Source organism: Mobula hypostoma, chromosome 2, assembly GCF_963921235.1.
Source record: "Mobula hypostoma chromosome 2, sMobHyp1.1, whole genome shotgun sequence".
NCBI lineage: Eukaryota > Metazoa > Chordata > Chondrichthyes > Myliobatiformes > Myliobatidae > Mobula > Mobula hypostoma.
In genome coordinates this window covers 146886862-147130654 of record NC_086098.1, presented here as the reverse complement: position 1 = coordinate 147130654, position 243793 = coordinate 146886862, and the positions used below count along the sequence as shown (strand labels likewise).

The window sequence follows — 243793 nt, the reverse complement described above, 5'->3', positions numbered from 1 at the left end:
TGAATGTGATTATATGTTGGCTATTTTCCCTCCTGGGTACTTCCAGCATTTTGCAAAGTAATCACAATCAGTAACATTGTTGTAGGTTTCAATGAGGGAAAAAAATATTTTTCTAAGTTTGACAGTCTCAATATGTATCAGTGTTACTGTGATGCATCACGAAGTGCTTAGAACCGTTGATGGAAGCTAACTCAAAGGAAGGGAAAAACTGGACGGACAGAACAACAAAATTTAAGAAAATCTATTTCTTTCAGAGTTACAGGAAGTTAAAAAGTGGCATTAAAATTTCATGTTGAATAAAATTTGTATAATTATTAAATAAGGTTCTTGGTGAGTGGACAAGTGAAACTTTACAGCCTCTTCCCCTGCACCATGAACCCACTGAACCCACGGACACTACCTCATTGTTTGTTTTGCTCTCTTTGTGCACTACTTATTTAACTTAATGTGTATTTCTTACTGTATTTGATAATTTTTTAAAATATGTACTGCTGCTGCTAAACAAATTTCATGACACATGCCAGTGATATCAAACCTGATTCTGATTAACTGACTAAAGCATTATTTTGCTAACTTTTAACATATTCAACCAGTGCTTCCAAAGTATTTCAAATTTCATTTTATTTAAATAATTTTATGTTACCCAAGCCTGTGTATTGGCACTGCTGAGACGACAGGCCATAGATCTTCAGCACATGGTTTGATAATATTCCTGCTGCGATATTACAGTTAGTTGCCTTTTTTATTTAGAGATATGGTGCAGATCAGACCCTTCAGGCACTACGAGCTACACTGCACAGAAACCCTAGCCTAATCATAGGACAATTTACAATGGCCAATTAATCTACTAACTCGTACGTCTTTGGACTGTGGAATCTGAAGCACCCGGCCGAAACCAACACATTCATGGGGAGAATGTACGAGACAGTACCAGAATTGAACTCTGAACCCCAGTACGTCCCGAACTGTAACATTGTCACACTAACCACTGCGCTAGCGTGGCACCCATTTAACACTGAGTAAAGTTAATCACGTAGAAAATAAGATTGTATTTCCTTTTAAGAAAGGTATGAGAATTGTGGTTCCCCCAGGCATAATTCCAAAAGCAAAGAGCTTGTCACGTGTGAGGGAAATAAGTTTATTCATTCATTGCTTTGATATCCAAACATTGTTGACATTGCCATTCTTACTGACCCTTAAGCCTAAGATGACCCTGACTGACCCATGGTGAACTGGAGTCCATTTGCACTGATGAACCTGACTCACCGCCATCTCAAATCAAGGACAGACCGATTAGGATCCAACCTTGATTTGAACAAATCTGAAAATTCTAGAACTGCTCAGGTCAAGTAGTCTCTCCAAAGTAATAACTAATTAAGTCAAGTCGATGTGACCCAGATCTGACATATATAGATTTGACAAGTGGTTGGAGGTGACAGAGGCCATTTTGTACTCTTCTAGTATCAAACCAGCTCTTCACCTTTGCCTTGGATGCACTGGCTCCAAATCTAAATGGTCAGCACCTTTGGACAGAGCTTGCTTCAACATTCAACTGGGAAAATGAAATCCTAACTCCGCCATGGACAGTCCCAAGCCTGACTGCAAAAGGAGGAAGGTTGGGCATGGGACTAGCAACTCCATCCCATAAAAAGCTGGAGATGCAGAAATGCCAAAAGACCTCACCCCTGGGAGAGGAAAGATTTTCAGTGGGCTACACCTTGAAAGACTAAAAGAGTGGCCCAGGACAGCAGACTTTGGTGAGGTGAGCTGCTGTCAGCAGCCTATGCCCCAGTTGGAGTGATGGGCTTAAGAAGAAGAAGAAATAAAATCTTGCCTTTATAGATCCAGTTGACACACTGTCCATGTCGAGAGTGTTATGGAGATATACCATACCTGAGATATTTACACATATCCAGTTACAAAGTAGGTGACTGGGACGTTTTGAACACATTACCCAAAAATGACATTAAGTACCTGTGCTAGTTGCCAGAGAACTTGTTCAGTTTATTCCAAGACCATTCAAACCTAAAATGTAATCTGCTTCCAGTTTAACAGTCACCTTGCTTTCTGCAGTGTTGCAGCAACCAAGTTTGGAGTTTCAAATCTGCAGACCACATCATTTCCCACAATGGTGGGATGTTGCACATCACAGTGATATTCCACTAAAGAGAAACCCTGCACTACAACTAGATCAAGCGGGTTTTCTGGTCTCATTCTCTGAAGTAGATATCCCACTTCTGGTGAAGTCAGAATGAAACTAGAGTTGTTCAAGTTCTATTACGACCAAGGCTGGATCCACTTTTAGGGAATTAAATCCACACTGGCTAATTCAGGGGCTCCCAACCTTTTGTGCGCCATTGACCCCCTACCATTAATCAAGGAGTCTGTGAGCCTCAGGTCGGCAACCCCCTGGGATAATTGGTTATATTTATAATTCACAGGGAAGTTTTAAAGGAAGTATCAATGACACAATCAGAACAGATCAAGTGGATCAATGAACTTATATGTTGTTTGGTAGAGTAACAGATTGAGATGAAATTCAGAAACACAGAATAACGAATTTTCTCTGATTATTACTAAATATATAAATTATCAAAAAAAATCACAACCCATGCTTTAGTATTTAATGTGATTGAACACAGCTCAAATTTAAACTAAATCAACAACCCCAGTGTAAAGCTACTGTAGGATTCCTGGGAAGCCAAAAGAAAAAGGCTCAGCCCCACAAGGAAATTAAATTCAAGGACAGCTTTGTCTACATAGCTGTTCAGCGATCACTGCTAGATTATGGATCTGCAGTCACTCTTATCTGCTAATGTACAATCAGTTGGTTATTTACCTGTTAATGCCTATTTACATCATCTTAAACTTAAAGCAATGATGTGGATGGAAAAAAAAATCAGCTTCCCTCCTGGACCCATATGCCCAAATTTAACAATAGTATGAATGCTATTATACTTTTTCTTGTTTTAATATAACCAATCACTTTGAGTAAAATTCCTCCTCATAGAGCAACTTAAGTTTGATAGTTGTCTGAAAGTTTGGCCTCTGATTTTCACCTTCTTAATTGGAATTTACCAAAAAGCAAAACAGGTGTACACCCCAAAGAGACCTTCAGGGAAAACTCCACTGTGCTATGTTCAAACAGAACTTATGTTCACAAATGCATTTTTAAGATTTACAGTGATTTCAAGTATCGTTGTAAAGCTCTCCCCAATGTTTGTTTTTCCCTATTGAGGCCCATTAGACTCTGTAATTGCTGGCACTGAAGAGGCATGAGTGCCCGCACATGGCCATCACTGGGAGAAGTGACAGGTTCTACATCAGTGCTCTAAGATTCTGAATGCTGCCCATCACAACAATTTAACTTGTTGAACCGTGGGCTCGTTGACCTTTCCAACGCAAGATTTCCCTTTATTCTACGGTCGGATTTTGACTTGTGTGAACCCTGGTATGTCGTTTGAGGTTAGTCATGGAAGCACATGAATAGTTGCACTGCTCACACTGGAAGGTTTCACTCTGGAGATGGTTCCTCATGTGTCGCTTCAGATTGCCCATCTGGGCAGAGACGTAGTTACACTGTGAACATTTATATGGCCTCTTATAGTTGTGTATATTCATGTGTCTTATGAGGTTGCTCTGATACTGAGAGGCAAAGCTACACAACTTGCAAGTGAAGACTTTCTGTTCTTTGCTAATGCTACTTTCACTCTCCCCCTCCTGCTTTATCTCCGCACTCGCCTCGTGACTCTGCTTGTGGAGCTTAAGGGCCACTCTGCTCTCACACACAAACTTGCACTGGGTGCATTGGAAGGACTTCTTTTCTGTGTGCGTTTGAAGGTGCCGCCTAACGTTGACCATCTGGGTGGAAGCATAATCGCACTGAGTACACTTAAAGGGTTTTTCTCCTCTGTGACTCCTGATGTGTCTGTTGAGGTTTCCCAGCTCGGTACTTTTGTAAAAGCACTGAGAGCATTTATACTGTCTCTTCCATTTCAAATTTCTACAGCTGGGCCACTTGTCATCATTTTCAAGACGTTCTTCCTGCGAGCAGGGATCATCCTCGCTCTCCGTTTTTATGCTCTGTTGGAAAAGTTCAAACGTATTGGATGAGGAGGAATCAGTTTGGTCAGACGCTTGCTTGATATGGGTCTGTAAGTGCCTCTTCAAGTTTGCAAAGTTAATTGAAGCATAGCTGCACTTTTTACATTTATATGGCTTTATACCCAAGTGAATCTGGATGTGACGCTTGAAATTGCCACTTTGCTTGGTGCTGTAGTTGCAATGAGAACACTGGTATTCACTATTGCTAGTGCTGAGAGTTTTCATGTGCGTTTTCATGTGCATTATGAAATGGTTAGGGTACTGGGTAACAAAATTGCACGACTTACACGAGAAAATGTTTCTACTATCTTTACCTGTATGTACCTCAGCAGAAGGGGTCTGGGGATCATTGCGTACGGAGTCCATGTTGTGTGTTTTAATGTGCCTCATTAGGTCATCTGGGTACTGGGTAATGAAGTCACACAGGTTGCAAGAGAAATCTTTCGGGGCAGGTTCGCTCTTGCTTTCCTCCTGGTGCTCTGATGCCGTGTCATTGCTCAGGTGACTCTGTACGTGCGCTTTCCAGCTCGTCGCACTGCTGCTACAGTAAGTGCACCAGTCACACTTAAAGGGCTTTATATCTGGCCCATTCCTTTGGGCCCCCTCTACCTTCTCGGCCACATCCACGTGAGTTTTCACGTGCCTCGCAAGGATACTGGGGTACCGTGCTTTAAAATCGCACAGCTCACAAGGAAAGGATTTCTCAGATTTTGCCAAGCTGCTGCCTTCGCCTTCGTCTGGCGAGGCCTTCTCCAAGTGCGTTTGTTTGTGCCGCTTCAGATTCTCCATCCGGCTACAGGTGTAACTACACTCGTCGCACTGGAAGGGCTTTTCCCCGGTGTGGATCAATATGTGCCGCTTGAGATTACCCTGCTGCACTGTGGCGTATGAACAGTAGTGGCACTTGTACGGCTTTTCTGCGTTGTGAGTTTTCATGTGCCTCATGAGATGACCCGGATACTCTGAGACAAAACTACACAGCTTACAGGTATAGAGCTCCTGAGGCTTCTCACTCCCCTCCCACGCCAGTGACTCTTTCTTGATGTGACCCTCCTTATGGTCCCTGAGCTCCTCTGCACTGGCGCACGTACAGTAGCAGATGCCGCACTTGAAGGACTTTGGCCGCGTGTGTGTTAACAGGTGCCGCTTGAGGTTTCCGGACTGGTGAGACGCGTATTCGCATTGGTCGCACTTGAAGGGTTTTTCTCCCAGGTGAATGCGCAGGTGTCTCTGGAGATTCCCCGATAAGGACGACACGTAATTACAGTACGTACATTTATAAGGCTTCTTCTCCCCACTTGCGCTGTTGGTTGTGTGCTCTTGTTGATGTTGCTTAAGTTCCGTCAAGTTACCACAGACACAGTCACACAAGCGGCACTTGAGTGACCTTTTGTGCATATGAGTTTGTCTGTGCCTCTTGAGGTGCCCAGACTGATAGGTTGCATAGTCACACTGGTCACATTTAAAGGGTTTCTCTCCAAGATGAATTCGGGTGTGCCTTTGGAGATTCCCCAGTAATAACGACGTATAATCACAATATGAACATTTGTAAGGCTTTTTATCCCCGGCGCCTGTTTGGGCTGGCTCGGTTGAGACTGGATTGCTGGTACTTTGCTTGCTCACTGGAGGTTTCTCCTCATCTCGTGACAGCTTGTCTTTAACGTGAATCTGTCTGTGCTGCCTCAAATCAATCACATTACTACAGACGTAGCCGCAATGGCGACAGTTGAGCATCTTCTCACGCGTGTGCGTCAGCAGATGACGTTTGAGGTTCCCCATCTGACAAGAAGAATAACTGCATTTGTCACATTTGAAGGGCTTTTCCCCCAGATGGATGCGCGTGTGCCGCTGCAAGTTCCCCAGCAGCGGCGAGGCGTAGCTGCAATACAAACATTTATAAGGCTTGTCCTCACTAATTTCCTTCACCTCGACTGTGTCTGCTTGTGGACTGTCCATTAACCCTTTGTCATCTTTGTGGTTTTGCTTGTGCCTCATTAAATCAGCCATACTTTCCCCTTCGTACTCACACTGTCCGCATTTGAAGCACTTTTTCCTCGAGTGTGTCAGCATGTGCCGTTTGAGATTACCCATCTGGACGGAAGCATAGTCACACTGGTTACACATGAATGACTTCTTCTGGGTGTGGATTAGCTTGTGCCGTTTCAGGTTCCCTGACTGGCCGGTCGCATAGTAACACTGGTCGCACTTGAAGGGCTTTTCTCCAAGGTGAATGCGGATATGGCGTTGTAGATTCCCCATTAGTGATGATGTGTAGTTGCAATACGAGCAGTTGTAAAATTTCTTCTCTCCTCCCACGGCGGCAGAGGTATTACCTGCTTGCAAGGACACAGGTTTCCCCGAGACTGCGCCACCCTTTATTTCCGTTGAAGGCTGGTTCGAGTGCCGAGCTGGGGCTATCGTATGATTGCAGGCAACGTGACAGCCAGTGCACTCGACTGGCCGTTTCTGGGACTGGTCAGGTTCTTCGACACACTGTGATGCCTTCTGGCCTTCGTGAATCAGGAAATGATGCTTCAATTTGTCCGCCTGCTCAGCAGTGTAACTGCAGTACGAACATTTGTACAGTTCCTCATCACCCGGTACTTTGGTTTGGCTGAGACTTTCACAGTACAAGGAAGATTCCTCAAGACTACAGTCTTCTTCCAGTGTAACTTCCATGCTGGCTTCCAGATGACTCTGACTGACAAAGCCGTTTGTCTGGGGAAAGGGGGCATCGCGATGGGAAACACTGGGTGGTCTGGCAGTAGATTCTGCTTGGGCAGCCGTCTGGAAATCCTTTTCAACCTTGAGTCTTTTGCAGCTTGGGGGAAGATCACCATTGTCGCCTGCATCAGCAAACTCCAAGCCACCAGAACCTGCAAACAGAAACCAAAAGAAACAATTTACCAGATGCTGCCAGCCAGCAAGCACAAACAAGATTTGGCATATACAGTCGGCCCTCTGTATCCGCGGATTCAACCAACCGCGGATCGGAATCGGAAAAAAAAACCTGGAAGTTCTCTCTTTCTTCTTATTCCCTAAACAATACAGTGTAACAACTATTTACATAGCATTTCCAATGTACAGGTTTCCCCCGCTATCCGAAAGTAAAGCGAAGAAGCAATTACCATTAATGTATATGGGAAAAATTTTTGAGTGTTCCCAGACCCAAAAAATAACCTACCAAATCATACCAAATAACACATAAAACCTAAAATAACACTAACATATAGTAAAAGCAGGAATTATATGATAAATACACAGCCTATATCAAGGAGAAATAATGCATGTACAGTACATTGTAGTTTCACTTACCAAAATCGGGAAGACAGTGAGCACACTGGAAGGTTCGTGCATTTTTCTATCATACAGTTCTTTGCAAACACTCAAGACATCCTGCAAACCTGCCCTAAACTTACGTGCCCTTTCAAAATTAAAGTCATACTTTTCTGCAATCATTGCAGCACTGTCAATCGCAGCGAAAATCTCACGCAGTTCAAAGCTATGGCAGCTTGATGCTGAGTGTTTGTTTTGCTGACAGCAAAACAAACGCTGAACGCTATTTTCGCTTTTCGCCACTGTCACTGCTCAGAACAGCTACGATGGTTGCGTCTGTACTGAACATGTACAGACTTTTTTTTCTTGTCAGTATTCCCTAAACAATACAGGATAACAACTATTTACATAGCATTTACATTGTATTAGGTATTATAGGTAATCTAGAGATGAGTTAAAGTATACCGGAGAATGTGCGTAGGTTATATGCAAATACTACGCCATTTTATATACAAGACTTGAGCATCCGCGGAATTTGGTATCCGCGGGGGGTCCCAGAACCAAACCCCCGCGGATACGGAGGGCTAACTGTACTTTAAAACGAACACTTTAAATACATTTTAAAACAGATTCACTTTCAAGGCCTCTACAATTCATGTTCTCAGCAGTATTTATTTAAATTTGCTCAATTGTTTGCCTTGCACATTGGTGCTTTGTCAGTCTTTATGAAGAGCTTTTCATAAATTCCATTTAATTCTTTATTTTCTTGTAAATGCTTGCAAGAAAATGAATCTCAAGGTAGTATATAAAATCACAAGACATAGGAGCAAAATTAGGCCATTCAGCCCATCGAGTCAGCCCTGCCATTCCATCAAGGCTGATTTATCATTCCTCTCAACCCATTATATCTCAAACCCAATTTAATAATAAATTTACTTTGATTTTGCCATTCTGTTAATAGACCTGGAAGTTAAGGTGAGCAGCAATCACAAAGCAGAGCATCTTATACATCAACAGAGCACTGGGATTTTTCCAAATTTTGATTCTTTTGAAAGGATTACCAGTATGTCTGGTTTGAAGCAGTGCATTAAACAAACTGAACTCATAAAAATACTGATTAAGGAAAACCTAACTGATAAGCTATACAGAAAAGTCACACAGGTCTTAGTGCCATATCAAAAGATTGTGCTCTCTCATTCGATTTGAATTCAAACAAGAGGGAGAGAATTGGAAAAAAAAACTTTCATTCTGTACCCCAACAAATTGAAGTTCACAAGTTAGTAAAGAATTGTTTCAAGTATTTTTATTCTAAAAGTTGAAAGATCATTCCTATTGCCCAGAATTTTAATAATAACAGCTACTTTAATTATGGAGCACTTTTCGCGCCTATTGTCAATCCTCCTTGTTATGGGTTGACTTTAGGATTTATGGAGTCTATTATTAATTTTGTCTCCTGGAATACTAATGGTCTTAATCATCCTATTAAAAGGAAAAAAGTTTTTAAAGTGTTCCGGAGACTTAAAGCACAAATTTTATTTTTACAAGAGACCCATGTACGGAGGGGGGACAGACTACGTTTTTTCAAATTTTGGAAGGGACAACAATTTCATTCGAACTCCAATGCTAAGATTCGAGGCGTCTCTATTTTTATAGACTCCTCAGTTACTTTTATACAACAGGATATTATCTCTGATCCGAATGGTAGATTTTTACTGGTTAGTGGTTTACTATTTAATAAAAAAGTAGTTTTGGTTAATGTTTATGCTCCTAATATGGATTGTCCGGAATTTTATAAATCATTGTTTGATCAGTTTCCGAATTTGAACGAGTTTTCATTGATTTGGGGCGGAGATCTTAATACCTGTTTATCTCCAGCTTTGGACCGTTCGGCTCCTTTACGGACTTTACCTAATAAATCTGCAAATTTGATTAATTTTTTCCTTTCTGATTCTGGGTCGACGGACATTTGGCGTTTTCTGCATCCTCAGGAAAAAGATTTTTCCTTCTTTTCACATGTTCATCATTCCTATTCAAGAATTGATTATTTTTTCATTGATTCTCGTCTCATTCCTTCAGTGATTAAATGTGATTATGATTCTATAACCATTTCGGATCATGCTCCACTTAAGCTTTCTATTAAAATTATGGCCAATATACCAAACAATAGACAATGGCGTTTTAATTCGCTGTTGCTTCAGGACTCGGACTTTGTTAATTTTATGAATGAACAGATTGAGCTTTTTTTTTACAATTAACCATACAGAAGATATTTCGGTTAACACTCTTTGGGACACTTTTAAAGCCTATATTCGGGGTCAGATTATTTCGTATTCCGTTGCTTTGAGGAAGAAACAGAAGCAGGAGGAGATGGCAATTGTGGACAAGATTAAAGAAATTGATAAGAAATATGTTATGGCTCCTTCTGAGGAGCTATACAAACAAAGAACTGAACTTCAAATGGAACACAGTTTACTACTCTCGTCCTCGATTGTAAACCAATTAAAGAAAACAAGAAGTGATTTTTATGTTCACAGTGATAAAATTGGCAAGCTGCTGGCTAATCAATTGAAATCTAATTATGTTAAATCTCAAATCAATCAGATTTATAACCAAAATGATCGATTGATATTGGATCATGTGGGGATTAATCAAACCTTTTGCGATTTTTATTCTTCTTTATATCAATCAGAGTCTCCTCGAGATTCTAAATATATGAATGATTTTTTAGATAAGTTAGACTTCCCTCAGATTTCACAGGATATGTCTTCTTTATTAGATACTTCCATTACAATGGATGAGATTAAGAATGTTATTTTTTCTATGAATCTGGGGAAAGCTCCTGGCCCTGATGGGTTTACCGTTGAATTTTATAAATGTTTTGCTTCTTTATTGATTCCTTGGCTCTATAAGGTTTTTGAGGCTTCTTTGAAACTTGGTAAACTTCCGGAATCTTTTAATAGAGCATCAATTTCTTTAATACTAAAGAAGGATAAAGACCCTGCTCAATGTGCATCTTATAGACCAATATCTTTATTAAATGTTGATTCTAAAGTTTTTTCCAAGTTATTAGCAAATAGACTAGAAAAAGTACTTCCTTCTATTATTTCGGAAGACCAAACGGGTTTTATTAAAGGTCGTTACTCTTTTTATAATATTCGTACATTGTTAAATATCGTTTATACTCCCTCACAAAATGTTCCTGAGTGTGTTATTTCTTTAGATGCCGAGAAAGCTTTTGATAGAGTAGAATGGCCTTATTTATTTAAGGTGCTTGAAATGTTTAATTTTAGCTTGAAATTTATATCCTGGATTAAACTGTTATATCACTCCCCTGTAGCCTCGGTTCGTACTAACTCCTTAAACTCACCTTTTTTTCCTCTCTTTCGTGGTACTCGACAAGGCTGTCCTCTTAGTCCCCTATTATTTGATATTGCATTAGAACCTCTTGCAATTGCTATTCGAGAATCTTCAAATATTACTGGGATAACTCGGGGATTAAAGTCCCATAAATTATCACTCTATGCTGATGATTTACTTTTATATATTTCTAATCCTGAGAGATCCATTCCTGCTGTTTTAGAGTTATTAGCACAATTTGGTCTTTTCTCAGGTTATAAATTAAATCTTAGTAAGAGTGAACTTTTTCCGATTAATAAACATCTTCCCTTATATTATAAATTTCCATTTAAATTGATTAATAATTACTTTTCATATCTTGGGATTAAAATTACTTGTAAACATAAAGATTTATTTAAGACTAACTTTTTACCATTAATAGACCATATTACTCAACTTTCATCTAAATGGTTTCCCTTATATTTAACTTTGATTGGTCGTATTAATGCAGTTAAGATGTTTTTTTTGCCAAAATTTTTATATGTGTTTCAGGCATTACCAATTTTCGTTCCTAAATCTTTTTTTGATAAAGTTGACTCTAAAATTTCTTCATTTATTTGGCAGAATAAGAATCCGAGACTGGGTAAAATACATTTACAGAAAGCTAAGAGAGATGGAGGTTTAGCATTACCTAACTTTAGATTTTATTATTGGGCTATTAATATTCGACATATGAAATTTTGGTTACTTGACCGGGACATACTATCTATTCCTAAATGGGTAGCATTGGAATTACAATCTGTTCAGGGTTATACACTTGGCTCTATTTTAGGTTCCTCTCTTCCTTTTGATTCAAAACGCCTTAAGCAGGTCTCTAACCCGATAGTTAAATATGCTTTGCGCATTTGGTTTCAATTCAGAAAATTTTTTGATCTTAATCAATTCGGGTTAGCGACTCCTATTTTAGGTAACATATTTTTTCCTCCCTCTTTTACGGATCGCGCTTTTCAAACTTGGAAGACTAAGGGTATTTTACGGTTTTTGGATTTATTTTTAGATGGTTCCCTTATGTCTTTTGAACAATTATCTAATAAATATAACTTATCAAGAATACATTTTTTTAGATATTTACAAGTTAGAAATTTCCTAAGTACTATACTTTCTTCCTTTCCAATGCTTCCTCCTATATATATTTTAGATTCGATAATTAACCTTAATCCATGTCAGAAAGGTGCATCGGCTATGATTTATAATATTATTATGAAACTTAGGAAAGCTCCATTTGATAAGATTAGGGTAGATTGGGAACAGGAATTGGGGCTTACCATTTCTGTGGATGATTGGGGGCAGATTTTACAATTAGTTAATACTTCCTCTATTTGTGCTAAACATTCCCTAATTCAATTTAAAGTGGTTCATAGAGCACATATGTCCAAAGATAAGTTAGCGCGTTTTTACTCGCATATTAATCCTTTCTGTGATAGATGTTCGGGGCAGATAGCCTCTTTAACTCATATGTTTTGGTCTTGCCCTACTTTGGAAACTTTTTGGAGAGATATTTTCAAATTTGCTCAATTGTTTGCCTTGCACATTGGTGCTTTGTCAGTCTTTATGAAGAGCTTTTCATAAATTCCATTTAATTCTTTATTTTCTTGTAAATGCTTGCAAGAAAATGAATCTCAAGGTAGTATATAAAATCACAAGACATAGGAGCAAAATTAGGCCATTCAGCCCATCGAGTCAGCCCTGCCATTCCATCAAGGCTGATTTATCATTCCTCTCAACCCATTATATCTCAAACCCAATTTAATAATAAATTTACTTTGATTTTGCCATTCTGTTAATAGACCTGGAAGTTAAGGTGAGCAGCAATCACAAAGCAGAGCATCTTATACATCAACAGAGCACTGGGATTTTTCCAAATTTTGATTCTTTTGAAAGGATTACCAGTATGTCTGGTTTGAAGCAGTGCATTAAACAAACTGAACTCATAAAAATACTGATTAAGGAAAACCTAACTGATAAGCTATACAGAAAAGTCACACAGGTCTTAGTGCCATATCAAAAGATTGTGCTCTCTCATTCGATTTGAATTCAAACAAGAGGGAGAGAATTGGAAAAAAAAACTTTCATTCTGTACCCCAACAAATTGAAGTTCACAAGTTAGTAAAGAATTGTTTCAAGTATTTTTATTCTAAAAGTTGAAAGATCATTCCTATTGCCCAGAATTTTAATAATAACAGCTACTTTAATTATGGAGCACTTTTCATAGATGATGTAGTTCAAAGTGCTTTACAATGGAATAAAGTACAAATATAAAAATAAAATAAAAAATAAAAATAAACATGAAAATAAAAGACACAAAGCTGTTTGTTACAAGCAAGGTTAAATAAATAGGTTTTGAGTTGGCGGTTAAATTTATCAACCGAGTCTGCATTTCTTATAGTTTTAGGTATTGGATTCCACAGTTTAGGAGCGCAGTTCAAAAAAGCTGACCTGCCAAATATCTTATGAGGGAGATCGTTTAAATTTAAGAGACTGTTGGAAGAAGATCTAAGAGGTCGAGCAGCGTTATAAAACGAAAGCGATCCTGTGATGAACTCCAGTCCCAGATCAGAGTTCCGGAGGAAATAGAAGAGCTACTTAATGAATACTTTACTTCAGCATTCACTATGGAAAAGGATCTTGTGATGACTTGCAGCAGACTGAAAAGCTTGAGCATGTAGATATTAAGAAAGAGGATATGCTGGAGCTTTTGGAAAGCATTAAGTTGGATAAATCGCCGGGACTGGATGAGATGTATCCCAGGCTACTGTGGGAGGCAGGGAAGGAGACTGCTGAGCCTCTGGCGATGATCTAGGCATCATCAATGGGGACGGGAGAGGTTCCGGAGGATTGGATGTTGTTCCGGCAGATGTTGTTCCTTTATTCAAGAAAGGGAGTAGAGATAGCCCAGGAAATTATAGACCAGTGAGTCTTACTTCAGAAGTTGGTAGATTGATGGAGAAGATCCTGAGAGGCAGAATTTACGAACATTTGGAGAGGTATAATATGATTAGGAAAAGTCAGCATGGCTTTGTCAAGGGCAGGTCATGCCTTACGAGCCTGATTGAATCTTTTGAGGATGTGACTAAACGCATTGATGATGGAAGAGCAGTAGATGTTCTGTATATGGATTTCAGCAAAGCATTTGATAAGGTACCCCATGCAAGGCTTATTGAGAAAGTAAGGAGGCATGGGATCCAAGGGGACATTGCTTTGTGGATCCAGAACTGGCTTGCCCACAGAAGGCAAAGAGTGGTTGTATACGGGTCATATTCTGCATGGAGGTTGGTGACCAGTGGTGTGCCTCAGGGATCAGTTCTGGGACCCTTACTCTTCGTGATTTTTATAAATGACCTGGATGAGGAGTGGAGGGATGAGTTAGTAAGTTTGCTGATGACACAAAGGTTGGAGGGTTGTGGATAGCGTGGAGGGCTGTCAGAGGTTACAGCGGGACAGCGATAGGATGCAAAACTGGGCTGAGAAGTGGCGGATGGAGTTCAACCCAGATAAGTGTGAAGTGGTTCATTTTGGTAGGTCAAATATGATGGCAGAATATAGTAGTAATGGTAAGACTCTTGGTAGTGTGGAGGATCACAGGGATTTCGGAGTCCGAGTCCATAGGACGCTCAAAGCAGCTGTGCAGGTCGACCCTGTGGTTAAGAAGGCATATGGTGTATCGATCTTCATTAATCTTGGAATTGAATTTAGGAGCTGAGGGGTAATGTTGCAGCTATATAGGACCCTGGTCAGATCCTACTTGAAGTACTGTGCTCACTTCTGGTCGCCTCCCTTCAGAAAGGATGTGGAAACCATAGGAAGGGTGCAGAGGAGATTCACAAGGATGTTGCCTGGATTGGGGAGCATGCCTTATGAAAATAGGTTGAGTGAACTCGGCCTTTTTTCCTTGGAGCGACGGAGGATGAGGGGTGACCTGATAGAGGTGTATAAGATGATGAGAGGCATTGATCGTGTGGATAGTCAGAGGCTTTATTCCAGGGCTGAAATAGTTGCCACAAGAGGACACAGGTTTAAGGTGCTGGGGAGTAGGTGCAGAGGAGATATCAGGGGTAAGTTTTTGTTTTACATGCAAAGAGTGGTGAGTGCGTGGAATTGGCTGCCGGCAACAGTGGTGGAGGCGGATACGATAGAGTCTTTTAAGAGACTTTTGAATAGGTACATGGAGCTTAGAAAAATAGAGGGCTATGGGTAAGCTTAGTAATTTCTAAGGTAGAGACATGTTCGGCACAACTCTGTGGGCTGAAGGGCCTGTATTGTGCTGTAGGTTTTCTATGTTTCCATCATTAAGAGCTTTAAAAACAAGTGAGAGAACTTTAAAATCAATTCTCAAAGATACAGGCCATAGAAGGAGTGATAGTAGAACTTTCGAACCAAGAACACTTGATATAATTCTTCACTAACATGTGAATTCACCATCTAGTCGACTGAGCAATTTTGGTAGACTGCTGCGTTCAGATGCCATGTTACTGGCATTTCCAGTCCACCATCTGGCAAACAGTTAAGGCAAGGGCAAGTCTGTCCATTAACAAACATTGCATCATTCGCAGAATCATACGGTTAACTGAGCAGGGCAGTGATTACTAAGCAATGCTGCACATTCACTGGACCACAGCCAAGCAGAAAATAAAGTGACTGCTGCTGCCATGTTACCAGAGGAAGATCAGATTGAAACATCAGTGCTGACAGAACAGCAAGCATTGTTGAGTAGAAATCAAATTATATCCACACAGCCCTTTAATGTGTGAAGCATAATAAAAGGCTTTCACTTGCAGTGTGCAAATAAAAAGGAGGTTTTGCTTGTGCAACTTAAGATGCTAGTCAGATCCCTTTTATGAGTTAATGATCCTTTTTGAGCGTGTGTACAAATGATCAGTGTTCACAAGACATAGCAGCAGAATTAGGCCATTCAGCCCATCGAGTCTGCTCCACCATTCCATCACGGCCAATTTATTATCCCTCTAAACCCCATTCTTCTGCCTTCTCCTCATAACCTTTAACACCTTGACTAATAAGAACCCATCAACCTCCACTTTAAATATACCCAGCGACTTGGCCTTCACAGCCATCTGTGAACTGAATTTCTGCGAATAGGTTTTAAAAGGGGGAAAAAAAATGGCTACGGGTTCACCACATACCAATTGGGGGGGGGGGGCAATAAGAAAGTAAAAGTTGGATAACTTTGCATGGCTCTTATCCAGAAGTTTACTGAGCTCGACACAGTTTACTGAAAAGGACACTGACGTGCACAGTATTGGTTGTAGCGCCTTGCAGCTCCAGCAACCTGGGTTCAATTTCCGCCACCGCCTGTAAGGAGTTTGTATGTTCTCCCCATCACCGCATGGGTTTCCTCCCACATTCCAAAGGCCACATGGGTGTAATCAAGCAGCATGGGCTCGCTGGGCCGGAAGTGCATGTACCCATGCAGTATCTCTAAATAAACAAATAAATGCCACAAAATAAATCAGTTTCCTTTGAGCCAGGTAGGATGGCAAGAAAGACCAAGTTACAGAGAACTGATCAATAAAACAAAAAATAGACCCCGAGACTCAATTTCCTTCTTTTTTCCTAAAAATTCTTGGGCAAGATGCAATATTTCTTGGAATGATAGTTCTGCAGAGTTAAATATAAAAACCGTAAAAATAATTCAGCTGCAGCCAAGGTTAGCTGTTCAGATCACAGCTGCAATCTACTCAGATTTTTAACCAACACTACTTCAAGTTAGCACAAGAATTCAATCAAGCACACTTTCTTGGACAATTAAATTGTTTGAAAAAGTTTAATTTTAATAAGATCCTCTGATACAAGCAAAGAACAAAAGCTAAATTGAGCTTCAGTCACTGGAAGTAATGCTACTCTGCTGAATTTTATCTTCTATGCTAAACAGTACAATTATTCTGTAAACGGCAAGTAGTCCAGTAATACTACTTGATGTGGATTTAGGCCCAGAGTATTGAAGAACTTAAGCCAAGAAGAAAACTGCTATTTACCTTGAGCACTCAAATATGTGGATTTGTAAAAATCACTCTATAAAGTTATAGAACCGCTATTATAGTCTCCAATTAATACAAAAAAAATCTTCTAACACAAGGTTACAAAGTCGCGTGCCAAAGACACAGTGCAAAATATTTGATATCAGATATAAAATAAGGCTGAGCTTTTTTCCTCGCGTGACCTGGGTTAGCATGATGTTGTTAAAGTATGGGACTACTCAAAAACCCACCACACTTCACAAACTCAAGCCCAGCTCTATCGTTATTGCCTTATTAGCCGCACGCCTCTGAGGACTAATGATTAAGATTAATGATTTAGATGAAGAGATTAAAAGTAACATTAGCAAATAGTAGGTGTTGTCCGCCAGAGAAAGCAGAGACCACTTTGCTGAACACCTACGCTCTGTCCGCCAGAGAAAGCAGGATCTCCCAGTGGCCACACATTTTAATTCCACATCCCATTCCCATTCTGACATGTCTATCCACGGCCTCCTCTACTGTAAAGATGAAGCCACACTCAGGTTGGAGGAACAACACCTTGTATTCCGTCTGGGTAGCCTCCAACCTGATGGCATGAACATCGACTTCTCTAACTTCCGCTAATGCCCCACCTCCCCCTCGTACCCCATCTGTTATTTATTTTTATACACACATTCTTTCTCTCACTCTCCTTTTTTTCCGTCTGTCCCTCTGAATATATCCCTTGCCCACCCTCTGGGTTCCCCCCCCCGCGTCTTTCTTCCCGGACCTCCTGTCCCATGATCCTCTCGTATCCCTTTTGCCAATCACCTGTCCAGCTCTTGGCTCCATCCCTCCCCCTCCTGTCTTCTATCATTTTGGATCTCCCCCTCCCCCTCCAACTTTCAAATCTCTTACTCACTCTTCCTTCAGTTAGTCCTGACGAAGGGTCTCGGCCTGAAACATCGACTGCACCTCTTCCTAGCTATGCTGCCTGGCCTGCTGCGTTCACCAGCAACTTTGATGTGTGCTGCTTGAATTTCCAGCATCTGCAGAATTCCTGTTGTTTATGTTAATCTTGCCAATGCTTTACATTGCCATCTATAAGATCAGGGTTCAATTCTCACTGCTGTCAGTAAGGAGTTTGTACATTTATTTATTTAGAGACACAGTGTGGAATAGACCCTTTCCGGCCAACAAGACACACTGGCCAGTAACCCAGCTATTTAACACTAGCCAATTCACAGGACAATTTACAATGACCGATTAACTTACTAACTGGTACGTATTTGGACTGTGGGTGGAACCAGGAGCACTCAGAGGGAAGCCCACGAAGTCACAGGGAGAATATACAAACTCCTTACAAATGGTGCCAGAAATTAACTCCATAGTATACTTAACTAACTCCATAATAGCATAGCGCTAACTGCTACACTACTGTGATGCCCTTGAAATGTTCTTCCAATGTCCACATGTGTTTCCTCCCACATTCCAGAGATGTATGGTTATGGTTAGTAAGTTGTGAACATGTTATGTTGGCACTAGAAACATGGCAACACTTGAGGGCTGCCCCCAGCAAGATCCTTGATGATTTGATTCAAACGACTCATTTCACTCTATGTTTCGATGTGCATGTGTCAAATAAATCTGAACTTGAAAAAAATCTTTTAACTGCAGGTGTTTGTGCTCTAATCTGAAGAACATTTGTAAATGAATTGAGTTTAAATGAAAAAATTACAAGGATATTAATCCCCAATGGTTAAAAAAAAATCAAAATTTCTTAAAATAGTTAAATGTACTGAAAGATTGATTCTAAACTTGGCTGCATTGTACCGATGTTTTATCAGTTTGTTCAATCCCGTGAAATTTTATAGACCAATATAAAAATGCATTACACGGAAATTACAGAAAATAGTAATTTTCTTCAAATACATTGGAATGTAACTGAAAATTTAAAATGTGTACAAGACCTAAAGATCATTTAGTGGGAATACCACTGCGCTGGACAAATGACTCTTAAACTGACTCACACGACAACAGGGAATTCTATTGAACTCAAAAACAATGGCCGGGTTTGGACAATAATTAATGGCATTAGGAACTTATGAACTGTGAAAGAAAAAGAATTTCAGGATGCATATTGTATACTTTTCTCTGACATTAAATATACTTTTGAAACCCTTTGAAACACAGTCCACAGAGGTCGCTTTCGCATGAAGATTATAATTTCCACCAAAAAAATTTAGGGTATTGGTTACATAGATTTTATTTTCATTTATTTTACCATTTTGTGTAAATCCTTGCCAAGGACAGCATTTGCTCCCACCAAGATTCTAACAAGAAATCACCTTAAACTGCTGCAGCCCATGTGGTGAAGACATTCCTGCACTATTACTGAGGAGGGAACAGATCAGAACCCAGATCCAGACATTCACCAAACAAAGAACTTTGTGTCTTCACTGGCCACAGGAGTAGTACTAGATGATTGGATGGTGGCAAATGTTATCCCTTTGTTCAAGAAAAGCAAGAGGTATAATCCTGGGAATTATAGTCTTACATCAGTGGTGGGCAAGTTTATGTATTTATTTTTTATTTAGAGATATAGTACAGAACAGGCCCTTCCAGCCCAATGAGCTGCACCCACGCCCCCCCCCCAAGCAACTCACCTATTTAACCCTAGCCTAATCACAGGACAATTTACAATGACCAATTAACCTTCTAACCTGTACGTCTTTGGACTGAGAGAAAAACTCGTGTGGTCATAGGAAGAATGTACAAACTTGAAGACGCTAGAATTGACCTCTGAGCTCTGAAACACCATGAGGTTTAATAGTATCATGCTACACTACTGTGGCCCTCAGGTGTTGGAGGAGAATCTCAGAGACAGGATTTAAGAGCATTTAGAGAAGCCTAGTCTTTCCAGGGATAGTCAGACAAAATGCTGGAGGAACTCAGCAGACCAGGCAGTGTCTATGAGGAAAGTACAGTTGACGTTTTGGGCTGAGATCCTTTGGCAGGACTGGAGAGAAAGAAAATGATTTAAAAAGATGTGGGGAGGGGAGGGAGAAACACAATATGACAGGTGAAACTGGGAGTAGCAGGGATGAAGTAAAGAGCTGGGAAGTTGATTGGAGAAAGAGACACAGGGCTGGAGAAAGGGGAAATCTCACAGGAGACAGAGGCCATGGAAGAGAGGAATGGGGGGGAGAGGTGGGGAAGTAGCGCCAGAGGGAGACAATGGGCAGGCATGGAGACAAAGTAAGAGAGGGAAAAGGGATTGGGAAATCGTGAATTGGGGGGGGGGGGGGAGAATTACCGAAAGTTTGAGAAATTGATATTCATGCCATCAGGTTGGAGGCTCCCCAGACAGAATACAAGGTGTTGTTCCTCCAGCTTGAGTGTGGCTTCATCCCAACAGTGGAGGAGGCCATGGATGGACATATCGGAACGGGAATGGGAATAGGAATTAAAATGGGTGGCCACTGGGGATCCTGCTTGTTCTGGTGGACAAAGCAAAGGTACTCGGTGAAGCAGTCTCCCAATCTACATCAGGTTTCACCGATGCACAGGAGGCCACACTTGGGAACACTGGATACAATAGATGACCCCTAACAGACACAGGTGAAGTGCTGCCTTGCCTGGAAGGACTGTTTGGGGCCCTGAGTGGTAGTGAGGGAGTTATAGGGGCAGGTATATCACTTGTTCCACTTGCAAGGATAAGTGCCAGGAGGGAGATCAGTGGGGAGGGACGAATGCACAAGGGAGTTACGTAGGGAGCGAACCCTGCGGAAAGCAGAGAGTTGGGGGGGGGTGCGAAGATTGCTTGGTAGTGGGGTCCCTTTGGAGGTGGCAGAAGTTATGGAGAATTATGTGCTGAACGTGGAGGCTGGTAGGGTGGTAGGTGAGGACAAGAGGAACCCTATCCCTGTAAGGGCAGCGGCAGAATGGGGTGAAGGCAGACATGCATGAAATGGATGAGATGCGGTTGAGGGCAGTGATGATGGGCGAAGGGAATGCTGCCCTCAACTGATTGAGAGAAGTTCCCTATAGTAGACTCATTCAGAGTCAGGAGGCATCGAATCCAAGGAAGCTGGGTGGATACGGAATGGCTCACCCACAGAAGGCAGAAAGTGATCACTGGCATTCCACAGGGAGCTATTTTGGGACCCGTGCTCTTTGAAATTTTTATAAATGATCTGGAAGAGGAAGTGGAAAGGTCGGTTAGGATGTTTGTAGATGATACAAAGGTTGATGGAGTTATGGATAGTGTAGAAATTTGTCATAGGATACAACAGGATACTGACAGAATTCAGAGCTGGGCTGAGAAGTGGCAGATGGAACGCAACCTGGAAAAGAGTGAAGTGACCACGTTGGAAGGCAGAATACAAGGTTAATGACAGGATTCTCAGCAGTGTAGAAGAACAGAGAGATCTTAGGGCCCATGTCCATAGATCCCCCAAAGTTTCCACACAAGTTGATAGGGTTGTTAAGGAGTCATATGATGTATTAGCCTTCATTTATTGCGAAAGTGAGTTCAACAGCCATGAGGTAATGTCGTAGCTCTATAAAACCCTGCTTCGACCACACTTGGCATAGTGCGTTTTATTCTGGTCACTTCATTTAAAGAAGGATGTGAAAGTTTTAGAGAGGGTGCAGAGGAGATTTACCATGATGCTGAATGATCAGAGACCATACCTTATGACAGCGGTCCCCAACCACAGTGCGGACCGGTACCGGGCCGCAAAGCATGCGCTACCGGGCCGCGAGGAAACCATATGATTTGGCGATAGGAGTCAGCTGCACCTTGCCTCATTCCCTGTCATGCCCACTGTTGAACTTGAACGCACGCAAGGTCATTACCCGCACATCATCCGTGTCAGCGCAGGAGGGAGATCAACTCCTCGAGCTTGCAAATGACAGCGGGCTGAAAAGTATGTTTGACATAACATCTCTGCCGGCATTCTGGATCAAAGTCAAGGCTAAATATCCTGAGATAGCCACGAAAGCACTGAAAACGTTGTTTCCATTACCAACGTATCTCTGCAATGAATGCAATGAAAACTAAACTGCGGAATAGACTGGACATAAGGAACCCCCTTTGAGTATCGCTGTCTCCCATCACCCCTCGATAGGACCATCTTGTTGCAGGGAAACAAGCCCAGGGCTCCCACTGATTCAGCGATATTGGTGTGTTGCAATGATTTTATATCTTCATACGGGGAAAATATGTGCTATGTGTTTAATATCCAATGTTATGATGCTATTGACTCACTTATATAACCATATAACAATTACAGCGCGGAAATAGGCCATCTCGGCCCCTCTAGTCCATGCCGAACGCTATTCTCACCTAGTCCCACTGACCTGCACTTAGCCCATAACCCTCCATTCCTTTCCTGTCCATATACCTATCCAATTTTACTTTAAATGATAATATCGAACCTGCTTCTGCCACTTCTACTGGAAGTTCGTTCAACACTTACTTCAAGCTCCCTGATAGTTAACTTACACTATATTCATGCGAGGAAAATATGCGCTGTGTTTAATATTAAATTCGTTAGATAAACCCTTTTAGAAACGAAATCAAGTGTATTAGCCACTTATCACCTATATTCCAGTCGTGATTAACACCACCACCGCCCTCCCGTACAGAATCGCGAAAGAGGATCTGCGGGGGGGAAGAGAGGAAATCGGTAGGTCACGACGCGCATACGCATTGGTGCCCGCGCAAGGCTTCATGGTCATTGTAGTCTTTTCTGAGTAAACACAACGTAATTGACTGCTGGTCCGCAAGAATATTGCCAATATTAAACTGGTCCGCAATGCAAAAAATGGTTGGGGACCCCTGTCTTATGAGGATAGATTGAGTGAGCTAGCGCTTTTCTCTTTGGAGTGAAGGAAGATGAGAGGTGACTTAAGAGAGGTGTCCAAGATGACAAAAAGCATAGATCAAGCGGATAGCCAGAGACATTTTCCCAGGGTAGAAACGAATAATATGAGGGGGCATTACTTTAAGGTGATTCTTGGGAAGTACACAAAGTTTTTTTTTCCTCCAACAGAGAATGGGGGATTTGTGGAACACTCTGCTGGGTGGTGGTAGAGGCAGATACATTAGGGACATATAAGAAACTCTTAAAATGGCACGTGGATGATAGAAAAATGGAGGGCTATGTGGGAGGGAAGGGTTAGATTTATCTTAGGGTAGGTTAAAAGGTCGGCACAACATTGTGTGTGGAAGGGCCTGTAGTGTGTTGTACCACTTTGTGTTCTAATGCAAGTTATCAGTATGGAGGTGGATCAGTGGCAGATAAACCTTCCATACTTAATAAAGTAGCTACTGAGTGTATGTTACTGGTCTTCTGCTGCTGTAGCCCATCAGCTTCAAGGTTCAACATGCTCATTCAGACATGTTCTTCTGCACACCACTGTTGTTCTGTAAGACCATAAGATATAGGAGCAGAGTGAGGCCATTTGGCCCATCGAGTCTGCTTCGCCATTTCATCATGGCTGATCTATTTTCCCTCTCAGCCTCAAGAGATAGATAGATAGACATACTTTATTGATCTCGAGGGAAATTGGGTTTCGTTACAGTTGCACCAAGAATAGAGTATAAATATAGCAATATAAAACCATAAATAATTAAATAATAAGTAAATTATGCCAGATGGAAATAAGTCCAGGACCAGCCTATTGGCTCAGGGTGTCTGACCCTCCAAGGGAGGAGTTGTAAAGTTTGATGGGCACAGCCAGGAATGACTTCCTATGACGCTCAGTGTCACCTGCCTTCTCCCCATATCCCTTCACGTCCTGACTAATCAAGAACCTATCAAACTCTGTCTTAAATATACTCAATGACTTGGCTTGCACAGCTGCCTATGGCAACGAATTCTACAAATTCACCACCCTCTGGCTAAAGAAATTCCTCATCTCTGTTCTCTAAAAGGACACCCCTCAATTCTGAGACTGTGTCCTCTGGTCTTAAGACTCCTCCACCATAGGAAACATCCTCTCCACATCCACTCCATCGAGGCCTTTCAATATTTGATGGGTTTCAGTGAGGTCACCCCTTATTATAAACATAGAAACCCTACAGCACAATACAGGCCCTTTGACCCATAAAGCTGTGCTGAACATGTCCTTACCTTAAAAATTACCAAGGGTTACCTCCTACCTTATTCTTCTAAATTCCAATACTCACAGCCCCAAAGCCATCAAATGATCATCACAGAACAAGTCTTTCAATCCTGGAATCATTTTCATGAACATTCTTTGAACCCTCTCCAATCTCAAAGTCCCTTTTAAAGGCTAGAGCTGCGGCTTTTAGGTCCGGGGACACCAGTCGCTACACAGAATCCAGGCATGAACTCCAGAAAGCCATTAAGGGCGCCAAGAGGCAATATCGAGCCAAGTTGGAAGCCCAGGCTAGCCAAAGGGATGCCAGTAGACTATGGCAGGGTCTAAATGAGATCACTGGGCGCAAAGAAAAGGCTGGGAATATCAATAACTGTGGCGCTTCTCTTCCTGATGAGTTTAACGTATTCTACGCAAGATTCGAACAGAAGAGGAGCGTCCTGCTCCCTCCGGATGAACCAGACGTGGTGGCATTGAGATTCATCGTCACCGATGAGGACGTTAGAAGGGCCTTCCTGAAGATAAATCCAAGGAAGGCGACCGGCCCAGATAGCGTCCCGGGATGGGTTCTCCAGGCCTGTGCGAGCAAGCTAGCTGGAGTGTTTGCTGACATCTTCAACTGCTCCTTGCTTCAGTCTAAGATCCCCTCGTGTTTTAAGAAGGCAACGATAATCCCAGCGCTGAAGAAGAGCAAGGTGGCATGCCTGAATGACCGTCGACCTGTGGCTCTGACATCAATTGCTATGAAGTGCTTCGAGAGACTGGTTATGGCACACATCAACCTCAGCCTACCGGTCAACCTTGACGCTTTGCAATTCGCCTACTGGAGCAACAGGTCAACGGCAGATGCCATCTCTCTGGCCCTACATTCCTCCTTAGACACCTGGAGAATAAAGACGCATACGTAAGGCTCCTTTTCATTGACTGCAGCTCTGCCTTTAATACCATCATTCCAAATAAACTGATTCCTAAGCTCCGGAACCTGGGCCTTAGCACTCAGATCTGCAGCTGGATCTTCAACTTCCTCACAGACAGGACCCAGGCTGTAAAAATAGGGGACAAGCTCTCCTCTACAATCACTCTAAGCACCGGTGCCCCACAAGGTTGTGTTCTCAGCCTCCTGCTGTACTCACCGTACACCCATGATTGTGTAGCCAAGTTTCCTCAAACTCAATATATAAGTTTGCTGATGACACAACAATTGTAGGCCGTATCTCGGGTAATGATGAGTTTGAGTACAGAGAGGAAATTAAGAACCTGGTGGCATGGTGCGATGACAATAACCTATCCCTCAACGTCAGCAAGACGAAGGAATTGGTTGTTGACTTCAGAAGGAGTAGTGGACTGCACGACCCAATTTACATCAGTGGTGCGCAAGTGGAACAGGTCAAAAGCTTTAAGTTCCTCAGGGTCAATATCACAAATGACCTGACTTGGTCCAACCAAGCAGAGTTCACTGCCAAGAAGGCCTACCAGCACCTTTACTTCCTGAGAAAGCTAAAGAAATTTGGCCTGTCCCTTAAAACCCTCACTAATTTTTATAGATGCACCGTAGAAAGCAATTTTCTAGGGTGCATCAAAACCTGGTATGGCAGTTGTCCTGTCCAAGACCGAAAAAAGCTGCAGAAGATCGTGAACACGGCGCAGCACATCACACAAACCAATCTTCCATCTGTGGACTCACTTTACACCGCATGCCGTCGGAGCAGTGCTGCCAGGATAATCAAGGACACAACCCACCCAGCCAACAGACTTTTCGTCCCTCTTCCCTCCAGGAGAAGGTTCAGGAGCTTGAAGACTCATACGGCCAGATTTGGGAACAGCTTCTTTCCAACTGTGATAAGACTGCTGAACGGATCCTGACCCAAATCTGGGCTGTACCCTCCAAATATCGGGACCTGCCTCTTGGTTTTTTTGCACTACCTTACTTCCCATTTTTCTATTTTCTATTTATGATTTACAAATGTTTGCATAATTTAAATTTTTAATATTTACTAATTTTAACTATTTTAAATATTTTTAACATTTAATATTTGTAATCCAGGGAGTGTGAAGTGCAGAGTCAAATATCGCTGTGATGATTGTACGTTCTAGTACCAATTGTTTGGGGACAATAAAGTATAAAGTCAGTTAAGCGGCCCAAAGCTGCTTGCAATACTCCAAGTGAGGCCTCACCAGTGCTTTATAAAGCCTCAACATTACATCCTTGCTTTTATATTCTAGTCCTCTTAAAATGAATGCTAACATCGCATTCGCCTTCCTCACCACCAACTCAACCTGCAAACTACATTCAGGGAATCCTGAACAAGAACTCCAAGTCCCTTTGAACCTCAGATTTTTGAATTTTCTTTCCATTTTGAAAATAGTCTACCCTTATATTTCTTCTACCAAAGTTCATGACCATACACTTCCTGACACAGTATTCCATCTGTCACTTCCTTGCCTATTCTCCCAATCTTTCTAAGTCCTACTGCAGCCTCTCTACTTCCCCAAAAGTACCTCCCTTCCCTCACCAGTCTTCATATTGTCTGCAAACTTGGCCGCAAAGCTATCAATAACATGTGGTTATTTGAGCTACAGTCACCTTCCTGTCAACCAGTCTGGCAATTCTTTTCTGACCTCATTAACAAGGCATTTTCGCCCACAGAAATGCTGCTCACTGGATGTTTTTTTTGTTGTTTTTCACACCATCCTCTGTAACCTCTAGAGGCTATGTGCGTGAAAATTCCAGGAGATCAGCAGTTTCTGAGATTCTCAAACAACCCGTCTAGAATAGTCAATCATTCCACGGTTAAAGTCACTTAGATCACATTTCTGATGTTTGGTCTGAACAACAACAGAATCTCTTGACCATGTCTGCATGCTTTTATACACTGAGTTGCTGCCACATGATTGGCTGATTAGATGCTTGCATTGTCAAGCAGGCGTATCTAATAAAGTGGCCAATTAGTGCAGTAAGTTTACCATAGCTGGAATTAGCAGTTGGAGAAAATTATCCAGGAGACAGGGTAGACTTGGCTGTATTTGGACTCATCAATAACTCAACTGTGTTTTCATTTACACACATTCCTTAGATAAACCTGTCAGCTTCCATGAGACATAAATAATTTCATAGTCTCAACATATTCTGCAATAGGAATGGGCATTAACATTAATCAACCCCCAATTCGGAGGCTGAAGTCCGACAAGTAAAAATACTAATATTGGTTGACTTATCTGGAAAAGATTTTCCACAAAGCATATACTGGACCTTCAAAAAAGAGCTTTCTTCAAAAATTACAATGCTCAACTCGAAACAACCCTGATGTGTGTGCAAAAAAAATTGGAAAAAGTTGCAACCTTGAAAACTAATCAGCTATTTAAATGTGAAAGAGTCAGAATAAATAACACTGATGTGGAACAGAATCATAATGATATAACTGCTTATGAGGACAGTAATGTCTGCTCCTTTTGGCTCAGGCATAGAGGGGCTGCTAAAATTTTTTTGTTTTACATAAGAACATAAGAAATAGAAGCAGGAGCAGGCTACCTGGCCCATCAAGCCTACTCCACCATTCAATAAGATCATGGCCGATCTGACCATGGGCTCACATCTCCACCTACCTGTCTTTATCCCCATAACCCTTAATTCCCCTATGCTAAAATATATTCAACCTTGTCTTAAATATACTTACAGTACTGAGGTAGCCTCCACTGCTTTATTATGCAGAGAATTCCACAGATTCAGCACTCTTAGGGAAAAGCAGTTCCTCAACTCCCTTCTAAATTTGCTCCCCTGGATCTTCAGGGTATGTCTCCTGGTTCTAGTCTCACCTACCAGGGAAACAACTTTCCTGCCTCTATCTCATCAAAACGTATAAAATTATGAAAGGGATAAAGAAGACTCTCTCTCATCCTTCTGAATTCAAGTGAGTACAGTCCCAGGCAACTCAATCTCTCCTCATAGTCTTAACCCCTCATCTCTGGGCTCAACCAGGTGAACCTCCTCTAGAGAGACCAGCACTGCACGCAGTACTCCAGGTGCAGCCTCACCAGTAACCTGTATAGTTGCAGCATAACCTCCCTGCTCTTAAATTCAATCCCTCTAGCAATGAAGGCCAACATTCCATTTGCCTCACAAACATGAGGAAATCTGCAGGTGCTGGAAATTCAAGCAACACACACACACAAAATGCTGGTGGAACACAGCAGGCCAGGCAGCATCCATAGGAAGAAGCACAGTCGGCGTTTCAGGCCTAGACCCTTCAGGCCTATTCCATTTGCCTTCTTGATAGCCTGCTGCACCTGCAAACCAACCTTTTGTGATGTGTGCACGAGCACTCCCAAGTCTTTCAGTACATACACATTACACAATCTAAGTTTGTTTTTACATTGATAATAGCTTGAAATTGTAAATGCACATTTACATGTGCAAAGGATTCCAGTTCATTGGGACACACCGGGACCAGTACATTTTGGCCCAATCAAGCGGCTGCTCCAAAGTTTCATGGAAATCATTAAAAGTGTAAAAAAGAAGAACTGCTGATTAACTGAGTGACAAATTAGGTATTTAAATGAAATACAGAACAAACTAGAACACTATCAGTGTTACTACAGTGCTATAATACTCTGTATTAGTTCCTAATAGTTATTGACAGAGGAATTCATCCAGTGCATGCTGTGTTTTTCTGATTGACTGTAAATGAACAAAATCAGTGTAGACAATGGACTGCATTCGAACAGCGTTTTGTATCCTTCAAATCTTTGTTTTCATTGTAGTATTCAAGACGATTGTTGATACCTTCAAATTCTTCATAGGTCCTAAGTTGAAATAGTAAAACTGTTTCATTTTCACTCCCAACTGTTTCCGGCATCCTCAGGCCTGAGTGTTTGTAACTGCAGTGAGCAGGACAGTTCTGAATTGTCTTACTGCTCATTTCTTCTCAACTATCAATGACAAAAATCACTGTTTTTGAACATGAACACACACAATTGACACTATTTAAAAACTGTTTGTTTGAAGCACAGTGTAGTGTCTATGGCCATACCACTGCACATGATTAACGCTAGTTAGAAACTGTTTGGCAACAGCCCCCCTGCCTCAATTAAGCTGCATAGTGTTCCAAATAAACGAAGGAAATGCTGCCTATTTTGTCGATTAGCTTTCGTTCTTTAATAGTTGGCCGAAATAATTGGAATCCACTGTATTCTGCAAAAACAATCCTGCAAGATATCAACAGCTGCCAATACCTCAGCTGACAACTGCCAAATACCACTGCCAAACTCTGATGCGCAACTGAAGCATGGCGCTGACATGTTTAAGTTTCAGGGAGACCTAAAACAAAGGGAAAAGAACACAGGACAGTACCACACTGGACTAGCTATTCAGCCCACCAAGTGGGGCCAATTTATACTAAATGCTCTCCTCCTGTGTATATTATGCATATATTTCCATTCCTTTCACATTCATGAGTCATATCTGAAAGACAGTTAAATCCCAAACTGCCTGCTTCCACTGCTACCCCTGATAACCTATTCCTTGGCCTGTCCTTGCAGCCCTTCATAAAAACAATAGCTATCCAGTAGTCTTCCAGCACCTCACCTGTGCCCAATGACCAGCAATTTTCCCCCCAGATTTCCTGGGATGCACTTACTGATTCATCTGCTGGACAGAGAAACCTTGCATGTGTTGTTTAGAATTGGAGGAACAATGATTAATTATTTACCTTCCTATCCGAGATCACTAACCAAAAGGTGAACTACCACCCATTCCACAATCTCTTTGACCCACTACAGTCAGGAAGGAGGTACAGGAGCATCAGGACTAGGACTGCCAGACTAGGTAACGGCTTCTTCCCTCAGGCTGAGAGACTAATGAATACCCTGCCACCATCGAGGTCTTGTCACTCAGACAACTAGCTGTTTACCTGTGCTGTGTACTACATGCATGGAGAATTATCTTTTGTGAACTTATTTATGGCAATTTTGTTTTATGTGGTGTGTGTGATATATGTTTTGTGGGTATACTGTGGTCTGGAGGAACACTGTTTCATTTGGTTGTATACATGTACAGTCCGATGACAAGCTTGAATTTAACTAACATCCTAACTGCTGGTTGCTTCATGCTCGACCAATTCACCACAGACTGTGAGGGATTATAAGATAATTGACAGAGAAGGCGTAGTGTTCAAAGAACTCTTTATACTTCATGTACAGTAAGGGAATGATGTGGACAATAGCTGAACATAGCACAGGGAGCAGATACAGGTAAGATGGGCTTGAAGTAGTTAGGAGAGAAGATGAGACAAATGCAGTTGATGTTAGCTCAGGCCAGGACAATAAAGAAAAAAATAGCTGGGCCGAGGCTAGAGCTCGGATGATATCGATCTTTATGACAATAGACAATAGGTGCAGAAGTAGACCATTTGCCCTTCGAGCCTGCACCGCCATTCTGAGATCATGGCTGATCATCTACTATCAATACCCGGTTCCTGCCTTGTCCCCATAACCCCACCATGGAGAGCTTCATGATTGTTGCACAGGATTATAATTTTTCACAAATTACTTAATTCTGTAGCTCTTCAACTTCCTGATTTTACAGATTTCTCTCTAGATTCCTCTTCAATGTACTTGTTTCGACCAGGGTTGCTCCCCAGTTAAATTCAAAGTAAAAGTTTAAAGTTTCTAGCAGGCATTCACAGTAGAATGAATAAATACAATAGAATCAATGAAAAACTACCTACAAAGACTGACAACCAGTAAGAAAAATAAGACAAACTTTACAAATAAATAAGTGAATAAGTAGCCTTTGCCATGTAACCTTTCATATCCCAAGTAATCAAGAACTAAACTCAACTCCTTTAAATACACCAAATAAACTAGTTTCCACAGCCACCTGTGGCAATGAATTTCAGATTCACTACCCTCTAGCTCAGGGGTTCCTTGTCTCTGTTCTAAATAGACATCCCTCTACTCTGAGGTTGTGCCCCATGCTCCAAGACCCACCATAGGAAACATCCTCTCCACATCCACTCCATCTAGGCCTTGCAACATTCAATAGGTTTCAATCTCATTCTTCTAAATTCTAGCGAGAACAGGCCCAGAGCCATCAAAAGTTCCTCAACAATAATCCCTTCATTCTCAGAATGGTTCTCCTGAACCTACTTTGAACCCTTTCAATGTCAGCACATCCTTAAACAAGGGGCTCAAACTGCTCACAATACAAGTGAGGCCTCACCGGTGCCTTATAAAACTCAGCATTACATCTTTGCTTTTATATTCTAGTCCTCTTGAAATGAATGCTAGTGTTGCATTTGCCTTCCTCACCAGACTCAATCTGTAAGTTAACCTTTAGAGAATCCTGCACAAAGACTCAGGTCCCTTTGCACCTTGGACTTTTGAATTTTCTCTCCATTTAGAAAATTGTCTATGCTTTTATTTCTTTATTTTATTTTTTATTTCTTTGACCAAAGTGCATGATGATACACTGCATTCCATCCGCCAATTCTTTGTCCATTCTCCTAACCTGCAGTCCTTCTGCAGACTCAATGCTTCCTCAACACCACCTGCCCCTCCACCTTTCTTTGTATTGAACGTAAACTTGGCCACAAAGTCATCAATTCCATCATCTAAATCACTGACAACGTAAAAAGCAGAGCTAACACAGAGCCCTGTGGTACACAACTAACCACAGTCAGAAAAGGCTCCTTTTATTCCCAGTCTGCCTCCTGCCAGTACCCAATGCTGTATCTATGCGAGTAACTTTCCTGTAATACCATGAGCTCTTGTTAAGCAGCCTTATGTGTGGTACCTTGTGAAATCCAAGTACACTACACACACTGATTCTCCTTTTTCTATCTGCTTGTATTCCTTCAAAGAATTCCAACAGATTTGTCAGACAAGGTTTTCCTATAAGGAAACCATGCTGATCATACCCATTTTATCATGCGCCTCCAAGTGGCCCAAAACCACAAGTTAATAATCGACTCCAACATCTTCCCAACCACGGAGGTCAGGCTAACTGGCCTATAATTTCCTTTCTTCTGCCTCTCTCCCTTCTTGAAGAATGTTGTGACATTTGCAATTTTCCAGTCTTCCAGAATCTAGTGATTCTTGAAAGATTATTACTAATGCCTCCACAATCTCTTCAGCCACCTCTTTCAGAGCCCTGTGGGCTGTAGACCACCTAGTTCAGGTGATTTATCTACCCTCAGACATTTCAGTTTCCCAAGCACCTTCCCCCCCCCCCACCCCAGTAATGGCAACTGCACTCACTTCTGCCCCCTGACACTAACTCCTGGCACATTGCTAGCGCCTTCCACGGTTATCCACACTGGTTTAGGAGCCAGATGGTTGAAGAGCAGTAACTCTCCTCAACCTGATGGTGTGAATTCTCGGGATTCCTGGTGGTTTTTCCATATCCAAAAAGAAATGATATCTCATCTGCCTGTTCACAGCCTTATTGTTTACAACCAACTCTACCTGCTTACACACACCTGAATCACAGCATCGTGAACCACCCTCTATTCTTCATTAACTTGTTTTTAAACCGTCCCCAAAGTCCCCAAGCTCATTAGTAGCTGATTGTTTACAATGGTTAATTAGAAACTTGATGAATGTATTTACCTACCTGCCTGTAATTTTCTTCATAAGACTAAGACCACAAGACATAGAAGCAGAATTAGGCCATTCAGCCCATTGAGTCTGCTCCACCATTCCATCATGGCTGATTTATGATCCCTCTCAACCCCATTCTCTTGCCTTCTCCCTGTAACCTTTGATACCCTAACTAATCAAGAACCTATTAACCCCCACTTTAAATATACCCAATGACTTGACGTTCACAGTTGTCTGTGGCAATGAATTGCACAGATTCACCATCTGGCTAAAGAAATCCCTCCTCATCTCTGTTCTAAAAGGGACATCCTTCTATCGTGAGGCTGTGCCCTTTGGTGCTAGACTCATCCTTCAGAATGACAACACGTCTCACTGAAGCCTTCAATTACTTTATCCTCTGGCAAATTGCATTTATATCCATGAGGATGTTTCCAGAGATGCTTTAAAACACCTCTTATTGAGCATTACTAAAACATAACGTTCGTATTAGGGATGCTTTCTATGCATTTCTTCAAATTTAAAATGGCTATGATACTACACAAGTATTTGACTGATCATGAAATGCTTCTGGACATCCTGAAAAGGATACGTGGAAGGTGCTTACAAATGCAACTCATGGTGCCAGAGGACCAGAAAATTGCAAATGTCATTCCACTCTTTAAAAAAGGAGGAAGGCAGCAAAAAGGAAATTATAGATCAGTTAGCCTGACCTCAGTGGTTGGGAAGATGTAAGAGTCAATTGTTAAGGATGAGGTGATGGAGTACTTGGTGACACAGGACAAGATAGTACAAAGTCAGCATGGTTTCCTTCAGGGAAAATCCTGCCTGACGAACCTGTTGGAATTCTTTGAGGAGATTACAAGTAGGATAGATAAAGGGTATGCAGTGGATGTTGTATATTTGGACTTCCAGGAGGCCTCTGACAAGGTGCCACACATGAGGCTGCTTACCAAGTTAAGTGCCCCTGGTATGAGCATTGGCTGATTAGTAGGAGGCAGCCAGTGGGAATAAAAGGACCCTTTTCTGGTTGTTTGCCAGTGACTAGTACTGTTCTACAAGGGTCGGTGTTGGGGCCGCTTATTTTTATGCTGTATATAAATGATTCAGATGATGGAATGGATGGCTTTGTTGCCAATTTTGCAGACGATACGAAGTTTGGTGGAGGGGTACGTAGTGTTGAGGAAACAGGTAAGATGCAGAAGGACTTAGATTGGGAAAATGGGGAAGAAAGAGGCAAATGAAATACAATGTTGGAAAATGCACGGTCATGCACTTTGGTAGTAGAAATAAATGTGCAGACTATTTTCTAAATGGGGAGAAAATCCAAAAATCTGAGATGCAAAGGGACTTGGGAATCCTTGTGCACAACACCCTATGGTTAACTTGCAGGTCAAGTCGGTGCTGGCATTGGAGAGGGCCCAGAGGAGGTTCACAAGGATGATTCCAGAAATAAAAGGGTTATCATACAAGGAACATTTGATGGCTCTGGGTCTGTACCCGCTGGAATTCAGTAGGATGGGGGGGGGGGGGATCTTATTGAAATCTTTCAAATGTTGAAAGACCTAGACAGAGTAGATGTGGAAAGGGTGTTTCCCATAGTGGGAGAACCTAGGACAAGAGGGCACAACCTCAGGATAGAGGGGTGCCCTTTCAAAACAGAGATGCGGAGAAATTTCTTTTGCCAAAGGGTGGTGAATTTGTGGAATTTGTTGCCACATGCAGCTGTGGAGGCCAGGTCATTCGCTGTATTTAAGGCAGAGATTGATAGGTTCTTGATTGGACATGGCATCAAAGGTTACAGGGAGAAGGCCAGGAACTGGGGTTGAGGAGGAGAAAAAAAAGGGATCCGCCATGGCAGAGCAAACTCGATGGGCCAGATGGCCTAATTCTGCTCCTATGACTTATGGTCTCATTCATACTTTTATTTAAGCCCAATTACAGGGAGTTTGTGTGTGTGGGGGCGGGGAGAGAAGATAGCTGTTCACAGGAAATTCTACATTCTATTATGTGTTCAATTATAATTTTATTAACCTGACTGTTCCTTTAACAGTTCATCGGGTACTACAGGACATTAGGACACAATGGCAGCATAGCAGTGGTGTGACACTATTTATAAGGCACTCAATTCTGGTGCCACCTGTAAGGAGTTTGTACGTTCTCCCCATGATCATGTGGGTTTCCACTAACTTTCCAAAGACGTGCCGGTTAGTTGGTGAATTGATCATTGTAAATTGGCCTGTGATTTTGCTAGAGTTAAGTAGGTGGTTTGCTGGGCAGTGCGGCTCATAGAAGGGCCCTTTCCACACTGTATCTCTAAATTAATTAATTAGCAGCCAGTGCCCCCATGAGCTTCAAACCAAGGCAGTCAGTTAAATGGTTATTGCCTGAGGTTAACACAATCACATTAATTATCACATATTTATGGAGAAAAACTATAAATTGCAATTGGTTTATTATTGTCACATGTACTAAGGTACAGTAAAAAGCTTGTCTCACATGCAGTGGAGCTAGAAAGTTTGTGAATCCTGTAAAATTTTACTTCTGCATAAATGACCCAAATGTGGTCAGATCTTCACGCAAGTCCAAAAACTAGATAAAAATAAAGAGGCAGTGAGGGAGAAGGTGTAGGGGCAGCTGTAGGACTTGTTCCGCTTGCATAGATAAGTGCCAGAAGGGAGATCAGTGGGGAGGGACAAGTGGACAATGGAGTCGCTTAAGGAACGATCCAGGTACTACCACCCAGGCCCTAAACAGTCCTTCCAGGTGAGGCGACACTTTACCTGCGAGTTCTGTGTTCAGTGCTCCCAGTGTGGTCTCCTGTACATTGGTGAGGCCCGACGTAAATTGTGAGACCGCTTTGCAGAGCATCTACGCTCCATCCGCCAACAAGCGGGATCTCCCAGTGACCACCCATTTTAATTCCACTGAGGCCATACTTAGGTTGAAGGGACGACACCTTATATTCCATTTAGGTAGCCTCCAACCTGATAGCATCGATTCTCAAACTTCCAGTAATGCCCTCCAAACCCCCTTCCCTTCTCCATTTCCCATTCCCTTTTCCCTCTCTCACCTCATCTCACTAATCAACTTCCCAGCTCTTTACTTTATTCCACCCTCCACCCTTTAAATTTACTCCTCAGCTTTTCTTCCTCTAGTCCTGCCGAAGAGTTCCGGTTCGAAATGTCGCCTGGCCTACTGAGTTCCTCCAGCATTTTGAGTGTGTGTTGCTCGGATTTCCAGCATTTGCAGATTTTCTTTCGTCTGTGGCTTAATTCTGCTCCTATGCGTTATGGTCTGATGGGAAATGATTACTGTAGGGCCTACCCACTCAATCTTCCTTGATCTCCATTATTATCCTCAATGTCAACTCAAAACAGCAGTCCTATTTCAGGCTCCTCCTAATCAAACTTTTCGGAAACATTCATTCCATAACAAGCACACAGCTTAGTTAATATTATTATAATAATAAATAAACAAGTAAGTCAATAATGTATATTGAATAGATTTTTTTAAATGTGCAAAAACAGAAATACTGTACAATAAAAAGTGAGGTTGTATCCAAAGCTTCAATGTCCATTTAGGAATTGGATGGTAACAAACAAATGAGTGATTTTATACTCATGGTATAGCACGCTACAATCATAATTGAAAATCCAACTTGATCATGTTGTGAAGTCAGTTTACAAGATTAACTTTGTCACATGTACATCAAGACATACAGAGAAATGTGTCAGTTCCGCCATCATTTGTAACATGCTGAAGGCAGCTCGCAGGTGTTGCCATGCTTCCAATGCCAACATAATACACCCACAACTTACCAACCCCAACCAGTACATCTTTTTTGGAATATGGGAGGAAACACACTGGTCTCAGATATAAAAGAGAACAGTAACTAAAACTTTGTCACACGCTTTCAGCAAAGGAATGTGTGACTCGGTCTGGCGTACAAATGAGTGACTCAGTTGACTTAAAGCTATGAAAGCATTGCATTGTAAATGCTCCATCACCAGATCAGAGCCAACAATAAAGGAGGTACAATTTAACAATGAAAATCCAACCCCATCGTCAAGGACGACCAGTAATATAAAATCTTAACAGCGAATTCTTCTCATTTTTGACGCATTAACCTGTAACTTTGTACCTACAAAATCTTTCACAAGGCCTCAAGACATTCAAAGAATTTTCATTCTAAATCAGCCTTTAGCTCAACCACATCCTGTTTGACCCAGTTCACTGACTCTGAAAACCTAACTATTCCCTCAACTGCTGAAATGGAGATTAGTGTACAAATCATAAACACAAGAGATTCTGCAGATGCTGGAAATCCAGAGTAAAGCGCACACAATGCTGGAGCAACTCAGGCAGCATCTATGGAGAGGAATATACTGGTTTCATCTTACATGCATTATTCATACAGTTCAGTTCAGTACACAGTACACTGAGGTAGCACAAGGTAAAACAACATTGTTACAGTTAAAGAAGGTGCAGTGCAGGCAGACAATAAAGTGCAAGATGAAAACAGTGCAAGATCATAACGAGGTAGACTGCGAGACTGTAGTAGGGAACAACGCAATAGCCTTGTATCAACAGGAGTGGAGCCAGGTGGAGTGTGCTTTCAGTCTACTTTCCGTCCACAGTCTCTTGTGGTCACGAGCACAGCAGTTGCCATACCATGACAAATTTCCAGCTTTCTGCAGTACATCTACAAAAATTGGTGAGGCATAATGGGGACACATGCCAAATTTCTTTAGCCTCCTGATGAGGTAAAGGCGCAGGTGAGCCTTCTTGGCTGTGGAGTCTACATGGTTGGAATAGGACAGCCCAGTGGTGATATTCACACCTAGGAACATGAAACTCTCAACCTTAGTGTTGACGCAACAGAGAGCAGAACAAGTTATTTAATGAACATGCCCTGAGAACCAGAATAGACTTGATGGGCTGAAAGGCTGAATGGACTCTTTCCACGCCCCAATGAAATACAATAAAACCAGTTGCTATGCAAGAAAACTTGTGGTTTGGGGGAAAACCTGGTGTTCATGTAAACAGACTGCTAAAATATCATCGACAGATACAGGAAAATATAATCAAAAGGCAGAAATTATATACATACACAGGACTCAAACTTAAGTGGGCAGAAGTTATGCCAGAGAAAAATCTGATCAAAATAAAACAGACCCACAGCTCTGTACCTTACACCTTAGATTCTTTGGCCTTTGAGAATACAGATTAAATATTGCATAACTATACCTATAAGCCAATGCCAAAATACAAAGAAGAGTAGACAAAGTCATCTTCCCAGGATATTCAAGGGACAATTGGATGAAGGTGAACTGATAGGACACGATAAACTATTTTAGGTAGTTAGGGAGTCCAGATCAAAGGGAAACAAAATTACAGTTAGCCTTTGGCACAATTAATAAACTCTTCCACATGGAAAAATATTATTAATATTTGGAACTATCTCTCACAAAAGACAATGGATGCACAATTATAAACACAAGAGATTCCCCAGATGCTAGAAATCCAGAGCAACACACACATACAAAATGCTGGAGAAACTCAGCAGATCAGGCAGCATCTACGGAAGGGTATAAATAGATGATATTTCCAGTTGAGATCCTTCATCAGGACTGGAAAGGAAGGGGGAAGGCCCCAGAATGAGATTGGGGGGGTGGTAAATGAGGACAAGTTAGAAGGTGATAGGTGAAGCCAGGTGGATGGGGGATTGGGCATGAAGAAGCTGGAAGATGATAGGTAGAAAAGATAAAGGACTGGAGAAGAAAGAATCTGATCAGAGTGTACCATGGGAGAAGTGGAAGGAAGGGCACTAGAAGTGATAGTCGAGTGTGGAGAAGAGGTAAAATGCTAGAGTGGGGAACTGAAGGGGAGGGGAAGGGGGAAAAAAATCCCAGAAGTTAGAGAAATGGATATTCATGTCATCAGGTTGGAGACTACCTAAAAGGAAAGGGGTGTTGCTCCTCCAACCTGAGTGGCCTCATTGTGGTAGTAAAGGAGGCCATGGATGCATAAATCAGCACTAAATTGGTAATGTTGCAGCTCTAGAAAACTCTGGTTAGACCATACTTGGAATATTATGTTCAATCCTGGTCACCTCAATATAGGAAGGATTCAAGCAACACACACAAAATGCTGGAGGAACTCAGCAGGCCAGGCAGTATCTATGGAAAAAAGTACAGTCAACATTTTGGATCGCTGAAGGGTTTTGGCCTGAAATGTCGACTATACTCTTTTCCATAGATGCTGCCTGGCCTGCTGAATTCCTTCAGCATTTTAAGTGTGTTACTTGGATTTCCAGCACCTGCAGATTTTCTCTTGTTTGTGATAGGAAGGACGTGAAAGCTTTACAGAGGGTACATAGACTTACCAGGATGCTCCTGGGTAAGACAGTGTGTCTTATGAGGAAAGGATGAGCAAGCTAGGGATTTTCTCTTTGGAGAGGAGGATGAGAGGCAACTCATGATGATAAGAGGCATAGACCGAGTGGACAACCGCAGACTTTATCCCCAGGGTGGAAATGGGTAACATGATGGGGCATAATTTTAAGATGATTAGAGGACAGTGTAGGGATGGATGTACACAGCAAGCAGGTGTGTGGAATATGCTGGCAGGGTGGTGGTGTTGGCAGACACATTAGAAGCATTTTAAAACCTCTTCGATGATAGAAAATTGGAAGTGCTACATAGGTGGGAGCTTGGAGTAGGTTAAATTTGGCATAACATCATGGGCTGAAAGGCCTGTACGGCCTGTACTGTGCTGTAGTGTTCTATTTTGCATGTTATTTTGATGAGTTTATTGCACTATGTTTAAGTCTGAAATTAATTTTGCTAATAAAAAATTAAGGCCAAGTTGCTGAAACAGATGTGATGTGGGATGAAAAAAAATCAGTCAATCTCACTGAATGACACAACAGATTCAAGGTGCTAAAGGGCAACACCTATCTGAACTAGTAAAGTTCCTTCAACACGAGGAATTCTGCAGATGCTGGAAATTGAAGCCACACACAAAGTTGCTGGTGGACACAGCAGGCCAGGCAGCATCTCTAGAAAGAAGTACAGTCGACGTTTCGGGCCGAGACCCTTCATCAGGACTAACTGAAGGAAGAGCTAGTAAGAAATTTATAAGTGGGAGGAGGAGGGATGGAGCTAAGAACTGGACAGGTGATTGGCAAAAGGGATAAGAGAGGATCATGGGACAGGAGGCTCAGGGAGAAAGAAAAGGGGGAGGGGGGGAAAACCCAGCGGATGGGCAAGGGGTATAGTCAGAGGGACAGAAGGAGGAAAAGGAGAGAGAGAGAAAGAATGTGTGTAAATAAATAAATAATGGATGGGGTACAAGGGGGAGGTGGGGCATTAGCGGAAGTTAGAGAAGTCAATGTTCATGCTATCAGGTTGGAGGCTACCCAGACGGAATACAAGGTCGGGTCTCGCCAATATATAGAAGGTCACATCGGGAGCACCGGACGCAGTATATCATCCCAGCCGACTCACAGGTGAAGTGTCGCCTCACCTGGAAGGACTGTCTGGGGCCCTGAATGGTGGTAAGGGAGGAAGTGTAAGGGCATGTGTAGCACTTGTTCGGCTTACAAGGATGAGTGCTCCCGATGTGGCCTTCTATATATTGGCGAGATCCGACGCAGACTGGGAGACCACTTTGCTGAACACCTACGCTCTGTCTGCCAGAGAAAGCAGGATCTCCCAGTGGCCACACATTTTAATTCCACATCCCATTCCCATTCTGAAATCTATCCACAGCCTTCTCTACTGTAAAGATGAAGCCACACTCAGGTTGGAGGAAGAACACCTTATATTCCATCTGGGTAGCCTCCAACCTGATGGCATGAAAATTGACTTCTGTAACTTCTGCTAATGCCCCACCTCCCCCTCGTACCCCATCCGTTATTTATTTATACACACACATTCTTTTTCTCTCTCTCTCTCTCCTTTTTCCTCCCTCTGACTATACCCCTTGCCCATCCTCTGGGTTTCCCCCCCTCCCCCCTTTCCTTCTCCCTGGGCCTCCTGCCCCATGATCCTCTCATATCCCTTTTGCCAATCACCTGTCCAGCTCTTGGCTCCATCCCTCCCCCTCCTGTCTTCTCCTATCATTTTGGATCTCCCCCTCCCCCTTTCAAATCTCTTACTAACTCTTCCTTCAGTTAGTCCTGACGAAGGGTCCCAGCCCGAAATGTCAACTGTACCTCTTCCTAGAAAGTTCCTTCATCTACTATTACCAGTGCTAACACATCCAAAAAGTTCAGCAACCAATACTGAAATCTAAGGAAATACTTGCTATCTCTCTCCCTCTCTGACTCGATCATAATTGACTCCATAACTGTAGAAGTGAAGCTAATTGACCTACACTCAGTGGCCACTTTATTTGTTACACCTGCTCGTTAATGCAAATATCTAATCAGCCAGTCATGTGGCAGCAACTCAAGGTGCAAAAGCACGCAAACGTGCTCAAGAGACAAAAGAACTGAAGATGGAGCCAGAGTGTGATTTTTCTCAGCTCATCAGCAAAACAGTTAAATTCTTCCTATTCTAATGTCTGTATTTTCCTTTTCAGGGTGACTGGGGTCCTATCAGCCCATTTGATCTACAGTGGCACTCAAAAACTGCAGTTCGGCATGGTAGTGTGTTCCCATTCCTGGAGCTCGCCGATCGGCCACATTTTGGCAAGTCCAGGTCAGGCGACTTCAGGGCCTTGTGCGACCCTGTGGACATGAATTCCCATCAGTGTCGCATACTGAAGCAGTGTGGGAGCTGGAATATCGAAGAAAGCGAGAGTGGCTGTTGGAGGGCTCTGCACTCAGTAATTGATCTGCCGACTCTTGAGTTGGGGAAACTTGAAATTTAAAAAAAGCAACGCTTCAGACTGACTGTAAAGGCAAAATAGTGGCTGTTGTCTCCCCCGTCGCTGTGGAAGCAGTGATATCTGCCTCTCCATTGCTATTGAGAGACAGCCTGTGGGATATTGAAATGTTGGAGTGAACAGGTAGTTTTTGATGGACTACAGACCATAGTCTCTCTTTGGGCATTCTGCTGTTGCTGACATAGTGGGTGATGGGAAAGCTGACGCTTTATGCCAGAATAAAAGGGGGGAGCGTTGATACTGCTCGTACATGGGAGGGGGCAGGGGGGCTTTGGGGTTCTTGCATCTTTTTTTTGTCATTCATTATTGGGGGGGGCTCTTCTATTTTGAAGATGTCTACAGAGAGAAAGAATTTCAGGTTGTATATTGTATACACTCTGATGTTAAATGGAACTATTGAACTGAGAAAAGGGAATAGCAATTTTAGAGCCGACAGGGTGGGAAGTTGGTTACAGGCCAAATTGAGGCATCATCATCCAGGCCCCAGATTGTATTGATGCAGTGGGGTCTTGACCCCAGAGCATAGAGGCAAGTGAACTCTATGTTTGGACGGAGATTTAGGCGCCGGGCCAGATTGTAAAGGTCAGTGTGTTAAGGCCAGAGGCAAGGGATGGGCCGGTTGAGAACACTGGTCCACAACTCAGCTCTGCACTGAACTATGTTGAACTATGGGACTCTCTGGACTTCAGTACCAAACGCTATTTGCTTGTGGTTATTGTCTGCATGATTTTTTTTCCGGTCTTTCTTTAATGGGTTCTTTTTGATGGGCATGATATGTTTTTATTCTATGCACATTGGATGTTCAATGGTCTTTTCATATACAAGGGTTCTTTTGGGTTTCTTTGTTTTATGTCTGCCTGTTAGGAGACAAATCTGAAGGTTGTATAATGTATACATACATAGATAGATAATAAATGTACTTTGAACCTTGAACTATAATCTGGATAGCCATGGGAATTTGTAGGTTTACAAAATATGTCAGTAGACGGTTTGTCTCCAGAGATGGAGACAGAGAGGTAGACAGTTGGTCTCCAGGGAACACCACAGCAAATTCCTAATACATGTAAATGTACATGGCCCCTTGCCCATCACCCAAGACATGCCTTCATCTCATTACTACCATCAAAGAGGACACACTTCAACAGTTCAGCAACAGCTTCTTCCCCTTCACCATCAGATTTCTGAACCCATGAACACCACCTCACCCTTTTTGTGCATTTAATATATACACATACTGACATTTCTCATGAAACTTTTTGTAATTTGTAGTATCTTTTATGCATTGGACTGTGCTGCTGCAAAACAAGTTTCATGACATATCTGACATATATATCAGTGATATTAAACCTAATTCTGACAAAGTTGATCCTTGAAAGTCTGAGTTATTGTTTCAATACATAACCACATCTGATATGTAAATAGATGGTCCCCGGGCAAGATGAAGACAGGCTGCACTTGGGTGGGTGTTCTCAAGTGATAATGAAGCAACCAATTCTTTCATCAATCCATTCTTAACTGAGCACCTGAGAATGTGTCGAATGGCATCCAGCCCCCCCAGTGGACACGAAACAAAGCATCCTTCATTCACACTGGTGGGATACATTCATGACTTACAATGCAGTTTGTTCAACTGAGTAAAAGGAGCGACACTCACAATAAAGCGCATGTTAACTGCCAGTTCTTCCCTGCCCTAGAGATATGGGTTCCACCCTACTTGCATGCATTTTTCACAAAGATAATACAGTATACAATGGCAAAACTAGTGGAGATTTTTTACTGTTGAATCAGCATTCTTGTGCCAGAGAGTGTTTGGTAACTTTTTATATCACGGAGGGAGGGAGGGAACGTGGCTTCAGATTTCTGCTCTCCGTGCTATTTTTATATCAGCTTCTGAGTTGTAACCAATGTTATTCTCCAATCTCCACCTTCGTTTCCTTCTGGAAGTGAGAAAGTGCAATAGCATTTTAAGTAACCCATTGAAAACTCTGAAAAGATCAAAGTAAATGATCGAAGTACATATGTCACCAAATACTAACCTAAGATTCTTTATCTTGTAGGCATTCACAGTAGAACAAAATACAATAGAGTCAATGAAAAAGTACACAGAAAAGACTGACAAGCTAGCAGTATGCAAAATACAAAAGATAATAAATAATACTGAGAACACGAGTTGTAGAGTCCCCCAGGTTGTGGAATTGGGTACATTGTTCTTTACACTGAGACTGCATCCAAAATTGGCACTCTGACGACAACTTAAAGTATAAAGATCAAAGTAAATTTATTATCAGAGTTGGGGATATCACCACATACAATGCTGAGATTCGTTTCCTTGTGGGCATCCACAGTAAAGCAAAGAAATACAAGTGACTCAATGATAAAAAAAATGAAGACTGACAACCAACCAAGGGAAGACAATCTGTGCATATACAGGCAAAGGGAGTGACAATGACATGGAAAGCGGAGGCATTAATTTGAACACGTGGTTTAAAGGCTTATAAATAGAATTTAGAACAGTACAGTGTAGGAACAGGCCCTTCAGCCTACAATGTTGTGCCAAACCAATTATATTAGTAATCAAATGGACAGCTAAACCAATCCCTTCTGCCCTCACTGTCCATATTCTTCCAGTTTCCTCACATTCATTGACTAAAAGAAGCTGCAGAGGGTTGTAAATTTAGATGGCCCCATCTTGAGTACCAGCCTACAAGGAGCGGTGTCTCAGAAAGGCAGTGTCCACTATTAAGGACGTCCAGCACCCAGGGCAGGTCCTTTTCTCACTGTTACCATCAGGTACGAGGTACAGGAGCCTGAAGACACACACTCAGCGATTCAGGAACAGCTTCTTCCTCTCTGCCATCCAATTCCAGGATGGATATTGAACCCGTGAACACTTCCTCACTTTAATATACAATTATTTGTCTTTTTGCATGATTTTGGTCTGTTCAATACACGTATACTGTAAATTGATTATTTATTATTTTTTCTTCTTCTATATTATGCATTGCATTGAATTGCTGCTGCTAAGTTAGCAAATTTCATGACACATGCTGGTGATAATAAACCTGATTCTGATTCCAGCTAAACGCCTCTTAAAAGTCCCCAGTGTATCTGCCTCTACCACCCAAGGCAGTGTATTCTAGGCATAACACTCTGTGAAAACCTGCCCCTCGTATCTCCTTTGAAATTATCCCCTCTCACCTTAAATGCATGCCCTCTGGTATTAGACATTTCAACCCTGAGAGAAAGATTCTGTCTGTCTACTCTATCCAGTTCAAGTTTATTGTCATCTGACTGTACATATATACAACCAAACAAAACAATGGTCCCTGAGCCACGGTACACCCACAAAACACATCACACACAGCACTTTAACCAAAATATTATACAAGTTAATAAAATATACTTCAAAATGCATATGAAGTGTGCAGCACAACAGTAAATCGTAAACAGCTCTCTGTCCTAGTGTCGAGACCTCAGTGGTAATGGGGTATTAGTCTCACAGCTCAAGGGAAGATATTAGCCAATAATCTTGATGTTCCTGTACCTCCTTCCTGATGATAGTGGGTCAAAGAGATTGTGGGATGGGTGGTAGGGAAGCTCAGCAGTACTTCAGGCCCTTCCATCTGCGATGCTGTAGTAAATGTCACAAATAGGGCGGGGCGGGGGTGAGCAGAGACCCCAGTGATCCTCTCGGCAGTTTTCCCTGTCCTCTATAGGATCTTGTGGTCTGATGCCTTACTGCCAGACAGGACATCCTCGATGGTGCTCCTGTAGAAAGTTGTTAGAATTGAGGCGGGGAGCCTCACACACCTCAATCTCCTCAGAAAGTGTGGACACTGCTGTGCCTTCCTGACCAGCGAGGTGTTGTGGGTCCAGGTTAGATGGTCCTATCCCTTTCATTATCTTGTAAACCTCTATCAGATCTCCCCTCAACTTCCAATGCTCTAGAGAAAACAACCCAAGTTTGTCCAACCGATTCATCTAATCTGGGCAGCAACTTCTGCACCCTCCATACTGCCTTACTAGAGTTTTATAAAGCCGCAACACAACTTCCTGACTTTCGAGCTCAGTGCCTCGGCTAACTCGATGCTCCTACTCCTGTTATTTTGACTCAGTGACACTGGGCGCCACGGTAGTGTAGCGGTTAGCGTGACGCTATTACAGTTTGGGGAGTGGGAGTTTGGAGCTCAATTCGGCATCCTCTGTACACAAGTTTGTACGTTTCTTCCTGTGTGCGTGGGGGTTTCCTCCCACAGTCCAAAGACTTACCGGTTAGCAGGTTAACTGGTCACTGGGTTTGTGATTAGGCTAGGGTTAAATTAATTAAATCAGTGGTTACTGGGTGGTATGGCTCACAAGGCCGCAAGGGACTGTCCCGTGCTGTATCTCAACATAAATAACATTCCTGAGAAACAGGACTCCCGATAATAGCAGCAAAGAAAATACAAACAACAAACTGCTGGAAGAACTTGGGTCAAGCAGCATCTGTAGGAGGAAACAAACTGCTGATGTTTCGGTTGAAACCCTGTATCATGATTGATAAAACAATAAACAATTCCTTCCCTCCCACAGATACTGCCCGGCGCATGAAGTTCTGCCAGGAGTTTGTTTTCTTGCTCCAGTATCTGCAGTCTCTCATGTCTACCGTAGTTTCAATTTTGGGATTCTCAAAGCATTTTCAAACCTTCCCAATCATTTTCAACACTCAAGATCTTCTAAAAGTTCCCAGACTCCAGCTCTTGTTTCAGTGTCAGGGCAGCTCTCCCAGCCCATTGCCTCAGCCTCGACTGCAGAATTAAAATTGTTCACCATTTACAGATAGGTTACATCTTCACTAGCATTCTCTTTCACTTTCTTTATTTCCTCTGAGAATAGTGGACAGCTGACAGAAATGCAGAGGCATACTCATGCCTAATAGAAGGCCAACTAAATGGGAGAAGGTAACAGAATCAAATTTAATATCACTGGTATGTATTGTTAAATTTGTTTTGCAGCAGCAGTAAACTATAATACAATAAATATATACAGTACTGTGCAAGTCTTGGGCAATACAGTACATATAGTTAGGGACAGACTTTTACGCAGTACTGTAGTAATTTTGTGTATTGCACTGTACTGCTGCGACACACACAAAAGAAATCATGACATATGTAAATGATGATAAACCTGATTCAGATATGGGTCTGTACTGTGGACTGAAAGTGGGAAGGGGGCAGGGAGAGGGGAATCATGGTTGGGAAAAGGGAGAGGGAGAGAGGAGAGAGGAGAGAGCAGGAAGCACCAGAGAGATTCTGTAATGATCAATAAACCAATTGTCTGGGATCAAATTACGTTGCTTGGTGTCTCAGGGCTTGGTGTGTCTGCACCCGCATCCACCCCCACCCCTGGCACCCCACCCTCACCATTCCCAACACGCTTTGCTCTCTGCTCCACATTGACAAATACAGTATTGTGGAAATGTCGTAAGCACCTTAGCTACAGTCACAAGAAAAAGTTTGTGAACCCTTTGCAATTAACTGGTTTTCTGAATTAATTAATTGATTACTCATGAAAGGAGGTCTGATCTTCATCTAAAATCACAATAATAGGCAAACACAATATGCCTAAATAACACACAAACAATTGTATTTTTCATGTCTTTATTGAACACATTGTTTAATTATTTAATCCAGGCTGGAAAAAAATATGTGGACTCTCATATTTGATAACTGGTAGAACCTCCTTTAGCAGCAATAACATCTACCAAACATTTCCTGCAGCTACACACATCAAAGTTGCTGGTGAACGCAGCAGGCCAAGCAGCATCTATAGGAAGAGGCGCAGTCGACGTTTCAGGCCGAGACCCTTCGTCACATAACACATAATGTTAGTCCTGACGAAGGGTCTCGGCCTGAAACGTCGACTGCGCCTCTTCCTATAGATGCTGCTTGGCCTGCTGCGTTCACCAGCAACTTTGATGTGTGTTGCTTGAATTTCCAGCATCTGCAGAATTCCTGTTGTTTGTGTTTAAATTTCCTGCAGCTGCTGATCACACTTGCACAAAGGCAAGGAGGAATTTTAGACCATTCCTCCATCCAAAACTGTTTCAGATCATCAATATTTCTGGCATGAAAATCCCTCTTCAGGTCATGCCACAGCATCTCAATTGGGTTAAGCCTGGACTCTGACTTGGATATTCCAAAAAATGAAATTTCTTCACTGTAAACCATTCTGCTGTTGATTTACTCATATCTTTCGGATCATTGTCTTGTTGCATCATCCAACTTCTATTAAGCTTCAGCTGACAGACTGCTACCCTGACATTCTCCTGTAAAATGTGTTACGTACCCCGTAACTGGGTTGCCAAACCAGCAGAAATGGACCACTTAGTTGGAGTCTGGATTAGTGGAACTAAGAAAGTTTATTAAAAAAATAAGTAACACAGTACTCTATGCGTAAGGATATAAATGCAACGGGTTAGCAATGATAAAACACACATGTACACAGAACTAGGATAATAGGAATCAATGAAGCTCTATCGCAGTCTAGGGGTAAAATGATCAGTCTCAAGTGACGCAGAGTTCAGTTCAGTATAGTTCGCAATAATCGCTGTTGTGCTGTTGGGGGAGGGGGAGGGGGAGGGGGAGAGGGAGAGGACACACGAATGATGATATTCAAAGCGGATTCACACAGACCTTTGATATTCCTCGCAGTTAGCTTTCAGGCGAGCCCTTTGTAATGTCTTCTGAGGTCACCGACTGTGACCCCTCCGTTCCGGATACGATCGTTCTTCTGCGGTGAACCCGGCACCCAGGCAAGAGCGGACACACACACCAGGTTCCCGCCGATCGTACCTTCTCACCCTGTGCGTCTATGGTCGGTCCCGGGACCGAACCTCCAAAAACTCCCACCAACTTGTAGGGGGGGGGCACACCGCACTTTCAGGGTCTTGTCACCTCGTGATGTGTTGGCGTGTCCCTTGCCTTAGCAAACCTGTTCCTTTTATCCCCCTGCTGGGGTATCGCCTGTCCGTCAAACTTCAAACAGTTCAGGTTCAAAGCCACCGTCTGACAATACTCGGAACTGTGTCTCTTTTCGTTAATCTCTCTCGTCTCTCATTAACATTTGGAATGTTTCTCTCTTTGTCTCTCTATCAGCATCAATCTTCTGATAACTTGGTCTTTTGTCACAAATGTCTTGATACAATTTTGAATTGATTGTTCCCTCAATGATTGCAAGCTATCCAGGCTCTTGAGGCACAAAGCAGCCCCAAACCACGATGCTCCTTCCACCGTACTCTTTTCCACGGATGCTGCCTGACCTGCTGAGTTCCTCCAGCATGTTGTGAGTGTTACCGTACTCCACAGTTGGGATGAGGTTTTGGTATTCGTGTGCAGTGCTCTTTTTCCTCCAAACATAGTGTGCATTTCTGCCAAAAAATTCAACTTTTGTCTCCAGGTAGTCTTAATTTTGCAAGAGATATGCAGCAATGCTTAAACTCTCTTACAGTCTTTTCCAGCTTCATGCACCTCTATAATTCTTCTTCTAAGGTCATCTGAAAGTTGTTTTGATCAAGGCATGGTGCACGTAAACAGATCTTTCATGAGAAGAGCAGGCTGTCAGTAACCCAACTGTATGTCCTTTTATTTAGTGCAGGGCGCCGTTACAACCCAGACCTCCAATCTCACCTCATTGATTGGAACACCCGTCTCCAAATAGGAAAGCATTACCCCAGAGGTTCACATACTTCTCTGGAACCCAGACTGTGATTGTTTAAATGGTATACTCAGTATTCATGAGAAGGAGCACAATTGTTTGTGCAAACATGAGGAATTCTGCAGTTGCTGGAAATTCAAGCAACACACATCAAAGTTGCTGGTGAACGCAGCAGATGTCCTGACGAAGGGTCTCAGCCTGAAACGTCAACTGTACCTTTTCCTAGAGATGCTGCCTGGCCTGCTGCGTTCACCAGCAATAATTGTTTGTGTACAGGTTTCCCCCGCCATCCGAAGGTAGAGCGTTCCTAAGAAACTGTCCGTAAGCTGAAATGTTGTAAAGCGAAGAAGCAATTACCATTTATTTATATGGGAAAAATTTGTGAGCATTCGCAGACCCAAAAATAACCTAGCAAATCATGCCAAATAACACATAAAATCTAAAATAACAGTAACGTATAGTAAAAGCAGGAATGATATGATAAATACACAGCCTATATAAAGTAGAAATACTTCTCCACAATCATTACTGAACTGTTCTCCGTAGCGAAAATCTCACGCAAGCGCCGTCGGCAAAAACACGGCGCAAGCGCACTCCAGTAACCTTTAAGCTATGAAGCTGCCAAATCATACCAAATAACACGTAAAAATACACAGCCCATATAAAGTAGAAATAATGTTTTACAGTGTAGTATCACTTATGGGAATCGGGAAGACAGCGCAGAGTACACTGATGATGGTGTGTTAGACTGAGTCGTCGGAGTTTGGGTGGTGCAGTGGCCCCCACCCTCCAGGCAGCGAACCGAACCGATCCACAAAGTATGCAGGGGTGCAGCGGTATCCGGGAGGCACACAGCACATCTTTAAGAAAAAAGCCGAAATAAACATGCTAATTAATTAGGTGCCGCCCGGCACGTAATTGTCAGCCCAGATCAGTGCCGATTTCCGATTGCATCCTTTCTGATCTGGGCCGACAATTACGTGTTGGGCAGCACCTAAGTAATTAGCATGTTTATTTCGGCTTTTTTCTTAAAGATGCGCTGTCTGCCTCCCGGCTACCACTGAATTCTCCGTGAATCGCAGGGTGGTGGGACACTGGGGTGTCATCTCGTCGTCTGTTTCCATTAGGGCAGGCAGCTCATCTTCTCCTATGACTGCCTGCCTCGATGTCGAAGGTCGAGGTTCGTTGTCTGCTGTGGCTGATGTGGAAGGCTTGCTTGACCGCGGAGCCTCGCGCATTTTTCTATCATACAGTTCTTTGTAAGGACTCACACCATCCTGCAAATATCCCCTAGACCTACGTACCCTTTCAAAATTAAAGTCGTACTTTATCATTGCAGCGAAAATCTGACGCAGTTGCTTCACGTTCAGTTCGCTACTGCATTCGGTTTCAATTGTTATCCTTTCCTCTTCCAATTGCATCAGCTCTTCATCTATCAGTTCTTGGTCATGGGATGCCAAAACCTCTTCAACATCATGTTCGTTAGCTTCCACAAGCCAAACTCACTTTGTCCTTGCTTCATTCACCACGATCGAAATGCTTAATTATGTCTAGTTTTACGCTAAGTGTAACACCCTTACGAGCTCTTTTAGGCTTTTCCAATACCTTAGAACTCATCTTGCAAACAGCTGCTCACAGGCATGTGTTTAAGCAATGCTGGCTAGAATGCAGTTCCGAATCCGGGGGATGAGCGGCTGCTCGGGGCGCGCGCTGATATTTTTTCGTAACAGTCCTGACGAAGGGTCTCGGCCTGAAACGTCGACTGCGCCTCTTCCTATAGATGCTGCCTGGCCTGCTGCGTTCACCAGCAACTTTGATGTATGTTGCTTGAATTTCCAGCATCTGCAGAATTCCTGTTGTTTGCGTTTAAATTCACTACTGCGAAGCCTCTTCCGGTGATGCCTACACCGAAGAAGTTTAGATCCTCTCTTCGACGGGAGTTCAGTGAAACCATCTCTCACTGCTCCCCATCTGTGATTTCTTCGGCTCTTCAACTTTTCGACCAGACTTTGACTCAAACTCGCTATCACAGCCATGTATCCTTTCTTGGAACGTGCCTCCGTCGCCAACTTACTCCAGTTGGTTTTAGGATTCGTTTCCAAGCCTCTCAATTTGGACCTTCTGAGGATCCCAGGTACTCACATTTCATTGACTCTGCCTCTCGCCGCTTCTCCCGTCAAGCTCTGAAGGCGACGCTCTCCGCCATGAGGAGGTACTTGGTGTCCCTATCCCAGACCCTTCCACACCTTCGGGACACTTTCTTCGCCGTCTGTAATGGTCCTACCCGCTATTTCATCCTCCGTCGGATCCACGCCTGCAATCGCCGTTTCTTTGACTTTGTCATGTTAGGCAAAGATCGCAAGATCTTACATCTACGGACTCCAGAGCCTGCCGGCCCCGACGCTAGCAGGCATGAACTTTCGGTTGCGGCGCCTGCCGTTGATCTCGGCGGCTCCAACACCTCAGGACATATTCAAAACCCGGACTCCAGCAACGACCATGGAGACATTCAAAGCGATCGCGCAACCACCAACTGCGACTCCAGCCTTGAACTCCAGGCCGGGTCTTTATGTGCTGCTGTTGTGACTCCTGTCTCCCCTTCCCCCACCACCACTCCGCAGCCCCGTCTTCCTCAGATCCCACCGTCAGCTCCTGGGCCCTCAGAGGCTCCATCTTCCTCTCACCCCAACCCTCCCCTCTCTATTGACACCCCCAGCCTCCCCCCTCCCCCCTCTGATCCCACTTCTCATCCGTGCCGGGTCTTTACCATCCCCTCCGACCTTCAACTGTCGGAGGCAGAACGCTCTGTTCTCAGTAAGGGCCTCACGTTTGTCCCCCTTCGCCCACATCTCTTAAAAAAAAAGTCCTGACGAAGGGTCTCGGCCTGAAACGTCGACTGCGCCTCTTCCTATAGATGCTGCCTGGCCTGCTGCGTTCACCAGCAACTTTGATGTATGTTGTTTTTTTTTTCGTAACAGTGAGGTTTCGTAAAGCGAACGTTCGAAAAGCGGGGGACACCTGTATTAGTTTAAGCAGATTGTTTGTATACTATTGTGACTTAGATGAAGATCAGATCAGACCACATTTTATAAGTAATTAATGCAGAAAACCAGGTAACCGCAAATGGCTCACCAACTTTTTTTTGCAACTGTATATGTACATACATACACACTTTAGCACAGTACTATATATTTTATAGTACTGTGCAAAAGCATAAAAAATTAGATAAACAGTGCAAAAAGAGAAAAAAAATGAGTTAGCCTTCATGGATTTATTGGAATCAGTTCCGGAATATTGAAAATGCATCTTCAGCCTCCTGTGACTCCTCCCTGATGATAGCAATCAGAAGAGGGCATGTCCTGGTGATGGTAGTCCTTAATGATGGATGCCTCCCTTTTAAGGCATTGCCCATTTGAAAGTGTCCTCGAGGTAATACAATGCCGTTTACATACAAAATCAGGACATAAATGTGAGTCACTTGTGTAACACAGAAAAGAATCAGGTTCTTTATCACTGACTTCTCTAAAGTGAAAATTGTTTTGTAGGAGGAGGAAATGGAAAGACAAATAAAAATAGTGCAAAAAGAATAGCAGGGTGCTGTTCAGAGATCTGATGGAGGTGATCCTTTGTCTCGAGAGTGCTCAGTGGTTCATTGGGAAGTGCATGATTTTACAGGTCAATGGACAAATGCCAATTCAGATGACCTTTCTCATCCAACTCCACACACAGTAGGCTAAGCTGCGCAATTCACCGTCCCTGCTCGAACAACTTTCTACAGGAGACCAGAGAGTGTCCTGCATGGCTGCCTCACTCTGTGGCACAGAAGCTGCAAGGCATTGGACCTCAAGACCCCATAGAGGACAGTAAAATCTGTCAAGAAGATCACTGGAGTCTCCCCCCACACCCACTTACGACATTTAACAACAGTGTTGTATACAAGGGCTCGAAGCATTGTTGAGGATCCCTACCATTCATCCCACAATCTCTTTGACCCACTACAGTCAAGAATGAGGTACAGGATCATCAGGACTACCAGTCTGGGTACAGCTTCTTTGCCCAGGCTGTGAGACTAATGAATACCCCATCATCACTAGCACAGTGAGTGGTTTACTATACCATTTACCTGTGCTGTGCACTTCAGTATTTGTGGTAATATTGTGGTTTGTGTGTGATATGTATTGTGGGTACGTTCTTCATCTGAAGCCACTCCACGGCTGCTCTGGCGGTGTGCTGGTCATTGTTCTAGTGAAAGACGAACTTCCTTACCAGTTTAAGCTTTCGGTAGAGGCTAGCAGGTTTTTGACCTGGAATCTCTCCATATTTAGCAGCATTCATCTTCCCATCCTTCTTTGCCAGATTTACAGACTGCTGCTGAAAAGTATCCCCACAGCATGATGCTAGCTCCACCACACTTTACAGTAGGGATGATGCTACCTGGCTGATGCACAGTAATAGATTTACGCCACTCGTACCACTTTGCGTTGAGGCCAAAAGCTTCACTTTTGTCTCATCTATCACAAGACCTTCTTCCACATCTTTGCAGCATCTTCTAAGTGACACTTCGTAAAGTCTTTATGGGCAGGGCCTTAGAGATAGTGGAGCCATGAACTACTATCTCCAGTGACTTCTGCAGCTCATTCAGGGTGACTGTTGGCATCACATGGGCTCTCTTACAGGTGCCATTCTTCTCTGGTACTATGTTTAGAAGGGCGGTCTGACCTTGACATTGTGGCTGTGGTTTCATATTTTTTCCATGATGGACTGCAAAGAGCTCCGAGGCACGTTCACTGCCTTTGAAGTGGTCTTGTACTTAAGAATATTTATCCTTATGAATTCATTGTAAACAGGTGATCCTCCAATTTTCTACATCAACAAACTGGGTCAATTGGTAAAGTAACATACAGTATTGCACCTGAGAAAAGTTTGTGCAGCAATTACAAAGGGGATGAATATTTTTTCAGCCTCAATTTTGGTTTTTAATCTTTAGTAAACTGTGGCAAGTTTTGGAATATTTCTTTTGATTTGATATAATGCACTGTGGTTTATGGCTTAGCTCAAAAAATCCTATTTCAGAACATCTTACATTTAGAAAATGAGACAGTAAAATGTGAAAATAGTTGTAGGAGCTGAGTTCTTTTTTCAAGGCACTGTGTGTATACAAACACACACACATGTACATAATTGCACATACTCACACTCAGACACTCACTCAGATGACAATAAAGTTAAACTTTATAATCATTAGCATGCAAGTGAAAAACATCTTCATACAAAGCAACTTTACCAGGGACTAGCAAATAAGTTGTCAACAGGAAGAATGCAAGGATAATGCCATGCGATAGTGGAGACCATATTCACACACAAGAACTTATTTATCATGATACTGATATTAAACCAAGGGAGAACTGTAAGAAGAGAGGGTGGCACATAGCACAATTGTTTTACAGTGCAACAATTGGGGTTCAATTCCCACTTCTTGTACGCAAGGTGTTTGTACGTTTTCCCTCCGACCATTTGGGTTTTCTCCCGATGTTCTGATTTCCTCCCACGCTGCAAACGCATACAGTCAGGGTTAGTAAATTATGGGCGTGCTAAGTTGCACCGACACTTGTGGGCTGCCCCCAACACAATCCTCCCTGATTTGATGCACACTATGCATTTCGCCGCATATTTGGCGCTGGTACAAATTGCACTGTGTGACAACTAGAGGTAACCTTTGACCCATGCCACAACGCTGGCTACTGGTAAGGAAGTGACTGCATGAAGTAGTCAACCATGCTGTGACAGAGCAGGTTGGCAATGCTAATTCTCCTGCTAACCTTGCCCCTTTGCCCAGTCAGTCACTCCTCCTCGTTCTGTCCCTGGTCTAGTTTCCCCCAGTGGTTCACACACTTTACCCTCCCGTTCTGCAGTTCTTGTGAGTTCACCATTTACACATCCCAACAGTAAACCAATCGCTAGCTTGGCTAAGCAAAACAATCCCTTCAGTTAACGTGCTCTACTGCTTTATAACTAGTAAAAATATGGATTTTAGACACAGGCATTCCAAACAGTTTCATTCATTTTCACTAACACTGTTACCTCGGTTTGTAGATAGGAGAATGGCTCCAAAAGACCCAAGGGACAGTTTGGGGCATCCTAAAATAACGCCTGGGTTAGTGGGAGCAGGTGCACCACACCCTACACAGGCAGATTTAAACCCTCACTTTGGCCTTGCCGAGGGCTATGGAGGTTAGATTTGATGGTTGGTGAATAGTTATACAGGAAAGTTAAAGACAAAGTGTGAGCGTTAAAGAGAAAGCCTCTGTACACTTGTAAATTTTTGTACATACATGTCTGTTTTCATTTGTCAATTTGTAAATACTTCCTTTCTGCACAACTTTTGGGCAGCCTTTGCATGTTTTCGCCCCCACCTGGCACTAAATAAAACCTCTTTGCACTAACGTGCTGTTGCGGCTTACCACCTAATTGCACCCCCCCCCCAACAACTGGTGACCCTCGTTGGGCACATTTACCCACGCCTGATAGCAAGGAGGGGCACATGCAAAAGGTGGAAGAAGTCAAACAAGCAAAGTGAAGTTGAGAAGTTACTATAAGTATTATATACCACATTTCAGTGCTGGGGATGTAATGGAAACACAACTGAAACCAGAGACAACAGGAAGAATTTAGAGACCATGATGTCAAAAGGAAAGGGCAGGTTAAAGACAGAACAATAGTCCAAGCAGGGGAAAGGGAGCACATTCAAATAGAAACTTCTGGAAGGATGTGGTTATAACTATTTTCAAAATATAACTGTTGAGCCATGGATCAGAGAAAGGGATCCCTGCTGCTTTGCATAAGGGGAAGGCGGCCTTGATTTTCAAACACACTTTTCCTCAAGATCATTAAATGCAGTGCTGTCACACTAAAACTCACAGCAGCCTTTGTCTGCCTTCACTGAGAGGCATCTCTCAAGATATAGGAAATGATCCAAGGTGAGCGACGGTGATTTCAAAGGAGATGTGAGGGGCAGGTGTTTACACAGAGAGAGCTGGGCACCTGGAATATGCTGCCTGCAGGGTGGTAGAGGCAGAATCATTTGGGACTTTTAAGAGGCGTTTTGATAAGCACTTGAATGCGAGGAAAGTGAAGGGAGATAACATTGTGTAGACAGAAGCAATCAATCTAGCTGGCCATTTGATTATTAATGTATTTGGTTCAGCACAACACTGGGCTGAATAGCCTGTTCCTGTGCTGTACTGTTCTAGGTTCTATAGTAAATCACTCATACTAGGATACCAGGTCTCTCTTTTAAAATATCTGACAAGCTGCATCATCTTCTGAGGTTCCACCTGTCCCTTGTATTACAAACCTGGGTATAGATAGGGTGAATGTAAGCTGGCTTTGGCTTTTTCCACTGAGATTGGGTGAAATTAGGACTAAAGGTCATGGGTTAAGGGTGAAAGGTGTAATGTTACAGGGGAACCCCTTCACTCAGAGGGTGGTGAGAGAGTGGGACAAGCTGCATGGAGGCTTGATGGCAACATTTAAGAGAAGTTAGGATAAGTACATGGATGGGAGGAGTATGGTCCAGGACTTGGCAGAATAACAGTTCAGCATGGACTAGATGGGCCAAAGAGTCCGTTCTTGTGCGGTGGAGCTTTATGACTCTACACCAGAGGTTCATACGCCTTGGATCCCCACCATTAACCAAGGGGTCCACGAACCCCAGGTTGGGAACCCCGGCTCTAAACAAAGGGCCTGGCCTCGTTGCTGGGCAATGCTCCATCTTGCTTCATAATCTGTTTTACATAGAAAAAAAGCCTTTGACCACAAGTCCAGAGTGGGAAGTACAGAGATTGCTTAAGTCCTTGCAGGAGAAAGACGTGAATCCTGAGGGACGGTTTCTCAAGCAGACTGTCAAATCCATCTGGGGGAACACCTCACAGCCACAACGAGCATTCAGCTGGCAGTGAGAGGGGCCCTCCTGGTCAGGTCTTCTGAGGACTGTCATTTTGTTGTGGTGTAGAGGATGAGAGTTCCCGAGGTCCCAAGAGTGATGCCACCTAGAGTTTAGCTCCTGGTAGGGTCACCCATGGTGGCAAGGTGAAGGGGGAGGTTCCAGATGAAGTGTGATCCAACCAAGACCTCCATGGTCGAACTGACAGAGGAAGACTGACACGTCACAATGTCAGTGAAGGTGGAGGAAGGCTCCAGCAGTGAAGGGGCCCCAATCATCCTACATTCCATGCCACTGGACCTTGACCCTGATCGGTCAAGGACCATGTCGTGGCTCTCTGTGCACCAGCCTCCCCACGTTAAACAGAGTCACACATAGGTGTTCTTCATTAAGGAAATGGCTCTTTGGGAGAAGATTGACTCGAGTGATTGCAATACCACTACTACTTTGTTAGGTCCTCCCTCTGCACAGTCAGTCTCACTCCCAACGCACGCTGCCCTCAAGACAGCTGCAATGAGGGCCAGCCAACCATTTACCTCTCTCTGGACTGTGCATTTGGAAAGGTCTGGCTAAGGCCTCATAGAAGCTCACCCCCAGCAGCCACATAACAGATTCATCTCTGATCTATGGAAAGTTCAGAGACAAACATGAACTGCCACTAAAGCTAATCAGCTGATGAAAGGTATACTTCCATCGCTATTATTATGGCAACTTCATCCATCAGGTCAACATGGACTAGTTGAGGAGGAATTTCTTTAGGCAGAGGGTGGTGAATCTGTGCAATTCATTGCCACGGATGGCTGTGGAGGCCAAGTTGTTGGGCACATTTAAAGCAGAGTTTATTGATTAGTCAGGGCATCAAAAGGTCGAGAAGGCAGGAGAATGGGGCTGAGAGGGATAATAAATCAGCCATAATGAAATGGTGCAGCAGACTCAATGGGCTGAATGGCCTAATTCAGCCCGCATCTTATGGCCTTCCTCTCTGTTGTAGTACTCTGACTCAAGGCTGAATTGCAGAAATGATTCCATCATTCCACTTTATCCCTTTGAGAGCAGCATGAAATTTCAGATTTTTGTTTTCCCCATTCAGGACATGCTCACTTCTTATTGCTTCCATCAGGGAGTTGGTACTGGAGCCAACGTTCCAGGAACAGCATCTTCCCCTTTACCATCAGACTTCTGAGTAGACAACGAACTCAGGTACACAATCAATACTTTTTTTTATGCTCTCTTTTTAAGAACATAGAACAGTACAGCACAGTACAGGCCCTTTGGCCCACAATGTTGTGCCGCCCCTTAATCTCTGCCTCCCATATAACTCCCCACCTTAAATTCCTCCATATATCTGTCTAGTAGTCTCACTTTGCACTACTTAATTTTTTTTTTATAAATTACAATAAGTTGTGTAGTTTATGATTAAGTATTGCACTGTACTGCGGCAAAACAACATATTTCACAACATCTGCCATTGATATTAAATCCGATTCTGATTTTACTGAGAACTTCCTATCTTGCAAACTGGTCATTTGGCAAAGATTCCCTGCAGGTATGTGCAAATGTTTTAATACAACAAAAGACTCAAAGAGCTGTTGGCTCCTCTAATCTCATCATTTGTATTGTTTGTCATGCAGTTCTCTAAATTATGAGCAACCGAAGCCACAAAGTTCAAATCCACCTCAGACTGTAATTTTCCTATCAAATATCCGATGCATTTTAAATGACAAATATGCAAATACCTTCGCTTACATGGAAATCTTATTGTACTAAAATACACATCACAAAATACTTTGTATATCTAGGTGGAGTGCTGTGGCAGGAAAACAGCATCCACCAAGGATCCTCACCACCCAGGACATGCTCTATTCTCGCTGTACTATGAGGGAGGTGGTACAGGAGCCTTAGGACCTGCACCACCAGGTTCAGGAACAGTTATTACCCCTCAACCATCAGGGTCTTGAACCCGAGGGAATAAGTTCACTCAGCCCATCACTGAACTGGTTCCTCAATCTAAGGACTCACTTTCAACGACTCTATCTCATGTTACCTATATTTTTAGTTTTTTTATTGTTTTCTTTTTGTGCACAGTTGTCTTGTGAACTTTGGTCTGTCACTGTTTGTCCACCTCTGTCGTGTTCAGTTTTTCATTGTTTCTTTCTGTTTACTGTGAATACCCCACAAGGAAATGAATCTCAGGATCATACACGTACTTTGATCTTTGAGCAGCATCAGATGGGGGCAGACGTTCTCTGCGAAATGCACAGCAGAAACGTGGAATCCTGATGAAGGGCCTCTGCTCGAACGTTGACTGTTTACTCTTTTCCATAGATGCTGCCTGGCCTGCCGAGTTCCTCCTGCATTTTGTGTGTTGCAGCAAAGCTGCAGAGCTTGTTTAGGGAGCACTTGCACGGGGTTCTGAGTAGGTTTGTCTCACTGAGACATGGAACGGACGACAGAGAGTTGTGGAACATTAGTTAAAAGGAAGGAGGAAGCCTACTTAAGTGTTTAGGAAGGAAAATCTAACAGGGCTCTTGAGAGCTATAAGGATGCCAGGAGGGAGTGTAAGAAGGGACTTAGGAGATCAGAGAGGCATCCGCTAGCCGGGCTGAACTTGGACGTTGTATCCTAGCTATCTATATAGTTGATACACAAGCTAGTTAGTATACAAGCCAGGGCAATACGTTATGGAGAGCAAGCTGTTGCCCGTGCAGCAGGAAAGAGAATGGGGTTGAGAGGGATAATAAATCAGACTCAATGGGCCAAGTGGCCTAACTCTGCTCCTATGTCTTATGGTCTTTGGGGCTGGAGAGCCTTCTTGTGTTGTAGTACTCTGACTCAAGGCTGAATTGGGGAAATGATTCCATCATTTCACTCTATCCCTTCGAGAGCAGCATGAAATTTCAGATTTTTGTTTTCCCCTTCCAGGACATGCCCGCTTTTCATTGTTACCATCAGGGAGGTGGTACAGGAGCCTGAAGGCACACACTCAATGTTTCAGGAACAGCTTCTTCCCCTCATTAGAAGCTTTAGAGAGGGTGCAAAGAAAACTTACCAGGATGCTGCTTGGATTAGAGAACATGTCATATGAGGAGAGGTTCAGTGAGCTAGGGAGAAAAAGAGGATGAAAGGCAACTTGATCGGTGCACAAGATTATGACAGGCATAGATAGAGCGGACAGTCAGCACCTTCTCCTCAGTGCGACATGGCCAATCCCACAGGGCATCCATTTAAGACGAGTGGAGGAAAGTTCACATAGTGATAGGTGCTTGGAACATGCTGCCAGAGGTGATGGTAGAGGCTGATACAAAAAGGACACTTAAGAAACTCAAATAGGCACATGGATGTAAGAAAAACGGAGGGTTATGGGCTGTGTAGGGGTGGTTTATATTGGTCATGGAGTAGGTTATACAGCTCGGCACAACATCGTGAGCTGAAAGGCCCACACTGTTTTATATTCTAAATACACTTAAATTTTGCTTTAATATCCTTGGCGTGAAGAATACAGCTGAGAGTTTCTAACTGACTAGAATCCAATTTACACTGTTTGAAATCTACAAGCTTGTTAATGAAGAAAATCTTTCAGTTATTCTTCCAACTCTGATGTCATAGCACTGAGCTTAATAATTATCCTTCCTGGATACAGCCAAAACCTTGGCTTTTAAACAAAATAAAGCTCTTTGTGCTTTCTCGCACAGACTGGTGACATGACAAAACAAAACACCACATCAAAATCTACTTTGCTATTTTTTTTTACTATTACCCAGCTTCCCTTTACACCACTCATTTAGAAGAACACAAGTTTCAGACAAGCAAGGACAAAAACATACAAGAAAAATTATGAAGGGTCGTGTCCCAAAACGACAACCGTTCATTCCCGTCCATAGCTGTTGCCTGATCCATTGAGCTCCTCCAGTATTTTGTGTGCGCTACTCTGGTCTGCAGATTGAGATACTAGGTTGGAGAAAGGCCAATTTTGATGGTATCAGAAAGGATCTGGCAAATGTGGATTTGGACAGGCTGCTTTGTGGCAAAGGTGTACCTGGGAAGTGGGAGGCCTTCAAATGTGAAATTTTGAGAGTATGGAGCTTGCATGTGCCTGTCAGAATCAAAGGTAAAGATAACAGGTACCTTGGTTTTCAAGAGAGATTCGGGACCTGGTTAAGGAAAAAAAAAGGTGCGTAGCAGGTATTTAGGTGGAAACAAATGAGGTACTATGAATATAAGAAATGCAACAGAACACCTAAGAAATCAAGAGAACTAAAACAAGGCATGAGGTGCGGGACTCTACAAGTATGTTAAGAGCAAAAAAGGGTTGCAAGGGACAAAATTGGTCCTCTGGAAGATCAAAATGGTAATGAATATGTGGAGCCAAAAGAGATGGGGGTGGGGAAGAAGGTTGATCTTACAAACCCCATTTCCAGAAAAGTTGGGATATTTTCCAAAATGCAATAAAAACAAAAATCTGTGATACGTTAATTCACGTGAACCTTTACCTAACTGACAAAAGTACAAAGAAAAGATTTTCAATAGTTTTACTGACCAATTTAATTGTATTTTGTAAACATACACACATTTAGAATTTGACGGCTGCAACACACTCAACAAAAGTTGGGACAGAAGCATATCTACCATTGTGTCACATCACCTTTCCTCTTAATAACACTTCTTAATCGTTTTGGAACTGAGGATACTAATTGTAGTAGATTTGCAACTGGAAATTTTGTCCATTCTTGCTTGATATAAGACTTCAGCTGCTCAACAGTCCGTGGTCTCCGTTGTCTGATTCTCCTCTTCATGATGCGCCATACATTTTCAATAAGATTTTCAATGGCAGCAGGCCAGACAAGCACACGCACTCTGTGTCTACAAAGCCACGCTGTTGTAGCCCGTGCAGAATGTGGTCTGGCATTGTCCTGCTGAAATAAGCATGGACGTCCCAGGAAGAGACGTCGCCTTGATGGCAACATATGTCTCTCTAAAATCCTAAAATACGCCTCAGAGTCAATGGTACCTTCACATACATGCAACTCACCCAAGCCGTGGGCACTGATGCACCCCCATACCATCACAGATGCTGGCTTCTGCACCTTTCGCTGATAACAATCTGGATAGTCGTTTTCATCTTTGGCACGGAGAACACAACGCCCATTTTTTCTGAAAACTAGCTGAAATGTGGACTCGTCTGACCACAGCACCCAGTTCCATAGTCTTTCGGTCCATCTGAGATGAGCTCAGGCCCAGAAAACTCACCGGCGTTTCTGCATAGAGTTGATGTATGGCTTCCTCCTTGCGTAATACAGTTTCAAGTTGCATTTCTGGATGCAGCGACGGACTGTGTTGAGTGACAATGGTTCTTCGAAGTACTCCCGAGCCCAGGGGGCTATAATTGTCACAGTAGCATGACAGTTTCTTAGGCAGTTAGCCTAAGTTTCTTAGCCACGACCCATCCTTGCTTGCAAAGCCTGAGCCTTTGATGGACACTACTTTTATACTCAGTCATGATACCTCACCTGCTACCAATTAGCCTGCTTAATGTGGAGTCTTCCAAACCAGTGTTACTTGAATATTCTGTGCACTTTTCAATCTTATTTTAACTCGGTCCCAACTTTTGTTGAGTGTGTTGCAGCCATCAAATTTTAAATTTGTGTACATCTACAAAATACAATTAAGTTGGTCAGTAAAACTATTGAAAATCTTTTCTTTGTACTTTTGTCAGTTAAATAAAGGTTCACATGAATTAACATATCACAGATTTTTGTTTTCATTGCATTTTGGAAAATATCCCAACTTTTCTGGAAATGAGGTTTGTAAATGGACTTTTTTTGCATCTGTATTTACTCAGGAGACATCTATCGAAGTAAGGCAAAGCAACATCAAGATCATGGACCCTACTGAGATTACAGAGGTGGTGGTGTTTGCTTGCTGGAGGCAAGTTAAGGTGGATAAATCCCCAGGGGGTGATAAAGAGTTCCCTCAGACACTGTGCGAGAGAAGTACAGAAAATGCAGGGGCCCTAGCAGAGATATTAAAACCTTCCTGAGCAACCAGAGGATAGCTAATGGTGTTCCGCTGTTTAAGAAAGGCTCTAAAAATAAACCAGGGAATAATAGGCCAGTGAGCCTGACATCTGTAGTGGGAAAGTTATTGGAAGGTATTCTAAGACACTGGATATATCAGTATTTGGACACACACAGACTGATAAGGGATAGTTAGCATGGCTTAATGTGTGGTAAGTTATGTCTAACCAATCTTTATAGTTTTTTTTGAGGAAGGTACCAGGAGAGATGATGAAGGCAAAGTAGTGGATGTTGCTTACATGGACTTTAGCAAGGCCTTTGACAAGGTCCCACATGGGAGTCACTTGGTATTCAAGAGGAGGAAATAAATTGGATTAGACATTGGCTTTGTGGGAGAAGCCAGAGAGTGGTAGTAGATGGTTGCCTCTCTGACTGGAGGCTTTTATCTGGTGGAGAGCTGCAGGGATTGGTGCTGGATCTGTTGTTGTTTGTCAACTATATCAACAATCTGGATGATAATATGGTTTACTGGACCAGCAAATTTGCTGATGACGTCAGGATTGAGGGTGTAGTGGTTAGCAAGAGAGATCATCATGACTTACAGTGGGATCTGGGCCAGCTAGGAAAAAGGACTCAAAAATGGTAGATGGAATTTAATTCAGACAAGTGTGAGGTATTGCACTTTTAGAGGACCGACCAGGGTATTCTTACACAGTGAACATCAGGGCACTGAGGAGTACAGTAGAACAGAGGGATCTGGGAATACTTCCTTGAAAGTTGCGTCACAGGTAGATAGGGTCGTAGTAAAAGCTTCTGGCACATTGGCCTTGATAAATCAATGTATTGAGTACAGGAGTTGGGAGGGTATGTTGAAATTGTACAAGATGTTGGTGAGGCCTAATTTGGAATATTGTGTGCAGTTTTGGTCACCTACAGTACCTACAGGAAAGATGTAAATAGGTTGAAACTGTACAGAGAAAATTTATACGATGTTGCCGAAACTGAAGGACTCCATTGAATAGGTTAGGACTTTATTCCTTAGAACACAGAAGATTGAGAGGAGATTTGATAGAGGTATGCAAAATTAGGAAAGGTTTAGATGAGGTAAATGCAAACAGGTTTTTCCGAGGGTGGGGAGGGACTATAACCAGAGGTCATGGGTTAAGGGTGAAAGGTGAAGAGTTTAAAGGGAACATAGGGACGTGAGAATGTGAATGAACTGGCAATGCAAGAGGTGCATGCTAACTCGATTTCAACATTTAAGAGAAGTTTGGATAGGTACATGGATGGGAGGGAGATGGAGGGCTAAGGTCCCAGTGCAGGTTGATAAGAGCAAGCAATTTAAATGGCTTGGCATGGTCTAGATGGGCTGAAGGGTCTGTTTCTGTTTTGTACTTTTCTCTGATTATTACTGCCATCTATTGTGTTCACTGAAAAAAATCTGATTTCTACACTTTGTCATACTTCTGTGTACTAGTTATATTTTTAGATGCAATATGAATTTTTTTTCCTACACAAGTGCTGTATTCCAAGCAACAAAAAAAAGCAGAATTAGGCCATTCGGCCTATTGAGTCTGCTTCACTATTTGATTATAGCTGATTATTGTATCTCAATTCCATTTTCCTGCCTTTTCCCCATAACCTTTGAAGCCCTGACTAATCAAGAATCTATCAAACTCCAGTTTAAATATACCCAATGACCTGGCTGCCATAGCTGTCTGTGGCAATTAATTCCACTGATCCACCACCCTCTGACTAACAAATTCCTTCTCATCTCTGTTCTAAATGGACATCCCTCTATTCTGAGGCTGTGCCCTCTGGTCCAAGACGCCCTCACTATCGGAAACATCCTCTCCACACCCATTCTCTCTAGGCCTCATCCTTATGCTGGGTTGCAGCCTAAAGCTTTAACAGTTCCTTTCCTCCCTCTGACACTGCTTGACCCGCTGACATCCTCTAGCAGATTGTTTGTTGCTCCAGATTCCAGCGTCTCATTTATACTCCAATACATTTAGTCACACTGCATAAATGATCATAGGCAAATGCTGTCATAATAACGTGATGGGAAAACTAGCTACATCATCATTTTGTGCCATGTCGTACAACATGGGTGATCGTGGTCTTTGCCCGTGATTGTCCTTGGCAAATTTTTCCACAGAAATGTTTGCCACAGCCTTCTTCTGGCCAATGTCTTTACAAGACAGGTGACCCCAGCCATTCTCAATGCTTTTCAGAGATTGTCTGCCTGGCGTCAGTGGTTGCATAACCAGGACTTGTGATGCTCGTATTGTGATGCATGGCTGCTCGTATGACCATCCACCACCTGCTCCCATGGTTTCACGTGACCCTGATCGGTGGGGGGCTAAGCAGTGGCTACACCTTACCCAAGGGTGGCCAGCATGCTAGTACTGGAAAAGAGTGGCTTACACCTCCTTTGGTAGAGATGTACCTCCACCTCACCACACACAGAATGCTGGAGGGATTGATAGAGAGGAATAAACTGTTGATGTTTTGGGCCAAGACCCCTCATCAGGACATTCATTGTGTGTGTTGCTGTGGATTTCCAGCATCTTCAGAATCTCTTCTACTTAAAAGTAAAAGATCATAAGATGCACATGCTCTGATCTGCTCCTGTACACCTGCAAGGCTCCACAGTGACATTTGGTCAGGTACATTTGTAGCTTTTTCCCCTGCCCTCCTCTCCTGAAGGCACAGATTTCACAGGCAGTATTGTACTGTCCTAAGTGACCTTACTCACAGCACTGAAGTGTGACGGTGAGGGCTGACAGGCTGCTGAATAGAGTACCAGAGCAAATCCAGTCTCATTCACAGATTCCCCTGCTGCACACTCAGCACAGATTATTCCAGAGACCAGGGGTGAAAATGCCAGGAAAATGGCTCTGCCCAACTTTTTGCAAGAAGTGTAGTCATGATTTGTAGCACCTGATTGAGGTGAACCAACTGCAATGTGCAGGTCAAAAACAGAATTTTTCCAATCTCAGAAATGTTCACACGGAGCGTCACAAGAAATCAGCATCAGCACTTTGAAACTGCAGGAAGGTTAATCTCTGCACACACAAAAAGCTGGAGGGACCCAATAGGTCAGGGAGTATCAATGGAGGTTTATAAACAGTCAACGTCTCTGGCCGAGACTCCACATCAGGACATCAGCCTGAAACAATAACTGTCTACTCCTCTCCACAGATGCTGCCTGACCTGCCGAGTACCTCCAACATTTCGTGTGGGTCGCTCTGGCTTTTCAGCATCTGCAGAATCTCATGTCCATGCCAACCGATTTTTCTACCTAGTCCCACCTACCCACAGCACAATTATATTCCTCTCATCCATGCACCTGTCCAAACTTCTCTTAAATGCGGCAGCCAAATCCTTATCCACCCCTGCAGAGGAAATGCCTTCAGATAAACAGCATCTTCAATTGAAACAAGGCTCACCAGAGCAGTCTGAACCTGGAAAATAATTCCTGCTCCACATCCATAATTAACAGCTGAATAAAGTATGTGACAAGAGTTCACCTTTGCTGTTACAGTACAGTCCAAGCCCTTTGGCCCACAATGTTGCGCCAACCTTTCAAATGAAGACCAATCTAACTCTTGCCCCCTACTTAGCTCTCCATTTTTCTACCATCCATGTGCCTACCTAAGAATCTCTCAAATGTCCCTAATGTTCCTGCTTCTACCACCCCCCATGGAAGCACATTCCACACGCCCACCACTGTGTTTAAAAAAAAACTTACCCATGTACTTTCTTCCAATCACCTTAAAATTATGCTCCTTGTGATACCCATTTCCCCCTGGGAAAAAAATGCCTCTGGCTATCCACTCAACCTGTGCCTCTTATCATTTGGTACACCTCTACCAAACCACCTCTCACCCTCCTTCGCTCCAAAGAGAAAAAACCCTGGCTTGCTCAACCTATCCTCATTATCTTAAGGGGCTAATAATTAAAGGTGAACTCAAACAGCCTTGGACACGTCGAGTTGGGGACACAGAAAGCCACAAAATATACTAGGTTTGGAGGTGTTAGCAGGGCAAATTACCGGAATAAATCAAGGCTTAAGGTGGTTACAATATGACTGCCTTACCTTCCCTCGAGTTTTGGATGTGAACTAATTGAGGGCTAAGGCGTGATAAACTAGTACAATCAATTGCTTCAGTGAGGAAATCTAGACCAAGTAAGTGCAGCCCGAAATGTGGGAGTCACAACACAAGTGAAATCAGGAAGCGTTTTCTTCCACACAAGCCCTTTCTCTAACAGGCTGCAGAACTATTATTAGGGTTGGTTCAGAGAACTCCACCATGCCGGACGTGAAAGGAGTGGGGATGAGCGTGGAGCAAGCAACCCCATCCTGTCAAACACCAGAGCTACAGAAATTCCAAAGACATCGTCCCTGGGAGAGGAGGAATACACTAAGAAGGGCTACGCCTGGGATAAAGGGAAAGACTAGCCCAGGACAGAGGACACTGGTGAGCTACTGTCAGTGGATTATGCCCCGGTAGGGGTGATGGGGTGACATATATAAATATCAGTGTATAAGATGATGAGAGGCATTGATCATGTGGATAGTCAGAGGCTTTTTCCCAGGACTGAAATGGTTGCCACAAGAGGACACAGGTTTAAGGTGCTGGAGAGTAGGTACAGAGATGTCAGGGGTAAGTTTTTTTTACTCAGAGTGGTGACTGCATTAAATGGGCTGCCGGCAACGGTGGTGGAGGCGAATGCAATACTGTCTTTTACGAGACTTTTGGATAGGTACATGGAGCTTAGTAAAATAGAGGGCTATGGGTAAGCCTCACAATTTCTAAGGTAGGGATATGTTCGGCACAACTTTGTGGGCTGAAGGGCCTGTATTGTGCTGTAGGTTTTCTATGTTTCTTCCTGCAAGGCTGCGGACTTTTTGCTCCAGGCCACTGTGCCAAAGGAGACATCCTCCCTGCACCTATGCTTATGAGCCCTGCAGAAAACTTTGTCAATATCACATGAGATCATCTAGCATTCATCGAACCTTGAGAGAATACACACCCAGTCCATTCAGGACACTGCCCGGGTTGGAGGCACGTGCCAAAAGGAGAGGTTGGACAAACCTCTATTGTTTACCCTGGGGCATCGGGGAGACAGAATAGAAGTTTATAAGATTATGGGAGGCAAAGACAGCGGTTTGTTTTTCCCCAGGTTTGAGGCATCTAATACTAGACGGCATGCATTTAAAGTGAGGGGGTGAGTTCAAGTGAGATGTGAAGGTCAAGTTTCTGAACCCTGAGTGCGTACTGCCAGGGTTGGTGGTGGTGGGGACAAATGCAATGGGAGCATTCAAGAGGTTCTTCAATAGGCACATGAATGTGCAGGAAATGGAAGGATAAGGAAATACGTAGCTAGAAGGGATTAACCTAATTGGATGTTTGATTACTAATTTAATTAGATTGGCAAGACATTGTGGGCCAAAGGTCCTGTTGCTGTGCTGTAGTGTTGGGCGTTCCATTCACCCTCATGTGGCACACCCACCATCCCCAGAATCAGGATGTTAATTCATCGCTGCACAACCGCTACGGCAAATGTATCCTTTTTTATCGGTAAGAACACAAGAGCAGAATTATCCCATTAGAATCTGCTCCACCATTTCATCACGACTGATTCATTATCACTCTCAATCCATTCTGTCTTCTTGTAACCTTTGACGCCTTGACTAATGATGAACCTAATAACTTCCACTCTAAATATACTCAATGACTTGGCCTCCACAGCTGTCTGTGGCATTGAATTCCACAGATTCACCACCTCCTGGTTAAAGACATTCCTCATCATCTGTTATAAATGGATGCCCCTTAATTCTAAAGCTTTGCCCTCGTCCTTGACTCACCCATTACAGGGAATATCCTCTCCACATCCACTCTATCCAGGGCTTTCGGTATTCAATAAGTTTCAGCCAGATCCCTCCTTATCCTTCTAAGCTCCAGTGAGTACAGGCCCAGGCCCATCAAATACTCCTCATACATTAACCCTTTCATTCCCGGGATCATTCTCATGAACCTCCTCTGGCCCCTTTTCAATGCCAGCATATCTTTTCTTAGACAAGGAGCCCAGTACTGCTCACAATACTCCAAGTGTGGTCTGACCAATGCATTACGAAGCCTCAAGTAAAAAGATCAAAATTGTACGTATACTCCACGTGCTATCTTCTTTAACGCTGTAGAAAGACTTCATCACCCCTGTATTCAAATCCTCTCATCACAAAAGCCTACAGGTCATCAGCCTTCCTTTTGTTTTGCGGCACCTATGCATCAGCAACACACACATCATGAGGATTGGAAAGGCAAGGGGCAGAGGCCAGAATAAAAAGATGGGGGGGGGGGATAACCTTGTCTCACCTGCCAGCTTGAACTCCTCCCCTCCCCCACCTTCTGATTCTGCCATTTGCCCTGTTCCCCAAGTCCTGATGAAGGGTCTCAGTCCAAAACGTTGACAGTTTATTCCCCACCAGATGTAGACTGATTTGCTCAGTTCCTCCAGCATTTTGAGCTCTTGCTCTGGGTTTCCAGCACACGCAGGTGTCTTGTGCTCAATATTGACCATGGCCACGTTGGTTCCTTGCTCCCCAATGTGGCTAATCGAAAATCCATCTGTTTGAGGTTTCTGTTACTTACAGATTTTTAAAATTATTATTTGTTTTAGCACTATTTTTAATTTAACTGTTTAGTATACATACAGTAAATACTTAATGTAATTGATATATTTATCTCTATATTTATAATGTTCTGCATTGTACTGCTGCCGTTAAGTTAACAAATTTCACATATGCTGGTGATATCAAACCTGATTCTGAGTTAGAACTCCTTCAAAAATCAATTATCCCGTAGCAAGCTCTCACATTCTCCCTACCCCCGTTAGGAACACAGAAGTCAATCAATGCCAACCAAAATCTGTAATACAACTTAGAAAAGTATAGAACAGTGGCATTAACGTCTTCACAAACCTCCAATTCGGGTATGTGAGAGCATTACCCCTACTCCGCTCAATCTGTTCTGATTTTTTTTCCTTTAATAATAAAAGATCTTATGGAAATTTTAAAAGGACTGCGGTTGAAGATAACTACTAAGGCAACTTAAGTTTAAACCTTGACAACTCTGATTTGACTCACACTTTACGGGCCTCGATCGCTTTTCAGTAAAACAGAAAGTGATGCAAACAAGGCAAAGAACGACAGCAGGTGCAGAGAGGACCCGTTTTAAAAGTGACGATAGAAGAAGGGAATCATTAGCTCTCAGGTGACTGCGGAGTGTTGGCTACGGTGAAGTGTGCCGGGCCAAGCACAGTAAGTTCAGTAGGAGGGAGAGCTGGGCTCGCATGCCTTCTCCTCCTCCCCTCATTCACACACGCTGCGGGCTCCACTTACTTTTCACAGGTTGCGGGTTGGACTGCTTCCTCCTGGGCATTTTCCACTGCAGCTCAAACTCTCCCTGAGTTGGAAAAGCAGCATTCACAGGCAGCCGATATTCACTAACGCGGAGAAAGTGAATTTAAAGCTCCTCTACTTCCGGCTTCAAACTATCAGCCATTAACGAGCCCTCGGCGCCTGAGCGTCCAAGTGCAGGAAGGAAATCCATCACTTCCTCCCCCTCCCTCCGATTCGACGCGCGACCTCACTGCGCACGCACGCCGACGCAGGCACGTTTTGCAGCCTGCTGGGAGTTGTAGTCCTGTCGAAAGAGGTAAGCCTTGACTTCGCGCGGAGCCGACGCACGTGACGTCAGCGTACACCGGCACGGCTGCTGGGAAGTGTAGTCCCTGAGGATAGGGTAGGCCTGGAGTTACAGACTCTGAAGGCGTCGTCAGCGGTGCCGCGGAGGCTTTGCTGAAAACGGAATGATTCCTGAAATAGTCTTCAGGCTACAGACGGGAGTGACATGTTGATTACAATTATCGGAGTGAAATAAAGTCAAAGTTATTGAAATCTATTTTTTTTGAAGTGAAATACTCTCACGGTTTGAAGCGGATGCCCGGATTTTTTAACGGTGCTGCCCTTCGCAAACGACCCAACTGAATTTAACGGACGCGTTCCATGACGCAATGTTTACCCGGAGAGTGATGACGTGACCGGGTGCGCAGGTTCTGGTGACGTTCTCCGGCGTGTGTGGGTCGGGAGGCCAGCGGGATCAGCTGGCGGGTGGCGACGGCGGCAGCGGCAGCGGCGGCCAGGGGGCAGGAGGGGTAAGTGACCGGCAGGCCCTGACACTGCTCTGCCCCTCCTCGTCACCACGCATCGTGCTGCCGGGCTCCAGCGGCCGTGCAGGGACGTGGACGGTTTCTGGGTGTGGGGCCGAGACCCCCCTCTGTCTGTCCGCTGAGGACAGATCCCCTTCGCCATCCGAGTCAGAGCCGGGCCCCGCAGGATGGGTCCCTTCCGCCATCCGAGTCACACCCAGATCCCCTCCACGGTCCGAGTAACACTCGGATCCCGCGGGACAGAGCCCCTCCACCCTCTGTCACACCCAGACAGGGTGTGGGGGCAGTTTGGACCCCGTGGGGCAGAATAAGATTCCCCTCATCCTCCCAGTCACACCGAGACCTTGGACCGCTCCCCTGCACTCCCGAACACACCCCCTGTAATAACTGAGGGCGATCTACTGTGCTGGAGCCCCGTTTGTTCCATTCGCCTGTCCCTATTATCCCCACCTGGTCCGGTATCCGTGCTCCCTTTCCCCTTTATAAAAAACGGTTTGATTTTCCATTTACTCGGTCCGTAGTTCCAGGCTTTCCATCGGAGGATAGGATGCAGCAGAGATATCTCCGTTAGCTAAAGTCATCTGACTCTTCACATTGGTAGTCTATTTGGACTGAGTTTGTCATGGAGGCTCTGGGCTGAACATCTGGAATTGGAATTCGTCTGCCTTTGCAGAATGTGATGGCTTTAAATTCTGCCTCTTGATTGTATATTTAAGAAGGGTACAAGGGAAAATCCTGGGAGCTATAGACTCACGTTAGTTGTAGGGACATTGCTGGAGAAATTTCTTTTAGGGATACGATATGTGAGCATTTGGAAACCCGTGGCCTAATACCAGCATTCTTTGTGCGTGGCAGGTCCTGCCTTTACAAACTTGATTGAGTTTTTTTGACAAGGTGATAAGAGAGATTGATGAGTGTAGCCTATTCCACAGATTCACCACTCTCCTTATATTCCTCCACATATCTGTTCTAAAAGGATGACCCATTATTCTGTGGCTGTGTCCTCTGGTCTTAGACTCCCCCACCATAGGAATCATCCTCTCCACATCCACTGTATCAAGGCCTTTCAACATTTTTCTGAATTCCAGTGATTAGAGGCCCAGACCCTCATATGTCAAGCCTTTCAATCATGGAGTCATTTTTGTGCACCTCCTTTGAACCCTTTCCAACATCAGCCCATCCTCTCTTAGATAAGGGCACAAAACTGCACACCGTGAGGCCTCACCAGAGCTGTTTAAAGCCTCAGCATTACATCCTTGCTTTTATATTCTAGTCTTATCAAAATGATTGCTGACATTACAATGATATTTCTTAAATTTACAGTTTTTATTATTGTGTATTGCAATGTACTGCTGCCACAAAATAACAAATTTCGCAAATTGAATGCGATTCTGATTCTGATTTTTACAGGATTGGGTTGCTAGCCCCATGTCCAACCCTCCTCCTTTTGCAGCTGGGCTTGGGAGAGTGGATGGTGGAGTGAAGTGGATAAATATAACGACTCTTAATTCAGAATGCAAAAAGAAATGGGCGCATTTGTGTAAATTACCATTTTCTATTTGAAAAATCAAATACTGCAGATGCTAAGATATTGGAATAGACACAAACTGGAGGAATACTCAGCAGATCAGGCAGCATTGTGTGGAACAGAATCAGAATTATTTTGGGTCAACAATCAACTGAAGGTTCTCTGACAGAAACCTTTTCGGTTTCACTCTCTACCACATGCTGAGTGATTCTGGGACTTTTAATCAATTGTTTGGCGACAATAAAGTATGAAGTATAATCTGATTTCTTGAATCGTCTTGTGTATAACTTGCTCTAGTGTAGTATCCTTGTTAATTGAATCAGGTTTAATATCACTGACATATGCCGTGAAGTTTGTTGTTTTGCTGCAGCAGTTCATTGTGTTACATAATAAAAACTATAAGTTACAATAAGAAGAATATACAGTACTGAGCAAAAGTCTTCAGCACATGTATGTAGCTAGGGTGTTTGCACAGTGCTGTATTTATCAACATGGAGTGGAGAGGGAGTTTGTAAATCTGGCAGCAGCAAAGCATGTTGGGAATCACGAGGATGGAGTGCTGTGGTGGTGGGGCGGGTGGTGCTGATGTAGATACACCCAGGCCTGAGACACCAGGCAGGGATACTTGATTCCAAGCAATTGGTTTATTGATCATTACAGAATGTCCCTCTGGTGCTTCCTGCTCCCTCCCCTCTCTTTTCCCAACCATGACTCCCCTCTCCCTACCCCCTGCCCACTGTCAGTCCACAATAGAGACCAATATCAGAATCAGGTTTATCATAACCAATTTCATGAAATGTGAGGTTTTTTTTGTGAGTGTAGTACAGTAGAATACATAAAATTATTACTGTACTGTACAAGAGTCTTAGACGTGCGCTCTCTCTTTCTCTATATATATGTGTGTGTATGTGTAAAGAGAGCAGAAAAAAGGGGGAAATATTGAGGTAGTGTACACGGGTTCATTGTCTATTCAGAAATTTGGCAGAGGAGAAGTTCTTGCTTCTAAATTGTTGAGTGTGCATTTTGAGGTTCCTATAGCTCCTCCGTGATGTAGCAGTGAGAAGACGGCATGATCTGGGTAACGGGAGACCTTAATGATGGATGCTGCTTTTTTTAGGCTTCACCTTTTGAAGATAGCCTTGGTGTTGGGGAGGCGAGTGCCCATGAAGGAGCTGGCTGAACTTGCAACTTTCTGCAGCTGTCTCCAATCCGTGCATAACAATAGATTTCTTGAAGCAGCGGAAGCAATGTTGTTTTTTGGAGTAAAAGTTCAGGACAGGAGGAATGGGGTTTGTTTTGCTGTTGTTGCTCTGTTACCTGGTACATTCTGTTTTGTTTCTGGTGGGAATGCTATATTGGTGTTGGAATATGTGGCATCACTTGCCAGCTGCCCCCAACATGTCCTGGTTGTTAACGCAAACAACGCATTTCACTGTATGTTTTGATGTACGTGTGATAAATGAGAATCAGAATCATGTTTAATATCACTGATGTTAATATGTTATGAAATTTGTTGATTTGAGGCAGCACTGCACTGCAATAAATGTATAAATTACAATGATGAATATATTTTTAAAAAATTGACCCTAAAGTATGACCCCTGAATGGGTAGTAGCTCTTTTACATTAGATTACCAAAATGCCACAATGCTAAATGCAGATCAATTCTTGTCATTTGGAAATTTTGATCAAACTTGAATGGAGACAGAGAAGAAACTTCACTGGGTAATATTTTGAGGAAACTGGAATAAGACAATGAAGTCACTGAAGGTCTTAGATCTGTACTGATACATGTGCAAATAGACTTAGTGCTGGCGAACAGTGTGCAGTACTGCAGAGTAAAGGTTATTGCTAGGCAAGTCTTGCTGAAGATTTTATATCCAGTGATTCACATAACTGGGCAGGAAATGCTTAATGAATTTATGGTGCGCAAATAGTGGCTTAATACACAGAAGTCGTACTGATTAGTAATAGTCGTTTCTTCTGGAATTATGTACATGTTAAATGTGGTTGTTTAGTGATGACTTATGTTTATTGTTTGGGTGGGAATACTCTGAGTTGGCATTATATACTAATCTTTTCTACCTCTATGATGGCATGTTACTTTGTAATTTCACCTCCTCCATCAATATCAATACCACCATCTCCTTCTCTTCACTCTCTATTGCATTGCGTAGCTCAACTTCACTCACCCTAACACTGAACTGTTCCTACAACCTATGGACTCACTTTCAAGGACTCTTCATCTCATCCTCTCGATATTTATTGCTTATCTATTATAGTAATACTTTTTCATTTCTTTGTATTTACTGTGAATGCCCACAAGAAAAATCTCAGGGTTGCATACATACATAATTTAACCAGTCTTCAATCTTCTAATGGTTTCTCCTCCAAAGCACTTCATCTTTATAAGATTTCACACTATAGTCACTCTAAGCATTCTTAACCTTGGCTATTTTACATCCAAAATACAAATCCCCCTCTGACCTCAGTGTTGCTTTGGAAGTCCACCTTCTTCACCTTTCCCTTCTTTTGTTCCTCTAATCGAAGCGTTCACAACATGGGGTCCATGGACCCCTTGCTTAATGGCATTGATTCATGGCACAAAAAAGGTTGGGAACCTACTCTAATTATTCACCACTCTATAAATCAGAATTTCTGCTCCAATGCTTTGAAGTTAAAACCTATAGCTTTGAATATAGATTTTAAATCTACACTTGGTCGCCACTTTATTAGGTACACCTGTTCACCTACCTGCTCGTTAAGGCAAATATCTAATCAGCCAATCATGTGGCAGCAACTCAGCATAAAAGTATCAGATATGGTCAAGACATTCAGTTGTTGTTCAGATCAAACATCAGAATTGGGAAGACGTGACCTAAGTGACTTATTGGAATGATTGGTAGTGCCAGATGGGGTGGTTTGCATATCTCAGAAACTGCTGATCTCCTGGGATTTTCTTGCACAACAGTTGTTTGAGTTTACAGAGAATGGTGCAAAAATACAGGAGAAAAAAAAATCCAGTGAGCAGCTGTTCTGTGGGTAAAAATGCCTTGTTAATGAGAGAGGTCAGAGCGGAATGGCCAAACTGGTTCAAGCTGACAGGAAGGTGACAGTAACTCAAATAACCATATGTTACAACAGTGGTGTGCAGAAGAGCATCTCTGAATGTGCAACATGTTGAAACTGGAAGTGGATGGGCTACAGCAGCAGAAGACCACGAACATGCCCTCAGTGGCCACTGAGTGTATGGTTTTTGCCTGCTTCTACAACAAATTGTCTCTCCTAATGGCTGAAGCACCCTGAGTCTATCTACATAAACTAGGTCTTTACTAAATATAACTCAATGAGAGAGGGAAAAGCAAGATGGAGGAACGTCAACATCTGGCTTATCATTCCAGATTCAAGTATCTACAATCTCTTGTTGAGAGAGCTCTTCCTTCCATTTGAACACAATGTTAAACAGAGATGGGTTCTGCATCTTCTCCTTGTCAATAGGTGAAATGTTTAAGGGAAACCTGAGGGGGAAACGTCTTCACTCAGAGGGTGGAGTAAATGTTGAACAAACTCCCAGTGGAAGAAGTAGATGCGGGTTCGATTTCAACACTTAAGCAGTTTGGATGAGTACGTGGATAGGAGGGGTGTGGAGGGCTATGGTGTGGGTTGGACAAGGCAGAAAAACAGTTTGACACAGACTAGATTTGCTGAAGGGCTTGTTTCTCTGTGACTGCAAGATATGTCTTCAGTTGTCTTGTATCTGGTAAGTAAAAGACGTATCTTTGTATTTAATAAAGTTGTAAGTTAGTAGTCAGAAACATTTATTTCTGATTGGTCAGTGCACTTGGAACCTGGTGAGCAGTTTTGGGCTCCTTCTCTGAGAAAGAATGTGCTGGCATTGATGGGGATCCAGAGGGTGTTTACAAGAATGATTCCGGGAATTTGAGGAGTGTTTTATAGCTCTTGTCCTGTACTGGCTAGAGTTTAGAAGAATGAAGTGGTGGGGGGGGGGGGAGGGAGATCTTATTGAAAGGCCTAGATAAATTGAATGTGGAGAAGATGATTCTTTAGTGGGGGAGTCTAGGAACAGAGGACACAGCCTCGGAATCGAAGGACATCCCTTTAGAACAGAGATGAGGAGAAATATTTTTATACGGAGGGCGGTGAATCTGTGGAATTCATTGCCACAGACGGCTGTGGAGGCCAAGTTATTGGATATTTAAAGTGAAAGTTGATGGGTTCTTGATTAATTAGGGCATCAAAGATTATGGGGAGAAGGCAGGAGAATGAGATTGAGAGGGGTAATGAATCAGCTGTGATGGTAAAGTGGAGCAGACTTGATGGGCTAAATGGTGTAATTGTGCTCTGTGACTTCTGGTCCAAACGGTAGTTCATTTGATACTGACGTAAGTTGTCATTTGTTCATTGATTAATGTGTAATCTTTTAAATTTACTGCTAGGTAGCATTCAAATTTGATCCAGTGTACTTCTAAACAACTCATTTTTTAATGTATTTTTGTTGTCACTGATTCCTTTACTTCACCTTGTTATTCACATCAGTGAATATAAGGCAGAGTGAGAAAGCCAACATTTAATTTTTACTCTGCGTGGCACAGTACAGGCTCTTTGGCCCACGATGTTGTGCTGATCCTTTAACCTACTCTTAAGATCAATCCAAACCTTTCCTCCTACATAGCCCTCCATTTTTCTATCATCCATGTGCCTAATGTAACTGCCTCTACCACCACCCCTGGCAGTGCTTTCCACGTGTGTTTTGATGTGTGTTTAAACAAAAACAACACTTAACACCCTGCCACCACCGAGGTCTCATCACTAGGACAGTGAGCTGTTTATTGTACTGTGCTGCACAAGACATGCATTCTGTATTATATTTTATTAGCTTATTTGTGGTAATATTATTTTATATATGTATTGTGCACTTACCATAGTCTGGAGAAATATTGTTTCATTTGGTAATATGTATGTACAGTCAGATAACAAGAAACTTGAACTTGAATGGTATCCCTAAGGGCAAAAGTGCTGAGCAATTGATGATCTTAGAGTTTCCTTGTCTCTTCCCCACAGGAATAAAAGCAGTTCAGTGCATAAATACACACATAAAAAGCTAAGATATAAAAACATACAGCTTCTGTGGCTCTGGATTTAATTCAGTAGCAGAGATATTGGTATTTGTAGCAATGAAGGCTGGTTAAGTTCACAGTCATCCTGGAAGGAATGGGTTAGATAACTGGATGCCATCCTGTACCATAGTCAATTTTTGTTGCATTTTAAATCATTAGCTTGCTGTTCTTTTTGGGTTAGAAGTTACGTGGGAACCGGTGGGAAATAGTTGAAGAATTTCAGTGAGAAACTCACAAAGGACAAACTTAAATCTGTTAATTTAAGTCTGTTAATTGTTATATCAGATCATTTCTGGCTCCTTCTCCCTTCCTTTCCAGCTCTGATTAAGGATCTTGGCCCAGAATGTCGACTGTTTATTCATTTCCATCAGTGCTGCCTGACCTGCTGAGATCATCCAGCATTTTGTGTGTGCTTCTCTGGATTTCCAGCATCTGCAGAATCTCTTGTGTTTATAATTTTAGAATCACTACTTGCGAAAGCAAAGCAACGTTTGTATCAGAGCTACTATTGTGCAGTGTTCTTGGAACTTAACAGCAGGGGAAGATGCCAGAATAAATAAAAGTGGGGTGAGGGGAAGGAGAACAAGCTAGAAGGTGATAGGTGAAGCCAGGTGGGTGGGAAAGATAAAGGGCTGGAAAGAAGGAATCTGATAGGAGGGGAGAATGGACCATGGGAGAAAGGTGGGGGGCACTAGATGGAGGTAATTATGCAGGTGAGGAGAACAGCTAAGAGGCCACAGTGGGAAATAGAGAAAGAGTGGAGGAGGAGGGAAAAAATAACTGGAAGGGGAAATCGATGTTCGTGCACCATTACTGGAGCGACCCTTTGCCTGAGTGCTCCATTTCCCCTGTGGAACTTGCGCAAGAGCATGGAGTCATAGAACACTGCAGCACAGAAGTAGACCCTGCATCTCATCTGGTCCTTGCTAAACCATTAATCAGCCCAGTCCCATTAATCTGCTCAGTCCCGTTGATCTGCACCCGGACCATAGCCCTCCACACTCCTCCCATCCATGTACCTATCCAAATTCCTCTCTTAAATGTAGAAATCAACCCCGCATCCAGTACTTGCACTGCCAGCTCGTTCCGCACTCTGACCCCCCTTTGAGTGAAGAAGTTCCCCCTCGTGTACCTATACCCCTCATAATTTTGTACGCATCTAATCAAATCTCCTCTCAGTCTTTTACATTCTAGGGAATAAAGTCATAACCTATTCAATCTTTCCCTATAACTAAGGTCCTCAATTTCTGGCAATATCCTTGTAAATTCTTCCTGCCCTCTTTCTGTCTTATTTACTTTGTTCCTGTAGGTGACCAAAACTGGACACTGTACTCCAAATTAGGCCTCACCAACATCTTAAACAATTTCAACATAACATCCCAACTCCTGTACTCAGTAAATTGAATTCTGAAGGCCAATGTGCCAAAAACTTTCTTTACAATGCTAATTGCCTGTGACACCACTTTCAAGGAATTATGTATTCCCAGATCCCTCTGTTCTGCTGCACTTCTCAATGATCCACTGCTCACTGTGCAAGACCTACCTTGGTGCAACACCTCACACTTGTCTGCTTCAAGTTCCATTTGCCATTTTTCCCACCATTTTTTGAGCTGGTCCAGATCCTGCTGCAAGCTTTGATAGTCTTCCTTGTTGGCCAGTACACCCACAATCTTGGCACCATCTGCAAATTTGCTGATTCAGTTTATCACATTATTCAGATCATTGATATGGATGACAAACAACAAAGCATCCAGCACCAATTCCTGTGGCACTCCAGTAGTCACATGCTTCCAGTCAGATGAGCAACCATCTACAACCACTCTCCCTCGAAGCCTATGTCTAATCCAATTTATGACTTGACCTTCCTGACCAATTTCACATTCAGGACCTTGTCAAAGGCCTTGCTGAAGTCCGTGTAGACAATATCCACTGCCTTGCCTTCATCAACTTTCCTGGTAATTTTGTCAAAAAACTATTAAATTTGTTAGACATGAACTACTACAAAGCCATGCTGACTGTCCTGAATCAATCCATGTTTATTCAACTACTCATATATCTGGTCCCATAGAATACCTTCCAATAACTTTCCCACTACTGATCTCAGGCTCACTGGACTATAATCTCCTGGCTGATTCTTAGAGTCTTTCTTAAACAATGGAAGAACATTAGCTATCCTCTAGTCCTCTGGCACCTGACATGCAGCTAAGGATGTTTTAAATATCTCTGCAAGGACCCTGTAACTCTGAGGGAACACGACAGGCCCTGGGGATTTATCCACCCTAATTTGCCTCGGGACAGCAAACATGTCCTCTGTAAACTGTATAGGGACCATAAAGTTGTTGCTGCTTTGCCTCACTTCTCTTGACCCTGTCCATCTCACAAGTAAACACAGATGGAAAATATCCATTTAAGCTTCCCCCCCCCCCCACCTCTCTTTTGGCTCCATGCATGCATTACAAATCTGATCTTCGAGAGGACTAATTTTTTCCCTTGCTACCCTATTGCTATTAATATTTCTCTTGGAATCCCTTAGGATTCTATTTCACCTTGTCTACTAGAGCAACCTCATGTCTTTTAACCCTTCTGATTTCTTACTTCAGTGTTCTGGTGCATTTCTTATACGTCTCAAGTACCTCATTTGTTTCTGCGTAACTATACCTGCTATGCACCTCCTTCTTTTTCCCACTCTTATCACGTCTAAAACAGCAGAACCCCCTTAACATTGAGCTGCCAGTCTCATTAATGGATACAATGTCATAATTCCACGTGCTGATCCATGCCTTAAGATCATCTGCCTTTCCTACACTCTGGTTCCCATTCCCCTGTAACTCTAGTTTAACTGCTGCCACTACCCCTACCTGCAGCACCAGCAAACCTTCCTGTTAGGATACTAGTCCCCTTCCAGTTCAGGTACAAACCATCCCTTCTGTACAGGTCTCATTTTTCCTGGAAGAAAGCCCAATGATCCAAAAATCTGAAACCCTTCTTCTTGCACCAACTCTGTCGACACGTGTTAAGCTGTATAATCTTCCTATTTCTGACCTCAGTAGCAATATGGCACAGGTAGCAATCCTGAGATCACTACCCTGGAGGCTCTGTCCTTAACTTAGTGTCATGGCGGATCGACCCGATGCAAGAGCGCAAATACCACGAACACAATAAAACAAGCACTGCTTTATCAAACTTCACTCTTTATTCATAGCATGCTATGGGGGAAGTTACAGGCTGATCTCCCAAAGAGTCAGTCCGGACACTACCCTCCCCCGAATCACAATTCTTCACAATTTATAATATTAATCATTACGTCTGCAGGAAATCTTACAATTACACGAGTTAAGACAGTTTTAGAATAGTTTCAATCACATGTTAGCATACTATTAGATGTAAAATCATCATCGGTTAGTTATAATTATTTTCTGCCAAACCTAGCCTGGATACAACATTAGTTCCTTATATTGACATCCCCTACGCTATCCTTCCCATATTTAGTTATACCTTGAGATGTCCCTTCCGATAGAGGACAATGTCTAATACGTCATCTGTTGCTGGGTAGGGTTTCTTTCTGACTTGCCCAGCAACAGTAAGCTAAGGGGCTCATAATCATTAACTAATCATTGTTCTTAGTATTTACCTATCGCTCTACTCTATCATCCCCCCCCCCCTTATTTATCATATTATGATAACTAATTAAATGGGGTGGAGAAGGGCATCATCAGCCTTTCCATGAAAATTCTGCAGCCAGCATTTAGGCAAGTCATTATCACGCAACACACGATAATTATAGTAATGAGAACAATCAGCCCGTGCAGTAAGTAAGCCCTCCCCCAAGATCCTCCCAGCAACCATCCTAACTAGCCAGCCCCTTTCTTAGAGCCTTGCCTGGTCATCCCATTGTTTCTTAATAGACTGGATGGCATGGGTTACATTGTATGATTCATCAGTAACATGGGTGATGCATTTGTCTCCGACTATGGCACATACACCCCGCCGCCCCCCCCCCACCCCCCCGGGCCAACTGATAATCCACAGCATACCTGGTTTGTTGTGTGTAGAGTCGTAACTCCACCAATTCTCTATTAACAGCCTCCAGGCCTTCCACCGTACTGTTTCCCAATGCCGTTAGCCCACAAATGAGGTAGTTGTGGTTCTTTGCAGCTATGGTTCCTGCCGAACCTGCTAGAGAGAGAGAGAGAGCCCAAAGGAACAGGATTCCTCCAGTCAGCACAGAATTCCTTACTCATGGCTCGAGCTATCAGTCGTCGTCGAATGTGGGCATTCTGGGGGCAGGGAACAGAGAGTGGTCCAATCGTTCCTACTGCAAAGAGGGTAGGTAGAGTGGTGGTGGCCGTAGTATAGGTGCCATTAAACAAGAACACGTATCCTGTCTTAGCCCAGTAGCAAGAATTCTTACGAATTACTATTATACCACAAGTACTCCTCGGGATACAGGGAGGAGTATTCAAAGGTCCCTGATCCAGCTGACACATGAGTCCCATTACATACTTCAACAGTGTGTATTAGGTATCCACTCTTCCCCGTCCCCCCCGCATGCCGTTCACGGGTCCCCAAACACTCAAGGTCCGCAGCATAATTATCACTTATTCCCTCAATACATTTTCCCCTAGTCCCTCTTCGAAACTTCCTCTCTATCCCTGATCTGTCCTCCACTATTAGGTCATGTTCTATCCAGAATAGCCCTGATGGGTTAGCTACAAACAGTGCTTCTACAGACTGCACCGAAGGATGACATGCAGTACAGTTATCATGCAGCCCTTGGTGTGCTCAATAAAACAAGTTGTCCTCTAAAGGATCGATTGCAACACACAACAAAGAAATAAGTCCACAAATGGTTAATTGCGGCTTGGGAGCCATCTTTTACAATCACTGAGGTGTATCCAATGTTCCTGACCATGTGCTTTAACCGCCGTCAGTGTTTGCAGTAGTCTCTGGAATGGACCTTTCCATCAGGGTCCAAGTTTGGGATGCTCCCAATCCCTGATCAGCACCAAATCTCCAATTTTCAACTCCGGCCACTCCGTTCCTCGTCCTCCAGAATCCTTAAGGGTATTCTTTACCTGGGAATGGGGAAACTTTAGAGAGGATGTTGGTTGGCGAAAGTACTTCTGCAATTCATCCCCCATGACATTAAGGTCAATTTGGGTGGGAGGCTGCATGTTAGCGTCCCATGGGGTCCTTCCAGGACATCTATAAACAATTTTAGCTGCGGATACCCCTGTAGTGGAATGTGGGGTAAATCTCATGTGGTATAAAGCTAACGGAAGGACCTTCAGCCAGCTGAGTCCAGTTTCGGACATTATCTTAGCCAGCTTATTTTTCAGGGTGCCGTTAGCCCGCTCCACTATTCCTGCAGCCTTTGGGTGGTAGGCACAATGAAACTGCTGTTCGATGTGCAGCACCTCACATAGTTCTTTATTTATTTTTCCCACAAAATGAGGGCCATTGTCTGAACTTACCTGTCTGCGTACCCCAAATCTTGGTATAATCTCTGTAAGTAACAACCTTACCACCGTGGAAGCTTTATTATTGGTGGTGGGAAAGGCTTCAATCCATCTAGTGAACACATCTACAATCACTAAACAATACTTATAACAGTGTACACGTGGTAGTTCGATAAAATCAAGCTGAATACATTCAAAAGGACCACTTGGCAAGGGGGTTTTCCTGGGGCACATTTTACTCCTTTTCCCGCGTTTGTCTTTTGGCAAATCAAACAGGCTTGTATTTTTGCTGTGGCAGCTTCATCCAGCCTTGGGTGCCACCACGTGCGGAGCAAAATATTACTCATTCCCCCCTTGCCAAGGTGGATGTCCGTATGCAGGCAGTCGATAAGCATTGGTAACAAAGCATCAGGAATACAAACTTGGCCAACTGGGGTATGCCAAAGGCCTGTGGACACCGAATGCGCACATCTGTGTGTCTTCCAGAGTTGTTTTTCAGAATCGGGGTGTCCCCCTGGAGTCTTTGAACTGTTGCCCTGTCTGGAGTGCCCAGCACTCCTGGTGTTTTAGTCGTGGTGAAGGCCAATCGCTCTGCAGTGGAAACTGTGGTAGCCACCTCCTGCGCAGCCTGTTTGGCTGTCAAGTTGGCCCTACTGTTCCCTTTAGTCACTGCAGATTTGTCTTTTAGATGAGCCGAGCACTTAATAATGGCCAATTTTTTGGGGAGGAGTATAGCCTGGAGGAGATTCTTTACATGGTATTCTGGATAGGGGTCCCGGAGGAGGTGAGAAACCTCCGCTGTGCCCAGAGTTGCCCAAAATCATGGGCCACCCCAAATGCGTAGCGAGAGTCTGTATAAATGTTGTCCTTTTTGTCCTTGGCTAAAATACAGGCGTGAGTGAGAGCAAAAAGTTCAGCTTTTTGGGCAGAGACTGGGGGCTGGAGAGTGCCACTTTGGAGCGTGTGGTCATCGCCGACAACGGCGTAGCCGCAGATGCGTTCCCTGGTCTCAGAGACGGTAAAACTGCCATCCACGTATAGGGCAAGTTGTGCCCCTGGAATAGCTGCATCTGAGAGGTCGGGGCATGGTGAGGTGAGAAAATGATTCTGCAGCAGACAGTCATGAGGAGATTCAGTCAACTCAATGGGAGCTGTCTCTAAAAGTGTAGCAGGGTTGATGGCATTACAGTACGCAAAGGTGAGGAGTGGGTTATTAAGTAATGCTATTTCATAGCGACTTAGTCTGGCCTGGGTAAGATGTTGGGTTTGGTGGGTAGTCAGCAGGGCTACAATGGTATGGGACAAATACGCTGTAACTGGCTGTTGGAGGGTGATGTTGGAAGCAACCATGACTACGGAGTAAATGGCCAGGAGCATCTGCAAGCAGGGGGGTAATCCCTGTGCTACGGGGTCTAACAGTGGAATAATAGGCAACAGGCCTGCGTCTATCCCCATGAGTCTGAGTGAGCACTGCAGTGGCGTAGCCATCTAAAACATTCTCAAAGAGCTGGAACGGATGGTCAGAGTGGGCGGCCGAGAGCAGGTGCTCTCGAGAGGGATTTCTTCAATTCCTCAAAGGCTTCTTTCCGTTGCTCAGTTAGTTCTAGTGGCTCTTTAAGCGTACTAGAAGCCAGAGGGTTCAAATGTCTTGTGTACAGAGCAGCATTTGGAATCCACTGTCTACAAAAGTTTACCAGGCCAAGGAAAGCTCGCATGGCTTTCGGCGTAGTGGGCAGGGGGGTTGCAAGGATTGGGGTCACTCTTTCAGGAGTGAGCTGCCTTCGGTTGCACTCAAAAGGGTTCCCAGAAATATCACTTGTCTTTGGGCTCTCTTTACTTTTTGGGGTGGGATCACGTATGCCCACGAGTGCAGGGCATTCAGAAGTGTATTGTCGTGCACATTTGATGTCTCTGACGAGCTTGCCAGTAGGAGGTCGTCTACATTCTGGGTTGCTGTAGAGCCCCCGGGAAATTGTAAGTCTCTAAGCTGCCTATGCAAAATCTGCGAGAAAATGGAGGGAGAGTGCACAAAACCTTGGGGTAGCCTAGTCCAAGTGTACTGCTGATTTTGAAAGGTAAATGCAAAAAGGTACTGTGACTCAGGAGCAATGGGAATTGCAAAAAATGCATGCTGCAGATCTACTATGGTAAAAATTTGAGAGTCCGGTGGAATGCTGCTTAAAATCATAGCAGGATTAGGGACTACCGGATGTGTAGGCTGCACAATTTCATTAATCCTATGGAGATCCTGCACTAACCGCCAATCTGGCCTTCCTGGCTTTGGAACCGGTAAGATAGGAGTATTGCAAGGGGACTGGCACAGGACTAGAATGCCCTGCTTACAGAAGGATTCTATGAGATGGGTGATGCCGTCAGCTGCCTCCTTGAGAGGGTATTGGGGAATAGAGGGCATCTGAGCCCCTTCCCGAATGTCTATTTTTACGGGAGGGACCGAGGTGAGGCCCACCTCCATTTTGGAAACAGCCCAAAGATCTTGTCCAGGTTCATCAGTTGACATGTGACAAGGCTGATGGTGCTGCAGACGACCCAGGATGCTGAAGAGTTGTTGGTAAAAGGAGAGGGTCCTGTCAAGGAAAATCTGTGGTATGCCCACCACTGCTGGGGTAGCCTGTTTCTGTAGTTTATTGGCTAAAAATCCCAACTTGTGGGTTTGTGTCCCTCCGTGACCGTGAGGGTCACGTGGGGAGTGCAATCCCGATTGGTTCCACAGTTCCTCAGGCGCCTCAACTAACAAAGCTGAGCCCTCCTTCCCTTCAACAATGCCAAAAACAGTCACAGGGATGGAATTTCCAAGGAAAGGAGAATAAATGGGTTCTAGCTCCCTGGAATTGCCCGAGGGATCATATGCTAAAGTCACATGGGGATCGGGGGGTGGGGTGGGGTGCTTGCTCATAAGATAATAGGTCTTCTCGTGCGATATCAAGGGACCATCACTGGAGTAGGTGGTGGACCCAGAAAACCTTCCGGGCATCAGAAACACTGACAGCAATCCCCTCATCTAAGCACTGGATGCGGAGGTGCAGGGCGCATAAAAGATCCCGCCCGGCTAGATTGCCCCCTAGGTCTGAGGTCACAGCAAATTGTATCGAGCCCTGCCGTTCCCTGTAATTTACCTGCAGTGGGATGGTGAGGAGTAGGATTTTTCCTGTCCTATCAGACCTCTTAGTGTTACCGAGTAATCGGACAGAGCAAAGCTATGCTGGGCAATACAGGAAGCCACTAGGGTTGATGCAGTGGCGCCGGTGTCTATCATAAAAGGTAGGATTGCTCTTCTATGGACAGGCTGATAATCGGCTCCACCTCTGGGTGGCCTGTAAGGGCAGGGAACAGTCGCTGCCCTCCTTCTGCACCCCTATTTTCACTGGGTAGTCAGGAGGAAAAGGGATCACCAGCAGTAAAGGGCTGGCATCTGCCAGGCTGCCTTGGTTGGTGTTGGCGTTGGGGGCAGTGACGCAGCCAGTGATCAGCCACTCCGCATCCACAGCACCCAGTAAAAGGGATGCCGGTTGGGGCGGGTGGCAGCTGAGTCGGCTGGGGGCGGTGGAACCTCGGTCCAGGGTAGCCCCCGGGGTACCTCGGTAACCGAGCCTGAGGTCCATTCGGGGGAGTAGCATGCCCATATCCATAATGGTCCACCCATCCAGGGACACAAAACTGAGGTTCCATTTGGTATCCTACATTGTGCGGCTCCTTTTTTTTAGGTGCGGGAAGATGCTGCACCAAAAGAAATCTACCTGCGGCGTGTGTCTCTCCTCAGGGAAGCCTCAACTACCCACTCCAGCACTGGCCCACTTACACAATGGCCGCTCCATTTAAACCTAAGTTTTTTTTTATTACCCCTTGCCAAGTGCCTAATTATGCGCAATCCAATGTCTTCTCAGGAATGTGGCGCGCAAAATGTGCCAACTGTCCTGTTCATTTCTTTTAAACTCTCTCTCTCTCTACGCAAACTGGTGTGTCCTAGGGACTGTGGTACACAAAGTTAGCATAGTTGACACAAATACTATACTTGGCATATTGGGGCTTGGTCAATGCTTTGAAGTTCTTGTGTGTGTCTTTAAAAATATATTTTAGTGGTTTTGTGAAGTTCTCCAGACCTCTTGATGAAGGTACAAAATAAATTTATTATCAAAGTACACATACTGTATGTCATGATATACTACCCTGAGATTCATTTTCTTGTGGGCAATAGAATCAATGGAAAAACCACACATGACAGAGATAGACAAACAACCAGTGTGCAAAAAACAACAAACTGTGCAAGTACAAAAAGAAAAAAAAATAAATAAGCAATAAATATCAAAAACACAAGTTGTAGTGTCCTTAAAAGTGAGTCCATAGGTTGTGGGAACAGTTCAGTGATGGGGTGAGTGAAGTTATCCCCTTTAGTTCAAGAGCCTGACGGTTGAGGGATAGGAACCGTTCCTAAACCTGGTGGTGTGGGTTCTGAGGCTCTTGTACCTCCTTCCTAATGGCAACAATGAGCTGTTGAGTAGGTAGCCTTAGTATTTAGACCAAGTGAAAAAACAGCTCCATTAATATATTTTCAAGTGAGCCAAGTATGCAATGTGGAGGGGAAACCTCTAGGTGATGGTTTTCCTACACACCTGCTGCCCTGGCCCTTCTCAGTGATGGAGAAGCAGGTTTGGGAGTTTCTGTCCGAGCAGCATGAGTTAATAGCTGTTCGTAGATGGTTCACTGCTGCCAGTGTGTGCTGGTCACTTAGGGAATGAGTGTTTACAGTGCTACCTGTTAAGTGGGCTGCTTTACCTGGATGCTGTTCAGCTTCTGGAGGGCTTGTTATAGCTACATTTATTCAGTCAAATGAGCAGTATTATGTCACACTCCTGCTGTTTGCCTTGTAGATCAGCGGTCCCCAACCACCGGGCCGCGAGGAAGCGATATGATTTGGCGATATGAGTCAGCTGCACCTTTCCTCATTCCCTGTCACAGCCACTGATCAGCCATTACGCATGCGAGGTCGTGACCCGCGCGTCATCTGTGTCAGGGTGGGAAGGAGATCAACTCCTCGAGCTTGTAAATGATGACGGGCTGAAAAGTATGTTTGACATAACATCTCTGTCGGCATTTTGGATCAAAGTCAAGGCTAAATATCCTGAGATAGCTACGAAAGCACTGAAAGCGTTGCTTTCATTTCCATCATTTTTCTGCGAAGCGGAGTTTTCTGCAATGAATGCAACGAAAACTAAATTGCAGAATAGACTGGACATAAGGAACCCCCTTCGAGTATCGCTGTCTCCCATCACCCCTCAATAGGACCGTGTTGTTGCAGGGAAACAAGCCCAGGGCTCCCACTGATTCAGCGATATTGGTGTGTTGCAATGATTTTATATATTTATAGGGGGAAAATATGTGCTGTGTGTTTAATATCCAAATGTTACTTAAAATGTTATGATGCTATTGACTTATAAGTGACCCTATAACAATACAGCATGGAAACAGGCTATCTGGGCCCTTCTAGTCCGTGCCGAACGCTACTCTCACCTAGTCCCGCACACCTGCACACAGCCCATAACATTCCATTCCTTTCCTGTCCATATACCTATCCAATTTTTCTTTAAATGATAATATCGAACCTGCCTCTACCACTTCTACTGGAAGTTCGTTCAACACTTCAATCTCCCCTGTCCTCCCCTGATAATTGACTTATCACTGTATTCATGCGAGGAAAATGTGCGCTGTGTGTTTAATATTAAATTCGTTAGATAAACCCTTTTAAAAACAAAATTGAGTGTATTACCCACTTATCGCCTATATTTCAGTAGTGATTAAAACCCATCCCCACGAACAGAATCGCCAAAAAGGATTTGCTGCGGGCGGGCGGAGCGGGAATTGGCAGGTCACGACGCGCGTGCGCACTGGTGCCCGCGCAAGGCTTCATGGCCATTGTAGTCTTTCTGGGTAAACGCATTTGACTGCTACTCTTGTCCGTTGGCAAACCTACCGACCCCCTCCCACCACCCCCGGTCGGCTGGTCCGCAAGAATATTGTCAATGTTAAACCGGTCCGCAATGCAAAAAAGGTTGGGGACCCCTGTTGTAGATGGTGGAAAGGCCATGGCATGTCGGGAGGGTAGTTATTTGGAGATGCAGCATGGTAGCAGGGCCTTCCAACGCAGCAAGCCTACACTGTCCAATTACACTCATGTGATCAACTTGTCTACTAAGCTGTATGTCTTTGGAATGTGGGAGAAAACCTGAGCAGCTGGGGGAAACCCATCTGACCACGGGGGCAGGGTGGGGGTGGTAGAAACTCCTTACAATCAGTAGCAGAATTGAATCCGGGTCACTGGCACTGTATAGCATTGGTTACCATCAGCAGCTCACCAGAGTCCTCTGTCGTGGGTCAGTCTGGTGGTGGTCCTAGATGATAGAAGGCTGATATGCCCAGTGGCTTCCACTGGCTTTTGTCTTTTACGGTACGTCTTCTAAGTGAAGATCCTTCCTCTCCCAGGGATGAGGTCTTCGGAGCTTTTGTTGATGTTTCTGTCGCACTAGGCTTTTACGGGTGTCGGGTTGCAGGCACCATGCCCAATCCTCTTACTTTTGCAGCCATGTTTTGAACCATCCATGTTAGAGTTATATTGTTAGGGAATTACCATATATTTGAAATATACTCAGTTTGAAGTGTCTTTTTCATTACCGCTGCTACCTGGCACGAAGGTGGGGTTGTGAGTTGTCTGAGCACCTGATGAAAACAGTTCTCAAGCACTGTTAGACCATGTGAACACTAACTAGGCTACTTACCCACGTCCAACAGGACTCAACTGTGTCTGCTGAGTTTGGGTTGGATTGAGGAGGGTCTATATTCTGATAAAGCTGTTGGATTGGAACGATTGTGCTATGCTAGTTCATCTCAATACTCTTATCAGTATTACAGTATTGTTTAGTATTACAGCCTTTGTCCTTTGTCCTTGGTGTTTTGTTGCCAAACAGAACAATAGCATGTTTGAGATTGTTATATCTGTGGTGTTGGTTCAGGCTCTGTATGGAAAATTAACCATTGCCAGTCTTATGATGGCTTTTAGATTGTACGTGGTAAGATTAGGCTTTAATTATTTTATTTTTAAATTTTATTTAGAGATACAGTGCAAAATAGGCCCTTCCAGCCCTTTGAGCTGTGCCTCCCGGTAGCCCATCTCTTTAACACTAGCCTAATCATTGGACAATTTACAATGACCAATTAACTTGTACTACTTTGGAGTGAGGGAGGAAACTGGAGCACCCGGAGGAAACCCACACATTCCATGGGAATAAACAGACACCTTACAGATGACGTCAGAACTGAACTCCAAACTCCGATGTCCGGAGTTATAATATTGTCGTGCTAACCACTACATGGTAGGATTAGATTTTAATTATGTATTCAATCAGACATTGTATCTGGCAGATTTGGAACTGTTTATTACCATTCATCACACAGGTTGAGGAAAAGAGCTGTGGCCCAATTTAAGGGAATGAATACTTATTCATAAGGTAACTTGGATGGATAAATGAGCTGAAACTGGTCTGTTTGTTCTGGCTTGTTGCCTGCAATTCCTTGCTGTCCCTCTTGCATACCTGAACTAGCAGCAGAAAGCCAGTTGAACTGATTTTGTCAAGTCGAGAGGTGCTTGCCAAGGCTTCAGTAGTGAGGTCCTGCAGCTGAGGCAGTGTTTCCTCCTGTCAAAGTCTAGTAGATTTTTTTCTTATTTGCAATTTGAAAAATCTCTCTACATTTAGATTTAAACACCATTAGAATTTTAAAGAAATGGCTAATACAAGGAGGTATAATTTTAAGGTGATTGGAGGAAAGTCTGATGTCTGAAGTAGGTTTTTACACAGAGAGAGGTAGGTGTGTGGAACGCCCTGCCAGGAATGCGACAGAGGCAGATACATTGGGGGAAAAAAACTCTTTTAGGTACGTGGATGACAGGAAAAAGGAGAGCTATACTGGAAAGAAGGGTTAAATTGATCTTGGAGTAGGTTAAAGGGATGGCATGACATTGTGGGCTGAGGGCCTGTACTCTGTGTACTGTGCTGTGGTGTTCTACGTTCTAAAAGCAAAATCAATTGAAATGTCATGAGGTAAAAAAAAGTTGAAAGTGTGTTTTTCTTCCAAACTTTAGGGTGAGAATCCTCATTCAATGAAAGTGGGATCGTTGACTATATGGCTTGTCATTGTGTACAGAAGTAGCATAGTGGTTCATGAGCTGGAAATTAAAAATGTAATACTATACGTGTGAGTCTGATTTCCACTGGTCAAATTTAGTTCAAAAATTGTTTTCACAAGTTATTTGGACAACTAACCTGGATTTTTATGGATAAAAAAAATCACTAATCTCAATAGAAAGGAAGGACATAAGCCAGGAAGATGTGGAATCGATATGGGTAGAGCTGCATAACACTAAGGGGCAGGAAACGCTGGTGGGAGTTATGTACAGGCCACCGAACAGTAGTAGTGAGGTTGGGGATGGTATTAAACAGGAAATTAGAAATGTGTGCAATAAAGGAACAGCAGTTATAATTGGTGACTTCAATCTACATGTAGATTGGGTGAACCAAATTGGTAAGGGTGCTGAGGAAGAGGATTTCTTGGAATGTATGCGGGATGGTTTTTTGAACCAACATGTCGAGGAACCAACTAGAGAGCAGGCTATTCTAGACTGGGTATTGAGCAATGAGGAAGGGTTAATTAGCAATCTTGTCGTGAGAGGCCCCTTGGGTAAGAGTGACCATAATATGGTGGAATTCTTCATTAAGATGGAGAGTGACATAGTTAATTCAGAAACAAAGGTTCTGAACTTAAAGAAGGGTAACTTTGAAGGTATGAGACGTGAATTAGCTAAGATAGACTGGCAAATGACACTTAAAGGGTTGACGGTGGATATACAATGGCAAGCATTTAAAGATCGCATGGATGAACTACAACAATTGTTCATCCCAGTTTGGCAAAAGAATAAATCAAGGAAGGTAGTGCACCCATGGCTGACAAGAGAAATTAGGGATAGTATCAATTCCAAAGAAGAAGCATACAAATTAGCCAGAAAAAGTGGCTCACCTGAGGACTGGGAGAAATTCAGAGTTCAGCAGAGGAGGACAAAGGGCTTAATTAGGAAGGGGGAAAAAAGATTATGAGAGAAGACTGGCAGGGAACATAAAAACTGACTGTAAAAGCTTTTATAGATATGTGAAAAGAAAAAGATTGGTTAAGGCAAATGTAGGTCCCCTACAGACAGAAACAGGTAAATTGATTATGGGGAGCAAGGACATGGCAGACCAATTGAATAATTACTTTGGTTCTGTCTTCACTAAGGAGGACATAAATAATTTTCCGGAAATAGTAGGGGACAGAGGGTCCAGTGAGATGGAGGAACTGAGGGAAATACATATTAGTAGGGAAGTGGTGTTAGGTAAATTGAAGGGATTAAAGGCAGATAGATCCCCAGGGCCAGATGGTCTGCATCCCAGAGTGCTTAAGGAAGTAGCCCAAGAAATAATCGATGCATTAGTGATAATTTTTCAAAACTCTTTAGATTCTGGACTAGTTCCTGAGGATTGGAGGGTGGCTAACGTAACCCCACTTTTTAAAAAAAGAGGGAGAGAGAAACCAGGGAATTATAGACTGGATAGCCTAACATCGGTGGTGGGGAAACTGCTAGAGTCAGTTATCAAAGATGTGATAACAGCACATTTGGAAAGTGGTGAAATGATCGGACAAAGTCAGCATGGATTTGTGAAAGGAAAATCATGTCTGACGAATCTCATAGAATTTTTTGAGGATGTAACTAGTAGAGTAGATGGGGGAGAACCAGTGGATGTGGTATATTTGGATTTTCAAAAGGCTTTTGACAAGGTCCCACACAGGAGATTAGTGTACAAACTTAAAGCACACAGTATTGGGGGTAAGGTATTGATGTGGATAGAGAATTGGTTAGCAGACAGGAAGCAAAGAGTGGGAATAAACGGAACCTTTTCAGAATGGCAGGCAGTGACTCATGGGGTACCGCAAGGCTCAGTGCTGGGACCCCAGTTGTTTACAATATATATTAATGACTTGGATGAGGGAATTAAATGCAGCATCTCCAAGTTTGCGGATGACACGAAGCTGGGCGGCAGTGTTAGCTGTGAGGAGGATGCTAAGAGGATGCAGGGTGACTTGGATAGGTTGGGTGAGTGGGCAAATTCATGGCAGATGCAATTTAATGTGGATAAATGTGAAGTTATCCACTTTGGTGGCGAAAACAGATTATTATCTGAATGGTGGCCGATTAGGAAAAGGGGAGGTGCAACGAGACCTGGGTGTCATTATACACCAGTCATTGAAAGTGGGCATGCAGGTTCAGCAGGCGGTGAAAAAGGCGAATGGTATGCTGGCATTTATAGCGAGAGGATTCGAGTACAGGAGCAGGGAGGTGCTACTGCAGTTGTACAAGGCCTTGGTGAGAACACACCTGGAGTATTGTGTGCAGTTTTGGTCCCCTAATCTGAGGAAAGACATCCTTGCCATAGAGGGAGTACAAAGAAGGTTCACCAGATTGATTCTTGGGATGGCAGGACTTTCATATGATGAAAGACTGGATGAGCTAGGCTTATACTCGTTGGAATTTAGAAGATTGAGGGGGGATCTGATTGAAACGTATAAAATCCTAAAGGGATTGGACAGGCTAGATGCAGGAAGATTGTTCCCGATGTTGGGGAATCCAGAACGAGGGGTCACAGTTTGAGGATAAAGGGGAAGCCTTTTAGGACCGAGATTAGGAAAAACTTCTTCACACAGAGAGTGGTGAATCTGTGGAATTCCCTGCCACAGGAAACGGTTGAGGCCAGTTCATTGGCTATATTTAAGAGAGAGTTAGATATGGCCCTTGTGACTAAAGGGATCAGGGGGTATGGAGGGAAGGCTGGTGCAGGGTTCTGAGTTGGATGATCAGCCATGATCATACTGAATGGCGGTGCAGGCTCGAAGGGCCAAATGGCCTACTCCTGCACCTATTTTCTATGTTTCTATATGATATCTCAGTTTTAATCTCACTGCTGATATATTGAACAAAGAAGCACTTTCTAGCATATTTTGAATGTCCTTTTAAATACAGTGACTAATTATGCAGATCCTGCAGATGCTGAAAATCTTGAGCAACACACAAAATGCTGGAGGAACTCAGCAGATCAAGCACCATCTATGGAGGGGAATTAACTGTTGATGTTTTGGGCCAGCATCCTTCGTCTTGACTGGAATGTAACAGAACAGAAGCCAGAATAAGGAGGTGGCGGGGGTGGATAAAGATTAGTCTTACTAATTGCCCATAAGTGTATGATGCTTCTTAGTACTGCATTAAAAAAAAAATTTCTACAGTGGCCACTTGATCAGGTATACCTGTACACCTCTTTAATGCAAACATCTAATCAACCAATCATGTGCCAGCAAGTCAATGTATAGAGGCTGGCAGATATGGTCAAAAGCTTCAATTGCTCAAACCAAGCATCGGAATGGGGGAAAAATGTGATCCAGGTGATCTTGACCATGGAATGATTGTTGGTGCCAGAAGAGGTGATTTGAGTGTCTCAGAAACTGCTGATGTCCTGGGATTTTCCCACACAATCGTCTCTAGAGTTCACAGAGAATGGTGCGAAAAGCAAAAAAAAACATGCTGTGAGTGGCAGTTCTGTGAGAGAAAATGTCTTGTTAATGAGAGAGGTCAGAGGAGAATAGCCAGACTTGTTCATGCTGACAGGAAGGTGACAGTAACTGAAATAACGATCTGTTGCTGCAGTGGTGTGCAGAAGACCATCTCTGAATGCACAACACATCGAACCTTGAAGTGGATGGGCTGCAGCAGCCAAAGACCATGAACATAAGTTCAAAGTACGTTTATTATCAAAGTATTATACTGTATACAACCTTACAGAATTCCACAAAACAAATAAACCCAATGCACCCCATTTTAAAAAAAAGACTGTCAAACACCCAATGAGCAGAAAAAAATGCAAATAATAAAAGTAATCAAATTTTATTCAGAACTGAAGTTCACATAAGTGACTCCATAGCCACGAAGCCAGTCATCACTTTAGCCAATTCAGGAGCCCATTGCAGGCGACAGCTTCGTTTTGGCACAGAGATGAGTAAACCTTGAGTGGCTAACTGAACTGGCACGTCCCTCTCCTCTGGCCCTGACACCCTGAACTTTTCAGTCTGGCCCGGTGCTTAAATCATCCAAAGCCAGGGTTGTTCTTCGCTCTCTTACTCGGGCCCTGCTGCTTCAATACGTTCAGGGGCATTCATATGTGAAGACATTTCTAAAACATGACTGTGGATGGTTGTATGAATTATCTGTGGACAGAAGTCATGCTTCAAACCTTGAGAAAATTACAATGTCAATTGTAATGATTTTAGTTGCATTATTCATGATTTAGTTATTTGTTGTTATTGACCAATTTACTCATTGAGATACAATGCCAAAAGGCCCTTTCAACTCTTCAAGCCAACCTGTTCCCCTAGCATTTCCCCTGTTTAATTTGAGCGTATCACAGGACAATTTACAATGATCAATTAACCTACCAACCGATACGTCTTTGGACTGTGGGAGGAAACCGGAGCACCTGAAGGAAACCCACCTGGTTATGGGAAGTCCAATATATTGACAGCAGTCTGCATTTCAGTACAGTCTATCTCCAGGTTATATAAGGGTTCTGATCCTGTGAAATCCCTGTAAGCCAATTTTTAATCCTTAAATTAGAAATACCCATTTTCTATAGCTCCCTAGGTTATATTGCTCTGCATACGTTTCCTAAAATTTAATTTAATAAAACTACCCATAACTATCTATCTATCCCCCCCTACCCACCCACCCCAATGAGCCACACTCTCCAACTTATCTGTTTTGCCCTAGCCTAATCGCAGGACAATTTACAATGAGCTATTAACCTACTAAGAAGTACGTGTTTGGACTGCGTAAGGAAACTGGAGCACCCAGAGGAAATTGAACTCTGAACTCCGACAAGCAGAGCTGTAATAGCATCGTGCTAACAGCTACGCTACCATGGCTTATTGTATTGATACTATTTATTCTACTTTGAAAAAAAATTTAAAATGAATGGGAGAATATGTATGAAGTTGGATTTCTGTAAATCAGGTCTTTTTATGTCTGGGGAGCCACTGTATATGTTTTGTTGGGATGAGGTGGAATGCTGTTCTTAGATCAGGACTAATTTGCAGCTCTTTTTTGTGAAAATTCAAAATGAATTAACTGACTGACAGGGAAAGTCTTGAAATTAATGACCATAATATCACTAAATTTGAAGGAGAGGTGAAGGAGCAAAAACTAGAATTTGAATTTTAAATTTTAACATCCATTCAGAAATTTGATGGCAGGGTGGTGGGGGAGGTAGAAGCTGTTCCTAAAATGTTGAGTCTGCATCTTCAGGCTCCTGTGCCTCCTATAAAACACAATGTACAAGTAACTTTTGAGTGTGACTGTATATATGTAAGATTATATGTATACATAGTACTGTGCAAAAGTCTAAGGCACATATATTTAGCTAAGGTGCCCAAGACTTTTCCACTGTACTGTATTTGTCAACAAGGACTAGAGAGTAAGCTTGTATTTCTGGCAGGAGCAAAGGTGAATGTTGAGTGCCGTGGGAGGGGTGTGGGACATGTGGCAGAGAAGGGGTGACAGAGTGTAGTGTGGGTGCAGATGCACACAGCCCTGAGACACCAGGTAAGGTCATTTGATTCCAAACAATGGGTTTATTGACCATTACATAACGTCCCTCTGGTGCTTCCTGCTCCCTCCTCGCTCCCTTCCCCTTTTCCCAGACATGATTCGCTGCTCTCCCCACTTTCCACTTGTAGTCCACAATAGAGACCCATATCAGAATCAGGTTTATCATCACTCACAAATGTCATGAAATTTGTTTCTTTTGTGGTAGCAGTACAGTGCAATACATAAAATTACTACAGTACTGTGTAAAAGTCTTAGGCTATATACATATGTGCCTGAGACTTTTTCATTGTACTGTGTGTGAAGGAAGAGGCAGTAAAGGAATTACTTTTCATGCATGCTGGAAGAAGAGAAATGACCAGCACTGTAAGTGAATCTATATATAATTTCAGGCAGGAATACATTTTAATAAATGTACTAACAGAAAAATAAGACTTGAGGAAGAAAACACTCTCCTATTTGATGAGGAAATTACAGATGCATGAGTCATAACTTTCCACTTCAGATTCAAGAACTGTGCTTCAACTTCACTTAAGGAAGTGAAGGAGGGAAAACACATCAGTTAATTTAACAATAGTTATACAAAAGTTTTTGAAATCTATCAAAATTGCTCATCAACTGTGGCTCAGTTGAGAGCAGATTCCCAAGTCAAAAAGTTTACATTTGTATCCCAAGTTCAAAACCAAGTCCAGAATCTGCATTGACACTTGAATGTAGTACTGAAGGATGGCTACACTGTTGGAGCTGCTGTTATTCCCTTAACTGAGCATCAAAGATCCCATACCGCTATTTCAAACAAGTGTTAACTTTTATCATGCTATCAAAAATTCAATGACAGATTATATGGCCATGACCACAATGCTAATCACTGGCTTTGCAGTGTGTAGACCGATTCCTACATTCCTTACTGTAGAGATTGGAAATGTATCCAACATTGTCCAACTTGGCTTTATATAACAATTCCTCTGGAGGTGACTCCAGAATTTTGCTTACATGAATTATGAATGACAATTAATGTTGCTATTGTATTCTTATATCCCTTGGTTCCCCCACCCGACTTAGGATCCAAATCAGGATTATTTTCACTGACATAGTATGTTGTGAAATAAGTTGTTTTGCGACAACAGTACAGTACAAAACACAAAATATATTACAAATTACAGTAAGATATATATATTTGTGTGTGTGTGTGTATGTGAACACATATACATACATATATACCGCAGAAAGAGTGCAAAAATAGTGAGGCAGTGTTCATGTGCTCATTGTCCATTCAGAAATCTGATGGCAGCGTGGAAGTTGTTCCTAAAATGCTGAGTGTGTGTCTTCAGCCTCCTGTACCTCCTCTCTGATGGGTAGCAATGAGAAGAGGGCTTGTCCTGGTTGGTGGAGGTGATGATACCACCTTTTTGAGATATCACCTTTTAAAGATGACCTTGTTGGTAGCGAGGCTAGTGCCCTTGATGAAGCTGGTTAGTTTGCAACCCTCTGCAGATTTTTCCGATCTACGCAGTGGCATGTTATTTGGAAGTTTGCAATTGTCCTTTTGTTGTCGTCTTGTAATTTGGTGGAGCACATATCATGATTTGTTATGCATTCAAATCAGCATTGTTTGCAATTTCAACATCAGTCCACTATCTCAGACTGAATCACTTAGAACCATAGAACATTATGAAAATATTGACCATCACCGTTCCAGAATAGATTCTTGTGGAACACCACTTTGACATACTGCCAGCTTGAGAAACTTACCTAATTTTCAGCCTTTTTTTGGTTTTTTTTGCCATCATTCTGTGTATTTCCAGCATTTCATGTTCCATTTCTTTTCCCTCTAACCGAACCTGTAGAAGTGGTAATAACAGACCTCAATATTATAAGTAGTTTTAGGATGGATGTATTTTTTTAATAGGTAACTATTATAGGTACTGAAAGAGGATGAGACACTATCTTTAACGTTATTTCATAAGGAATTTCTGTTGTTAGAAGAAGCAAATGTTTTTCTTTACACATTGTCCATGGCATGTTTTTCAAAATGTCTTTTTTCTTAGATGTGAAAGATGATTCTGAGTACAACTCAACTTTTGGATGTAAAAGTTTATATCTAAAATTTATCTAAAACGAAGTGAATCATAACAGATCACCAGCCAGCCAAGCCTCTGAGAGAGCATGCATTACTTACTTGTGTTCGTGTATTCCCCTATAAGTGGGGATGCCACAGTGAAATGCTGGAATGAAGTTAATACACTCCCTTTTCATGAGTCCTGAAGAAGGGTCTCAGCCCAAAACATCAACTTTTTATTCCACTCCATAGATGCTGCCTGACCTACCAAATTCCTCCAGCATTTTGTGTGTACTCTGGATTTTCCAGCATCCCTGCAGAATCTCTTGTGTTTGTCCCTTCCCATGACATGTGCTCGTATAATGATGATGGAGCTTTCCGTCTCATCCATTTCACCTGAAAGATAGAGTTAAACAATTGATGTATAGAAGTTGCCCTCTTAGTAACTAATCAATAAACTTAATGTCCTTGGCCTCAAAACCTCTTTGTGCAATTGGATCCTCAAAATCCTCACTTGCTGACCTCAGTCAGTTTGAACTGGCAATAACATCTCCTCCATCTCCATCAGCACGGGTACACCACTAGGCTGTCGTAGGCCAAATCACAGGTGGTGACAAATCAGCATATGTGAGGGAAATCAAAAATCTGTCTGAGTGGTGTCACAGGACCACCTCCTAGTCAATGTCTGCAAGACCAGGAAGCTGATTATTGACTTCAGGAGAAGGAAACCAGGGGTTCACGAGCCAGTCCTCATTGGTGGATCAGTGACATTAAATTCCTTGGTGTAATCATTCTGGAGGACCTGTCTTGGGCCCAGCACGTAAGTGCATTCAATAAGAAAGCACGGCAGTGCCTCTACTTTCTTACAATTCTTACATGGCTGCATCATGACCTGGTATGGAAACACCAATGTCCTTGAATGGAATATCCCTCAAAAATGGATTGTCACGGGAAAACGGCATTGATCACTGGAGTCCCCCACCACCCAGGTCATGCTCACTTCATGCTTCTGCCATCAGGAAGAAGGTACAGGAGCCTCAGGACTCACACCACCAGGTTCAGGAACAGTTATTACCCCTCAACATGAGGCTTTTGAACCAGTAGGGATAACTTCACTCACCTCATCATTGAAATGTTTGCATGGGAGGGAGGGAGAAAAGGGGCTTCTTTTGCTGTTGTTGTTTTGTCTCTTGGTATGTTCTGTTTTGTTGTGTCCTATGTTGTTCTGCTAAACATTTTGGGCTTGCGTTGCTGGTGCTAGAATGTGTAGTGACACTTGTGCTGCCTTAGGTTGTGTTGGTTATTAACTCAAGCAGTGCGTTTCACTGTATGTTTCCATGTACCTGTGATAAATGACTGAATCTGAATCTAGGTTTGCTAACACTTCCTGCTGTTGTCACTATTATTCCGTATGGTTTGTAAGGAGGTCAGATCTGTATTGCATTTGAGACCTTGGATTGAAATTACAGCAGTGTAGTGTTTTACGTGCACACAACTAATGCCAGTTAGAAATTGTTCGGCAGCAGTCTCCTTTCCCGATTAAGCGACGTAGTGTCCAAATTAAACAAAGGAAATCCTCGCTATTTCCTCGATTAGTTTTTGCTCTTTTAGAGTTGTCCCAAATAAGTGGCTGCCCTGGTAATCTGATGGCCCAATTAACTGAATCAACCATATTTTAAAGTAATCATAGCAGCCTAACAAGCCATTCAATTATACAGACTACCATTATTGTTGCTTTATCCTGAGAATAAATATTTGAGGGGTTAAAATCCTTTTTCTCTTGCTTGATCATGACTTTAAGAGAAGTATTGGCTTGCAATATTTCTCAAACTTCTGGTAATGCCCCCTCCCTCTCCTTCCCCATTCCCCATTCCCATTTCCCTTTGTCACCTTACCTCCTTAACTGCCCATCACCTTCCTATGTTGCACCTCCCCCTTTCTTTTTTCCATGGTCTTCTACCCTCTCGGATCAGATTCCCCCTTCTCCAGCCCTGTCTCTCTTTCATCAATCAACTTCCCAGCTCTTACTTCACCCCCCCCCCCCAGTTTCACCTATCATCTTCCTTTCCCCCCACCTTCTAACTCTTACTCCTCATCTTTTTTCTTCAGTCCTGACGAAGGGGCTCAGCCTGAAATGTGGACTGTACTCTTTTCCATAGATGCTGCCTGACCTGCTCAGTTTCTCCCACATTTTGTGTGTGTTGCTTGGTTTCTGCAGATTTTCCCTTGTTTGTGATTAGCTTGCAATGATTTTTCCCCCCCAAATATTACTTTCAAAGCGAGCCAGCAGACAAGATAATCCAGTGGAATAATTGGTGGTTTGGTTGAATCTAAAGATCTTTGGCTGAAATCAGGAATGCCTTTTAACTACAGCTGACCGTAACTGGTTCTGACAACTTAAATTCTGAGACTTATGGATTTGCTGTTTACCTTGAGGTAGAATTCACATTATTATTTGTACTGGAAAAGCTGCAGCTAAAGATTATGCATTCATCACTTAAGTAATGCACAGCTTTCCTTTCTGGTCTTCTTATCTTCCGTGTTCTTCTGGCTGGCGTTGCATAATGAATGGTGTACTTTTGCAATGCCAAGAGAAACTGGGAAGCCATTGCATTTAACAGCGATGGCACCACCCTAACCATCTGATGTAGGATGGTAAAAAAATGGAAATCATGGTATGTCTTTACGCTGAGTAATGCTGACAACAGCTCGGGTACCAATCTAGTACTTGCTGCAATTGAATCTTAGAGGCAACACGGTTAGCATATCACTGCCTGTAAGAAGTTTGTACATTCTCCTTGTGACTGCGTGGGATTCCTCCACGTGCTCCAGTTTTTGCCCACAGTCCAAAGGCGTACAGGTTATTAGGTTAATTGATCACATGGGTGTAATTGGGTGGTGTGGACTCATTGGGCTGTTACTGTTGTATCCAAATAAATGGAGAGTACAGCTGTAAGATCAGGTTTTGATTCCTCCTGCAGTCTGTAAAGAGTTTGTGCATTCTCTCCGTGACCACATGAGTTTCTGCGGGGTGCACCGGTTTCCATATTCCAAAGGCGTACGGTTCGGGTCATTAAGTTATGGGTGTGAGCTGAAAGTGTAGCAACACTTGCAGGCCACCAAGCACAACCTTACTGATTCGATTTGATGCAAACGATGTATTTCACTGTATGTTTGAATGCACATGTGGCAAACAAAGCTAATTTTTCTGATCTTTCTAACGTTGATATTTTTCTCCTATTTCAACAGTACTATTGCATGTTTCGTAACTATATGGGAATTGGAATCAATAAATAACAAGTTACTTTCTCCAATGTTGTGAAGAGAACAGCATGTTTTGTGCCCAATGTGTCGATTTTTTTTTGCATCGGTTATTAGATAATCTCAAGAATAAAGTTTTGAAATTGTTTCATAGAAGAATACGGCTCAGCTGAGATCCAAACAACAATTTGAACAGATTATTTTTCAGAGATACAGGAATTTGGAGTAAATTGTCATCTGCAGCAAATTCATAACTGTTTATCTTGAGATGTGTTGTCTGCAAGAGCTGGTTAAATAAAGTTGGCAGTGATGTGGAGACAAAGAAGACAAATGTAGGATTTGTTTGCCTGTGATCTCCCTTACTCCCTCCACCCCCTGGAGATCTGCAGCAATAGGGGAAATGTGTGTGGAGTGCCATCGCTGCATTTGATTTTTATTGTTCACATATTAGAATTTATATACTGTGTATTTTATAAGCATTTAGTCATTCTGCATTGTGTTCTAATGGTGATCTTTTCAAATAAAATGTGATAAATGCCCAGTGTCTTAGTTATTCAGGCCATTGTAGTAATGGCAAATTGCATTGTAGAATTTGGGCTGTTTACTATTGAATGAAGTATGTAAGATAAAAATAAAATTTTTCCTATGTTGGATCCAGCTGTCTATTCCATTGCATTCTGAAGGTAGGTAGATGTTATTTTGAGTTATTATTTCCCATAGCTTTTGAACTTCTGACATGTTGGGCAGCAACCAATCAACAAGACACAGTGCATAAAAAGAGCTACCTTTCAATCGGATCCGCGATCAAGATTTAAAAGGCAAAGTTTTGCGGCAGTTTCTCAGAGTCAGGCTGTGACTAGTCAACAAGGGGGATTCATTTGAAGGGGCAAATAAAAATAACACAAGTGCAAGCGGAGCGCTCATTCTTTTGAGTGTGACACAGAGAGGCATTGGCTCATCAGGCTTAGACGAGGTAAAGTATCTGAGAGGTTTCTCTCTTTTCGTTCTTACTTGTTTATTCCTCATCTGTTCGGGCATAGTAGTGTAGTGAGAATGGCTGCAGAGGCAGTGTTTTGTACGGTGTGTGGGACGTGGGAAGTCTGGGAGACCTCCAGTCTCCCGGATAAACACATCTGCAGCAGGTGCACCAAGCTGCAGCTCCTCAGAGAACGTATTAAGGAACAGGAGCTGCAGCTTCATGACTTTCAACTCATATGGGAGAACGAGGAGCTGTTAGATAGGAGATACAGGAAGGTCACCTCTAGTCTGCAGGAGTCAGTTAACTGGGTGACTGTCAGGAGAAGGAGGGGAATTACACAGGCAGTGCAGAGTACACTTGTGGCTGTTCCCCTCAATAATAAGTATACAACTTTAGTTACTATAGAGGGGGATGACCTACTGTGGGGAGCCATGGTGACTGTGTCTCTAGCACTCAGTCTGGTGCTGTGGCTCAGAACAGAAGAGAGCTGAAGAGGAGTGTGGTGTTGATAGATAGGAGATTCCATAGTCAGAGGAACAGAGGTGAGATTCTGTGGGCACAGTAGAGACACCTGGATGTTATGTTGCCTCCCAGTGCCAGAGTCAGGGATGTCTCGGATCAGGTCCATGGCATTCTCAAGGGCGAGGGTGAGCAGCTGGATGTCTTGGTGCATATTGGCACCAATGACGTGTAGACAAGGTGAGGAGGTCCTGAGAAATTTTAGGGAGTTGGGTAGAAAGCTGAAAAACTGGACTCCAAGGTAGTAATCTCTGGATTGCTGCTTGTGCCATGCGCCAGTAAAGATATGAATAGGATGATTTGGCAGGTGAATGCATGGCTGAGGAATTGGTGCTGGGTGCAGAGATTTATTGATCATTGGGATTTCTTCCGGGGAAGGTACGAGCTGTACAAAGAGATGGGTTCTATCTGAACTCAAGAGGTCTAATATCCTTCTGGCCAGGTTTGCTAGAGTTGTTTGGGAGGGTCTAGACTAATTTAGCAGGGGCGTGGGATCAGGAGTGATAGTGCTGGGAATGTGGTAGTAAACAAAGACAGTGTGTAGTGAGACTGTTAGCAAGGAGAGGCTGATGATAGGTCAGAATTGCAGTCAACAGGATGAGTTGCAATGTAAGAGGCAGACAAAGTTGAAAAGGGTGAATACAGGACTGAAGGTGTTACATTTGAATGTGTGCAATATACAGAATAAAGTAGATCTGTAGCCCAGTTACAGGTTGGCATGTATGATGTTATAGGCATCACTGAATCATGGCTGAAAAAAGGTTATAACCGGGAGCTTAATGTCCAAGGATACACACTGTATCAAAAGGCCAGGCAGGAAGGCAAAATAGATGGCATGGCTCTGCTGATAAATCATTAGAAAGAGGCGACCATCAGACATAGGAGCAGAATTAGGCCACTCAGCCCATTACGTCACTCTGCCATTTCATCATGGCTGATCCCGGATTCCATTCAACCCCATACACCTGCCTTCTCACCATATCCCTTGATGCCTTGACCAATCAGGAATCTATCAACTTCGGCTTTCAATATACAACCACAGTCTGTGGCAGAGCATTCAACAGATTCACCACTTACTTCCGTTCTAAAAGGTTGTCCCTCAATTTTGAGGCCGTGCCCTCTAGTTCTGGATACCCCCACCAGAGGAAACATCCTCTCGATATCCACCTTATCTAGTCTTTTCAACATTCAGTAGGTTTCAATAAGATCCCCAGGCATTCTGACTCTGATGGGAGACACCCAAATAGTGGTCTACAAATTACAACAGAAGACAGAAAGTGCATGCCAGACAGGTAATGTTACAGTAGTCATTGGGATTTCAATATCCAAGTAGATTGGGAAAATCTGGTTGGTGCTGGATTCCAAGAGGGGGAATTTCTAGAATGCACACTAGATGGCTTTTTAGAACAGCTCGAGGTTGAACCCACTAGAGGATCAGCTATTCTGAATTGGGTGTTGTGCAGTGAACTGGAATTGATTTAGAGAGCTTAAGGTAAAAAAAAACCCTTGGCGGGGGTTGCGGGAGATCATAATGTGATCTAATTCACCTTGAAATTTGAGAAGGAGTAGCTAAAGTCAGATGTATCAGTATTACAATGGAGTAAAGGGAATTACAGAGGCATAAGAGAGGAGTTGGCCAAAACTGATTGGAATCACTCGATTCTGGAATGGTTCTGGAAGACTGGAAAATTGCAAATGTCACTCCACTCTTCAATAAGTGAGAGAGGCAGAAGAAGGGAAATTACAGGCCAATTAGTCTGACCTCAGTGGTTGGGAAGACGTTGGAGTCGATTATTAAGGAGGTTTCAGGGTACTTGGATGCACATGATAATATTGGCCATAGTCAGGCAAGATTTTCCCAAGCTGACTAATCTGTTGGAATTCTTTGAAGAAATAACAAGCAGGATAGACAAAAGGAGAATCAGTTGATACTGAATATTTAGATTTTCAGAAGGCCTTTGACAAGGTGTTTCACATGAGGCTGCATAACAAACTACAACCCCATGGCATTGCATGGATAAAACAGTGGCTGATTGGCAGGTGGCAAAGAATGAGAATAAAGGGAACCTTTTCTAGTTAGCTGCCAGTGCCTAGTGGTGTTCCACAGGGGTCTGTGTTGAGACCGATTCTTTCTGCGCTAAATGCTAATGATTTGGATGATGGAATTGATAGCTTTGTTGTAAAGTTTGCAGACGATATGAAGATTAGTGGAGGGGCAGGTAGTTTTGATCAAGTCGAGAGACTACAGAAGGACTTAGACAGAGTAGGAAAAGTAGCAGATGGATTACAGTGTTAGAAAGTGTATGGTCATGCACTTCAATAGACGAAATAAAAGCATAGACTGCTTTCTAAATAGAGAGAAAATTCAAAAAGCAGAAAGGGACCAGGGATTCCTTGTGCAGGATTCCCTGAAGGATAATTTGCAAGTTGAGTCTGTGGCAAGGAAGGCAAATGCAATGTTAGCATTCATTCAAAAGGACTTGAATATAAAAACAAGGATGTAATGTTGAGGGTTTATAAAGTACTGTGAGGCCTCACGTGGAATATTGTGAGTAGTTTTGAGCCCCCTATCTTAGAAAGGATGTGCTGAAACTGAAGAGGGTTCAAAAGAGGTTCACAAGAATGATTCCAGGGTTGAACAGCTAATCATGTGAATAGCATTTGATAGCTCTGGGGCTGTATTCACTGGAATTCAGAAGAATAAGTAGTGACGGGAATTGAAACCTATTAAATGGTAAAAGGCCTTGACAGAGTGGATGGGGAAAGGATGTTTTCTATAGTGAGAGAGTCTAGAACCAGAGGGCACAGCCTCAGAATAGAGTGACATCCTTTTAGAACAGAGATGATGAGGAGGAATTTCTTTAGCCAGAGAATGGTGAGCCTGTGGAACTCTTTGCCACAGGCAGCTGTGGAGTCCAAGGCTTTATGTATATTTAAGGCAGCGGTTATGGCGGAGCAGACTTGATGGGCCAAATGGCAAAATTCTGCTCCTGTATCTTATGGTCTCATGTTTAATATTGCAGATTTTCAAAATACTGCTAATTTTCACGAGCAGAATTTCATATTAAGTTGCTTGTTGTCCTTGATCATATGTTTATTTAATTACTGCAACACAGAAAGACACTAACGTGTACGTTGCTTAAAGAATCACAAAAAGAGTAATTAGGAGTTTTCTTGCTTATGGCCAATAGCCCATAAAATGGGAAAGTCATCATGTTGGAGAATCAAAGGATCAGCAGTGAGTAGTTTAAAGTTCTTGAGTGTGAACATCTCTGAAGATCTGTCCTGTGCCCAACATACTGATGCAATTACAAAGAAGGCATTACAGCAGCTATATTTAGTAGGAGTTGGATGTACGATGAAGGGCATTCAAATTGGTTGCATTGCAATCTGGTCTGGAGGGGCTATAGTACAATATTGGAAAAAAGCTGCCAGAAGTTGTAAACTGAGCCAAATCCATCATGGGCACTAGCCTCCCCAGCATAGAGGGCATCTTCAAAAGGTGATGCCTCAAAAAGGCAGCATCCATTATTAAGGACCTGCATCAACCAAGATATGCCCTATTCTCATTGTTGCCCTCAAGGAGGAGGTACAGGAGCCTAAAGACACACACAGTGTTTTAGGAACAGCCTCTTCCCCTCTGCCATCAGATTTCTGAATACACAATGATTCCTGCATCTTACTATCTCTTTGTTTTAGTTTTTTGATCTCTTTATGCACTACTTATTTAATTTTTGTGTATTAATTATTGTAATTTTTAGTTTTTATTATTATATATTGCTCTGTACTGCTGCTGCAAAACAACAGATTTCATAACATATGCTGGTGATAATAAACCTGATTCTGATTCTAATTCTGTTCTATTTGAAAGGAATGATTGTTTTTCATTTGTTTCAGTGTTAATAAATAATGACACAAGAGGTTGTAATGATTGTGGTCATCTGGAGCCCAGTGCTTTGATCAACTGTTCTCTCTAATCAGAAATCGAGAAATAACTGACTGCGGAGCAGAATTGTTCTCTCGTTTCAAGCAAATCTCTTGGAAGTTGAATTTTCCGGGTAATCCTATAACATTGTAAGAGAAAAAGGTCACGCCTGCATGCATCTGTTATATTATGTCATGATAAATAAGTTGTGAGGTTTAATCTCATGCCTGAAATAGAAATTTAACTCATGATCATCAGCAGTATCTTCCTTTATTGCTGATTTATATTTTGCTAATTTTCAAGATTCTTCCTTTTGCTGCAGAAATACTTGATAGTGTTACAGCTATTTGCAAGATAAAGGTGACTTCTTAATTTCCTCAGAAATCATGTTGGCATATTAAAATTCTGTATTTTAGTATCTTCTGATTGGATGCGTGTGATTTTTTTTTAACTACCCCTATTTTTGGGATTCCGAGGCCTGAAGCAAACAATGTCAGACCAGACGACATCGGAACAGAGTTAGGCCATTCATCCCAGTTAATGGCTGATGTGAGGGTGCTCTTTATCGTGGCAATGTAGAATTGCACTACTGTGTTGTATGGAAGATGAAATTTTATCAACCACAGCAAGAATTACATCCTCCTCCGGTCTTTTTGTTGATGAAGGAGATATGTTTCTTCAACATGAGGCCCTGTGAAATAAGGAACCTGAAATTGAAATGGTGCTAACTGTAGAGTTGTTAATGATGATTGGGTGGAGAGGAGACACGTTTCTCCTGAAGTCGATATGCATCTCTACAGTTTTGAGGGCATTCAGCTCCAGCTGTCTGTCCCTCTCATCCCTCTCCCGAGTCTTTGGCAAGGCTTAATTACCACGGTTTGTGGATTGGACTCTGCAGTTCATGCTATATGTTTCTGGTTTCTCCTTTATGTTTTGTGCGATTTTCATCGGGGCGGACTGGTTCTGCAGCCTGTTGTCAATGAAAAATTTTACTGAACTAAACTGAACATTCTGGACTGTTTTACTGAACTAAACTGAACATTCTAGACTGCTTTAAGGACTCTGTGGTTTGATGTTTCATGTTCTGTGTGGTTTCACTCGTTTTTTGCTACTTGCGCAATGTTTTTTTTTGCATGTTGGATGTTTGATGTTTTCTTTGAACAGGTACTATGGTGTTTCTTTCTGTGGGAAGAAGAATCTCAGGGTTGTATACTGCATACATACTTTGATAATAAATGTACTTTCAATTTGAAGTTGTTGGCCCACCAGCGCCTTTACTTGCTGAGAAAACTAAAGAAATTTGGCCTGTCCCCTAAAACCCTCACTAAGTTTTATAGATGCACCATAGGAAACATTCTTCTAAGGTGCATCACAACCTGGTATGGAAGTTGTCCTGTCCAAGACCGAAAGAAGCTGCAGAAGATCATGAACACGGCACAGCACATCACACAAACCAATCTTCCATCCGTGGACTCACTTTACACCGCACGCTGTCGGAGCAGTGCTGCCAGGATAATCAAGGACACAACCCATCCAGCCAACAGACTTTTCGTCCCTCTTCCCTCTGGGAGAAGGTTCAGGAGCTTGAAGACTCGTACGGCCAGATTTGGGAACAGCTTCTTTCCAGCTGTGATAAGACTGTTGAACGAATCCTGACTCAGATCTGGGCCGTACCCTCCAAATATCCGGACCGGCCTCTTGGTTTTTTTGCACTACCTTACTTCCCATTTTTCTATTTTCTATTTATGATTTATAATTTAAATTTTTAATATTTACTAATTTTAACTATTTTTAATATCTTTAATATTTAATATTTTTAATCCAGGGAGTGTGAAGCGCAGAATCAAATATCGCTGTGATGATTGTACGTTCTAGTACCAATTGTTTGGTGACAATAAAGTATTTATTATTGTGATTGCACGAGGGCATTGGCTTATTTACTTTCCTGGTGGTACTTGGACTTGTCACCTCTGGAGATCAGTCCAATGACAGTGGTGTTGTCCGCAAACTTTATCAGTTTAACCGGAGACTGGTGTATAGAGAAAATAGAAGGGGTGAGCAAACACATTCCTCTGGCACGCCAGTGCCAAGTGAGCGGGATGTGGAGATGTGATTGCCTGGTCTCACGTACTGCCTCCTGTCAGAGAAGAAGTTTGTGATCCACCTGCAGATGGGACCAGGTACATCAAGTCTGGAGAGTTTCTCTTCCAGAAGCTCAGGGGATGATGGTATTGAAGGCTGAACTGAAATTGACAAAGAGAATCCTGACATATGTACTATGGGAGCTGAGGTGTTGTAGTATGAAGTCCAGACCAGTGCTAGCTGCATCATCTGCACATCTGTTGGCTTTGTAGGTGAACTGTGACAGATCTAGAAAATTGATGTTATGGATTTGAGAAATGACATAACCAGCCTTTCAAAAGTCTTCATTATGACAGACCTGTAGTCATTGAGTTGCACAGACGCTGCTCAGTTTCCCAATTCCTGCTGAGGTCCTCCAGCAGATTGATTCTTGAATTTTTCACACTCGTCAGACACAAAAACCACTTAGAGAATCTCAAAATTGAATTCCAGTCTTCAGAGTAAGTCTCATTTGTTGTCATCGAAATATACCAGACACTAGATGAGGGGAATGCACAGTTGGTATACTTCACCTGTCTCTTTCCATGTATGAGCTCAGAACTCTGTACTAAAGGGGGCAGGCTTGTATATGGAACCATTGTAAAAGGTGCATTCTGATCATCTTGCCAATCACTAGCTTGAACCCTATTGTCCAGAAAACAATATTGATGAAAAAGGAAACATAATAATTTTTAGGTATTCCTGTTTGACTCAATTGGGCTGATTTTTCAAGTGGGAATTTAGTGAATTTTGTTGTATAAAGTATTATTAAAGAGTTCTACTAGTGCTCTGCAATCTAGGTCCATTCTGTTGACTGAACAGAAATGTAGGGACATGTTCGGCACAACTTTGTGGGCCAAGGGGCTTGTATTGTGCTGTAGGTTTTCTATGTTTCTATGTAGAGTCCACAGTACTGTGCAAAAGTCTTGGAGATATATGTACACTGTAGCCAGGGTACCCAAGACTTTACACAGTACTATCCCAAAGGCCTGCCACGGTACTCCACCCCCGCCATTCCCAACATCCTTTGCTCCCCGTCAGATTTACAAATTTGTTCTCTGCTCCACGTTCACAGATACAGTACTGTACAAAAGCCTTCGTGTGTGTGTGTCTCTCTCTCTCCCTCTCTCTCTCTCTTTCTCTCATATATATATAAAAATAAATATAACTTTTGCACAGTACTGTACTTCACTGCCTTTATTATAATGCAACTGCATATTCCACAGGCAACAATCTTGTTCTACATTAACCATGTCTTGCTTTGTTCTGTAATAGTGTGAAGTTGAATGGGTCAATTATAATTAACACAATTTTATATAACTGATTATATTTCTCTTCCAAATCTTCCAGATATTGTGCTGAAAATGGAAAAAACAATGAATCCAGCAAGGTGACATCTTTTAAGGCCCACTAAGAATTTATATCGATTCTGGAACTACTTGGAATCTGGACGTGCTGCGCTTATCCAGTCTGGGCTAAGTCATTTGCAATTCAGTGCTGTAATACAATGCTTCCTGTCAGCTCCAATCAGAACCTTCCCTTGCATCAGTATTGCTAATTAAACTTGGGAGCAACTTTGACTTCCTAAGAAGAAAAAGTCTTGCCATATTTTCTATTTGTAAGAATTTTATCATTAAGTAAGTTTTCAGAAATTGGTAGACATTAGTCAAGTACTTTAGAAAGAAATTAAAAGTAATTTTGAATCATATTTGTGACCTTTGGAGTATAATTCAAGACCATGAAAAGACCAAATAAACATCGACAGCTCCAGTTTTTCAGCCTCTTCAGCAGAAAGCCCAAATCTAAAGCAAAACTTGAGATGTCTGCTGTCACGGTTGAGGGAATAAACACTAAAACAGAGACTGAGAATGAGAAAAAAATGACCTCTTCGAATAGAACAATACAGTCCTCCAGTAATGAACAGTTGTTGGGCACTCTGGAGTGTCCTCTCTGCCTTCTTAGCCAGCCTCGATCCCAGTTCCCAGAGATCATTTCTTGTCATCACCGTTCTTGTCTGGATTGCTTACAACAATATCTGAAAATTGAAATTACAGAGAGCAGGGTCAACGTTGCTTGTCCGGAGTGTTCAGAATTGTTTCATCCATCGGACATCCGTATGATTCTCAACAACAGCACTTTGATGGAAAAATATGAAGAATTCATGCTGCGAAGATACCTTGCATCTGATCCAGATGCCCGATGGTGCCCTGCACCCGATTGTGGGTATGTTATTCTGATTTATTTTCTTTGCACTTGATTAGTATATGTGTATCGGAGTAAGTTAATGGCTTTTAGACTGGGCAGCACGGTAGCGTAGCGATTGATGTGACGCTATTACAGACCGATGTGTTCCTGTGTTTGGAGTTCAATTCCAGCGCCATCTGTAAGGAGTTTGTACATCCCCCCCATGAACCAGGAGGGTTTCATCCATGTTCTGTGGTTTCCTTCCACACTCCAAAGTCACACCAGTTGGTCAGTTAATTGGTCATTATAAATTTGTCCCGTGATTAGGCTAGGTGGATTCCTACACAGTGCAGGTTGATGGGCTGGAAGGGCCTGTTCTGTGCTGTATTTCTAAATAAATAAGTAATAAATTCCTTTGGTGAATATATTTGCCTTTAGGCAGCTGATAACTGAGTGCACAGGATAATATGCTCAGATTACAGACCTGGTGAGTAGTTCAGCCATACAGACCCGAAGTGTTAATCAATGACTTTTTTACCTTGAGATTGTATAGGGTCATATCGGCACGTACACATAAGCGCACATCACGCATGCGCACACAGGTGCCCGCACAAGGCTTCGTGGTCATGGTAGTCTTTCTCGGGGTAAACACAAGCGTCCAGTATTTGACTGCTACTTTTGTCCCTTATTTGGGAGTGAGAAAGTTGGCAACCCTACAGCCCAGAAACTGACTCTTTGACCCACAATGTTGTGCTGAACCAAATAAATAAGTAATTAAACTGCCAACTAAACTAATCCTCTCTGCCTCCACAGTGTCCATATCCTTCCATTTTCCTTACATTCATATGCCTATCTAAACATCTCTTAGAAGTCCTGAATGTATCTGCCTCTACCCATTGTAGCCTGTCTTCTCAGACTTCAGTGAATGGGGCAGGAAACAAGCAGCAAAGCTGTTCTGCAAGGAACTAGCAAGGGATCATGACGTTGTAGGTGAATCATGGAATAACTTCCATATCTGAGTTAGCTACGTATTCAGCTGACCACCGGAATTCCATGAGCTGAATAGTTTTGCTTTGCTTGTTCTTTTTTTTTCTCAAAATGATTTTCAAGTTTTGCTCAGCACTTTTGGATAAGGTAGACTAGGTACTTGCAGAACTGTGTGCATTGTGTTATAGTACCACATTGCTCATTATATGATTGCATCCCTGAACATTTCAGAATCAGGTTTATTAGACCTCCTCATTGCTACCATCAGAGGGACGATACAGGAGCCGAAGACACACCTTCAACATTTTAGGAACAGCTTCTCCCCCCACCATCAGATTTCTGAGTGAACACTACCTCACTATTTTTGCTCTCTTTTTGCACTACTTATTTCATTTACTCTTTTAAATATATTTCTTATTGTAATTTATAGTGTTTTTATTATTATGTATTGCAATGTACTGTGCCACAAAACAACAAATTTCACGACATATGCTAATCACATAAACCTGATTCTCATTCTGAAACTGTAATGGCTCTCCATGTGGTAAACCTGAGCTGAGCTGATCTTCAAAGTCCTCCCACTTTATCGTCAGCAGTTTAGAATTAATTATCAATAAACTTCTCGGGTCATATATCATGCTAGTACTGATTGTTAAAGCATAACATATCCTGATTTTTCTATAATGTTGCTTCCAACTTTATCTTGATTGTGAAATCTTTATTTTTGTTACAATTAACAGAAATGGTGAAATAGGTGTTTTGCATACTTTATTAGTCAGGGCATTGAGTGTAGGAATTGGGGCATTATGCTGTACAGTAGTTGTACAAATCGTTGAAAGACATGGTTAATCTGGAAAGAGTACAGAAACTATTTTGTGAGGATGTTGCTAGGACTAGAGTGTCTGAGTTATGGGGAGAGGTTTGCCAGGCTATGCCTATATTCCTCAGGAGAATGAGAGGCGACCTCATGCAAGGTTATAAAATCATGAGGGGCATAGATAAGGTGGATGGTAACAGTCTTTTTTCCCCACAGTACAGTAGTCCATAACTAGGGAGCTTAGATTTAGGGTGAGAGGGGAAAGATTTAAAAAGGACACAAGAAGCGTGAAGATTTAAAAAGAGTATGCAGAAAATGGTGAGTATGATTGAGGCAGATACTGTAGAGTAGGCGCTGTGGTCAGCATGGGCCCTTTGGGCCAGAGGCCCTGGATCTGTGCTGCATGTCTCAAATTTTCATCTTTGTTCTTTTTATCACTTTGAACATCTCCACCAAATTCTCCCCCAGTACTGGTTACAGTGAATTCAGACTAGGTTCTCTGAACTTTACCCATGAAAGGCAGTGGGAGCTAATTGAAGCACAGGCAAAGCAAATGAGCACTTTACATAGGAAAAAATATCTATGCATCAGTCAAGAATTTTGCAAAGACTTTTTAAACACTCTTATGCAGATAACAATTAGTTCAAAGAAAGATGTTCCTACTCAGAAAATCATAACACAAGCCAACCCACAGTGTGATTGCACACTCTGTCTTAGTGTAATCTGGCCTCGAGGGTCGATTAAATACCAAGGTGAATGCATAAGAATGTTATAAATAACTTATTGCTAGGACAGGCACTAGAGTTTATGAAAATCTAATTTCCTGAGGATGCAGTCATTTCGGTACTCCAATACAATGGTATGTTTATGTACCTAATGTGTGCAAGTGGTGAGCAGAGATGCAAATTCATTCAAAACTGGACTATATGTAGTCCGGTAGCCTAGCGGTTAGCAGGGCATTATTAGAGCTTGGAGCGTCAGAGTTCGGGGTTCAGTTCATCTGTAAGCAGTCTGTATGTTCTCCCCATGAACACATACGTTTTCTCCAGGTGCTCTGGTTTCCTCCCATGGTCCAAAAACGTACTGGTTAGCAGCTGGTAAATTGTCCCATGATTAAGTTAAATGGGGGATTTGCTGGCAGTTGTTTGATGGCGTGGCTCTAAGGGCCGGAAGAGCCTATTCCATGCTGTATCTGTAAATAAAAATAAAAATTAATGTATGTTCATGGTATTGCAAATATCTTTCACTTTCTGATATTATGCAAGTCAATGTCTTTTACTAAGATTGCTGTGCTTTCCCTTGGTATTAAATTCCTCTTAAACAAACTATTTTATTTTATTTCCATGTACTTAATATGTTACGTATTTGTTTATCTAGTTTCCTTTCCTTGTCCACTCTATTTTAGAAGTGTACTGTATTAAGTATAAATCTATTGCATTGTTGTTTTGTGCTTTAGCTGTCATCTAGCTAAGCTGCAAATTTGTGTCTCCTTCTGTAGTATTGTTTATTCAGAGATACAGCATGGTACCACACCCTTAAGACCCAGTGAGCCCGCGCTGCCCAGTTACACCCATGTGACCAATTAACCTACTAACCCGTATATCTTTGGAATGTGGAAGGAAACCGGAGCACCAGGAAGTGGGGTGAATGTACAAACTCCTGCAGACAGCGGTGGAATTGAACCCAGGTCTCTGTGATGCTGTAATAAGGCTATCGCTACACTAACATGCCACCAATGTCTTCTGCATTGCTTTTGACAGTTTTCTATGTGGTTTGATATCGTATACAAATTTTAATTTATGTTTTGATTTAAGTGCATCTCGTAGCCAAGCCTGGATATCTGGGATATGTCTGGCAGCCTGAGGGGTCTCTATAGAAAAACGCACTACAGGGTACTTCATCAAAAAGCACCTGCAAGCCCATACACCCTCCCCAAACCTCCACCTCTTTACACAGTATGCTTCTTTATTAAGTAGACATCAATGTGGTTAACAGAAATTATTTGTCAGCAGATGAAGTATTCAGGTAGTAAGTACTGATGCATTGATAGTATCCACTGCTATCCCAGATTGCATCGAGTGTCCCTGGGTCAGTCGGCAAACGCGTCATGCTTTCCCCATTGATTTGATCCCATGCAACATGAGTGTATCTCCCTGTTTCAGTTGTTACAGCTTTCAGCTCCTGAACTCTGCATTTTTTTTGTGTTTAAAATTTTCTCTGTGGGTCACTTTCATACAAGTTTTGCTGTGAAGTATAAATTTTAACTGAGTTCCTGTTTTTACATAAAGTCTTTTCTAGCTGCTCCATTTTGTACACCATTTGGGACTCTGCTTACAGCTGTGAGAAAGAAGCAATCTACCCCATGACTATTAACTTCCACAAATCCCCCCTTTCCACCCTTACCCATTTCCATTCTTTGATTGTATTGCTGTACACTGTGTCACATTATGCCACAAATTTTATGAAAACTACTTGTTCTTTCTACTGGCTTCCCCACAATATGCTTCCAGTTTCTTCAGAAATACACTCCTTACTTAGCTAATGAATATAGATTTCTCAACTTCTCCTTGTATTGCAGACTGTCTTAAAATATAGCCTTCTGATATTTTGTGCATGCATATTTCTCCTGGATAGCCTCACCACATTTCTTATGTGCACCAAGTGCTATATTACAATTGAAATTTGTATTTTTAAGCATAATGTCATTTCACTTAAATCAAAAATACAGTTCCCAAAATACACTGCTGCCACTTATACAAAAAGCCATTGTGAGCTTCTATGATCTAAGATTATATAGAGCCTGTTTTCATCTTTCCGCTTGATCTCCTGAGAATCAGGTTGCTTAAGCTAATAGTCTATTACTCCATATTCAAGAACAGAATGTATATTTGTAATTTACATGCATTATTCATCATCACTATGTGTTGTGTTGTATGATGTGGGCAATCATGGTCTTTCTATGACCATGATTGTTTTTGCCAAATTTTTCTGTGGAAGTGGTTTGCCATTGCTTTCTTCTGGGCCAGTGTCTTTACAAGATGGGTGACCCCAGCCATCATCAATACACTTCAGGGATTGTCTACCTGGCGTCAGTAGTCACATAACCAGGATTTGTGATGTACATCAGCTGCTCCTACGGCCATCCACCACCTGTTCCCATGGCTTCGTGTGACCCTAATCGGGACGGGGGGGGGGAGTTCTAATCAGGGTGACCTGCAGGTTAGTGGAGGAAAAGAGTGCCTTACATTTCCTTTGGTAGAGACATATCTCCATCCCACCACCCAGCATGTTTTCTATTAGGGCATCGTTTTCATGTGGCTGTTTAAGCTAATGCTGAAACTCATTTGATGTACTTGACTCTCAAAGGGAACTGTTCTGTTTGGGTTAAGCATGTTTGTAAATGCATTACACTTCAGAAACAAAAAAAGGCTTGCAGTAATTAGCTCATAAAATAACTTGGTGGTATTTGAATTTTGAATTTGATCTATGTCAGGCAAAGCTTCAAGTGATTGGTTTTAGCAGAAGCTGTAGTCACGGTTTAGTGGTGTGGTCCCTCCAGACTCTTCCCTTATGAATCATACCATCACTTTCAAAACAATGCCTGTCATTAAACTACAAGTTGTCCAGAGCAATGTCCAGTCTGAGGTGGAGGTTCTGGATCGATTTTCATCATTGTTTGCTTCTGATGGGTCACAAATAATTCAGGAAAACATTGTCCCAGAAGCATACTGTTTTGTTTAGCTGTATACCTGTGTATGGTTGAATAAAAATCAGCGAACTTGAATTTGAATATATACGGATCCTAATGTTGGGAAACTCCTTCACTCAGGGCGATGAGAGTGTGGAACAAGCTGCCAGCGCAGGCGGATGTGAGCTTAATTTCAAAATGTAAGAGTAATTAGGATAGGTACATGTATGGAGCGCTATGGTCCGGTTGCAGGTCGATGTGACCAGGATGATCCATGGTTTGGCACAGACTAGATGGGCTGAAGGGCCTGTTTCTGCGCTGTAGTGTTCTATGACTATGACTATTTTTTTGAATGCGTAGACTGCTAGCACAATGATTCTACAATGTAGGCTCATCTTTTCTTGAATAGGGTTACTTTGAATCACTTGCTCACCTCTCTGTCATATAACTTTAAAGTTGAATTATAAGCTGAGAGATCCAAATGTGAAAAAAATGTAAATTTGTTTGCGTTTGTGTTCACCATAATGCAAATCTTAAATTTGGTATTTAAATGAAACGGTCTGTCACTCCATCTCCATTCAGCTGGTGATTTAGTGATCTGGTTAGAAGCAATTTGATGGGCACCATATAAGCTGACCTCCTTGCCTGTAGACACTTGGTAATAAGTAGCACAAGTCTTTCCATCTGATACGCTGGTGCAAAATGGATGTTTATGACCATTGGTGAAAGCAAATTATTCAAAGGACAAGTGTGGTAGAGGTAATTCTCTAATTTGAGAATATAATATAATTAAAAATACTTCACATAGTTTTCCCGCACTGCAGATTTCTTATGGTTTCATAATTTTTATGTCGTACTCTGCACTGCTGCTGCAGAACAAATTTCACTGCATATGTAAGTGATAATAAACTTGATTGTATTAGCACGCAAGTGCGATTATGAAGAAAGCACGCCAGTGTCTACTTCATCAGGAGTTTGCAGAGATTTGGCATGACATCTAAAGCTTTGACGAACTTCTGTAGATGCATAATGGAGAGCATATTGACCGGCTGCATCACAGCCTGGTATGGAAACACCAATGCTCCTGAACGGGAAATCCTGCAAAAAGTTGTGGATATGCCCAATATGGGTAAAGCTTTCTCCATCATAGAGCACATTTACATGAAACTCTGTTGCAGGAACGCAGCCTCCATGATCAGGAAACCCCAACACCTAGACATACTGTCTTCTCGTTTCTGCCATTAGAAAGAAGGTACAGGAGCCTCGGGACTCAAATCACCAGGTTCAGAAACAGTTACTACCTCATGTCTGTACATTGTGATGGAGTTATAACACAAAGATTTATACTCCCTCATATTATGGGATGGATGATTAAATTCAAATTCAATCATTGTGCTCTTGAACCAGAGGCGATAACTTCACTCAACATCATTTGCCCTATCACTGAAATGTTCCCACAACCTTTGGATTCACTTTCAAGGGCTCCTCATCTCATGTTATTGATTACTTATTGGTTGGTTGGTTATTTATTTATTTATTTATTATTGCTTTCTTTTTGAACTTGAACATTTTGTTGTCTTCTGCACTCTGAATGCCCAGTTTGGACTGTCTTTTACAGATTCTATTATGGATTTATTGAATATGCCCACAAGGACATGAATCTCAGGGTTGTATATGGTGACGTGTATTATCTTTAAATCTTGATAAGTTTGCATTGGAATTCAAATAGGTGAATTTGGTTACATCAGTTGATTTTCACCAGTCAATGTCCATGTGAGAAGGGGGTTGCTTCAATATCACACAGCTTTTTATCTGGAACCACACCAAATGGATTGATTAAAATTTTGATTAACTTAATCTGAGTGAGAGCAGACTGAAGCGAAAATGCCCCTAGGCATGTTAATTGACTGGTACGCAAAATCCCATAGACCATTTTTAGGAAGGTTAACTTTAACATCATTGATTTTGGGGAGGATTAACATATTGATAGAACTGCTAATATTTCCACAGTAATATTTTTTCAATAGATTAGAAAATCAGTCAAAATTTAAATTGCTAGCCGCTGATTCATATTTTAAAACCTGTTTTTACATCAGATTTCATTGGGATTAAAAGAGGCAACATTGGTACTGTACACGTACTTTAGCCATTCCTGTCCATACTTGAGCCTTAGTCAAGTGTGATTGATAGAAAATAGTAAATGTGACGCACTTAACTTCAAGGTAAAGCTTTTCTGTTATGATCAGAGAAATGGATAGATTTCAGATTCAGATTTATTAATCACATATACATTGAAACACATGGTGAAATGCATTGTTTGTGTTAACAACCAGTGCAACCTATGGATGTGCTGGAGCAGCCCACAGGTGTCACCACACATCCGGCACCAGCATATCATGCCCACAGATATCTTTGGAACTGATCATTTTTTCCCCATTTTCAGACAACGAGCAATGACCGGCATTTTAAAAGTAAAAAGTACTATATTACTGTTTCTTTGTAACAACCATTGAAATTCACTTATTTTTGAGAAGTCAAAAGAGACTCTTTTGTTAAAGTGGGTAAACCGTGAATATGCCAGCTTGTTTATGTAGATTTGTTCGGTGTATTACTGTTGGCTTAGTGCTCTCTGGACCTTTGCAATAAAGCTAAGTGCTGTTTCCTCTCTTTTTAAAAAAAATGTTTCATGCACAATTAATATTTGACAAAATCTTGTCTCCATTTTCATTCAGAAACACAAGAGATTCTGCAGATTTTGGAAATCCAGAGTAACACACAAAATGCTGGAGGATTTTGGCAGATCAGGCAGCATCTATGGAGATGAATAAGCAGTTGACATTTCAGGCCAAGACTCTTCTTCAGGACTCATGAAGGGTCTGAGCCTGAAACGATGATGTTATTCCACTCCATAGATGCTGCCTGACATGCTGAGTTCCTTCAGCATTTTGGGTGTTATTCTCAGTTTTCATTCAATAGACAATAGGTGCAGGAGTAGGCCATTCAGCCCTTTGAGCCAGCACCACCATTCACTGTGATTGTGGCTGATCATCCACAATCAGTACCCTTTTCCTGCCTTCTCCCCATATCCATTGCCTCCGCTATCTTTAAGAGCTCTATTTAACTCTTCCTTGAAAGAATCCAGAGAATTGGCCTCCACTGCCTTCTGAGGCAGAGCATTCCACAGAACCACAACCCTCTGTGTGAAAAAGTTTTTCCTCAACTCCGTTCTCATTAAATCCTTTGTACTGTATCAATGTAGGTTTGATGTAATGCAATCTACCGGAACATTGGTGATTCAGAAGTTCTTTTTATGGTGGAAAATGTACAACTGCATCTTACTGAACGAACTGATACAGCTGCCATTGCATAATGCCTACTGTTTTTGAATTAAAGTCAAAGTTCAAAGGGAATTTATTATCAAAGTACATATGTCACCATATGCAAGCTTGAGATTAATTTTCTTGCGGTCATTCACAGTAAGTACAAGAAGCACAATAGAAGCAATGAAAGTCCGCACGCAAATGTGCGGACAAACAACCAGTGTGCAAAAGACAACAATCTGTACAAATACTAAAAGAAGAGAAAATAATAAATAAATAAACAATAAGTATCGAGAACATGAGGTGAAGAATCCTTGAAGAGTCAGGTTGTGGGAGTGACGTTATCCCCTCTGGTTCATGAGCCTGTTGGTGGAGTGGTAGTAACTGTTCCCGAACTTGATGGTATGGGTCCTGAGACTCCGGTGCCACCTTGCTGATGGCAGCGGTGAGAAGAGAGCATGGCCTGGGTAGTGGGCTTTCTTGATGGTGGATGCTGCTTTCCTGTTACAGTGTTCTGTCTTGATATGGTCTGGCAGAGAGGGCTTTTACCTATGATGGACTATGACTATGTAAAGTGACTATATAACGCAAATCATGTTATCACTGTTATGAGACTCGTGCAATTTGAAACTGATCTATTGTGCATCGTGACTCTCCACAGTTATGGAGTAATTGCCAGTGGCTGTGCAACCTGCCCAAAGCTGACGTGTGAGCGCTCTGGCTGTGCGACTGAGTTCTGTTATCACTGTAAACAACTGTGGCACCCGGACCAAACCTGCAGTGAAGCTCGTAAACAGAGAGATGTGTTTGTGACTGCGATAGAAAAGCACTCTACCTCTCTTATTCACAGCGAAGAAACGGACAACGGTAAATACTCGCATTGCAGGAAGAAAAATGTTTAATTGATTTCTTGTACTAAGGGAATGTGTTCTCTCAAAGTCTCCTAAGTAGATTCGTCAATCATTATTTGAAATACAGTACCTCTGTTTCTGTTAGCTGCTTCGTGTCCATTTCTAAACTTTATCCAGTTAGCTTCACTTAAGTTTTTGCAGTAGGATGACTGGGTGTGGAAGTTGATGGCAACTATGACCTGGAGGTACTTGGAGCTTAATTCCGTACACATTTACACCTTATGTGATCTCTTTCTGAAAACCTTTCAAGAAATTTAGGGGTAGAGCAATTACTGAGCAGGCAGCAGGTCATCATGATGTGCTACGACAGCCAATTCATTCTTTTATACTTCCTATTTGAGGTTGAGACTGTGCAGATAGGCATCCTTCCCAGTTCACTGTTTCTTTAAAAGCTACTTTATAACATCAAACTTTAATCAGGCAGACGGGAGCCACGTCTAGGCAACCAGAATGTGAAAATTTGGTGCTAGTAACATTTAATGACATTTCTATCTTGCATTGTATTAGAATTATTGGATAAAATTATTAAGAAAGCAAATAGAAATGGCTAAATTCCTACTTATTGTTTTTCATATTAGAGTTAGAATCAGGAAAGAGATTTAATGCAGCTTTTTTGAATAAATCTGTCACCTTCAAACCAAGTTAATAATGGTAACATTACATTAGGTGGTTTGTAATTAATCAAAATATTATTTGATTAATATTTTGACTTCAAAATATTAGACGCAGAATTGATAGAAATGATACCATGATTAGATAAGCCTTCCACGATGCTCATAGGCATCAAGGTCCACATCTCATACCACCACCTGTTTATATGACTTGCTGCCTTCATCTCATTCACATTGAGGTACTAAATAGTTTTAGCTGTTGCTGGTTGGGCTCTGGTTCTTCCTAAGCCACTGTCCCTTTGTTCCCAGAAAGAATACTTGAATGATTCGGTCAGCACTGCTTTTGCTTTCTATTTTGATAGAAAAGCACTAAACCTAAATGGAAACCTGCTGTAGTGCAGACATTCCACTGTGTTTAATGCTCGTTTCTCATCACTTGTATGGAAGACCAAAATAAAGAAGGGGAGATTGTTGAAATATCTTGAACAAAGAGCTCTTTTTTTTTCAACTTAGTTTTCAGTGCTAGTTAAATACGTACAGTGTGACTAACTGAAAATTAAGAAAGGAAATTAGTAAGGTTGCAGGGAGATGGTAAGGGAATATATCTGATGATCTTATAAACTATGATTTGAGATAATTTTTTTAATAACGCTTAGATGTTTCTGTGGACTGGAATAAAAGACAAAAATATATAAAGTTGTTCTAGTTTATATACACTTATAAATTTAATTAGAAAAAGTATAAATAAATTGGAACAATTTTAATTTAGTAGCTGTTCATTCTCTTGCTGTGAATTGAAACCTACCCGTTTCGATGTTTGTCCACCAGCATCTTTGGTCAATTTGAGATATCCAGGATTCTTGTATCAGGACAAAAGAAAAATGAATAGAATAAACATAACAAAATCTCCTCATTAAGGATGATAATATATTTAAAAGAAAATAATTATTTCTATTGCTGTTTATATAGGTTTTGTTTCCATTACTGTATTGAAGATTGATTCGTCACTGCCTGTTGTTATTTTTCATAAATGAATCAACCCTGCATTAAATTTCCAAATTTTCACTGTAATCATAGTGACATAATGTTTGGTTTGATTGTGCTGTAGACTTTTTAAAGATAGTTTGATAGTTAAAATTTAACTTGTCTATTTGGTTATGTTTTTCATTATATTTTAAACAGTATTATCATATTGGATTTCAAAGTGTATAACTGTAAGGAAAGAATGTCTGAGAAAAAGAATAGTAAATGAAGTAAGGGATGATGTATGAAGTAAAAATGAGTAATTAAGGTAGTATAGACTGTTCTCAGGCTATGAAAGCCCAAGTGATCAACTACCCTACGTATTAAAAAAAACTGCCATAAAGATATTAAGTTCAAAAATCCTAGATACATATTTGTTCCCTTTCTCATTCCACTTTTGGTAATTGTTCTTATCATTCATATGCTTTTGGCCTCATTCCTTACATAGTGTTGATGTATCAAGTGATTTTATGTATTTTCTGACTTACGGACTTACAGATGTATGTAAGAACAGAGCCTGTTCGTTATTCAGCCGTTCTGTGGAGGAGAAGTAAATGTGAGGCAATTTAGAAATCTTTTCATTTTAGACCATGAATCAATTATAAACATACAGAAAGAGTGAAATGGAAATGATGCATTATATCCAGCTTTTGGACATTTTACAGACTTAGGGGAAGTAAATATCATAAATTTAGATTTTATGCCTGATATATTTTTCTTGGTCAAGAATTGGGAGCCATTAAATCAATTGACAGAATCATTTTGAAAGAGCTGTCAACTCAATGTCATCCCTTTCTCTCTCCCATAGGCATACAAATGTCTCCATTTTGGGTATGTATCCGGTTCCCCTTTCGATTTTGCCCCTTTGGATTTTTTTCCCCTTTTGGATTTTCAGGCAATGAATTCTAAAATGTCATGGTATAACATATAAAAAGTTTTTTTTGTCTAACCCATTTCCTATAAATCTGATTTTTCTGTTTCCTATTCTGTATTTGGTCTAACAAAAGGCGTCATATTTTTGAACACGTCTTCTTAACCATCAATGCTCTAAAGAATGTCAAGCCAAGTTTCTCCCCATAACTGCAAACCAGCACCCTGTTACCATTCCAGTAATTCACCCAACCTCTCTCTAACTTTTAAGGTCAATTAACTGTGTGGGTTATTTACTTAACAGGTACTAGTATGGTTGTCTTCAAATATGTTGGAGGTATGTCACCTATTTAGTTAGCTTGTATACCACTCTTGCCAGCAAAGCTAATTCTAACTTTTAAATATTCAAAATTCTAAATTGAAGTATTTAACTAGGTGATTTACCGACGAGAGATAGGGGTACTTGCTTTTGAGGTTATTTCTTGCCTGGAAATAATCCATAGTACAAGAGATGTTATATGTCTCTTATATGATTCTGAACAACTTTTATGCGTGAAATTTGTACGTAGAGCATAATACAGCACAGTACAGGCCCTTTGGCCCACAAAATTGTGCCAACCTTTCAGACATCCCACCCTGCAAAAACTCATTTCAGGGAGGTAGCACCATCAATTTGCGGGAGACTTCCGGGAGAGGTGGGATGTCTGCAATAGAGTAGCTCCTTAGCAGCTGGCCAGCTAGTTTAAATAACGTTAGCTATGCTAATGAACAAATGACACCTGTTAAACTCACCTCAACATGTCTTTTACAGTCTTAACCCACCATGGGCAATAGTACAGTCACTGTTGCAAACAGTGCAGCGTGCAACACTGTCATTATTTTGACCCCTATTAGGCAGGGGTACACTTTAGTGTAGTCTGGGGTGATGTACTTTTTTTTTTGGAACACTCTGCAATGGCGCGCCTGCTCGCGCTCGCGCTCTCTCACGCGCTCTCTCTCTCTCTCTCGTGGTCGCTCGCATGCTCTCGCTTTCTCGCTCACTCTCTTGCTTGCATTCTCTCTCTCTCTCTCTCGTGGTCGCTCGCACGCTCTCGCTTTCTCGCTCACTCTCTCGCTTGCTTGCTCTCGCTCTCTCTTGCTTTTCTCTCACTCGCTCTCAAAAAAATTGATTTCCGTGATATTGTATATAATTTGCGGGCATCAGGGAGCCACCATTAATATGCGGGAGACTCCCGGAAGTTCCGGGAGAAGTGGGATGTCTGGCCTTTTAACCTACTCTAAGATCAATCTAACTCTTCCCTCCTACATAGCCCTCCATTTTTTATCCTCCATGTGCCTATGTAAGAATCTTTTACATGTCCCTAATATATCTGCCTCTACCATCAACTCTGGCACACCCACTACTCTCTGTGTAAAAAAAGAAACAGACACATACCTATGACATTCCCACCCCCCCCCCATACTTTCCTCTAATCAAAATGTAACAGCACTACTGAGGAATATTAGTTTTAAAAATAAGTTGAATTAGTGTATTCCTACACTAATTATTAGTATACTTCTCCAATTAAGTTATTTCCTTGGTGATATTAGCCATAAGGAGATATGAAGAGAGCTTCCACCTGTCCTCTGCAAGAGTCCTACTGTTATCTAGAATTAAGTATCTGATCCCTATATCACTTGAATTAATTTTAGATATTTTAAATTTACATATAAGATCACATGTGAAAAAAGGGCTTGATAATAAAGCGTTTCCTGGGACATGCTGGGTCAAGCTGTGGAAATAGAGTAATTGAGTCATGGAATAAAACAGCACAGAAACAGGTCCTTCGGCCTATCAAATCTGTGCCAAACTATTAATCTGCCTAATCCCATTGACCCGTACCTAGACCATATCTCTTTATACCCTTCTCATCCGTGTACCTACCCAAGTTTCTTTTAAATGTTGAAATCAAATCTGCACCCACTTTTGTGGGCAGCTTGTTCCACACTCTCACCACCCTCTGAATGAAGAAGTTCCCCTCATGTTGCTCTTAAACAGTTCACCTTTCACCCTCAACCCATAACCTCTATTTCTAGTCTCATCCAACCGTTTTATTAGAAGCATTTTAATTGGCGCATTCGAATGAAATAAGGCTTGATGACATTTTTGTTTGGCAACAAGAAGAACTGCATTTTTGATGATTTATGTCACTTATAGTGAGCGGTGTGCAATCTCCAATAATTGTTACCAATCGTGCATTCTCCAGTAATGATTCTTGGTTTGTTTATTTAGTAAATTAAAAACATGTCTATGGAATACTTATTTAGGTTAGTGATGTGTTTTATATGAACAAATCAAGATCGGGATTGAACTGTGAGCTGTATTTTCAGCAGACCTCGGTTCAGAAAAGCAACGTTTTCTGTTAGTTGAGAAGTGTTTATTGTATGCAAGCCTGGTGTTCGTTGAGTACTTAAATATTAACTTTCAAACACTCAGGCAAGAAGATGAACTCGTATAAAGTTAAATGTATCAAATTGTCGCAAGGATTCTTGCGCCTGCAGAATCTCTTGCATTCTTATGTCCTCAGAATTCTTGATGTACAATAATTAACTAGGTTGAGGCTGTAGCTGTGACAATTTGTGTGCCAATTAAGGTCTATTTACTGAACATTCACTGATTCCTGCATCAGTGGCACAATGGTGAGATAAATTGTGGAAAATTTAGACTATACAAATCTTGTGTCTTGCAAAATAATCACTGTATTTAATGCACCCTCCAAATAGTGTTTGAAATACCTAGGTAAATCATTTTATTTAATAATAATTTTATTAAATCACATCCACATTTTCTAATTTCTCACTTATTTTTTAATCTACAAACTGGAAATGTTCAATTTGTTTACAGACTTTAAAGATTCCAGAGACTAACTATTGAGTACTGCTGCCAAATGTGGACAGAAAATTGCCTGGCAAATGACATCAACTCATAATAACTCCCTTTTCACAAAGGACTCATTTACTCCTTAGACTAAACAGGCTAGACTACAGTTTTGTTGAGTGGAATAAGTTTTGCATGAACTGAAATCTGCATGTTCAGTATCTGCCAAGTATAGCCTGATGCTGGCCATGTCTAATAATTATACCCAGTATCATGCAAAGTGATTTACTGAAAAGTATGTGGCAAGCTCACCATCTTTTCTTGTCAACAAGGTAAATGGATCATAATACCTTTCCTTTCCCTTCCTCCAACACCCCGCCCCCCCCCAGCACACACCCAAACAAAATTTAGTATGAAATTACTGTAGGAAGAATTAATTAGGTATCCTACACATTTTATGCCCATGAGCCTGATTCCTTTAAAACACAGACTATATCTACACTTCTTACAGGTTCTCTCAGTAAGTTATGTAGAATGCTGTTTGCACTAGTGATACCTATAACTATTTCTTTTTTAATTCCTGTTATCCCGCGTATGCGTAGAGGCTTGGTGAATAGAAGACCGAAGTAATCAAGAGGATCCCTGGATCTTGAGTAAATTTTCCTTTTAAATAACATTAAAACACATTTCTTGATTATATCACGCACTTGTTCTGATTTCATTCAGCAGTGAAAATCAATGCCTCATTCAGTGTTGCTGATGCTAAATTGTTTTTTTCTGATAATTGTGATAATTGTCATTTCTTTTCCCAGTAATCTTGAGCAATGAATTGGAAATCAGTGAAGTACCACCAAATTGCAGCTTATGGTCTAAGCAAATGACCTTGAAAATTCAAAAATAAAGCAACTTATTGGCAAACTGTACGCATGAATGCCTTTAAGATATTTTGCTACTGCCAAATGTTGCCTTAATTGATGTCTGAACAAAACACTTTTGTTCTCTAATGCAGGGTGTCTCCTTCAGATTTGAAAGTGTGACTGGGTAGGGAGTAGAGAATGATATCCATTTTAAATCTGAATATTTTAAAATTCTGTTAAGTCCTTTGAGATGTGGTTCTGGCACAGAGCTTCTCTCAAGGCTTAGCCTTTCTTTCTGAATGAAGCTGAAGAGTGTTTCAGTAAGCTATTCAACTCCCTGGGATTTTGGAACTGAGAATGAATATTTCCATTGGAAGAGGTACCAGTAGACAAATCCTTGGCTGAATTTCAGTCTACACTTTCTGCCCTGCAGCAGAAACCAGGCTTTGCCAAGACCAGGAAAATTCCTTGTATGCACAAATATTTCACAAGTCAAGTATTGCTGAAGGTGGAAATTTACAATAAAAATGGAACATGCTGGAAATATTCAGCAAGCTAGGCTATGTTTTGCAGGCTGTGCGTGAAGGAGGTTTCAGACATGCTATACTTAGGGTAGATCCACAACAATATTTAAATCTGCTGTAAACAGGGTTTCATCTGTGGAGAGAGAAGCAGTTGATGTTTCACGTTGATGACCTTGCATCAAGATTGCAAAGTTGTGGAGGAACAGGATAGAGAGAACAACAGGGAAGGTGTACAATACAAGATTCAAGATTGTTTAATGTCATTTCTTGCACACAAATGTAAGAAGAACAAAATAATTGTTATTCTGGATCCAATGCAGCACAAAATAAACACAGAAGATAAAGAACATAATAATAAAAAAATGCAATAAAGGATAAATACATAAGATAGCTTATATGCGTAGATTTATTGTATGTCCATAAAGTGCTGGTAGGCTCTAAGTAAGGTGACTGATGGGAAATAATAAAGTAGTGGTGAAGTTGGTGGGTGGAGGCTTTGATCAGCCTTTCTGCTTGGGGGAAGTATCTGTTCTTGAGTCTGGTGGTCCTGGCATGGATGCTACCTAGCCTTCTCCTTGATGGACGGGGGACAAACAGTCCATGAGGAAGGTGGATGGGATCCTTCATGATGTTACTGGCCTTTTTCCAGCACCTTTCTGTATAAATGCCCTTGAAGGTGGGTAGGGTGGTGTCGGTGATGGTGTCTATAAAAGAAAGATTGGAAGTAGTGGCAATGCATGAAAGATGGTGGTTAGTACTAGCGAACAGAAAGATTTGTCTGGAGGTGATGTAAATGAAAATAGACAAAGGAAATTTGAAATTGAAGAGGGAAAATGCTGAAGGAAATATAGGATATCAGGCCGAAATGGTTGAATTCATCAAGTCTAGTAGCAGTAATGTAACGAGAGAAAATATGGTGCTGTTTCTCAAACTTACCTGAGATTCATTGGGACAGTTTAGGAGGACAAGGAAAATTAAAGTGACAAGTGTAAGTTTGAGTTTGTACTGGTAGACTGCAAAAGACGTTACTGTACGTCACAAGTTCAGTGGTTGCTGTCAGCTTTGAATCTATAATTGCTGATTAAGTGTGTTCATTCAGCAATGGAATTATGTCCTTCTGTTCATTACTTCCTTCTCTTTATCCAGTTAGATCACCTTGAAAGTAAAGTAGAGGGTTAAGTGGGAGGGAAGGGTTAGATTGATCTTGGAGTTGGTTAAAGGTCGGCACAACATCATGGGCTAAAGAGCCTGTTCTGTGTTTATTTTATTTTATTTATTTAGAGATACAGCATGGAACAGGCCCTTCTGGTTCTTCGAGCCTTGCCAACTGGCAGCCCACCTATTTAACCCTAGCCTAATTGTAGGACAATTTACAATGACCAATTAATCTATTGATCAGTACATCTTTAGCCCGCAGGAAGAAATCCACATGGTCATGGGGGGAACATACAAACTCCCTATAGACAGTGCTGGAATTGAACTCTGAACTCTGAGTCCCGAGCTATAATAGCGTTGTGTTAACCGCTACTCTACCATGACACCCCAGGTTCTATGAATATGATCCAGTAAGCTTGCAAATGCTCGGATGAGTTGGGGAAAGCAAGAAGAAGATTGGTGGGTGGTTGGAGGGCACTAATCTGAGATTTCTTACCTGTAAAGTAAGAAAGACTGTGCTTCTCTCCCCCAATCCCTCCCTTCTGTAGCTGAAGAAATCAAGCCGTGTCCACGATGTGGTGCGTTTATCCTGAAGATGAATGATGGGAGCTGCAACAGGATGACCTGTGCTGTGTGTGGTTGCCAGTTCTGCTGGCTGTGCATGAAGGAAATTACAGACCTGCACTACCTCAGGTACAGACAAATCTATTCACAACCATATATAGAACTGCCCAAGCAGGGTTTCATCTGTTGTGCAGCTTTTGAATGGGGATTCACACTATGTACAAATCCAAAACAATGAATAGAGAATATTTTATAGCTGAGGCCAGCTACCACTGGACTCAGCTATAAATATTGCCTTGTATTTATGTTAAGTCTTTCTGCCCTGTGCCTGTTAACTATTCACAAATAAGTGAAGGGACAAGAAAGTGTTACCTGCACTTTAGCTAAGTAGTGATTTTCCCCTCTTCTTCTGCCCTCTCTGCTAATCAGCAACAAGAGCCGATTTCCAGTCCTCCTTGCTTCCCTCATATTACGTCATTATGTTAAAGGTTCAGTTAGCAGTTGGGACTGTAGGTCAGGCATGTATATTTGGGGAGTCTAGCACTGAATTACATGATATGCCAACTGAGGAATCTGGCTCAAGGTAACAGTGCAGACTGGACATTTAGAGAAATGGAGGGCTATGTGGGAGGGAGGGAAAGGTTAGGTTGATCTAGGAGTAGGTAGAGTCGGCACAACATTATTGGCTGAAGGGCACGTGCTGTGCTGTTTATGTTCTTTAGTTTGAATTGATTTATTGCTGATGTGTGATTTTCTTGACTCTATTTTTTCCATGTTTTTATATGGACAGAAAAAGATCTTCAGATCTGCAAATCCTTCAAATATGCGTAATGAAGTAATTCTTTCCACCTGCTTGAAGCGGGGGTGGGTGGGTTGCGAGGGTAGTGATAGGGAATTTTGGATCTTTACAGCACTACAGACGCAGCTAAGCCTCATCAGCAATAATGTGGTTTATTTTTCACTCATCTCTTGTGGGATAGTCTACTTATTTGCTGCATCTTCTTAAAATGGAGTATATTTAAAAGGTCAGCAGTTTGATCCAGTTCATGATTAATGCTTCATTTTTCACCCTGGGTATCCAGTAGATTTATTATACTGGAAATAAACTTGGTAACAGAAGTGAATGTTGGTCATGCTCAGCAGGGCACACAGGATTGAAAGAAAAGAAATCGAAGGGGAACATGAGGGGGAACTTCTTCACTCAGAGGGTGGTGAGAGTGTGGAAGGAGCTGCCAACACGGGTGATGGATGTGATTTCAATTTCAATGTTTAAGAGAAGTTTTATAGGTACATGGATGGGAGGGGAATGGAGGGTGATGGCCTGGGTACAGGTTGAAGAGACTAGGCAGATTAATGGTTTGGCATGGACTAGAGGGGCCGAATGGCCTGTTTCTGTGCTGCAGTGTTCTATGACTCTAAATGGATAAAGTCTTAGCTCATTATCAACACATCAGAATTCGGACATTTTTGAGAAACGAGTTTTTGGAAAAGAGGGATAGTAGTATAAACAGAGAATATCAGTGGTAGGAAGAGGGCAGAAGGGAAAATGGCTCTGAATGTATAAAAATGAAATACAGGGCTAAGATTACTGATTACTTGAAACTGATAAATTACAAGTTTAAGGCTGTAATGTGCCTATTGCGAAGATGAATTGTTTTTTGATCTTGGATTTTGTGGGACTGGGTATAAGAGTCATAGTGAGAATAGAGGATTCAAGTGATTAGCTAAGGTCACCCTTGCAGTCTGAATTAAGACTGTAATGTGCCTAATGGGAAGATGATTTGTTGTTTGAACTTAGTTTTTGTGAGACCAGATGAAAGAGTCTTAGTGAGGAGAGAAGGTTGAAGTGACTGGCTGAGGTCACCCTTGCAGTCTGAAAGGAGGTGTTCTGCAGAGCAGTCATACAATCTGCTTTTGATTTTCCCACTGTAGAGGAGACCGCATTGCATGCAATGCATGTTCTGACTGAAATGGAAATAGTACGAGTAAATTACTGCTTTAACTGGAAAGGTAGTTAGTTGTTGGACTCTGGCTTGTGGGTAAAAATCACATCTGTTTTTCTTTAATTCTCATATAAATGTCCCATTGCCCTCTTTCCTAACATGGAGACTGTAATGTTCCCTACTCCAGGCAACATACTCCACAATTTGTTCTTGCTCTGATGAAAAGAAAAACACTTGAGTTTCATTTTCTCATTTGACATTCTTCATATTAGATTCAGCCCTCTTGATGTTAGTTTCTTTTAACGACCACAAAATATTTCAGATATTTAAGTGAACTAAGATTAGATTGTTGTTCCCTTGAGTCTGGAATGCTGAGGGCAGATAAAAATGTTTAAAAGGAGATGACAGATACAAGAGTAATTCAGAACAAGTAGATCGACTCTTGAGACTAGAGCTCATTCATTTAGCAATGTTATAAAAGATACTCTTTCCACACTTGGATCAGTGCACTATCTCTCAAAAGTCAAAGTCAAGTTTATTGTCTTCTGCACATTGTACCTGTGCAATGGAAAACTTGCTTGCCACAGCATCACAGATGCATTGCATCAGATAAGCAGCATTCACAAGAAAAACATCAACAAAAGAGGCATAGAACAAATGGATAGAGAATTTTTCCCAGGGTTGAAATGGCTAATACGAGGGGGCATAATTTAAAAATGATTGGAGGAAAGTATAGAAGGGGTGCCAGAGGTGAATTATTTATACAGAGAGTGGTGGGTGCATGGTATGCGCAGCCAGGGCGAGTAGTAGAGGCAAATACATTAGGGACATTTAAGAGTCTCTTACATAGGCAAGTTTAAGAAACTCTTACATTCGCACATGGATGATTTTTTAAAAAATGAATGGCAAAGTAGGAGGGAAGGATTTGATTGATCTTAGAGTAGATTAAAGGGTCAGCACAACATTGTGGGCTGAAGGCCTGTATTTTGTTGTAATGTTCTTTAAACATCAATTATACACATTTTGTTTAGCAAGAATTTTGAAGGATGTCATGGGTGCCAAGCCATTAGAAACTTTCAGAACTGAATTTGGTAAATATTTTGTAGCTAAGGAACATAGAACAATGGTAATTAAAGTTAGAATATAAATAAGCCATCACCTAAAGCAAACAGGGTTGAAGGTCTGCACAGCTATCTTCTAATCAAACAGCCATGGGAGAAATTCTGAGTTGTTTCCTGCATGGGAAAAGATGGCAACAATGCTTAGAGGATGGTGGGTGGGCAGCCAACAATCTGTACAGATGAAATCCTTAAAGCAAAGGGTTCTGCTGCCCCTCCACATACACTAGTGGCTGAAGTAAAAGGCAGAGAAGTAAGACCACTGCTGCTGAAGCCTGCGTAATGTTCATCATGTTTTCACACCACGTCTTCAACAGTAGCTACAAAAGCAGCAGAAAATACACTGGTCCCTATTGAGCAGGAGTCAAAGGTTGCTTTCTCCTCTTTAAAGTATATTAATCCATTGTACTGTACATCACCCAGGACAAGCCCTCTTCTTATTGTAACCACCAAGGAGGAGGTACGGGAGCCTGAAGACACACACTCAATGTTTTAGGAACAGCTTCTTCCCTTCCGCCATGAGATTTCTGAATGGCAGTGATTCCATGTATACCACGTCACTTTTTTTTAACTCTAATTTTGCACTACTTAATTATTTATTTATTTATTTATGTAATTTATAGTTTTTTTATTATGTATTGCACTGTACTGCTGTTGCAAAACAACAAATTTCATGGCATATTAAACCTGGTTCTGATTCTGTGACATCATTTTATTCCTGGAGTAATAAACCACACAGAGTCTAACATTAATAATCTTTGCTTTCTACTTCAACTCTCCATTCATGAAAAAGAATTTCAAACTGAAAATAATTTGCTAAGCTCCCTGGGCTTCTGAATTGCTCTCTAGCATTCATGAAGCTGTCATTCACCAATGTGTTTTGGAATAATTCTAAGACAATTGAATGGTTCCCTAGTGCATTAAGATGGATTCTTGACCTCACAATCTACATTGTGGTTATCTTGGACCTTACTGTCTACCTTCTCTGTAACTATAACACTGTATTCTGCACTCTGTTATTGCTTTCCCTGTTATCACTTTCAATGCACCATGGAAATGAATTGATCTGTATGGACAGTATGCAAGACAAGTTTTTCACTGCACCTCAGTACGTGTAACAGTAATTTACCGATTTAGTATTCGTTTCCTGATGGACTCCATATGGGGATAAATGATTGAAGAGGTAGCTGCGTCAATTTTAGTAATAACCTATTTTCTGCTGTTCAGTGGCTGCCATGGTGCCTTGCTGTGCAGATACCAGGATGTCAGTTTAGCAGGCAGCTCTAGGAGAAGTGCATGTGAAAACCCAACCATCTGAAGGAAATGCCTAAACTGAGGTAAATGAGCAGGTTTGAGGATGCCATGGTTTGGTGAAGACAGTTCACAATTAATCTGTAATCTTGTAGAATCCATAAATGTTCTACAGCTGAACTCTATAGAGTTAGTACACAAGGTCTGTATCCCACTTCAGCTGGTCATTTCATCTTAGACCATAAGACAGAGGAGCAGAATTAGGCCATTCAATCCATTGAGTCTACTCCACCATTCCATCAGGGCTCAGTCCTATTCTCCTGCCTTCTCCCCGTAACCTTTGATGCCCTGACTAATCAAGAACCTGTCAACCTCCACTTTAGATATACCCAATGACTTGGCTTCACAGATGTTCATGGCATTTAATTCCACTGATTCTGGTAAGGTGGTACCATTAAGTGGCGACTTTTTGGGTGCAGATTCACCATCCTTTGGCTAAAGAATTTCCTCCTCATCTCCGTTCTAAATATCCGTCCCTCTATTCTGAATCTGTACCCTCTGGTCCTACACTCACACACTAAAGGGCATAATGATAATGATACATTTTTATTTACTCATTTTCTGGCAACAGAAGCATTTATTACCCATCCCAGTTTGCCCTTAAGAAGGTGGTGGTGTGTAGCCACCTTGAACCACTGTTTGCAGTGGGAGGGTGGGGGAAGGTTCCAGATTTAATGAGGTAACAGCAATTGCTTTGCAGCTTGACTGGCTGTATGACTTGGAGGAGATCCCAAGGGTGGTGGTTTTTTCATGTACTGGCTGCTGTAATTCTAGTGCTGGAATGGTGGGTGTGTAAGGTCACTGTCCCAATAGCCCAGGTAGGACAGTGTACAGCACTTGTACAAATGGCACATCCTGCAGCCTCTGTGCCTTGTATTAGCTTCTTACGAATGGCTGAAGTGGTCTTGGAGTGTTGGGACGTTGAAGCACTCTCCACAGGATATTTATTTATTTCGAGATACAGCATAGGAACAGGCTGTTCTGGCCCTACAAGCCTGTGCCACCCATTTACACCCATATGACCATTTAACCTACCAACCTGTGCCTCTTTAGAATGTGGGAGGAAACCGGGGCACCCAGAGGAAACTCGTGCAGGCACGGGGTGAACATGCAAATTCCTTACAAACTGCGGTGGGAATTGAACCTGGGTCACTGGTGTTGTGATAGCTTTACGCTAACGGCTGCACTTCTGTGCCGTTCCAACCTCTGACCTGGTATCCACAATTGTGACTAGTAATTCGGAAGCCTTGACTAATATCTGATGACATGGATTCAAATTCCACAGTAACAGTAGAGATTTTCAAATCCATTAATTTGACTGGTGGTAGATTGTTATAAATATCCCCATCTATGTCTTTTTAGAAAGGTCAATCCATATCTGGTTTGGCCCATGTGACGAAAGTACACATAGACTAAGATGTTAACTGTCCTGTGCTGGCACCAGTGGGATCAGCAGTTGGTCTGCCACCTGTCTTCAGGAGAAAGAGAGATAAGGAAAACAATGGAGCAGCATTTGGAGATGTTAATGAAGAGACGGGAGAGCTGTCAAGACCGGCTCCTCTTTGAACCCTGAACTGTTTGAAGTGATGGACAGGTGATACCCCAGCAGGGGGATAAAAAGGGACAGGTTCGCTAAGGCAGGACACACACGACACCACGAGGTAACGAGACCCTGGAAGCGGTGCGCCTCCCACAAGTCGGTGGGAGTTTTGGAGGGCTGGTCGCGGGACCAAGCCATAGACGCACAGGGTAGAAAGGTACCATCGGCGGGAACCTGGTGTGTGTCCGCCCTTGCCTGGGTGCCAGGTTCACCGCAGAGAAACGATCGTATCTGGAAACGGAGGGGTCACAGTCGGTGACCTCAGAAGACATTACAAAGGGCTCGCCTGAAAGCTGACTGTGAAGAATATCGAAGGTCTGTGTGGAAGCCGTTTGAATATTCATTCGCTTTTGCTCTCTCTCTCCTCCCCCCCTCCCCCCCGCCCCGTCCATCGCCACGGCAGTGATTACTGTGAACTGAACTGAACTCAATTGAACTGAACTTTGCATGAAACTGGTCATTTACCCCTAGACGACGATAGAGCTTGATTGATCCTATTACCCTAGTTTCTGTGTACATGTGTGTTTATCATTGCTGAACTGTTGTATTCATTCTCCTTTTGATTAGAGTACTGTGTTGCTTATTTCTTTAATAAAACTTTCTTAGTTCCAGTAATCCAGACTCCAACTGAGTGATCCATTTCTGCTGGTTTGGCAACCCAGTTACGGGGTACGTAACACCCATATGTGATCCTAGGCACAGTGTGACATGATTGGTTCTTAACTATGGCCTAATATGTCTTCCAATGCCATTCAGTTGTGTCAGATCGCCACAGAATGCATCAAGTAAAGCCAAATACCAGATTGGAAAAGGACATCACCAGCCTCTTGGACTCTGTAAAAACCCTCTGTTTATATCAAATGACTGGACAAAAATTGGATAGAGCTATTGCACAAATTGATCAAGCAACAATGTGACTCAGTCATGGTATTGTGGGCATAGCTCTTGGCACGATGCTATTACAGCTCGGGGTGTTGGAGTTCAGAATTTAATTCTGATGTCCTCTGTAATGAGTTTGTCCTCCCCGTGGAATGTGTGGGCTTTCTTCAGGTGCCCATATACTCCAAAGACATACCGGGTAGGTTAATTGTTTAATGTGAATTGTCCCATGATTTGGCCAAGGTTAAATCAGTTGTGGAGGTGGAAGGACCATTCCATGTTGTATCTCTTAAATAAGTTTAAAAAAAAATAAAATGTTTTCCAGCCCTGTTTAATTTTACAGTCTGAGGACCTCTCTGTATGTCCTAAGCTATTAGTTCATTGTGCCTGGGTTTATTCTGTACAGCTAATAGGCAACCCCACTGGAAGTGTGAGCCTGGTGGCACGTGGAGGGATGGGTGAAAGGCAGACTTCCACTATCGTGTATGTCAGGGCTGCAAGTCCTTTTGTATCAGATTATAGGTTGGTCATTTTATTTTGGTTTTAACTACTTAATCTCTTAACTCTCCAATGATATCTTGCATAGAAAGTTAAACAACAGGAATTCTGCAGATGCTAGAAATTCAAGCAACACACATCAAAGTTGCTGGTGAACGCAGCGGGCCAAGCAGCATCTATAGGAAGAGGCATCTGCGCCTGCGTCGACTGCGCCTCTTCCTATAGATGCTGCTTGGCCCGCTGCGTTCACCAGCAACTTTGATGTGTGTTGCTTGCATAGAAAGTTACTTGATAAAAACATTGACCAGAAACAGCACGGAATTTATTCTGATTGGTAATTTCAAACTTCATCATTAAGCCCACAGATGGAGCTGAACAATGCCACAACCAACTGATCGGCTCAAATCTCTGCAATCTTTCCGCGTGTGACTGGGTAATTAGAGGGAGCAGAAGATGAAAGAGAAAACTCCCCGACTTCAACTGTGATAGAAGCTAGCACATAAAAACAAAACTAATCCACAGCCGCCTGGCTGGATAAATCACTTTGGCCTTTTGTGATCCATCCTATGCACTAATGTTAGCCTCAGCTAATTACATTAACTGTTTGTTCATTGTTCACCTATCAGATACAGGAAAGTCTTTGGGTGTTGGCAGTGTGCTAACCGTGATTCTGATAACATGTTCCGTGATCTGTTAGCCATCACTGAATCATCAGCGTCACTGGAAATACCCAAATATATTCACTTTATTTATTTAGTGATACAGGGCCTTCTTGCCCAGCAACCCACCTAATTAACTCTAGCCTAATCAGAGAACAATTTACAATGAGCAATTATGAACCAGTAATTCTTTGGACTATAGGTGGAAACTGGAGCACCCGGAGGAAACCCACAGGGTTCACAGGGAGAACATACAAACTCCTTGCAGATGGTGCTGGAATTGAATACTGAACTCCGATGCCCTCACCTGTAATAGCATTACGCTAACCACTGTGCTACTGTGGCACTCTGTATATATTCTCTTCCCAGAAAATAAAGCATTTACAATCTAGTCTGATACTATTCCATCATTTCTCTCAAATATCAACGAGTTGATAGGCAGTGTCACTTACAAGCAATAATCTGCTCACCGATGCACATTCTGGCCTCTGTAGAGCCACTATTAAACACCTCATTGCAGGCTTCATTTGAACTTCATTTGAAATAGTTGAAGTTTAATTGTCATTCAACCATACATGAATACCCAAGAATACGTTCATTCGTTATGTGTTGTATGACATGGGCGATCATGGTCTTTCCATGACTATGATTGTTCTTGCCAAATGTTTCTACTGAAGTGATTTGCCATTGCCTTCTTCTAGGCAGTGTTTTGACAAGTTGGGTGACCCCAGTCATTATCAATAAATACTCTTCAGAGATTGTCTGCCTGGCGTCAGTGGCTGCTTAACCAGGACTTACAATATGCACCAGCTGCTCATACGACCATCCACCACCTGCTCCTCTGGCTTCTCGTGACCCTGATCGGTGGGGGAGGGGGGGTGCTAAGCAGGTGCTACACCTTACTCTTGGATGACCTGTACACCTGCGGAAGGAAGGAGAGCTTTGCACCTCCTTTGGTAGAGATGTATCTCCACCCTACCACCCCTGCCACCCAACCCGTGAATACAGAAAGGCAAAACCATGTTCCTCCTGGGCCAAGGTGCAAAACACAGTGCCAGCAGTCACACACAGCACAAAGCACATATAAGTAAACATAGTCACACAAAAATATAATAAATAGGCAAAATTTAGGTTAAATAGAAAAAAAAAGTTAAATGTCAGGGTCACACCAATGACGAATGATTATGATACAAAATCAACAAGGTAGAATGTGGTGTCAGTAAGACTGATGTAGATGGGAATTGTCTTGGGATGTTGCTGCAGTTCCAAAAGCAAAAAAGCAGCTGATGTTAGAAGTCTGTTTTTCCATGACTGCACTTCCTCAGGGTAAAAACCCAAAGCCATCATCCTGAGCTTAATTGGTGATCTTCCCCTCATCATGATGGAAGTGTGATGTTTGCAGATGATTGCGTCATGTTGTATTTATAACAGCTAAGATAATCAAAGGAGGGACAAAATTCAGTAAGACCCTTCAACATTCAGGATTGTGCTTATATATAGGGGCTAATGACAAAGACACTCTCGTGCAGAAAGATTCTACTGGAGAAAAGTGACGCCTAGAGGGACAGGATCAAAGTTTAGAGTAAATTTATTATCAAAGTTTATAAATGTCACCATATACAACCTAGAGAGTAGTTTTCATGCGAGCATTTGTGGTAAATACAAAGAAATACAATAGAATCAACGAAGGACCACACTCAACAGGACGGACAAACAACCAATATGCAAAAGATAACAAACACTGCAAAAACAAAAGTGAAAAATAACCATCAATGAATAGAGAGAAGATGAGATGAAGAGTCCTTGAAAGTGAGCCCATAGTTCAGTGTTGGGGTAAGTGAAGTTATCCTCTCTGGTTCAAGATCTTGGTGGTTGTGGGGTAATGACTGTTCCTGATCCTGATACTGTGGGTCCTGAGGCTCCTGTTCCACCTTCCTGATGGCAGCAGCGAGAAGAGAGCATGAACTGGATGGGGGGGCCCCTGATAATGGATGATAAAACAACTCTTTTTAGTGAATGTTGATGATAGAATATCTCTTCGGCAGGTCAATGACATGGAGTTGAATTTTCAAGAGTGCAAGCTTGGCTGCAAACTGTAGCTTCACTAACGAAACCAGTGTGACCTTTGTCCAGAACATAAATGTGATGGATTGAATGGTTTCTCAATAGTTCTGAATATTAGGTCTATTCATGTGTAACATTTATTAGGGAGAGGTTTGTATTGCAGTAAGAAAGATTGGGGGAAAAAAGTTGCTGAGAGAGTGAGATAGCATTGTTTGACATCAGTTTCTCACTGAGATTGGCTCTCCCATTGCCCATTGAGACATTCTTTCCATGCATTTATTTGCAGCTTTTAGATGTTTTTGCATTTTATTGCCCTGTGCTTCCTGCATTTAATGGTTTCTGGGAAGTCACTGCCTTTGTTTCCAAAGGGAGCTGATCCTTTCTAACTTTTATATTGTTGTGTTTCTAGTCCATCTGGCTGCACATTCTGGGGGAAGAAACCATGGAGTCGGAAGAAGAAGATTCTCTGGCAAGTGGGCATGTTGGTTGGTGCTCCAGTTGGCATTACACTGATTGCTGGCATTGCTGTTCCGGTTATGATGGTCGGTCTCCCCATCTACGTGGGACGAAAGGTAAGATGGACTTTGAAATCATACACAGACCTTTTGGATTTGCAATGTTACCTGCCTCTTTGGGTGGCAGGATGGAGATACATCTCTACCAAAGGAGGTGTAGGGCACTCCTTCCCTCCACTAGACTGCAGGTCACCCTTGGGCAAGGTGTAGCACCTGCTTAGTCCCCCGCCCCCCCCCCCCAATACCGATCAGGGTCATATGAGCAGCTGGTGCATACCACAAGTCCTGGTTATGTGACCACTGACACCAGGCAGACAATTTCTGAAGAGTATTGATAATGGCTGGGGTCACCCATCTTGTAAAGATGCTGCCCAGAAGAAGGCCATGGCAAACCACTTCTGTGGAAAAAATTGCCAAGAGCTATCATGGTCATGGAAAGGACATGATCACATAATCGCCTACGTCATACTACATGGCACGTAACGAATGAACCCTCCTTTTGCTTTAGTAACGTGGTGTTAAAGCAATATAGTCATAGTCATACTTTATTGATCCCGGGGGAAATTGGTTTTCGTTACAGTTGCACCATAAATAATAAATAGTAATAGAACCATAAATAGTTAAATAGTAATATGTAAATTATGCCAGTAAATTATGAAATAAGTCCAGGACCAGCCTATTGGCTCAGGGTGTCTGACCCTCCAAGGGAGGAGTTGTAAAGTTTGATGGCTACAGGCAGGAATGACTTCCTATGACGCTCTGTGTTGCATCTCGGTGGAATAAGTCGATGCATTTTAGACCATCAGGCATAAGTGTATAATTAGGCCATTCAGCCCATCGAGTTTCCTCCATCACTCTGTCATGGCTGATTTATTATCCCTCTCAACCCCATTCTCCTCTGTTCTCCCCATAACTTTGGATGCCCTTACTAATCAAGAACCTACCAACCTTCACTTTAAATATACCTAACCACTTGACCTTCGCAGCTGTCCACAGATTCACCACCCTTTGGCTAAATAAATTACTTCACATTTCTGTTCTACAGGGGCTTCCCTCTATTCTAAGGCTGTGCCTTCTGGTCCTAAATAGTTTTATTATTGACATGAAACTATTAGGACAAGTTGAGCAAGCTAGGGCTTCTCTCTCTGGGGTGAAGGAGAATGAGAGGTGACTTGATAGAGGTGTACAAGATAATAAATGGCATAGATTGAATGGATAGCCAGAGACTTTTTCCCAGGGTGGAAACAGCTAATACAAGGTGATTGGAGGAAAGTATTAGGGAGATGTCAAAGTAAGTATTTTTTTACACACAGTGGTGGGTACATGGAATTCACTGCTGAGGTGGAGGTGGAGGCTGATACATTAGATAGGCACATGGATGGTAGAAAAGTGGAGGGTTATGTCAGAGGGAAGGTTAGATTGATCTTAGAGTAGATTAAAAGGATCAGCATAACATAGTGGGCCGAAGGGCTTGGACTGTACTGAACTGTTCTATGTTGTTAGGCTGGGCAGAAAATGTACATGTTTTTCACATGTTTATTTTACAAATGTAGGAGTGGGGAAATCCTGATTCTTCCTATATGTTCTATATTTTTCTCTCTCCTCTGCCAATCAACTATAAATAGAAAACAGGTTCTCACAATATAGAAATTTTGTCTATTTCAGTCCGTTCCCTCCCCTCACTGTGAATTATTTTGGCTGTTTAATTCTCCATTTTCCTACCACACCTCAACCACCAGATGCTTTGTCGTTTTCTCCTCCAAGCAGGATTTCAGCAGGGAGACATTAAAATATTCACAGCAGCTGAGACAGATTGAGTTAGAAGGAAAGTGAATAATTGGTTTCCTATTGATGTATTTCTCTCATTTTCTCCTGTAATCATTGCAGATTGAGAGGTTCTCTGTATTCCAACATGAAATAATTTGTTCTGAAATAGCACTGTTCCACATGTGCTCAATAAACATGATTGCAGTTTTTGCTGGAATGATTCTAGTCTGTGTGTTGTACTGTAGGTGCATTTATCAAGCACTACATTGTAAGTCTGTAGTGCTTTGCTTAAAGCCAATATGAAATGATAGATTTTTAAGATGTGTTTAAAATTAAGTTACTAATGTAAACTAATTATTGAACTGCATTGGGCTAATTATGAAAATATGGTAAGTGCGCATGTGGCTGATTAATTGCACAGTGAATCAATTGGGCCTCCTGCGTGCAGAAGGCTCCCTTTTTGTGCGGGCTTCTGAGTGCGGACATTTGACGTCTCCTTGGGCCCAGTTTCTCACTCCCGCGCTGTAAATTGCCACACAAGTACGGTGGCTGACGTGACTCAGTAACAATGTTTAATCCTACTGTTCCGTTGTTATTCTTGCTCCACACACACCTAACAATTATGTTTACCCTTTTTACAGATTTACAGTCGTTGTGAAAGTAATAAGATCTCAAATCATAGACGAAGACTTGCTGTGGCTGGAGGAGTTGTTCTGTCCATCATTGTGTCTCCTGTGTTAGCTGCAGTGACAGTTGGTAAGGTTTAACATTGAGCAATAACATCAAGTTGAATTATTTATTAGCAGCTTTCACACCCTAAGTGTTGCCCTTTTAAGTGAGGAAGGATATTTGGGATCCTTATATGATTTTTGATGCACAAGAAATAAATTTTACCATCTTTGCATCTAGCTAAAGACTAAGCAAAAGCTACAAGATTTTGTTTAAAAAAAAAATGCCCTTAAATAAGGGTGCCAAGGTACAGCGGACAGCGGATAGCGTGACGCCATTACAGCTTGGAATGCTGGAGTTTGGAGTTCAATTCTGACGTCCTCTGTAAGAAATTTTCGGCAATTTTCCCATGTGTGCATGGATTTCCTGCAGGTGCTCCAGTTTCCTCCCACAGTCCAAAAACATACCAGTTAGTTGGCTAATTGGCCATTGTAAATTGTCCTTTGATTAGGCTGGGGTTAAATAAGTGGTTTGCTGGGTGGTGTGGCTCACTGGGTCAGAAGGGCCTGTTCTGCACTGAATTTTAAAAAAATGCTTGCCTCTGTGTAAATATCACTGTGATTTGGTAATAGTGGTTAATGTAATTTTCTGAAGAATATTTGAATTCTTTTATTTGCTTTTTAAGGTATTGGTGTACCTATAATGCTGGCATATGTTTATGGCGTTGTCCCAGTTTCGCTCTGTCGGAGTGATTGGTGCGGAGTTACAACTGGAAATGGAAAAGGTGTAAAGATTGAAATAGATGAAGATGCTGCCTCTGGTAAATATCTTCTTTTTAAGCTCATCATCCCTACTGGGGCATAGGCCACCAATAGCAGCTGTCGTGGGCCAGTCTTTCAAGTTGTCCCCAGGTGTAGTCAATCAAAGAGCCTTTCTCTGCTAGGGATGAGGTCTTTGGAGCTTCTGTTGGCATTTCTGTAGCACTTCTGGTAAATATAACGAATATTTAATCAAGAATTAAAAGCTGCCTGGTTCAATTTATTCTATATGTTCCAAATAATTAGCTTCCTAATTGTTTATAAAGATTGTCAAGTGTCAAAGATGGTACAAAGCTCTCAAGAGGAAGAGCAATCCATCTATCTTGCCTGTAGCTATTGCCATTCGTAACTTCTGCATTGTCCTTCTGTCAAATTACTCCATGTTGTGACTAAAACAGCAGTCGATCAAGGATGCCACAAGAAAACAGCATCCATCATAAAGAACAGCCACCATTCTGGCCATGCTCTCTTCTCACTACTACCAATGGGGCAGGAGGTACAGGAACCTTAGATCCTACACTGGCAGGTTCAGGAACAGTTATTGCCCTACCATCAGGTTCCTGAACCAGTGTGGATAATTTCACTCACCTCAACTGTGAACTGATTCCACAACCTATGAACTCACTTTCAAGACTTTAGTTATCTATCTATTTATCTCCTTAAGCAGTTTGTCTTCTTTTGAACTTTGGTTGCGTATCAGTTTTTGTTTATATACAGTTTTTCATAAATTCAATTGTATTTCTTTATTTTCCTGTGAATGCCTGTAAGAAAATGAAGCTCAGGGTAGTATATGGTGATATCATCATCATCATCAGGTGCTGTGCCCAGTTTGAGCTTTGACTGCCATGGCCCACACACTCCTGTTTCAGGTCAAGTGGATCAATTCATTGGTATTCATTTCCTTTTCTCTGGCTACTGTCTCCATCATCATTTGTCTTTGCCTTCCTTTTGTTTTCTTCCCTTCAATCTTTCCCATAATTACCGTGCATTCTAACTCCTCTTTCCTAATCGCATGTCCAATGAAGTTACGTTGCCTTTTCATGATCTCATACATTATTTCTCTCTTTGTGCTTGATCTGTTCATGACATCCTCATTAGATATTCGTTTTGTCCATGATATTCTTTGCATCCTCCTCAAAATCCACATCTCTGCTGCTTCAATTCATTTCCTCATGTTACTAGATATTGTCCAACATTCTGATCCATATAACATAACTGGATAAACGTAACATTTCAGTGCTCTGAGGCGGGTTGTCATACCTAGTTTAGTGTTGGTCAGTATACTCTAAATTATCATAAAGGTGTCTTTTGCCATCCCTGTTCTACTTTTGATGTCCATGTCGCACCTGCCATCTGATGTCACCCAGCTTCCTAAGTAGCAAAAGATATACATATTTTAAATAACAAATTTACTTTGAACCTGGATATAGATCACACAGATGGGTCACTCTAGTCCACACTGCATGCACAATGCAAAGAAGATTAATCACCTTCTGAGCGCAACAAAGTCATTCACTTCAACTCAGATGAGCCTACTATCATCTGACATGTTTGAGTTCATTTGTATTTTGGTTATCTTTGCAGAAGAAGGAGTTGCAGTCGGTGATCCTGACTTTATTCAGAGAGTCAAAGAGCAGTACAGCACAGTAATAGGCACTTTGGCCCATCTAGACCATGCCAAACTATTAATCTGCCTAGTCCCATTGACGCACCCAGACCATAGCCCCTATACCCCTCCCATCCATGTACTTATTCAAACTTCTCTTAAGTGTTGATATCAATCCCGCATCTACCAATTCCATTGGCAGCTTGTTCCACACTCTCACCACCCTCTGAGTGAATAAGTTCCCTGTCATGTTCCCCTTAAATATTTCACTTTTTACCCTTAACCCATGACCATAAGTCCTAGTCTGACCCAGCCTCAGTGGAAAAAGCCTGCTTGAAAGTACTCTAATTTACATGAATAATGAATCAGGCTCATAAGGTCATATGCCACAAAAAACGGGACATTAGAAAAATTCAGCAGGTCAAGCAGTATCTAGAGGCAAAAGGTGACTCTACATCAGGACTAAGGGGGAGGATTGTCAGTGTACTGAAGTATTGAGTACAGGAGTTGGGATGTTATGTTGAAGTTGTTGATGTGGCCTAATTTGGGGTATTGTGTCCAGGTTTGATCACCTACCTACAGGAAAGATGTCAATAAAGTTGAAAGAGTGCAGAGAAAATTTACAAGGATGTTGCCAGGACTAGAGGATTTGAGTAGGTTAGGACTTTATTCCCTAGAGTGTAGAAGTTTGAGGGAGATTTGATAATTTTGTATACCTCTATGAAGGGGATAGATAGAGTAAGTACAAGCAGGCTGTTTCCACTGAGGTTGGGTGAAACTAGCACTAGAAGTCATGGATTAAGGGTAAAAGTTGAAATGTTTAAGGGGCACAAGGAGGAATTTCTTCACTCTGAGGGTGGTATGAATGTGGAACGGGCTGGTAGATGCAGATTTGATCTCAAAATTTAAGAGAAATTTGGATGGGTATGTGGATGGGGTGTGGAGGGCTGTGATTCAGGTGCAGGTTGATGAGACTAAGCAGATTAATAGATTGGCATGGACTAGTTGGGCCAGAGGGCCTGTGTCAGTGCTGAGGTGTTCTAAGACTCTGTGATAGAAGGAAACCGGTGGAGGTGTGAGGTGATGAGCAGAGGGGAAGGTGGGGAGTGTGTGGGAGGGGTGAACAAAGGAAGAGGAAACAGGTGTGTGTGTGCTTGGGAAAAAGTAATCTGGTTTTACCACCACCTACCTGCCTCTGTCCCAACCCACCTGTGTACCTCTGTACACCGGCAATCTTTTGTCTTCCCTCTTCATGCTGATGCTGGGTCTAGGCCCAAAATCCCATCGTACTCTTTTTACTTCAAAGGTTGTTTGATCCACTGAGTTCTTCCAGTACCTCTGGTCATGGTCCTTCTGAATTATTTTTTAAACTTTAACACTGTGAGACTTTAGGTGGAAAGTTTCTTGTCTCATTGCCTGTTCCTGACAACAAGAGATATGTTGAACACCAACTGGGTAAAATTGCAAAGTCAGGCAAATCTTTCAAACCTTCTACTTCCCTGATTTCTCTCCCTGATGAGGAATGCGGTTTTCAAATGTTTTTTAAACCATGTGAAGAATAATGCTTTTCTTTCCCCAACCTCGGCTCCTGACAGAATTTTCAAAGTACTTGCGCTGTGAGCACCATCCCTGTTCATTGCTTTTCATAGCCTGTCAATGTCTTTACAACGTTACAGTTTTTTCAAAGGCAAAACACTGCCCTATTAGTCAAAATCCAGTCAGGATTGTTTAATGTCATTTCCAGTACCCAAGTGTAAAGGAGAACAAAATATTTGTTACTCTGGATCCGATGCAGCATAAAAAAACACAACAATAATAATAATTTTTAAAAATGCAATAAAGATAACTACATAAGATAACTTGTATACATAGACTGATTGTATGTCCATGAAGTGACACTAGGTACCGGAGTGTCTGTACATAAGGTGACAGATAGGAAACAATAAAGTAGTGGTATTGGGACTGGATTCATATGAAAAAATTGCATGATACAAGAATAGACTCTTTATCTTCAGAAGCACTTCCCTTTTTCTGTCTCTGTGTTTTGCCTTTTGCTTCTTGCTTCATATTAATTTTTCTTTGCATTATTTATGCTTGACTCAATACCAGCTTCTTCATCCAGGACCTTTGTCAATTGCTTCTGAAGGAGATTATTTTGTCTTTTAACTGAAGCAACTGGAAAGCTTATCTGGGCAGACACTGATATACCAAACACAGATGGTTTGCTTCAATTTGTTATTGTCTGTGGGCAAATGTAATCAGACTGAAGAAAATGAACTTGTTAAACACTGTCATGTCAGGTGGAAATTCTAAACATCAAAACTTGTTTGATCTTCAAGTTCAGTTTATTGTCATTCAACCATACACATATATACCACCAAACAATGTTCCCTCAAATGTGTGAGCATGCACGTCTTTTGCTACTAGTGCCCAAAGGAATTTAAACTGCGTACAAAAGGTTGTCCTCAACATGTTAAACATATTTCATGATCGTACACGATCACATTTTCTTTTCCAGTTTCTGATGTGGATGGTGTTGATAACGTAGAGTTTGCGATGATTTGTCTGCAGATTTTAGAACTGGCTTATTTATTCTGTTTTTTACTGAAGAAATTATTGATTCACTATGTCAAATTCCAAAGAAGCAAAGGAGGTGAAGCACGAAAGAACTGCCAGTTTATTTAAAGCAGAATAGTTTAATGAAACAGTAGAAACTGCTAAACCGAAAGTTCGTGGGGTCAGCAACATGCAGCTACGAAAAATATTTACATTCAATACAAAAACTGGTGTTACCTGCCTGTATTGTCGCTATGCAAAAGTTGCTGGAGAATTTGCAAGTGGGAAGAAGTGGAGTGACATTTGGAAACTTGACTTTTTAAAGCATCATTTAGCAAGCAAATCATATGTGGGCGGTATGCAAAAGGTCCAGTGAGAAATCCTTCATTACCTGCTAAAGGCCTGCTAGGCATGGTTTGTGAGAGTGCAGATGACTGAGAGCGAAAACAATCAAACCCAGAGGAGATCTAAGTTCTTATTGACAGTGTTTTGCTGGCTGTTAAAATGAATACCTCCATATATAAAATTCAGTACGCACATGGTGTTGTCATTGGGCAGACAATTGCACGGCACAAGATTTTTCCGCACATTTGTCATTACAAATTAGAAGGAACATTGCTGCCAAACGAAACTCAGGTTAGAGGAGCAATACCTTATATTCGTCCAGGTAGCCTCCAATCTGATGGCATGATCATCGATTTCTCGAACTTCCGGTAAATGCCACTCCCCTTCACAATTCCCCATTCTTGTTTCCTTCTCTCCTTACCTGCCCATCACCTCCCTCTGGTGCTCCTCTTCCTTCTCTTTCTTCCATGGTCTTCTACCCTCTCCTATCAGATTCCCTGTCCTCCAGCCCTTTATCTCTTTCACCAATCAACTTCCCAACTCTTTACTTCCCCCCACCCCTCTCGGTTTCACCCATCACCTGCCACTTATACTTCTTCCTCCTCTCCCCCCACTTTCTTACTCTGACCTCATCTTTTTTCCAGTCCTGATGAGAGGCCTCGGCTGGAAACATCGACTGTTTACTCGTTTGCATTGATACTGCCTGATCTGCTGAGTTCCTCCAGCATTTTATGTGTGTTGCTTAGGATTTCTAGCATCTGCAGATTTTCTTTGGACCAAGGTGCACAACACAGTATATATACTCACACACATAACACATGAAATAATAATACAAAAAGTCAATTAACAAATAATCTTTTGGAGCTGGAAGCACCAGAGAGGCATTCTGTAATGATCAATCGTTTAGGGTAAGATGACCTTGCCTGGTTTCTCAGGGCTGGTGTGTCCGCCCCGGCACTCCTTCTCTGCCACCTGCCCCACACCCCTTCCGCAGTGCTCCACCCTCACCATTTCCAACATCCTTTGCTCCTGTGAGACTTACAGGTTCGTTCTCTGCTCCTCGTTGAGAAATATGAATCTCAGATAGTTGGAAAGGAGACCCCGATGGTTTCCTCACAATCCTTGCCGTCAGATGCCTTGTAATTCCCGTACCAGATGGTGATGCAGCTAGGCAGGGCACTCTCAATGGTGCTCCTATGGACATCCCTCCAGATCAATTCACACCATCATTACTTTGCAAGATTAATTATTCTTAACATGGTGTTGACAATATTCTTTCTTTTTGGCTTTACCAAAGATCAGCCTTTGTTTTTATTTAACCTAGGATTTTTCCAGTAACATGGTAATTGTCAATCCTGTGGCCATTGTAACACTTATTCCTATTAAGGATATAGGTTTCAGCATTGGCAGGAGGCTTTGCTGTGGTTAGCACAATGATTTATTCACATTGTTTGGAAAAATTTCAACATTAGATATTTTTATGTCAGGTACCCAAGTGCCAATGACCATTGTGTTGAAGTTGAAGTTTAATTGTCATTCAACCGTATAGAGCTACACGAAACAACATTCCTCTGAGGCCAAGGTGCAAAACACAGTAACAACAGTCATACACAGCACAAGGCACATATAGGAGAAAGACATAGAGTTGGAAAAAAGAATGATAATATAAATAAAATAATAATATAGCCCAAGTCACTGAGTGTCATGGTGTGTAGATTAATAGTGCTTGGATGTTGTTTTGGGGCCATGCTTCTGCAAGAAGCATGCAGCACTTCCTCATCTCGCGTAAGTACAGCTGTAGACGAACGCAATCCAGCTTGTCTTCCACCGAGCCAACACTGGAGAGCAGCTCCGGCAGCCACGACAAGTGACCCCGAGGTACGAGGGCCTGGTCCGCACAACAACCGAGGCCATGCAGCTCTCCCACCATCAGTCTCACCAAGAGCCAGTGAATCAGACTAGCAGTATTCTTGCAGTATGAAATGCCCTATGGTAGCTTATTTTCATCTCATATTGTTCCCCACCTCCACATTTCCCAGTTACCTTTTACGTGAAAACTGCTGTAGAATGTTAGAATTCGCAAGGGATGTTTAATTCCATTACATCCCCACCCTGTCGTTTCTGAAAAGCTTGTTGAGAAATCAGCATTGCTGAGATCAGAAGTCATTCTGCAATCTTGTGAGAAAGGCCATCAGATCTCCCTGGTCTCTAGGTAGATATGGTGACATATACAGTACATACTTCGATTTAGTTTGAATTTTGGTCTAAAGTTTTAGGTCAAACTTGTTTGATTTAAGTGGACTGTAGAGGTTCTTTGATACTGAAGCACAATTTTATAACTTGAACACATTTCTATTTCTAGCATCTTCTCCAAAGTTGAGATTGGAATATACCCATGGTGTAAGTCAGTTCTGTCTTGTATAATTTTATTTCTGTCCATTCAAATTTGACTTTTAACTTGCCTGTATGAATAGTGGTTATTTGTACTTAGCCCCTCTGTACAAACATTGAGAAGAGTCCATAAGACAGGGGAGCAGAAATAGGCCGTTCAGCCATTGTGTCTGCTCCACCATTTCATCATGGCTGATTTATTATCCCTCTCAACCTCATTCTCTTGCTTTCTCGCCGTAATCTTTGACTAGGCAAGAACCCATCAAACTCCGCTTTAAATATACTCAATGACTTAGCCTCCACAGTCGTCTGTGGCAATATATTTCACAGATTAATCACCCTTTGGCTAAAGAAATTCCTCATCTTTGTTCTAGCGAACACTAAGTCTATTATTGTTTGGAGAGCAGAGTTTCTATAACTTCTTTTAACTGATCCTGTATATATTCAATGTTGGCATTAGTTGGAATGGTAAAACAAATCGAAGTTGTTAATTGTACAGTTAAAAGATGAAATTATTCCAAAGTTCTTTATTTCAAAGGCTGCAGCTTCTTTAAAACAACGGTACACCTTCCATGTTCCTATGGTATTAAGTATTGATTCTTCATGTTTTTGGCAGTTAATGAGCCGCGGCCAAGGTTGCATAACCACAGTATCAGTGGTAGCAGCGTGCAAGAGGTAACCAGTGGCCTGAGTGCAAGTGGAAGCAATCTGGACAGGGCAGGTGTAAAACTGGAGAATGACCAGTCAGCAAGCACGGTAGCATTAGCAGGAAGCATGCTCAGCGCTGAGCAGGATTCTTCAAACAGGTATAGTAAAGTTACATGAAACAGCCTCCTGTATAGCCGCAGAGCACTACAGCACAGGGCCTTCACCCATCTAGTTAATACCGAACTCTTATTCTGCCTAGTCCCATCCACCCAGAGCACCATTAAATACTCCCATCACCCAGGACATGCCCTTTTCTCATTGCTACCATCAGAGAGGAGGTACAGGAGCCTGAAGACACACACTCAACATTTCAGGAACAGCTTCTTTCCCCTCTGCCATCAGATTTCTGAATAGACACGAAGCTATTACAATACCTCATTATTTTGCTCTCTTTTTGTAATTATTTAATTTTTATATATTTCTTATTGTTATTTATAGTTTTTTATTATTGTGTATTATGCACTGCTGCACAAAACAACATTTTTCACAAATACTTGTATCCCAGAGATATTAAACCTGATTCTGGCCATAGCCATACCCTTCCCGTCCATGCACTTATCCAAACTTCTCTGAACTATTGCAATCAAACCCACGTCCACCATTTCCTCTGGCAGCTCGTTCCACATTCTCACCACCCTCTGATTGAAGAGGTTTCCCTTAAACATGTCACTTTTCACCTTTAACCCATCACCTCTAGTTCCAGTCTCACTGAACCCTAGTGGAAAAAGCCCACTTGCATTCACTCTATCTGTGCCACTGATAAGGGATATTTGGGGATAACTTACACAAGTCAGTTATTAAGCTCTGCTGAGCATGGAATTACGTGTAACATTAACTGTGTTACTTTTATTAATAAATCGGCTTGTCAGCTATGAGATTGTTTGGTTGGCATTGAAGCAGAACTCTGCTAAATCTAAGGACTAAGATGGTTAGAAGCCATGGATGGGCCACCTGCCTCACCAGTCATAATGAACTCAGTTGATTATTTACCCATTCGCTTCTGCACTTTTACTTCTTCACTCCCCCCCCCCTCCACTGATAACATTAAGTAAATGCTTCTGTCAGAATATTGATCAGAAGTGGGAATGCTTTTAGTGTATTACTCTTAGTTCCAAGACTGCACTTGTATGTAAAACGAGATTAAAGGTTGGCTTTATTTATCGCATGTTCTTCAGAACATAAAGTGAATTGTGGTGTTTGTATCAAATCAAATCAGCAAAGATGTGCAGGGGGCAGCCTGCAACTGTTGCCATGCTTCCTGCGCCAACGTAACATGCCCACAACTTACTAACCCTTACCCGTGCATCCTTGGAATGTGGGAGGAAACCAGAGCACCTGGAGAAGCCCACACAGTTGTGGAGAGAACGGACAAACTCCTTACAGACAGCAGCGGTAATTGAACCCTGCATTGTATTTTGGAAATAGAACTGGCCAAAAAGAAAGCTCATCTCTTCTCTGCCAATGTTTTGCCAATTGCACTGCACTGTATTATGAGGATAGCATCCAGGAGCTGGGGCTGAGTTTGTCAATGGGAATAGAGAAGAAAACCCTCCACTGTTTGGAAATGTACCTAACATAAAGGTTAATCATCTTAGCCACTGGACACCTCTCAGACCACATTCAGCTACTTCATCAATGATCTTCCTTCAGTCATAAGGTCAGATGTTCACTGATAACTGCACAATGTTCAACACCATTCACAACCCAGATAATGAAGCAGCCCACGTCCAAATGCAGCAAGACTCGGACAGTCATGACCTGGATACCTATAAGCCTGGTCAGGAGCTGCGACGTTCACAGATGCCTGCCCAGCATTCAACATCATTCACAACTCTGGTAATGAGGCAGCCCACATCCAAATGCAACAGGACCAGCCAGTTTTCAGGCCTGGGCTGATAGGTGGTAAGTAATATTTACGCCACACAAGTGCCAGGCAACGTTGATACTCAACAAGAAGAAGTCCAGTTATCGCACCCTGACCTTCAATGGCATCACCATCGCTGAATCTCCCACATTATCAACATCCTGTGGTTACCACAGAGCAGAAACTGAACTGCACTGGCCATATAAACAATCTGATTACAAGGACCAGTCAGACACTATGACCTGCAATGAGTCGCTCATCTCCTAACTCCCCAAAGCCTGTCCACCATCTGCAAGGCTCAGGTCAGGAGTGTGATGGAACACTCTCCACTTGCCTGGGTGGATGCAGCCTCAACAATACCATACAGAACACCCACTCCACCAGTGCACAGTAACAGCAGTGTGAACCGTACAGGATGCACGGTAGCAGCCCAGCAAGAGCAATACCCAAAATGCTAGAGGAACTCAGCAGGTCAGGCAGCATCTGTGGAGAGAAATATACAGTCAACATGTTGGATCAGGACCCTTCATTGGGACTGATGAAGAGTCTTGGCTCAAAACATCGACTGTTTATTCCCCTCCATAGATGCTGCCTGACCTGATGAGTTCCTCCAGCATCTGCAGATTGAGTTTATGGTTAGCAGCTCACCAAGACTCCATAGACAGCACCTTCCAAGCCGGTTAAAAGGGCAGGCAGCAAAAAAGATAGGAACGCCACCAACTGTAAGTTGTCCTCCAAGCCGCACACCTTCCTAACTTGGAAACACATGTTTGTTTCTTCACGGTCACTGGGTCAGAATCCTCAAATTCTCTCCCTAACAACATTATAGGTGTGTCCACACCTCAAGGCCTAATGCAGTTCGCAAAGACAGCTCACCAATCTTCCCTTTGAATTTGTGGACTTAAGTTAATGGGCACCACGGTAGTGTAATGTTCAGTGCATCGCTTTACAACACCAGGAATTGGGCTTCAGTCCCTGCTGCTGTCTATAAGGAGCTTCTGTATTCTACCTGTGACCGTGTGGGTTTCCTTCCACAGTCCAAAGGTGTACAGGTTAGGGGTGAGTGAGTTGTGACATTCTATGTTGATGTCAAAGGCAAGGCGACACTTGCAGACTGCCCAGTGCACATCTTCAGACTGTGTTGGTCATTAATGCGAGTGATGCATTTCACTGTTATGTTTCTGTGTACATGTGACAAATAAAGCTAATCTTTCATAATCATCCAATAATGCATTATGATTTCAGTGATCTGTTCTAAATACTGCTTCTGCTCTAGGGAAGGAAAGAACATAGAGGTCCATGTGGATATTGAAACAGAGCCTGGTGGGGCAAAAGACCGCAGTAGCAGTAGCTATTTGTCTGTTCACAGCTTGTCCATGGAATCACCACACTGTTCTCGAGAACTGTTATGCAGCACTAGCCCAAACACCGAAAGGATTTCCATTCAAACTTGTGTATGAAAGGCTTTAAACACTAGCGCTTTTCAGGTACGGTAATTTTTCTCTCAGTAATGAAAGCTTAAAATAAAAGCATTTTTTGATAGTTGAGTTTTTAAGTTGTAATGTACCAATAACAGATTCAAGATTCAAGATTGTTTAATGCCATTTACAATCCACAAATGTAAAGGAGAACAAAATAATTGTTGCTCTGGATCTGATGTAGATAAAAAACACAATAATTTTAAAAAAACATAATAAATATAAATACATAAGGTAGCTTATATACATTGATTGTACGTCCATAAAATGAACCTAAGCCCATGAGTGTCTGTACATTAGGTGACTCTGACAGGAAATGATTAAGCAGTGGTGGTGTGGAGGTGTTGACCAGCCTCACAGTAACTGTTTTTGAGTCTGGTGGTCCTGGTGAGGATGCTATGTTAGCCTTCTCCCAGATGGGAGTGGGACAAACAGTCTGTATGCAGGGTGGGTGGGATCCTTCATGATGTTCCAGTTTTAGGTGAAACCTTGCTCATCTCAATAACAAACGTACTTTTCTTCAGAAAGAAGGAAATAACAAAATTGATTATTTTAATAAACATTACCAGCCTGGGTAAAGGCAGAATTTATTATTGTAAAAAGTCAGTTTTAAAATGGCAGTTTATCTCAGAAGTGTGAACTTGTCTAATGGTGACCACTGGAGGGGGTGATTGCTCACAAGTTAACCGCTTTATTTCCATGACAACAGTAACAGTTGTTTTCTTATTTCATTCAGGATTGAATGTGCCACCTTCTCCCTCTGGTTGGTGAAAATCCACTGATATCTCTGTGCTTGATTATTCAAACTGTGACAACAGCAATCTGACGTCTTAATTACGACATCGTGCTGTGACGTTTGTCTTCTGAGATGAATGCTGAGGTGCAAACCTGCAGTTTCACCACTGGCCGATTCTGAAGCTGTTTGCACAGTGTAATATTGCCAATTCTAAAGGCCTTTTGCTGCGAAGGATCGCTGTTGTTTTAATGGAAGTACCAAGGAAGTATAAATCTAGTTAGTGTAGAGTTTTCTACAGTCTCTGATTATGGTTCCCTTAATCAGAGACCACCGAGTGCCAGAAATATGTGTTTTCGGTATGTGGAGTTATTGGAGTAACTGAACAGAATTGACTTCCACAAGACTTTGAAAGCATTGCAGGAATATACACCGATTATATTAAAAGCTTCGAAGTACTCAGCAGACGACATTAGCCTGCAAGAATTTGGAACAGCATGTTTAATATCTCAAATGTGCGCAATAGCAGTGAATAAGTTACCAGGTATTATTGTTGAATTAAACGAGTCAGCTTTAGCTTTGTATCGGCCAGGAGAAAGTGTTATTTTTGGTCATTAAAAACAAGGTTTGGAGCTAAATAGTCAGATGGACCCTTGATAATCTTGGTAAAATGAACATATTACAATCTCCATTCTAAATTGCAAGCCTTGGTAGCAACACACTTTGAGCATGTCCTGTCAGAATGGAGGGCCGTTATCTGCTGCTGTGTTGAATTGTGCACCAAAGATTGACTGGATCCATCTGCAAAAACTGGTTCCATATCTTAAAGGAGCATTCCTTTATAAACTGATTCTTATTGCTGCCATCATAACAATGACGGCTCTTCCCCAAAGTTTCAACCGTTGATTTCTGTGAATAGCACTGAAGAACTGGGGCACCGTGGTAGCGTCGTGGCCAGGGTGACGCTATTACATCTCAGGGCGCTTCGGAGTTCTATTCCAGCGTCCTCTATAAGCAAGTTTGTACATTCCTTCCCGTGTGTGCATGGGTTTCCTTCCACAATTCAAAATCCATACCAGTTAGTAGGTGAATTGGTCATTGTAAATTGTGCTGTGATTAGGCTAGTGTTGAATAGGTGGGTTGTTGGGGGGTGCAGTTCAGTAGGCTGGAAGGGTCTGTTGCACGCTGTATCTCTAAATAAAATAATAAGACATTACCAGGCCAGGTCTCTATTGTGCCATATCCTTGCACCCAAAGTGCTATTGCCTTCGTCTTGAAGATTACACTACAGAAATTGTGTGTCACTTACAGGTCGCAAAAGCAGGCTGACCAAGCCGATTGAAACAGTTGATCCTTGAAAATAAAAGGATGCCTTGTGTTACAAGTCTTTTTTTTTAAATAATAAATACTTCCTTCATTGTTCATAAACCACTAAGTAAATATTTTGCAGTATTCTCAATGTGTTTTGTAAAGTCTGTTGTCAAGGGATGCTCCTTTAAAACTGCATGATTGCTTTCATTTAATTTAGAACATAATCCAGTTTAAAAGCATATATTGTCAATATTCATTGTAACTTCTGCTTTTTGCTGTTGTATGAGCATAACCAATGTGCACATGTCATTATGGCAGCTGAGATATTAAACATATTTGCCATTCAGTCTGGTGTAACTATTAGCTGGTCCTCAAGACATTAAGGTTACAAGGGAGTTACAATATATAAGACCTTAAGACATAGGAGCAGAAGTAGGCCTTTCGAGTCTGCTCTGTCATTCCACCATGGATGATTTATTATTCGTCTTATCGTGCCTTCTCCTTTGACACCCTGACTAATCAAGAACCTATCAACCTCCGCTTTAAATATACTGAATGATGGCCTCCACAGTAGTCTTTGGCAATGAATTTCACAAATTCACCACACTCTTGGCTAAAGAAATTCCTCCTCAACTCTGTTTTATATATAAAAACTTCACTAGGCCCCACCCACAGTGATGCATACAGTCAGGAAAGAATATTATGGAGTGGGTGTCTGCCATAAAACACAATAGCTGTGTAATAAATGGGTATGAAATGAAAATGCTTTAAATGTAAAGTGAATGAGAAATTTTGGATGTCTGTCCTTGCCTCCTGTATTATCGCAAAGAAATATAAGAATGTCTTCATTCTGGTGGGGGCTTCAAAACTACTGAGTGTTATCCTTAATAATGTGTTCACATTAAGTGTGTGTCTATGAGGACAATTGCTGAATATTCAAAAAGATGAATTTGAGCAAACTTTCTCACTATTGAATGATGTCACCTTTCAGAAACTTGAATAACTGGGTGTTTAATTTCCATTTCCTGAGTTTGGTTGAAGTCAATGTACTGTACAAGATTGGAAGTTTCGTTCAGTTTGATCAGTTGCCGTGCAGTTTCTGGCCAGGTTCAATACATTTAATATACTCAACCTGTTATTTAGAAGGTAGAGGTGAAATGTTAATTGTAACTTGAATTGAGGAATTTGAATTAGAATATATGCAGTACACCTGCTCATTAATGCAAGTATCTAATCAGCCAATCATGTGGCAGTAACTCAATGATTAAAGGCTGCAGACATGATCAAGAGGTTAGCTTATTGTTCAGACTAAACTTCAGAATGGGGAAGAAATGTGACCGAAGTGACTTGGACTGTGGAATGATTGTTGGTGCCTGATGGGGAGGTTTGAGTATCTCAGAAACTGCTGATTTCCTGGGATTTTCATGCACAACAGTGTGTGCAGAAGAGTTTACAGAGAATGGTGCGAAAAACAAAAAAAAAATCCAATGAGTGACTGTTCTGTGGGTGAAAACAAATTGCTAATGAGAGGTCCGGGGAGAACAGCCAGACTGGTTCAAGCTGACAGGAAGGTGACAGTAACTCAAATAACCAAGTATTACAACACTGGTGTGCAGAAGAGCATCTCTGAACACACAGCATCAGAAGACCACACCAGGTTTTTGTTCCTGTACCCAAAAAAGTGGCCACTTTATTTCACATTTTAAGGTTTTCACATTTAGGTAAAATTATGTTTCCTCATCAGAAAAGAAAGAACTAAATCTCTTGATAATATTTTATGAAAGCTAACTTACTAAGTGTAAAATGGAGCACAGGGGTGGGGGGGGGTGGTTTCTTTCTATGACCCATCTCCATCTTGAATATTGAAAGACCTTGATAGAGTGAATGTGGAGATGATTTTCCTATGATGGAGGAGTCTGAGACCAGAGGACACAGCCTCAGAATAGTGGGGCGTCCTTTTAGAACAGAAACATAGAAAACCTACAGCACAATATAGGCCCTTCAGCCCACAAAGCTGTGCTGAACGTGTCCTTACCTGAGAAATTACCTAGGGTTACACATAGCCCTCTATTTTTCTGAACTCTGTGTATCTGTTCAAGAGTCTCTTAAAAGACCCTATCGTATCCGCCTCCACCACCATCACTGGCAGCCTATTCCGTGAACTCACCACTCTCTGCGTAAAAAAACTTACCTCTGACATCTCCTCTGTACCTACTTCCAAGCACCTTAAAACTGTGCCCTCTTGTGTTAGCCATTTCAGCTCTGGAAAAAAGCCTCTGACTATCCAGACGATCAATGCCTCTCATGATCTTATACACCTCTATCAGGTCACCTCTCATCCTTCGTCACTCCAAGGTAAAAAGGCCAAGTTCACTCAACCTAATCTCATAAGGCATGCTCCTCAATCCAGGCAACATCCATGTAAATCTCCTTTGCATCCTTCCTATGGTTTCCACAGCCTTCCTGTAATGAGGGGACCAGAACTGAGCACAGTACTCCAAGTGGGGTCTGACCAGGGTCCTATGTTACCTCTCAGCCCTAAACTCAATCCCACAGTTGACGAAGGTCAATGCACCATATGCTTTCTTAACCACAGGGTCAACCTGTGCAGCAGTTTTTGAGTGTCCTATGGACTTTAACCCCAAGATCCCTCTGATCCTCCACACTGCCGAGAGTCTTACCATTAATACTATATTTTGCCATCATATTTGACCTACCAAAATGAACCACCTCACACTTAAACACGAGGAAATCTGCAGACGCTGGAATTTCAAGCAACACATATAAAACTTGCTGGTGAACGCAGCAGGCCAGGCAGCATCTCTAGGAAAAGGTACAGTGGACGTTTCGGGCCGAGACCCTTCATCAGGTCTTGGCCCGAAACGTCGACTGTACCTCTTCCTAGAGGCGCTGCCTGGCCTGCTGCGTTCACCAGCAACTTTTATGTGTGTCACCTCACACTTATCTGAGTTGAATTCCATCTGCCACTTCCCAGCCCAGTTTTGCATCCTATCAATGTCCCGCTGTAACCTCTGACAGCCCTCCACACTATCCACAACACCTCCAACCTTTGTGTCATCGGCGAATTTACTAACCCATCCCTCCACTTCCTCATCCAGGTTATTTATAAAAATCACGAAGAGCAGGGGTCACAGAACAGAACCCTGAAGCAAACCACTGGTGACCGACCTCCATGCAGAATATGACCTGTCTACAACCACTCTTTGCTTTCTGTGGGCAAGCCAGTTCTGGATCCACAAAGCATTGTCCCCTTGGATCCCATGCCTTCTTACTTTCTCAATAAGCCTTGCATGGGGTACCTTATCAAATGCCTTGCTGAAATCCATATACACTACATCTACTGCTCAACCTTCATCAATGTGTTTAGTCACATTCTCAAAAAATTCAATCAGGCTTGTAAGTCACGATTTGCCTTTCATAATGCCATACTGAATATTCCTAATTATATTATGCCTCTCCTAATGATCATAAATCCTGCCCTTCAGGATATTCTCCATCAATTTACCAACCACTGAAGTAAGACCCACTGGTCTATAATTTCCTGGGCTATCTCTGCTCTCTTTCTTGAATAATGGAACAACATCTGCAACCCTCCAATCCTCCAGAACTTCTCCTGTCCCCATTTATGATGGAAAGATCGTCACCAGAGGCAAAGCAATCTCTTCTCTCGCCTCTCACAGAAGCTTGGGGTACATCTCGTCCGGTTCCGGTGACTTATCCAACTTGATGCTTTCCAAAAGCTCCCGCACATCCTGTTTCTTAATATCTACATGCTCAAGCTTTTCAGTCCACTGTAAGTCATCCCTACAATCACCAAGCTCCTTTTCTGTAGTGAATACTGAAGCAAAGTACTCATTAAGTACGTCTGCTATCTCCTCTGGTTCCATACACACTTTTCCACAGAGATGAAGAGGAATTTCTTTATCCAGAGGGTGGTGAATCTGTTTGATACATTGCCAAAGACAGCTGTGGAGGCCAAGTCATTGGATATCATTACAGCAGAGGCTGATTGGTTCTTGATTTGTCAAGAGTGCCAAAGGTTACAGGGAGAAGGCAGGAGAATGAGGTTGAAAGAGATAATAAATCAACCATGATGGAATGGAAAAACAGTCTTAAAGGTCCGAATGGCCTTATGGTCTTGTGGTTTATTTTTGAGATTATCACCCTAGTTCTTAGAATCCCTGGACTCTGTCTCCATCAAACCCCCTCGCACCCCCGCCAATTCCTTTGCCACTTGCCTACACTAAGGGATAATTTACAATGACCATTTTACCAACTTTGTGAAAGGGGTAAAGTAGAGCAACTAGTACCCACGCACGCAGTCATGGGTAGAACATGCCAAATCTACAGATAGCACCAAATGTCACCGTCAATCCTGGGTCCTTGGAGCTAAGAGGCAGCTCCAATCTGCAGGTTTTAATTTGGTTTCACGAGCCAAGTCGACAATTAGTTAAGCCCATCTCCTCGACTGAGGCATAAGCTACCATCAGCGGGCCGCCCGAGTCCTCGGTCCTGGTCTAGCCTTTCAAGTCGTCCCAGGTGTAGCCCATCTTGCTTTCAGCTTCAAGATTGTGTCACCAGGTCTTCATTGGCCGGTCTCTTCCATGGACACGGCTTTCACCACATGACCTTTCACATCTTCTAGGCAAAGGTCCTTCCTTTCCCAGGGATGTGGTCTTTGGAGCTTCCGTTGGTGTTCCTCTTGCTTTATTTCCAGGGTGGTGTTACTAGCCCCATGCCCAACCCTCCTCCCTTCACACCTGGGCTTGGGACAGTCCATGGCGGAGTTAAACAGATAATTGGTATTTCTGCATCTCTGTAGATCCCCAGTACTTGCAAATTCTACTTCAGCCTGATTAGTTTTATATAGCTTGTCTCATTGCATCAGAAGAATCAGGTTTAATATCACTGGTGTATGTCATGAAATTTGTTGACTTTGTGACCGCTGTACAATGCAATACATGATAATATAGGAAAACTGAATTACGGTAAATATACAATAGTTAAATAAGTAGTGCAAAAACAGAAATAGAAATGTAGTGGAGGTAGTGTTCATGAATTCAATATCCATTCTGAAATCTGATGCAGAAGGGAAAAAGCTGATCCTGAATCGCTGAGTGTGTGCCTTCAGACTTCTGAACCTCCTTCCTGATGGTAGCAATGAGAAGAGGGCTTGTCCTGGGTGATAAGGGTCCTTAATGATGGATGCCGCCTTTTTAAGGCACTGGTCCTTGAAGATGTTTTGGAAATTGTAGAGGCTATTGCCCGTGATGGAGCTGACTAATTTTACAACTCTCTGCAGCTTACTTCCATCCTGTGCAGGCAGGCAGGCAGGCAGACACACACACACCCCTACACCTACCTCTCCGCGGTACATCTGTAGGAATTTGCAAGAGTTTTAGGTGACAAACCAAATCTCCTCAAACTCCTAATATAGCCGCTCTTTTGCTGTCTTTGTAATCGGTATGTCGGCACCAGGTTAGGTCCTCAAAGATATTAACACACAGGAACTTGAAATTGCTCACTCTGATCCACTCCCCCACTTCTGATCCCTGTACTAGGACTGGTGTGTGTTCCTTTGTCTTGCCCTCTCTGAAGTCCACAGTCAGCTCTTTGGTCTCACTGATAATGAGTGCAAGGTTTTGCTGCAGCACCACATAACTAGCTGGTATATCTCACTTCTGTACGCCATCTCATCACCATCTGAGATTCTACCAGCAATGGTTGTTTCATTAGCAAATTTATAGATGACGTTAGAGCTGTGCCTAGCCACACAGGCGTGGGTCTGGAGAGAGTAGAGCAGTGGGAACGAGGTGGAGATGTTACTTCCAATCCACACAGATTGTGGTCTTCCAGTTAGGAAGTTGACCATAAGACTCTGGAGCATAATTAGGCCATACAGCCCATCGAGTCTGCTCCACCATTCCATTATGGCTGATCCTGGATCCCACTCAACCCCTTACACCTGCCTTCTTGTCATATCTTTTGATGCCCTGACCAATTAGGAAATGATCAACTTTCACCTTAAATATACCCAAATACTTGGCTTCCACAGCAGTCTGTGTCAGAGCATTCCACAGATTCACCACTCTCTGGCTAAAAAATTTCCTCCTTACCTCTTTAAGGCTGTGCCCTCTAGTTCTGGATATCCCCACCATAGGATGCAACCAGTTGCAGAGGGAGGTACAGGGGCTCAGGTTATGAAGCTTTTCGATCAGGACTGTAGGAATGATGGTGCTAAGTGCTGAGCTATAGTTAATGAACAGCATTCTGATATGGGTATTTGTATTGTCCAGATGATCCCAGGCTGCAAGGTGAGCCAATGATATCGTGTCTGCCAGAGACCTATTGTGATGTTAGGGTAATTGCAGTGGGTCCAGATCCTTGCTGAGGCAAAAGTGACCAACCTCTCAAAGCACTTCACTGTAGATGTGAGTGCTACCGGACAATTGTTGTTAAGGCAGTACGCACTGCTCTTCTTGGGCACTGTTAGAAGCAATTGGGAACTCCTGACTGTAGCAATGAGAGATTGAAAATGTCTTTGCATACCCCCATCAGCTGGTTGGCGCAGGTTTTCAGAGCCTTACCGGGTACTCCATCAGGGCCTGCTGCCCTGCGAGGGTTCACCTATCTGAAAGACAGCCTAACGTCAGCCTCCATTCAGCGTAAATGTGCACAACCACCCACTAGTAATCACTTTGGCTGGGTCAAGGGAATTACAGGTATGTCTCTAACAGAATTCAAAAGTTCTGGAGAGGCAAGAGCAAAAGCTATTGACATAGCTTTGCACAGGAAGCTTGTGTTAGAAACAGTGGTTAGATGTGTCATGAGCTGATATCAATAAATGACATGAACAGAAGGAAGTCTATAAGTTCTGTTATTGTGAAAGGATGTTGCTCATTGCAAAAGTAAAATTTTGTAATTCTCAGCAGTTTCTGCTATGTCCCGAACCTTTCTAAACTAACTTAAAAACAAAACAAAATAAGCATGCTATTTTTTTCCCACTAAATACCCTGAAACCTGAACTAGCTAATACAGATGACGTGGTTTCTTTACACAAGAGATTCTGCAGATGCTGGTATTCTTGCGTAACATGTGCAAAATGCTGGAGGAACTCAGCAGTCAGACAGTATCCATGGAAATGGATAAACAGTCAACTTTCTGGGCCAAGACCATTCATCAGGAATGGAAAGGTGGGGGGGGGGAGGGGGATTTTGTTTTCTTAAGGTTACACTGTGAAAGAAGCTACAAAGTAATTCTCCGCAGCATGATACATTGCATGAGTCAGAATTTCACATTTTGTTCTTTTGACTTTTGGATTGTGCCTTGTGCAGCTGGATCCTGGACTTCCTGTCAGATCGCCAGCAGGTAGTAAGAGTGGGCTCCCTCACTTCTGCCTCTCTGACCCTCAACACAGGAGCCCCCCAGGGCTGTGTCCTAAGCCCCCTCCTTTACTCTCTGTATACCCATGACTGTGTCACCACCCACAGCTCCAATCTGCTAATTAAATTTGTAGATAATACCACATTGATTGGCCTTATCTGAAATAATAATGAGGCAGCCTACAGAGAAGTCGTCACCCTGACACAGTGGCATCAAGAAAACAACCTCTCCCTCAATGTCGCAAAAACAAAGGAGCTGGTTGCGGACTACAGGAGGAATGGAGACAGGCTCACTCCTATTGACATCAATGGATCTGGGGTTGAGGGGGTGATCAGCTTTAAGTTCCTAAGTATACACATCACTGAGGATCTCACTTGGTCTGTACATACCGACTGTGTGGTAAAAAAAAGCACAACAGTGCCTCTTTCACCTCAAACAGTTGAAGAAGTTCAGCATAAGGCCCCAAATCCTAAGGACTTTCTACAGGGGCACAATTGAGAGCATCCTGGCTGGCTGCATCACTGCCTGGTATGGGAACAGTACTTCCCTCAATCACAGGACTCTGCAGGGAGTGGTATGGACTGCCAGCACATCTGTAGATGTGAACTTCCCATGATTCATAAGAACATAAGAAATAGGAGCAGGAGTAGGCCATCGGCCCATCGAGCCTGCCCCGGACTTGAGGCAATGTCCCCTAGTTCTAGTCTCACCTATCAATGGAAACTACTTTCCTACTTCTATCTTATATATCCCTTTCAAAATTTTGTATGTTTCTATAAGATCCCCTCTCATTCTTCTGAACTCCAGAGAGTATAATCCCAGGCGACTCAATCTCTCCTCATAGGTTAACCCCTTCATCCCTGGAATCAACCTGGTGAACTTCCTCTGCACTGCCTCCAAAGTCAGTATATCCTTCCTCCAGTATGGAGACCAGATCTGCACACAGTACTCCAGGTGCGGCCTCACCAGTACCCTGTATAGTTGCAGCATGACCTCCCTGCTCTTAAATTCAATCCCTCTAGCAGTGAAGGCCAACATTCCGTTTACCTTCTTAATAACCTGTTGTATCCCTGCTCTTGAATTCAATCCCTCTAGCAGTGAAGGCCAACATTCCGTTTACCTTCTTAATAACCTGTTGTACCTGCAAGCCAACTTTTTGTAATTAATGAACAAGCACTCCCAAGTCCCTCTGCACAACAGCATGCTGCAGTCTTTCACCATTTAAATAATAATGTGCTCTTCTATTTTTCCTTCCAAAGTGGATGATCTCGCATTTACCAACATTGTATTCCATCTGCCAGACCTTGGCCCACTCACTTAATTTATCTTAATCCCTCTGCAGACTCTCCACATCCTCTGTACAATTTGCTTTTCCACTCAGTTTAGAGTCATCAGCAAATTTTGATACGCTACACTCAGTCCCCTCTTCCAAATTGTCAATGTAAATGGTAAACAGCTGCGGGCCCAGCACCAACCCCTGCAGTATCCCACTCACCACAGGCTGCCAACTGGAGAAATACCAACTTATACCAACTCTCTGCCTTCTATTGGTTAACCAATCCACTATCCATGCCAATACACTTCCTCTGACTCCATGCATCCGTATCTTGTTTATAAGTCTCTTGTGCGGCTCCTTATCGAACGCCTTCTGGAAATCCGAGTATACGACATTCACCTGCTCCCCTCTAACGACTGCACAGCACTACGCTCATCCACTACAGGAAACATCCACTCTATCTAGGCTTTCAATATTCAATGGTTCTCAATGTGACTTCCCCTCATTCTTCCGAACTTCAGCAAGTTACAAGCCCAGGGCCATCAAAAGCTCCTCATATGTTAATCTTTTCATACCTGGAACCAGTCTCTGGACTCTCTCCAAAGACAGCGCATCTTTTCATGGATAAGGAGCCCATAACTGTTCACAATACTCCAAGTGCGGTCTGGCCAGTGCCTTATAAAGCCTCTGCATCTCATCCTTGCTCTAATATTCCGATCCCCTTGAAATGAATGCTAATATTGCGTTTCCCTTCCTTACCACCGACTCAACCTGCAAATTAACCTTCAGGGAATCCTGCACAAGCACTCCCAAGTCCTTTTGCATCTCTGAGTTTTGAATTTTCCCCACAGTTAAAAAATACTCAACATCTTTATTCCTCCTACCAAAGTGCACAACTACGCATATAAGACCAAATGAGAGAAAGAAAGCAATCCAGGACAGAGCACGCTGGTTTGGTATGTAATCCAGCTGGGGTAATATGACGGCATACTTTCACTCTCCCAATACAAGGACATCTGGAGGAAAGATTAATGTTGAATTTCAATTTTCCAGACAGTTGTCAAAGCTGGAAGGCTGCATTTTGCTGCGTTTGGGATTGCGGGGGTTAAAGTGGTGCTGGTAGCGGCACAGTAATGGAAGGAATGAGGGGAACCTCTTTCACATCTGGCCTCAGCCTCCAGTCAAACACCTGAAAGGCACAGGGTGATGACTTGGTGTGAGAAAGTCACTAGTTACGTTCCTGGCAGGGCAAAAGGATGAAGTGGTAAATTGGTTGTTTCCGGTCACAGCGAAAAAAAAACTTCTGCATGCTATTTGTACAGGCCATTTCTGTACTGTGCCACATTAGCGTAGCGGCTAACACGATGCTATTACACTGCAGGGTTTCTGGAATCCCAACTTCAAAGCAGACTCCATCTGTAAGTTTTTACGTTCTCCCCCCGACCGCGTGGGTTTCCTCTGGGTGCTCCAGTTTCCTCCCACAGTCCAAAGATGCACTGGTTAGTAGATTAAATGGTCATTGTAAATTGTCCTGTGGGGGCCGGCTGGTGGCGCAATGACACCGGCACCAGACCCGGGAGCGGAGGTTCCCGGGTTCGAAACCAGTCGGGTTCGCTCCCAAGTATGCTTTCCATCCGTGCTGGGTTGAGTGTCAAGATTGCAACTCGACCTCATAAAATAAAGGGAAAAATACTGCGAAAATGTCTGTGTGGGGAATGGCGTGCCACACAGTCTCGCTCTCTCTCGCTCTGCGCCTTGTAAAAGCCATGAAAAAGACATCATCACGGACGCACACACACACACACACACACACACACACACACACACGCACGCAGACGCGCGTGCAGACACACATGCACAGATTCGTACGCACGCAGGCACAGGCCAAAAAAAAAAATTGTCCTGTGATTAGCCTAGTTTTAAGTAGGTGGGTTGCTTGGCAATGCAGCTCGTTGGACCAGAAGGGCCTGTTCCACACTGTATCTCTAAATAACTCAATAGAAATTTCATTACAGTGAATCAAGATAGTACAACATAAAACAACAACAATGCAGAATAAAGTGTTACAGTTAGTGAGAAAACGCAATGCAGGCAAACAATGTGCACGTCCATAGCCAGGTAGATTGTGAGGCTAAGAGTCCATCTTATTTTGCAAGAGGTGCATTCAATGTCTTATGGGGCAGAAGTTGTCCTTGAGCCTAGTGGTATGTGCTGTCAGGGTTTCGTATCTTCTGCTCGAGGTGGGTGGGGCCTTTGATTACACCGGCTGCTTTACTGAGGCAGCAAGAAGTGAAAACAGAGTTCATGGGGGGTTGGGGGTGCAGGTTCCTGTGATGCGCTGAGCTATGTCCAGAGCTCTCTGCAGTTCCTTGTGGTCACAGGCAGAGCAGTTTCCATCCAAAGCTGTGATTCACCTGCATAGGATGCCTGCCATGGTGCATCAGTGAAAACAGCATTCAAGGAGAAGCTGCACCTGAGACCCTGCGGCTCTGAGTTGAGAAAAATGAATGATTGATTAAAGCGCTTTGTTCCATACCAATGGTGACTATTATAGAGGGAACTCCCTCGTTCAATCAGCAGTACTAACCCTGAGCATCCAGTTGCCAGCTTCATGAACTTTCTCCCTCATTCCCACTCTCTCTTTGGTCACCTGAAATATTTCCTTAAGACACAGGAGAAGAAGTCGGCCATTTAACCTATTGAGTTTGCTTCATTAGTGGAGACTGAAGTAAATTCCAGCAGTAGAACTTCATTTTTCATCTTGGCCCTCTGTAATCCTCAATATTTAATTGATATGTGCCAAAATATGTGCATGGGTTATGGATGCCCAAGTCGCAAACAAGCTCTCATAATATTAAATTCCAAAGTCTGACATGAATACAAAGTCTTCTATGGATAGTAGAACAGGTTTCCTCTCTATCCCTCCACTTATATTAAACGTTCTTTCTTATCAGTCTGGTGTGCTTTCATTACAATAATGTGAAGTGTGGTTACCATGGACAAACAAGATGCTGGAGGAACTCAGCAGGTCAGGCAGCATCTATGGAAAAAGGTACAGCTGATGTTTTGACCAGGAACATCGACTGTACTCTTTTCCATAGAAACTGCCTGGCCTGCAGATTTCCTCCAGCATTTTGCACGTGTTGCTCAGATTTCCAGCATCTGCAGACTTTCTCTTGTTTACCATGGACAAAGTTGACTTTGGGCATCTCCAGTTGTTACCTGGGGCAGTCCTTCACAAGCTGTTTCAGTTCGTATCTGTCATGGTCTGGTCCGTGAAGTCTGCATTCCGGTTCACGGTCTGGTCCGTGGACTCAGGACTCCGGGTCTTCCAGCTGTCCCTTGTTTTGGTTGAGTTAGTCATAGGCACCTGATTCCCATCTTGGGGCTTGGAATATAAGTAGCCTTGGGGTTGAGTGTGAGCTACTGGTTCGTCTTGTCAAGATCCTCTGGGAGCAACCTGCCGGTGGAAGGCTAGAGCGGCCACTTACCATCTTTAGGCTGCGTTGGGGAACCATCCCCTCCTGGAGCCTTGCTGTCAGTAGTCGGAGCTGTCTTTGCGGTATGGATTCGGCTGTTTCCTGGGCCAGCTGAGTGGCCGTCAGCCACTCCGAGCTAGGTAGGGATCCGACTGTTTCCGTAGCCAGCCTAGGTTGCTGGCTGTAACTGTGACTTGGAGCAACTCTGATGCAGAGATGGAACTGTCTGTCGTTCTTTGGTGTTTGTCTCTTCTTGTCCTCGCCTCCGTGGGGTACGTCAGGCCGTTCTGCCGTTGCCTTGCGGGGGGACATGTCTTTGCCTCTGTTGGGTAAGTTCAGCCGTTCTGCCGTTACCCAACAGATGGTCCTGTCCCACCTTGGTGTGGAGAAGAAGTTCAGTCCCAGCTTGTCTAAGTATAAGTCCCGGCTCTATGTTTATGTACTGTCCTGTCTCAAGTTGGTGTTGTGTTAAAGATGAGTCCCGGCTTTTCGAAGGATAAGTCCCAGCTCTATGTTGATGTTCAGTTCCCAGTCTGTCTCTGAGCTCCAGCCTCTGAGTTATCAGCCTCCGCATTCCAAGATCCAAGACCCCAGCCTGTCTCCAAGCTCAAGCCTCAGGACCCCAAGTCTGTCTCCAAGCCTCAAGACCCAAGACCCCAGCCTCCAGTCCTGCAGTCATGTCATGTCCATGCCTGGTTCTGGCGCCCGAGCCCGAGGCAAGACCCAGGTTCTGGGTCCTTGTCTAGTCTCTGGCTCGGGGTCCAAGCCCAAGTCTGTGTTCTTGTCCTTGCTCCTTGTCTGTATCCTGTCACGTCCCTACTCCAGTCAAATCCTGTTCCTTGTACATCAGTGTCTGTGTCTTGCATTTGGGTCCGTTCCCAACGCCCCCATTGTGACAATGTCAGAAATATCTAATGCTTTCTGTTTCATTGCAGAAAGGCCTTTTTTTTTAAAGAAAATACCTTCTAATTTACTGAATCTTACTTTAAAAAATACTTAACATATTTTCTGTATGTTGCTCTGAATTCCCAGCATCTGCAGAATCTCTTGTGTTTAACCTTAACCTATTCTCAAATTGCCTGAAGATCCATAAGTACTGCTATTGCACCCTGTGCCATTATACATGGTACATTAGAAGGGCAGGAATACAATGCCTACATATTGTATAGTACTCCAGTCCTTGTTACGTGAACCACGTGAGTTTTCTCTGGGTGCTCCAGTTTCCTCTCAAAGTACAAAGACCTACCAGTCGGTGGATTAATTGGTCAGTGTAAATTGTGATTAGGGCTAGGGTTAAATAGATAGATTACTGAGCGGTTTCGCCTGTTGCCCTGGAGGAGTGCGTCCTGCGCTGATCCTCCAAATAAATACATCCATGCATACACCTCCTCAAAGTGACTGTGATCAACAGCTTGGGCATTGATTGGAATGAAATTCCAGGATCCCATAACTACACTGGAAATGTACCCTGCCCTCAACTAAAATGAATATTTCTTACGAAATGCTGGTGAACTCTGAATCAACTTCCATTCTAGAGGCCTCCCAGTTGAACTCCAAGTACAGTCTAGGTATCTATAACTTTCTGAAACCCACATCTGCAGAGATCCCTTGTGCAAAACAGAGTGAACCTGAGGGAAGAACGCACACCCACAAAAGTTTAGTACGTTTACACCTTGCTGCGGTGTGTTTCACAGTTGGCTAGGAATCACTCCTCTTGCAATATGTGATGTCATTGGTACATGGGCAAAAGCCGTTTTTGTTTAATGCTGCTCTCTTTTTAAGAGTTTTTTCTCATTTAGAGATTCAGCGTGGATCAGGCGATTCCATTCCAACGAGCCGCGCCGTGCAGCAACCCATCTATTTAACCCTAGCCTAACCGCAGGACAATTTACAATGACCAGTTTGGACACAGGGGGAAACCAGAGCACCTGTAGGAAACCCACATCCACAGGAGGAACAGACAAACTTTTTACAGAATTGAACTCTGAACTCCGACGCCGCCGGGCTATAATAGCATCATACTAACTGCGATGTTACGGGGCGTCCCATATAATTATCTTATAAGCATCTGTGTACTTCTGATCGGGGAAGGAGGACCAGCTAGAAACTGATATGTGGAATACACCATTGGTCCCCAACCACCAGGCCGCGGACCGGTACCGGGCCGCAAAGCATGTGCTACCGGGCCGCGAGGAAACAATATGATTTGGCAATATGAAACGATATGAGTCAGCTGCACCTTTCCTCATTCCCTGTCACCCCCATTGTTGGAACTTGAACGAACGCAAGGTCATTACATAAGGAACCCCCTTCGAGTATCGCTGTTTCCCATCACCCCTCGATGGGACTGTGTTGTTGCAGGGAAACAAGCCCAGGGCTCCCACTGATTCAGCGATATTGCTGTGTTGCAATGATTTTATATGTTCATACAGGGAAAATATGCGCTATGTGTTTAATAGCCAAACGTTACTTAAAATGTGATGATGCTATTGACTTAAATAAGTGACTTATAATTGACTTATCACTATATTCATGAGAGGAAAATATGCGCTGTGTGTTTAATATTAAATTCGTTAGATAAACCCTTTTAGAAACAAAATTGAGAGTATTAGCCACTTATAAGTGACTTATAGTTGACCTACCACCTATATTCTGGTCGTGATTAACCCCCCCCCCCACCCCTGGTCGGCCGGTCCGTAAGAATATTGTCAATATTAGACCAGTCTGCGGTGCAAGAAAGCTTGAGGACCCCCGGAATACACGGTCGAAGAGTCAGAGGGCAGTGCACTTCAGAGAGGGGGAGCAGTGAGAGAGGGTCTCACTGAACTCCCGCCAAAGAGAAGAATTAAACATCTTCAGGGTAGGCACCCCTCAAGGAGACTTCACAGAGGAGCAGCAAATCATAAACACAAGATACTGGAGGTCGAAAGCAACACACAGAAAATGCTGGAGGAGCTCAGCAGGTCAGGCATCATCAACAGAGGGAAATGAGCAGTCTACGCTGCATCAGGATTGGCTATGATTAGAAGAAAAGATTATTTTTACTAGTCACATGTACCTCAGCAGGACGGGCAGCAATGCTGAGGAGGAAAACCACATTGAGTTTTGGGCTGAAGTGTAGAGCATTTTTAAAAATTTCAGCACCTGCTGCTTTCATGCCAGATTGGTGGGTGCTGTAAACTCATTCATTAATAAAGCATGTTTGTTATTTATATTATTGACTACTTGGGGGCGGGGGTGTGAAGTGGAAGATATTGAGATACCTCACCTCACCTTGCCTGGGTGTGGTGTGCAGGAGCTGCAAACATGCCTCACTTCCACCTGCTTACCGCTGTTGCTCTCTCCGTGGGTGGAATAGTCTACTTCATATACAGGAGGAGGAAGCAATTATAAAATCTCTGATTGCCAGCATCTGGGTTTAAAAGCTGCTCTGAAATAACCTCACCATTATAATGCATTTGCATTTTATATTCCAGTTTATGTTTTTGCATAAATTAAATCGTTTTGCATTTTGAAAGGTAAAGAGAGATTTGCTTTGTTTGTCTCATGTACTTCAAAACATGCAGTGAAATGTGTTGTTTGCATCAACAGCCGACACAGTCTGAGGCTGTGCTGGGGGCAGCCCACAAGTATCGGCATCCTTCTGGTGTTATGAAGAAGTACAAATGAGTATTTTCGAGTCATTTCTGGGTGGCTTTAGACATGAAACACCACAGTGTACCAGTAGGTTAAACAAAATGCAATATTGACCTTAAAAGCAACCATGAAAGCAAATGCTATATTGATCTTCAGCAGCACCTAAATTCCAATTCCCATTCCCATTCTGACTCCTTCAAGATGAGGCCATGCTCAGGTTTGAGAAGCAACACCTTCCTATTCCGTCAGGATAGCCTCCAATCTGATGGCATGAACATTGATTTCTCCAAATTCCGTTAATTTCTCCCCTCTCTGCCTTCTCTGTTCCATTCCCCATTCTGGTTCCCCTCTTACCTCCTCTCTTCTCCTTACCTGTCTGTCACCTCCCCCCAGTGCCCCTCCTCCTACCCTTTCTCCCATGGTCTGCTTTCCTCTCCTACTTGATTCCTTCTTCTCTAGCACTTTACTTTTTCCACCTATCACCTCCCAGACTCTCATTTCATCTGCCCTTCCTCACCCACCCAACTTTCCCCTGCCTCACCTGATCTCACCTCTCACCTATCAATTTATACTCCTTCCCCTCCCCCCACCACACTCCGGCATCTTCCCCCTTCTTTTCAATCCTGGAGAAGGGTCTCAGCCTGAAACGTCGACCCTTTATTCCTTTCCATAGATGTTGCCTGACCTGCTGAGTGCCTCCATCATTTTGCGTGTGTGTTGATCTTCAGCAGAAGAGGGCTGGAAAACATGAATGATTCTGAAGGTTCTTTACTGAATCGCACGGAGCATTTTGAGTGCTTTTGGTCACCTCATCTAGGGATGGATAACGTGTCCCTGGAGAGTGGAGCACCCTGAGTTTACTGAATTACTCCTGATTGAGGAGTGGACACAAAACAGAGCACTGGGTACTGTGGGCATTTAGTGGAACTCAGAAGACAGATACACAAACTTTGCTTGCTCTACCATTATAACGTCCCTAAACGTACATTTGTTAGGTTTTTTCATTTTGATAAAATTCACTTGGAGCAGTTGTGTGTTGCTTCAAAGACTTAAGTTCTTTGTGAAAATCTCATTTGATTTAACAATACGCACAACAGATTCCACAGCTGCTGAACTTCCAGAGTAATGTGTACAAAGTGCTGGGGGGACTCAGCAGGTCAGGCAGCACGCTATGAAGAGGAATAAACAGTCAATGTCTCGGTCCAAGATGAAGGGTCTTGGCCTGAAATGTCAACTGCTTATTCCCCTCCTTTGTTGCTGCCTGACCTGCTGAGTTCCTCCAGCACTTTATGTGTGATGTAATGACTTCTGCTTTTACTTAATCTGTGCGCTTTGAACTATTTAAGTTGTAAATCTGAGCACTTTCATTTCATCGATATTGTTTTCATCAAACCCAACCTGATAAACTGATCACTTCAGAAATTCTGGTAAAACTTTAGTAGCACCTAAAACTTTCCGTCAGATAAGAAGAGGTAAGAGATAGGAGATCAACATGAATGATTTAAATTCCAAATGTTTGGCTCAATGTTGCAACTGACAACGTCCTGCAAATCTGTTCAAATTTAGACACTGAAGCTAGTTTGATAAAAATGAAAATCAGTATTATTAGTAACAGGGTTTTGCTAATTACTGCGTTATTTTTATTATAATGCTTTAATTTAGTATTTAGCAATCGAGTACCATTAATCCCACAAATAAATGTTTGCAACAAAATATAGCAGAGAAATTGATTTATATTCTGCTCCTTGTGGAAAGGGTTAGAACATGGAAAATAGAACATTGAGAAAGGTTGTGCCAACCTTTTAAGATTAAAGATTGTTTAATGTTATTTCAAGTACAGAAGTGAAAAGGGGAATGAATTAATTATTATCCCAGATTCAATGCAGCACAAAAAAACACAATAAAACAAAAAACACAATAAAAGAAAAACACACAATAAATATAAATACATAAGATAATTTATATACATAGATTGATTGTATGTATTTAAAGTGATGCTAGGCACAGGAGTGTCTGTACATAAGGCCACTCTGACAGGAAATGATAAAGTAGAGGTGGTTGGGGATGTGGAGGGGTGGGTTAGTGGGTGGTGGTGGTGATCAGCCTTACTGCTTGAGGAAAATAACTGCTTTTGAGTCTGGTGGTCCTGGCGTAGATGCTACGTAGCCTCCTCCCTGATGGGAGTGGGACAAACAGTCCTTGAATAGGGTGGGTGGGATCCTTCATGATGTTACTGAGCCTTTTCCAGCAATGTTCTGTATAAATGTCTTTGATGGTGGGTAGACTGGTGCCGGTGATACACTGGGCAGTCTACTCTACTAATCTAAGATCAACCCAACCCTTCCCTCCCATGTAACCCTCCATTTGCCTATCATCCATGTGTCTATTTATTAAGCAATAACAGTGCAGAGAAGGCCCTTCTGGCCCTTCGAGACATGCCGTCCTAGCAACTCTTAACAACCCCGATTTTATCTGAACCAGATCACGGGACAATTTACAATGACCGATTAGCCTGCCCAGTATGTCTTTGTACTGGGGGAGGAAACCGCATGTGTTACACAGGGAGGATGCAGAGACTCCTTACAGGTGATGCCAGAGTTGAACTTGGATGCCCCGAGTTATAGTAAGCGTTGTGCTGCTATGCTACTGTGCCGCCCGAAGAGATGTCCCTAAGTTTTTCAATTCCTTTGTAAGAGATGGATGCTTGTAAGTAGTATAGAATTGGGATATGGGGAGACGAAAGGTTTGGTCAGGAGTAAGAACTATGGAAGAGAGAGGGAAATGAGGAAAACCAGCTTGCAATTGTTTTTGTACGGCTAAGAATGGCTGATATACCAGCTCCAGTGTGGAACAAAGTTGTCTGGATGCCTCAGGTCAGAATCACATTTAATATCACCGGCATATGTCGTGAAATTTGTTGTTTTGTGGCAGCAGTACAGTGCAATACATAATAATAACAAAAACTGTAAATTACAATGAGAAATATATTTTTATAAATTAAATAAGTAGTGCAAAAAGAGAGCAAAGAATAGTGAGGTGGTGTTCATGGGTTCATTGTCTGTTCAGAAATCTGATGGCGGTGGGGCAGAAGCTGTTCCTGATACATTGAGTGTGTGTCTTCATGCTCCTGTACCTCCTCCCTGATGGTAGCAATGAGAAAAGGGCATGTCCTGGGTGATGGGGGTCGTTAGCTGGTGTCTGGGTGGCTCTCTAGACGTAAGACACCATCGTATACTGGTAAGTTAAACAAATGGAATATTGTCCTTTAAAAAATTTGGAAAGCAACCTCTCAAAAGTAATCCATCTCTTGCAAGGAATCTAAGAACTTAAGGGTATTTGAGAAACTCCCAGATAGGCATAAGGATGATAGAAAAATGGAGGAAAAAAGATCAGCACAACATTGTGGGCCGAAGGGCCTATCGTATACTGTGTTGTATCAACATTCTATGTTTGTGGAAGTTAATGTTGACCCACTCTCAACCTGCAAAACCTTTTTAAAAACTGTCCACTTACATAAACATTATAATCCTCTCTTCTTCTCCACTTCCTTCCACCTGTAGTCTGGTGCAACATTTAAGGACTCCAGAAATGCTTCATGAATCTATGAATCACATTCCTAATTATACGCCAGTGTTTGCTGCAGATAGTGATAGACACCAGGTGTCAGCAGAGCACCACCCTAATAGCTGTCTGCCTCCGTGAATCTGCCACTATCTTTGAAGTAAGGAGCTTGACGTCCACACCGGCTAAGATTAAACCTAAAAGGTAGTTGAGAATTTCGATATGAACTGATTTAACTTGGTTTCCATCTTATTCAATCAAATTTACGGAGATTGCAGAGGGTCGGTAGCTTTAGATTTTGTGGCGTTAACATATCAGAGGATCTGTCCTGGTACCGGCATGACAAAGTCAGCACCTCTACTTTCTTAGAGCTTTGCGTAGATCCAACACACCACCAAAAACTTTGACAAACTTCTACAGTGGAGAATATGCTGGTTGCATCATGTCTGGTATGGGAACACCAATGCCCTTGAACAGGGAAGACTTCAGGAAGTGCTGGATACAGCTCAGTCCATCACAGGCAAATAAGGAATGCATGAAAAGAGTGAAAGGGGAGGTTCAAAGGAGTTATGTGGGGCAAGTCAGTGTGGATCGGAAATATCATCTCCTCTTAGAGACAGCCAACACTGGCACACCTCAACAATGCGTGCTTAGCCCACTGCTCTACTCTCTCTACACCCACGAATGTGTGGCTAGGCACAGCTCAAACACCCTCTATAATTTCGCTGACAGCACAACTATTATTGGCAGAACGTTAGATGGTGAGGAAGAGGTGTACAGGAGTGAGATGGTTTAGCTGGTTGAGTGCAACAACCTTGCACTCAACATCAATAAGACTAAGGAATTAACCAAGGACTTCAGGAAGGGGAAATCGAGGGAACACACACCAGTCCTCGCCTGCTGGAAAGGGTGAGCAGTTTCAAGTTCCTGGGTGTCTACATCTCAGGGCCCAACATATCGATGCAATTACAAGGAAGGCACTATATTTCATCAGGAGTTTGAGGAGAATTGGTATGTCCCCAAAGATACTCGCAGTGCCGTGCAGTGCATTCTAACTGGTTGCACTGTCTGAATGGGGCCACTGCACAGGATCCGATAAAGCTGCAGAAAGTTGTAAACGCAGCCAGCTCCACGAGCCTCCCCAATATCCAGGGTACCTGCAAAATGCAATGCCTTAAAATGGTGGCTTCCATCATTAAGGACCCCCACCCCCAGGACATGCCCTCTTCTCATTACAGCCTCGAAGAAAGAGGTATAGGAGACTGAAGGCACACACTCAATGATTCAGGAACAGCTTCTTTCGGTCCACCATCAGATTACTGGGACAATGAGCCCAAGAAACACACAGTACCTCATATTTTCTCCCCTCGCTTTTTGCGCCACTTAACTTAATTTTATTTTATTTTTATATACTTATTGCAATGTATAGTTTTTAATTATTACATATTGCAATGTATTGCTGTCACCAAACAACAAATTTCACGACGTACAGGATGTCAGTAATACAGTATTAAACCTGAGTCTGAGATTTTTACACAGCATAGTGAGTGCCTGAATGCACTGCCTGAGGTGGTGATGGAGGCAGATAAAGATTTGTCATGTCTTTGCAACTAATTAACTATGCAACTTAAGTAAAAGCACGCACATGGGAGATGGCTTTAACTGGTGTATTCACATTCCAGTGAAAGAGAGAGGGAGAGAGAGACAAGAATGCACACGCATAGATAACACTCTGCATGTAGTGCTAAGGGGAGTCATTATTCTAAAAGAAATAGATCCATAAGTTACACTTCCTCCCCCTTAGATTAACGTAACATAAAACTGTCTATGTACAAAACATTTAATTTCCCTTTTACAAACCATATTCAAATAAACATGTTTTCAAAACAACGATCCATAATAACTTCACTCTACTAAAGATTCAGTCTTTTGTGTGGCGCTCTGTTTCTTTCAGGACAGTGCCTCTGGACCTGTGGAGTGGCACCAGGTTTGGCAGGTGTCTTGCCTAAGACCAACGTACTCGGTTTCCCATGTCATGTTGCTGTCAGTGACATGACCGTCACTGAGAGGTAAGTCCAGTGACTGTAATGAGTCCATTTTGTTGGATGCAGTTGACTCAGGTGAGTTCTTCGGTTGAACATCCATTATTTGGTCCATATGAAGTCTCCAACATCCACTGTGTACATCAGGGGTCTCGTTCTTGCAGCTATCCTACCACGTGTCCACTTGTCTTCTTGGTAATCATGCACTAGGACTTCCTATCCAATCTCAAATCTCCTTGCTCCTTCACATGGAAAATGGCTGAACTGTTTATTCTGCACTTCCCTCCATAGATCTGATTTCAGAAGGTTTGTACGAGATCTCAGATTCCTGCACATGAACAACGTTGTAGGAGTTTGATTTGTCGTCGCATGAACAGAGTTCCTATACACAAAAAGGAAGTTGTCGACCTTGTGCTGTAGAGAAATATCCTCATTGTCCAGCACTTTAATGGGCTTCTTGAAGGTTTGGAAAAACTTTCAGCTAACCCATTCATTGCTGGGTGGTGAGGCATTGATTTGAAATGTTTGATGCCATTTTTCTTCATGAATAGCCCAAATTTCTCTGATGTGTACTGTGGTCCATTGTTGCTCACAATTTGTTCAAGTAAGCCATTTCTGGAGAAGATAGCCCTGAGAGTGGAAAGAGTCTTTTTTCGTGTTGGTTGATTTCATTGGTATAACCTCCAGCCATTTCGAATGAACGTACACAGCAATCAGAAACACAAAGTCCGTGAATAGCCCAGCAAAGTCAATATGATCTCTTTCGCCATGGTGATGACGGCCACTCCCACGGTTGTAACGGTGCCTGTGGGGGTGCATTTTCAACTTTTTGGTATCCCAAACAGCTTTTAGCCAGGTCTTCAATCTGTTTATCTATTCCCGGCCACCACACATTAGCTCTGAGCAAGACTCTTCATCTTGTCCGCACCCAGGTAACCTTCATGCAGAGTTTCTAATGTTCTGGTACACAGTTTAGAGGGAACCACAACACTTTTGACAATGTAGGGTCATTCCTTGTTTCCCTTTGTATTTCTGAATTTGTTACCGGCTTCTGGTCCACCAGTGTGGTGTGGAACACTTCAGCTGGGTCACAGTATGAAGACTTTTCTTCTTCAGTTACCAATAGTGGAAGACGTGACAAGCCATCCGTGTTGTTGTGTTGTTTGGTACCCTTAAACTCTATGCCATGAGAGTGGGCTCCTAGGAACAGTGCAACTGGGTAGCAGACATCACTGGAATTGCCTTCCTGGGATTGAAAAAGGACACAAGGTGTTGGTGATCTGTCACTAGCGTAAGCTTCTGTCTGTAGAAGTAGTGGTGGAACTTCTTTATTCCCCATACTAGACTAAGGACATCTTGGTCGATCTATGTGTAGTTGTGTTCTGTGCTCGTCAGTGACCTTGAAGCAAACGCAACACATACAAAATGCTGGAGGAACTCAGCAGGCTGGGCAGCATTTCTATTGAAGCCATCGCATTTGGATGTTCAGATCCATCTTTCATAGTGTGTGACAAAACGGCACCATTGCCATAAGAGGATGCATTGCACGCCAGTCTGATGGGCCGATATGAGTCATAATGAGTGAGCAGTTCCTCTTTCGGACCATTCCCACCTTGTCCCTCTTTGCACAGTCCATTCAATGGGTGCACTACTGTAGCAAAGTTTGGGAGAAACTGGTGGTAGTAGTCTACAAGGCCCAAGAATGACCTGAGTTGTGACACATTTTCCAGTTTGGGTGCCTATAGCACTGCTTCAATCTTCCCTTGTGGCTTTTGTAAGCCCTGCTTGTTAATGACATGTTCATAATATGAGATTTCATTCTTGAAAAACTCACATTTCTCTCTCATTGCGCACAGACTACACTTGCTCAGCCTGGTAACATTGTGTTCCTGGGGTATCTTGATCCACTGCTCTTTACTAAATTGCTTGGGCTGATGTGATGCCAAAGATGAGAGGATTATACTGGAACAGTCCCTTGTGAGTGTTAATTGTGAGGAACTTCCTGCTTGACTCCTCAATCTCCATTTGCAGATAGGCTTGTGACAAGTCAATCTTTGAAAACCTCTCCCCACCTGCCAAAGCTACAAAAATGTCTTCTATTCATGGCGGGGGATCCTGCACAGTATGGCGCCTAGGGTTGATGCTCACTTTGAAATACCCACAAATGCAAACGTCTCTGGCCTTCTCTTTCTTGATCACTGGGACAATGGGTGTGGCCCGATCATTCCACTCCACCTTGGAGAGAATTCCAGATGCCTCCAAGCTCTGAAGTCTGCATCCACTTTAGGATGTAGTGCAGAAGGCACTGCATGTTCTTTATAGAATCTTTGTGTTGTTGCGTCATCCAGTTCAATTCTGGCCTTCATGCCTTTGAGTTTACCAAAACTCTTCTCAGACGCCCTCTCATTAGCATTAAGCAGCTGTGATAATATCTTGGCTGTCGTTGCCTGGTGATGTCACACTGAGAGCTTTGATTGTGTGTCAGTCTAGTTGGATTTTTCTCAACCATTCACATCCAAAAACTGATGGCCTGCCACTTTTCAACACATAAAGCACTAACTGCTGTGTATGGCCACATGTATCTGCTTCAGTAATACTATGCACCTCTAGGCATGACATTTCACCTTGGTCAGACTCTACGTTGTCTGATTCAGTTCCACCTTCGGTCGCTTCATGTATTTGCTTGGTTTTGTGTTTGCAACTTTTCACTCGGTGTGCTTTTCCTATTTTGTTGTGCTTTTTATCTGACTTGCACACTCTCTCTATCTGACCTAGTCTGTGACACCTTCTGTAAACTTTTTTCTTTGAACCAACATTCATTTGCATCATGAGAGGATATGCCACATCGGTAACATTTTTAGCTTTTTGCACTATTCAGGGATATTTTGTGCATTTCACATTCTAACCTCCTTTCCTGTAGTTCTGCTGCATCTTTTGCTCCAGTCTCTAATGATATTGCAACGGTCAATGCCCATTCTAAGTTTAGGTCTCTTTCTGACAGAAGCCTCTTTTGAGTGCTGTGAGTACGCATGCCACCTACAAGCCTGTCCTTGAATGCATCAGAAAGTCCAGCTCTAATGTCACAGTATTGGGAAAGTTTGCACAGTTCTACAAAGTATTCAGAAATGCTTTTATCCTTTGACTGGTTCCTTTTGTAAAATCTAAATCTCTCAGCTATTACTGATGGTTTAGGGCTCAAGTAAATTTGTACAATTGTAACAATTTCATCAAATATCTTGCTTGCCTGGCTTTTCAGTGGCCATTAAGTTGCATAAGCAGCTGTATGTTCTAGCACCCATTAAGCTAAGAAGCGTCAGGCTTTCTTTCCCTCCACCATATTTTTCGCATTACAGTACAGTTCAACCCACTCAATATATGACTCCCAGTCTTCGTTAACACTATCAAATTCGTCAACTATCCTGACTGAAGCCATTGCCATATTATTTTCACTTTAACTTTGCTAGCTGTGCGTCTTTTCCTGGGTACTATGCATGCCCCTCTGATAGTGCCCCGTAACTGTCCATGCAGTTGGTGATATTCTCTGACACTCAGGTTTGTACTTGTCACCAATTTGTAGTGTCTTTGCAACTATACATCAATTAAATAAAAACATGCACATGGGAGATGGCTTTAGCTGGTATATTCACATTTCAGTGAAGGAGAGAGAGAGGGAACAATGCACATGCATAGACAACAGATCAATACATATTGCTAAGGGAAGTTATTGCTCTAAAAGAAATAGATCCATACATTACAAGATAGAAGCTCTCAGGCACATGAACGAGGCTGCGGGATGTGAACTGTGTGCGGGTGCTGTTAGCTTAATTGGTTCAGTACAACATTGTGGGCTGAAGGGCCTGTGCTGTGCTATACTGTCCTGTGCTCCATGTTTTAGTGTGGCCAGACACTATACTTTCCAAACCATGCATTTACCTCTTCAGGAAGTGGATTTAATAATTCCATGATTCATGAATAATTATTCCTAATGAAGGGTCTCAGCCGAAAACGTCGACTGCTTATTCGTTTTCATAGATGCTGCCTGACCTGCTGAGTTCCTCCAGCATTTTGTGTATTGCTCTAGTGATTGTTCAAATGGTTTTGGAATGTTTGAAAAAGAAATTTAAATTAACAGGAATTCAAGATTCACGGTTCAAATTTATCTCTCATTTGTCCCATTGAAATCTGTTGCTTGTGTTAACAACGAGCACACCCGGGTGCACACAAGTGTCACCACATGTTCTGGAAACAAGATAACATGCCAACCATGTTCAGCAGAACAACACGGAGCACAACAAAAGATTCGAAGTTCAACGTACGTTTATTATCAAAGTATGTATGCAGTGTACAGCCCTGAGATTTGTCTTCCTGCAGACAGCCACCAAACAAAGAAGCACCATGGAAACCGTTCAAAGAAAGCATCAAACACCCAATGCACAAACAGAAGAGCAAATGACGCAGACGGTAAAAAAAAATGAGCGAATAGCACACAGAATATTAAATGTCAAACTGCAGAGACCTTGAAACAGTCTAGGAATTTTCAGTTTAGTTCAGTTCAACTTATCAACAAAAAAAAACAACAGTAACTCCGTCCCCACCACCCCTCATGCACATGTTGTTCGTCCATCGTTGGCGTCGATGAGGACCTTGACACCATAATGCACATACACCCCATGCGCAGACACAGTCCGTTAACACCAGGACTGGCTTCCAGCCTCCAGACTTCATCAGACACAGACTCGGGACTCCAGTATTGGGCTTTGACCTCCCCAGCGGAAAAGAGAGTGTTAAGGGAAATTCTGTTGTATCAGAAAATATCTACTGGCGATTTCTCGTGCTTGGAGAAAACTTAACAAAAATAAAACAGGTCCTTTACACCAGGAAATAAGACTTGTACTCCTTGTACTCTTCAAGGTCAGTGAGATGATTGGCACCGCATACAAAATACTAGAGGAACTGAACAGTTCAGGCAGCACCTATGGAAATAAATAAGCAGTCAATGTTTTTGGCCAAGGTCCTTCCTCGGGACTGCAAGGGAAGCGGGAAGAAGCCAGAATAACAAGGTGGGGGAGGGGATGGAGGACAAGCTCGAGGGTGTTTGGTGAAGCCAGGTGGATGGGGGAGAGGGCATGAAGTAAGAAGCTGGGAGGTGATAGGTGGAAAAGGCAGAGGGCTGGAGATGAGGGAATCTGATAGGACAGGAGAGTGGCCCATGGGAGAAAGGGAAGGAGGAGCGGCACTGGGGGTGGGGGGCGGGTGGTTATAGACAGTCAAGGAGAAGAGGTGAGCAGTCATAATGGGAAATAGAAGTGGGAAGGGTGGAAAAAAATAACCAGAAAGAGAATGTGCCCTCTCCCATGACTTCAATTAATTACTCATCTATTGTCTTGATATGTGAGGGGCCTGTTCTGTGCTGTGGTGTTCTTTGTCCTATATTTAGTGAACACAAGAAATACTTGTGATGTCATGTGCCATGGGCACACTGAGTCATGGAGCTGTGAAATGTGATAACTCTGAACTGTGGGGTTTCCCTGTTTGGGGATGGCATTAGTAGTTTCACATTGAACTCTGTCTCCTGCACGGTCAGCCCTACTTGGTTGGGGCTGGGGCTGGGGCTGGCCCCTCGCCTATTCCAATGGTCCTAGATTCCTGGAACTAAAGAAGAAATTGAAAAGGAAGGAAAAGGCGCAAAACAGCTCAGGAGATGGAAAGAACACTGCCATACAAAAATGAAAGTTGTTACATGGGACCAGATACAGAGTGAGAGCAGAACAATCTATTTGAGATGCACATACATAAATATTGAAAACAATAGTCATTTAACATTACAATGTTATTATAAACACAGCTGACTAAAAATAGAACAGGCATGAGGAATAAATATTCCTGGATGCGAGGAATTCAGGAAAGATAGGAAGGGAGGGTATGTGACAATATTGGTTAAGTGCAGAAGAAATCATCCTGGAACAATCACAGATTCATAGAGAAGTACAGCACAGAAACAGGCCCTTGGCTCCATCTAGTCCCTGCCGAATCATTTAAACTATCTGCTCCTGTTGTCCTGTACACAGACCATAGCCCTCAATACCCCTACCATCCATTTTACCTTCTGTCTGCTCCCATTCTAACAGCTGTCCACAGGAGTACCATCTTAAACGTTGAAATCAAGCTCACATCCACCACTGGCGCTGGCAGCTCGTTCCCCCGCATTTTCTGCTTGAACTTTTCACCTTTCACCCGTAATCCATGACCTCTGGATGTAGCCCTCCCCAACCTCAGTGGAAAAAGCCTGCTTGCACTTACCCTGTCTATACCCACCATAATTTTGTTTATCTTTATCAAATCTTCCCTCAATCTTCTACGTTCAAATCAAGCGCAGAGTTCTGCAGTTCAGAATCTGAGTGTCACTGCCAAGGCCAATGTTCATTACTTCTCCTTAGTTGTCTTGCAGAGATTCAAGTTCAAGTTTATTGCCATCTGACTGTACGTATATACAACCAAATGAAATAACTTTTCTCGGGACTAATGTACACACACACAACATATATCATGCACGGCACACAAACCAAAATATTACCATAAATAAGCTAATAAAATACTATTCAAAATGCATGTAGTGTGCAGCACAGGTAAATAGTAAAGAGCTGGTTGTCCTCGTGACGAGACCTTTTTAGTGGCAGGGTATTCATGAGTCTGACGGCTTGAGGGAAGAAGCTGTTACCCAGTCTGACTGCCCTAGTCCTGATGCTCCTGTACCTCCTTCCTGATGGTCGTGGGTCAGAGGTTGTGGGGTGGCCGGTGGGAATCCTCAACAATGCTTTGGGCCTTTTGTATACAATGATCCCGGTAAATGTCACAAATAGCTGGGAGAGAAACTCCGGTCATCCTCTCAGCGGTTTAACTATCATCTGTAGGGTCTTGTGGGTCCGATGCCTCGCAGCTTCCGTTCCACACAATGATGCAGCAGGACAGGACACTCTGGGTGGTGCTCCTGTGGAAAGCTGTTAGACTGGGGATAGGGGGAGACGGGGGGGTGGGGGAAGGTCACCTTCCTCAATTGTTGCAATCCTTTGGGAAGGTGATCTCACGTTGCTGTTTGCAAACGGGATCCAGAATTCCAGAGGGTAAAGGAACATTTCCACATTGGGGTGAGGTTAAACACGTTGGGAACCCGCAGGTGGACTTCCACACCTGTTTGCCTTGTCTTTGGTGGTGAAGGTCACGGGTTCTGGAGGAAGTACCAGAGTAACTCGACAAGTCACTTCAGTGAGTTTTGTAGACACTCCATAGGGGAGGAAATGAAAATGAATGTCTAGGGAGGTTGAAGGGGTGACACAATATCAAAAGTTCTAAGTAAATTTTGTTATCAAAGTACATATGTCACCATATACAACCCTGAGATTCATTTTCTTGTGGGCATTCACAGTAAGTACAAAGAAATACAATTGAATCAGTGAAAAACCACACATGCCAAACTGCAACCAACAAACATCCAGTGTGCAAAAGACAATGAACTGTGAAAATACAAAAGAAAAAAAAGCGAATGTAATAATAGTAATAATACTAATAATAAAAATAATAATAACAAATAAACAATAAATATCAAGAACATTTGATGAAGAGTCCTTGAAGGTGAGGCCATTGGTTGTGGGAACATTTCACTGACGGGGTGAGTGAAGTTGAGTGAAGTTATCCCCTCGGGTTCAAGAATCTGATGGTTGAGGGGTCATAACTGTTCCTGAACCTGGTGGTGTGCGTCCTGAGGTTCTTGTACCTTCTCTTGGATTGTGTCAAGCCTCTTAGACCATAAGACCATAAGACTATAAGACAAAGGAGCAGAAGTAGGCCATTCGGCCCATCGAGTCTGCTCCGCCATTTTATCATGAGCGGATCCATTTTATCGTTTTTAGTCCCACTGCCCCGCCTTCTCACCATAACCTTTGATGCCCTGGCTACTCAGATACCTGTCAATCTCTGCCTTAAATACGCCCAATGACTTGGCCTCCACTGCTGCCCGTGGCAACAAATTCCATAGATTCACCACCCTCTGACTAAAAAAATTTCTTCGCATTTCTGTTCTGAAAGGGCGCCCTTCAATCCTGAAGTCATGCCCTCTTGTACTAGACTCCCCCATCATGGGAAACAACTTTGCCACATCCACTCTGTCCATGCCTTTTAACATTCGAAATGTTTCTATGAGGTCTCCCCTCATTCTTCTAAACTCCAAGGAATACAGTCCAAGAGCGGACAAACGTTCGTCATATGTTAACCCTCTCATTCCCAGAATCATTCTCGTGAATCTTCTCTGTACCCTCTCCAACGTCAGCACATCCTTTCTTAAATAAGGAGACCAAAACTGCCCACAGTACTCCAAGTGAGGTCTCACCAGCGCCTTATAGAGCCTCAACATCACATCCCTGCTCCTAAACTCTATTCCTCTAGAAATTAATGCCAACATTGCATTCGCCTTCTTCACTACTGACTCAACCTGGAGGTTAACTTTAAGAGAATCCTGTATGAGGACTCCCAAGTCCCATTGCATCTCAGAACTTTGAATTCTTTCCCCATTTAAATAATAGTCTGCCCGTTTATTTTTTCTGCCAAAGTGCATAACCATACACTTTCCAACATAGTACTTCATTTGCCACTTCTCTGCCCATTCTTCCAATCTATCCAAGTCTCTCTGCAGACTCTCCGTTTCCTCAGCACTACCGGCCCCTCCACCTATCTTCGTATCGTCAGCAAACTTAGCCACAAAGCCATCTATTCCATAATCCAGATCGTTGATGTACAATGTAAAAAAGAAGGATGTTGAGGGATGTTGAAGTTGTACTCGTCCGGGTAAGTGGATCACGTTCAATCATGTTCCTCACTTGTGCTTTGGAGATGGTGGAAGGGCTCTGCCATGTCAGGAGGTGAGTTTCTTGCCGCAGAATACACAGACTTTTTGTGGGTGTTCAAGCCACAATATTTACTGCATGTGACTGATTCAGTTGAGTTTTTGATCAGTGGGTGACCCCTAGAACATCGAACACTACAGCACAATACAGGTCTTTCGGGCCACTACATTGAGCAGATCTTTAAGCCTACTCTAAGATCAATCTAACCCTTCCTACTGTGGAGCGCTCCATTTTTCTATCATCCACGTGCCTATTCAAGAGTCTCTTAAATGTCCCAAATGTATCTTCCTCTACAAACCCCCTCCCACCCAGGCAGGGTGTTCCATGTACCCACCACTCTGTCTTACCTCTGACAGCCCCTCTATACTTTCCTTCAAACACCTTAAAATTATGCCCCATTGTATTAGCCATTAGTGTCTGATTCACTTAGATCGATACCATCTGCATGCTGAATATTTGAGACTTTGGACTTGATTTATTGCATTAACTTATTAACTGTTTGAACTGTATTTGACTTCCATGAGTTAGAAAGTACCTAACTCTTGTCGTTTCTCTTTTCCAATTTGTCAGTGGTCACCAATCAGTCATGGATTTACTCAGCACAGAAACAGACATGTTGATCTACCATGCCCGTCCAGAACTCCTTAACCATCTACGAACATCTTCAGTGTTCACCCAGTGAAAGATAAACTGGACCAGAACAACATCGCATGCACCCTCAGGCCATGTGGACTATATTATTTTGTCGTGACAGTATGTTTTTCTGCTGTCATAACTAAATGTGCTCTGTGTGCTGTGTGTGATTCTTGGTACTGTGTTTTGCATCTTGGCCATGGAGTAATGCTGTTTCATTTGGCTGTATACATACGTAGGGTTGAATGACAATTAAACTTAAATTTGAACTTAATCCTTTCTACCTGCATGAGGTCCACACCCTTCTATGCTTTGCCTCTTTCATGAATCTTAAACATCTTGATTTAATCTGACGACATTACCTCTTCTGGCACTGAGTTTCAGATATCAACAACTCTGTCTGTTAAAAAAATCCCCTTAAATCCCCTTCAAAACTCCTTTCTTTTTCTTTGTTTTCACGTGGCACATGCATTTATGACTACATATGCCAATTATAATTTTCTGCGGTTCTTGATTAGTTAGGGTATCAAAGGTTACAAGAAGAAGGCAGGAGAATGGGATTGGAGAGGGATAATAAATCAGCCATGATGGAATGGTGGAGCAGACTCGATGGGCCGAAGAGCCTAACTCTGCTCCTATGTCTTATAGGTCTTATGGTCATATGCTCCTACTGGATAGAAAAGTACAGCGCAGAAACAGGCCCCTCACCTTGCCGAACCATTTAAACTGCCTGCTCCCATCAACTTGCACTGCCACCATAGCCCTCTGTTCCCCTATCATCCATGCACCCATTTAAACTTCTCCTAAACATTGAAATCGAGCTCACACGCACCACTAGTGCTGACAGCTCGTTCCACCCTCTCACCACCCTCTGGGCGAAGAAGTTTCCCCCTCATGTTGCCCTGGAACTTTTCACCTTTCACCCTTAACCCATGATCCCGAATTGTGGTCCCACCCAGCCTCTTAGGTAATACAGAATGCTGCAAGTCTGGTTCACTGGTTCGTTGGTGGGACTGACAGTGGGGCAGCTGTGTGACCGCTGCTGTTGTGTGCGCCAGGCCCTTACGCTGTGCGTCACCTGTTGCACAGCATAAGGAGACGCTGGAGCTGGTGTGGGAGAGAGCTGGAGCCCATGCTGGGTTTGGGCTTGGACCCGGACCCACCCATCAATGCTGCCCTCCAGTGTTCGCTCACTGAAAGACTAGTTGGATTGAGTTTATCTGTGGCTGCTCTAGTGTGTGATGGGTACTGCTGCACCATCAATCTATGTGCCATGACACTCAATGGCTCGGAGTATATATGCATTTTCTGTAACGGTATGCTTTTCTGCTATTGTAACTTTATCTGCTGTGTGCTGTGTGCGGCTGGTGGTATTGTGTTTTGCATCTTGGACCCGGTGGAACGCTGTTTCACTTGGCTACATTCCTGTGTATGGTGGAATGACCATTAAACTTGACCTTGAACTTATGGTTGCCCGTCAGCTCCTTCCATTGCAGGGGAAACCAGCCCAGCCTGTCTCCCTGTTACTGAAGTTCTCCAGTCCAGGCGATATCCTGATGACTCTTCCCTCACTCCTCTTCAGCGTAGTCACACCCATCTTTCAGTGCGGTGACCAGACCCGCAGATCGTCGCCCGAGCAGGTTTTGTAAAGTTGGAACCGGGCATCCAAATGTAACACCTCCTTCACCAGCTGACCAACCTGTGTTCCAACTTGCAGGGGCAAAAGCAAGATTGAATTTTCCATACGATAAGATCAATGAAAGGGAATTGGTTAGCCGAAATGTTGCTAAGTTTTACCTCTGAATATACAGTGGTATGCAAAAGTTTGGGCACCTCTGGTCAAAATTTCTGTTACTGTGATTTCCAGAAGGCATAAAGTTAAAGATGACACATTTCTTTAATATTTTAAGCAAGAAAACTTTATTTCCGTCTTTTACAGTTTCAAAATAACAAAAAAGGAAAAGGGCCCGAAGCAAAAGTTTGGGCACCCTGCATGGTCAGTACTTAGTAACACCCCCTTTGGCAAGTATCACAGCTTGTAAATGCTTTCTGTAGCCAGCTAAGAGTCTTTCAATTCTTGTTTGTGGGTTTTTCGCCCATTCTTCCTAGCAAAAGGCTTCCAGTTCTGTGAGATTCTTGGGCTGTATTGCATGCACTGCTCTTTTGAGGTCTATCCACAGATTCTCGATGATGTTTAGGTTGGGGGACTGTGAGGGCCAAGGCAAAACCTTCAGCTTGCGTCTCTTGAGGTAGTCCGTTGTGGATTTTGAGGTGCGTTTAGGATCATTATCCTGTTGTAGAAGCCATCCTCTTTTCATCTTCGGCTTTTTTACAGACCGTGTGATGTTTGCTTCCAGAATTTGCTGGTATTTAATTGAATTCATTCTTCCCTCTACCAGTGAAAAGTTCCTTATGTCACTGGCTGCAACATAAGCCCAAAGCATGATCGATCCACCCCCGTGATTTACAGTTGGAGAGGATTCTTTTCATGAAATTCTGCACCCTTTTTTCTCCAAACATACCTTTGCTCATTGTGGCCAAAAAGTTCTATTTTAACTTCATCAGTCCACAGGACTTGTTTCCAAAATGCATCAAGCTTGTTTAGATGTTCCTTTGCAAACTTCTGAGGCTGAATTTTGTGGTGAGGACGCAGGAAAGGTTTTCTTCTGATGACTTGTGCATGAAGGTCATATTTGTGCAGGTGTCGCTGCACAGGAGAACAGTGCACCACCACTCCAGAGTCTGCTGAATCCTAAAGGTCTTTTGCAGTCAAACAGGGGTTTTGATTTGTCTTTCTAGCAATCCTATGAGCAGTTCTCTTGAAAAGTTTTCTTGGTCTTCCAGACCTCAACTTGACCTCCACCGTTCCTGTTAACTGCCATTTCTTAATTACATTACAAACTGAGGAAATGGCTACCTGAAAATGCTTTGCTATCTTCTTATAGCCTTCTCCTCCTTTGTGGGCATCATTTATTTTAATTTTCAGAGTGCTAGGCAGCTGCTTAGAGGAGCCCATGGCTGCTGATTGTTGGGACAAGGTTTGAGGAGTCAGGGTATTTATAAAGCTTTGAAATTTGCATCACATGTCCTTTCCTAATGATGAGTGTGAACAAGCCATAGCCCTAACAAGCTAATTAAGGTCTGAGACCTTGGTAAAAGTTATCTGAGAGCTCAAATCTCTTGGGGTGCCCAAACTTGTACAAAACAAAAATAATACACTTATCTTGCTGAAAATGTTGAAAACAATGTTTCATCTTTAGCTTTATGACTTTTGAAGATCAGTTCATCTTCTACTCACTTAACTATTCATAGTAAGAGAAACGCTGACCAAGGGTGTCCAAACTTTTGCATGTCACTGTAAATGAGGAAATCACTTTATTCTTAGAAAGCTGACACTGGCCTGTGCTGAGCCCTGCTCTTAGTAACATCAGTAAAGAGGAACAAATGGTAGAATTTCAGTTCAGCTGAAGAATGAGGCAAGAGCAAGACAGCAGAAAGATTTGCTTGATCTTTCTGCATGACAGAGAAATTAATGGAGGAAAGCGACTTGGTCATGGGGAGGAATGCACAAACTCCTTACAGACAGTGCTGAATTGAATTCCAAACTCTGAAGCCCTGAGCTGTAATAGCATAACACTAACCACTACGTTGATTCATTTGAGGAGTGTTTATTGTTTCACACGTTCTGAATCAGGAGACTGAAACAAATTGAAATGTGCATATTGGGGTGTAAGGCAGGTCCGACTCTCAAATCAAGCTCCACACATGGGTAAGTACATGTGAGATGGTTGTGATCAAAAAGCAAATATATTGGTTTCAGAGAAGACCTCTCCACTTGAGGGAGGGATAATTTTACTCTCTAAGTAAGAACTGGAATTCAGTTGTAAACAAGATGGGAGAGCAGAAACCTGATTGGATGAGGACTACTAATCTCGAGGGATGGACCACAGGGATATAAATACCACAGGACTAGACATGCCCAGGCATCATCCCTGAAGCAGATGGCAGAGTTCGTCATCGAAACATCAGTTATAATCCATGCCTGTACCTGGTTGGAAGCCCGAGAAGAGTTTATTTGTCACATATGCCGGGAAAGCACTAGATCCTTTTTCACTTATCTCGACAGGGAGGAAGTTCGCCGTAATATTCAGCGCTTCGAATCACTGCGTAAGGAGAAGGCGAAGCTTCTTTGTTCTTTAGACCTCCTTCTGGGATGCTGGGACAAATACATCATCCCTAAATTCGTGAGGTTGCATTCCATGGTGGTTTCTCTGGAGGCGAAACACATTCTCTGACGAGCTAGCATGTGTATCCATTACATTAGATCTGCTCTGGACATCAACATGAACAGACAACTGTCTCTTCACCTGGGATTGTCAGCTCCCTCATCTCCTGGTGACTGGGAGTATATCAACAGGTCCACCACTACCCAAGGTGGAACACTACGAGGCAGGTCAGGAGATACAGCAAACTATCCAAACTAAGTGCAGACATCTCAACATTGGACCCAGAAAGGGCTGTCATCAATCAAACTGGGCAAAGCATCAATGAGTCAACTAGATCGGTCCTCGCCAAGGGGCCAAACTTCGCTCTGGCCCCCAGAGCTATACCTTATCAGAACTACATTGGCAGAGTAGAGGAAGCAATCTGAAAAATCCCACCGGATATTGTGGAGGAAGTAAGGATGGAGGTCTGTGTGGCCCTCGAAAAGGCTGTTTTGCTGAAACTGGATAATACGAAAGTAGAGCGACTGGCTTTCCGGGCACTATGGTGAAACCCAGCCATCATGATTTTACCAGCGGATGAAGGAAATACAATGGTCCCGATGTCCTACAAGGAATACCACAGGAAAGTCCAACAGATTCTGGACGATTCTGTCTGCAGAGTTCTACAGCAGGATCCCACAGATTTGAAGGTCAGGATGACCTCCACTTTACTGAAGAAATCCGGACTGCCAGCAGACATCTGCAAGACACTTCTACCTCAGGTGCCGTTACCACCAAGATCTCATGAGCTCTCTGAGATACACAAGGAGGGTTCACCCCGAGCCCATGATCAGTGGGATAGATTCTCTGACTGACTACCTCACTGAACATTCGACGGCCATGCTGTCTCCCTTTGCTGGGGGCTGTGAGCATCACATCACAAATTCAACCAACTTTGTTAAATTGATGACCAACGCCCAGCTGACCCCGGAGGACATAATGGTCAGTTTTGACGTGGTGTCACTGTTCACGAGAGTTCCCATTAAGGACAGCTAGGTCTTCCTGCGGTCAGGGTTTGAGAAGGGTACCGTTCATCTTTTTTGAACACACCCTGACATTGACGCACTTCCTCTGTAAGGGGAGCTACTATGAACAAATGGATGGAGTGGCCATGGGATTACCCTTGTCACCGGCTTTTGCTAATTTCAACATGGAGGTCTTTGAGGAGAGGGTGCTGAGTCCATCACCTTTACACCCCAAATGTTTCTTCAGATACGTCGATGACACCTTCGTAGTGTGTCCACATGGACTCCAGGCACTCCAACAGTTCCACGACCGTCCGAACAGTATGCATCCAAACATTCAGTTTATGATGGAGATGGAGAAGAATGGTTGCCTCCTGCTCCTGGGTATTCTTATACGACAGAAACCGGATGGTAGCCTCGGGCGTCTATCCGAAACCCACTCACGTGGACTTATACCTCAACAATAACAGCCACCGTCACGCCTCCCAATGTAGAGCGGTTCTTTCTACTTTGATTAACTGTGCAAAAGCTATTTTGGACCCAGAGAGTCTCCCCAAGGAAATAAGACGATTACGCACGACATTCCTATAGAATGGCTACAAGATGAAGGAAATCAATCAGGCCCTTGAAAGGGCCGAGAGAAAAACCAGGAAACCTAACAACAAGAAGGAGTCCATCATTGCCGCCTGTCTTCCCTATATTTCCACGGTTTCTGCAAGGATTGCCAGGATCCTGAAGAAATGCCAGATTAATACCACCCACAATCCCATAAGGAAGCTCAAGTCACAGCATATGCGGGTCAGAGATGACCTGGGTCTCAGGCCGGCTGGTGATTACAGGATTTCCTGTGAATGCAGAGCAGTGTATATCAGCCAGACGGGTCACACGGTGGAAACCCGCATCAAGGAGCACAGGAGATGTATCTGTTTGGGTTACCTGGAGAAATCGGCAGTAGCAGAACACAGCATTTGCAATGGCCATAGCATTGACTTCAACAACACAAAACTACTGTGCCATGCCAATGGCTTTTGGGACCGTCTGGTGAAGGAGCCATTGAAATTAAACTAGAGGCAAAGAATTTTAACAAAGACGAAGGTCTCTCTCTAAGTAAGAACTGGATTTTGATTGTAAACAAGGTGGGAGAGCGGAATTTGGCAGGGGGATGGGAACCAGAGTGATGGAGCTGAGGATGGACAGTTGGGTTACAAACAGAGGGAGTGTGTAGCGAGACTGCCAGCAAAGACAGGTTGATGACAGGGCAAAATTGCAGTCAACGGGATGAGTTGAAGTGTAACAGGGGACCAAAATTGAAAAGCGCGACTGAAGGTGTTAATACTTGAATGCTTGCAGTATACTGAATAAAGTAGATGATTCTGTAGCACAGTTTGAGATTGGCAGGTATGATGTTGTGTTCATCTCTGAGTCATGGCTGAAAGAAGATTATAGTTAGAAGCTTGACATCCAAGGATACACATTGTATCGAAAGGACAGGCATTTAGGCAGAGGAGGTGGGGTGGCTCTGTTGGTAAAAAATGAAATCAAATCCTCAGAAAGAGGTGATACAGGATCAGAAGATGTAGAGTCCTTGTGTGTAGAGTTAAGAAACTGCAAGGGTAAAAAGACCCTGATGGGAGTTTAGTTCCTGCCTCCGAACAGTAGCCAGGATGTGGGCTACAAATTAGAATGGGAGGTAGAATTAGAATCTGAATCAAAATTAGAATCAGAATCAGAATCAGGTTTAACATCACCGGTATGTGTCGTGAAATTTGTTACCTTAGCAGTAGCAGTTCAATGCAATACATGATAATATAGAGAAAAAAATAACTTAAATAAAAAAGTAAATTAATTACAGTAAGTATATATATCTATATTAAATTGTTAGATTTAAAATAGTGCAAAACAGAAATAATGTATATTTTAAAAAGTGAGGTCGTGTTCATGGTTTCAATGTTCGTTTAGGAATTGGATGACAAAGGGGAAGAAGCTGTTCCTGAATCACTGAGTGTGTGCCTTCAGTCTCCTGTACCTCCTTCCTGATGGTAACAATGAGAAGAGGGCATGGCCTGGGTGATGGAGGTTCTTAAAAATGGACACCGCCTTTCTGAGGCAGTGTGGAGGAGATATTATCACCAATCTGCACAGGTGGTCTTCCGGTTAAGGAAGTCGAGGACCCAATTACAGAGGGAGGTACAGAGGCCCAGGTTCTGTAGCTTATTGATCAGGACTGTGGGAACGATGATGTTAATTGCTAAACAGCATCCTGACATAGGTGTGTGTATTGTCCAGGTGATCTAAGGCCATTCATATTGCGTCCGCCGTTGACCTACTGAGGCGATAGACAAATTGCAGTTGGTCCAGGTTCTTGATGAGGCAGGAGTTCATACTAGCCATGACCAACCTCTCAAAGCATTTCATCATTGTAGATGTGAGTACTACTGGGTGTTAGTCATTAAGGCAGCTCACAATACACTTCTTAGGCACTGGTATAATTGTTGACTTTTTGAAGCAGGTGGGAACTTCTACCCATAGCAGTGAGAGGTTGAAAATATCCTAGAATACTCCTGCCAGTTGGTTGGCATAAGTTTTCCGACCCTTACCAGTTACTCCATTGAGGCCTGCCACCTTGCGAGGGTTCACCTTCCTGCAAGACAGCCTGATATCGGCCTCCAAGACAGAGATCACAGAGTCACCGGGTGCAGCAGGGATTCTCACAGCTGTGGTTATGTTCCCCATTTCAAAGCGGCATAGAAGGTGTTGAGTTCATCTGGTAGTGAAGCATCGCTGCCATTCATGCTATTGGGTTTCGCTTTGTAGGAAGTAGTGTCCTGCAAACCCTGCCAGAGTTGATGTGAATCCAATGTCACCTCCAACCTCGCTCACAATTGTCTCTTCACTCTTGAAGTAGCCCTCCACAAGCCATACCTGGTTTTTGTAGGCACACACTCATCCACATAGGTTTTAATGAAATCGGTAACAACTGCAGTATACTCATCCAGGTTCGAAGATGAATCCCCGAATAGAGTCCAGTCCATGAATTCAAAGCAGTTGTTAACGCTCCTGTGTTTCCCTTGTCCATACCTTCTTGGTCCTCACTACTGGTGCTGCAGTCTTCAGTCTCTGCCTATACTCAGGGAGTAGAGGTACTGCCAGGTGATCAGACTTTCCAAAGTGTGGGTGTGGGATAGCACAGTAGGCATTCTTGATGATAGTGTAACAGTGGCCCAGTGTGTTGTTTCCTCTGGTACCACAAGTGATTTGTTGATGGTAATTATTTAGTGATTTCTTTCAAGCTGGCCTGGTTAAAATGCCCTCGAATTATGGCGGGGGCATTGGGGTGTGCTGTTGCGTGCAATCTGTGGAATTCTCTGCCACAGTAAACAGTTGAGGCCAGTTCATTGGCTATATTTAAGAGAGAGTTAGATATGGGCCTTGTGGCTAAAGGGATCAGGGGGTATGGAGAGAAGGCTGGTACAGGGTTCTGAGTTGGATGATCAGCCATGATCATACTGAATGGTGGTGCAGGCTCGAAGGACTGAATGGCCTACTCCTGCACCTATTTTCTATGTTTCTATGTTTCTATGTTGTCATTGGCCTGTGGTGGCTACCAAAATGATCACTGAAATCTCCTGCCGCAGATAAAATAGCCAGCACTTAATTGTGAGATATTCCAGGTGTGCTGAGCATAACTGGGACATTTGTGCACCAAGAGGAGTTGATCATGAGGCAGACACATCCACCTCTGCTTTTGAAAGACTCAACAATCTGATCCTGACGGTGTACAGTGAACCCATCAATCTGAATCGCTGCATCCAGTATGGAAGGGGATAACCAGGATTCCATGAAGCAAAGGACGCTAGTGGTCCTAATATCCCTCTGATACAACACCCTAGCTCTGAGAGCTTCGATTTTACTTACTAGAGACTGTACATTTGCCAGCAAGATAGCTGGTATTAGGAGTTTTCTTAACCTGTATCCATGACCGGCAGCCATGTTTCCTTCATGGAGCCTGACAAGAAGTACGGCCACAATCGGCATTGTTTCCATTGATTTCAAGCACTGATAGACTGGTCAATTGCATCAAAACATCTTTAGTAACTGTACAGACCTTGGAAGCATTTGTGATTCTCAGCTGTATCAGGCTGAAGCCAGAATATTTAATCGTATCCATTGACCTATGCTGCACGAGATCGCGGCCTTCAAGGCACCCCCGTTGAAAAGGCACGTCAAAAGAGTAATGTTGTAATTTTCAAGGGGGAGTTCAATAAGTAGGTGGATTGGGAAAATCAAGTTGGTGCTGGATCTGAGAGGGAATTTTTAGATTCCTTTTAGAACAGCTAGTGGTTGAGCCCTCTCGGGGAGCACCAATTCTAGCTTGGGTATTGTGTAATGAACCGGATTTGATTAGTGAGCTTAAGGTAAAGGAACTGATAGGAGGCAGTGATCATAATATGATAGAGTTCACCCTGCAATCTGAGAGGGAGAAGCTGAGGTGAGATGTATCAGTATTACAATGGAGTAAAGCGAATTACAGAGGCATGAGAGAGGAGATGGCCAAAGCTGACTGGAAGGGAACACGAGCAGGGATGACAGCAAAACAGCAATGGGAATTTCTGGGAGCAACTTGCAAGGTGCAGGATCGATACATCCCAAAGATGAAGAAGTATTCTAAAGAGAAAATGAGGCAACCGTGGCTGATAAGGTAAGTCAAAGACAAAAAAAAAGCAAAAGAGAGGGCATATCATATAGCAAAAATTAGAGGGAAGGCAGGGGATTGGGAAGCTTTTAAAAACAAAACAAAGGCAACAAAAAGCCATAAAGAGAAAAAAGATGAAACATAAAGGTAAGCTAGCCAATAAACACCGAAGAGGATGCAAAAAGACTTTTCAGATACATAAAGAGAGATGAGACTGGATATCAGCCCGCTGGAAAATGATACTGGGGAGATAGTAATGGGGGACAAAGAAATGGTGGACGAAGTTAGTAACTACTTCACATCAGTCTTCACCTTTGAAGACACCAGCAGAATGCCAAAAATGCGAGAGTGTCAGCGGCAGAAGTGAGTGTCATTGCTATTACTGAGGAGAAGGTGCTTGGGAAGCTGCAAAGTCTGAAGGTGGAAAGTCACCTGGACCAGGACTACACCCCTGGATTCTGAAAGGCATTGCTGAAGAGAATTTGGAGGAATAACTTATGATGTTCCAAGAATCACTAGATTCTGGAAAGGTTCCAGGGGACTGGAAAATTGCAAATGTTACTCCACTCTTTAAATTCAAATTTCAAAAGTGAATTTATTTTCAAAGTCCATATACGAGGGGTGATTGATAAGTTCGTGGCCTACAGTAGAAGGAGTCAATTTTGGAAAACATAGCACATTTATTTTTCGCAAACACAAGGAAATCTGCAGATGCTGAAATTTCAAGCAACATACATAAAAGTTGCTGGTGAACGCAGCAGGCCAGGCAGCATCTCTAGGTAGAAGGGTCCTGACGAAGGGTCTCAGCCTGAAACGTCGACTGTACCTCTTCCTAGAGATGCTGCCTGGCCTGCTGTGTTCACCAGCAACTTTTATGTGTGTTACATTTATTTATCCTGCACTTACACACTTAGTCCAGCGGTTGTGGAACATATGGATCCCTTCTTTGTAGAAGTCGGCATCTTGGACCTCCAGAAGTGGTCCACAGCAGCGGTCATTGATAAGTTCATGGCCTAAGGTGGAAGATGAGTTATTAACTTCAAACCTTCTGTATTTTCACTCAAAGAGTTGAACTGCATGTGCATGTAACGAGAGCGGTATAACTCATTTCCTTCTACCTAAGGCCACGAACTTATCAATCACCCCTGCTGTGGACCACCTGGAGGTCCAAGACGCTCTCGTTACATGCACGTGCAGTTCAACTCTTTGAGTGATAATGCAGAAAGTTTGAAGTTAATAACTCATCTCCTTCTACCTTAGACCACAAACTTATCAATCACCCCTGCTGTGGACCACTTATACAAAGAAGGGATCCGTATGCTCCACGACCGCTGGACTAAGTGTGTAAATGTAGGAGGGGACTATGTTGAAAAATAAATGTGCTAGGTTTTCTAAAATTGACTCCTTCTACCTTAGGCCACGAACTTATCAATCATCCCTCGTATGTCTCCATATACAACTCTGAGATTCATTTTCTTGTGGGTATACTCAATAAATCCATAATAGAATAATAAGCATAATAAAATAAATAAGATCACACCAATGTGGGTGTACAACTAATGTGTAAAATACAACAAACTGCAACTACAAAAAAAAGTAGTGATAAATAAATAAATAAATAAGCAATCAATATCAAGAACATGAGATGAAGAGTATTTGAACATGAGTCCATAGGTTGTGGGAACATTTCAATGATGAAGTGGAGTGAAGTTAGCTGCTTTGATTCAAGAGCCTGATGCCTGAGGGGTAGTAACTATTCCTGAAGCTGTTGGAGTGAGTCCTGAGGCTCATGTACCTTCTTCCTGTTGGCAGCATGTCCTGGGTGGTGGGGATCCCTGATGATGGAGACGAGGTGGGGAATTCCATTAAAAACAACCTTGCTTTCTCCCAGAGCTGCGGAAACTTATGTTGAACATTACTAGTCATCCAGAAGTTTTGCTCGCTGTGTTTGGATTTTGCTTGAGCTGTTATAACACGCATGGGTAGTCGAAGGCAAGCTGAGCCATACTTGCTGCAGACGGCCCCGCCCAATCTTCAGTTTATTTACTCACATTACTACAACAATGGGCCATGTCAGGCTTCCTATATTAAACTCCTTCCCGCCCTGCAGGGTGTGAATAGTGATTGTGCATGGTCGAGGAGGAGCAGGGGGTAACCCCACCTCCCCCCCAAACACAGACAGACACACACACACAAAGCTGTTGTGTTTGATTCATTTCTTTTTTTATTTATATATTCTAGTAATATTTCATTAAAGTAGTAAATTTATCATAGCCCATTCAGAAACTCCTGTGGCCCCCATTTTCTTGTTTTTTCAGTTGTGGCCCCTATGACATGTGGCCCGGGTTGAGAACCACTGGTCTGATCTGTCTCTGCCTCTCATAATCTTATAAACCTCTAACAGATTATAAGCATTTTCCAAATTAACGTCAAAAGAATAAAGGGCTTCCCCTTCAGCAACTGAAAGGATGTTGCCTTAAAAAATAACAGCATAATTAATTATTCTGTGTTTTGTTAAACAAATCAAGATGAAAATACGAATTTAAATGATATGGCTAATTGAATAATGTGCTATACCTGCCAAAAGAACATCTGCAGGCATTCTGACTTCTGCAAGGGACTGGCAGCTGTTGGCGGACCTCGAAGGGCAGCTGAAGTTCCCCAACCATATTGCAGTCACCACCCTGCGACCAGACATTGTCCTGGTGTCTGAGTCTACTAAGCAAGTGGTGCTGCTGGAGCTGACAGTCCCATGGAAAGATAGCTTGGAAGAGGCTTTTGAAAGGAAGCTCTCCAAGTACGCAGGACTGGTCAGCAACTGTCAGCAGGCTGGATGGAGGGCAAGGTGTCTCCCAGTGGAGGTTGGTTGTAGGGGATTCGTAGCCCGTTCCTTAGTTAGAGCCTTCAGCATTTTGGGCATCGAGGGAGAGAGGAAGAGGAGAGCCATCCACAGTACCACCGATGTGGCAGAGAGGGCCTCAAGATGGCTGTGGCTCGAAAGAGGGGAGCCATGGAGTCATAAGTAGCTAGCCATCTGGACACAAGCTGGGGTCTGATCAGCCCCGGCTGGGTCACCTGGAGGAGGTTGTATGATGTTGAAAGACCCGAATCACCCGATGATTCCAGGAACATCACTGAAGATGTGTCCAGAAGCATCAATAGATGTATGTACACAGTTGAACCGCACACATTCCTCTGGTTAGAAGAGCAACACCTCTAGTTCCATTTGGGTAGCCTCCAACCTGATGGTATGAACATCAATTTCTTTAACTTCCTGCAATATTTCCCCCCTCCTCCTTCCCTCCCTTCCCCCGCCCCTTTCCCCCACTTCCCTCTTCCCCTTCCTTCTTCCCTCATTCCCCACTAAGCCCTCTTACCTCTTCTCCTCAGCTGACTATCACCTCCCCATAGTGACCCTCTTTACTCCCTTTCTCCCATGGGGTCCACTCTCCTCCCCTATCAGATGCCTTCTTCTCCAGCCCCTTGTATTTTTCCACCTATCATCTCCCAGCTTCTTACTTCACCAGCCCTCCCCCACCCACCTGACTTCACCTATCAACTTCTAGCTTGCCCTGCATTCCCCCCCACCCCCGCCAACCTTCTTGTTTTGGCATCTTCCCCCATCCTTTCCAGTCCTGATGAAGGGTCTTAGCCCAAGATTCATTCGACAGTTTATTCATTTCCACAGATGTTGCCTGACCATAGAACCATAGAACCATAGAAACTACAGCACAGAAACAGGCCCTTTGGCCCTTCTTGGCTGTGCCGAACCATTTTCTGCCTAGTCCCACTGACCTGCACACGGACCATATCCCTCCATACACCTCCCATCCATGTATCTGTCCAATTTATTCTTAAATGTTAAAAAAGAACCCACATTTACCAACTCGTCTGGCAGCTCATTCCATACTCCCACCACTCTCTGTGTGAAGAAGCCCCCCCAATGTTCCCTTTAAATTTTTCCCCCCTCACCCTTAACCCATGTCCTCTGATTTTTTTCTCCCCTTGCCTCAGTGGAAAAAGCCTGCTTGCATTCACTCTATCTATACCCATCATAATTTTATATACCTCTATCAAATCTCCCCTCATTCTTCTACGCTCCAGGGAATAAAGCCCTAACCTATTCAACCTTTCTCTGTAACTGAGTTTCTCAAGTCCTGGCAACATCCTTGTAAACCTTCTCTGCACTCTTTCAACCTTATTTATATCCTTCCTGTAATTTGGTGACCAAAACTGAACACAATACTCCAGATTCGGCCTCACTAATGCCTTATACAACCTCATCATAACATTCCAGCTCTTATACTCAATACTTCGATTAATAAAGGCCAATGTACCAAAAGCTCTCTTTACGACCCTATCTACCTGTGACGACACTTTTAGGGAATTTTGTATCTGTATTCCCAGATCCCTCTGTTCCACTGCACTCCTCAGTGCCTTACCATTAACCCTGTATGTTCCATGTTGGTTTGTCCTTCCAACGTGCAATACCTCACACTTGTCAGTATTAAACTCCATCTACCATTTTTCAGCCCATTTTTCCAGCTGGTCCAAGTCCCTCTGCAGGCTCTGAAAACCTTCCTCACTGTCTACTACACCTCCAATCTTTGTATCATCAGCAAACTTGCTGATCCAATTTACCACATTATCATCCAGATCATTGATAAAGATGACAAATAACAATGGACCCAGCACTGATCCCTGTGGCACACCACTAGGCACAGGCCTCCACTCAGAGAAACAATTCTCTACCACCACTCTCTGGCTTCTTCCATCGAGCCAATGTCTAATCCAATTTACCACCTCTCCATGTATACCTAGCGACTGAATTTTCCTAACTAACCTCCCATGCAGGACCTTGTCAAAGGCCTTACTGAAGTCCATGTAGACAATATCCACTGCCTTCCCTTCATCCACTTTCCTGGTAACCTCCTTGAAAAATTCCAACAGATTGGTCAAACATGACCTACCACGCACAAAGCCATGTTGACTCTCCCTAATAAGCCCCTGTCTATCCAAATGCTTGTAGATTCTGTCTCTTAGTACTCCCTCCAATAACTTACCTACTACTGACGTTAAACTCACCGGCCTATAATTTCCCGGATTACTTTTCGATCCTTTTTTAAACAACGGAACAACATGAGCCACTCTCCAATTCTCCGGCACTTCACCCGTAGACAGCGACATCTTAAATATTTCTGCCAGGGCCCCCGCAATTTCAACACTAGTCTCCTTCAAGGTCCGAGGGAACACCCTGTCAGGTCCTGGGGATTTATCCACTTTAATTTTCCTCCAAGACAGCAAGCACCTCCTCCTTTTCAATCTGTACAGTTTCCATGGTCTCACTACTTGATTCCCTCAATTTCATAGATTTCATGCCAGTTTCCTTAGTAAATACAGACGCAAAACACCTATTTAAGATCTCCCCCATTTCCTTTGGCTCCGTACAAAGCCGACCACTCTGATCTTCAAGAGGACCAATTTTATCCCTTACAATCCTTTTGCTCTTAATATACCTGCTGCAATCTGCCATCATTTTGTGTGTGTTGTTTTGGATTTCCAGCACCTGCAGAATCTCTTCGTGTTTATAATGTGCTTCAGAGCCATCTGATCGGAAATGAGACACAGTGTCAGTCACTGCTGGAACTGCTTCATGTATCTGCCACAGCAATTACTTCTCATGCTTCACTGAAGTCTCTTCAAGTATGTGGTTTCTACTTCATCTACCTGATTCTCATGACAGTGTGACTCAACTCACATCCTGTTCTGCACCGATCACACTGTGGGTTTCCCTGGTCTCGTCAATCTGCAGGTTAGATCAAAGGAATGTGAATAATTTTATCACAGACCCCGAACTCATCCCTACACACAAGCACAAACCTGTTCAGTGACATTTGGTTAATTATAAACATCTGAGGTCCAGAAGTTCAAATTCCACCCCCACCCTCCCAAATGTGTCTGATTAAAACTTGTTTGTCAACCAATACCTGATCGTACAGTCACAAGGGAGATAGAAATTTACCTCAGCTGCCTGTTCAGAACTAGCAAGGTTACAATCTGTACATCTCTCAGAGCTGGGGAGGAGTAAAGTTCATTGTGAGCTGTAGGACGAAGAAGGGAAAGGCTGTTGAGGCCTAGACTGAGCATTAGGCTGGAAAGTCAGATTCAGATACATTTGTTTATCACATGTGCGTGTTAAATCACTAAGCAGGCTTGATGGGCTGAATGGCTTAATTCTGTTCCTATGTCTAAATGTGACATTTACATTTTCTATTTTGAGATACAGTAAGGAACAGGCCTTTCTGGCCCAGTAAGCTGCCCCTCCCAGTAACCCTTGATCTAGCCCCAGACCAATCAAAGGACAATTTACAGTACCCAAATAAATTGCTAACTGGTACGTCTATGGACTGTGGGAGGAAACTAGAGCACCCAGAGGAAGCCCATGCTGTCACAGGGAGGAACGTACAAACTCCTTACAGATGACGTAGGAAATGAACTCCGAACTCCAACACATGTCATCGCACATTCTGGCGCTAACATGACATGCCCACAATGTTCAGCAGAACAACACAGAACACACGAAGCAACAAAGCAGCAACAGCAAAACAAGCCCCTTTCCTTCCCCCCATACACACACACACACACACACATACACACACATACAAAACCAACTCCAGAACAGGCCTCCGGGCCTTCAGGCTCCAGGCTTTAGGTATGGGGCTTCGATTTCCAGATTTCCATTCAACCTTCAGGCTTCAATCTTCGGTATCAATCCTTGGACTAGTCAATGATGGGACCCAAAGTCTAGGCTTGAGCCCCGGGTGCGATGACTGACCAGCCCTTGTGTCATAGCCCAGTCTTTGAAAATCACACAATAAAATGAACAAAAATAGCACAGATCCACAGCCTGCATAACATGAAGTATGGGTGTGAAATTTTTCCTCATCCACTGTGATGAAATCTCTGCCAGTTAGCTGGTACTGTGTGAATTTTAAGGAGAAACAGAAAATCTTTCAGGGTGTTTCTGGTGAATTACTCTCATCTGCATTCACTAAGGAGAAAGATGTTGTAGTTGGAGAATTGGAGTTTTGGGGCAGTCAACTTCTACAACGTGGATATGATTACAAAAAGATGTTTAATTGGGCCTCAAGTTGGACAAGTCTCTGGGACAAGCAAACTCTTGAATTTGGCCTGTTTAGGGTCACTGGCGATGTTGAAGAGGGCCTCAAGCTATCCTGTACAAGGTTTATGAACCCATGAACACTACCTCATTATTCTTGCTTTCAGTTTGCATTACTTACCTATTTTTAATATATATTTCTTATTGCAATTTATAGAATATTTTCTGCATTGCACTGTATGGCTGCCACCAAACAACAAATTTCACAACATATGTTATTAAACCAGATTCTGGTTCATGTACAGTACTGTGCAGAAGACTGAGTCACTTATACATAGCTAGGGTGCCAAAGACTTTTGCCCAGTGCTGTATTTGTCAATGTGGAGCAGACAACAAGTTTGGCAGGAGCAAAGGACTTAGGGAATGGCGAGGGTGGAGTGCTGTGGGAGAGGTATGGGACAGGTGGCAGAGAAGAAGAGCCGGGAGGCTGGGGGTAGGAGTGATGCTGGTGTAGACACACCCATCCCTGAGACCCCAGCCAAGGTCATTTGATTCCAAACAATTGGTTTATTGATCATTTCAGAATGTCTCTCTGGTGCTTCCTACTTGCTCTCCTTTCCCGTCCCCTTTTAGGCCAGAATTAGGCCATTCATCCCATCAAGTGGGCTCCCTACAATTCACTTACCAACACAACCGATCGACAAATGATGCAATAGCCACTGCTCTACACATCGTCCTTACACATCAGGAGAAGGATGCTTATGTGAGAATGCTGTTCTTGGACCACAGTTCAGCATGCAACACCATAATTTCCTTCAGGCTCGACAAGAAGCTCAGAGACCTTGGCCTTCACCCTGTCTTCTGTAGCTGGATCCTGGACTTCCTGTCAGATCGCCGCCAGATTGGAGAAGTGGGCTCTCTCACCTCTGCCCCTTTGACCCTCAACACAGCTGCCTCTCAGGGCTGTGTCCTAAGCCCTCTCCTTTACTATTTGTATACCCATGACTGTGTCACCACCCACAGCTCCAATCTGCTCATTAAACTTGCTGACAGTACTACACTGATTGGCCTCATCTCAAATAATAATGAGGCAGCCTACAGAGAAGAAGTCATCACCCTGACACAGTGGCATCAAGAAATCAACCTCTCCCTCATAGTCGCAAACACAAAGGAGCTGGTTGTAGACTACAGGAGGAATGGAGATGGGCTAACCCCTATTGACATCAATGGATCTGGGGTTGAGAGGGTTAACAGCTTTAAGTTCCTTGGCATAAACATGATTGAGGATCTCACGTGGTCTGTACATACCAGTTGTGTGGTGATAAAGACACAACAGTGGCTCTTTCACCTCAGATGGTTGAAGAAGTTTGGTATGGGCCCCCAGATCCTAAGAACTTTCTACAGGGGCACAATTGAGAGCATCCTGACTGGCTGCATCACTGCCTGGTATGGGAACTGTACCTCCCTTAATCGCAGGACTCTGCAGAGAGTGGTGCGGACAGCCCAGCTCATCTGTAGATGTGAACTTCCCACTATTCAGGACATTTACAAAGACAGGTGTGTTAAAAAGGCCCAAAGGATCATTGGGGACCTGAGTCACCCCAGCCACAAACTGTTCCAGCTGCTGCCATCCCGGAAGCAGTACCGCAGCATAAAAGCCAGGACCGACAGGCTCCGGGACAGCTTCTTCCACCAGGCCATCAGACTGATTAATTCTTGCTGACACAACTGTATTTCTATGTTATATTGTTGTACATACTATTTATTATATTATTATAAATTGCACATTGCACATTTAGATGGAGAATTAACGTAAAAATTTTTACTCCTCATGTATATGAAGGATGTAAGTAATAAAGTCAATTCAATTCAATTCAATTCAAATAAATGCCAACATTGCATTTGCCTTCTTTACCACAGACTCAACCTGTGAATTAACCTTCTGGGAGTCTTGCAGGAGGACTCCCAAGTTCCTCTGCACCTTTGATGTTTGAACCTTCTCCCCACTTAGATAATAGTCCACACTATTGTTCCTGTTACCAAAATGCGTTATCATACTTTTCCCAACACTATATTCCATCTGCCACTTTTTTGCCCATTCTTTCAATTTGTCCAAGTCCTGCTGCAATTGCATTGTTACCTCAGCATTACCTACCCCTCCACCGATCTTTGTATCATCCGCAAACTTTGCCACAAAGTCATCAATTCCATTATCTAAATTATTGACAGACAATTAGCAGTTCCAATCCTGACTCCTGAAGAACATCACTAGTCACTGGCAGCCAACCAGAAAAGGTCTCCTTTATTCCCACTCGCTGCCTCCTGCCTGTCAGCCATTCCTCTATCCGTGTCAGTACCTTTCCTGTAACACCATATGATTTTATCTTGTTAAGCAGCCTATTGTGAGGCACTTTATCAAATGTCTTCTGAAAATCCAAGCAAATGACATCTACTGCCTCTCCTTTGTCCACCCTGCTTGTTACTTCCTCAAAAAGTTCTAATAGATTTGTCAGGCATGATTTTGCTTTACAGTAACCATGCTGACTTTGACTTATTTTGTTATTAGTCTCCAAATACCCCAAAACCTCATCGTAAATAATGGGCTCCAACACTTTCCCAACCACTGAGGTTAGGCTAACTGGCTTATAATTCCCTCTGTTTTGTCTTCCTCCCTTCTTTAAGAGTGGAGTGACATTTGATATTTTCCGGTCCTCTGGGACCATGCCAGAATCAGTGATTCTTAAAAGATCATGACCAATGCATTCATTATCTCTTCAGCAATCACTTTCAGGACTCTGGAATGTAGTCCATCTGGTCCAGGTGACTCAACCACCTTATGACCTTTCAGTTTGCCTAACACTTTTCCCTTGGTAATAGCAATGCCACTTACTCCTCTTCATGACACTCCTGGACCTCTGGCATACTGTTAGTGTCTTCCGTAGTGAAGACTGAACCATAGTACTTATTAAATTCATCTGCCATTTTTTTGTCCCCCATTACTACCTCACAGCATCATTTTCCAGTGGTCCAATATCAACTCTCACCTCCTTTTTATTCATCATATAACTGAAAAAACTTTTAGTATCCTGCTTTATAATATCAGCTAGTTTGCGCTCATATTTCATCTTTTCCCTTCTTATAGTTTTTTTTTAGTTGCCTTTTGTTGGATTTTAAAAGCTTCCCAAACATCCAGCTTTCCATTCACTTTTGCTGCCTTATATGCCCTTTCCTTGGTTTTTATGGAGACCTTAACTTTCCTTGTCAGCCATGGTTGCCTACCCCTGTCATTTGAGTTCTTCGTCTTCTGTGGGATATATCTATCCTGCGCCTTGTGAATTATTCCCAGAAACTTCAGCCACCTCTGTTCTGCCATCATCCCCACCAGTATCCTCCTCAATCCAGCTAGGCAAGCTCCTCTCTCATGCCTCTGTAATTCCCTTTATACCATTGCAACACTGATACATGTGAGTTATGCTTCTCCCTCTCAAATTGCAGTATGAATTCAGTCAAATTATGATCACTGCCTCTTAAGCGTTCCTTTACGTTAAGATGACTAATAAGATCTGGATTATTACACAACACCCAATCTAAGATAGCCTTTCCCTGAGTAGGCTCAAGCACAGGCTGCTCTAAAAAGCCATCTTGTAGGCATTCAACAAATTCCCTCTCTTGTGATCGACACCAACCTGATTTTCCCAATCCCCTTGAATATTGAAATCCATCATTACAATTGTGACATTCCCCTTATTACATGCCTTTTCCAGTTCCCTTTGCAATCTCAACTCCGCATCTTGGCTACTATTGAGACACCTATATATGAATTCCATGATGTTTTTTTTTTACACTTCTTAACTTCATCCACAAAAATTCAACATTCTCTTATCCTATGTCACCTCTTTCTAAAGATGTAATTCCATCTCTTACCAACAGAGCTACACCACCGCCTATCCCTTCCTGCCTGTCCTTTTGATACAAAGTATATCCCTTAATGTTTAGCTCCCAACTATGGCCTTCTTTCAGCCATGACTCAGTGATGCCTACAACGTCATACCAACCAATCTCTAATTGCACCATGAATTTGTCTACCTTATTTCGAATGCTACGTGCATTTAAATACAGCACCTTCAGTCCTGCTTTGTTTACCCTTATGAATTTTGCCTCTGTGGTACAATTTAACTCTTCGCTCTTTCTGTAGTTGTACCAATCATTGCCCTGTCCTTCCTTACATTCCTATTACATATTACATCATCTACTTGTAAACGTGCTGGGTCATCCTCAGCTCTATCATACTGGTTCCCATCCCCCTGCTATATTAGCTTAATCCACTCTCAATAGCTCTAGCAAAACTGTCTGCAAGGATATTGGCCCCCTTTTGGATTCAACTGCAACCCATCCCTTCTGTATGGGTCTCAGCTGCCCCAGAAGAGATTCCAATTATCCAGAAATCTGAATCCCTTCCCCTGTTCCAATTCTTCAGCCACGCATTTATCTGCCACCTCATTCTTCCTATATTCGCTGTCGTGTGGCACAGACGGCAACTCTGAGATTACCCCCTTTGAGGTCCTGCTTCTCAGCTTCCTTCTTAACTTCCTGTATTCTGTTTTCAGGACCTCCTCCCTTTTCCTACTTATGTCGTTAGTACCAATATGTACCACGACTGCTGGCTGCTCACCCTCCCTTTTCAGGATATTGTGGATATGTTCAGAAATATCGCAGACCCTGGCACCCAGGAGGCAAACTATCATCTGTGTTTCCTTTTTGCATCCACAGAACCTCCTATCTGTTCTCCTGACTGTAGAGTCCCCTATTACTGCTGCCCTCCTCTTCAGTTCCCTCCCCTTCTGAGCCACAAGGCCAGACTCAGTGCCAGAGGCACGGCCGCTGTTGCTCCCCCAAGATAGATCCCCCCCAACAGTAATCAAAATGGAATACCTTTTGTTGAGGGGGCCTCTCCACTATCTGACATTCTCCCTTCTCTCTCCTGACCCTCACCCATTTATCTGTCTCTTGTATCCTTGGGGTGACTACCTTCCTGTAGCTCCTGTCTATCAATGCTTCACTTCCCTAGCAAGCCGAAGGTCATCGAGCAGCAGCTCCAGTTCCCTCACACGGTCTCTAGGAAGCTGTATCTCGATGCACCTGGTGCAGATCTGGCTGTTGGGGAGGCTGGTCATCTCCTGGAAATTCCACATCTGACACCCAGAACAGAATGCTAGCTCTGCAGACATACCCCCTATTGTCTCAAGAGTTAATTCAGAAAGAAAGAAATAGGAAATAAGGAATGAATTTACCCACTTACCTTGCCTCTGCCTGTTCTTGCCGAAGCCCTGTTGAGCCAAAGCCTTACCACTCTGACTCAGACTGCTCTGATGATGACTGCTCCCACGAAGATGGCTCCGTTTGCCGGGATGTCTCTTTTATAGAGACTGGCTTTTTAAAGCTCTTCACCGGACCTGCGCAAGAATGCTTCTGTTGTGTCTGCGTTGTACTCCAGTCAACTGACTGATGATCATCGAGAGCTTTTGCAGGTTTGTATCTGTTTGCCCTTTCCTAATTTGTCTGTTGGGGGTTGGATGCCCGACTTGCAGAAAATTTCACTTTTGTAAACCTTTTCTAACTTAAAGATAAAGTCTCAGTCAAGGTGATATACTCATTATAGTGGAAACAAACCAGGCAGCATCTATGGAGAGGAATGAACAGATAACGTTTGGGCTGAGACTCTTCTTCAGGACTGGAAAGCAAGGGGAAGACGGCAGAATAAGACATGGGGGAAGCGGAAGGAAGACAAGCTAGAAGGTGATAGGTGAAGCCATATGGGTGAGAGAGGAGGGATGAAGTAGGCAGCTGGGAGGTCCACCCTCCTCTCCTGTCAGATTCTTCTTCAGCCCTTTACCTTTCCCACCTTCCCCCTCCCAATTTCTCAATTCACCCATTCTCTCCCACCCACCGGGCTTCACCTATCACCTATCACCTTGTCCTCCTTCCCTTCCTCCCACCTTCTTACTGTGGCATCGGTCCCCGCTACCTTTCCAGTCCTGGTGAAGGGCCTCAGCCCGAAACGCTGACAGTTTATTTATTTCCATAGATGCTGCCTGACCAGCTGAGTATCTGCAGCATTCTGTGTGTGAATCTGGATTTCCAGCACTTGCCGAATCTTTTGAGCTCATACACTTCATTGTCATATTTATTTTTAGTAATTTAGCGATACAGCATGGAGTGGGCCATTCTGGCCCTTCGAGATGTGCTGCCCCAGCAACTCCCAACAACCCCAATTTAACCCTACCCTAATCACAGGGAAAGCTACAAAGATCAATTAACCTACTAACTGGTACATCTTTAGGCTCTGGTAGGAAACCAGAGCACACGGAGGAAACTCATATATTCCACTGGGAGGATGTACAGACTGCTTACAGATGACGCCAGAAATGAACTCTGAGTTCCAGTACTCCAAGCTGTAATAGCGTTGCACTAACTACTACCCTTGCCGGCCAGTGGAGTAGTAGCATCAGCACCAGACTTCGAGGCCAATGGTCCTGGGTTCGAATCCGGCCTGTTCCTCACACACTTTCCATCCATGCTGGGTTGAGCATCGAGGCTAACAACTAGGCCTCGTAAAAAAAAAAAACAGCCAAATGCTACGGAAGTGGCAAAAATGCTGCTTGATGTGCCACAAGGCACGGGAAAGAACAACAACTACTATACTTCTGTGGTGCCATAATGTGATAGCTATTGTGAGGTTAACTATAACAGCCAATTTTATCTTTTCCTTATTTGGCAGAAAATCTGCAAAAAATACATCTTCTATTACATCATTTTCTTCCACAGAGCTGTTCAACTTCAAAGCCTGTATTAGGAATTCCCCTTTCAATCTCAAGAAGTTAATTAACTGCATGTTGCTTCCTTTATTCAGATTACATTGGTGTTCGGTGACTTCTCTTCCTCCAACACCCAGTATTGACATCTGAAAATCATTATGTGATATATTGCTGCTTTTCTCCCTCAAAAATAGTTGTGAAGCTTCATTCCTTCATGTTGTTTTCACAATGTTTCCACCCTGCTCTCTCCTTGATGCCAAATGGAATCTTTTTTATTTGTTTATTTCTACAGGGTTATTTATTTTATACAGCGTGACACAGGCCCTTCCAGCCCACTGAACCGCACCCCCCAGCAACCCGCCTACGTAGGCATCTGTTAGTCTCGTGAGGCCATGGATTTGCCCCTTGGAAGGTTTCCAGGGTGCAGGCCTGGGCAAGGTTGTATGGAAGACCGGCAGTTGCCTATGCTGCAAGTCTCCCCTATCCACGCCGCTGATATTGTCCAAGGGAAGGGCACTAGGGCTGATACAGCTTGGCACCGCTGTCGTCACAGAGCAATGTGTGGTTAAGTGCCTTGCTCAAGGACACAACACGCTGCCTCAGCTGAGGCTCAAACTAGCAACCTTCAGATCCCTAGACCGACGCCTTAACCACTTGGCCATGCACCCACCTATGTAACCCTAGCCTAATCACAGGACAATTTACAATGACCAATTCACCTACTAACCGACAGGTCTTTGGGCAGTGAGAGGAAACCGGAGCACCCGGGGAGGAACTTGCTTACAAGGAATGCTGGAATTGAACTCCGTATTCCGACACCCTGAGCTGTAATCAGTTCAGTTGTTCGTCCATCGTTGACGTCGATGAGGACCTTGACACCATTATGATGGTGTCGAGACTAGCGCGTGATTTGGATTTAAGTGAGGGAGAGTTGCGCAGCGTCAGCCTCGCTCTCTCTTCCCAATTCCCATCTGGATCCAGTGGCAAGACAGAGTCTAGACGGCTGGAGATGGGACTAGGCGCAGTGGATGACCAGGATGTCTTCTGTGTCTTGTCCTGCTCTACACGTTCCACAACGCTTGCAGAGACCGCCTTCTTGACCGTTGGACCTTCCATTGGTCTCATTTGCTCAATCTGCCGGAGTCTGTCTTCACCTGCTGGGATAGACAACTCCCTATCTCACCGAGGGTTTGAGACCCGTCGGCTACCCTCACCTGGTTTAGCCGGCTTGTCGAAGCCGTTGCCCGGGGTATGGCCGCTGTCGCATGCAAACAGCTACGGGGAGCCACAAGTGAGAGCTGAGTGCCAGGTGGGGACCAAAGGTGGACTAACCGCCCTGAAAAGGACGCAACATGTTCCCCCACCAGAGGTGCTACCCCTCCCTGACACCCCATATACCCCATATATTATGAGCTGTAATAGCGTGATGCTAACCCCTAGGCTGCCATGGTGCCGTGAATATTAGTGTATTCTCACCAGTGTACGGGGAGAAACAATCTAGAACAGTAAGTGTACTAGGATCTGCGTGTATGGTTTTGGAAATTGAAAGGTACAAAACTCTGCTGTCTGAACAGGAGGAGCCTCCAGTCATTAAAATGCCAGATTTGGTTTCACTTTGTTATTGTTCCATTCCGTAAGTAACAAGCAGAACTAAACACAGTAAGCACAAAGCTTCCCATTCTAACAGCTTTCTACAGGGGGTCTAGGAACTTGCAGGTGACTTTAGACTCGTAGAGCACTACAGCACAGAAACAGGCCCTTAGGCCCATCTAGTCCATGCCAACCTGTTAATCTGCCAGGTCCCACCAGCCTGTTCCCCAGCCTCCGCCCTCCAAACCCCTCCCATCCACGCATCCATTCAAGTTTCTCTTAAATGCTGAAATCGAACCCGCATCCACCACTTGTGCTGGCAGACCGTTCCGCACTCTCACCACCCTCCGAGTGAAGGTGGTGTTCCCTGGTTTACAACATTATCATCCATGTCATTGATACAGATGAGAAACAACAACGGACCCTGCACTGCACCAATTCCTGTGACGCACCACTAGTCCTAGGCCTGCAGTCAGAGAGGCAACCATCTACTACCACTCTCTGGCTTCTCCCGCAAAGCAAATGCCTAATCCAATTTACTACCTCATCTTTAAATCCGAGTGAATTTGTTTGGAATTGTAGTGCTGAAGGCAGACTTGTATTTAATAAAGACGGGACACTCCATGGTGCGCTCATTCCACCCCCCCCCCCCATTGTGTACAGGTGCTGGAAACTACACCAGTGCGGTCGTCAGTGTAACAAAGGAAGATTTGGGGAGGGGTACCATAGAATGTTTGAAACAGGGACTGCTCCACGTGGACAACAAAATAGATAGGCACAACACAATAAATATGTAACTATTTTGCAAGATAGTAACCATCATACTACAAAATCAAATTAGTTCAAAACCTCTCAGAGTTGTTAAATTAAAATGTTCACATAAGGTTTCATCTGAAGAATCATGTTCATCTTTATGATGCAATGGTCCCACTGTGTTGGATATGTGCCCATAAGACATAGGAGCAGAATTAAGCTCGTTCAGCCCATCGAGTCTGCTTCGCCATTCCATTGTGGCTGATTTATTACCCCTCTCAACACCATTCTTCTGCCTTCTCCCTGTAATCTCTGACATCCTTACTAATCAAGAACCTATCAACCTCTGCTTTAAATATACCCAATGACTCGGCCTCCACAGCTGTCTGTGACAATGAATTCCATAGATTCACTACCCTTTTTATAAGGAAATTCCTGCTCATCTCTGCTTTAAAGGGATATCCTTGTATTCTGAGGCGGTGCCCTCTGGTCCTAGATTCCCCCTCTATTGGAAACATCCTCTCCACCTCTACTCTATCCAGGGCTTTCAATATTCGATGGGTTTCAATGAGATCCCCCTTCATTTTCTCTAATGTTGTTGATGTGCATTTGAAGGCACCATCCTTCAGCTGGAGAAGCCTGACTCCCACACTGCCTGCACTAATCAGCTTTTCACTGGAGAATAGGCATACTGACTTCAGCACCTGTCTGCCCGACTTCTGATTGTCCTCCTGGTCATCGAGCAAGTATCTGCCCGGGATCAGTGAGCGCTCTACACTGCCCATGCAATTGTCTACTTCCTGTTTCACGAATGAAGAAATAATGACAGACAATTAACAGAGTGACAGACACTTCAGGAGTTTAACCTGACACATGTTCCGCATAACTAGCATTGTTGAAGTGGTTCTTCTGGTATTCATCATTGCTATGGGCAAGTTTTCATTGAATTGTCAATATTACTCGAGGGTGGAGATGGCCACTTGGAGCTGGATATAACCTGTTCTGTGTAACAACAAAATGCCAGGTTCTGCCTGACATCTCTGACAGGTCATTTGGCGGTTAGAACAAGTTCATCCATTTCATCAAGTTAGGATTGACGTGCATCTCAATACAAACTGTCAGCTTTTCTCCATATCACTTAGTACCCTCCTATAGTAACAAAAAATAACCACTGTGCACCCACAAAACACATATCACACACATCACATAAATCAAAATATTACCATGTATGTTACTAAAATATTATTTAAAAACCCATGTAGTGTACAGCGCAGGTGCACAGTAAACAGTAAACAGCTCACTGTCCTAGTGATGAGGCCTCGGTGGTGTCAGGGTTATTTGATTAGTCTCACAGCCTGAGGGAAGAAGCTGTTACCTAGTCTGGTAGTTCTAGTCCTGATGTTCCTGTACCTCCTTCCTGTTGTGGGTCAAAGAGATTGTGGGATGGGTGGTCGGGATCCTCAACAATGCTTCAGGCCTTTTGTAGACCATGCTCCCGGTAAATGTCACAAATAGGGGGAAGGGAGAACCCAGTGATGCTCTTGGAGGTTGTTACTGTCCTCTGTAGGGCTTTGCAGTCCAATGCAGCTTCCATAGCACATAGTGATGCAGCCAGACAGGATTCTGTCGATGGTGCTCCTGTAGAAAGTTGTTGGAATGCAGGTGGGGAGCCTTGCATCTCTCAGTCTCCTCAGAAAGTGTAGACACAGCTGTGCCTTCTTGACCAGTGAAGGGATGTCGTAGGTCCAGGTTAGATCTGTGTGAACAATATGCAAGACAAGCTTTTCACTGTATTTCAGTACACGTGACAATAATAAACCAATTTTAAAAGTGAGAAGTAAAGTAAATGTGTTATCACTGTCATATACTCCCCTGAGATTCAGCTTCTTACAGGAAAACAAAGACAATAGAATTAACAAAAAATATATACATAAGTGAAGATTGACAAACAACCAATGCAGAAAAGAAGATAAGTTGTGCAAATACAAAACTAATATTGAGAACACGTGTGATAGAGTCCTTGAAAGAGGGACTGCGGGTTGTGGAATCAGTTCAGAGTTGTGGTGAGTGAAGTTATCCACACCAATTTGAAAGCCAATACCCATATCAATACCAATATCAATATGAATACCAATATTAATATCAATAAAAATACCAGTATCAATACCAAAACCAATACGAACATCAGCACTAATACAAACGTGCCTACCATTCAATGCCCAGACCACATTTTGGGAAATCTGATCACTTGGCTGCCCTTCTCCTACCTGCATAGAGGCAGAGGCTAAAGAGCAAGACTCCAGAGATTTGGACAACAAAGAGGAGGTCGCAGGAGGCAGAGGAACGGCTATGGGTTTGCTTTAAGTTGGTGGACTGGCTGTGATTAAGGACTCAGAGGACCTGAATGAATACACCACAGTTGATAAGGACTTTATAAAAACAGTCATATTTGAGTAAACCACAAAATCATTCAGAGTCTTCAACAACTAGAAGCCCTGGATGAACCATGAGATCTACAATCTGCTGAGGGCCAGATCGGAGGCGTTCAGGTCTGGTGACCAAGAAAGTTACAAGAGGTCCAGGTACGATCTCTCGAAAGCCATCTCATGTGCAAAGTGGCAATTCCGGACCCTACTGGAATCACGGAGGATGCTCGACAGCTGTGGCAGGGCTTGAGTGCTGTCACCTCTTACGAAGTGAAACCAAGCGACATAGGTGACAACAGGGCTTCGCTTCCTGATGAGTTCCATGCCTTCTATGCTCGCTTTGACCATCCAAACATAGAGGAAAATTCACAACCTCCCAGAGCCCTCAATGACCCTGTGATCCCAGTCGCTGAAGCCAATGCTGAGAGCAATCTTCAGGAGGGTGAACCCCCAGAAGATATCCAGCCCAGACGGGATACCTGGCTGAGTACTAGAGACCTGTGTGAGTAACTGGCTGGAGTATTCATCAATATCATTAATCTCTCGCTTCGGCATCGGAAGTACTCTCCTGCTTCAAGCAGGTTTCATTTATACCGGGGTCTAAGAAGAAGGTAGTAACCAGCCTCAATGACTATCATCCAGTAGCACTTACGCTCACAGTGATGAGGTGCTTTGAGAGGATGGTGATGAAACATATCAACTCCTGCCTGAGAAACGACTTGGTCTGCTCTAATTTGCCTACTGGCATAACAGGTCCACAGTAGATGCCATCTCAGAGGCTATTCACTCAACCCTGGAACATCTGGATAGCAAAGATGCATACATCAGGATGTCCTTTATTGACTACAATTTGTCATTCAATGTTATCATCCCCTGGAAACTAATCAATAAGCTCCAAGACCTTGGCCTCAATACCTCCTTGTGTAATTAGATCCTCAATTTCCTCACTTGCACACCCCAGTCAGTTTGGTTTGGCAACAACATCTCCTCCACAATCTCCATCAGCACAGATGCACCACAAGGCTGTGTGCTTAGCCTCCCCCCCCGCCCCGCTCTACACACTTTATACTTATGACTATGCAGCTAAGCACAGCTGCAATTCTATATTCAAGTTTGATGATGACACCACTGTCACTGGCTGAGTCAAAGGTGGTGATAAATCAGCATATAGGAGGGAGGTTGAAAATCGGGCTGAGTGGTGTCACAACAACAACCTCTCACTCAATGTCAGCAAGACCAAGGAGCTGGTTATTGAGTTCAAGAGGAGGAAACCAGAGGTCCATGAGCTAGTCCTCATCAGCAAAGAGGTGGAGAGGTTCAGCAGCTTTAAATTCCTCAGTGTTACCATTACAGTGGATCTGTCCTGGGCCCAGCACGTAAGTGCAATTATGAAGAAAGCATGGCAGTGGTTCTACTTCCTTAGAAGTTTGCGAAAATTCGCTGTGACATGTAACTTCTCTAGATGTGTGGCGGTGATATATTGACTGGTTGTATCACGGCATGGTATGGAAATGCTAATGCCCCTGAATGGAAAATTAGATTAGGTTAGATTATGAGGACACTCAGTCCTCGTTTATTGTCATTTAGAAATGCACGCATTAAGAAATGATGCAATGTTCCACCAGTATGATATCACAGAAACACAAGACAGACCAAGACTAAAACTGACAAAAACCACATAATTATAGCATATAGTTACAACAGTGCAAAACAATACCGTAATTTGATAAAGAACAGACCATGGGCACGGTAAACAAAGTCTCAAATTCCCGATAGCCCCATCATCTCACGCAGACAGTAGAAGGAAGAAAAACTCTCCCTGTCATGAACCTCCAGTGCTACAAACTTGCCGATGCAGCACCCTGGAAGCACCCAACTACAGCCGACTCTGAGTCCGTCTGAAAACTTCGAGCCTCCGACCAGCCCTCTGACACCGAGCACCATCTCTGCTGAGCGCTTCGACCCCAGCCCCGGCCACCAAGCAACAGGCAAAGCCGAGGATTTGGGGCCTTCCCCTCTGGAGATTCTGGATCGCACAGTAGCAACGGCAGCAAAACAGGCATTTCAGAAGTTTCACCAGATGTTCCTCCATGCTTCTCACGTCTGTCTCCATCAAATCAGGATTGTGCACGGCATCCTACTTAACAGGTAACAGATATTCATTCCGGAGGGGCCGCTGCTTGCTGCATCGCACCGCCATCTTCTCTTCTCAAAGATTCAATAAAAAATTCAATAAAAAGTAATGTATACGACCCAGTCCATCTTGGGTAAAACCCTCCCCACCATTGATCACATCTATGCAGAGCACTGTGCAGGAAAGCAGCATCCATCATCAAGGAACACCACCCCACACCCAGGACATGCTCTCTTCTCGCTGCTGCCATCAGGATGAAGGTACAGGAGCCTCAGGACCCACACCACCAGGTTCACGAACAGTTATTACCCCTCAACTATCAGGCTCTTGAACCAGACAGGATAACTTTATTCAATTTCACTTGCCCCATTACTGAACTGTTTGCACAACCTATGAACTCATTTTCAAGGACTCTTCATTTCATGTTCTCGATATTTATTGCTTACTTAGGTAGCAGTAGAGATTGTGGAGGCATCAGTAATGATCTTCCAAAAATCATTGGACTTTCTCATGGTGCCAGAGGACTGGAAAATTGCAAATGTCACACCATTCTTTAAGAAAGGAGGAAGGCAGCATAAAGGTAATTATAGATCAGTTAGCCTGACCTCAGTGGTTGGGAAGATGTTGGAGTCAATTGTTAAGGATGAGGTTATGGAGTATTTAGTGACACAGGACAAGATAGGACAAAGTCAGCATGGTTTCCGCAAGGGAAAAGCTTGCCTGACAAACCTTAGCAATTCTTTGAAGAGATTACAAGTAGGATAGGTAAAGGGGTTGTAGTGGATGTTGTACATTTGGACTTTCAGAGGGCCTTTGACAAGGTGCCACACATGAGGCTGCTTACCAAGTTAAGAGCCCATAGTATTACAGGAGAGTTACTGGCATGGTTAGAGCATTGGCATATTGGTAGGAGGCAGTGAGTGGGAATAAAAAGATCTGTTTCTGGTTGGCTGACAGTGACTAGCGATGTTTCACAGGGGCTGGCATTGGGACCGCTTCTTTTTATGTTGTATTTAAATGATTGGGATGATGGAATAGATGGCTTTGATGCCAGGTCTGCAGATGATACGAAGATTGGTGGAGGGGAAGGTAATGTTGAGGAAACAGGTAGGCTGCAGAAGGCAAATGCAGTGTTAGCATTCATTTCAAGAGGTCTAGAATACAAGAGTAGGGATGTGATGCTGAGGCTTTATAATGTATTGGTGAAGACTCACCTTGAGTATTGTGAACAGTTTTGGACTCCTCATCTAAGAAAAGAAGTGCTGACGTTAGAGAGGGTTCAGAGAAGGTTTACAAGGATGATTCCAGGAATGAAAGAGTTGTCATTCGAGGAAAGTTTGATAGCTCTGGGTCTGTACTCACTGGAATTTAGAAGTATGAGACGGGAGCTCATTGAAACCTTTTGAATGTTGAAAGGATGTTTCCCATGGTGGGGAAGTCTAGGACAAGAGGGCACAGCCTCAGGGTAGAGGGGCACGCATTTAAAAAAGAGATGTGGAAAAAATTATTTAGCCAGTGGCTGGTGAACTTGTGGAGTTTATTACCACAGGCAGCTGTGGAGACCAGGTCATTGGGTGTATTTAAGGCTGAGCTTGATAGGTTCTTGACTGGACATGGCACCAAAGGTGCCGCAGAGTGGGGCTGAGGGGGTGGGGGGATGCGGAAGGATCAGCCATGATTGAATGGCAGAGCAGACTTGATGAACCAAATGGTCTAATTCTGCCCCCGTGCCTTATGGTCTTATTTGTTTATTATTATTATTATTATTTTTTTTTTCTGTTTTGTATTTGCTTGGGTGGTGGGATGGAGATACGTCTCTACCAAAGGAGATGCAAGTCGCTCTTCCCCGCCCCCACTTATCCTGCAGGCCACCCTTGGGCAAGGTGTGGCACCTGCTTAGCCCCTGATCAGGCTGATGTGATGCCATGGGATGGGAGCAGCTGGTGCATACAACAATCTTGGTTGTATGACCACTGGTGCCAGGCAGACAATCTCTGATGAATAGTGATAATGTCTGGGGTCACCCGCCTTGTAAAGGCACTACCCAGAAGAAGGCAACGACAAGCTCCTTTTGTGGAAAAAATTGCCAGGAACAATTATGGTCATGTGACATGACATGATGATGATGATGATGATTTGTATTTGCATAGTTTGTTGTCTTTTGCACATTGGTTGTTTGTCCATCCTGTTAGGTGCTGTCTTTCATTGTTTCTTGGATTTATTATGTATGCTTACAAGAAAATGCACCTCAGGATTGTACATGGTACTTGATATTAAAACTACTTGGAACTTTGAACTGTGAATGTCAACACAAATATCATTACCAATACAAATCATGCTTTCAGACAGGGGATGAAAAATCTAATGATTAATCAGAATTACTCAGTCCATCCTTACCAAACATACATCTACAGAACGACATGTAGTATGTGCCCGGCAAGCTTTATTTGTCATGATGGGTGGAATCCAATTGTAACCCAGGGCTGGCACCATCTGTGGTCTAGAACATGAGTCAGTGAATTTCAACAGAGCAAAAAGGAAGCGGGATATAGTTAGTCTCTTTCACACCCACTGAACATCCATTTTCCACCCAAATTAGTCCTTCTAAAATGCACTCACCCGTGGAGCCAGAAGCCCAGCATCTATCCCATATACCCCAAAATGCATTTAACTAAATGGCCCAGGAAGACGGCTCTGTGTTTTGAAACTATCCATGCAAAGGACAGGCAAGGTCTGATGTCAGCAGCACATTCATCAGTACAGCTCTGGGACAGAGGCTCAGTTTCATGCTGAAAGTCTGAAGTTAGACTTGAACCAGCTAAAGGGTGAAAGGAGTGAGTCAGGCAGCATTCATTCTCTGAATCTTTAACTGTTCCCTTGCTTTTTTTCCTACAATTACACTGAAACGGTTAGACCAGTAAAAACATTTCTGTGAAGTTTTGTTCTACGACCCTCATATCAGTAGACCCATGGGGAATAACCTCCACACCCTGCTCTTGAAATAAAAAAAACGGAAACCACTTTCAAACACTTCTGTCTTTTTCCTTTATAGACAGAGTATAAATATCACACATTCTTCAAGGTACATGACACCACACTCCCACCAAACCATATTAATGCTTGTGACACCAACTTTCCTTTTAAATATTTCCACCTGAGGTGAAAAAGGGTTGAATATCGTATAATTTTGGCATGATGCTCTTTAGAACATACAACATGAAAGAGTACTGTGCAGTACAGGCCTTTTGGCCCACAATGTTGTGCCAAACTTTTAAGATCAATCTAACCCTTCCATCCTACATCGCCCTTAATTTTCTAACATCCATGTGCCTATCTAAGAGTTTCTTGAATGTCCCTAGTGTATTTGCCTCTACCACCACCCCTGGCAGGGTGTTCCAATCACCCATCACTCTCTGTATAAAAAGACTACCTCTGACAATCTCCCACCCTCTATACTTTTCTCCAATCACCTTAAAATTATGCCACTTAGAATTAGCCATTTCCACACTGTGAATTAGCTTAAGATTTATATTGCTTCTTTTCATTTACATACTATGATTCATATATTATTTATAAATATAAGGTTCAAAGTTCAAAATTTATTATCAAAAGTGCATATATGCCACCATATACTACCTTGACATCCACTTTCTTGCAGGCATCCACAGTAAATCCAAAGAAACACAATAAAAAAACTACATACACACAATGGTGGACAAACATCAATTTGCAAAAGACAACAGATTATGAAAATACTAAAAAAAAACAAATTAATAAGTAAACAAGCAATAAATAATATTGAGAACATGAGTTGCAGAGGTCTCGGCAGTAAGGCTTACATGAATGTCACGAGGAAGAGGTATTTTAATGAACAGTACGAATAGTGATCAGGATGAAGGCTGACTGAAGAGTTTGGACTGACCTCCAGTCAGCAGCGGTTTAAAATGATCATGCATTCTGTAAGGGTAGAAGAAGAAGCTTATTCTTGGCAGTTATCAACAGAGCACGAGGATTTAAGATGCTTGACAAAAGAACTACATGAAAGGATGTTCTTCATTGTGTGTGCAGACGCTTGCAATCTATTTTTAATTTTAAAAGAAAAAGTATCTTTTTTCTCAGGGTCAGAATATCTAATACCAGAGGGCATGCATTTAAAGTGAGAGGGGGTAATTTTAAAGGAGATGTGAAGGGCAAGTTTTTCAACACAGGGAGTGTTAGACAGCTGGAATGTGCTGTCTGTGTGATGGTAGAGGCAGACACATTAGAGGTGTTACAGAGATGTTTTTGCAGGCACATGAATGGGAGGAAAATGGAAGAGTATGGACATTGTGTAGGCAGAGGGGGTTAGTTCAGCTGCCAATTTGATTACTAATTTAATTGGTTTGGCAAAACATTCTTGTGCCGAACTGTTCTACATTCTATGTAGACAGAGAACAGACAGCAAGCCGGAAAGATTTGGAGGAAAGAAATCCCAAGTTCACAGTTCGGGTCAAGGACCCTTCACCAGAACTGGGAAAGTGAGAAAACTCATTATAGATATCGGTAGAGTGTGCTTTTTTGTTGCAGGAAAGGGATAAGGATGAAATGAATAAGTATTTTGCATCAGTCTTCACTGTGGAAGAAACCACCTGTATGCAAAAAATTTGGGAGTGACAAAGGACTGAAGTGAGTGTGGTTGCTATTACTAAGGAGAAGATGCCTGGGAAGCTGAAAGGTTTGAAGATAGATAAGTCACATAGACAAGAATGGACTACACCTACGGATTCTGAAAGAGGTGGCTGAAGATATTGTGGAGGCATTAGTAATGATCTTTCAAGAATCACTGGATTCTGTAATGGTTCTAGAGGACTGGAAATTTGCAAATGTCACTCCGCTCTTTAAGAAGGGAGAGAGGCAGGAAAAAAGAAATTATATGGCAGTTAGCCTGACTTCAGTAGTTGGGAAGATGTTGCAGTCGATTATTAAGAATGAGGTTTTGGGGTACTTGGAGGCACATGGTAAAACAGATCAAAGTCAACATGGTTTCCTTAAGGGGAAATCTTGCTGACAAATCTGCTTGAATTCTTTGAGGAAGTAACAGGCAAGATACACAAAAGAGAGTCAGTCGATGTTGTTGACTTGGATTTTCAGAAGTCTTTTGACAAGGTGCCACACATGACGATGCTTAGCAAGATAAGAATCAATGATATTACAGGAAAAATACTGACATGGATAGAAGATTGTCTGACTATCAGGAAGCAAAGAGTCGGAATAAAGGGGCCTATTCTAGTTGGCTGTGGGTGCGTAGGCTTTGGTGTTGGGATTGGTTCTTTTCGCGTGATATGTCAATGATTTGGATGATGGAATTGATGGCCAAGTTGGATATGATACAAAGATAGGTGGAGATAGGTATTGTTGAGGAAGCAGGGAGTCTACAGAAGGACTTGGACAGATTGGGAGAATGGCCAAAGAAGTGGCAGATGGAATATAGTGTAGGGAAATGTATGGTCATGCACTTAGGGAGAACGAATAAAGGCATAGACTATTTTCCAAAAGGGGAGAAAATTCAAAAATCAGAGGTGCAAAGGAACTTGGAAGCCCTTGTGCAGGATTCCCTAAAGGTTAATTTGTAGGTTGAGTCGGTGAAAAGGAAGGCAAATGTAATATTTGCATTCATTTTGATGGGACTACAATATACGAGCAAGTATTGGATACTAAGGCTTTATAAGGCATTGGTCACTCTGCACTTGGAATATTGTGAGAAGTTTTGTGCCATTATCTAAGGAATGATGTGCTGGCTTTGGAGAAGGTCCAGAGGAGCTCACGAGAATAATTCCAAGAATGAAACATTTTCCCCAAGAGAAGTGTTTGATGGTTCTGGGCCAATACTTGCTGGAGTTTAGGAGAATGAAAGGGGGATCTCATTAAAACCTATTGATTATTGAAAGGCCTAGATAGGGTGGATATGGAGAGGATGTTTCCTGTGGTGGTTCTCTAGAATCAGAAGGCACAGTCTCAGAACAGATGGACGTCCATTTAGACCAGAGATGAGAAAGAATTTCTTTATCCCGAGGGTAGTGAATCTGTGGAATTCATTGTCACGGATAGTTGTGGAGGCCACAAGTATACCTAAAGCAGAAGTTGATAGATTCTTGGTCAGTCAAGGTGTCAAAGGTTATGGAGAGAAGGTTGGAGATCGGGATTAAGTAAGAAGGTAGGAAGTGAAAAATGGAAAAGATAAAGGATTGAAGAAGAAGGAATCTGATAGGAAAGAAGAGTGGATGACGGGAGAAAGGGAAGGAGGAGGGGCACCAGGGGAAATGATGGACATGAGGTAAGAAAGGGGCAGAGTGCAGAATTGAAGATGAGAGTGAGGGATAAATTACTGAAAGTTGAAGAAGTCGATTTTCATGCCATCAGGTTGGAAGATACTCAGATGGACCATGAGGTGTTGCTGTTCCAACCTGAGACAACAGCACATGCCCAAAGAACAGACCCATATGTAGTGCTAAGTGGGGTGACCACTGCTCTAAAAGAAATAGATCCATACATTACACTTACTCCCCCTTTTAGATTAACACAGCATAAAACCATATATGTACAGACATTCAATTTCCCTTTCTTAAACCCATATTCTAAATAAACATGCTTTCACAATAACAATCCATAACTAACTTCACAGCTCTAAAGGTTCAGGTGGTGCTCTGTTACTTTCAGAACAGCTCCTCTGGACCTGTGGAGTGGCATCAGGTTTGGTGGGTGCCTTGTCAATGACAACGTTCTCATCGTGCCTCTGGACCTGTGGAGTGGCATCAGGTTTGGTGGGTGTCTTGTCAATGACAACATTCTCATCGTGCTTCTGGACCTGTGTGTTGGCATCAGGTTTGGTGGGTGCCTTGTCAATGACAACGTTCTCATCGTGCCTCTGGACCTGTGGAGTGGCATCAGGTTTGCCGGTTTCTTGTCAATGACAATGTTCTCACCGTGCCTCTGGACCTGTGGAGTGGCATCAGGTTTGGTGGGTGTCTTGTCAATGACAACGTTCTCATTGTGCCTCTGGACCTGTGGAGTGGCATCAGGTTTGGTGGGTGTCTTGTCAATGACAACGTTCTCATCGTGCCTCTGGACCTGTGGAGTGGCATCAGGTTTGTCGGTTTCTTGTCAATGACAACGTTCTCATTGTGCCTCTGGACCTGTGGAGTGGCATCAGGTTTGGTGGGTGTCTTGTCAATGACAAGGTTCTCATCGTGCCTCTGGACCTGTGGAGTGGCATCAGGTTTGTCGGTTTCTTGTCAATGACAACGTTCTCATCATGCCTCTGGACCTGTGGAGTGGCATCAGGTTTGGTGGGTGTCTTGTCAATGACAACGTTCTCATCGTGCCTCTGGACCTGTGGAGTGGCATCAGGTTTGGTGGGTGTCTTGTCAATGACAACGTTCTCATCGTGCCTCTGGACCTGTGGAGTGGCATCAGGTTTGGTGGGTGTCTTGTCAATGACAACGTTCTCATCGTGCCTCTGGACCTGTGGACTGGCATCAGGTTTGGTGGGTGTCTTGTCAATGACAAGGTTCTCATCGTGCCTCTGGACCTGTGGAGTGGCATCAGGTTTGGTGGGTGCCTTGTCAATGACAACGTTCTCATCGTGCCTCTGGACCTGTGGAGTGGCATCAGGCTTGGTGGGTGTCTTGTCCAGGACAACGTTCTTGGTTTCCGGTGTCACATTGCTGTCAGTGACATCAGCACTGAGAGCCAAGTCCTGTGACTGTAATACATCTGTCTTGTTGGATCCATTCGACTCAGGTGTGTTCTTCAGTTGAGCATCCATTATTTGGTCTGATATCCTGCATTCATAGTCATAGTCATACTTTATTGATCCCAGGGGAAATTGGTTTTCATTACAGTTGCACCATAATAGAACCATAAATAGTTAAATAGTAATATGTAAATTATGCCAGTAAATTATGAAGTAAGTCCAGGACCAGCCTATTGGCTCAGGGTGTCTGACCCTCCAAAGGAGGAGTTGTAAAGTTTGATGGCCACAGGCAGGAATCAGTGGCCAGTTCTTGTAGTTATCCTGCTGGGTGTTCACTTGTCTTCTCGGTAATCACGCACTAGGACTTCCTGTCCAATCTTGAAGCTCCTTGCTGCTTCACCTTCATCTTCATGCAGATTTTCTATCACTCTGGTGTGCAGTTTAGCGAGAACTACGACGCAAGATCCTCACATCAGGGTTCTTTGACGTACTGACAGTTGGTCTCGTCTCGCTGAGAACTCTGGAAACATAGGGTTACTATGAGCTGGGCATCCTTGCATGGTGATGTCATAGACTTTTGACAATGTTGGGTCATTCCTTGTTTCCCTTTGTATTTCTGAATTTGTTACTGGCTTCTGGTCCACCAATGTGGTGTGGAACACTTCAGCTGGGTCACAGTATGAAGACTTTTCTTCTTCAGTTGCCAATAGTGGAAGATGTGACAAGCCATCAGCATTGCTGTGTTGTTTGTTGCCCTTAAACTCTATGTCCTAAGAGTGGGTTCCTAGGAAAAGTGCCCAACGTTGTAACCGGGTAGCAGACATCACTGGAATTCCCTTTCTAGGATTGAAAATGGGTACAAGGGGCTGGTGATCTGTCACCAGCATAACCGTCTGTAGAGGTACTAGAGTAAGGGCCTCTCAGTCAATCTGTGCGTAGTTGCCTTCTGCGCTCGTCAGTAATCTTGAAGCAAACACAATTGGGCATTTAGATCCATCTTTCATAGTGTGTGGCAAAATGGCACCAGTGCCATAAGGGGATGCATCACACGCCAGTCTGATGGGCAGAGATGGGTCTTAATGGGTGAGCAGTTCATCTGATCTAATTAGTCTCCTTGTTTCCTTGAATGCTTTTTCATATCTTTCTGACCATTCCCACTTTGCCCCTTTCTGTAACAGTGTGATCAATCGGTGCAGCCCTGTAGCAATGTTTGGGAGAAACCGGTGGTAGTAGTCCACAAAGCTCCAGAATGACCTGAGCTGTGACACATTTTCCAGTTTGGGTGCCTGTAGCTCTGTTTCAGTCTTCTGTTGTGACTTATGTAAATTATGTTTGTCAATGACATATCAATAATATCAGATATCATTCTGAAAACCTCACATTTCTCTCTCTTTGTGTGCAGACCATACTCACTCTGCCTGGTAAGCACTTCACCAAGGTTGTGAAGGTGCTCTTCATCATTTTTGCCAGTCACAATTATGTCATCAAGGTAACATTGCATACCTGAATATCTTGGAGCACTTGCTCCTTTGCTCTTTGCCAAGTTGCTGGAGATGAGGTGATGCCAAAGACAAGATGATTATACTGGAACAGTCCCTAGTGAGTGTTGGTAGTGAGGAACTTCCTGCTTGACTCCTTAATCTTCATTTGCAGATAGGCTTGTGACAAGTAAGTCTTTGAAAACCCAGCCTGCCAAAGATACAAAAATGTCTTCTATTCATAGAAACCATAGAAACTACAGCACAGAAACAGGCCTTTTAGCCCTCCCTGGCTGTGCCGAACCATTTTCTGCCTAGTCCCACTGACCTGCACACGGACCATATCCCTCCATACACCTCCCATCCATGTAATCTGTCCAATTTATTCTTAAATGTTAAAAAAGAACCCGCATTTACCACCTCGTCTGGCAGCTCATTCCACACTCCCACCACTCTCTGTGTGAAGAAGCCCCCGCTAATGTTCCCTTTAAACTTCCCCCCCCTCACCCTTAACCCATGTCCTCTAGTTTCTTTCTCCCCTTGCCTCAGTGGAAAAAGCCTGCTTGCATTCACTCTATCTATACCCATCATAATTTTATATACCTCTATCAAATCTCCCCTCATTCTTCTACGCTCCAGGGAATAAAGTCCTAACCTATTCAACCTTTCTCTGTAACTGAGTTTCTCAAGTCCTGGCAACATCCTTGTAAACCTTCTCTGCACTCTTTCAACCTTGTTTATATCCTTCCTGTAATTTGGTGACCAAAACTGAACACAATACTCCAGATTCGGCCTCACCAATACATCCTCATGGCAGGGGATACTGCACAGTACACAGCACTATGATGATGCTCACTTTGAAATCCCCACAAATGCAAACAGCTGTGGCTTCCCTTTCTTGACCACCAGGACAATTGGTGTGGGTCAATCACCTCACTCAACTTTCAAGAGAATTCCAGATGCCTCCAAATCCTGCAGTTCAGCATCCACTGGATGAACTTGATAGAATCTTGGTGTAGCTTTTTCATCCAGTTCAATTCTGCCCTCTATGCCTTTGAATTTACCAATACTCTTCTCAGACACCTTCTCATTAGCACTAAGCAGCTTTGCCAGTGTTTGGTTAGTGCCACTATTTGGGCTGCTGTTGCCTGTTGATGTCACAGAAAACATTGATTGAGTGCCAGTCTAGTTGGATTTTTCTCAACCATTCACGTCCAAAATGTACTGGCCCTCCAGTTTTCAATACTTAAAGCTCTAACTTCTGTATTTGGCCTCCATATGTTACATTCACTTTCAGTTTGCCTTTTGGAGACAGTTGTTTTGTCTGTATAGGTCTTTAGCATCACTGAGGTCTTCTCTAATGGTATCTTAGAAAACAGTCTGTTGTAGTCAGCCTCTGGAATTATAGACAAAGCTGATCCTGTATCCAGCTCCATTTTCAGTTTTACACCAGACACTTCTATTGTGATCTGCTTCAGTAATACTAAGCAGTTCTAGGCATGACAGATCACCTTTGTCAGACTCTATATTCTCTGATTCTGTTTTACATTCAGAATCTTTGTGCATTTGCTTAGTTTTGTGTTTGAGACTTCACCTGCTTGTGCTTTTTGTCTGCTTTGTCTCTCTGTGACACTTCTTGCAAACGTTTTCTTTGAACCAACAGTCATTTACATCATGGGAGTATTTGCCACATCGATAACATTTCTGGCTTTTTGCACCATTCAAGGACATTTAATGCATTTCATATTCTAAACTCCTTTTCTGCAGTTCTGGCACAACCTTTGCTACACACTCTAATGATGTTGCAATGGCCAATGCCCGTTCTGAGGTTAGGTTAGGTCTCTCTAGGATAGTAGCCTCTTCTAAGTGCTTTGACCATGCATGCCTCACACAAGCCTATTCCTTAACATCAGAAAGTCCATCTCTAAAGCTACAGTACTAGGAAAGTTTGCGCAATTCTGTAATGATTTCAGAAATGCTTTCATCTTTTGACTGGTTCCTTTTGTAAAATCTAAATTTCTCAGTTATTACCAATGGTTTAGGGTTCAAGTGATTTTGTAAAGTTGTAACAATTTTGTTGAATGTCTTGCTTGCTGGCTTTTCAGCTGCTAGTAGGTTGCATAAGAGATTAGGTTCTTTCACCTATTAAACTAAGAAACTCTTGCTCCTCCATGTTGTTGAGTTACAATACAGTTCAATCCTCTCTATATATGACTCCCAGACTTCATTAGCACTATCAAATTCATCAACTCTCTGACTGAAGCTATCGACACATTATTTTCCTTTTAAATTCAGTGCGTCTTTCACTGTTATTATGCACTGACCTCATGCATTTGTTATTGGCTGTGATGGCCTTCTCTGCTGTTTAGCTCCCGCTGTTTAGTCCCGTAACTGTTGGTGCAGTTCGTGGTATTATAGATTTAGGTTCATTGTCATCGCCAATTTGGTCGTCTGTGCACAACTACATATATATTAAGTAAAAACATGCACATGGGACATGGCTTTAACTGGAGTATTCACATTGCAGGGAGAGGGAGGGGGAGAGAGGGAGAGGGGGAGAGAGGGAGGGAGGGAGAGAGAGAGAATGAGAACAATGTGCACGTGTGGACAACAGCACATGTGCAGACAACAAACAACAGATCAATATGTAGTGTTGGGGGGTGATCATTGCTCTAAAAGAAATAGATCCATACATTACAGCTTTCATATCAACAGCTAACTTTAAAACAATTTTATGTTGTAACATCAACGGAACTAAAGTTTCCCAATTAAATCACTATTTTAACGAAGTGTCTTCCTCAATTTCATAAAGTTGATTAAAGAATGAATAGAATGAAACTAGATGGGAAGAATGTCTCAGTGAGATTTTAGAGGAATATAGCCAGGATAACAGAAAGACATGGCAGATGAAATTTAAAGTCAGACTAGAAGTTGTGTCTGTTTGGAGAGACCTAGGTGCCATTACAAGAGAATATCTGAAAGAAACTTACTGGTACAGTAATTAATTCAGAAAGAAAGTTGTTTGTTGGACATCAATGTAAGTGTATTTGAGTGCAAGGGTAGAGATACCTTATTCCAGTTAAACAGAACACCATTGAGATTGCACCAGGAACATTATTCACACTTCTGGTTTCATTTCCAAAGAAATATTTACCTGCAAGGGCAGGACTGCATAGTCCCCTGGAACAGAGAAGATTCACTAGAATGATTCTGGGAATGAGAGGGTTAACATATGAGGAACGTTTGTCCGCTCTTGGACTGTATTCCTTGGAGTTTTGAAGAATGAGGGGAGACCTTATAGAAACATTTCAAATGTTGAAAGGCACGGACAGAGTGGATGTGTCAAAGTTGTTTCCCATGATGGGGGAGTCTAGTACGAGAGGGCATGACTTAAGGATTGAAGGGCGCCCATTCAGAACAGAAATGCGAAGAAAATTTTTTAGTCAGAGGGTGGTGAATCTATGGAATTTGTTGCCACGGGCAGCAGTGGAGGCCAAGTCATTGGATGTATTTAAGGCAGAGATTGATAGGTGTCTGCATAGCCAGGGCATCAAAGGTAATGGTGAGAAGGCAGGGGAGTGGGACTAAATGGGAGAATGGATCAGCTCATGATAAAATGGCGGAGCAGACTGGATGGGCCAAATGGCCGACTTCTGATCCTTTGTCTTATGGTCTTATGGAATGCCAGGTTACCCTCTGGGAGAATAATGTAGCCAGTTTTATATTAGATGGAGTGATCATCTCCAGGACAGGCAGCCAGGTTTATACTAAATGAAGTGATCATATCCAGAACAGTCAGCCAGGTGTATATTAATGGAGTTATCGTCTCTAGGACAGGAAGCTGTGTTTATATTAGATGGCACAGTTATCATCTCCAGGACATTTAAATGATTTTACTCCAGTAATATTTTGTTTAGAAACATTAGTTTTAGCCTACGAGTTCCAACTCTATTTATTTTTCTTTAAACTTGACTGTGCAGAAGAAGTTTTTGCACAAAGCATTCCACTAAGAACTAGAAACAATTTACCTTTATAGTCTCAAGAGATTCTGCAGATGTTGATAATCCAGAGCAACACACACAAAATGCTGGAGGAACTCAGCAGGTCAGGCAGCATCTATGGAGAGGAGTAAACAGTCGATGTTTCAGACTAATGCCCTTCTTCAGGACTGGAGGGAAAGGGGGAAGATGCCAGAACCAAATGGTGCCTGGAGAGGCAGGAGGACCAGCTAGAAGGTGATGTATGGAGTACACGGTCGAAGAGTCAGAGGGCAGTACAGATCAGAGGGTGTGCAGTGAGAGAGGGTCTCACTGAACTCCCGACGAAGAGATGATGTAAACTTCCTCAGGGGAGGCATCCCTCAAGGAGACCTCGCATTGGAGTAGCAAATTATAAACACTAGAGATTTATATTCTCTAACTTTCTTTGTATTAAGTATTTATAATCTCTGATATGGATCAGGTTCAGAAGATTTCACATTGATTCTTTTTGCATGCTTCAGAGTCTTCTGCCAATTCTGTGAAGAAATTTCTGCCAGGCTCTCCATTGCTTTTTTATGATGCCCTACCTTTCAGCCCTGGAGTGAAAATAGTTTTCTTTACCTACTCTATCTAAAATGTGGCCTTCCTGCATATAGAACATTACATCACAGCACGGGCTTTTGACCCATGATGTTGTGTCAACTGCATAACCTACTTTAAGAGCAATTTAACTCTTCTCTCTCTCATATCCCCCCAGCTTTCTATCGGGCACGTGCCTATCTAATAATTTCAAAGGTTCATTTGTTATCAAAGTATGTCTGCAGTACATAACTCTGAGATTCATCTTCTCCAGATAGCCAGGAAACCAAGAAAACCATGGACATAAGTTCAAAGAGAAGCAACAAGCCTCCCATCCCCCTGCACAAAAAAAGAACTGCAACACTATCATCAAAACCCCCTTCCCCACATGAAATAAACAGCGAGAAAGAATGTGCAATAAAACAGAATATAAAAACCGTAAGACTGAAAAAGTCCAAAGTCCAAATCCATAAATGCAGAACCTCGGTAACATCCTCCGACATCATTGAAAGAGAGAGACACCACTAGAATGCAGAGGCCGATAGTCCACTCACGGGCTTCTTCTTCTGTAGCAGAGGGGTCCCATCCGCCATCAAAAGCCGCTGAACTCCTGCTCGCCTTCTGCGTTCGCCTTGACGTTTCAATCTTCCTTGTTGCTTTAATTGGCAAATAATGTAAGATTTAATCGACAAAACGGAGTCGAACATAGGCTCGTAGTTCCTTCGCCTCAAGACTTGTGCTCGCTTCCTGGAATCCTTTCAGAGACAGCAAAGTGTTGAATCACTCAAACAATCTCCAACCTGTAAATCACATGCTCTAACAGCTCCAGGGACATATTTAAGGTGAAAAGCAGATGTGAAAGAAGCAAAACAAACAGTTTTGTGATCTATCCAGAAGATGTCAATCAAGGGAGTGTTGTACATAGGTGCTATCTTGACCAGAAATTTCTTAAGTGTCCTTAACGTACCTGCCTCTACCACCACCCCTGGCAAGGTACTGCACACACCCACCACTCTCTGTGTAAAATACTTACTTCTGAAATCCCCCCACATACTCTCCTCCAATCACCTTAAAATTTTACCCCCTGGTATTAGCCTTTCCATCCTGGGAAGAAGTCTTTGTCTGCCCACTCAGTCATGTTGTACACCTCCATCAAGTCACCTCTCATTCTCCTTCCATCCAGAAAGACAAGCCCCAACTCACTCAACCTATCCTCATTAGACATGCTCTCTAATCCAGGCAGTATCCTGGTAAATCTCTTCTGCACTCTCTCTAAAGCTTCCAACATCCTTTCTTTAATGAGGCACCAGGAACCAAACACAATTCCTCTTTGAAATTTGGTCTGTATTTTCAGATTTGGGATTTTATTTTATTGCAACTGTCACTTCTTCTCTCAGTAAAAAAAAAAAATCCATTATCTTTACCCCTGTATTCCACACTACCACCACTGAGCAAGGATACACACCCATGTGCATTACTCGTTTGTGCACCATAGGCTACACCAACTAAAACATGGGGGAATAAAATTGAATCTATGAACTATTTTGTATAAGTGGTTGAAACGCCACTATATTTCACATATTTAATTCAGTATGTTAATACATTGTGCCACAGGAGCAGTGGAAACTTAAGGACTCTGTCTTACCGGTCTGCTAACTGCAAGGTTTGAATACATCAACTGTTAGAGCAATTCAAAGGTGTACCCTCTCCTCTCACTGTCTCCCACCAATCACAACACAATTAATTGATTCAAGATTCAAGATTGCTTCATGTCATTTCCAGTACACAAGTGTAAAGGAAAATGAAATATTTACTATTCCGGATCCAATGTAGCACACACAAATAAAACACAATAAGATAAAGAACACAATTAATATAAATACTTAAGATAGCTTATATACATAGATTGATTATATGCCATAAAGTGTCTGTATGTAAGGCGATTCTGACAGGAAATGATAAAGTAGTGGTGTTTGGGGGTGTGGTGGGGTGGTTTAGAGAGTTGAGGTGTTGATCAGCCTTACTGCTTGGGGAAAGTAACTGCTTTTAAGCCTAGTGTCCTGGCATGATTGCTATATAGCCTCCTCCCTGATGGGAGTGGAGAAGCAGTCCATGAGCCGGGGGGGGGGGGTGGGATCCTCCATGATGTTACTGCCATTCATCTGGCAGCTTTCAGTATGGTGGGTAGGCTGGTGATGGTGATGGTGACGATTCCTCCATTGTTTCCAGCTCTTCATACAAACTTGGGAAAATATTTAAAGTTCAAAGCCTAATTACTTTATTGGGATAATGCATAACTCATGCTGAGAGGACCATCAGGGTTTCTCTTATAATGACCAATTAACCTACCAACCAGTACATCTTTGGAGCATGGGAGGAAACCGGAGCACCCAAAGGAATCCCTCACTTCTCGGGGAGAACGATGGCGCCAGGAGTGAACCCCGAACTCCGACACACCCCAAGCTGTCATAAGGTTGCACTGACTGCTGTACTGCCTTCGTCAAAGCTGAAAACGAATCCTAGTGAAGATGTGTCTTCTCATGGCCCGGAATAGAAGCACCAATCCCCTGGAATGGAGAAGTCTATAGCCCCCGTCAATCACAGGCAAAACCCTCCCCACACACTGGGGACATTTACAAGGAGTGCCTCCCCCAGAAGCAGAACCCGTTATCAAAGACCCCCACCATCCAGACCACGCTCTCTTCTTGCTACTACAATTGGGAAGGTCCCACAGCGCAGGGTTTCGGAACAATTATTACCCTACAACCGCCAGGCTCTTAAACCAGCCTGGATAACTTCACTCACCTCCACACTGAACACAGCCTGTGGACTCACTTTCAAGGACTTTACGAACACATGTTCTCAGTATTATTTATTGACTTTTTTATTATTTGCACAATTTGCCTTCTTTTGCACATTGGTTGTTTGCCGGTCTTTCTTATGTATAGTTTTTCATAAATTCTATTGTATTTCTTGGTTTTCCTGCAAATACCTGCAAGAAAATGAATCTCAAGGTGGTATACAGCAACAGACAGTCTATGTACTTTCATGAAAAATTTACTTTGAATTTTGACTGGAGTTCAAGACAGCCTTGTGTGACTTTTATGAGGACAGAGGTAGGTGATAAAAGTTTGACCTATCCCTCATTCCATGAATATGATCCACACCCAGTTCATACAATTTAAATAAAGCATTCCAGTGACACAAACATTAATTATGAAATGTGAATGATGAAATTTAATGTATTAACACATTGAGATATTCTGTGTAACAAAGCAGAACAACCTTTGAAATCAAATAACTAAAAACTCCAAGCCGCAAAAAAAGTTTGCGCGTGCTTTGTAAATAAGTAATAATTTATTCGGAAGTTGCTTTTCCATGTGCAAACATTATTAGAGTTTTCAATCAATCAAAATTAATTCTATTTATTATAAAGTATGGAGGAATGAAAACTAATTTATGCTTTACTTCAAACAGGATACAATTGTAAAAAGAATTTATTAATATAATAAATATGTCAAATTACAAATCAAACAACTTTATTAAGTTTTTCAGAAAGCTTTTCATTTGATGTTTTAATTCCCATGAAGGGCTCCAAAAGCAGCAAGTCCTCTTGGACAAGAACTGCCCTTTGTCTCCAGGCTTGGCAATGAAACCTATTTTCTCTGGTAACTGGAAATGAAAGCGTAGCACTCATTACAGTATCCGTTACACTTTTCGTTGCCGAAATGTTCACAGCCCGTGACATGGCAGCGCAGTATTGAAGGGTGTTTGGAGGCGGGATCTCGGGGGGTGCCATGGTTGTCCTGCCGACACTTTAGGCAAAGTTCATAGTCATTGGATGTCAGAATGTTATCACAGGAGCTTCTTGCACATTTAATCCTCTGATTATTCAACTCGTTGCGATCTGCAGGCTGAAGATACAAAGGTACAACAAGTTAAAATAAATTATCATTTAACTCTGAACACTACAACAAATGCACAAACACCTCACTACCCTCATGAAAGTGGTGTTACAGGTAGGTAGGGTCATAAAGAAACCCTTTGGCACATTGGCCTTCATAAGTGTATTGGATGTTATGTTGAAGTTCTATCAACATTGTTGAGGCCTAATTTGGAGTATTGTGTGCAGTTCTGGTCACCAACCTACAGGAAGGATATCAATAAGATTGAAAGGATACAGATAAAATTTATAAAGATGCTGCTGGGACTTCGGGACCTGAGCTACACAGAAAGGTTAGTACTTTATTCCGTTGAATGTAAGAGGATGAGCGGAGATTTAATAGAGGTATACAAAATTGTGAGGGGTATAGATAGGGTAACGGCAAGCAGGCTTTTCCACTGAGGTTGGATGAACTAGAACTACAGGCCATAGGTTACGAGTGAAAGGTGAAATATCTAAGGGGAAGATGAGGGGGAATTTGGAGAGAATTCCAGAACTTCAGGTACTGGCAGCTAAAGGTACAGCCAAGGACTGTGGAGATACCAAATCCTGCTTTGGTCCACAGGCCAAAATTGAAGTTAGATATGTTAGTGTTATGTGGCTGGAAGGAGAGTCCAATGGGAGGAATTAGAAAACAATGGAGGAGATTGAGAAATGAGGCTGGCAATTTTCAGATTGAGAAGTTGCGGAACTAGGGGTGAAAACACACCAGCAAACACCAGGGAAACATTCAACTGGGACAGTCCCACTGAGATCCTGGATCCGAAGGTTTAAATGACGTAAAGCAGACTGAGGATTGGATTGGAGTAGTCAGGTGTAGAGTAACAAAGGCATGGACGAGGGCCTCAGTGATAAGAAGGATGAGGCAGGAGGCCGGGGTTAAAGACATAGTCGAAGGTGGTCTCAGTGATGACAACTAATGACGTCAGAGTTGTCAGAACTTCTACTTTGCTTTGAAGCAGTTTCATGAAGAGGACTGAGGTCAAAGGCAGGGGTAGTGCAGATGTAAATGTGATCAATAATCAAATACTTGGACAGGCTGAGGCAGTGGGAACGTCTGTTGGGTGGACGTGTGCTCAGGGAGACCTGACGAGGGACAGGAAGGACATGTGCAACAGAAGATTCAAGAGTATCTTGGGGCCATGCATTTCATTTATAGAACATTACAGCACAGCACAGGCTCTTCGTTATGCTGAGCGTATAACCCACACCAAGATCCATCTAACCCTACCCTCACACGTAGCCACCATTTTTCTATCATCCATGTGCCTACTTAATAGTTTCTTAAATGTCCCTAATGTATCTGCCTCGATTATTACCCCTGGCAGTGTGGCCCACACACCCACTGTTCTCTGTATTAAAAAAAAACGTATCTATAACATATCCTATACTTCGCTCCAATCATCTTTAAATTACGCCCCCTCATATTGGCCATTTTAGCTCTGGGAAAAAGTCTCCGGCTGTCTACTCAATCCATGCCTCTTGTCATCTTGTACACCTCTGTCAAGTCACTCCCTCAACCTCCTTAACTCCAAAGAGAAAAGCCCTAGCTCACTCAACCTATCCTCATAGGACATGCTCGCTAATCCAAGCAGCATCCTGGTAAATCTCCTCTGTACCCTCTCTAAAACTTCCACATCCTTCCTATAGCAAGGTGACCAGAACCGACCACAGTATTCCAATATTCAGCATGCTGAGTTCCTCCAGCATTTTCTGTGGGTTGCTCTGGATTTCCGGTATCTGCAGAATCTCTTGTGTTTACAATATTCCAGGTGTGGTCTAACCAGAGTTTTATAGCATTACAATAAGGATTTATTTTATTTCTTATTTTAATTTATATTTGATGTATTATCACAAAACTAATTTTATGATATTCGAGCGAGCTCAAAGGAGGTTCACGAGAATGATTCGGCAGATGAAGGAGTTTCCGTATGAAGGCCGATTGATAGCCCTGGGCCTGTACTCACTGAAATTCAGAAGAATGAGATGGAATCTCATTGAAACCTACCGGACATTGAAAAGCCTCAACAGAGTGGATGTGGAGAAGATGTTTAGAGTGGGAGAGTCTAGGACCAGAGGGCACAGCCTCAGAATAGAGGGACATCCATTTAGAACAGAGATGAGGAGAAATTTATTTAGCCAGAGGGTGGTAAGTCTGTGGAATTTGTTGCCACAGACAGCTGTGGAAGACAAATCACTGGGCATGTTTAAGGCAGAGGTTGATAGGTTCTTGATTAGTGAGGGCATGAAGGGTTACCGGGAGAAGGCAGGACATTGGGGTGTGAGGAAAATGGGTCAGCCATGATGAAATGGTGGAGCAGACTTGATGGGCCAAATGGTTTACAACCTATGGTCTTATTTGTCAGTGATAATAAACCCAAGCTCCAATATTACTTTGCAGTTGTTGAACTTAAACCCTGACTAGCAAAGACCAAATCACCTTCTGAATCATCATTTCAAAGTGCAGGTTAATGTTCTACATTCAACTGCAGTAAATATCATCCACTTACAGTGCCGGGATTGTCTTTAGACCCCGTTGCTTCCCTGTATCTTTGATATTGTGTATCTATGAAACATTTTTGACAATATCCTTCAAAGTGACTGTTTCCAAATGTGCTGCAGTCTTGGCCGCGACAACGAGGCATATTCTGGAATCTCAGGTCACTCTGAGGCGGGCGGTGAGAATTCCGGCGCGAAAGGTTAGCCGAAGAGTTTTCACCTGTAAAAAACGGAGAGAGAAAGATGAATATTAAATATTGTTTTAACTCTAGCATTAAACAGCCTTATACAAGTAGCAGCATTGCACAATTCATAGCCTAATAAACAGAAAACAAATTTAAAAACTAAAAATTAAACTACATGTATTAAGACCGTAAGACATAGGAGCAGAATTAGGCCATTCAGCCCATCAAGTCTGCTCTCCTATTCCATCATTGCTGATTTATTATCCCTCTCAACCCCATTCTCTCCGTAACCTTTGACGCCCTGACTTATCAAGAACTTATCAGCCTCCATATTAAATACACCCAATGACTTGGCCTCCTCAACTGTCTGTAGCAATGAATTCCACAGATTCACCTTCCTCTGACTAAAGAAATTCCTCATCTCTATTCTAAATGGACTTCTCTCTATTCTTAGCCTGTGTCCTCTGATCTTAGGTTCACCCACTAGAGGAAACATCCTCTCCACATCCTCTCTATTGAGGGCTTTCAATATTTGATAGATTTCAATGAGATCCCTCCTCATTCTTCTTAAAAAAGTTTTCTTGTTAGTTGCATTCTGAATAAATAAGACCCCTAGGCAGTCACTGAGTACTGATAATACTTGTGTCTTCAGAAACATTTGAGGTAAAAATTCTGTAACTTTTGGAGACTAACACTACTGCTTAGTCATTAGTGGGACAATTGAACAACTCCAATGCAGAATATCTAAGGAACAGGACAGCAATCAGGTACCCTCTCTTACGTATTTTGATTTGAATCTGATGACGTTTTTTCACCTGAACCAAAGTTCAACTGAACGGCAAGCAGAAGACTTCCCTGCCCCATAATCTGAGGCCGAAATATCAGAGAGATGTAATGACAGATAATGGGGATTGCTTGCTACAGCACGGTGCATCTCAGGAGTTTTCTTAACTTCTCTTTGAGTGAACCAGAGAGAAAGTGAAGTTGCCGACAGGAAATGAATGCAGTACAACAGACTGGTGTAAAGGCACAGCAGATGTCACACATTTCACTTGGGCACTACCGACACAAACTCAAATGATATTTAATCACTGTTGTCAACAAGAGTAACACACACACACACACAAAATGCTGGAGGAACTCGGCAGGTCAGGCAGCATCTATGGAGAAGAATAAAGAGATGACGTTTCAGGCTGAGACCCTTCATCAGGACCTAGGAAACACTGAACTGATTCCACAACCTGTGGACTCACTTTCAAGGCCTCTACAACTCATGTTCTCAGTATTATTAATTCATTAAATTATTATTATTTACGGAGTTTAGATTCTTTTGCGCATTAGCTATTTGTCGGGCTTTGCTTACGTGTAGCTTTCACTGATTCTATGGTGACTGCCTGCAAGAAAGCGAATTGCAGGGTCGTATATGGTGACATTTACGTACTTTGATAAGGTTCAAAATTCAAGATTATTTAATATCATTCCCAGTACACAAGTGTAAAGGAGAACAAAATAACTGTTACTCTGGACCTGATACAGCATATGTATAAAAAAAATATTAAAATAAAGAATGCAATAATTTAAAAGAAGCACAATGCAATAAATATAACTACACAAGGTATCTTATATATTTAGATTGATCGTATGTCCATAAAGTGACACAAGGCACAGAAACGTTGGAATATTACTTTGAATTGTAAACACTACACAGCTTACCATTTTCTCTGTAGGCAATATAGCAGATGGTGCAGTAACCATAGTTTTCCTTTGTTCCAAAGAACTGGCATCCAGAGTTCCTGCACGATTGGTGGGCTCTGTGTGCTTCTTCGGGACCGAGGGCGGCTCGGTTTTGTATTGTGGTCTCGGGCAGCTGTGCCCCACCAGCAGCACCCCAAACGTTGGGGGTCTGGTGCTGATCGCCGGCCGACGTGTGACCTGTGTTCCTTGCAGCCTGGCTTGGATCTGAATGCGATCTCTCATGCCCAGAAAATTGAGATCCAGAGTCTTCATGCGAAGACGAAGCGATTCCTTGAAATGTCTTTAACAAACACATATTACACAGTCCATTGATTGTGGTTACAGTGTCCTGAAGACATCGACTACACTGGGTGTACTCCTGGTGTGAAGGCTCACCGGTAACTTGTTTAGTCCTGGCCTTCTCCTGTGGAGAACCCAACCTCTCAGAGCTGAGCTCTGTGTGACACTGTTTATTCGCCTCAGAAATTCGACTCTCAGGAGCGTTGCCTGCCCTCACAGTCCTTGATTTAAAGCAGCGTTCACATAATCCGTTGTGCTGAACGTTTAACGTAAAGGGACAGTTGGGAACCTTGCATTTCATAGCATTTGTTTCGCTGAAGAGGGCGAGACTGGGCGCCGTCGGGGGCGCTGAGCGAGGCCGTGACGCGCGCTCAGGATCCGGGGACGTCACACCGACAACTAGCTCAGTCCGAGGGGGGCAGCACCCCTTCGTTTTCTGCTGCACTTGAGCTTTCGGTTTGCCCTCGCCCTTTGTGGCCTTGGCCTGTTCAAAACACTCATGACAAAATGGCCTCGTCTCCACAGAACAGTAAAAGGGACACCCTTGCGTGGAGCACTTCTCCTCTATGAGAGACCCTTGGTATACGGTGCCGTTTATTTGCACACGGTTGTGAAAGGGTCGGTTTTTCTCGGGCGGGTTCTTCTGCCACTGTTTGTACACGTGGTTCACCAGCTGATAGTAATCCTCCACTAAATTCAAGTCTTCAGGGAGATTGCCTTCATCGAGCCTGAAAGAAGATGAAGAATGAGAATCAGCATCAGGTTTAACATCACTGGCATACATGGTGAAATTCATTGTTTTGTGGCAGCAGCACATTGCAATATATAATTTAAAAAACTACGCTTGGCAGGAAGGAGGCACGTCTCTACCAAAGGAGGTGCAAGGCACTCCTTCCCTCCGATAACCTGCAGGTTGCCCTTGGGCAAGGTGCAGCACCTGCTTAGCCCCCCATTCAGTGTCACCGGAAGCCATGGGAGCGGGTGGTGGATGGTCGCATGAGCGGCCGGTGCACATCACGAGTCCTGGTTACGCGACCACTGACGCCAGGCAGACAATCTCTGAAGAGCATTGTTAATGGCTGCGGCCACCTGTCTTGCGTGAAAACACGGTCCAAAAGAAGGCAATGCCAAACCAATTCTGAGGAAAAAAGTGCAAAGAACAATCATGGTCATGGAAAGACCATGATCACCCATATCATACGACATGGTACATGACAAACAAAGGAATAAAAACCTATAATTTACAATAAGAAAAACATATATATGAAAAAATTAAATAAAACAAGCAGTGCAACAAAATGTAATGAGGAAGTGTACATGGATACATTGTCCATTCAGAAAACTGATGGCGGAAGGGTGAAGCTGTTCCTAAAACGTTGAGTGTGTGTCTTCAGATTCCTGTACCTCCTTCTTGATGGTATTGATGAGAAGCGAACATGTCCTGGGTGATGGGAGTCCTTAATGATGGATGCCACCTTTTCTAATTACATGATTAACACTTGCCCCACATTTACTCCATCGAGAACAAAAATTACACACTTGTGAACCAAACCAGGAGATGTGGTGAGATTGCATGCGGCTGATCAATCACACGGTGAACCAACTGGGCCTCCTACGTACGGGAAGGATTCTCCTTTGGGCCTGGGCTCTTGAGTGTGCATTTATCTTGCTCAGCGGGCTAGACTTATCACACTCACACTAAGTTGCCCAGTGTGTACTGATATGACCATGACATTATAAGACATTGGCCCATTTGGCCCATCGAGTACGCTCCCCTATTTGATCATGCCTGATCCACTGACCTCTCAATCCCATTCTCCTGCCTTCTCCCTGTAGCCTTTCATGCCCTCACTAACCAAGAATCTATCAACCTGCTCCATAAATATATCCAATGATTTGGCCTCCGCAGCTGCCTGTGGCAATGAATTCCACAGATTCACCACCCTCAGCCTAAAGAAATTCCTCCTCATCTCCATTCTAAATGGATATCCCTCTATTCTGAGGTTGCGTCCTCTGGTCCTAGACTCCCCCACAGAAGGAAACATCTTCTCCACATCCACTCTATCAAGGCCTTTCAATATTTGATAGATTTCAATGAGACCTCTCCTCATTCTTCTAAACTCCAGCGGCTACAACCCCAGAACCATCAAAGCTCCTGATTCATTAACCTTTTCACTTCTGTGTAACACAGGCAGAAGCAGAAACAAAGCAATTTCCAATCAACAACTGGGAGTAACCGATTAACGAACAGGACATTCACTCACCTTGCAGCTTTAATCAGGTGAATGGTTCCGAACTCCAGACCAGGTACAGGAATTTCAACCAGATTTAAGTATTCTTCCAACAGCTTATCTTTATTTTCTTCTTCGTTTGGTATCAAAAAGTGCATGGTGAAATCTTCAAATCTTCTCCTTCCATTGTGGACCAACGGAATAGCAGAGATTTCTGTTTGAGCACAAAAAATGTTCCATTAAGCAATGTGTTCTGAACATCTTCCAATGGAAGGA

At 42.9% G+C, this 243793-nt stretch overlaps 4 protein-coding genes across 5 annotated transcripts in view; 1 reads left to right on the top strand and 3 right to left on the bottom strand.

The window, feature by feature from the left end:
• Window positions 1-279: 279 nt before the first annotated feature.
• Window positions 280-70634, bottom strand: LOC134342562 (zinc finger protein 107-like). The gene is made up of 2 exons (XM_063040854.1): window positions 70405-70634; window positions 280-6980 (listed from the first exon to the last, which is right to left on the bottom strand). Exons 1-2 carry the CDS (start codon window positions 70442-70444, stop codon window positions 3415-3417), a joined length of 3606 nt encoding a protein of 1201 aa, XP_062896924.1. The 5' UTR covers window positions 70445-70634; the 3' UTR covers window positions 280-3414.
• A 463-nt stretch (window positions 70635-71097) lies between these two features.
• On the top strand, window positions 71098-157513 carry si:ch211-278j3.3 (E3 ubiquitin-protein ligase RNF19A). Of its 2 annotated transcripts, none has more exons than XM_063040855.1 (10): window positions 71098-71219; window positions 111317-112189; window positions 121624-121829; window positions 130319-130463; window positions 140816-140978; window positions 143330-143444; window positions 144043-144177; window positions 151690-151879; window positions 154922-155132; window positions 155860-157513. In XM_063040855.1, exons 2-9 carry the CDS (start codon window positions 111705-111707, stop codon window positions 155103-155105), a joined length of 1623 nt encoding a protein of 540 aa, XP_062896925.1. In that variant the 5' UTR covers window positions 71098-71219; window positions 111317-111704; the 3' UTR covers window positions 155106-155132; window positions 155860-157513. The 2 variants fall into 2 exon arrangements, with proteins under 2 accessions (XP_062896925.1, XP_062896926.1); XM_063040856.1 differs by lacking the exon at window positions 71098-71219 and adding an exon at window positions 107852-107978.
• LOC134357502 (uncharacterized) lies at window positions 84951-86377 on the bottom strand. Its single transcript, XM_063069129.1, has one exon. The coding sequence runs from the start codon at window positions 86375-86377 to the stop codon at window positions 85115-85117; it is 1263 nt and encodes a 420-aa protein (XP_062925199.1). The 3' UTR covers window positions 84951-85114.
• A 77979-nt stretch (window positions 157514-235492) lies between the features above and the next one.
• The window catches only part of tnfaip3 (tumor necrosis factor, alpha-induced protein 3), a 22698-nt gene continuing 14397 nt past the window's right edge, over window positions 235493-243793 (bottom strand). The window contains exons 5-8 of the mRNA XM_063073188.1: window positions 243551-243731; window positions 240966-242014; window positions 239079-239287; window positions 235493-236539 (exon numbers count right to left, since the gene is read on the bottom strand). Of these exons, the coding sequence (XP_062929258.1) occupies window positions 236282-236539; window positions 239079-239287; window positions 240966-242014; window positions 243551-243731 (1697 nt within the window). The 3' untranslated portion in view covers window positions 235493-236281. The remainder of the gene's footprint in view (window positions 236540-239078; window positions 239288-240965; window positions 242015-243550; window positions 243732-243793) is intronic.

Bases quoted from the DNA above. Each gene is read 5' to 3' on its own strand.
- LOC134357502 (XM_063069129.1), bottom strand. From the start codon at position 86,377: ATGAGGGGATTGCTGTCAGTGTTTCTGATGCCCGGAAGGTTTTCTGGG.
- si:ch211-278j3.3 (XM_063040855.1), top strand. From the start codon at position 111,705: ATGAAAAGACCAAATAAACATCGACAGCTCCAGTTTTTCAGCCTCTTC. The intron at 130,464-140,815 runs GTACAGACAAAT...TTGTGTTTCTAG, and splicing joins ACAGACCTGCACTACCTCAG to TCCATCTGGCTGCACATTCT. The intron at 140,979-143,329 runs GTAAGATGGACT...CCCTTTTTACAG, and splicing joins CCATCTACGTGGGACGAAAG to ATTTACAGTCGTTGTGAAAG.
- LOC134342562 (XM_063040854.1), bottom strand. From the start codon at position 70,444: ATGCCCAGGAGGAAGCAGTCCAACCCGCAACCTGTGAAAA. The intron at 6,981-70,404 runs GTAAGTGGAGCC...TTCTGTTTGCAG, and splicing joins CAACCCGCAACCTGTGAAAA to GTTCTGGTGGCTTGGAGTTT.